We start from the raw sequence: 288,358 nt of genomic DNA, 5'->3' as shown, positions 1-288,358 counted from the left end.
GGCTTGTCTAGTTTTTGCACCATGTGATTAAGATCAAGTCTTAAAATCCTTTTGGGATACTTGGGAAGAGTCTTGTTTCCCTTCATTGGTTGTGGTTCATCAAACAAGGGATTAATGTTGATGTGTTCAAATGTACTTTGGAGGATTTCAATGGTTGATTCTTGATGGGACCTTATAGGTGCCATTATTGTATTTGAAAACTCCAAAGGTTGTTTTCTCTTATTTAAGTCCAAATTGATCATGAGTTGTATGTTTTCAATTATTGTGTTGGTTTGATGTTTAGCCTTAGGTCCCTCCAAGTTTGGGTTGAATTGGATAATTTCTTGGGCTGGCAAAAGTTTGAAGTTCTTGCAATTTTTTTTGTATTGACATGCCCTAGCCATTTCTTCATTAGTGATGCCATAGTCAGTATCAAAGTCATCACTTAGGTGTATGGTACCTTGTTGTGTGTTTGACATATTATAGTTGAAGGTACTTGCGTTGGGTTTGCTGAATTCAAAGGAGTGTGTTTGTTCATCCTCAGGTGTGGTTGGTACACTTCCACCTCTGAGTGGTATCAACATGAATATAGGTTCAAAGTTAGAACTCCATTGAACCATCCTATGTGCAGGGGAAGTGTTTGAAGGAAACCTCATGTTAGGTGCATTGTTTAGGGTTTGTTGCTTCATCTCTTGGTTATGTTGATCTTGCAGATACATGTTTAAGGGGTCTACAAGTAAAGGTTGTGATGCCTCAATTTGGTCTTTGTCAAAGGTTTTTTGGGTTTTCTTACTCTTCTTCTATCTTGGACAAGGTTTTGGTTGTGTTGGTGTCTCAGAAAATAGGGGTTGGTAAAGTTCTGTGGGTCTTTGAGCTGATGTGTCCTAGTGAGTGCTGGCATGATACCTAAGGATGTACATTGAGTGGAGGAAAACCTAAATGGACTCCCTACCTCCCAAGTGTGCACCTAAACAACCAACTACACTCAGATAGTATCAAGTGCACCCTTGGTGCACTTGGGGCCCTTAAGGTAAGTAGTTTATAAGTAAGAGGTATGCAATGGGTAAACAGAGGTGTTAGGGTGCCTAAAATGCAAAATGTAAATGATTTGAGTGTTTTAAAGTGTTTTGCAAGGTTTTGGGATGTAATGAAGCCTATGGAAGTGTAAATTAGGGTTTTGGATCCTAGAATGAAACCCCTAATTGCCAAGTGCACTCTAGAACTACCAAGTGCACTCTAAAACTACCAACTACACACTTGAAGTGTACAATTGGTAAAATAGGGGTGTAGTTGGTAAAACAGGTCAAAACTTGATAATTAGGATGTGGGTATGCAAGATGTGAGTTTTTTATGGATTTTAGGTGTTTAAGGATGTTATGCAACCTAGGAAAATGACAAATGAAGTATGGTTTTGATATACAAGGTGCAAATGTCCTAGGGAAACTATACAAATGTAAATGCAAAGTGAAATATTGGAGTTTGACTAGAGGATATGAAAATGACCATATAGTATGAAAAATGAAGGTTAGGGTTGGATTTTGGACTTGGTAATGGTGGTAGAGGTTGGTGTGTGTAAGGTGGAATATGCAAGATATGGTGTTCTAGGGTTGATAATGATGTTTGGGATATGCAAAATGAGGATAAGTGATCAAGAAGGCAATTTGGTTGATAGACAAGTTGATATGGTTTGATAGTGGAAATGATGCTAAGGTTTTGAACAATTCAAGATGAGGGGGATATACCACTAGGGTAACTAAAAATGAAATTTAGGGATACTAGTAATATAATTATGCTAATGAAAAAGGCATATGCAAGGTTTTGAACTTAGGTGCAATCTTTAGAAAGTATTTTGTCTAGGAGTTTAACCTTGTGATAATGGACTTTGGATCTTGACCAAAAAGTGATAAAAGACAAAAAGATCAAATGATAAAAATGACAAGGTAAAAACTATCAAGACATAGATATAATTTGACCAAATAAAATGATGATAAAAGATAAAAAGACTAGTCAAGATCCATCATCCATTAACACTAGTAGATACTCTAGGACTCATACTTTATTCAGATTTTTAACTAAATTCAAAGGTTTTGGGTTCAAAATGATGTTTAGGTGACTCAAAATGGTGTTTATACTGATTGGATATGCAATATGAATAGATCCTAATATGAAAAATGAGATTTTGGGTGCAAGATGCAGTTTTGGGTCATGTGCAGAATGGGGACCTTTAGAAGCTCATAAATGCAATTTTGGTGTCCTAAAATGTAGTTTGGAGGCTCGAAATTGTCATACAGGTGCCCAACCATGCTCTAGTAGCACCATGTATGATCCAAAAATACCAACTATGCCTATTGTGTATTTGGGGCTAGTTTGGGCGTAGTTGGTAGTTTCATGGTGTAGTTGGGAGGCTGGTTTGAAGGGTTGCTGATTTTGAGGGAGGTGGTTGTCAAATTGCTATGCCAGAAAGCCAGGATGCTGAGGTTGATGTTGTGATGGATTAGGAGATGCAAAATGAAGGTTAAAATTTAGGGAATGATTTCCTAAGTGAAGAGAAAGAAGATTATGGGGTGTAGAATGCAGATCAGGGCCTACTAATGCAAAGGGACCTATCCAGGTACCTATGGACACCTCTTAAGCCTCAAAATGTTGTTTGGAAGCCAAAACTAGGTTCTTAGATTACCACATGTACTCAAATAGTACCAAATACACTTATGGTGGAGTTGGGGCTAGTTTTGGTGTAGTTGGTAGTCTTAGAGCGTAGTTGGGAAGCTGGTCTGGAACTAAGGCAATTTTCGGTGCTATGGTTTCCAGATTGATGTCACAGTGAGCTAGATAGTAGAGGATAATGCTAAGACTAGAATAAAGGTTCAAAATGATGTGTATGACACTTGGAATGATGATTAAAGTGTTCAAGATGAGGGTTGGCTATGCAAAGGTGCAAGGTGGACAATGTAAGGTGCAAAATTTGGGGTTGAAATGCAAAGAATGTAGGCTAAACCCTAATGAATGCAATATGAAAGATGATGAATACTAAGTGATGACTAAAAGATGCAAAATGAAGCCTATATAATGAAAGTATGAGGTTTAAACTATGGTGAATGCAATTGATTCTATGCAAGGATTAAAGCTATGCTATGCCAAGCACATTTAGGATCACAAATGGCCATGTTTTCCAAGTCTTGAATGCATTGGACCAAAGTTTGCAATGTTTTGACAAAGGTTGTAAAATTTTGAAAATGTGTAATGTTATGAAAAGGTTCAAGTTGTAAATTTGAGAGTTGGTTCTTTATCTTGATTAATGTTTTACAGACATGCAAGACACATTAAGACAAGAATAGCTATTGTTAAAAGTGAACAAACACATCACAACCTAGGCTTTAGGACTGTACCCACTAAATTCCTACTTGAACTAAAGTTCAACCATGCTTATCCAGAGTAGAAAACTTAGGATCTTGGGACCCCAAGCTCCCCCTTATAGCACACTCACTTCTCAAGGATACCAAGATTTTCTTCCCAAGGGACTGTTGTCTCTACTAAGGACAGGGAGAATGTAGGATGTCTTCACGAGCATGGGTGACCCCTTGAGCCAGTGGATACAAAGGATTTTGGCCACTAATTTTTTTTTTTTAATAAGGGCATTTCGTTTGGCAAGTGAATGATAAACTTTTGTAGAAGGTCTCCCAGCCTTGATAACTGGGGTTTGACGCACCACAAGGTTACTGGAAGAGAGCTATCATGCAACAATACCACGAAAATAGATTTCACCATAATTGAGTTTTATATAGAGGTTGGAACATTGATGTGGCTTTGGCCTGTTACTGCTCTAAAGTCATCCCCTAGCATACCCAATATTAGGTATCTTGGTCCAAGGTAGGCTTTACTATATAAATTACATAGATTTCTCTTACACCCAAGATTCACAAATGGCGAGGGGAGAGGATATGTCCATGTAAATCCTAGGGATTTAAACACTATATAAAAACCAAGTAGAAAAGAAAAAGTTCACTTTACACACCAAATGAAGCGTTATTTAACCTAAGAAATCCACACACATGGTTTTGACAAACACATAGGGTCTTCAATAACATCCTATAAGTAAGCATTTGTAGTTTGTTAGGATCATATCTTCATCCAACAATCACTGCATGCTACAGATAGACCATCAATAACACAAAAATGTCCAATCTAGGTCCTAGAAAGGAATAGAAGTCCTAGATGTAGATTCTGATTGTAACATGTGCTTTTTGTGAACCAAGCGTGTTCTGATAGAGCAGATTGCTCCCTAGAAGGAAAAAATGGCTTAGAATACCCCCAAGTGCACTTAGATAGTGCTAACTACACCCATGGTGCACTTCAGGCTTAGAAGGGTGCAGTTGGTATTTTCTAGGGGTAGTTGGTAGGTTAGTGGCAAGTTGTGGGGAAATGGTGCCTAAGCAAGACCCACAAACTACAAAATTTGAAACCTATACACCCAAGTGCACCTAGATAGTGCAGACTACACCCCTGGTGTAGTTGGGGCTTAGAAGGGTGTAGTTGGTATTTTTTGGGTGTAGCTGCTAAGTTAGGAACAACAAACAGGGGTTATGGTGTCTCCTAGGCCCCTAAAACTGTCTTCTGGGGATCCCAAGTGCGCCCTAACAGAGCATAGTGCACCCTAGGAAAAAAAGCTAAAAAAATGCATAGAATGAAAGAATATAACCATATTAATGGACCACCTAATTAATCTAGGTGTGATAAGGAAGTGCAAATAGTTGTTATACCCTTCCAAGTGAGCTCCTTCCTTGCACCTACAAGCAAAAAATAAGAAAACCCAAGTTAGATAAGCATGTTCATGTCGGGTTAAATTGTAGGACCAAAAAACAAGCTAATGCCCAAAATACTATGAGAAAATCACAAACTCAATAACAATACCTTGACACCCTCTACTCTACCATGAAAGCCAAATGAATCAAAATAAGAAAATAAAATTAAAACTCCCTCTTTCACTTGTATGACCCATGTCCTTCTCTCTTCTCCATGTGATGTAGCTCCAAATTGTCTATAATGAACACAATTATGAAGCAAATGCCTATAGTAATGATAATGCTATGAGAATACTTGAAATTTTGATTTTAGTGTGAGAGATGGAGTGAAAATACTAAAGAGCCAAGGACCAAACATGAGAGAAAGAATGCTCATTTTATAATCAACACACAAGGTGAGAGCATTGGATTTTTCACCCTTAGATATGCGAATTGGCATGAGATTCCTTTGAGAATCCATGACACATATGACACAAGATGCCAAGTGTAGGATTCTATGATGCTTGGAAGTCAAACAAGGCTAAATATGGTTGAGAATCTATGACATGTCGTATGACACTTCAAGCCCACTTAAAGGCAAGAATCTATGATAAAGGAAGCCGAATATGGATGTGTGTAAAAGAATAAGAATATTTGATTATGAAATATCTTAGCCAAATGTCAATGGAGAATCAGTGAGGTGTCACACCCATGTGTCATGATGATGTCAATATTTTGTGGAATATTTGAATTAAAAATCCATTATTCAACACAAATAGAAATTAGTGAAAATGGAATTAATGGTAGAAATATGACTTAGGAAATTGAGAATTTCCATGGTTTGCAGATGATGAAGCAATTAATTAATAAAATATCAATTAAGAAGGTTAGTTAAGAAGAATAATTAGTAATGACATAGGATTAAATTATGGGTTATTTAATCCTATAGAGAAAATTAGTAGGTGACTGGCCAATTTGATTAAATAAGTGAGATAGTATCCTTTGATGAAGTGTGATGATAATATGGATTGAATAAGATGATGATAGGTAGACCAAAGACATGGTCAAATTAATTGATTGATTGAAATTGATAACATGCGAAGGACACATGAAATGAATTAAATATATGTAACATTTAACTAATATCATAAATGCTACAGGATCAAAATTGATTGATATGGTTGATCATAATAACATTGATGGATGCTATCAATATTATTAAGATGGTTGATAATGCCATGATCTAACATTGAAAGAGTCAATAATGTCAAATATTGAATGACATGAATGATAGTTTGACCTAGCACTTAGAGCCATGATAGTACTAAGGTCAGATTATAAGATTTGATAGATTGACAGGTTTCCAAGGCAACAAAAGCAACAACAATGCCTAGGATTGGACAAATGATGATATATTTTGGATTTTTGACACATTCTAGGTTGATTAGGAATGATTTTGGGTGATTTCAAGTTGATTTGAAATGATTTTGAGTTGATATGAAATGATTTTGAGTTGATATGAAATTATTTGAAAATGATATGAAATTGATGCAAAAGAGTATATGAATGATGACAGACACTGTTGAGATATGATCAAGTTGGCCAAAATATCAGAATTAGTCAAATGAGAAAATAGGATAAATTAGTATGAAGAAGTGATAAAATTGTAGATGCGAACCATTTTTGAGCATCTACAGTACCCTTGATCTTAGGGATAGTTTTTGGAACTCTTTAGTATAGAATGCCACATCAAGATATTTCTATATGAGATTCTTCCTCTACTTATGGGTTTGGACCTCATAATACTCTAGTGAATAGGTCTCTTTTGTTTTGGCTACCATAACCTTCTAGTTGGCTATTGGTTTCTTCCCTTCACTCTCTCTTTCCTCTTGCACAAACTTCCACCAAGTTAGTGCATGTCCTTTCAATCTTGACTTTTCCACCGTTACCTTTTGAGCCTCTATTATCCCTTTACATTCAAAATGGTTTTCAATACTCTCAATCCATTCTAGGACCACCTTTGCATCCATATTCTTATAGAATAGTGAAATATTCACAAGACTCTTTCCCCCAAATTCTTTGAGGGTCTTGAGGAATGTTTTTTACTCACCAAGTGGAGGATTAGGTTTTGGTATCTCATCTTCCAAATCCACCTTCTTCTTTCATTTACTGGTCTTAGTGTTTTCATCTTCCTTTGTCAAGGCTACCTCTTCCATTTCCTGCAATTTGTCCTTCATCTCTTCTATAGCCTCATCAAGAAGCCTAGTTTTCTCCCCCATGATCTTCTTCTACTCATCTACCTCCATAGCCAATTCTAAATTGGTTACTATCTTTGTAGATACACTTGATTCAATGGGAAACAACATACCACCACAAACTTTAATCTTATGGATATAATACCACTTTGATGGGGAGCTTCTTCTCCTAGAGCCTTTTTTTCTACCAAGGATACTTTTTAGATTCTTAGGGTCTCTTCTCTAAGCTTAACGTACAGGACTCTCTCCTAATTTGTTCCTTCCAAGAAACTCGCCAATAAATTGAATTTTCACTCCCTAACCCTAAAAACTCCACACTATGCACTTCTTTGCCTACTAAGCCAAAAGTCCACCAAATGCCATGAGTGAAGAAAAATCAAATTTGAACCTCCCTTATGAGGTTCCTAGCTCATCCCAAGCCATTCTATATCCTTTTTATAAGTATCTCACACCCATAATCCAATTTTTCTTTATTTTCCTTTATAGACCTAAGAGCTTCTATTAGCCTTCTTAGAAACAAGAAACCTTCAATATCTTGCAAAATATCTTAACAAGGCCCATTGATTCCTTCTAGACTTAAGGATTTTCTACATCTTAGATCTCCATGGTGTCTGTACTATACATTTTCAAACAACCCTACTTTTAAGGGTTTCAAAGGAAATGACAACACTTATGCTCCTAAAAAAAGACAATATTCACTCCAAAATCCCTCCTCATGTTCTTAACTAGACACCCCATCCTACCATTTCCCAACCAAGTTTAGCAAATGTCAATCCACTGTTCCATGTAGAACTTCCTTACAATAATTGCAATACCTTGCCAAGCTTCCACTTTTTTTCCTAGGGCTTGCTTGTAAAAATAGTTAATTTACTTCCACAACATCCAAAATTGGTATTTACATAGTGTAAAAAGGCCATTAATTGATTCCCATAGGCCATAGATTTTCAACCCTGGGAAGTCAAGCTTTAGCCATATTTGTGCTGACTTCTCAAAATTGGACATCAAGAAGAAAGAAACTAAATAATTTTGAAAACCTACTAAAATGGAGACTAATAATCAAAAGCAACTAATCCATCCAAAATAGTAAACACACCAATCAAACTATCCAAGAAACCCTTCAAAAACCCATTTTCTATCAATAATGTCTTGTTATTTCAATAACTATCCATACATCCACATAGCCAACTCCTTCAAATGAGTTGGATCATGATTATATAGACTTCACCTAACAACTCATACCCTTGGGTAAAGTTAAAAACAACCACCTTTCCATTTGCAAGAAAAGTGCAAAAATTGTCATTGCAACTTTGCAAAAAATGCAAAGTTGTCAATGAGCAATTTTGACAACTTTTGTCAATTTTGCATTCTAGGCCTCCAAACTTATCTAGTTTGGTTTCAACCATCATGAAATGACCCTAAAACATATAAGGAACCTTTTAGCCCTATTTTATCTATTTTTTCATATTTATCCCTTTAGAGAATTTTTAGGTTTAACATGACCTAATAGCTAGAAACATGGTTTAACACTCACTTTTACTTAATCACACTTCCTAAACCTACCTTGGGACTTTATACTTAGTCCTTATTCACTAAATGGTTGGATATACCATTTAAAATCCAAAATTGTACTAGGGATTTGACTTTCCCCAAGGTGCTCCTGCACCATGAATTCATTTTCAAAGAATCTTTTACTATAAGACAATCCAACATTCCTCCTATTGTGTCCAAATAAAGAAACCAAAATAATTTGTGCACTATTGAATCAAGAGTCCCCCTTGTGACAATTCTAAAGTACACCAATCAATAATAAAATTAGCATTAAGGAGTTCTACACCTAAAATTATCAATTGCTCCTTAATTAGAGCTCTCTTTACACATTTACATGCCTCATCATGCTCCCCTTTTCCATTTTTTTTTTCTAAAAATAGACTCCAAATGTGAGGCACATCTCTCTCTAGATGAGTTCGACAAAACCAATAAAATTTTTGAGTATTCTTGAGACCTGTGCAATTATCAAATCAAATGAGATATCTATCCATATCAATATCATTTTCTTTCACCCACTCAAAATAATTCTCAAATCAATGTTGGACATACTCGTGAGAGTGAGATCTATCATCTCTCTTATAAAATGGTATTCTCTAATTGTGTAATGATTCTCTGCGAGATTTCTTAAAAGGTGGAACAAAGTTATTATAATTCAATTGTGAAAGTCATCTCTCTATCCATAATTTATATACAACTCTTTTGTTTACCACAAAGATAGTATTGGATATAATTCAAATATAGAAATATGTGTCAACCTAAAGCGAGCTTAAAGAAGTGCAATGAAATATATTAATCTACAATATATACTAATGGTTGCTTCTATGTTTCTAACCCTTGATAATTTGATATATGTGATGATCCACTTCTAATCTCCATGTGGATTAAGAATGTTACTTATAATATTCAAATCTTTGACCTTATATGATGGATGTAGTATAATAATGACGTAGTAGGATAAGGAATGGTAAAGCACAACTACTATTCTAGAAACCTCTACAAGATTATTGTAATCCCTATTCCTTAATCTGCTAAGGTTTTGATTATGAGGTATTCCTATAGGTGTTTTTGTCTATGCAAGTTGTTAATGTATATCTCCCTAAATCTATTTGCTGATATATATCAATTTTATAGTGATATTGTGATTGTTAATGATTCTTCAGACTGGAAATTTGATGATTATTTTATTATGGGCATGGTATGATAATTTGTGTTCCTTGGATTATTCACTTGGCTTAAATTTGTAAGAGAAGGATTGAGTTCTGTTTCACTTATATGATTACTAATATGCTATAGAATTGATTGTATATCTACTATACACTGACCATATTTAAATATTTATTTCTATGGTCTATTCTTTTTATCTCTTGATGACTTTTAGTGGTTGACTACTATTGTCTTAGTTTCAATTATAATTCACTATGCTTAGAATAAATGGTCTTACATTTGTATGTAGGTTGGTTGTCCTCCCCTTATTGTTCCTCCATTTTCTCCCACCCCTATCATCGTGTTCTCTATTTTCTAGCTATGGCTAATCATGAATTTATCTATCATCGAAGCCCATATCTTCCACATTGAATCTTTCACTTCCATAAATATTCCATAATATATCCTATTTGATATGAATGCTCATATCAAGTAATCATCCTGACGTGTTTGTAGATGAATTGTGGCTTAAATGTATGATAGTTATTGTACTGATTCAAATCTAGTTTAGATTTGATAATGCTCATTTGCTTTGTGATTTCTTAGAAGGTACTAAAAGGGTGATTGCATCCCCACTTTGTCATGTGATGCACTAAATATATCCTCTTCCTTTGATGTCATAGGTAGTCTCTTACACTATTTATAATGACTATGTATTCCAGATGATTCTATTCTTTAATATGGACTTCCATATCCTCCTATGTATGCATAATGAAGTGATTCCTATCTTTCCTCTTTTTTGTTGTTGTCCTTAGATGAAATAAATAAAGGTAAAGTATTCAATAATATATTCTAATATGTATTTTGTGGCTAAGGTGCCAAGAAGGGTTATCAACGAAGATTTATTTTCCTATGTTCTCTTCAATGCTAAGTAAGCTACTCTTTGTTCACTGTGCCTGCACTTCTTTTCATGGTGGCTATGTTGAATTTAAATATATTATTTTTTCCTTTTTTTTTCCTTTTGATTCCATGTGTCATTTTTAGATGTCCCCTCCCTTCTACCTTACGTGTGGTGTATGTACCTTATATATCTCTAGTTCTTCAATGCCATCTAGCTCTAATGAGCTTTGACTGATGGTTCCTTTCCCTATTTATTCCCCTTAAAATAATTTATAAAGGTAAGGTAGTAATATAACATATATACATGATGATCCTTCCAAAGAGTCTGAACCCCATAATATATCTTGTAAATCTTGAATGTTGAAGAGACACACCTTTCAAGCATAGGTTGAGTCATGATTAATAATAATTGCTATCTAGTAATGATATCAATTATTGTTATTATGATTATTATAATATTTTGAATTTATATTGATTAATGAGACTAATATCTCATATTATTTATTCAATTTAGATTATAATCATTGGTAAACTTTCATTTTTTATATTTGATAAGTATATTTAGTTATTTAATGTAGACGATATTATAATATAATTATGTATTATAGTTTATGTAATTATATCATTTTTATATTGCCACTATATAAAAAATAATTTGATATCTTATTAAAATACTATTTTAAATAATAATTATAATAATTATTTATTTATTATTGTTTAATATTACTTCTTCAATTAAGCCTTGGAAATGGGGACATTACAAATTGTCTTTCGATCATCTTCTATACTATCAAGAGAATATCTATATGTTTATGCACACAAAGATAAAAGTATAAACAGAATTATAATATTGAGCCGACAACTCATTCTGGGGCTGCAATGTATAGTTATCTGCAAAGTCAATGACCAATATAATAGCGTCAATCAAGAACATGTCCTTACACATCCTAAAATTAATCATTGAACAACTAAGATGTATGACTATGCCTTGCATACATGTAAAAATATTCTTATTGAAATTTGAAATAAAATTAGCTACATTGCATTTTCTTTTATAACCAACTCACATCTAGAGATTTCACATCCAAGTTTCAATGTATATTTAAGCATTTCATTTACCTTTTTTTGGACAATTGACTTTCCAAATTATTTTTTTGCTAGCCCTCATGAAAACATGAAGCAAAATTCACTAGCCCACCATGCTTAGAGTACTCTTGTCATTTAAGAAATCATTTCTATAAAAGAAACAACCATCATCTCTAAGACATAAAACATGATCTATGAATTCTCTTGATGATTTTGGAAGATAACTTCCACCACAATCATCCAATATTTAATTACTATGAGAAGTGGAATGAATAGAGCATACAAAAAACCATGACGTATTGAAAAATGAACATGATATTTGCAACAAGTATTTTGAATGTTAAGTGGTACAAAAAAAATGTCTTGAATGATTCAAAAGCCTTTATGATGTTTTCAATGTTGGATATGTATCACAAAATAATTTGAACAACATTGTTTGACTCACCTCCAAATAATATTTAAGATGTGTCTTGCAATCTTGAATGCCAATTCTCAACTTTAAGACATCCTTCACATTTGGTGACACTCTTGAGTTGGATTGCCAAAATAATTGAGTTTGATCCTTCACACCATTGGAAAGATTCTTAAAAAAATGTGTAAGTCTACCACCATAAGGAAATGTATCATTTGAAGAGGATCATCAAGTCTTTCTCTTCTTAAAAGTTTTCTGTCCAAAGTTTTATAATTTAGGTTCAAGTCAACATGAGTTTGTCTCATCAAATGAGCCTTTCTCAAATGATGACTTACTAAGGTGGTTGCAATTACCCTTCAAGTGACTCTCTTGTCTTTTTATTTGGTAGTATTTCCAATGGAATTAAGAGCACTAAAAATATTTCTCACAAAAATAACATTAATCTCCATTTACTTGTTTAAACAAATTGTCAATTTGACTAGTATAGGTCTCATCTTATACATCTTTGATAACTATAAAAAATTTGACATTTCTCAACCAATGTATTGTGTCTAAGAAATTGATCAAAAATTTTTGAAGCCAGTAAGTGAATTGTTCTTTTTGATCTCTTTCCATAAAAATTTCTCACTGTGTTATCATTAATAATATTTAACCATTTTGCCTTTTTTAAGGTCTCAAGTGTGAAGTTTGTCTTTCTTCCTCACAAGGGACTTCATTTCTCATTTAATTTAATGATTTTTAACGTTCATTTAGCTCTTATGCATCAATATCATTTTCAATTAATGGATTGTCATTTCCAATGTCTACATTTCCATTGTCCATATCTACATGTTTATTTTTGAACCCTACATTCTCATTTTCAATCCATACATTCTCATTTTAAGTTTATAATCATATTCCATTTCAAATTCATGTTCTTCTTCACTTGAAACCACATTTATGAGTGGGCTAATTTCCCCACCTTCGATAATATTGAACATACCTTGTTGCTTATTCCAATGGCCCACATTATCTCTTTCTCTATACACTTCAATCTCTTCATTTGTTAGCTTCCTCTTCCATTTATGATTTTGGTGGATGTTCTTCCCCATTATGAGACCAAAAAGGTGTTAGAAAAGCTTCAATATTCAATACCAACTCAAAAAATGGTGGAAAAGGGTTTTTTTTTTTAATCTCCCACTTCCACAATCTTGTGAAATATCTGAAAAATGTGGTTCTTAGATTAAGGGACTTAGAGAAATTTTTTTTAAAGTTGTTTCCATTAAAATTATCCGATATTTGATATTATATCCAATATCTAATATCTCCCACCAAGTATTTAATTTGAATTCCAAGTTTTTTTCTAAACAAAAGGAAACAATGACTATATTGTAATAAAAAGTTCATACAATATTGTGGAAATATAAGTATTTGTAGAAGAAACTAACCGAGCATAGAGTTTGAAAATTCTTGAGAAAACTAGAGAATGATCGTCCATAGAAAACTATACTCCTAAAAAATACTAAATTATGAGAATAAAAAAACCCCATTAACATATATTGGGGATTTAGTCAAGACAAAAAATCATCTGATGATTTAGTAGCACCAATATTATCATGTATTGGACCCAAAATTCATTAGCATTAGCACCAATAAAAATATAAACCTTATTTATTCATCCATGTGATCACATTGTATAGGCTAATTTAAATGACCATGTCCTTGGGAAGAACAAGCATGACAATAACATGATGAGAATGAAAAGCACAAGTAGATGCTGAACCACCATTGGAAACATCCTTGATATCATGATTATGTTCCATGAGAGAAAATAATGTATTGATAATAGCCCTAACAATTTTTATCAGAGACCTATGAAATTCATCTCAATAAGCTTAGAACACCCTAATAAGAAACTTGAAATGTAACATCTCCAAGGTACATTTTATCATATTAAAGAGGGATTCAAGAGGTGAGTCTTTGCTAAGTTTGTCAAGAGATAAAATCCCCCCAATGTGAGAAGAGCTTGATCAAAGACAATAAGTTTTCATAGACATAGTAAAAGTAGCTCAGAAAGCACACCCTCCCTAAGGAATTTTTGTGCTAGGCCAAAAAGATCATCATTAGATTGTAGAGAATATATGGAAACTGAAAGAAATATATACACCATCTAATAAGGGTAAATAAGCCTATGAGTTGTAGGGGAGAAAAAATGATTAGCCTGAAAGATCCCAACACTTCATGCACATTACTCATGCAATATTTATAGGGAAAAAAATTGAGGGCCTCATACACAATCTTACTAGTGAAGGAATGGTAAGAATGTTGAAGGTGCACTATAATCCTAAAGTTTGATTTTGCATACTCCATTCTCTTTAAAATATACTTAGAACACATATGAAATTCTTTAGTATTTTCAAACACATACTCCATCGAGCTCATTTTGGTTAAAAATGGAGTTGCACATAGAAACTGTGCATGGTAGGGAGGAGGTGATAATGAAAAGAAATGGCAAGAAAAATGAGGAATTTAGAGAAAATAGGGAGCTTTAAATCACTCAATATTGGAAATAATTCCAACTCAACACAAAGTTTCAACACATCAAATATGAAAGAGTGCATGCATTAAAACATGTATGATAAAGGGATCCTAGAAAATTTTAGAGGTAATGACGTAACGTGTACACACTAATGGAAGGTGAATGAAGTATGAAAGTATGACAAGGATTTTGAAGATCTAAGATAAAAATTTGTGCATAATTTAAAACGAATATGAGAACTCATCATTTTAAACTGATACTAAACCTCATGATTGCTATCAATAATTTTTCATCTTCATTCATAATTAAAGTATCCATTCCTTTGATATAATGCCACTAATTTAGGAAAATTGTGCAAAGAGATAGACTTATTTCTTAGACTAATCTTTATCTCATAAGTTGCTATGTTTCTAGAAATGCATCCTCTAACATATTTCCCTTGTGATAGACATGACCAATAATTATATTCTTCACCATTTGAATACTGTTCCATATCTATTGTATTATATAATTATTTTTCCAATTATATAAGTTTCCTAATTTTCTACATGAACAATTAGAGTTGAGTCACCTTCAATGTGGACATTGGTAACTCCCTATGCTAGGATTGTTTGAAGGTCAAAAAGTAGAGCAAGGGGTTTACCTTGGTTATTTGTAGAAAAAGGTATAAGAGTGTCCAATCCATGAATCAATGATCTCTTCTTAATATGAATGACAAATCCCACACCCTCTTTACAAGGATTACCCCACAATGATATATCAAAATTCAGCTTGACATATGGAGATAGGGGAGGAAACCATATTATTTTACTCATGTTTTTGATATGGGGAGTAAAGGATGAAATACCTAGGATGTAATAAAAAGGCTCGACCATGATTTCCTCATTAGATCATCCCAATTTGTATACATAGTAGAGGTTTGATTCATCTTTATCACATTAACATTAACAATTTACATGATGAAACTTTCTAGACAAGGAAAAAAGTTATGAAAGGATGATTCTTGATGTTTGAAAATTCTCCTATTCCTTTCCCACCATAGAGCCCAAATGATGCATGCAGGGATAACTTTCCATAATGATGTAAAGAGTGGGGATCTATTCAATAAAGGTCATGACTCAAAGATGTTCCACAGGCTAATGGGTAGAGGAAAAGAAGTGTTCATTTTTTGTAGAACCTAAGTCCAACAATCATATGCAAATATAAATTATAGGTCTACATTCTCATCATGTGTCTTCACAATGGATAAGGGAAGAAAATAACTATATTTAACCTTATAAGCCCATTACTAGTGAATAATATTTTCTTTAGAGTCAACCATGTAAAACAAACTACCTTAGGAGAGATAGGGGAGTTCCAAAAATATCTAAATCACCTTTTCATAATAGAATTAGAATGAATTGCAAGTGAACTTTCGTATCCTTCTTTCACTAGGTATTTTCCATTTGCAGACGGTGTCCATTTAATCACATATTTGGAACCTAATACAAATACAAAATTCTATCAAAGAGTAGTAGCCAATATTATTTGATGATGTATATGAATTGAAAGAGTGGAAAAATTCATCCAAATAACTCTCCTTGTTATTTGATCCACATCAAAAATGTAGTTACATAATTTATCACCACATATCATGGAAATAATATTTACAGTAATCCCAAGACCAAGTATTGAAATCAAATGGTGGGTATCTAGACCAAGGGTTTGTTCATAAGTTTTCTTCTTCTCCATTATTGACTTCCCATGTGATATAATTGACAATAAAATCTCTTGATTATGAGATAAATTTCTATATATAAATCTAGATGGTGGGTTTACAATAGAGAAAATATGTAGACACTATCATTATTGTCTAATTATTTGGCCCTCATTATATGAAACCAAAGATAATGAACATTAGTATACATTTTCCAAGCTAATTTAGCTCTAAATTCTATGTTCCCTAGATAAAGGTCATAAAGGCCAACACCACCCAATGCTTTATCCCGATTCATAAATTTTAAGGATATTAATGGATCCTTGTTTTTATCTACCATGTTGTCCTTCCAAATGAAGTTGGATATTATTTTATTCATTTATTTTATGATATAATTTGAAGCCTTAAGAAGTAAAGTGAAATAATTTGAAATTTTTTTCCAAACATGTTTTGACTAAAACTAGCCTTCCCAAAAGGGATAGCCATCTTTCCTTTCATGAAGAAATATTATGTTTAAGTCTTTCTAGTATGGACAATGAGTAGCTTGTCTTTTTATCCCCCATTAAAAAGGAATTCCTAGTTACAAACTAGGAATATTTCATTCTTGGAATTTGTGGATTGAGAACAACACATTTTTTAATGATTTCTTAATGTTGAAAAAAATATTGTAGATTTCTGATGATTAATACTTTTTCTAGAAGTTTCTTCATATTTATGTAGAATAGATTGAACATGGAGGATTTATTTGAAAATTAATTGAGAAAATAGGACGTATCATCAAAAAAAGGGAATGAGTGAGAGATATTGTTGAGTATGAGATGAGGACACCTTTCTAGTCCTCGTTTTCATGAGCACTATTGAGCTATGGTTTTGCATGATGTTGAATGATAGGAATCCTTTCGAATTCCTCTCTTGAAAAGATAATCAAGGATTAACTCCAAGGTATCAGGTGATCGTGTGACCTACTAAAATCTTCTCAATTAAAGTTAAATGTGTATATTCACAAGGAGGCCTTTGCTAGTTTTGAACAAATTCAGATAAGTTGTTTGATCTGTTGCTGTTTGAAAAAGTAACCACAAAAGAGATATTTTTTTTGGTATTTTCTATTTTATGATGAATGAAATTTATCAATGAAACTATATGAATCCCTGCTTTAACCAAGTGTTAGAAAAAAGAAGAAGAGATAAGGTAATGAAAGATTAAAGAAAATAACTTGAAGGGAAATTCCTAATGGACATAAACCACAACAACAACATGTCTATGAGTTAAATCATCAAAAAGATCAGGTAGAAAAAAAATGAAAATAGTAGTGCTTCCTCAATTCCACTGATGTAATCATTGATGAAAACACATTAATAACTAAAACATGTTGCACATTTTGTCAAATCAAAAGACCACAAAAATTGTGCTTAAATGAGACAAGACTCTATGCAAGAACAATGGGTGATCCTTTCTCCAATTCATCACATTAGAAATATTCACTAACACATGGAAAATACCAAAATTAAAAGGTCACATAATCATAACAATACAATAAAACCATTGGCTCCATTATTATTCATGAACATTCATTCACAAAAATTAACACACTTTAGTAAGAATAACTACACTCAAAATGAGAGCATCAATAACATATATTATTGCACTAAAATAATGGTTTGGACTACATATTACATCCATTTATTTATAATAAATCATCTCCTCCATTTGTGTTAGGAGAGAGAATTCTTAAAATGTAACTCATACTAAAAACTAATAAAATAAATATAATTATATACAAACTAACTCTCTAAATGGTGCTAAGTAGGTCTCCACCCTTGGTTATATCAATTAATAGGTGCATGAGCCTTTACATGACACAAAAGAATAAAATAATGAGAAGATAAGAAGAATGCAGCTGCAAGATGATCTAGGAGTCTTTGGAAGCTCTAAAAATGGAAGCTCAACCTTCTATAGGCATTTTTAGGAGTTGAACTACCATCAAAATGTGTTTTCACTGAATGGAATGCTCTAAATTAGGAACTAACAATTAACTATCAGTGCACTACTTCCTTTAAATTTTTCCAGTGCACCTTTGAAAAAAGAGCACCTGCACACCTTTATGACAGGTTCCAAAAATCTAAAATTTTCTCAAGTGTCAAAACTGCATTTCTAGCATTTGGGTTTTCTTTCCCTTTAGACCAAAGTGATGTCTAGATGTTTTCTCTTGAATTTATCTATAATCTCTGCTACTTGGGTGGCTTCTAGAAAATCCAAATCTCCATATTTGTGATTTACTAATTACTCGTAAATACTTACTTTGTTCTAAGTATCCACAAAATCTTCAATCTTTGTATCTAGCTCCAACAATACCTCTTCAGTCTTGAATGCTTGTCTTATGTCTTCATCTGATGAAGCATTCTTGAGTGTTCCTCAGAATTTTTGGACTACTGATTACATTTCTATGCACTTGGTTTTAAACCTGTCTTCTTAAATCTCAAGGCAAGCAGTGTTGTAGTACCTTTCGACTTAAAAAAATTTCTCTTGATTTTGGTCTCTTATCTTCTAAATATCTGCATGTAATCCCTCAATGACTTTATTGCCAACTAATATCTTCTCTATCTAGACATCAAACTCCATAGTTTATACTTCCATCAATATATGATACCTTTGACCTTTTATTGGTGTCAAAACCTATAGATCGTTAACCCAGGTATGTACCTCATCCATTAACCCAAAATCCTAGTTCACTATGGATACCAATTTATCCACACTCGACTGAATATGGTGCAATAGGTTCAAGTTGCCCTATATTATTTGCACACCTTTCACTTCAAAATTATCACGCCATTATGGACATGCCTCCAAAAAAGGATCCAATGGTGTTTCTCCCATACCTTTCCTCTCTAATGCCACAACAAGAGTAATCTCTACATTATCCAGGTCTATAAGGCCCATAATTTCATGAAGATAACCTCTTAATATCTCATTTTTCTTATTAAGTGCTATCAAATTAGACTCATCTAGACCCATATGTCTCAAAACTTCCTTCATGCCCATAGTAATCATTACCTTTTATTTTTCTATCGTGGGCCTTCCAAACATGTCTCCTTGATTTGTTAATCCCTAGGAGTTAGTTACTTAGTGTCAACATGTAGAGGAATGACTATATGTGCAAGTAAGTCCCAATCTTGGTTCTTCATTATGAAAGCCAATATTTTTGCATCACCTAGAGGTGGCTCAGGCTTCTTGAGTACTTTCACTAATTCCTTCATTCCCTTGTCAACTATTAGGTCCAATTTTCTTTTCTAGTGGAACATTACTTCTCTCTTCAACCATGTTGATGTTGTGCCCATGGGAAACATGTATTTTGGTAAAGATATGTTTTCTACTGCAAGTCCCTTCTCCTTATTAGTCCTCTTTGGATTCTTTTCTTGTTCAGAAAGATCTACAATTAGAGTCACTGTATTTGGTTGGGCTAAGGTCCTAGCCTTTGTACCATGAGAATTTTGTTGAAACTCTTTAGGTATTTCCCCTTCCTCTAATACTTCATCGACATGCAGTTGTTAGGGCTCTATTTCCTCCATCACCTATTCTTCTATTTCTATAACATGAGGAAGTGGAGTTATTGAGCCTTTACCCAAAAATTTTAATCCTTTTGATGGTGGTGGTAGAATGCCAAGAGGTCCTTGAGAAAAATAAAAAAATTGATTCTAGTCCTCTCCTAATGGTTCACTTGTGGGAGTATCTCTTATATGTTCTCCCACCATCTTGGTGCCCACTAACATGAAATCAAAATTGGAGAGGTCAAAGAAATTAGTTTATTGACCCTCCATGTTTTATATCCACTATTGTTACTCATCTTCTGATGTAGATACATGAATATGTTATTTAGGAGTAGATGGAGGTGTCACTATTGAACTTCTTCTTCTCTCCTCCATTGTTTCCCTTGCTAAGAGGGTCCTTTGGCATAGGGGGACATATTCAATCTATTCCCCTTATTCCTTTTCCTTTTCTTTTGGGATTGTCTTGGGCACCTATGGGGGTGGAGTGTTCTTTTTCTTTAATCTTCTCCTTCATGTACCTACCAAACTTGACTCAATCCTAGCCCTTTTGGGAGCCAAGGAGGAGGCTTCTTCCTCTTTTGTAGCTAGTGGTGGTAACCTTTTCTCTTCTAGCTGCTTCTCCTCTACTACTTCTTCTTGTACTCATTCTAGCCGAGGAGGCACTTATGGATCTTGTTTAGGCTCTTCAGCTAGCTCTTGATCCATAGACTCAGCTTGTGGGTTAGCTTGTTCAGGTTGAGGTGCTTGTGCCTGAGCATTCTGCTCATTTTAATTTTTAGGTACTCTTTTCCTTTTGTTTGTGCCCTTATTAGCCCTAAAGTACTCAACCTCCCTCTAATATTGGTATACTATTTTTGGCCTTACTGGGAATTGAGAAGGGAAGGTTGGCACTATTACTAATGCACCTTTTCCTTTGACTGGTCTTGCAATGGCATGTAGGAGAATATCTTGCAGAACTAGATCCATTATAAAATGATTTTTGATGCATTCATTTGTTAATTTGACTATATGCCTAGTCTGATGATTGATATCTTGATGCAGGATCATCTGAGGTCTTTTCTATTTACCCTAGTAGTCTGATGTAGGAAAATCCTAGCCATAGCATTATCCTGCTGATTTTTTTGGTTGTTGCTAAGTTACATCAATTGCTAAGTGCCAATAAAATATTAGTCATTGTCAAGTTGAAGTTTTCCAACATCGTGTTAACATATTTGTTAGGGTGTTATCTCATTTATTTTTCTAGTATCAGCCAAACAATCCTTCAAGTGTCGAGTTGGTTGGTTGCAGTGTTAGCCGAGTTGTGGTATTTGCTAAGTTACAGTGTTGGACAAGTTATCCAATATTGATTGAGTGCTCCTTTATGTGCCAAGTATCCCTATTGATGTTGAGTGTTTCTTTGTGTGCTAAGTTAATCTATTGATGCTGAGCATCAACATTTTTGTTCCTTCTTTTATTGAGTTTTCTGTGTTTGGTTCTAGTTTGGGTTGACCTGGCACATATTTAATTTCACAATAGGTATTTAATATTAGTTGAGAGACAATGTGTGGCTTGGTTATGCATTTTATGTAAGGGTTTATTTAGTTGGTAATTTTTAATGGGCCAACTTGTGGCCATGCAAGTATTTAAAGGGGTCTTGGGTTTAATCTTAGGCATTATGATTCAATGATGGATTTTATTCAAGCATAGAGATGTAGAGAATTTGGAGTGTGGAGTTTTACCCTAGAGTATCTTAGAGATAGAAGATCGTATTGTTGAGAGATTTTTGGAAGCATGAACATTGATGATATTACTATGAGGGAGTATTGTAGATATGTTACTATGATGATATGTTAGATTCACAATTGAGTTTTTCATTGATGTCAACATAGTAGTTTTTTATGGTATCAAACAGAAGAACAATAGAAAGATCAAGATGGTACAGATGGCTAGTTGAGTATTATCACTATCCAAGGTTATGGGAGATACATCTAAGTATCTAGTATATGTAATTAACATCATATGAATAAATGATAAGTTTGGAAGAAGTTATGTAAGTTTTGGTGATGTCTATTTTGAGATGGAGTTTATAGAGGTATGTTTTGGTAAACTTGTTATATCTCTTAGGAGAATTTTTATTCTGAGAATCAAGGTTGAGGAGAAGACATGTTGGTGATGACATGGCTAATTTTTCTCATCATAATATTGCATGTACAAAAAGTTATTCAAGTTGCAAGGCAGAAGATTAATGTTATCACTAAGTGCAGCGTGTTCTTAATGTGGTCCTATAATGATTAATTGAGAAGGTCTAGCAGCTAACTCAGGGAATTTTATTGTGAACTAGATATAAAGAAAGGAAATTTTCCTTTAACATGATGATAGATGAGAATTGGTTGTAAGAAGCAAAGAGAGTAGAATGCAAAGTTGAGCAGAGCAGAGTGGAAGTGAAGGAAACTTTATTGCCAAGGTTTTGCTAAGTGATCCAAGGTTTGATATTTGGATCCAAGGTTCATGACCTAGTCTATAAGGTTTGACTATGTTTGGTTTGGTTAAAATATGAAAGGAAAGAAGAACATAATAGTAAATTTCATGTTTGAGAAATGAGCTCTTCTTGTAGTTGAAACTACATGTTTGGGCAATTGGCTTTTCTTGCATACATTGTACTACAACTCCTAACAGGGTTGGAATCTCCTAATAGGGATTCAAATTCTCCTAATAGGGACTCTATGTACTAAATGTTGTAATAGACTCCTAACAAGGTCCATCCTCTAACAAGGAATATTTATATTAGTACATCATCTTGTGGGCATCATTCCCACTGGGGTTTTTCCTTTGATCAAGGGTTTCCCTAGTCAACATATCTAGTGTAATTGTCTATGTGCATTTTATTATGGTTACTGTTTACTTTGGTTGAATGGTTAAGTTTGTTTAAAGAAGATAGTTTTTTAAATTTTTGGATAACTAATTCACCCCCCCTCTTAGTTATCTTGGTGGAATATTTCTTGTAACAATTAGTATCAGAGCATCAGTTCCATGAAGATAAAGTTTAACAACTTTGGGAGATCCATGGCAAGCATGTTTAGGAAAGATAGTCTAAATTTCAATGGAATAAATTATGATAGTTGTAAGGAAAAGATGAAGAAACATCTACTATGTATGGGTATGAGATATTGGATCTTGACAAAATTAGTGAAGACAATCATTATTGAAAAGGACTTGGAAAATTGAATCGAGGATGAAAGAGATATTTTTATGTGTGACACAAGAGCTAGAGAAGCACTATTAACTACACTTGCTAATTCACATTTGATTTGGAAAGCTTTGGAAACTAGTTTTGAAGCTGATGCACATTCTAAGAAGTTGAGGTTACAAAGTTAGATTTGTGCATTTCAAGATACTAAAATGATGGAAGATGAATCTATAAGAATATATGTAGGAAAAATATCAAGGATTACTACAGGTATTATATCTCAAGGAGGAACCAAAGAAAATGATGAGGTTATGTGGAAGATATTGAAGACTTTAACACCACCATTTAAGTCAGTAGTTCAAATGATATAGTTGTTGATATCTTGTACCAAAGATTTCAAAAAGGAGACATTTCTTGGAAGACTTGAAGCAATTGAGAATGAAATTAGATAGTTTAGAGAATTGACTAGAATAGAGACAACTTTTAGTGCCTTGAATATTCGACCTATTTTATCAAGGAACACAAGTGCTAGAGGAGATTTTGCTAGTAGTAGTAGAGTTGATGAGAATAGAAAGATTGAAGGAGTAGCCCTTCTAGTAAGAAGAGAAAAAGATGGTAAGGAAATCTTTAAATATTAGGCTTGTGATGAATATGGTCATTATACATATAAATTTCCTAAAAAAGAAAAAAATTATAAAAGAAATTACAAACCTAGAAGAAATAGAGAGTATTTGTATGCAAATGAAGAAAATGATTTTGATGAACAAGTAGTAAGTGCTAGTGATGATGAAATTGGATTTGTAGCAATTAAAGAAGAAATTCTAGAGAAAGTAGCTTTGGTGTCACAGGTTGAAAATAAATCTAATTGGATAATTGATAGTGGTTTTTTTCACATCATATTACTAGTGATATAAAAAAAATTGTTGACTTCAAAAGTCACAATGGAGGCATTGTTAGAGTTGGAAACAATGCAGCATGCTAAGTTAAAGGTATTGGATTTTTAACTCTTGATGGTAAAACTAAAACTAAGGATGTACATTTTTTTGATGGTTTAAAGCACAACATTTTGAGTGTTGGGCAACTAGTGGACAAAGGTTATTAGTTATAATTCATAGAAAAGACATGCATGATCGGAGACAAAGATGGAAAGATCATTGGAATAGGAACCAGACCTAGAGGTAATGTATTTCAGTTGAATCCTATTGAAATGCCATATTTGGTTGCTAAGGTAGATGATAGTTGGTTATGACATAAAAGATTTTGTCAAATAAACTCTAACAGTACTGTGAGGAATAGTAGTATGTTTGTAGTTAAAGATTTGCCTAAGATTGTAAAGCCTACTAACACAATTTGCAAGGAGTGTGTTTGGCAAAGCATAACATAACTTTTTTTCCTTGCAAGAAGTTTACCACTAAAAAAATTTGGAGATTGTACACACAGATCTCAACACACCTAAAAAGAATAAAGAATTCTATGGTGAAAGGTTTTTTATGATTCTAGTTGATGACTTTTCTACAATGATGTGGGTTGCATTTCTTAAAGAGAAATATGAGGCTTTTGATAAGTTTAAGATGTTCAAGAATAGAGTTGAGAATGAATCTGGTATGAAGATTAAATGTTTAAGATTAGATAGAGGAGGATAATTTACTTCAAATGAGCTTAACATGTTTTGTAAATAAAATGGAATTAAAAGGCAATTATCAGCTTTGAGAACCCCTAAACATAATGGCATTATAAAGAGAAGTAAAAAGTTAGTTATAGAAGCAACAAGAGCTATGTTAGTTGAGAATGATGTATCCAAGATATTTTGGAGAGAAGTTGTGAATACAATAGTCTACACTCTGAACAAAGTACAAGTTAGGAAAACAAAAACAAGACCCCTTATGAACTGTGGTTTTGTCAATCACCTACAGTTAAGTATTTCAAAAATTTTGGGAGTAAGTGTGTAGTGTCTCTCCCATTTGACTTCTGTAAGTCTTTCTGATGGATGCAACCTTGTTGATCTTTTGTTGTGATGGATCATGATTGTGATCATGAGTGGTCTACACCATTGAGGTGTTTGGATTTATGTTTCTGTATCAGTTGCTTTGATTATGCTTATGGCTAATTTATGAGATTATTATGTGAATTATGGTTCTTTAAGATTTGTGATAGTGGTTATTTGGATCAATGTGGTATCATGATGTTGTTCCATGATTACCCTAAGATGTGTGTAGAGATTGCATTGTGTACTATTACCATGCTGCACTAGACTAGGTTCTTGTAGCAGTGGTTAGTCATGTTTATGACTATGTTTGCTTATGTGTTTTATGTGACCTTTGTTGTTGTTGTTTAAACAACCATTATCAAATGTTTAAATAATTAGAAATGGATTGTTCATGTTGGATTATTTGGTTATGTGTTGCAGATATTTACCTTGTTATATTTTGTTCTGAGAGCTATTTGTTCCTTATGTGATGTTTTATATTTGAGAGGACTTGAGGGTCAAATGTTATCCTTTGATTTTAGTATCATATATTTTAAACTACTATGTTATTTAGTTGATCATATTGCATGACGATACCATTTTGAGGTGATAGTGTGTTTTATAATGATATCTAGTTATCTGGTATTTGGACATACCTCTGATTATGTTACGTGATGGATTTAATGTTATGGTTATTTACTTCATTCCTGCATTGTTATGCTTTATGCAAATGTGAGTGATGTAAATAGATTATTTTAATATAATTAAATAAATGGTTAAATTAGGTGACTTAATGCATTTATTGCTTCAACTATGTTATTATATGCAATTGCACTTGATTGTGTTGTTCAGTGTGTAGGATTTATATCCTTGGCAGTGACACATGGAGTTAGTGATTCAGCCATTCATATTTTACCAATGTCATCCTTGTATGGTCGACGTATCCTTATTTTAATTATTTTATTAAACCTTTAGGTGATTATTAAATCTAAACTCATTTGCATTATGTGATTAGACTAGTAAGCGTGTCTGTGCATTTAGAGGTTCACATTATCGCAAAAGTTATTAAGGAAATTTATGTGTTTTTGGGTTTTTGAGATTTTTAATTGATTTATTTTAATTTTAGGAAACTTTTCCATAGATGAATTCCTATTTATAGGAATATCTTGTTTTCATTTGGGTCGATTTGAGGTTTAACTAGGTTGGCTAGTTAATTGCCCTTGTCAATTATTCACTTGAAAAGTGAATAAATATCAAAAAATGAATTTAATTCTTAACTTCTCACTTTTGAATTATAAATTTTGAAAATAAAACCCAAAATCCTCTTCATGAGGATTTATTGTTTTGTTCATTGTGGAAGCTACGGGCATGAGATTATTGCGAGGTTGGGCTCGTTGGATCCAGCTTGGGGAAACCTTGGATTGCCGTGATTTTCAACTACTTTTGTGAGCTATTTATTTTATGGTTCAGATTGCCATTTTTTCCTTTTGGTTGTGAGGTAGGGCTTTCCTTTTTTTATTTCTCCTCTATTTCTGCTTCTATTTTTTATAGCTGTATGTTTGGAGGCTAAGAACTAGTGTTCCCCTCCATTTCTGTATACTAGTTCTACCCAGTTGGGCGGGTATGAACATTTCCCTAGTTTTCAAGATGGGAGTTTGGGGTTTTATGCTGTTATGTTGGATATTTTTGCATATGCTGTCTGAACTTGATTATTTTTTTATTTTTGGGGATTTTGTGCCCAAAGGCCAAATGGGTTTTAATTATGAAGTTTTCCAAAATTTTGGGGTTTTTATCTCGTTTTGCATGCCATCCTATTTTCTCAAGTTTTCTTGGCACAATGTGAGTCGTGGACCTTGATGATCCATTTGGATATTAGTCAGACCACTATTGCATTTTTATGTTGCATTGGGGTGTGTGTTGCACCCATACTCTCGACTTTGTGTTCGGTTGAGTAATTTTATACTTGCTGTTATGGTTTCTCTTGGACCTTTATTGTTGTTTTGAGGATACTAAGATTCATGTAGAATCTATGCTCCCAGATTGAGGCTAGTTCATTGAGTTCATGATATTTGGTCTTGTTGCATCATTGGGATTCATGTAGAATCCATACTCCTGGATTGAGGCTGGTTGAGTGATTTCATGATGTATGGTTTTATTGGCTTTGGGATTCATGTAGAATCCATCCTTCTCGTGTTGCTTTCAATTGGGTGTTATCTTTTGCATTGTGTTCTCATCCTATCCTTGTGTTTTGATCTTCATGATGGTGGTGTGCCACACACGAGTATGTACATGTACATTTGTCAGGTGACTTGCAAGGCCCGATCTTTTGTGGTACTTTTAAAAGTTATGATCATTAGGGTTTGGATGGGAGTATGCATGCCCACAAGCACTTGTCATAGAATGAGCATGGGTAGGGTAGGGTAGCATATGGAGGGAACTTCTATCTCACAGCCCGATGATCATGGCACCATGGGTTAGCAGAGGGAGCTTTATATAAGTGATACCTAAATAAAATATGTGAATGGTAATAAAACTTAAGGTAATAAAATGTGTGAGAACTCGATTAAGTTTGAGGACACAATGTGTCAGCACCCATTTAAGTTTGAGGACACATGATCCAATCTTGGGCTTGTCAATGCCAAACAACTATCCATGATGTCAGCCCCTACTTAGTAGCCTATTAAGTGTCTGATCAAGACCTATACTCCTTGCATTGTCTTAGGTTCTTAGTTATAGCCATCATACTATTTGGTGTAAGTGTTAGCCATGGATGTTATTTTGTGCATTTGTGGTTGGATCATTATCTCCATTAGTATGATGGGTGTGGACCTACAGGTGCCATGTGGTTGGGAGATGTAGCTACCTCTACCTTTGCTAGGGATCAGTGTATAGAGATAGTCTTATATCCTAGTGCGACCATGGATGGAGGTGCTCACTTGGTACTTCAATTTATAGAGTATGCTTCTTGTGATTTATGCTTTCATTGGGATATTTATTTATCATGTTAAGATGATCTTAGTTTTGACACATTCCTTATTATGATGATTAGCATGTGATAGGTGATGTTATCTACTTACAGGTTTATCTTCTGTTGTACTACTAGCATGTTAGATTTCCTTATGCTTTTTGTTATTAGCATGTTTAGTAGTGACGTCCCTATTATGATAGTATTGACGATTTGATCAGTGGCTTGGGGTTTTGCGTGTGGGGGATGGCTAGGGTGCATGATGGCCTTATGATGCCATTAATGGTTGGGAGGCACTGCGTACTTAGTTTGGTTGTTCAGTTATTGTGATATTATTTTTGTACATTGTGATGTTGTTTATGTTCACTGTGATTTTATTTTTAGTATGTTTTGGTATTTCTATGATTTAGATGGATAGATGTTCCCCTTTCTTGTTCCTTGGCATATTGTTGATTATGCTTTCGAGTGTTCATTCCTCAATCTATGTGAATCCAATACTCTCCGGTGTGGAGGTTCTGAACTCAATTTTTCTCTATTTTTCCCCTGTTATATTTTCCTTAAGTGTTTTTGTGTTTCTATGGGTGACATTTTATTAGCATAACAGGGGAAAATATCATGTGATACTAGAAAGTATCACACCTCCTTGTGAGAAGTGTCATATGACTCCCTTAAAGTGTCACATGCCTTTGGGAGAAGTATCGTCCAGTCTCTCAAAGTGTCACCCTCCTTCTTTAGAAATGTCGCTCGATACTTTTCTATGTTGTATTAAAGTATCACTTAGTTTTTGTAAAAACTTGTGCAGGTAGGTAGTGGGCACATTTTGGTCATGTTCAAACTTTTTGAGAGTTGATTTGGATACCCTATTCGGTGTTCTTCAACCCTATGGTGTTTCTTTTTTATTTCTGTTGTGTGTGTTTCTATAGTCTGTCTCTTAGGGTTAAAATATATCGTTTAAGTATACGTTGACGTATATTTACATCAACTTATACTTAAGATATATTTTAATATATGTGATGAATCTTTTAAGATAGGTTTCAGACCTCTCAGAGATAAGATAAAGATTTTAGGAAATTTTAGAGCTTCAAAAATCCAGACTTAGCCAATTTTTGGGCTTCAAGATTTTAGACTTAGCCAAATTTTAGGATTCTGCATTCTACCCTAGCTTAGTGTTTTGTTGATGTGTGGTTATTTCTTTGAGCCCTCATCTTGTGCATGGTTGTTGTTGGCTTTTATTTGTGTGTGTCAATTTGGTAGTGGTATTTGGAGATCAATTGGTTGCTGAGATTGTGGTGAAGTCTTTCGTTGCAATCTTTATGATCCCTATATGATGTTGTCATGTGCATTCATACTTATAAAAAAAAAAAATCTTGGCTTATATTGAATTCTTGATACAAGGATCTCCAGGTGGGGCATTACATCTAGTATTAGAGCCCATGTTCAAACATTGGGATCTTTGTGTATATGTTGTCCATATAGTTGTTGTTGTGTTGGTTGAGTGCGAGTCTTGGTGAGAACTCGTGATCTTTGTTGGTTTGATATCTACTTGTGATGAACTTTATTGTCTAGTAGATGTAACTAGATCAGCATGTGGAGAAGGGAGCAAGTCTTCCTAATTTTGTTAGTGAAATCGGTGTGCCTTCTTGGTTGGTTGTGCGTGTGTGACCCTTTTTGCATGGAACCACTAATTGGTGTCCATGTGTTGGATTTGAGTACCTTCTTTTGTTCTCCTTATGGAGTTAGGTGTATTGTTCCTTATTTTCTCCTTATTGTAAGTAAATATATGAATCTTATTTGTGATTCTTTATCTTGTCGTTATACTAATGAAATGGTTTGTTTCATTGAGAAATGACTGTTTATTGTGAATCATTGCGAAGAAATAGGTTTGCATTATATCCTTGGGTTAATGACTTAAGTCCCCAATTTGTTTGCTTCATAAGCTTGTGAAAAATTGTATTAATTTGATGGATATCTAAATGTTGCATTGCATGGAAATTATTGTTGTCTACATATGCATGAGGTTACTAATGGTATACTGCTTGATGTGTGTGAGTTTTTTCTCTAACATTGCTAGGATGATGTATTCCTTAGCATTGTGTGGTGATTTATCCATCTTGAGTGACTGTACTCAGTCATCACCTATAATGTGATTTGTTTGATATCTTATTTTATTTGGCTGGAGGTACTTTCCTCATGTTATTGGGCTAGCATTTGTTTTTAGTATTTTCCTCTCTTGGAATAGTCATCAAAATTTATCTATCACTCTCTTTGTGATAGTTGTCACATTTTACTTATTGTTGGAATGAGCTCTTTTTGATATTTATAATTGGAATTGACAATTCCCCTATTTGGGCTTTTTGTTTTGTTTCATGATGACTACTCTGAATGTGTTTCTAACTGCTACCTAGTTGTGTGTTGTGACTCTATCATGTTCATCTCAAACCTCTGGTAGTATGTACAAGGGATAATATCATAGAGAACATGCTAGTGTGCATGCAGTAAATGTAAAGTTAAGGTAATTGAATGGTTTAAATGGTGATTAAACTTAATGTTATTTTTGAAAGAAATTGAAAGATATGCAATTTTACAGTGACTCTTGAACCTTTGCTTTGAAAACCTTTCAGTTTCATTATGCATTTAGTAATCATGTTATGTTTGATTAATAAAATTATGAAGAGAAGTAATGATGGTTTTAGTGTGTGAATTACCTTTCATTCCATGTCTTATGTTGTTATGGGCATGTGTGTTCTTGAGTGATTATGGACATTTTGTCTATCGCTTGTCTTGGTATATGAGACTATTGTTTTTGCCTATGTGGTTTTGCCTTGAGTGGCGAATCAACTCTTAGTTCTCTAGAATCTCTTAACTTCATCATGCCATAGTCCTCATCGATACCTTTGCAAAACTTTTTGAATGTATTCAATCTGAGTCTAAACGTGATAGTTATGGCCTCTGGAGTGAAGGCAATTTATGTGTTGATTTGAAGTTTCATGTGAGAAATTGGTGATCTTGCACTTTCTCACCTAGTTCATTGCACTTTCTTGCTTGGTTACTGAGAAACTTCATGTGAGATTGTGCTAATGCAAAATTTTTCCTAGGGAACAACAAGCAACTCTTTTGCACTTCTAGAGTTGCTGATCGATGTTTCGAGTACCTTTTTTGAGTAGAGGCTAATTCAATCATGACATATCATATTTATGGCCATTGGAAATTTTAAATCTTCATGTTATTCATAATGGAAGAGTTATCTTGTCTTCATAATCTACTAGGTACTTGTTGGAGTTTTTGCTTGGGTTTGTGTAGTTCCTATTGCAGTGACCCACCCTAGTGAGGTGAAGTGTGGTTTGTGAGCGTCCCCTGCTCAAGGTTGATGTTGCCTTGTCATTTGGGAGTGACTCAGCTCTTGATGATTCTAGATCCTCCTTTCTAGATGATGACTTTGGCACATCTCCATATCCTTTTTCTCTCTTGTGAGAGTAGGCTAGTGTGGTTATGCCACTAGCTTAGTTAGTGTTTTCTATTTTGTATGTTGATGGTTGGTGGAATTGTGAGTTCCCTAATGTGTCTTGGGCTGATTTTGTGCAGAGGTTGAGAGTTACTCCCTCTCATTCCTAATACTCTGTAGTATCCTTCTCCCTAAGCTTATATCTTCATGTGGATTGTCTCAATCAAGTTTTCTCTTTAACCATTGACTTGAGGCTAGAGATTGAGTTTAGCGGTAAGTTGGGTGTAGTTTTCCTAGCATGGTGTTGGAGGGACATGGTATTGTTGGACACATGTTACCATCTTATGAGTTGGTATGTAGACATTACATGATTGTGTCCACTAATGAAAGTCTTCAAACTTTGTGGAAAGGTGATATCTTGTCTGGTTGGGCTATGTTACCCTAGTTTCCAGTACTAGTTGAGCTTTTGTACCTTGGAGAGGCATTGTGCTCCTACACTTGGTGATGAGTAGTATTTTGGAGTGTGTAATGTTGTTGGTAAACTATCATCCACTTTATTCTAAGGGTGAGTTTACGTAGATTCTAGAATGATCATGTGTGACATGATAGTATTCTTGGGAATTTGGGATGGTTATTCCCCATGATTCCAACTCTTGTTGGAAGTGTGATGTGTTTTGACCTTGATTTGTGGTCATGTAGTAGGTTCATGTCATAGTTGGGCACCTGTTGATGAGGTCAAGAGGGTTTTTCCTTACCTTATATTGTTGACTTTATGTCTAGATGGATTTTTCCTATCACATAGAAGGTTCTTTGTTGGAGGACCTTGTGTTAGTGTTATACCTTCCTCTTGTTGTTGACCTATTTGGCGTTGACATGATGATTTGAGAATGTTGGAGTGATTTGGTTTGACTTGTGGAGAGTTTCTTGAGTCATTCCTATTGCTCGGTTTTGATTTTTCTCTTGGTCTATTCTTGGATTGCTAGCTTCCAAGAGTAAGCCTTGTCTTTGGGGGGATGATGTAGTGCCTCTCCCATTTTAATTCTATAAGTATTTTTGATGGATGTAACCTTGTTGATCTTTTGTTGTGATGGATCATGATTGTGACCATGAGTGGTCTACACTATTGAGGTGTTTGGATTTATGTTTTTGTATCAGTTGTTTTGATTATGCTTATGGATGATTTATGAGATTATTATGTGGTCTATGGTTCTCTAAGATTTGTGGTAGTGGTTATCTAGATCAATGTGGTATCATGATGTTGTTCCATGATTACCCTAAGATGTGTGCAGAGATTGCACTATGTACTATTACCATGCTACACTAGACTAGGTTCTTGTAGTAGTGGTTAGTCATGTTTATGACTATGTTTTCTTATGTGTTTTATGTGACCTTTTTTTTTGTTGTTTAAACAACCATTATTAAATGCTTAAATAATTATAAATGGATTGTTCATGTTGGATTATTTGGTTATGTGCTGCAGACATTTACCTTGTTATATTTTGATCTGAGAGATATCTATTACTTATGTGATGTTTTATATTTGAGAGGACCTCAGTGTCAGATGTTATATTTTGATTTCAGTATCATAGATTTTAGAATACTATATATTTTAGTTGATCATATTGCATGATGATTCCATTTTTTGATGACAGTGTATTTTATGATGATATCTGGTTATCTGGTATTTGGACATACCTCTAATTATGTTATGTGATGGATTTAATGCTATGGTTATTTACTTCATTCTTGCATTGTTATGCTTTATGTGAACATGAGTGCTGTAAATAGATTATTTTAATATAATTAAATAAATGATTAAATTAGGTAATTTAAAGCATTTATTGCTTCAACTATGTTATTATATGCAATTGCACTTGATTGTGTTGTTTAGTGTGCAGGATCTATATCCTTGGCAGTGGCACATGGAGTTAGTGATTCAGCCATTCATATTTTACCAATGTTGTCCTTGTATGGTCAACGTATCCTTATTTAAATTATTTTATTAAACTTTTTGGTGATTATTAAATCTGAACTCATTTGCATTATGTGATTAGACCAGTAATCATGTTTGTGCATTTAGAGGTTCGCATTGTTGTAAAATTTATTAAGGAAATTTATGTGGTTTTGGGTTTTCGAACTTTTTAATTGATTTATTTTAATTTCTGGTAAACTTTCCATAGATGAATTCCTATTATAGGAATAGCTTATTTTCATTTTGTTTGATTTTTGGTTTAACTAGGTTAGCTAGTTAATTGCCCTAATCGATTATTCACTTAAAAAGTGAATAAATATCCAAAAAGGAATTTAATTCCTGACTTCTCACTTTTGAACTAGAAAGTTTGAGAGTAAAACCCAAAATCCTCTTCATGAGGATTTACTATTTTGTTCGTTGTGGGAGCTGTGGGCATGAGATCGTCACGAGGTTGGGCTCATTGGATCCAGCTTAGGGAAACCTTGGATTGCCATGATTTTTAACTACTTTTGTGGGCTATTTATTTTATAGTTCAGATTCTCATTTTTCCCTTTTGGCTATGAGGTAGGGCTTTCCTATTTTTGGGTTTTTTCTCTATTTCTACTTCTATTTTTGGTAGCTGTTTGTTTGGAGGCTGAGAACTAGTGTTCCCCTTCATTTTTGTATGCTAGTTCTACCTGGTTGAGCGGGTATGAACATTTCCCTAGTTTTTGGGATGCGGGTTTGGGGTTTTATGCCATTATGCTCGCTATTTTTGCAGACGGTGTTCAAACTTGTTTATTTTTAGATTTTTGAGGTTTTTTTGCCCAAAGGCCAAATGGGTTTTAATTTTGAAGTTTTCTAAAATTTTGGGGTTTTTACCTCATTTTGCATGTCGCCTTATTTTCTCGAGTATTCTTGTCACAATGTGGGTCATGGACCTTGATGATCCATTTGGATACCAGTCAGACCATTATTGCACTTTTATGTTACGTTGGAGTGCATGTCACACTCGTACTCTCGACTTTTTGTTCAGTTGAGTAATTTTATACTTGCTATTATGGTTTCTCTTGGACCTTTGTTATTGTTTCATGGACACTAAGATTCATGTAGAATCTATGCTCCCAGATTGAGGTTGATTGAGTGAGTTCATGATGTTTGGTCTTGTTGCATCATTGGGATTTGTATAGAATCCATACTGCTAGATTGAGGTTGATTGAGTGATTTCATGATGTATGGTTTTATTGGATTTGGGATTCATGTAGAATCCATCCTTCCTATGTTACTTTTAGTTGGGTGTTATCTTTTGCATTGTGTTCTCATCCTATCCTTGTGTTTTGATCTTCATCATGGTGGTGCGCCACACATGAGTATGTGCACATACATCTGTCAGGTGACTTGAGAGGCCTGATCTTCCATGGTACTTCTAAAAGTTATGATCATTGGGGTTGGGATGGGAGTATGCATGCCCATGGGCACTTGTCATAGGATGAGCATGGGTAGGGTAGGGTAGCATATGGAGGGGACTTCTATCTTGCAGCTTGGTGATCATGGTGCCATGGGTTAGCAAAGGAAGCTTTATATAAGAGATAACTAAATAAAATGTGTGAATGGTAATAAAATTTAAGATAATAAAATGTGTGAGCACTCGATTAAGTTTGAGGACACAATGCACGAGCACCCATTTAAGTTTGAGGACACATGATCTAAGATTGGGCTTGTCGATGCCAAGCAACTCTCCATGATGTCAGCCCCTACTTAGTAGCCTATTGAGTGTTTGACTAGGAGCTGTACTCCTTACATTATTTTTGGTTCTTGGTTACATCCATCATACTGTCTGGCATGAGTGTTAGCCATGGATGTTATTTTGTGTGTTTGTGGTTGGATCATTATCTCCATTAGCATGGCAGGTGTGGACCTACGGGTGTGACATGGTTGGGAGATGTAGCTATCTCTACCTCTGCTAGGGACCAATGTATAGAGACAATCTTATATCCTAGTGTGACCATGGCTAGAGGTGCTCACTTGGTACTTCAGTTTATAGAGTATGCTTCTTGTGATTTATGCTTTCATTGGGATGTTGTTTATCATGTTTAGATGATCTTAGTTTTGATACATTCCTTATTATGATGATTAGCATGTGATAGGTGATGTTATCTACTCACAGGTTTATCTTTTGTTGTACTACTAGCATGTTAGATTTCCTTATGCTTTTGGTTATTAGCATGTTTAGTAGTGACATCCCTATTATGATAGTACTAATGATTTGATTGGTGGCTTAGGATGTTATGCACGGGGGATGGCTAGGGCCCACGATGGCCTTATGATGCCATTGATGGTTGGGAGGAACCATGTACTTAGTTTGGTTGTTCAATTATTGTGATGTTATTTTTGTACATTGCAATGTTTATGTTCATTGTGATGTTGTTTTTGAGTATGTTCTAGTATTTCTATGATTTAGATGGATAGATGTTTCTCTTTCTTGTTCCTTGGTATATTGTTGATTATGCTCTTGAGTGTTCGCTCCTCAATCTATGTGGATTTGGTACGCCCTTGTGTGGAGGTTCTAAACTCATTTTTTCTCTATTTTTCCCCTATTGCATTTTCCTTAAGTATTTTTGTGTTTTTATGGTGACATTTTATCAACATGATGCGACACAATAATGTATTGCATTCCCATTGAAACTCTATCATGCATCCCCTGCTTCTATCACATGCCTCTTGGAGAAATATCGCACAATACTAGAAAGTATCACACTTCCTTGCGAGAAGTGTCATGTGACACCCTTAAAGTGGTACATGCCTTTGGGAGAAGTATAGTCCAGTCTCTAAAAGTGTTGCCCTCCTTCTTTAGAAATATTGTGCAATACTTTTCTATGTTGTATTAAAGTATCGCCTAGTTTTTGTAAAAACTTGTTTGGGCAGGCAGCAGGCATTTTTTGGTCTGGTTCAAACTTTTTGAGAGTTGATTTGGATATTATGTTCGATGTTCTTCAACCCTATGGTGTTGCTTTTTGATAAAGTTGTGTGTGTTTCTATAGTCTGTCTCTTGGGTTTAAAATATATCATTTAAGTATAAGTTGATGTATATTTACGTCAACTTATACTTAAGATATATTTTAATATATGTGACAAATCTTTTGAGATAGGTTTCAGACCTCTCAGAGATAAGATAAAGATTCTAGGAAATTTCAGAGCTTCAAAAATCTAGACTTAGCCAATTTTTAGGGCTTCAGTATTTTAGACTTGCCAAATTTTAGAATTCTACATTCTACCCTAGCTTGGTGTTTTTTTTGATGTGTGGTTGTTTCTTCGAGCCCTCATCTTGTGCATTTTTGTTGTTGGCTTTTGTTTGCATGTTTTAGTTTTGTAGTGGCATTTGGAGATGTGTTGGTTGCCAGGATTGTGGTGAAGTCTTCCATGTCGATATTTGTGATCCTTGTATGATGTTGTGATGTGCATTCATACTTATAAAAATATAATAATCTTGGCTTATATTGAATCCTCGTTCCAAAGATCTCCGGGCAGGGCATTACAAAGTGCTATATTCAAAGAGATTATGATATTGGTAAGTTTGATGCTAGAAGTGATGAAGGTATGTTTCTTGGTTATTCATTAAAATCAAGGCTTATAGATACTATAATCTAAGAACTAAGACTATTATGGAAAGTGCAAATGTGAGAATTGATTAGAAATTTAGAATACAAGAGAGAATAGTTGATTACAATTTAGATGATGATGTTGTTACTAAGCCAAGGAATGATGAAGTATTTCTTGAGACTAATAATGATTTGTAGAATGAAGGAGAGACAAGACTAGAAAAAAGCTTAGCACCTTCAATAGAGCCAAGAGTTGAGATAGCAACTCCTACTTTGGGAAAGAATATGATAAATAATCACCCATCTTAGCAGATCATTGGAAGTAGAGATAAAGGTGTGATGAAAAGAGGCAGAGTCAATGAAGAACTATGTTTAATATCTCAAGTTGAACCTAAGAATGCAGATGAAGCATGTAAAGATGATTATTGGAAACAAGCTATGAAAGAGGAATTAGATTAGATAGTAAAAAATGAGACATGGGAATTGGTCCCTAGACAATTAGACAAGAATGTGATAGGAACTAAATGGGTATTCAAGAACAAGATGAATGAAAAAGGAAAAGTTGTAAGGAACAAGGAAATATTGGCATGTAAAGGTTACTCACAACAAGAAGGAGTATACCATGATGAGACCTATGCTCTAGTAGGTAGAATAGATATAGTAAGGCTATTCTTAGCCTATGCAGCACAAAAGAAATTCAAAGTATATTAGATGGATGTCAAGTTAGTATTTCTAAATGGAGATCTTGAAGAAGAGGCATACATTGAATAGGTTGAAGGTTTTCCTTAATAATATGACAAGGACATAATATGAAGACTAAAGAGAGCATTGTATGGCTTGAAGCAAGCATCAAGACTTTGGTATGCGATGTTGGACAAGCATTTGACAAAGCTTGGATATAGCAAAGGTATGGTAGACAATAATCTATACTAGAAAGAAATTGATGATGGTTTGATGATTTTGATAATATTTGTTGATGATATCATATTGGGAGGAAATGACAAGGAAAGTGAGAAGTTTGCAAAAGAGATGAAGAAAGAATTTGAGATGAGTATGATAGGAGAAATGAAATATTTTCTAGGATTGCAAATTGTACAGAATAAAGAAGGAATCTTTGTTTCTTAGACTAAGTACTTGAAGGATTTATTGAAAAGGTTTGGTTTGGAAATATGTAAACCCATTGGAACACATATGGTAACTAGACACAAGTTATCTACAAAGGATGAGACACCTACTATTGAGTAGAAGTACAGATCTATGATTGGAGATTTGCATTATCTGAATCACACAAGGATGAATATAGAAAATGCAATTGGATTTGTTGCAATATTTCAAGATGATCCCAGAGAAGCACATTATGCAATAGTCAAAAGGATATTTAGATATCTAAAAGGGAGATTTAGTTTAGATTATGGTATGATAGATCTAATGATTTTACTCTAAGTGCTTATACTGATGTTGATTGGGAAGGCATTATGGATGACAAAAAAAACACTAGTGGTGGAGCCTTCTTTCTTGGAGAAAGATTGGTTTCTTGGTTGAGCAAGAAGCATGATTGTACATCACAAATTATAGTGGAAGCAGAATATGTTGCAGCAACAAACAATTGCAACCAAGTTGTTTGGATGAAGTAGATGCTAAAGGATATAAGGATAGAAATCAGTGAACATGTTGTGATACATAGTGACAACACAAGCATAGTAAATATGTCTAAGAATCCAATGTTACATTTGAAGACTAAGCACATTTCTATTAAGTATCACATATAAGAGAAAATTTTTTATATAAGTAAATTAGATTAGAGTTTGTGAGCACTAAAGAGGTGATTGTAGATATATTCACTAATCCTCTTCCCAAAGAGACTTTTGAGTATTTGTGATGTATGCTAGGGGTTATGCCCCTTCCTACATCAGAGTAGAAGATGCAAGAGTGCATCAGTCTAGTGTAACAAAGCACTATTGTTTTTTTAGATTGAATGCTGATGTTTCCTATATGGGGGAGTATTTGTGATGGATATATTCATCTAGGACTCTTGTTGGATATTTTTTTTGAATAATGTCTTTGGACACTTGAGCTAGTAAGAATTAGTTTTTGCAGTAAAGTTGGTTGCTAAAACCTTTGATATTGATGTGAATGGGGGAGAATTTTAGCATGAAAAACATGTTGGGGAGAAGTACTACATCATAAGAAGATCATGAGGAAAAGTACAATTTGTTCAAGAGAAGAAAATAGTTGGGGAGAATGATTGATTAAGAGGATTTGAAAAGAAAGATTAACAATCTTTTGTTGGTATTCTTGGAAATAGATGTTTTTCATCTATGTTGCCATCATTGCCAAAGGGGAAGATTGTTGGAAGCATGAATTCCAATGATATTCTTATGGGGGAGTATTGTAGATATGTTACTATGATGATATGTTTCATTCATGAATGAGTTTGTCACTGATGTCAATATAACAATTTTCTATGGTATTTGACAAAAGAACAATGGAAAAATCAAGTTGGTATAGATGACTAGTTGAGTATTATAACTGTCTGAGGTTATGGGAGATATTTTTGAGTATCTAATATATGCAGTTAATGTTGGATGAAGAAATGATAAATCTAGAAGAAGTTATGTAAGTTTTGGTGGTGTCTATTATGAGATAGAGTTTATAGAGACATGTTCTGGTAAACTTGTTATATCTCTTAGTAGAATTTTTATTTTGACAATCAAGGTTGAAGATTTATAGAAGACATGTTGGTCATGATGTATCTAAGTTTTCTCATCATAATATTGCATGTACAAAAAGTTATTCAAGTTGCAAGGTAGAATATTAATGTTATCACTAAGTGTAACATGTTCTTAATGTGGTCCTATAATGATTAATTGAGAAGGTCTAACAAATGACTGAAGCAATCATTTTATGGAATTGGTATAAAGGAAGGACATTTTCCTTTATCATGATGATAGATGAGAAGGGATTGCAAGCAGCAAAGAGAGAAAAATGCAATGTTGAGCAGAAGTGAAGGAAACTTCTTGTAGAGGTTTTGCTAAGTGATCTGAGGTTTGATATTTGGATCCAAGGTTCATTACCCACTCTACAAGGTCTAATTGTGTTTGGTTTGGTTGAAATACAAAAGGAAAGAAAAACATAAGAGTAAATTTCATGTTTGAGCAATGAGCTCTTCTTGTAGTTGAAATTGCATGTTTGGGCAGTGGGCTCTTCTTGCATACATTGTACTACAACTCCTAACAAGATTGACACACCTCCTAACAGGGTTGGAATCTCCTAACAGGGATTCAAAGTCTCCTAATAGGGACTCTATGTGCTAAATTTTGTAATAGACACCTAACAGGGTCCATCCTCTAACAAGGAATATTTATATTAGTACATCATCTTGTGGACATCATTCCTACCGAGGTTTTCCTTCTAATCAAGGGTTCCCCTAGTTAACATATATATAATTTTCTATGTGTATCTTGTTATGGTTTTCATTTACTTTGGTTGAATGGTTAATTTTTTTTAATGAATATAAATGTTTTAATTGATGGATAATTAATTCACCCCCCCAGTTATCTTGGTGGACTATTGTTTCTAACACATATTTGAGTCTGGAGGTTTGTTCCTCTTTGAAAGATGTATTCTTCTTTCTAATGGCTGTAACCTAGAAGGACATACAATTGAGCATGTTGGATGTCAACTTCTTGATTCAAATATATGAAATATTGTCTCTCTAGATCTAAATCGTGTTCCTCTTGTTCATTTCTTTGCTATGTGTTTGTTTGTTGATTTCTAGATCACCTCATTTTGGGGTACATCCAAAATCATACTACATGAGTTGTTATTAGAGCTCAGTTGTTCTTGAGTGTGCAAGCACATCACTTAAGTGTGAGTAGGTTGTACTAAGACCATGGTTGGGTGAAGTTTATTAGAGAAGGGTATTGATTTTAGAAGTCCTAGCTAGTTGGTGATTTGGTGTACAGTTGAAGATCTATGGATTTGGCCTACACTTGCATGCTAGGAATAAGGTGTTTGAACCTTGGCTAATTCCTATTCTTTCTTCTTTTTTTTTTGTAAATTTATTTTTTGCAAATAATTTAATTAAGTGTTAGTGTACATGTCTAGTTAGCATGTTGATGTGTCACTTCACTTGCATGTATATTTATCTTGAATTGTGTGCAAGGAGATCATGACTAAAATGGTTATGATGAATTCCTATGATGTGTAAGAGCTATCTTTGGAAGATATGATGATAGGTAAAGATGTGAAGACATGTTTCAATTTATCATTGAGTACTATATACTCGAGTCTCCATCTAGTGTGTGGAGTTTAGGACATCACCCCAATTTTTTTTTGGGTTCCTACTTTTTTGGAGAATGGTAAAACCCTAGTACAATTGTTCTTTGGAAGTTGCCCTAAAAAATGGAAAGTGCATAATATAACCATTTTTAGGGTTGTAGATAGGTGAGTGTGATAAGTGTATTGTTGGTTGCTACTAGACAAGTCTTTTATATCCTCTAAGAACTTGCATTGCAACTGTGTTCTAACCTTTGTGTTAAAGATAATACATTGTGCAGATTTTGGAGGAGTGGGGTTGTTTTACTGAAAGGTTTTTCCCCACTAGCATATCTTTGTGTTTATGTATTTTCTTTCTTTGTTTGTTTTTTGTATTCATGGTTGACTGCAATATTATTGTTTACATAATATCAAATCTGAAATTGTAAGGATTTAATAAGAATTTACACAATACTTTCCTTAAGGGATTAGTGTAGGAAGTTGTTTCCATACCTAAGTTTCCTTACATTTTAGAGGACTTTCCATTCAGATGTTGTTTGTAGGTGCAAATATGGTTTGTGAAAGGAGAGCTATGGATCCATAATTATTTGAGATGTTGAGGAAACTTGCAGCTAGAGTAGAAGCTGTTGAGCTAGCACAAGACCATGGAACATATCTTGATGATGTTGAGAGAAATGAGTATGATTCTTTTTGGGATGATTTACATGAAAGTATTGATTATGTTAAAGAGTCTGATTTGAGTTGGCATTTGAGGATTAGAAAGAAGGTTCGTTAGCTAGTTAAAAAGATTATGAAGATAAGAAGACAAATTGTGGAAATGAATGATGATTTTGTGGAAGTTGATGAAGTATCTTTTGGTTTTCATGAGCAGGTTGATAGACCTAACATAGAAATTGTAGTGCATCTTGTTGTGCTCAATGAGATTTCTAAAGAGGAGAGTTTCACTTATGTTGGTAAGGAATTGAATGTTGTTATTATTCAGGATGAGGTTAATGTTGAAATGGATGTGATTGAGGACTTATCAATTGCTGTCATTGTTGATCTAGAGTTATATATTCATTCTATTGTGGATCTAGATGTTGCTTGTGGTAAGAAGATGGATTTATTTTTTGGTAATATGGTTGAGGGTTTCAAAGGTATTATTGATGTGGATTTACATGATATTGTTGTTGCTGATATAGATCTGAACTTATATGTTGCTACTGTGATGCTAAAAGATATGGATGTTACTACTAATGTGGATTTTGATGATGTTGCTAGAAGAATGAGTATATATATTGTTATGAGCATGGATGACATAGGGCTATTTTTGCATGTTCCTGATATGGATTTATTTACTATTGATTTGGTGGACAATTTCTATATTATGGATTTATATGATTTTTCTATGATGGATCTGAGTTCATATGTTGTTGCTGATGATGTTATGGATGATTATGATGATATGTTGTAGATGTAGTACTATAATTTTTAGTTGTGTACACATGTTGATGGTTGGATGAGATTCTAATTTTTGAATGGATGAAGCATAGATGGTTGATTTTTAGATTTGATCTCTTTTCTTTGATGGAGTGGAAACCTTTTTTGAAGAAGAAGCTAAGTGCAAAATTTTCTTTTGATGTGGGACACATTTCTCTATTTACCTGGGGAGTCTAATGTTGGAGCATCAAAGGTCTTTTCTATTTACCCTGCTAGTCTAATGTAGGAGCATCCTAGCTGTCATGTTATCCTACTGATTCTATTGGTTATTGTCGAGTTACAATAATTGCCAAGTGCCAGTAAAATTTTAGTCATTGCCAAGTTGAAGTTTTTTGATGTCGTGTTAACCTACTGGTTAGAGTGTTATCCTATTTATTTTACTAGTATCAGTTGAGTGATCCTTCAAGTGTTGAGTTGGTCAGTTGTAGTGTTAGCCAAGTTGTAGTATTTGCCAAGTTGCAATGTTGGCCAAGTTATCTAGTATTGGCTAAGTGTTTCTTCATTTGTCGAGTATCCCTATTGGTGATGAGCATTTCTTCATGTGTTGAGTAAACCTGTTGGTGCTGAGCATCACCATTTTTGTTCTTTCTTTTACTGAGTTTTCTATGCCTGGTTCCAGTTTGGGCTAGCCTAGCACATATTTAATTTTGTGATGGGTATTTAATATTTTTTGAGAGCCAACTTGTGGCTTGGTTATACATTTAATATAAGGGTTTATTTAGTTGGTAATTTGTAACTGGCCAACTTGTGGCTATGCAAGTATTTAAAAGGGTCTTGGATTGAGTCTTGGGCATTATGATTTGATGATGTATTTTTATTCAAGCATGGAGATGTAGAGAATTTTGAGTGTGGACTCTTAGCATGGAGTAGCTTGGAGATAGAAGATCATATTTGATTCTGGAGATCTATTCTTCTTTGAAAGATGTATTCTTCTTTATAATGGCTGTAACCCAGAAGGCTGAATAGCCAGGCATGTTGGATGTAAACTTATTGATTCAAATATATGAAATATTGTCTCTCTAGATCCAAATCTCATTCCTCTTGTTCATTTTTCCACTGTGTGTTTATTTCTTGGTTTCTGGATCACCTCATTTTGGGGTTCATATAGTATTGCACTGCATCATATCTACATTCTTATCTCTCTCAATTTTCACATGCATTATCAACCTATCATAAATATTGTCCCTATTGTATAAAGGATCCAAGATATCTTCAGTATCTTTTCCACCACCTTTAGAGGGACCTTTAATTTCAACACCTTTTTTGCCACTTATAAATTCATCCTACAATAATCCCTTATCCAGATATCATAGTTATCTACTGCATTCATTTAATGGTCTTCTAATGAATCGTCATGTAAAAACTGTTTCCCTATTGAATGTTGTACCATTTCAATATTGTCAAAGTAAGGGAAATGGGAGTTGTACTCTTCCAAGGGATATTGATCCCATTCAAAATCAAAAGTGAAAATGTCTTTCTTTTTCTTCACCTCAAAAGTACCAATTTAATGGGTCATACCCATGTCTTCTTACGTTGTCACCTCACTCTATGGTATGTAGATGTGAGCTAGCATACAATCTCTAAAATAATGAGCCTATTTGACAGATATCTTGGGAGCTTCTTTGGGTTCTCAAGAGTACTGGCTACCTAAGATAGGTGAATATCTTAAATTGAATGTAGTGAGTGCCAATCTCTATAATATTGGCCACTACTTCTACTGACATCCTTTTTGCATAATCACCTTCTATAAATCTAATGATTGCAAAGATGAAGCCATCATTCACCACCCTATATTCCACACTTTTCTCTAAGAGTTTCTTTTTTACCAATTGTGGATACACCACATAGGGCCAAGAATTAGCATCCTGCATGCTCCCTTTCATATAGAGGCCTAGGTAGTTTGTGGTTCTTTCTGCCAATAAGTAGACCATATATAATGTCATGTAGAATCATGTATCAAATTTTATGACTATAATTTGCTCATGAAAATTATCACTAAGGATAGCAGCCCAATCAATCAAAAAAATTTCCATCCTAATGGTATCAATAAAATGGACCATTGAGGTGTGAAGGTGTCTTGCTATAGGAAGTCCCATGACTCTGCTGAAAAGTACAATTGCATATCCAATATCATCCTTTATATAACCCTTGGTGATGTCCACTTTGTTGAATCTATGACCTACTGGTGTTTTGTCTATCAAGAAGGAAAATTGAATTATTTTTTAGCCTCTTTTTCATTATCTCAATACCATATTTCTTCTCTATCATAAGTTATGTTCAAATATTGGTCAGCTCTAGGAAGATGGAATGCCTTCTCAATGTTCCTAGGTTGGAGGTCTAGTACTATCTCTCTTGTGATACTCTTGATGACCTTCTCTTCAGTCACATAGTTTTCTGCAAGAGTCATTATGAGTTTTGAAGACTAGATGAATGTTGGATGTGATGTGACATTAACTAGGCCAAACTGGATAAGTACTGGCACTATTATAGATCATTCCTTCAAGTTATAGATTGTGAGGAAGGCATTCTAGTCAATACACCCAAGTTCTATGTCTTTGATCTCAACATGCCCGTCTTGAAACCATGATTTCCTTGATACACCTTGGTACTTTAATACAATGGATTTTAGAGCTATCTTTCAGCCATTAAAGAGGATGATGATGTTATTTTATCTGCACAAGAAGAGAAAAATTAGTTTTGAAAGCTAGAATTTAACTTAAAACAAGCCCTAATTTACTCTAAAATTGGTTAGAATTAAGCAAAATTTAATCAAAACCATTAAGTCCCCTCCAAATTTCCTAAAATGCACTTTAGTGTACCTAGCACACCCTTGAAGGTGTTTTGGCATGCTAATTGGGCCCCTATTTGGTCTTTTGTGTATACTTGTGCACCTATGCACGTGTAAACCTAGGTAAGATGTGCACATGCACATATGCAATTAGGGAGGAAGACTTGGTTTTATGTTCTGTAACTTAGATTTTTTGAAATTAAAAAGGTGTGCATGTACGCACCTTTGATGCCTTAGGGTTTGCATTGTTTGTTTTTAGTTAAGCTTTGTTAAGAAGGTGTGCACATGCACACCTTGTGAAGTTTCATATGTGCACACCTTCATAGTGACTTGAGTTAGAGTTTTTCATTTTATGTTTTATGTTTTAGTTTTGAGAAGGTGTGCACATGCGCACCTTCATGGTGTTTCTAACATTAGTTTGTTGTTTGTAGGTTGGGAGTGGAGGAGTGCATGTTGAGGGGTGTAGTTGATCAAGGGAGTGGAGAGAAAAGTGAAATGAAGAAGGGAGGTTTTAGGTCTTATATAGACCCTGGGCTCCTGATGCGCACCACCACAGGTGAGAACATTCGTAGGTGTGCACCCTTTGAAGATGCACACATGCACATGTGTACATCTCTGCAAGGAGATGCAATGTGCACATGCAAATTGTGCATAGGTGTGCATATGTACTAGTGTACACTTAAGCACATGAAACTTCAAAAAAAATATTATTTTCAATATTCTAGCTCTTCAAACTTCCCCAATCAGAGAATGGGGATTGACCTAGACTCCTAGGGTAGTCCAAAAGTGATCCATGCTCTTGACTTGGAGTCCAATAGATAAAAAATTACTAGGGGGTCCCCATTTCTAGAAGAAATGAGGTGTGCATCATGAGACCACAAAAAATAGCCCTAAGAAAAGGGAAGAAATGATAAAGGCATTTCTTCATCAGCAAGCATTCTTTTGACATGTGTTAAACAATAATAGAATTTTGAACACTTCAAGTAGCTTTCAAGATCCTTGATAGTTAAGACTTAGAATATTGAATCTTAAACCTCAATGTGTGCTCAATGTATTCTTTTCCTTTTGCATTTCAAGGTGTAGTCTATCATGACCTTTTAGTAGTTTAGAGACAACCTTTTACTCCACTGGTCCATTCATTAAGAATCCTTGTAAAACTTGTTTATCTATCACTATTCAACCTGATGAGAGAATCCATTCTGAGGGCTCTTGGTGAGTTATCAATTTTGAATTTTTTTCCTTAGTAATCTCTTTTGATTTGCTTCATGGAGCTTGTTGGGACTCAAAATTGAAGCCCAAATTTTGAGTACCACTGAAAAATCAAGCCCCATGAACACTTTTAAATGCGTATAGGTGTTTAATGTTTCTAACACCATGAATTAAGTATGTCCACTTGTTCCATGATGATAAATTGTCATTCTGAGCCATTCTATGAAGTCTCGTTTTGAGCAATTATCAATTCTACATTTTTGCCAAAGTATCAAATAATGACAGGAAGCCTAGTTTACCTTTGAATATCTTTAACCCAGTAATGTTTCATGACAAACCACTTTGGGAATGTCCAATTTCCATATCAAAGAGCCTATATTTCATATTTGAGTTGTTTTCAATTATTTTGACTAGGTTTTGAATCCCTCAAAGTTGGTCATTTATTGTTTGATGTGAATTGTTCAGAATTCTAGGAAGCCCTATTTGACTTGTTATAATTTTGACCTAGTTGACCAAAATGATGAAATTCATTTTTCATTTCATTTTAGAGGTTAAAGACTTGCTACATTTCAATTTTGAGCTTATGAAAAATCCATTTGATTAGTTTTCAAATGTGATTCTAGATGTAATTTATAAAGTTCTACTAGTGTCAACACATGCAAATTTGTCGAAACCCCTATTTGTGATGTCATAACTTAAAATTCATGATAGGTGAGATCAAATGGATTGTACCACTATGTTTTACTCTAAAAATACTTTAAGTGTGCCAATTTTCAAGTCTTGACAAATCTATTTGCACACTTTTCCAAGTCAATTCCATTTGCAAAATCACCTTTTTGACAGTGTTTCCAGTCTACAAATTTTGAGTAGCCCATTTTGAATGCTTTCCAAATGTGTCATGTTATTTTTCATGAGCCATAATCATAGATTTATGTTTTCCTCATGATAGTGAACCAATTCCTGAGATTTTGTCTCCCCAAGTGTCAATTTACCCAGTTTTTAAAGCCAAATCCAAACGCAATTTGTTGTTTTCTAACATGTTTTCTTGCAGGTAGTTCTGAGATGACAACTTTGATAGTCAATATATTTTGACTGATAAAACATCATAAGGAAAGATTTGATAGGGTACAAGTATATAGGATAGAGAATTAGTGTGTCAGATTTCAGAGCCCAGTTATCTGTTTGGATATACAATGGTAATGCATAGGTAATGCCAGAATTGAGTAAGGCTGCAATGGAAAAAATCATTAAGGGATATACTAGAAGATTTATTCCAAATTATAGGGTATTCAGTATATTGTAGAATAACATTGAAGATGTTGTGCAAAATTCCAAACAAATATGGAAGCTAAAATATGAACTATCAACATCTGAGGAAGCTATGAAAACACCTTTTGAAGTAAGTGAGGAAAAAGAAGAAGAAAAAGAAGAAGACACTGAACAAGATATAGTTGAGGGAGGCATAAACATGAACATAGACACCCAGGCATTAGCTATAGATGAGCAATAAATAGAATAGAGTGTAATAGATGCACAAGTGTCGAGTGCTAGTCCTCAATAGGAGACAAGTGAAATTATTGATATTGTTAATATTAAGGATGTTTCTAAGACTATCACTCACAACATCAATCCCCTCATAGAGTATGACTTGAAGAAGATATTGGTTAAATCCACTACCTAGGCCAAACTTTGTAAAAATACTGTACTTGTGAGTATTGTTGAAATTGAGAAGGTAGACAAGGCATTTGTAGGGAAGGAAGTACAAACACAATTAACATCTACAATCCCTCCTTGACTCACATTTGTACAACCTTCATTACCTATTGTGGTATACCAAAGGAAGGAGACATCAACTTCAACTATTAGTGCACTAATGCAGGGTACTCCAGTCTCAGTTAATAGATAGGAAAATGACAATGATAAGGGTGAGACAGTTGGAAAACACAAAAATGGGACAAAAAAGAATGAAGGAACCCAAGGTCTAATAGGGCAGGTAGATACTCCTGCATCTACAACACAGAATCAAGGTGTTACTAGTAATACAAAGGAAGAGAAGGTCAAGAATGAAGAGTCAAGTTTGACAATAAAGCTAGAGGAGCAATTAGCAATATAAGCATTGGTAATATTACCAGAATCTACTACTCCTCCTAGTCAAGCTATTTAGAGGCCAAGAATAGAAGCTACATCATTAAAATCCTCAAGACCAAGTCCAAACACATCTAAAGTAGATGAGGTAACATCATATGGTGATGTGAGCTTAGATGAAGAGATTTTATTGCCTAAATTTGATCTTGAAACCATCACAATTGAGAAGATGGGAATTCTCCAAGAGGCTCTAGAAAAGAAGAAAAATCAAGAACTACTTAGAAGGGAGCACATGTAGAGACAATATTTGATTGATATCAAAGAGATTTTTCTTGATGTGTTCAGTCTGCCAGCTCTAGAGGAAAACAAGCCAATATTTGAACAATTAACCAACATAGTGGAGAAGGTTAATGACATAGACCTAGATACAAATGTCAAATTACTTGAATGGTCTAAGAGAAAGTTTCAAAATAAAGTTTGATGAGACTGAAATTTGCCTTTATTTTGTGGTGTTTAAGATACTTTGTTTCTCTTTGTTAAAAAACTTATGGACCTATGTTTACTGAACCTTTGATGAACCTATGAGGTAGAAACTATGTCATCTTTTGCTCATATTATATATAGTATGTAGTATTTCATATAGTTATCAAAATGTGTGTTCTTATGTTTGAATTTAATTTGATAAATGTTTATTTGAAAACATGATTTGTGTCATAACTAACTTATTAATTAAGACTTAAAGATGATTGGAGCGATTCAAAAGTTAGGCATCAACAACATTAAAGGAGAAGCGAGCACTAAGGAGCAACCATGGTGGAGAAAGTTGTAATGGTTTTAGAAAACACAACAACAAGTAAGGAAGAGCTATGAAGATTCATTTCCTTCTCTACATTTACTTTGTGGTGAGCAGATGTTAAGACTTTATTTGTAGTGCCTGCCCCTAGTTCGCATTTTGTTATCATTGCTGAACTCTTTTAGAGCTAGTTTCATGTTGATGGTTAGTAACATTGTTATGAGATTAACAGATATTGTGCTATGGATTCAGTTTATTATGTGATGAGATTACTGAGACTCTACATTTCATGTATGTATGATGATTATTTTTAGTGTTTGTAATTGTTGATTATGATTATTACATTGCTTTCAGTTATTAATAATGATTAGTAAGATGATTTATTATCATATGTATTTTTTTATGGTTACTTACCCCATACTTGCATGTGTATGGTGTGTGTTTTTTCTTTGTGTGTTTACTTTTGTATGGTGTGTTTGATGTGGTTAAGGAAGGGAGTCGTAGTCACCTGCTAGTCGAGATCTACACGATGCACCACTTCCTGCCATTGCCTATTTAGTTTAGTATATATTGTATTTGTACATGCATGGTTTTTATGCAGGTTGCAGGTACCAGGTATCGACTTCCCTGAATTTGCCAAGATGAGCGTACCCTATCATATTATCTCAATGGTAAGAGAGGGGAGATAAATTCTCAAGTCCAAATTCCAACCCTTTAAGCCATTTGTTCTAATTGAAAAATTAGGACAAGTATCTGAGTTGAGTACCCTCTGAATGCATCAGATGATGTAATTCATGATATTAACCCTTGGTTTGATTTTGTATGTATTTTGACCATGATGGGTTTTCATATTTTTACCTTATGAGTCTTTGATGTATTTTCTATTAATTAAGCCTAATTAAAAGATTTAATTAATGATTTAATTTAATGAAAAATTAATATGATATTTTAATATTTATTTTATTTAATTAATTGAAAAATTAATTAAATAAAATAATTAAATTTGAAAATAAAAGTTAAAAGTTTAAATTTGGAATGTGATATTATTTATTTTAATAATAATATATTTGGAGTTCATTTTTAAATAAATTACTAAATAATAATATTATTAAAGCTAATAAATATTTTAGCAATTAAGTTTTGGAAAATGAAATTTAAAAGTAAAAATATATTTTAAATTATTAAAAGATTCTAAATCTCAGATGATTAAAATATAAATATATTAAGATTGAAAAGTGGAATTATTAAAGTTAGTGCATGAGATTTAATAAAATTAATTAATAAAATTGGAAAGAGTAAAGTAAATTGGAGTTATAAGTTTGCATGGGAATTAACATGTGTCAACAACACGGGGGTTAGTGCATCAATTAAGCATAAGGTGTCTACAATTCTATGACTCATCAAAAAGGTTGGAAAAGACTCATGCTTAGTTGGTGACACCTTCTAGCTATTTCAAGAAGCATTCCAAAGGTTTCTTGAGAGCTCTTTATATTTAGGCATTCATAGAAGCTTAGGGATAGCATGGAGAGCAATTGAAGCATTGGAGGACTCAAGAACTCTAAAGAAGGGAGCTTGCTCTGCGGATTTTCTGAGAAAGAGTGAATTAGCATCAGAATCTGACACTTCTTGTCACGTGAGAATTTCGGTTGGCTTGGATCATGGAGGATTTTATGAATGTTGGAGAAGGAAGGGATTTTCTATGGACTTCTGAGGCATGGAAAATTAGCATCAGTGTCTAGGTGCACTCGTGATATTCTCATATTTCCTTTGCACTATTTCTCTTCCTGACTTCATCATATTTTTTTTATATGTGTCTAAATACTCTTTGTGATTGAATCTACAATTAAATTGGAATCTAGATATGTATGGTTGCAAAGAAAACAATAGAAAAACCTTAGATCCAATTAAGGAAGAAATTAGATCTAAATGGGTTTGGGTTCGAATTAGAATCAAATTGAAATAGATTTGAAAATGGATTCAAGATTTATGGCCAAATCTATTAGTGAAATTATTGGATAAATTTAGAGAACAATTACATTTTAAAAAGAAATTCTTAATTCATCACAAATTGTCCTGTCGCTGCCCCTTGGATAGACCCAAACTCAGTCATTCATAACTTTTTATCGTGATCGAATTTATTCGATCACTCCAGTCAAAATTGGCGCAACTTGGCCCTCTCCAACATATTTTAATTTCAGCCCAATCCAATGGTTCATTAGGGAGATAGCCGTCATACTGGGACTGTTTTATTCAAGGACATATATTTCTCCATTTTCTCATAACCAAGAGTTCTTTATGCTTAAACTTCATAAAAATAATATATCAAAGCATGGAATGAATTAAAGATATTATTGCAATCTTCCCTTATTAGAATCTTATTAATATGCATTAGTTTTATATGATTTATTATCTAATCTAATTAAATCAAATTTAATTAAGATTAGTAAATAGTAGAAGAAGTGTAATTAATTATTAGTCAATCTAAGTAAATGGATTTTTAAATAAGAGAAAATTAAAAGAAAAGAGATTTTAATATAGTTTATATAGTGAACTTTTTATAATGTATATTAATACTATTTAATATATATTAAACAATTTTAGAGTTGTTTAATGAAGATGATAATGTTAAGAATTTGGAGATTATTCATGTTAAAATCTACAATGAGTCTTATTGGTTTGTGATAAGGATCTTTTTCAAACAACGTTTATATAGACAGAATATTATTAGAACAATTAGAAAATGGAGTCTAATGGTTGATTTTAATATCAATTAAATAATTGTAAGATGATAACTTATATTATGTTGATTTAAATTTAGAAACTCTGAACGATATTGGATTAGGACTGAATTATTATGTTATTGGTTAGTACGTTTGAATACCTTAATGGAGTTAAGAGTTAGCCAAATATTAACTAATGAGTTTATGGAAGGATTTTATAGATCGAGTATTTATAGTTTGAGGAGTTTATTATTTATTAATGTTTGTAAGGACTAGCAAACTATTAAATAATGGTTTAAATAGATATCAACAAATTTGATTAGAGTTAATCTAGTGGAGATTATTTATTGATTGAAGTTTGGTAAAAGATAATAATTTTTGGATTTGGATTATAATTGATTTTAATCAATTGATATTCTTTGAGTTGTCAATATAATTATATTATGCGATAGAGTTTTAACTTGAAATAATTATCATTAATATGAAATCGTTAAGAAAGATGAATGTAGTCATTATGGATAAGATTTCCAAAATAACTTGTTAATATTATTATTATTAAAATATTAATATTTGTGTATTGGATTGAAGTTGACTTTGATGCACAAACTATTGTTAGTCAACTAATACTCATTGGGTTGATGGTTTGGTTGTGAAATTATTAATTAAATCAATTAACTAGAGCTAATTAGATTTAATTAATAATTAAGTTATGTAATAGAGATTTATTTAATATAATTCTTTTAACGAGATTGTAGAGTATCTATATTGAAGTTGATAAGTCTTATGACTTGAATTATGATTTTAGATATTTTAATGGTGAAGACTTAGTAACATATAATTAAATATTAGGTCATGGAATTGTGTACCTAAGTTAATTGGTGGATTTAATTGATCATTCTAATGAAGTTATAATCTCTTATTCGAAGAATGATAATTGATCTTCTTATAATATAATGAATAATGATCCTAGAAAAGTTGAAAGGTTAATCAATTCGTAGTATGGATCTTAGTTAAAATAAAGAGAACAATTAAAGGTCAATGATAATCAGTTTAGTGAATATTTATCTTTAAGTTATTCTTAAAGTATTATTTTTAATTAATAGAAGGATAATGCTATCGGGGAACAAATGGGATAACTTGTAGGTCAAATGATGAAACTTAAGACACTTGAAAATATACTTGCAAACAGAAAACAGGAAACCCCTACACATTATTCAACTATATGAATTTAGTAAACCAAAACATGTGTTTGCATCGTGTATTCTCTATGCTTCTTGTTTTGGGTTTTGGGTTAACTAGTGTTGACCAGTCCTAGGTTATTACCAGAGGCTCGGAGGTTATGAGATATGATATCATGTTGATTTTATTTGGTCTCGATCTTTATAAGCCCAACTATGGTAATGTGATCGTATGCTCTATGAAATATTTGTATTTACTGATTTTTATTGTTCATCAGTCTTCATGTGTGAAGCTGAGATGTATGTGTATGAGACACTTGAGCTAATCATTTTTGAGTCATCGATCAGTTATCCTTGGATTATTTTCTAGTCACCATGATGGGACTAAAATGTTGATTTATTTTTTGATGATGTCATATTGTGACATGTTTGACTCAACCATTTTTGGAGTATTCGATCAGTATGATTGAGATATATTTTGGTTATTGAGAACCAATGGATACTTATGATTATCAGTGATGCCTTCAGTTGCCAATAGAGGACTGTTGTGGTCATGATTTTTTATGGATTCTTTTCGAATGCTCATGGAGTTTCGATGATTCTTCTTATGAATATTTGATGCTTTTATCATGGATATTTGATGATTTTTTTTATATTATCTTTTGGATTTTCTTTACAGTCGCTTGTACAGGACTGTGGTGATTTTATGATTTCATGAGCTTAGGGTAGGTAATCTACTTGTAGTGTCAGGAAGTGGCTTGCAATGGGGTCGGGGCCCTAAGTGGCTGCCAGGGTAACTCGTTGTAAGTTTGGTTAATAAGTGATAACATTTACACACTAAATGGAGATTAAATGAACCTAAAAAGATAATTGTTTTGATGTTCTCGCCCATGCCTTGAGTGCTTGTACAGGCTAGGATGGGAGTAGTGAGAACACATGGTTGCGATTGTGCATTCTGTAGTATGCCTCGTTAGTATGAGAGGATACTAGTGGCTGCATGAGATAAGTATGGACCCGTGGAGTTTAGCTAACTGCTAGGGTAACTTGTATGTGATAATTGCGATGACACTTTCCCGCTTGCAGAGTAGGTTTCTTACATGTCATTGTGTGCCTTTGAGAATTAGATGTCAATTTTGTGTGTATTAGAACCCTTGAGTAGTATACTTTTAGGATTCCTAGACTATAGAGATTTGTGCTATGTGTTATGGATAGCCTATTTGGGACTTGAAATTATCTCCTCAGCACAGTGGGAGTGGACCACTTAGGTACCACATAGTCAGGTGGTAGTGTATTTTTCACTCTTATCATTTGAGATCTGTTCGAGACACCGTGGCTGGAGTATTCTTGGTTGGCATTTATCTTCATCATTATGATAGATGATATACCTTGTGATGGATGTATTTACTGGTATGTTTCTTATACTAATGATTTGTATATGTTAGATGATGATATCTTATGCTTTACTTTGCATGTTAGTAGGATGTTTTAGGAGTGACATTCTTACTATGATGATATTGATGATCTCTTCGGTGCTTTGGAATGTTACGCACGGAGGGATGGCTAGGATCCATGATGGTCTAATGATGCTATTAACGGTTGGGAGGAACTATGCACTTAATTTATTTTGTTTGAACTTTATGATGGATGTATATGTCTTCTATGATGATGTATCATGTGATTATCTCTACTTTGATATATCATGGATTGGAATAGGACGATGTACCTTATTTCACATATGTATATTCTTTTAAGCCTTCATACCCTGTGACATGTACAGTGGATGATTGAGCATTTGGAAATGTAATGTATGAACATTGGACTTATCATTATCATTCATGTGGATGTTGTACTATATGGATTCATGTATGTTAGTTAGTTTAGATGTAACTCAACGTTAAGGGATTCTTAAAGAATGAAATCGGTTATGTATGTTATGTTTACTTTTAGATGGACATTGCTATTGCTTTTGTTATTATGTACAAGTTATATGTGGTATTTACTTTCATGTTATAAAAAAAATAAAAAATTGTTTGATAAACTTAGTGAAATTCTTTGGATCCCTTGGCGGGGCATTACATTATTATTCCCACCTTAAGCCATTTTTTCTTCTTCCCGGCTTCAGTTGTTCTTCCTATTTTCTCTCTTACAGATTTAAAGCTAAGAAATTTACTTTTTTGTTATGGAATAAAGTGTTTATCTCCTATATATGTAGGAATTGACCCTAGTGTGTTAATTTTTTTTAGCGAGTAAGCAAAAAAGTTATGAGAGTAGACTGTTAACTTTTACAATTCTATGTTATGTAATAAATATCTAAATGGAATGAAATAGTTTTCTTGGGCTTCTCTCCTATGTTAATAGTTTAGAGAAGCCAACCAAGGGAGCCCACTTGGGAGGTGGATTAGATTAGGATAGAATAGATTTATTTTCAAGAATTATTAGTATCTTAAGTAGAAGTAGTAAGTTCCTTCCTATAGCATTGCACTTTGTGAATGTTCTTGCAACATATGTGAGAGCAATTTTAGTGGATGAGAAAAGTTGGAATATCTATTATCTTTTCCATTGTATTTCCAATATTCATAGAGTTAAGTGTTTTACCTTCCTACAAAAATAGTGTAAGTTCTTTTCCTTGCATTTTTACTTCCCTATAGCATAAGCTTAGTGACTCATTAAGAGACCTAGTGCACATACTATGCCAACCATTTCAAGTATATGTCCTTGGGTTGATAAGATTAAATGCACCTAATGGTGGGGAAAATATTCCTTAGTTTGAATATATTATTCTTAAGAAAGGCATAGTGCATGACTATGATACACCTATTACGAGGCGGTTCATTTTTGGTGCCATTGTTGGGGATGGTGTCAAGCTAGGAGCATTTTTTAGTCATAGTTTTTAGTTTGAGTTATTTTTACCAGTGTGAAAAGCTTAATTGCATGCATCAAAGAGGAAGACAAAAAGATGAACATGGAAGATTTATTTCGTGAGGATCTATTAATTTGAATGAAGAAGTTGAAGAAGAAGAAGTTGAGTTACCTTTTGAAGATGCAAGTCCTACTTTTCCCATAGCATCATCATCAAAAACTAAACCCATAGATATATCTAGTCTCCAACCTTTCACTAAAGTATTGGCTAGTTTCCTTAATAACACTACACTAAAACCACCAGTTGTTAATCATCTAGTGCCCAATGTTCCTTTTTAGAAGCAACCTCAAAATCCATTACCACCAGTCATGGCACAACCTACTTTTCCATTTCCACTTCGAAGTCTTGTAACCAATGCCAATCTCAAGAACATACCTCCCACTACTCTTCCAAAGTTCTATGGCCTTGAAACCAAAGACCTTGATACTTTCTTGTTTGAGTTTGACATGCTTTGTCATAGTTTTGACTACAACACTGATGCCCATAAGCTTAAATTATTTCTAGCAACATTGAAAGAATCAGCTCTATGATGGTTCATGAGCTTAGGAGCCAATGTAGCCACAACTTGGGATGAAATGCAAGCTCTGCTCTTTGAGAAGTATACAAAGTATTACAAAGCATCTAGTATAAGAAGGGATGATACCTTTAGGATATCATAGAAGGAGGAGGAGCCATTGGAAGACTATGTTTCACATTTTCTATATACATTGCAAAAGAATCCTCAACACATGTTGTCTAAAGACTCATAAAAGCTAGTCTTTTTAAGAGGTGTGAATGATGACTATTTGGAAGTATTGGACCTGATGGTTGGTAGTGATGTATATCAAGCTTCTTGGGATTACCTCAAAAAGATATGTTAGAACTATTCAAGGTCAACTATGAAAAAAGGTTGAGGACCGTGTTCTACAGTCACTAAAGAGATCAATCAAGGCATTTCAAAGCTTGAGATATCCAATCTATTGTCAGATTTCAAACAAGACATTATTAATGATGTCAGCACACATCTAGACATGATGACTACAAAGAATAAGCAAGTAGAACCTAAATTACAACTAGCTGAGTATTGTCCTTATTGCCTAAAGAAAAAGAAGGATTGCCAATGTAAACTGGTTGCAAGCATGGAGAAATAGTATCTTCCAACTAAATACATCAAGATAGATGGAGATGATGAGCAAGTATTCTTTGTTGCTCAATGCCAACCATGGGCCCAGCATCAAGGTATGCCTCAGGACCCCTTGCAAAGTTCAAATTCATATGTTAGTCAATGGCAAAATTGTAATACCCAAAGTCCTCCACAAAATCAATCCAATTGGAATAATGCTGGGAAAAATAACCCACAACAATCCCAATGGCCTCAAAATTCCCAACAACCTTGGCCTAATCAATAGAATAACCAATGGTCACAAAACCAATAGAACTACTGGAAAAACCAATAGAACCAATGGCAACCACCCTAAAGGAATTGGAAATCTACAAACCAATAGAAGGGATCTCAACAATGGCCTAACTAAAATATTGGTGCTCCACAATTACCCCCTCCAGTTCAACAACCTACTTTATTGCCACCACCTACAAATACTAGACCTCAAAAGAAAACACAGTTACCTACACAACCTCAACCAAATTCGAATAGCCAACAACCATAGTAGCCCATGTATAGTGTTGATACCCAGTAGTATCTTGCTTATGCTTTAGGTGTTATAGATATACATATGAGATCTAGAATAACTTTACCAGTGACTAAACCACCACTTATAATTGAAATACTGGACTCTCCTATAGCATCAAAACCTTTGGTTGCTAAACCTATTGACTCAACTAATGTTATCTTGAAAATGCCAGTTCAACTAGCATTAGAACCTCCTTTTCCAGAACAACTGATACAAAAGAAACTTGAACAAACCAAGGAACAACCTTCTGACATTGTTGATCAGTTGAAAAATATACATGTCCAAATACCATTATTTCAAGCTATTAAGGACATTCCAGTCTATGAAAAAGCTATCAGGAAAGCCTACTTGAAGAAACTTGGAAGGAAGAAAAAGAACCCCACCATAGTCCACATTGTGGGAAAATTGGTTGATACCATGCTAGGGAAAGTGATTACACCAAAATATTCTAATCCAGGAAGTCCAGTAGTGAATGTCAGTATAAATGGTCAGTTTGTTAGAAATGCTTTAATAGATCTTGGAGCTACTATAAATGTGATGACTAAGGATACTATGAAGAAGTTAAAAATAGAAGGATTAAGGCCTACAACAACCATTCAATAGCTTACAGATAGTTCCACTGTCACTCCTGATGGGATGATAGAGAATATTGTTGTGACCTTAGATTCTCTAGAGTATCCTACAACCTTTATGATTTTTTCCCCTAAAGTCAATCTATCTAGTTATCCTTTCATCTCAGGTAGACCATGGTTAGCCACAACTAATAAAAATAGAAGTTGTAGATCAAGGAATCTGACCATATCAAATGGCCAAGCAACAAAGCAATTTGATTTATATCCTCCAACCCAACCATTACCAGATTTGAGTACATATGTTTGGCTGGATTTAGGAGATGAAGAAGAAGAGTTAAATTCTATAGTACAACTCATGATCTTGCATAGATAGTCTTTTCTAAAATTGCAAGAAGAAGATTCAGTACTCCAAAGTATCCTCACTAACACTTATGTGGTAGAAAAAGATGTATCTGAAAGCTCTGTGTTAGAATTAATCACATATGAGGAATGTCATAAGAATTATACTTTTCTCAAAGAACCTAAAATTCATTGTTCACTCCTCCCTTGTGAATTAGAAGCAAGTCCAATCTTTGAAGTTGCTATGATAGAATCCACTACTATTTTTGAATTGAGTAAAGGCCATAAGTTGCATTTTAATCCCAAATTAATATCCACACAAATGGAATAGCTAAAAGGATTTCTTTAGAGGCATGAGAAGGCTTTTGCATGGGACTATGGTGATATGAAAGGATTGAGCCCTACATTGTGTACTCATAGAATATACATTAATGAAAGTTTTCTACCACTCCGTCAACCCTAGAGAAGAATAAATCCAAGCCTTAGAGAAATAGTCAAAACTAAATTGTAGAAATTGCTTGATGTTGGTTTCATTTATCCTATATCTGATAGTAAATGGGTATCACCTCTAGTTATAGTGCCTAAGAAAGGAGAGAAATGGAGAATTTGTGTAGATTATAGAGAATTGAATAAGGCTACTAAAAAGGATCATTTTCCTTTACCCTTCATAGACCAAGTTCTGGATACACTAGCTGGAAAGAAGTATTTCTCCTTTCTAGATGGGTATAGTGGTTATAATCAAATCAGTATTGCTCCTAAAGATCAAGATAAAACCACATTTACATGTCCATGGGATACTTTTGCATATTTTATTTTACCATTTGGTCTATGTAATGTTCCTGCAACATTTCAATGAGCAGTTATCAGTATCTTTGTTGATATATCACATGATTGTATGGAAATCTACATGGATGACTTCACAACATTTGGGGTTACTTTTGAAGAAGAAATGATGAATCTTGAAAAGGTTTTGGTGAGATGTCAAGAACATAATTTGGCACTAAATAGTGAAAAGTGTTTCATGCTCATGCAAGAGGGCATGGTACTTGGTCATTTCATATCCATTGCAGGAATACAAGTGGACCCAGCTAAGATAGAGGTAATTCAAACATTGCCCATACCTACAAAATCAAAAGATGTAATATCCTTTCTAGGAAATGCTTAATATTAGAGGCATTTTATAAAAGATTTTAGTAAAATAGCTAGTCCTTTATATAAGTTACTTACAAAAGAAGCTAAATATAGTTGGACATTTGAATGTGATGAAGCCTTCCTGCAGCTTAAGAAACTTTTGACCACAATCCCAATTTTACAAGGCCCTAATTGGAATTTACCTTTTCACATATATACATATGCCTCTAATTATTCCATAGGTGCAGTCCTAGCATAGAAATCCCAAAATCTTGAAAATCCCAGAGCTGAACTACACCATGACTGAAAAATAATTGCTAGCAGTAGTTTATGCCCTAAAATTTTTTTGGCATTACATAACTAGTTATTCCATCTATGTTCATACTGATCATGCAGTAATCAAATATCTCATGAACAAACCTACTATAACAGGTAGGTTAGCAAGATGGTTACTATTGTTAGAAGAATTTGACATAACCATAGTTGATAAGCCTGGGAAAGCCAATGTTGTAGCTAATTATTTATCAAGAATCCATCATGATGATATTGACACTACTCTGGTAGATGATGCATTTTTGGATTAGCATTTGTTTCATATTGCTATTCAAATTCCATGATATGCAAATATTCCTAACTATATTTTAGCCAATAAGATACCAGCACATTTTTCTTATAATGAAAGAAAGCTACTTGTAGAGAAAAGTTTTTTTTTCTCTTGGATAGATAATCTTTTGTTCTATACTGGACTTGATCATGTTATGAGAAGATGTGTGAGAGAAGATGAGACGTATGGCATTCTACATGCATGTCATAATGAACCATGCAGAGGACATTTTGCAGCCAAAAGGATAGCTTTCAAAATCTTGACAACTGGTTATTATTGGCCTACACTTCAAAATGATGCAATCAACTATACAAGGAAGTGTGACCAATGTCAAAGGATGGGTTGACCAACAAGAGTAGATGAAATGCATCTTAATCCTCAAATGTTGTTCACACCATTTGACAAATGGGGAATGGACTTCATTGGTCCAATTGATCCTCCATCCAATGGGAAGTCCTATATTTTGGTATGCATTGACTACCTAACAAAATGGGTTGAAGTTAAGGCTATGAAGCATGACCATGATGAAAAAGTTGTTGAATTCTTGTATGAAGACATTTTTACTCACTATGGAGTTCCCAAAGAGCTATTTACTGACCAAGGTGCACAATTTACTTCCAACCTGATCTTAGAATTGATGAAACAGTATAATATCAGGCACTGAAAATCTAGTCCATATCATCCACAAGCTAATGGACAAGTAGAGGTTAAAAATTGTGAGCTGGAAAATATTCTTAAAAAAATCGTCCATTTGCATTGTCAAGATTGGAACCAATAGATTACAAGAAGCTATTTTTGCTTATAGAACAACCTGGAAGACTACTATAGGATTCACACCATTTGAGCTCCTATATGGAAAGGTGGCAATGCTTCCAATTAAATTTGAACATAAAACTATAAGGACAACCTTGGCATTGGATATTGACCTTCATATAGCACAAAGAGAATGCCTTTTGCATCTCAACTCTTTGGATGAGATGCATAAAGCTACTTTGGAACATACTAAACTAGTACAAAAATAAAGGAAACAATGGTATGATTCTCATATTATCAGTAAACAATTTCAAGTTGGTGATTAGGAATTATTATATGACTCCCACTTCAAGGATATGTTAGGGAAGCTATAGACACGATGGTTAGGACCATATGAAATCAGTCATGTCTTTGAGAATGAAGCTATGCAACTAACCACAATTGATCAAGTGCCTTCCAAATTGTTAGTCAATGGTCACTAACTCAAGTTATACAAAAGGCCACAAACAAAATATAATTTCCTATACCAGTTCCAATAGTTGGATTCAAAGATGACTCAAACAACTCTTTCTGTAGCCGAATGTGTTAACCTTTCAACTGTTGCTCTTCAACATTAGTTTTTAGTTTGCATGATCATAATAATAACTTTATGTTCACATAAAGTTTACTTTCTATTCATTTTTTTCTTTCCATCTCATATCTTTATCTTCCACCCATCCACCTCATCTCATTTCTTAATCTTCCATCCACACACTTTCCACATCATCAAATTTTCCATGTTTTCAATAAAATCTGCAAATGCTGATGGATGTTGTCGCTGACATTATTTCTACCACCTTTTTGGTACGTGCAACAATCAACTCAACAGGTTTAACATTTTCAAATTATCTTTCATTTATAAGTCCATAGATTTTGTCAATTATATTTAATACTGCATGAAATATATAATGGTGGCGTATGCCAGTCCCTCACTTGTACTGATCTGACAAGTGAGGACACTTGTCTAAAATTAGTAGGGGGTAGGGGAAGGTCATACTATCCAATGACATGTTTGATTATCCATGATGATTTTCTAAATCTTTGTATTACCCCATATTAATGAAAATTTGTTGCCATAAGTATGCAAAGTAAGGCATTGTACTCCCTATTTTTGAATGATATTTTGTGTCAAGCTATGATGTGACCTATTTTTAAAATTTTCATCATTTGAACCTATTTTCAGATGATTCCCACACAAACTTATGATTTACCTTCATTCAAAGCTTAATTATTGTACATAACAATTTGTTATGGCAATTAATTTCTTCCTAAAGTAAAGCAGTGTGATGAGTTTGAGGAATAACATAGAGTTCGAAGCTTGAATTTAGAAAAAGGGGAGAAAATAGAGTAGTAGAGGAAGTGCTAAGAAATGGGTGGGAATTTGCAAAGGAGAGAGCTAGTAGAGCACATTATGTTGCTCTCTAACATAGAAGCTATGAGAAGATTCAATGCTTGTGGATGGCTAGGTTATTGTTTAATTTTAATGCATATGATGAAGAGGCAGCTATAGAATTTTCTAGGACATTTGAAGAGGGTGAAGCTTCTATTTGGGGCTTGATAGTAGTTGCAATAGAGGAGTGCATCGTAGAAGTAATAGGGTTACTTGCGATTGGAGAGCACTACTTGAGCATGCATGATGCTAGGTCAGTGAGGGCCCAATTTACTGGACCACATGACCCTCAATTGGATGTTACGAAACAAGGATGTAAGAGGTTTCCATTGCTGCCACCATACTTTGAATTAGTGATGCACATTATCAGGTAGTTTACTTGTGAAGGTATATTTTCTCACTTGCATGCACATTATTTCAAGCTACTTAGTTGTGTAAGGCATAATATTACTATGAATATTCCAAATTTCTTGTTTAATATGCTTTGCATTAGTGTGGAGGAGACTTAGAACAGGAAAGAGAATTCTATTACTCACCATGCTTTAATTAAGTTGTTAATAGAGAGGTCTCTTAGGGATGTATCCCCTTTAACAAGGGATGAGTTTGTGCAACTTAAAACCCTGCAACCCCAAGCTGGCCCTAGTAAACAACATAGTGAGTAAAAAATAGCTCCCAGTAGTGAGTCTATAGAACAAAACATTCAAGGAGCTGAAACTAAAAAGACTCAAGGAAATGAACAAGAAACTACCCCTATTCAAGAAAATGTGCCTCCACTTGTACAAGAAATCCCTAGACCTGCTACTAGCAAAGTTAAGAGGAAATGAAAATTACCAAAAGAAAATTATGTTCAGCAAGAACTAAGTCCTACAAAAGAGAACAAAGAAGGGTCCTACAACAATTGATCCTACAATAGTGACACTGAAGCAAAAAAGTAGGCAAAAGGTTGTAACATAAGAAGAGACCCCTGTATAGAGAAGCCCTAGAATGATAGGGCATGTTTCTAAGGATCCTATATTATCTAAATCATCCACCAGGGAATCTCCTATGCAAATTGTTTCCTGTCATTCTCCCCTTCATCCTAAGATAACAAATACTCATGATAATTTTACTGCAGAGTGTGGAAAAGAAATTAAAAGAAGTATAGATGATACCCCAGCAGATTTACTAGATACTTCCAGTCATAGGGATGAAATAGTTCCTAAGTATGTTGATCCAAATACTACATTAGTTATACATAGATCAACATGGATCAATAGTTTGGTAGAGCATCTATGGCAAGAACAAAGAAGGAGGAAAAGGGATCATGAAGGAGAAGACAACTATGTTGTCACCTTGTAGAAGCTCCTTTTTCAACTTTATGGACAATATTTGTTTGCTGAAGCATTGTGCAAAGAAGAAAAGAAGAATATGAATAAGATTATAGTATCACAAAATGAAGAAATCATAGAATTGAAAGAACAACTAGAAAGCCAAAAATAGTGCATGGACCATTCCCTTAAGCTAGTTGAACAAACCCTTGCTTGTAGGCCACCACTTAGAGTCTATGCTCTCTACTTGAAAGAGCAATTTTTTTTGTTTTAGTTAATGTTAACTCTCAAGAATGTGAATGCAGAGTATAAGTCAACACAAGAATTTTATGGGCTGTATCAAACTTTACCACCATGGCAGAAGAACTTATTGTGTGAATTATATGTTCATAACTTTGTTATTCTTGTAGAGACTGAGTAGAATCCTTTGCTTTACATAGGAGATGTACATTTAAAAGCTCTCATGTCATGGATGTCCAATGAAGAAAATTATGATAGGCATTTGAATGACTATAGAGATGAGGAGAGAGTAGAACCTTTACCTTTAAGAGTAGAAAGTAGTAAGCTAGAGGAGATGCTCTTGGATTGGTTTACATTAACCTATGGAAACAAGAATCCAATAGTAAGGGAGAAGATATTTTCCGCTAGAACTAACGTTTATGTTGAATATGAAAATTTTCCCTACTTTACATTTTAGAGAGTGATGACCAATATAAGGAGTAGGTGGGTGAGACTACCTGAATCTCTTAAGAAATTAGAACCACACAGCCCTATTAACTTGGAAGCCATGCTACATAGAGTTTCAAAAATTTTAGAACTAAGAAAGTAGCCAAGATTGGAGTTGTGGTGTCATTTAACAATGAAACCTCCAATGTTCCTATGGCCCTTGTATGATATCAATGTTGATAGACTTGATAAGTTGCAGGAAGATCACCGAAGAGAAGTGTGGGAGAGAATTAGAGGATTTTACTACACTTTTAAGAGCAACAGAAAGGGGAGGATAGAAATTGGAGAGTTCAAGTTTGTAACAAGGAAGTGCAATGCTTGAGGAAAAGCATTAGTTTGGTAGGGGGCAGATGATGAGACTAAAATTTGCCTTCATTTTGTGGTGTTTAAGATACTTTGTTGATATTCTATTTATCTTTGTTAAAACACTTATGGACCTATGTTTACTGAATCTTTGATGAACCTATGGGGTAGAAACTATGTCATCTTTTACTTATATTATATCTAGCATGCAATATTTCATATAGTTATCAAAATGTGTGTTCTTATGTTTGAATTTAATTTGATAAATGTTTATTTTCAAACATGATTTGTGTCATAACTAACCTATTAATGAAGACTGAAAGATGACTGGAGGGATTCAAAAGTTAGGCATCAACAACATTCAAGGAGAAGCAAGTGCTAAGGAGCAACCACAGTGGAGAAAGTTGTAATGGTTCCAAAAAACATGATAGTGAGAAAGGAGGAGCTTTGAGGATTTATTGCCTTCTCTGCATTTACTATATGCTGAGGGATGTTGAGACTTTATTATTCCTGCCTTAAGCTGTTATTTCTTCTTCCCACCTTCAGTTGTTCTTCCTATTTTCTCTCCTATAGATTTAAAGTTAGGACATTTACTTTTTTGTTATGGAATAAAGTGTTTATCTCTTATATATGTAGGAATTGACCCTAGTATGTTAATTTTTTTTAGCGAGTATGAAGAAAAGTTCTAAGAGTAGGCTGTTAACTTTTGCAGTTGTGTTTTATAGTTCTGTGTTATGTAATGAATATCTAAATGGAATGAAATAGTTTTCTTTGGCTTCTATCCTATGTTAATAGTTTAGAGAAGCCAACCAAGGGGGCCCACTTGGGAGGTGGATTAGATTAGGATAGAATAGATTTATTTTCAAGCATTAGTAGTATCTTAAGTAGAAGTAGTAAGTTCCTTCATTTAGCATCACACTCTGTGAATGTTCTTGCAGCATATGTGAGAACAATTTTAGTGGATGAGCCAAGTTGGAATATCTATTATCTTTTCCATTGTATTTCTAGTATTCATAGAGTTAAGTGTTTTACCTTCCTATAGTTGTAATGTAAGTTCTTTTCCTTGCATTTTTACTTTCCTATAGCATAAGCTTAGTGACTCATTAAGAGACCTAGTGCACATACTATGCCAACCATTTCAAATATACATCCCTGGGTTGATTATATTAAATGAACCTCATGGTGGGGAAAATAGTCCTTAGTTTGAATATATTATTCCTAAGCAAGGCCTAGTGCATGACTATGATACACCTATTTTGAGGCGGTTCAAAGTTAAAGAAAAAAATCAAGTGATATTGCACTATCATAGGTTGAATTAGCAACCAAAATAGAGAGTGTGAAGAAGGTACTAGATAATATTTTCTCTCTATATACCAAATTGAGTAATACTACACTCTTCACAAGGGAAGTTAGGAGTCATATCCTAAACTTGGAGAGCATTATGCAAACATCTAGCATAACTCTACGAAAGTCTCCAACCCAAAGTGAGAAACACTTCAACACCCTCCTATAATCCAAAAGTTAGTTAGCAACATTACATGTAGATGAAGCCAACATCAAGGCTAAACTAACATGCATCCAGTCTACATTGACTCCACACATAGAGATACTGCACAATGAACTAGCCTATGCTGAAACTCTCATAAAGAAAGATCCTCATCTTTCTACACTTGAAGGCTTAGTGCACCTTGTTGTCAAGCTAGCCATCCAAATCGAGTCATTAGAGGTAGCTTGTGATAATTGGGATACAACTCTAAAGATTATACTAGAGGTCCACAAATCATTTTTAGAAAAACACACTATTAGTGTATAACCCTTTGACATAAGTGTCAAAAAGGGGGAGTAAGAGAATGAGAAAAAGGAAAAGGGGGATTAAGAGAACAAGAAAAAGAATAAAGGGGGAGTAAGAGAACAAGGAATGAGAAAGAGCATGACAGAGATAGAGACAAAGAAAATAGATAGAACTAGAGTATCAACTCAACTTATACAAATCTACTCACCAGGAGAAAGATTTTGGTTCAAATATAGAGTATAGAATAGAAAAATCAATGTAGGGGGAGGTATGAAATTTTGAGATATGACTGATAAGTCATGTATTGCAAAATTTTGATATTTTGAAATTTTTTATAGAAGATGAATATATTAGATATCTATGTTATGCTCATAAGGATAAGAACATTAATGCATGACCAAGTGTTTTTGACAATCATGTCAAAGGGGGAGATTATTGATCTCAATTTGGTTTTGAAAAGTGTGTGTTTATACACTTAAGTCATTATAAGTCATTTACTTAGTTCATGCCAAACAAGTAATATATGCCAAGCAAAAATAATAAGATAGAGCATGCCAAGTAAATAGTGAGTGCTAAGTCACTTAGATGCTAAGAAGATAGTATGTGTTGAGTGATTCAAATGTCGAGCAAGAAGTGCATGCTGAGTAATTTAGATGTCGAGTGACACCATTGAAGTTATAGTTAGAGCCAAGCACTAGGGACCTTAGATGCCAAGTAATACAATTTTGACATAGTTGTTTGTATTAGCACAAACTACTATGCAAACCATTTTTGAGAAGACTTAAAGATTGTTTTACAATCTTTGTTGATAAGGATGAATCTTAAATGTGAATCCCTATGCATCCAATTAGAAAAAGGGAAGGTTTAAGCAGCAATATGGTTGAATCACAATCATTGATTCATACCTAACCCTAAGTCACCTAGATCTTCTTAAGGAAGAAAAACTCTAAAGTTTTGAATGAATTCTTAAGGAGAATTGAAGAGTTTTTTGCATGCAAAAGCATAAAATTCATGGTGATTAAGGTGTTATGAATTTATTTACATTGAATAAAAAATTAGAGAAGAATAGAGGAAGAAGTGAAAGGAAAGAACAAAGAAATCTGATTGGAGGAGGATCAAGGATATATGCAAAGAGGTGATATGTTATTTAGTAGAAGAGTGTTGACCACAAGATCATTACTGAGACATTCTAACAAGTGAATCAGTTAAATCTCTTAATAGAGTAGTCCTAACAGGTTGTGTTGAAATCCTCTAACAAGGTGCTTACTTAATTATGAGTTGAAGTCCTCTAATCAGGGAAACTTATAATCGGGTGTTAAAATCCTTTAATAGGGTGAGACCTAATAGTCTTTGTAATTCTTTAATAGGGTAGAACTTTCATAAGGTAGATGATATTTAATGGTCAAACAATTGTAACCTTGATTGGATACACTTTACAATTGCAGTAGTGAAGATTTGTGGGTGTCATTCCCACCCCGTTTTTACCTTTTCATTGGTGGGTTTTTTGGTAATCATATTTTGTGTCATATATGTGTGAATGTTTACTTATTTACATACTTTAGATGTATATTCATAATATGGTATTTTAGTTTACTTGTTGAATTGTGAGATGGATGTGAGGTGAATGATTTTTATGGGCAAAAGTTTGAAACACTAATCCACCTCCACCCCCCCTCTCAGAGTTTATTTTCCTATCATAGTTTCAACACATTCCCCATGTGCTTATTTGTAGGCCTACTAGTTATATCAAATTTTTTTTTTTTACACCCACTTAAGAGCAATATTTTCACCTGAAGGATTGTGTTCTTTCATACCCAAGGCATATGGATTGAAGAGAGTTCCTTTTTTTGGAGAAATGTACAAATTTGGAGGATCCCCCTTTCTTTTAAGAGAAAATATAATTTGTGCATGGTTTTCCCTTTCTTTAAATTTGGAGGTACCAATGGTTGGTGGAGTACATATTTTTCCCTCCCAACAAGTAGGGGAATAACCTTAGCCCAAGATTTAGGTGTTTACTTCAAGTATGCATGTTTGATGATGGGTTCCTTTCAAAATATTGATTTGATGGGCTTGACAGAAAAACCCTTTCTAAACATGTCTCCTCTCCATAAATATCAACAATTCTAAGTTGTGTAGCAAGCCATCTGCCTAATGCATGTTGCATAGGTTTTTAAACTCTCCTCTTCTTTTCAAGTTGAACAATTGTCTTAAACTAAAAAATGTGGGTGAAATCCCAAATCTAATCTATAGATAGATCTTGATACACACTTCTATTGTTATAATTTTAATCATAATTATTAGAGGTTGGCTCAAAAAAATTTCCTACCTTGTGAGATTTGAAGCCCACCCTATGAGATCTACAATTTATGGTCTTCATTTTGTGCAAGTGGATTACCTAAACTTTGTTGTTATATTTGAATACTAGGTTTATATAAAGTTTGTATTAAATAATAAGTTTATATTAGGTTTAATAAATATAATATTATGATGTGACTAATGCAACTTTGGAGGGGATTTTTAAATTTTTTTCTTTTAATTTGTTGGTCCTATAGTAATTATGAAAGGAAATATCAAATATCGATGTAGTACCTTTTCATAATTTCTATCTTAATTTGGCATGTATTCTAGGTCTTGCTAAGGGATTTTTGTGGGTTGAAAAAATTACTTCTTTTCCTAAATGACACTACCTCTTATTTTTTCATTTCTCTATTCAAGGTCAATTTGAACTAGCTTTCTATGATGGGGGGTGAGCCAAGGTAACAAGAGTTGCCAAGCTGCAACATTTGGAAGAAGATGAAATTGGTATGAGAACAACTTTCTAAATGTAAGGTTATTTGTTACCTTGAGAAAATCCATGGATTCATGCCACATATTACAAAGGATTTCTTAGGAGTTGGCATGGGGATAAAAAATTTCTTTATGGGGTTATTGTAACAATAAATGAGGAATTTTTGGATGGTATAATGAGGCTTCCTAATACTCATAACATTTAACAAGGAAAGAAATATTATAAATGCTACATTAAATAAATTCCCTAAGAATCTAGAGGAGGAGAATAAATTAGCTAAAGTAAGGGATTTTCTTGACCTAGAGAAGATTAAGGATTTCTAATAGTAATGTTTATCCTATGTTAGGGGTACTTTATTTTAGATGATCAACCTAAAATAGTGCATAATTATCATTTTTTTTCCTTAACCATTTTCAATATAAGGACAAGATATTTTTTCCCTACTATCTCAAGAATTCCCTTTTACAAGGTCTTCAAGATCATCGCCAAAATAAAGTTAGCATGTTCTTCATTAAGGTTTAATTTTGTTAATTGCAAAGTATTGTAGTGATAGGGCTCCAGGGGCATCAATGTCTTTTATAAAGAATAAATGCAATTCCCTTAAGGATTCATCAGAGATTAATTTCATGAAGAAGGGAAAGCCAAGCTCTAAAGATGGAAAAAAATAAATGGATGCTTGGGGTATGGAGATAGAGTTTGATAATGAGTAGATGAAGGCCTTTAGGTAAAAGGGGAAGTTGTTAACTAGAATGGGAAAGAAGAAGGTCAAGAAGTAGGAAATGGAAAATGAATCAAAGAATGACTCAAATTTTGGGGAAGATAAGAAGATCTATCATAACAATGGCTAGGGTCAAGAAAATATTACTGTTAGTGGAGGGTGTAGCTCCAACAATGAGGGTTTTTCTGGTAGCCAAGGTGATACCTTTTCTAGATCCATGAAAAAAATTGGTGATGGTTCAAAGATGATATCTGACAAAAAGGATGATATTTCTAAAACTTCTATAATCGAGAAAAAGAAAAAGAAAGAGAATGAGGAAAAAAACCTCAAGAAGACTAACAACTAGGGTGAAAAAGATAAGCCTCCAATTGAAAATATTAGTAAAATAGAGGAGGATGGGACCACAGGTAATAAAGGGGACCATGTGAAGAAGATTGTTATAGGGTAGAAATCAAGAAAGTACGAGGCACTACATGTTGACAAGGACAAAGATCTCTAGGAGATCCCAGTTGGCCAATTTGACAACCAAAAGGATAACTTTCCAAATGAGAACTAGTCTATTGGTGATCCAAATGAAGGCATGGAAGTGGTGGAGGAAAAAAATTTGTTTAATGTTCCAAATGAAACTAGGATGAAAGAAATTAATACAGAGAAAGGCCCAGAGAAGGGTAACTATGTAATTGATGAACTTGATGAAGTAGTTGGGGAGGCTCACAAGGGTAACCTCAAATTCCTTCATAAAGCTAAAATGAGAGCTGATATTTCTCTCATGGTTGATACCTAGATGTATAACAAGGTGAAACCTTTCAAGCAAATGGTCATGGACTTGCAAGAGAGCCCAGAGATAGAGAAAAACAAAAGGATGGAGCTAGAGGTTGAGATTGGAGACATGCCAGGTAAACTTCTATATTATGAGGCCAAATTTTGCCAACTTGTTAAAAATAGTGAGAAAAATAGGAACATAGTAACCCTCAATCTTTGTGCTTCTATTGCTTGTAGTCTAGGGAAGAGAAGTGTGGGTGAAATTATGTCCCCTATTGCAGTCTATTTAAGTAGAGGTCCAAGAAATCATACCAGGTTGAGTACAAAGAGGGAAATTGAGGCAGCTCCTAGGTTGACTATGAATGAATCAATTGAAGAAGTGGCCAACCTTGGGAAGAATTTGGCTAAGATAGTAAAAGAGCTAGTATAGCTGTTTTCTCTTTTTTTGGCCTTTTGGTTTTCAATTCCTAGTCATCTAGTTTCTAGTTTTTGGTTTTGGTCTCTAGTCTTGGTTGTGTCTACTAGTCCATGTTATTTCGAGAAAGTTTTTTGTATCTCTTTTTGTTTGATTTTGATATGTGCTATAATGTTTTATTTACTAAGGCTCTAGGTCCTTGTAAAACCCAGTTTCATCTACTACTTTGATACTCTAGATCAAATACTTATTTCATGATGTTTTTGTATGGGGTTTCGAGTCCCCTCAAAACCTATTTTAACGTGAATCCAAAAAGAAATATAATATTATTAATTTTGTATTTAATATTATATTAATATTTTACTAATATATATTATTATATTTTTATACAAATATATTTTATCATATTAGTATAAAATAGTATTAAAATTTTATTAATATTATATATATATATATGATATTATTATTATTTATATAATATTCTATCAATCTCTCTCTCCACCTCTCCTATACTCTCTCTCCCCCTTCCCTTCTCTCTCCCCCTCTCTTATACTCACTCTCCCCCCTTCCCTTCTATCTCACTCTCTCCACTTCTCTCATACTCTCTCCACCCCACCCCACCCCACCCCTCCCCTCCCCCCTCTTTCTCTCCCTCCTCCCTCCCTCCCCTAGATATGATCTCTCTCTCTCTCTCTCTCTCTCTCTCTCTCTCTCTCTCTCTCTCTCTCTCTCTCTCTCTCTCTCTCTCTCATCCACCCTTCCCCTCACCTCATCCCCTTCTCTCTATCACTCTCTCTCTTACTATCTCTCACCCTCAACCCTCTTCCCCCTTCCCTTATCTCTCTTTCGCTCTCTCTCTCTCTCTCTATCACTCTCTCTCCTACTATCTCTCACCCTCATCCCTCTTCCCCCTTCCTCCCCTCTTTCTCTCCCCCACACTCTCTCTCTTTCATGAATTCTATTAACTAATAAAATAAAACACTAATATATACTATAATATAAATAATAATATTACAAAATATTGCCTAGGGATGGTATAGATTGTAGTGTGGTAATAGGGACTAGTCTCACCTCAAGCTTTCCCCATAAAGGGAACTTGTTGGGCTTGGGTCACGAGATACCATAATGATAACAAAATATCATACTAATATTATATTTTTATGTAATAATGATATTGATAATAATATAATAATACATTTTAAAAATATAGATGATACAAAAATAATCAATGATAAAAACATAAATTAATAGCAAACTTTCAAAACTTTAAAAAGTTCAATTATATTGAATATCCAATTAACATAGTAGGCATGGTATTTTCCTTAGGATTTGGCTTTGAAATGCCAAACATGAAAACTCAACCAGAAAAACATGCTTGACATAGTTCCACTAATCTCTAGATTTTGATCGTGTAGCTGATGATATTTTTTTACGTAGAATTGATTTAAAAAAAAGTGTTTCTTAAATGGATTACCAATTTTCCATCGATATTGTTGGCGTTTGAAAATGTTACCCATTTCCAATTACCCTGATGAGAATATGACACATCTAGGGGCAGCTAACTCCCATTATCAACACATCCATTCAGACACCAGGCCAACTATAAGGCATGACCCTTCTTCTACTTTAGGATCTGCAAAACCTAGGCAGGTAGACCTGTAGATTCTTTATATGGTACCAGTTGTCAAAGCATACATTGAATCTAATATGAAGTAGATAAAACCCTTATTTCTCCTGATAACTTATGAAATAACATATATCCGCAGTAGCTAGATGCAAAACAATGAAATTCATAAGTTGAGTGAGGGCATTCTGTTTATAGCTCTTCAACATGAAAGGGAAATTCATTTGATTAAAGATGTTGATTCAACAAAACCTCAAAAATGCAACAGTATAACTAGTGATCCTATAAATGATCAGTGCCTAATCTATTGGGCAATTCCATGAATTCAAAACATACATCTGTGACATCAAGACGTATCTCATATACCCAGACATCAGATCTATCCAACCACCTTGTGATTTAGACATCAATGTTCATTCAGGTCTCATTCTTTTTAAACATATCGAGCATTTACTTGGCCCTTTGGTCCAACAGCAAGATACATTAAACATACAACTTGAAAGGGATGCAAATGGGTCTCAAATCTTTGTTCCAAAACCACATAAGACTTACAGATTGTTGAGATAGGAGACAAGAACCAGAACAAAACTAGTGAGATTGTTGCTCATATGTATTCATTTCCTTGAAACTATACATTCAGATGCATAAGATTAAAACATGAAACAACGTAATATCTCAGAACTATCTATATTATCTCTACAATGCTGTTCACATGAGAGTTCTGCTGAAGAAAATGGTGTCACAGTCATGGAAACATGTCAAAATACTGGAACCAATGGTCTCACAGTGCAAAAATTGGGATCCCAAATGGTATCACCGTAATGAACTTTTTTCTTCCCAGAAACTGGAGCCAACTGGTTTCTTAGTGACAAAAACTGGAACCTTTACAAATGAAGAAAGAAAGAAAGATATAGCAAGAAATGAATTCCCGGATCTGATCTAAAAATGACAAGTGTCCACTTGAAATCCAATCCTCTGTAACTGAAAAACCTCTTTCTTCTTTCATCCCTTCTGACCTGATTTTGTTTCATCATTAATCTGTAACAAACTTGGAAAATATCCTTGCCTAATGATGAAAACCCTTTACTTGCCAAAATATCTGATTGCCCAATGAAAAAGCCAGTGAAAATGAGTTTTTACTGAGTAAATCAGAACAAATTCGACCCTAACTGCATTTCCATTGATTGACAAAAAACAAATCTGAACTTCCTGGTATGAATATGGTTGCACCTTAGGTACCTGATAGAAAACCTCGTGTAGCTCAAATTGACTGATACCTGTGCAAAAGTTGACTCCAGAATCAAAAAGTTCGTTTCTTCCCGATTCCGGCGATATATAACATCGCCTATCTGGCCTCTCGACAACCCCCAGAATCTTATTTCAAAAATTAGTTCCCCACTAGAAGGTTCAGGCTTGCAAATTTGATCTTTTATAAAAGTTTAAAAAAAAACTAAAGTATAAACTTTAAAAAAATGTCCCATTTGATTTTAAAACTTGACGTGGGCATTTCCAACAAAATAATAATAAAATATTATTATTTTTAACTTTTCTATATTTCCCTCACCCTTTTAATTCATGGTCAACTGTTGTTGACCAAGTGCCATGTGTCACTTGCTGATTGGCCGATGGCATTACATGCGAGACCCATATAACACTTTGAATCTCGCCAAATTTTGAGGTTTTCCGGTGACCTCACTATCTCGCTAGCCAGAGTTGCCAAGATTTTCCGACTAGCGAGTTGGGGAACTAGCTGGATTTTTGGTTTTTTGATGCCTCAAACGGTGCTGACGTCACCAACTTAGACTGCACATTTGTTTAAAATTATACTTATCTTCCAACTGGCCGGATGAATGGGACCCACCCTCTGACTTGCGACTTCTCACAAGCCTCTGCCTTCAATTCATGTTTCATATTGAGCGCTTTGCCATTTAAAAATGTGCAAAGTCTCTCCCACGGGAAATGTGGGATATCACAGGCTCCCTTTTATACCTTGCTCCCTTAAATGGCGCTGGGTTTTCACGCTTTGCTGTGGCTAAGGATCTTTTTTGGCTTCCTTGACTGCCCAGAAACTTCTTCTCTGCATGATCAACAACCCTCTAATGCTGTTCCTCCTCCTTTTGCTTTAAAACGTGGCTCTTCCTTAATGCTCCTTCTAATTTGCGTGAGGCTTGGTTTTTGATGTATTTGCATCTATTTTAACATGAGTCTTTTCTGTGTGGGTGTCTTCTTCAATTTGCATTGGCGTGTGTTCCTTTGATGGAGCCTTAGAAGCAGTTGATTTAGTTTGGAAGATACAAACCACTTTGCAAGTCAAGTTCAGTCTGAAATTCGAAATTGGAATCATATTTTATGCTTTATCCAGCAAACACCCCCAATTACATTTCCCATTCTCAGATCTTCTTTATGAGCTACAGCCTCATTTGATTTTTCTATTCCTTTAGAAACTCAACGACTGCATTTATGTTGTGGAAATCCCTCCTTGATTTTGCGTATTTGTTGCAGCTTAGTGACCCCTTTCCTTAATTTGAAATGACCTTCTAAAATGAATGTTCAATAGAGATTTAAAACCTTAGAGTGATGACAATTTGATTTCAGCAAAAGACTATGAAGATATTATATCTTGGTAACATTACATGTCTGCTTGTAGAGTCTTTCTATAAAAATAATGCTCCTCTTCAATCCAAAAGTTCTTTTCTTCTTTATTATTGTCTTTTACTCACTTCACGTGCTCTCATATTTTGGTTTTAAGAAACCATTTCCACCATTCTATTTGTGACAAGATTGAATCATATGCATGATAAAATAATATAATATTATCTCATGAGGAAACCAGAGGAATTAGTCGGGACCCCAAAGTGGGTCCGACTAATTTTTTTATTTCAAACAAATGATCCATCAAATTGACTCATTTGGACATCTCAGACTTATAGGATTCAAATTCAATCATCAATCCAACATTTAAAACTCACTTTTGATCAATTCAGAAAATTATGAATTTGTGTCTCGAGGCCTGCCAGTTGTAATTAAAACTTGATCCAATCAAGTAATCGGGCCATGAAAACTGGCATGAGTGTTCAATCATACACGCTCTACCATACTGCAAATTTTCAGCCCATGACAATTTTCTAATAAAAAGATTTTAATTGCCGAACATCCATACTTCAAAAATCCTGCAGGCAAACAATGTTAAAAAACATAAACTGGGCTCGGATTTGGCATCATAAACTAGATTATTGATCACTTGGGGTTCTGAAAACCAGGGTATAATTTCTTTGCCATGAAGAGAATATAATTCTATAGTTTGGGCTCATGACGAATCACAGGACGCATTTGGCAAATTTTCGAAAACAGGCACTTGGAAATTTTAACTGGGAAATGTTGCAAAATGTAATTTTTGTTAAATGTATGGACATGTGAAAGTATGCAGATGGATTCGTCATGACTTAAGAACTGGCATACTTCAAAAATTTTCAGGACACAACACAATGGTACAATTCATTTAGGCTTACCAATCACAGGATCAAAGTTATAACGTGCCGAACAGGGGTACAGATCAATTAGGATACCTTAGCCGTAACAAAATAATATAAACTGGGTTTTTAATCATGTTACCAAATTGATCAAATAGATTCGTCATGATCTCAAAATTGAAACATATGAAGTGTCTGACCCATGGAACACAATGCAAAAAGAATTTTTTCATTTGGGTCAACTGGGTCAAAGATTTGATTGGTCGAACAGGGCTTCCCAGAATTGTGAACAATTGGTTAAATGCACAAAACAGTAAATGACCAACTTTGTCGGGTGCAAAACCTAGTAAAACAGATTTGAAATGACTTGAAAATTGAAACATAGGTTATTTGATATGCACACTAAACATCTCCAAAGTGGTGAGCCATGAAACATTCCTTGGTAAAAGATATTCAATTTCAAACTGGGCCTCTGATCACTATTTGACACTTGGGCAGAATTGCAAATTTTGACACTAGCTCAAAATGGGACTTCGCAGAATGGTTTGAAATGTCATTTTAACTTCATAGAACACATAGATGCACTAAATGAAAGGTGTTAGAAACATTAAACACCTATTAGGCCTTAGACTAACAACCAGGTACAATCTCATTTAAAAGCATTTAAGGGCTTGATTTTTTCAATGGTTCTCAAAATTGACCATGCAATTTTTAGTCCCAACAGATATAATGTCTATCAAATTTTGAGTATAGTAAGTAATTATTACTTATTTATTAAACTAGTTACCTCTAAAGTACTGATTGAAAAATTGATTGAAAAGAAACTATAACTTTTGAATGGTTTAACCATTTTGAAATTTGAAACATGCATCATATTCTATGCTTCACTTTTTATAAGAAACCAAAGTTTTCAATTTTGTAAAGTTTAGAATTAGTTAGTAAGGTGAGACACATGAGTTTTTTATTTTGAAAAAATTGTAGAATTATTTATTTATTTAATTATTTAGTAGGAAAAAATACACAAAAATATGCATCACATTTGGGCATTAGTCCACCACTTATTTCTAGAATCTTGTGAAAAATATCATCATCTGATTGTCATTAAGGTGGTCATACATACACATACTTTTTACCTTTCTCCTAAAATTTATGTACTATTGCATTGAAATCTAAAATTTTCAACTATTAGATTAATTATTTTTTTCAAAAAGAGCTAGTATTTTAAAAAATACATTAAATTTCCTACATATTCTCTTCTTACTATTTTTTGATATAAGGTTGATAAGATGTTCAATTTTTTACATCAATTTGATTAACCTTGATTTTTTGATTTTCATTGCCACTTAAGGCCATAGCTTGTTATACCAAGATCTTGCACATACCCTATTTTATAATCATATTTAATTTTCTATTTAAAAAATAAAAAAATGATATTTCATTTTTAAAATAATATGGTCAAAGATTATTTACTACCTTTTTTAAGGAAAAAATGGTAAATTCTTTTGAATTAAGAAAGATAGAGTACAAACAAGTTGGGAGAAACTAAACAACCAACGCAATGACCATGTGTCAATTAGTGATTACCTAAAATTCCCAAATAGTTACACATGTCCTCCATAGCAAGATCCTACACAAAACCATAATTTTCCCTAGAGAAATAACTCCAATCATGGACATACAGAACTCCCATGTTCTCAACAACCCATTTAGCCAATCTTTTTGCTACCTTGTCCCACTCGCAAGGGATATGATAGAAGCTAACACAATCTAAAGATCTACTTAACTTGATAGTCTATTTGACCACCCCTTCTTGTTAAATGTATATAATTAGTCAGATATTTTGACTAGTTAGTGCTAAAAAAAACTGTGTGTGTGTGTGTGTGTGTGTGTGTGTGTGTGTGTGTGTGTTTGTGTGTGTGTGCGCGTGCATATTAGTATTAGATGATTATTTAGATAGTTCAATTTGATCTTGTTAGTGTTTGAACCAAGATGCAAGGCGATCAAATTGTGTAACTTTCACATTCAATTTGTACATAATCATGACTAAAGATCATGTACGATGTATGAATATATTGCTATTATGGGAAACTGAAATCAGGATCATTTTGTATGCCATCATTGATCATGATTATCATAACAACCTTTTAAATTATTTTTTGGAAAGGGACACCTCATGTAAAGACATGGCTCTACTATTGGAAATATTCAAGACTAGCTAGGTTACTGAGAGGGGAGGGGTGAATCAGTAACCTCAAAACTTTTAAAGAATTCATAACTTAATAGCATAATCCAATTTCCATTAATAGATCTAATCTATTTCATACATGAGAAAATAAAAGCCTAAAACACTTTGAACATAATATTTGGTGACACAAAAACCTTCCAAATAGAAAGTAAAACTAGGGTGGGGATGATACCCACAAAACTTCAATACTACAACATAAAGTTGGCCTATTAAGGCTTACAATGATCACTTCTAATGATCTACCCTATTAGGAGAAATTAGGATTGCTAGGTCCACCTTGTTAGAGGTTTTACAAACATACAATGAAGTATGCACTCGGTAAAGAGATTTGAAGAAAAGACTATTAAGTCTACCTTGTTAAAGGATTTGAAGCTAATTCACCTATTAGGATGAAATAGTAGATCTATGACTTAAAACTAAATTTCTGATTGAGATCATTGAAGTATTGATCACCTCTATATGATAGATGTAACTCTGCTACTCCTAATATGGCCTTCCAATACACTTTACTCTGTTGCTAATTCACATTTGCATGCTTGCATTTCATTCACAATATTTCATATCAATTACATTACTACTATGGATATGATACAATACATTACATATATACCAATCCATTTCACATTATTACAAGGTTGGCCAATACACAAGTTAACACCAATATTACAAAGTTAGCCCAAATGTAGATACTCAAGTTCTAAAAACTGACTTGGTGAATTTTTGATACATGACATCCATTGTCATTACTCGGCATCATAATGCACTCAGTAGAAGTAGAGGCTTGGTCCATACTAATCACTTCAATGTAGTTTTAAACTTGATATACATTGGTGACTCGATAGATATAGTGTCACTTGATAGAAATTGAATTTCATGTTTACCATGCCTACACTTGGTAAACACTAATTATCTCATCACTCGATTAACACTAACTATTCTTCTCAAGAACTAATGACTTGGTAGAAACTATGAAGCTTGGTAACCACTTAATTTCTCAGCAAGAATTGCTGGTCTACACACTACCTGAATTCACTTGGTAACCACTGGAATGCTCAGTAGGAACTATGAAGCTTGGTAACCACTGAATGCTTGATAGGAACTGTGAAGCTTGGTAACCATTGAATTACATGGAAAACAATGGAGAATATTCAAAGAGCTTGGTAACCATATAGAATCTAAATAAGTGTTGTCACTAATAACAAACTTGACTTAATACCAACAATCTCCCCCTTTGGCATTAGTGACAAAAAGACTTATCAACCAAAACTTATATACAGTGTGATATTGGCTCGGTATGGAATACTATTTTTTTTTTTGAGATTTTTCAAAATTTGTCTTTGTAACTCTATTATATATACTTTTTCATATATCTCCCCCATACAATATACATATCATGCCATACTAAGTGTATCTTCTAGTATGGCATCTTTCTCTTATGATATATACAAATATCTCTCCTTAATATATACATGTCTCTCCCCCTTTTTGACAATAATGTGAAAGATTTATACATAAACTACTTATATGGAGACACCAAAATGTGAGAGAAATTTAGAATGTACCTTCAGAATAAGAGTTAAGGTCTTGTCCCAATTATCTTGCAAAAATTTACAAGTTTGAAGAGCAACTTGTACTTTTGCAGAGAGCTTGATCATGTGATCTGCAATTGAGAAATTATTGTCATGGATCAATGTTTTGGAATAGACAATGTGCTTTTGCATTGTATCCATGATGGGAAGGATCATATTCTAAATGTCTATGAGTGTAGATCGGATCCTTTCTTCCTCTCTCAATAATTCTACCTGCATATCTGATAAGAATCTGATCTTCATATGATGTGCATAGCTTGAACTAGGGTCAAGTTGCAACTGTTGTGCACTAGCCTTCAGATCTTCATCAATCTTATTCAATTTTCTCTTTATTTCCTTAGTATACTCAGTAGTATCACATAACTTTGCAGAAAGAGATGTTATATTTGTGTAAGAAGTTTCAAGATTTGTTAAAATTGAAGAAAGCTCTACCTGATGGATAGCTATTTGCTGAGCAATGTGCTCAAGCACTTTGTTATCAAACTTCTTTTCTACTTTCTCAATTAACTTGTCTTGGCCACTGGAATCTTCATTGAATTTTCTAACTACCTCTTCTAATTGCAACAAAATGTGTTGAGAAGAATCAACTTTAGCACTTATAGCTTTTGTCAAAATATTTGTAGCACTTTCAATAATCCTAAATTCTTTGTCTCTCTCTTCTCTAACTTTCTTTTGTATTGCTTTCTTATGGATAAGTTGACTAGCTAATTGTATTTGATCTCCAGTGGCATTATCAAAGTCCCACTTGGGAATTTCAATTTCCTTATCCAAATCTATATCTATTTCCTTTCCACTAATCAAAAGTCTTGGTTGAGTCTTTGGCTCAACTATCTTTGAAGATAATGCTTTAAGATTTAGAATAGAAATAATAGTGGAAATAGTAGGACTAGCAACAAAAACTTGTACAGTGCCTACTAGTGGAATACTTACAAAATTCAAAATTGATGTATTTACCAAACTTCACAAAATTGAGATATTCACAAGTGAAGTACTCACCTAAGTATTTATGATTGAAGCACTTATTGGAGCATGCATAATTGAAGTAGTTAAGATTGAAAAATGTAGAATTTCACTCACTACTAAGGAGCTTAGAATTATAGAACACTCTGTATCCATTTTTGAGGATTGCTCAGTAACTGAAGGATTCTACAACTCAGTGAATGAAGTGGTAGACACTTCTATCTATGATGTGCTAAGCTGAGAGGTAGCAGGGAGTGATTGGACATTTGATGTATCAATGGTTGTCACAATCAATTCTGCTTAAGCTATCTCTGAGCTTGAGGATGATGTAAGTTTTGCTGGAGAGTGAGGAAGTGAAGCTATGATAGCTACAACTATCTTGGTTGGGCCAATCTCTTCTTCTTCTTTCCTGGCTTCCTCTTCATCTTCTTCCTCTTTTTCTTCTTAATCATCCTTCATTAATTCTTGATATTCTTCAGCATCAATTGTAACACATGGAGTGGAGTCTTCTTCATTTTCTTCATCCTTGTCACTGTCATCATCCTTGACTTCTACTAGAAAGTCACTTTGTTTATGCAAGTGATAAATATTCTTCCACATACGTGTTGCATCCTTGAGTACATGCTCTATGTCTTTTAATAGAATTAAACAAGTATGAAATCTAATAGTCATCTTGTCTTCATTTTTCTTCATAGATTCTTTTACCTTAGCATTGGTAATGTTCAATAATAACTACCTCAAATTTTTCTCATAGATTTATTTTTCTATCTACATGGTTGACTCCCATCTTGGCTTCAATCTCTCTAATAGATCATTAGGAATCTGCGATGCTATTTGATTAGGGGAATACTTCCATTTGCCCATCTTAGTTAGCACCAATTCCTCAATCTACTTCTTCTTAGCCTCAATCCTAGTTTCATACTTTAATAATTTGAAGTTGGTTATACCTGCACCTTCTTCCATTTGTTTTTTTCTTTCCTAGAAGGTGAGAGGGGGCTTACTAAACAAAACTCCACTACCATCTTTTCCTACTTTCTTCTTAGTTCTTGTAAATACTACCATGGATGGCTTGGGTGGCTTGGTGATAATCACCTTGCCTTTCTTCCTTGTTGGATCTACTTCCTTTTCAAATTTTTCTTCATTTTCAGATTCTTCCACATCTTCTCCTTTTCCTTTGGTAATCATAAGAGGGGTGCTTGTTTTTTTCAATTTTTCTATCCTCCTCTTTCTTTTTTCATTGCTAATGGAAGCTTGATCTCAAGTTCAATTGTTGCTTTAGCCTCATCATAGGTTCCAAAGAGAGGTGCCTTTAGATCTATAGGCTCATTTATCAAGGCTTCAATGTTTTCCTTTGCCTCATCAATGTTAGCCTCATAAGGAAGAGGTTTTCCCCACACAACTCTAATCCTTACTACCTAGATGTATACTCTTTCACTACCTACCATAAAGCAAACATCATCCTTATAATCTTCAACCAAGTTCTTTGGTATCCTAAATCTATTATTCATCTTTTCTTTGAAAGTTTCAAAATAATTTTCCATGATACTATCAAAATTTTTACCCATTTTAGCAATATAATCATTGATCTAATATAAAATTGGTGTGTCTTTTCTCCATACAATTATGCCTTTAGAGGGGAAAAACTTTTGAACATAGAAGAACAAACATGTCAATAATCAACCAAATTTACATAGGTTATTCTTTGAATTTCTAATGATTTCCATATTTTTGTTTAGCTACTTCAACAACAAATCTGCTAGGTCATATGACAAATTATTCTTTATGACCTTATAAGCTAAGTCAACTGCTTCACACAACACACTATTGAGTCGGCTTGAATTGTAAATGTTATGTGCTATCACATAAATGCCAAATCTTAGTTCTATATAAGATACACTACTAATTTTCATTCCTCTACCATCCCACTTGGCTAGGGTTTTCTTTTGCAACTCATCCTGACCTAGGGTATTAGTGATTTTAGCTTTGGTAAGCATGGGGAGACCAGTAATGTGATGCATCATTTTCTTGGTAATTAAAACTAGTTTCTCTAACCACAGTTGACCATTATGAACTCGACTTAGGATATACCTAATCCATTTGATTTAAAAGTTTTGAGGAAGGTGAGGAATATGAGCTAAACCTCTCTTCCAAATGTTTATGCTCATGTTTGAGGATTTCATTCACACAGAGTTCACTTAGGGAATTATCCATTTCAAGGGTTCCTATCTCCTAAACTACACATTTAAATTGAGTTCAAATGTCATTTATGAGAAGTACCTTATGTGGTATCTATGATTCAGCTCCATTCAAGTCAAGGGTTTCTGTGATCACTGGCACTAGTTTGAAGTTATGGGCTTTCCATTCAACACCTCACACCAACATTTTAGATCCTTTCTTCACCTTGCTACTACTGCTAGATGCCATGATAACTTGGTAAGCTAAGAAAATTCTTCAATTTTTTTTTTTTGTAAATTCTGCTCAAGGTCGCTAGGATGCTCTACAAATCACTCTATTCTTGATATACTAAATTCATGGTGAAAATGAAGTCAGTTTCCTTTGGTATAATGAGAGCCATAATGAAATTGTGCATGACAACCTGTCATCCACTATCTATAAGTATTGCTTGGTGAAAGCTTGTAACTTGCTAACCAAACATAACCATGTTACTCTCAACTTTTCTCGGTAGAGTCAATGACCCAACCTTGCTCAGTAGAGAAGTCAATTTGGTTATAAATATTACCGATCTTATAGATGATTCTTCTATATCTTGGATACCAATATGAATCTTTACTTGCTTTCAATTGGAATTGTTTAAAATGTGACCTTGAAAACATAGTTCTAGTTCTTCCTTAAGAACTTAATTAGAAATGGTGGAGTCACCCACTTCTTGAGTGACATGACTGTCATTGCTTGAACTAGCTTGCTTGGTAGATTTGGGAATCCACTGTTGTCTCATCTACTTCCTAATGCTATCTGCTTTTTCTTTCTTTTCATCTTCAACTCTACCTATATTCATGCAATTCTTAGCTATATGACCAGGTTTAGTACATGTGTAACATCTTATGGTGGTGTCCTTTCTTCTCATGTGATGTCTAACACAATTTATGCCATTGTGTCCATATTCTCTACATCAATGACATCTACACCAAGTGTTGTAGTCCCAACCAAATATTGCCTTCACAAATTGTTCAACTAGATTGAATAACTTAGATATGTATTTAGATGCCTTGTGACCTTGTTTCTTGCATTTGTGACACTTGCCCTCAAACTTTTGTTTTTCTTTGCATTCATTAGCCTTATGACCATGCTGACTACAATTGTAGAATTTTCCATTGAATTTTTCCTTGCAATTACTCCAACATTTATTTGATGTATGACCTATCTTACCATAGTAATTGCAAGTAGGTTTTGGATTCCTTTAAGTACCTTGTTTGGAGGATTCACCTTCTTCTTTGTATCCAAGTCCTACCTTACCTTTTGACTATAAACATTCTACTCATTTTTCTAGTTCAATTGATCCATATCTACTTGGGATTTCATTATTGTTTCATTGAGTTGTTTTTCATAATTTAGATCAACTTTGATCCTTTCATTGATTTTCCTTTCAAAGTTTAAGTCATTCCTTAACCTTTCATTTTCAAATCTTAGGCTCATGATTTCTTCATTTGCATTGGAGAGTTGATTAATAAGATTTTCTTGTTGAAGATATTGATTTTTAGTTTCATTGTTCCTTACCTCCAAGTCTTCTTTTTCCTTATTTGTTTGTTCTAAGATTTCACACAATCTTATTGACTAAATTTCTTGTTCTCTTTTCAATATTCTTACTTCTTATTGTAGGGATCCATTCTTTTCTAGGAGTTCTTTGATTGCATCATTTGATTCATTTGAACTACTTGAGGGGAGAAGATATTCAATCTTTTCTTCAACATACTGGTGCTCATTCATCTGATTTGCAAGTTCCTTCCTTCTTTTTAGGGATCGAGAAAGATGCTCTTTTTCTTTCTTGAGTTTAGCTATGGCCATCTCTAAATCTAAATTTTCATTATTGATAGCTTTGTCAAGTCTAAATATCTCCATTGTCCTTGATCTTTGCTCAAGTTGTCAAACTTTATCCTAAGAACCACCCAATGGTTGGAAATATTCAAGACTAGTCAGGTTACTAAGAGGGGAAGGGTGAATCAGTAACCTCAAAACATTTAAAGAATTTAGAACTTAATAGCATAATCCAATTACCATTAATAGATATAATCGATTGTATATATGAGAAACTAAAAGCATAAAACACTTTGAACACAATATTTGGTGACCTAGAAACCTTCCAAATAGAAAGTAAAACTGCGGTGGGGATGATACCCACAAAACTTCAGTATGGTAGCACAAATTTGGCTTGTTAAGGCTTACAATGATCACTTTTAATGATCTACCTTGTTAGGAGAAATTAAGACTTCTAGGTCCACCTTGTTAGAGGTTTTACAAACATACAATGAAGTATGCACTCGATAAAGAGATTTGAAGAAAAGACTTTTAAGTCTACCCTATTAAAGGATTGGAAGTTGATTCACCTATTAGGATGAAATAGTATATCTTTGACTTACAATTGAATTGCTGATTAATATCCTTGAAGTATTGATCACCTCTACATGATAGATGTAACTCTACTACTCTCGATATGGCCTTCCAATACACTTTACTCTGTTGCTGATTCACATTCACATGCTTGCATTTCATTCAAAATATTTCATATCAATTACATTATTGGTATGGATATGATACAATTACATAATTACAAGGTCAGCCAATACGCAAGTTAACACCAATATTACAAAGTTGGCCCAGATGTAGATACTCAGGTTTTGAAAACTGACTTGGTGAATTTTTGATACATAGCATCCGTTGTCATTACTCGGCATCATCATGCACTCAATAGAAGTAGAGGCTTGGTTCATACTAATCACTTCAATGTAGTTTCAAACTTGATATACATTGGTGACTCAGTAGATATAGTGTCACTCGGTCGAAACTGAATTCCATATTTACCATGCCTGCACACAGTAAACACTAATTATCTCATCACCTAGTTAACACTCACTTCACTTCTTAATAATTGATGACTCAGTAGACACTACAAAGCTTGGTAATCATTGAATTTCTTGGTAAGAACTGCTGGTCTACACACTGCCTAAATTCACTTAGTAACCATTGGAATACTCTGTAGGAACTATGAAGCTTGGTAACCACTAAATGCTCATTAGGAATTGTGAAGCTTGGTAACCATTAAATTACATGGCAAACACTAGATACTGTTCAAAGATCTCAATAACCATACAAAATTTGAATAAGTGTTGTCACTAATAATAAACTTGACTTAATGCCAACATCTATGTGTCTAAGGGACATGTGGAGTCATGTCTCTACATGAGAATGATCATTCAACATGTGTATGTTGGAAAATAGAATTCAAACAATTGTTGTGTTGTCATTGATATCAAATCTACTAATGAGACATGTTTCTATCTAATCTAATGTCATATTTATTTGATTGATGAAAAGGATTTGAGAAATTGCTCATAAAAAAAGAACCTAGAGAAAAGTTGGAGTTATGAAAAGGAATCTACAATGGAAATTTGATTAGTTAGACTTTGATAAGATAATTTGATTTTTTATATGATGAAAACATGATATGAGACTAGAAAAATGGATAAGGTTGACTGAGCAACAAAGTAAAAAATATCAACGAACTTTGAAGTTCATGTTGGGTGATGCTAGTGTCAACCACACTACTGTAACTCTTAAGAAAATTTAGTGTTGACCAAGAATAAGTATCGATCAAGTAATACTAAGATAGAAGCTCTATAACGATTGATAAATTTAGTCATAATCAAGTGTCATAACTTAGTAATGGCCGAATGACAACATTTTGAATGCATATGAAAAATCACAATTTCCAACCAACTCAGTTGATTTCTTGGGATATGGAAAGAATTTTGAAGATAAGGATTGATGAGTTGGATCATTTAATTCAAGGAGATAATTAGGTAAGATACCTAATTAATATATTAAATGAGAAGTTTCTAGAAAAGAAATGGAAGATGAACAAATACAATGAACTTGATGAATTTTTTAGATTAGATCATAAACCCTAAAATATATGGTGATCATGGAGATGGAAAAGGACTAGAATTATCTATTTAAGGAGGCACAAAGATAAAATTCAATGGAAGCACAAGAAGGGAGAGAAGTGTGAAAATGTGAAGAAGAGAGAAGAACAAAGAAGTTGTGTGTGTTCAAAGTTTTCCTGTAAGATGGAACAAAGCTCCTGAGCTTGATAAGTGAATCTAGGAAGAAGGTCTAAGTTTTTTGTGAAGAGAAGGGTGGATTCTTGAATGATTTCCAAGAAATTCAAGGACATAGATGACAAGGAAGGATTATTAGGAAATCAACATATGAAATGAACATAGATCTGAAACTACAAAGTGAGTTGTAATCACATAGATCAAACCCTACTATTTTATTTTTAATCATTATAAATAGTTTGTATTGAAATCCTTTTAATCAAAGGTTGACCTAACAGCCATTAAGGATTTAACAAGTCTATGTAAATCCTTTAAGTGGGTGACATTCTAATGAATTTTTTAAAAGTCCTTTGACAAGGCCACTCCTAGTAGGGTGATTAAATCCTCTACCTAGATCACATTTAATAGTGTGTATTATAACATTTAACAATGTTGGTTCCTAACAAGGCTCACTTTAGAAGAGTGAAAAAGTGGTGACATGTTTCTAGTGGTTTTTATTGTTTATATGATGAAGACATGTGATGAGACTAAAAAAGCATAAGCTTGACTGAGCAATAGAGTAAAAAGATCAAAGAACTTTGAAGTTCATGTCAAGTGATGCTAGTGTCAACTGTGCTACTGCAATCGCTAAGAAAATTTAGTGTTGACCGAGCATAAGTATCAATTGAGTAATACTAAGATAGAAGCTCTATAGCAATAGAGAAATTCAATAATGATCAAGTATCAAATACTAGTAATGGTTGAGTGACAGTGTTTTAAATGCATATGAGAAATCATGATTTCTAACCAACTCAGTTGATTTCTTGGGATATGGAAAACATGTTGAAGATAAGGATTGATGAGTTGGATCATTTAATTCAAGGAGAGAATTAGGTAAGATAAATAATGAATGGATTTGATGAGAAGCTTCTAGAAAAGAAATGGAAGATGAATAGATACAATGAACCTGATGAATTTGTTAGATTAGATCATAAACCCTAAGATCTATGCTGATCATGGAAATGACAAAGGACTTGAATTATCTATTTAAGGAGGTACAAAGATGAATTTTAATGGAAGCACAAGAAGGGAGAGAAGTATGAAAAGTATCTAAATGTGAAGAAGAGAGAGGAAAAAATAAGTTGTGCATGTTTAAAGGTTTCTAGTAATATGGAGTAAAGATTTTGAGGTTGATAAGTGAATCTAAGAAGAAGGCTTAAGTTTGTTGTGAAAAGAAGGGTGGATGCTTGAAGGATTGCCAAGAAATTCAAGGACAAAGATGACAAGGAAGGATTATTAGGAAATCAACACATGAACTAAACAGAGATCTAAAATTATAAAGTGAGTTATAATCACACAAATCAAACCCTACTATTTTCTTTCTAATCATTGTAAACAATTTATATTGAAATCCTTTTAATCAAAGGTTGACCTAACAATCATTAAGGACTTAACAAGTCTGTGTAAATCCTTTAACTAGGTGTCATTCTAATAGAATGTTCTAAAGTCCTCTAACAAGGCCACTCCTAGAAGGGTGATTAAATTCACTAACCAAGATACATTTAACATTTTGTATTGAACCTTTAATAGGGTTAGCTCCTAATAGGGCTCACTTAAAAAGAGTGAAAAAGTGGTGACATGTTGCTGGTGGTTTTTTCCAAATTGGGTTTCCACATTAAATCCTAGTGTCAAACTTGTGTTGAATGTTTTATGGTGTTTTACATTTCATATTTTTACATTCAAGAAGTTTGTTAGATTGGGATAGTAAACTACTAGTTAATATTGTTATTCAATTTGTAGTACAAATTAAGAAACAAGATAATGTTGAACACAAAATGTTTAAGTGTTTGATTGTTCAATTGGTACTAAAAGACCTTGAGTAACTGATTCACTACTCCTCTTAGTTATTCTAAATATTCTAATGAATGGTATTAGAGCACTAGTTCTTATCAAGAGAAGTTTGAAGGTACTCAAAGCTAAAGATCATGACTCGCAAAACATAGGTACCAAAGCTAAACAAGGAGAACTTTGGTACATGGAAAATACTAATGAGGCTACACATATCTAGTATTAGTGATGCTGCAATAAACTTTGTGGACAATGAATATGTAAAGATAACAATTGTTTCTTTGACTAATCAAAAAATGAAAGAAACACAAGAACACAATTAGGCAATGTTGGAGATTTCTTCAGGTATAAGCTATGCCAAATTTGATGACATAAAAAAGTTTAATAGTGAAAAATAGATCTGGGACAAACTAAAGACCATATATGGAGGAGATAACACTATCTTAAGACCCAAATCAAAGATCTTGAGAGGAAGATTTTATGAGATGAGAATGATAGAAGGTGAGAATATAGTACAATATTGTACAAGAATCAATGAAATTGTCAATGTTATTTGAGGTGCAAATGGAAAGATTGAAGATGTAACAATAATAAGAAAGGTATTTAGGACTCTACTTCATATATATATCATTAGGGTTTTTGCAATACAAGAGCTAAGATACACTCCATGTAACAAATTGACTTTGGAAGGTGTAATTGTTAGACTTACTACTTTTGAGATGTCTAACCTTGATAATTACACAACAAGTGCCATTGATTATTCTTTTAAGTCACAACTAGTTCTTAGAAAAAGAAAATGCAAACATGTGAAGAGTGATAGTGACACTTCTAAAGATGAACTTGATGAACTTGAAGCACTTATTTAAAAATTATTTGTAAGAGGTAGAGGTAAATACAAAGGTAAACTACCTATAAAATATTTTTCATGCAATAAGGTTTATCATATTGTTGTAAGATGTCTTGACAAGGAAGACAAGGATGAGAGAAAGAAAAGCAAGTAAAAAGGAAAGAGAGATGATTGAGACTACAAGAAGAACAAGGATGACAAAGGTAAGAAATCCTTTTACATTGCTAAAGAAGAAATTGACACTAAATCTGCAAGTAATGGTGATGAAGTTGTCTATGTTGCTATGAAAGAAGATTCTAATGAAGATTAGAAAATTGCTTTAATTTCATATGTAAACAAAAGTGACAGATGGATAATTGATAGTGTTTTCTCTAATCACATGACTGGTGATAGAATTTTTTTTTTATAACATTGGACCATACAAAGGTGGTTGTGTTAAATTTGGTAATGATATTCCATGTATTGTGAAAAGTAAAGGGACTACTCAATTAACTGAAAAAATCAAGTGTGACAATGTTTACTAGGTGGAAGGAATTAACTATAATCTATTGAGTGTTTTACAGTTAAAAAAATCAAGATACAAATTTGAATTCCATCACAAAAAGGCCAAGATTTATGATGTTGATGGAAATTTGATTGGAAGTAATGACTAGACAAATGGTAACTTGATCTATCTAGATTTATCTAATGAGACATGCTTGCTTGCACAATAAGAAGATGTTTGGTTATGACACAAAAGGTTATGTCCTGTAAAATTGACAATTTGGTGAACAATAGTAAAATGAAGAAAGTAAGATGGTTGCCAAAACTAAAAAAGCCTAACAATGCTATGGTTAAACAATGTTAATTGGGAAAAATGACAAAGTCTAGTTTCAAGAAAAAAACATTGACATCTAGTGATATTTTGGAATTGGTTCATACTAACCTTTGTGGACCTATTAATGTTCAAAGATATTGTGGAGACACTTATTTTATTCTATTTTTTTATGATTACTCTAGGATGATGACTGTGATATTTGTCAAAGATAAATTTGATGTTTTTTAATTATTTAAGTGTATTTGGCTAGAGTTTAAAAAGAAATAGGGAAGAGTTTGAAGTGTTTGATATCTAACAAAGGTGGTGAATTCATTTCCAATGAGTACAATATATTTTTCAATGATAGAGGAATTAAAAGGTAGATGTTAGCACCCAAGATTCCTCCTTATAATGGGATAGCTGAAAGGAGAAATGGATCAATCATGGACTATGCTAAAACATTGATGATAGAGAAGAATGTATCACAAAAATATTGGAGAGAAGTTATTAGTATTATTTTCTATACCTCGAACATAGTACAAGTCAAGAAAGGTACAAATGCTATACCTTTTGAACTATGGTATGGATATGCTCCTAATGTGAAATATTTCATTATTTTTTGAAGAAAATGCTACATATTTAGAGATAATAGGAATGGAAAAATTGATACTAAGAGTGATCAAGGTATATCCTTAGGATACTCTACCAAGAGTAAAGCTTACAAGTGTTTAAAATCTAACATTGACAAAGTTGTGGGAAGTGAAAATGTGAAAGTTGATGAATTTATAGAAAGAAATGATGATGAATGTAAGAAAGAAACTGAAGACTATAGTACATTCAAATATGTGGATGAAAATGCTCCCAACACTACTACTAAGAAAGAAAATAAAGTTGCAATTTCCTAGTAGATAGGAAATTCTAAAGTGCAACAATAGGTTGTCGAGGAAAAATAATGGGTGATCGAAGATATCAAGTCACATACAAAAAATGTAGACCACCAAGCAGACAATGTTGAGCTTGCAAAACTTGAACTAGAACCTAAACAAGAAAGAGATAATGAGCCTGAGATTACTTTTCAAGATGAACCTTGGTGAGGCATATAAATATCTCAAATTTGAAATAGTTTTTATATAGTCTGAACTAACTCTTTGAGCCATGAGAAAAAAACATTTCCAAAATACTTGTTTTAAAATTCTTGTGAACTTATGTTGAATGCAGCTAGAACCTATTAAACCTATGGATAGTGGAAATGACATACCTTGCTTAATTATATATATAGAGTGCAGTATTTCATATAAATTTTTTAAGCTATGTTTTAATATTTGAATGAGAGTAGAAATTTTTTTGTATGTGCTCAAATGTTTCCAATTTGCAAGAAATGTGGAAGTGGCATGAAGAGTGGAGGGTACCGCATTAAAGAAGGAGTAATAAAGACCGGTCATAGCATGAGAAGAATAGGTTAGTTCTGGGTGATAAGTCATGTCTATGAAAGGAATTATTTCAGAAAGCTAACTTGTTACATTATCTACAGACTATTATTCTATTACTCAATCAATGTTCTAAAAGTCATGGTTGACATCCCGCCGTTTTTCTACTTATGATGTTTGCTCACAAGTTTTTATGTTATGTTTTGTCATAAGTTCCAAATGTCTATATATATGGAAAGTTAGAGTTAATGAAGGGATTCAAAGATTCTAAAGTTGTTTTCTCTATTCTTCACAAATTGTTTAGTCATGTAATAAAAGAAGATTTCTAATGAGAAAGTGATTTTGGATTACCGGTTGTGTTCTTAGTTGAAGCCAACTAAGGGGGCCCAATTGGGAGGTGGAATAGATTTAGGTAGAGTAGATTCATTTCATGCAATTTCTTGTTTAATATAGATCTACTATATTAGTCCTCCAGCACTTGTGGAAAACTGTCATAGTGGATGTTTGAACTATTAACTAGTTTAGAATTGCCTTCTCTATAGTTTCTACAGTTCTCTATTGATAATATAAGTATGTTTACTATTTTGTATCAATAGTATAGATTCCTTTCATGCATTTTACTTTCCTGTAGCATAGGTGTTAAGACTCTTTGAGGAACTTTGTGCACATACTATGCTGACCCATTTCAAGTCTTATGTTCCCAGGTTGACAATTCAAATGTATTTCCATAGTAGAATAGATAGTTTTCAAAATGGATAGAGTACCCTTGTAAGAGGAATAGTAGTGTGATTATCTTGATCTATTATGGAAACCTATATTTTTGTGTCATTGCCAAGGATGGTGTCAAACTAGGAACCTTCACGAGTCCTCTGTTTTTAGATTAGTTTTTTAGTTAGAAACTACAAGATTGAGTGCTTGATTCACAAGTCACCAAATCAATTGCATGCATCAAAGAGGAAGACCACAAGATGAATATGGAAGATTTCTTCCACAAGAGCCTATTAATCTGAATAATGAAATTGAATAAGAAGCTGAGTTACCTTTCTCAGACACAAGCCCTATTTTTCCTATAGAATCAACCTCAAGGGAAAAACCTTTGGATACAAGTGGCATTCAACCTTTTGCTAAAATTTTGGCCAACTTTCTTGATAGTATTACTCCAAATCCACCAATTGTTAACAATCTAGTGCCCAATATCCCTTTTTAGTAGCAACCTCATAATCAAATGCCTCCAGTAATGGCACAACCTACTTTTCCATTTCCTCTCCCAAGCCTTGTAACCAATTCTAACCTAAAAAATATACCTCCAAATGCTCTTCCAAATTTTTTTGGCCTTACAACTAAAGATACTGATACTTTTTGTTTGAGTTTGACATACTCTATCATAGCTTTGACTACAACACTGATGCCCATAAGCTCAAATTATTTCCAGCAACACTAAAAGACTCACCTTTATAATGGTTCATGGGTTTAGGAGCCAATGTAGTAGGTACTTCAGATGAAATGCAAATTCTATTTCTGGAAAAATATAGAGTATTTCAAAGAAAATGATTCAAGAGGAGATGATATTTTTAGAATAACACAAAAGGAGGAGGAAACATTGGAAGACTATGTTTCATGTTTCTTGTATACACTATAGAAGAACCCTCAGCATGTGTTGTTTGTTGATTCACAAAAGCTAGTCTTTTTGAGAGGTGTGAATGATAGTTGTCTAGAAGCATTAGACTTGATCGCTAGAAGAGATGTGTATCAGTCTTCCTAAGATGATGTCAAGAAAATTTGTCTTAATTACTCAAGATCAACCATGAAGAAAGGAAAAGGAAATCAGATTACATCTATTAAAGGAACCAGTCAGGGTATTTCAAAGCTTGAGATATCTAATCTACTCTCAGATTTCAAGCAAGAGATTATAAATGATGTCACTACACATCTTGACACAATGACTGCAAAGAAGAAACACACAAAATCTAAAGTACAACTAGTTGAGTACTACCCCCATTGTCGAAAGCAGAAGAAAGATTGCCAATGCAAACTAGTTGCTAGCATGGAAAAATAGCATCTTCCAACTGAGTACATCATGATAGATGGAGATGATCAGCATGTATTCTTTGTTTCCTAACATCGGCCATTGGCCCAACATCAAGGTATGCCTTAGGACCCTTTGTAAAATTCAAATCTATATGGTAATCAATGGCAAAACTATAATACCCAAGGTCCTCCATAATATAGTCAACCTAATTGGAATAATGCTTGGAAAACTAATCCACAATAGCCTCAATGGCCTCAAAATTCCCAACCTTCCTAGCCAAACCAATAGAATAATCGATGGCAGAACCAACAAACCAATGGCAGCCACCCAAGGGGGATTGGTAGTTTACAAATCAATGGAGAGGACCTTAACAATGGCCTAACCAAAATATGGATACTCTACAATTATCACCCCCAGTCCAAAAACCTGCACTAATGCCACCACTTGTGAGTCCTAGACCTCAAAAGTAGACCTAGTTACCTACACAACCTCAGCCAAATCCAAATAAATGGTAGTCAGAACAACCCATGTACTCTACTAATGCTCAACAATATCCTACTTATGCTTTGAATGTTGCAAATGTACATTTGAGATCTAGTACAACCATACCAGTGTCTAAACCACCTCTTATAACTAAAATACTAGATACTCTTGTAGCATTAGAACCCCCAGTTTCTAAAGAGGTTGACCCAACTAATGTCACTATTTTAGCTCAAGCCCAACCAACAGTTGAACCTCCTTTTCTAGAGAATCTCATAGAAAGTAAACTTGTACAAATAGAGGAATAGTCTTTTGATATTGTTGATTAGTTAAAAAAATGCATGTCCAAATACCCCTATTCCATTTTTAAAGATGTTCCCATCTTTGGCAAAGCCATTAGAAAAGCCTTCTTGAAAAAAGCCTGGGAGGAAGAAAAGGGACTCAACTACAATCTATATTGTAGGACAATTAGCTGACATTATGTTAGGAAAATTGATTATAAATGGTCAATCTGTTAAAAATGCTTTAATTGATTTTGGTGCCGCTATAAATGTCATGACCAAGGATACTATAAAGAAGTTGAAAATAGAAGGATTAAGGGCTACTCCAACAATTCTGCAACTTGTAGATTGTTCTACTGTCACTCTTGATGGAATGATAGAAAACATAGTTGTAACCTTAGACTCTCTAGAGTACCCTACAAATTTCATGATTCTGTCTCCCAAAGTCAATTTATCTAGTTACCCTATCATTCTAGGATGACTATGGTTAGCTTTAATTGATGTAAATATAAGTTGTAGGTCAAGGAATATGACCATATCTAATGGTCAAGTGATAAAGGAATTTGATTTATATCCTCTAGCACAACCACAATCAAATTTAAGCACATCTATCTAGCCAGATTTAGGGGATGAACAGGAAGAGTGAACTCTATAGCATAGTTTATGATGTTACCTAAAGCTGCAAGAAGAGGATCTAGTAATTTAGAGTATTCTTACTAACACTTGTGTGGTAGAAAAAGATGTATCTAATAGTTCTATGTTAGAGTTAACCACATATGAGGAATGTGATGAGAATTGTATTCTACCAAAGGACAAGACATTATTCATCAACTCTTACCATGTGAATGCTGGAAATAATCACGACTAGCTAGGTTACTAAGAGGGGAGAGGTGAATTAGTAACCTCAAATTTTTTGAAAAATTTAGCACTTAACAACATAATCCATTCACCATTAATTGATCTAATCTACTACATGAATAAGAAATTGAAAGATAAACATTCATAGTACATGAACACAATATTTGGTGACCTAGAAACCTTACAAATAGAAAGTAAAACTGGGGTGGAGATGATACCCATAAAACTTCAATACTGCAATATAAAGTTGGCTTGTTAAGGCTTACAATGATAAATTTTGATCATCTACCTTGTTAGGAGCAATTAGGACTACTATGTCCACCTTGTAAGAGGTTTTGCAAATATACAATAAAGTATGCACTTTGTTAAGAGATTTAAATGAAAGATTGTTAAGCCTACCCTGTTAAATGATTTGAATCTAATTCACCTATTAGGATGAAAAAATAGATCTAACTTACAACTAAATTGCTCATTAGATCCTTGAAATGCTGATCACCTTTTTGTGATAGATAAAACTTCATTGCACCAGATTTGACCTTGCTGAATACTCTACTCTATTGTTGATTCACATTCATATACTGATCATTACTTTCACTTTCACTCTTCTCAAAACATTATCATTTCATCATTCTTGGGTATGATATAATACATTACATATATACCATCCCAATTCTCATAATTACAAGGTCAACCAAAATACAAGTTAACACAAATATTACCGAGTTAGCCCAAATGTAGAAACTCAGGTTTTGAAAGCTAACTTGGTGACCTTTTGATACTTAGCATCCATTGCATTACTCGGAATCATTATTAATTTGGTAGAAGTAGAGGCTTAGTCCATACTAATCACTCAATGTAGCTTCAAACTCAGTGAACATTAGAGACTCAGTGGATATAGTGTAACTCGAAAGAAATTGAATACTATGTTTACCTTGCCTGCACTCAGTAAACACTGCTCATCCCATCACTTGGTTGACATTGGCTTCACTTCACAACAACTAATGACTCAGTAGACATTGTGAAGCCTGGTAACCACTAACTACTTAGTAATAACTACTGGACTTCACACAACCTATTTTTACTCGATAAACTTTGCAATGCTCGATGTGAACTACTGAACTCACTTGGAAACCACTAAATGCTTGGTAAACACTGGAGACTAAATGATGAACTCAGTAACCATAAAAAATTATGAATAAGTGTTGTCACTAATGGAAAACATAACTTAATTCCAACAATATCCCCCTTTGGCATTAGTAATAAAAACACTTATTAGCCAAAATTTATGTACAGTGACATGCTAATTTTTGATTTTTCAAAATTTGTCTTTGTAATACATTTGCACATATTATATAAGGCATAATACCATAATACATATACAAATATCTCTTTTTAATTTCTCCTTCTTTATTCTATACTATACATATGTCTCTCCACAAATATCTCTTTCTCCCCCCTTTTGACAGTAATGCCAAACATTTATACAAAACATACTTATATAGAGACACTAAAATGTAAGAGAAACTTAGAGTGTACCTTGAGAATAAGAGCTAATGTCTTATCCTAGCTCTCTTGCAAAATTTTGCAGGTTTGAAGTGCCACTTGAACTTCTACTGAGAGTTGAATCATATGATCTGTAATTGAAAAATTATTATCATGGATCAATGTTTTTGAATACGCAATGTGCTTCTGCATTGAGTCCATGATTGGAAGCATCATTTTTTGGATGTCTATAAGTGTAGGCCTAATCTTTTCTTCCTCTCTCAATAATTTAGCCTGCAATTTAGATAGGAATCTAACCTTCATGTGATGTGCTAAGCTTGAGCTGGGGTCAAGTTGCAACTTTTGAGCGTTGGCCTTCAAATCCTCATCTATCTTATTCCATTTTTAAAAAAATTCCTTAGTGTACTCGATAACATCACATAGCTTGGCAAAAAGAGATGTTATGTTTGTAAAAGAATTTTCAAGATTAGCCAAAATTGAGGAAAGCTCTACCTGATGAATAGCAATGTGCTCAAGCACTTTATTGTTAAACTTTTTCTCAGCTTTTTCTATCAACTTTTCTTGACCAGTAGAGTCCTCATTGAATCTATTTACTACTTCCTCTAACTATAAAAAAATGTGTTAAGATGAATCAACATCTACACCTATGGCCTCTATCAAAATATTCTTTGCACTTTCAATGATTCAAAATTCTCTATCCCTTTCTTCTCTTAACTGCTTCTATCTGGCCTTCTGTTCCAGAAGTTGGCTTACCAATCTCATTTGTTTCGTCATAGCATTATCAAAGTCTAACTTAGGAAGTTCAATCTCTTTGTCCAAATCTATATCTTCATCAATTTCTTTTCCAGTAATTAGAAGTTTAAGTGGTGTCCTTGGTTCTAGTTCTAATATTATTGCTTTGGACTTTGAAACAGAAACAATGGTAGAAACAATAGGGCTTGCTATAAAAACTTGTATAGGGGCAACTAAAGGAATACTGACTAGAGTACAACGAGAATCCAAAATTGATGTGCTACCCAAAATTGAAGTAATCACAAGAGTACATACAATAGGAGCACTGATAGAAGTATTTACAAATTAAGTACTTATAGGAGCATGCAAAATTGAAGTAGGAAAAATTGTAAAACTAGATGTTGTACTTAATGCTAATGTCCTTGACCAAGGAGCTCAAAAAGAGGAGGGTTTCAGCTTGATGGATGAAGTGGTAGACACTTCCATTAGAGACACTTGGAGCTAAGACGGTGCAAAGAGTGATTGAGCAGATGATGTATCTATTGAGGTTGCAATCACACTTGCTAAAGCTATCTCCATGCCAGATGATGTAGCAATTTTGAGTGGAGATTGAGGAAGGGAGGCTATGACTTCTACGACTATCCTTACTAGATCATTTTCTTCATCCCTATCTTCCTCTTCAACTTTTTCCTCTTTCTCTTCTTCACCATCCTTCATCAACACCTGATAATCCTCAACATCAATAGTGACACAAGGTGTATCATCTTCTTCATTGTCTTCATCCTTGTCACTATCATCATCATTTATTTCCACTAGATCCTCACTTGGCTTATGCATATGATAAACATTTTTCCACATGGCTATAACATCTTTAACTACATGCTCAATGTCTTTCACCAAAATCAAACAAGTATGAAATCTAATCATCATCTTACCTTCATTAACCTTCATTGCTTCCTTAACCTCTGCATTTATAAGATTCAGTAGCAACTGTCTCACAGATTTCTCATATATATCCTTTATTTTCTACATAGATAATTCCCATCTAGGTTTCAACCTCACTAATAACTCATTGGAAATTTCAGGGGCTATTTGATCTAGGAAATATTTCCATTTTCACATCTTTGTTAGCACTAGCTCCTCAATCTGCATCTTTTTTGCATTAGTTCTTGTTTCATACTTTAAAGCTTTAAAATTTGTGATACCTACACTTTCTTCTAGTTGCTTCAATCTTTATTGGAAGGTGAGTGGGGGCTTACTAAACACAATCTCACATCCTCCTTTCTTTTTGGATCTTCTTGTAAATACAACTGTGGAGGCCTTGGGTGGCTTGGTGATAATCACCTTGCCCTTCTTTCTCATAGGCTCTTCCACCTTTTCTAATTCATATTTCTCATCCTTAGATTCTTCTTCATCTTCTCCTTTACCCTTGGTAAGAAAAAGAGGGGCACTTGTAGTTTTTAGTTTAGATATCCTCCTCTTTCCTTTGTTTACAGCTTGTGGGAGCTTGATCTTAAGCTCTATTCTAGCATTTACTTCATCATAAGTTCAAAATATTACCTTTGGATATATTGGCTCATTCACTAGGGCTTTAATTATCTCCTTTTTTTCATCTATATTAACCTCATAAGGAAGAGGTTTCACCCATACAATTCTAGGCCTTACCACCTGAATGTATGCTCTATCACAGTCAACCATGAAACAAATATCATCCCTATAGTCTTCAACTAGTTTTGTTGGAATTCAAAACCTATTATTCATCTTGTCCTTAAAGACTTCAAAATAATTGTCCATTATACTGTCAAAATTTTCACCCATTTTTGTAATGAACTCATTGATTTGATACAAAACTGGAGTATCTTTTCTCCATACCATTGATCCTTTGGAGGGGAAAAATTTTGAACATAAAAGAAAAAAAAAGTTAAAAAAGAACCAAATTTACATGGATTATTCTTTGAGGTCTTGATACTTTCCATGTTCTTGTTCAACTATTTCAACATTAAATCATATTCCAAATTCTTCTTTACTAACTTGTAAGCTAGGTCCACAGCCTCACATGACACACTATTCAATCGATTGGAGCTATATATCTTATCCTCAATGATATGAATATCAAACCTAAGTTCCACATTAGATACATTGCTGATTTTTAGTTCTTTGTCATCCCACTCAGCTAGGTTTTTCTTCTATAGCTCATCCTAACCTAGGGTTTTGGTAACTTTGGCCTTATTGAGCATGGGGAGACTAGTGATTCTGTGAATCATCTTTTGCATTATCAAGATGGGCTTCTCTAACCACAATTGATCATTATGCACACAACTCAAAATATACCTAATCCATTTGATTTGGAAGTTTCCTGGTAGGTGCAAATTGTGGTCAAGCCTTTCTCCTCTAGATGTTTATGCTCATGTTTTTGGGTTCCATCCAAACATAGTTCTCCTAGGGCACTATCCATTTCTAGGGTTCCAATTTCTTACACAAAACATTTGAAATGAGTATGAATATTGTTTATAATGATTACCTTTTGTGGAATTTGTGACTGAGCTCCATTAAGGTCGAGTGATTCCACAATTGCTGGCACTAGTTTGAAGTTTGAAGCCTTCCATTTGACGCCTTGCACCAACATCTCAGATCCTTTCTTCACCTTGCTACTATTGCTGGTGGATGCCATGATCACTTAGTAGATTGATAAATTTTTCTTTGGAGACTTCACTAAAAATTTCACTCAAGATTGCTTGGATGCTCTGTAAATTGCTCTGCTCTAGATATACTGAATTTGTGATGAAAATGAAGTAAAAATTTTGCCTTTGATGAAAAATTATTCCACTAATGCTTGGTATGATGAGAGCCATAATGACATAGTGCTTGATAGGCTATCATCCACTATCTATCTAGATAACTCGATGACCAAACAAAACTTTGTTACTCCTAACCTCACTTGGTGAATACTGATGCTAAACTTCTATGATCCTTCTATATCTGAAATACTGATTTGGATCTTGCCTTCCATTCATTGGAACTACTTGAGATATGACCCTAAAAATTTAGTTCTAGTTCTTCCTTAAGAACTTAATTGGAAATGGCGGAGTCACCCACTTTTTGAGTGACATGACCATCATTTTAACTAGCTTGCTTGGTAGATTTTGGAATCCACTACTATCTTATCTGCTTCCTAATATTATCAACTTTTTCTTTCTTTTCATCTTCAACTCTACCTATATTCATGCAATTATTAGCTATATCACCAAGTTTAGTGCATGTGTAACATCTTATTGTAGTATCCTTACTTCTCAAGTGATGCCTTGTACAGTTTATGCCAATCCATATTCTCCATAGTAATGACATCTACACCAAGTATTGTAGTCCCAACTAAATATTTCCTTTACAAATTGTTTAGCTAGATTGAATGGTTTGGATCTACATTCAAATGCCTTGTGACCTTGTTTCTTGCATTTGTGACATTTACCTTCAAACTTTGATTTCTCCTTGCATTCATTAGCTTTATGACAATACTGACTACAATTGTAGCATTTTCCATTGAATTTTGTCTTTCCATTGTTCCAACATTTGTTTGATGTATGACCTATCTTACCATAGTGATTGCAAGTAGATCTTTGATTGCTTTGAGCACATTGTTTGGAGGATTCACCTTCTTCTTTGTATCCAAGTCCTACTTTGCCCTTTTGATTTTGCTCATTTTGTTGATTCAATTGATCGATGTCTGCTTGGGATTTCATTATTCTTTCATTGAGTTGCTTCTCAAAATTTAGATCAACTTTCAATCTTTCATTAATTTTCTGTTCAGTGTTTAAATCATTTGTTAACCTTTCATTTTCAAATCTTAGACTCATGATTTCCTTATTTTCTTTGGAGAGCTGATTGATAAGACTTTCTTGCTTAAGGGATTGATTTTGAATTTCATTGTTCCTTGTCTCCAAGTCTTCATTTTCCTTATTTATCTATTCCAAAATTTAACACAATCTTATTGACTGAATTTCTTGCTCTCTTTTCAATTTTCTTACCTCTTCTTGTAGGGAGCCATTCTTTTCTGGGAGTTCTTTGATTGCCTCATTTGCTTCATTTGAACTGCTTGAAGGGAAAAAGTCTTCAATCTTTTCTTCAACATACTGGTGGTCATTCATCTATTTTACAAGTTCCTTCCTTCTTTTTAGGGGATGGGAAAGATGCTCTTTTTCTTCCTTGAGTTGAGTTATGGCCATCACCAGATCTAGCTTCTTATTGTCACTAGCTTTGTCAAGTCTAAATATCTCCATTGTCCTTGATTTTTTCTCAAGTTGTCAAACCTTTATCTCGAGAGCCATAAAGCTCTGATACCAATTGTTGGAAATAATCAAGACTAGCTAGGTTACTAAGAGGTGAGGGGTGAATCAGTAACCTCAAAACTTTTAACAAGTTCAACACTTAATAACATAATCCATTTACCATTAATTGATCTAGTCTACTACATGCATAAGAAACTAAAAGATAAACATTCATGGCACATGAACACAATATTTGGTGACCTAGAAACCTTCCAAATAGAAAGTAAAATTTGGGTGGGGATGATACCCATAAAACTTCAATACTACACTATAAAGTTGACCTATTAAGGATTAAAATGATCACTTCTATTGATCTTCCCTATTAGGAGCAATTAGGACTGATATGTCCACCTTGTAAGAGGTTTTACAAACATACAATGAAGTATGCACTCTGCTAAGAGATTTAAATGAAAGACTGTTAAGTCTACCCCGTTAAAGGAATTGAATCTGATTCACCTAATAGGATGAAATAGTAGATCTAACTTACAATTTAATTGTTGATTGGATCCTTGAAATGCTGATCACCTTTCTATGATAGATAAAACTTGACTACACCAGATTTGACCTTGTTGAATACTCTACTTTGTTACTGATTCACATTTGTATACTAATCATTACTTTCACTTTCACTCTTCTCAAAAAATTATCATTTCATCATGCTTCGATATGATACAATACATTACATATATACCATCCCAATTCTCATTATTAAAAGTTTAGCCAAAACACAAGTTAGCACAAATATTATTGAGTTGGCTCAAATGTAGAAACTCAAGTTCTTAAAGCTAACTTGGTGACCTTCAAATACTTAGCATCCACTGCATTACTCAGCATCATCATGCATTTGGTAGAAGTAGAGGCTTGGTTGATACTAATCACTCAATGTAGCTTCAAACTCGATGAACATTGGAGACTCAATGGATATAGTGTAACTCGGTAGAAACTAAATACTATGTTTATCTTGCTTGCACTCAGTAAAAACTGCTCATCCCATCACTTGGTTGACATTGGCTTCACATCACAATAACTGATGACTCGGTAAAAATTGAAAAGATCAGTAACCACTAACTACTTAGTAATAATTGTTGGACTTCACACTACCTATTTTCACTTGGTAGCCTCTAGAATACTCAATGTGAATTGCTGAATTGCTAAACTCACTTGGCAACCACTAAATGCTTGATAAACACTAGAGATTGAATGATGAACTTAGTAACCATACATAATTATGAATAAGTGTTGTTACTAATGGAAAAAATAAATTAATGCCAACAGTGAATTAGATAAAATCCCAATCTCTGAAGTTTTTATAATTGAGTCTACCACTACTGTTGAGTTATCAAAAGTTCATAATCTTTATGTCAATCCCAAATTATCTTCTACACAGATGAAATAGTTAAGAGAGATGCTTCAAAAACATGAAAAGGCTTTTGCATGGGACTATGGGGATATGAAAGGGTTGGGTCCTACATTATGTACTCATAGAATATACATCAATGAAGGGTTCCTGTCGCTCCATTAACCCCAGAGAAGGATTAATCCAACTCTTAGAGAAATAGTTACAACTAAATTACAAAAATTGCTTGATGTTGGTTTTATTTATCCTATATTTGATAGTAGATGGGTGCCACCCCTAGTCATAGTACCTAAAAAGGGGGAAAAAAATGGTGGATTTGTGTAGATTATAGAGAATTGAATAAGGAAACCAAAAAGTATCACTTTCCTTTACCATTCATAGATCAATTTTTGGAAACTTTGGTTGGAAAGAAGTATTTCTCTTTTCTAGATGGGTACAATGGTTATAATTAAATAAGCTTTTCTCCTGAAGTCCAAGACAAAACCACTTTTACATGCCCATGGGGTATTTTTGCATATTTTGTTTTGCCATTTGGCATGTGTAATGCTCTTGCAACATTCCAACAAGTTGTCATCAACATTTTTGCTAATATGACACATGATTGTATGGAGATATATATGGATGATTTCACAACATTCAAAGTCACCTTTGAAGAAGCAATCAAGAATCTTGAAAAGGTTCTTATCTGATGTAAAGAGCATAATCTAGCACTTAATATTGAAAAATGTTTCACGCTCATGTAGGAAGGAGTGGTACTTGGTCATTTCATATAAGCTATAGGAATACAAGTGGATCTAGCTAAGATAGAGGTAATTCTAACACTACCCATACCTAAAAAACCAAAAGATGTAAGATCTTTTTTAGGTCATTCTAGATATTATAGGCATTTCATAAAAGATTTTAGCAAAATGGCTAGTCCTTTATATACATTATTGCCTAAGGAAGCTGAATTTATTTGGACACCTAAATGCAATGAAGCCTTTTTGCAGCTTAAGAAACTTCTCACCACAACACCATTTTTACAAGGACTAGATTGGTCAGTTCCATTTCATATTCATACTGATGCATTAGACTATGTCATAGGATCTATATTAGGACAAAAGCTTGCTAATCTTGAGAATGTCATCTACTATATTAGTAAAAGCCTTCATGGACCTAAGCTAAATTAAATAGTACAAAAAAAAAAAATTTTAGCTGTAGTCTATGCATTGAACAAATTTAGACACTATGTGACTGGATATCCTATTTTTGTTCATATTGATCACTCGTCTATAAGGTATTTAATGAACAAACCAACTATCATTGGTAGATTGGCAAGATGGCTCTTTTTGTTACAAGAATTTGATATTGCCATTATTGATAAGCTAGGAAAATCCAACATAGTTGAAGATTATTTGTCTAGATTGATCATTGGTGATGAAGATCCAACTCTAATTGAAGACACCTTTCTAGATGAGCACCTGTTCCATATAGCAACCCATACACCATGGTATGTATACATTGTAAATTATCTTGCTACAAATAGATTACCCCCACACTCTTATAAAGAAAAGAGAAAGTTAGTAGAGAAAAGTTTTCAATGTTCTTGGATAGATAACAATCTCTTGTATGTAGGACTAGATCAAGTCATGAGGAGGTGTGTCAAGGAAGATGAGACATATGATATATTGCATGCTTGTCATGATGAACCATGTAGAGACCATTTTGTAGTGAAAAGAATAGCATTGTAGATACTTACAATAGGATACTATTGGCCAACCCTACATAAGGATGTAATGACACATACAACTAATTGTGACAAATGTGAAAGGATGGGCCAATCAACCAAAATTGATGAAATGCCACTCACTCCATAGGTTGTGGTCACACCTTTTGATAAGTGGGGAATGGATTTTATAGGTCCAATTGACCCACCATCAAGTGGCAAATCCTACATCTTAGTATGTTCAGATTATGTAACTAAATGGGTGGAGGTTAGAGCAATGAAAAATGCTAGAGATGAGAAAGTAGCTAAGTTCTAGTATGAAGAAATATTCACCTATTATGGAATGCCCAGAGAAATTATCACAAATCAAGGAGCTTAGTTTACATCAAATTTGATCACTAAGGTTATGAAGGATTACAACATAAGGCACTATAAATCTAGTCCTTATCACCCTCAAGAAAATAGGCAAGAAAAGGTTACCAATAGAGAACTTGGATCCATTCTGACAAAAATAGTACACATACACAAGAAGGATTGGACAAGTAGATTAACTGAAGCTATTTGGGCATACTGGACCATATGGAAGAAAACAACTAGATTCACTCCATTTGAGCTTGTCTATGGTAAAGTAGTAATGTTGCTTATTGAATTTTAGCACAAGACACTGTGCACTAGTTTAGAGTTGGACATCAATCTTCCTATAGCACAACAAGAGAGAGTCCTTCACTTGAATTCGTTGGATGAAATATGAAAGAGAGCTTTAGAAAGAATAGAAATTATTCAACATCAATGAAAGCAATGGCACAATGCACATATCAAGAATAAAATATTTCAAGCAGGAGATTGGGCCCTCCTCTATGATTCTCATTTCAAAGAGAATCCAGGGAAATTTTAGACTTGGTGGTCAGAGCCTTATAAATTTTAGCATGTATTTGACAATGGTGTTGTGCAACTCACAACCATTGATCCTATTCAATTTAAGTTACTTGTAAATGGCCATAGGCTATGTCTTTACCATAAACCATAGACTAAAGCACAGTTCCTATAACAATTTCAACCAACTAATGCACCAGCTCTTCTGAACATAGTTCCAATAGCAAAAGATGAAAATCTTCTTCCTCCAGCCATGCAATGATAGAGTTTGAGGAACCTTCATAATAAAACGTCATTTAAATATGAGGCACCATTCTTCCATTCACTTTTCTCTTTCTTCATAATTAACCCATCTCATTTCTTTATCTACCATCCACCTACATTCCACATTCCACATCACCCATGCTCTATTTTTCTTGCTTTCAATAAACAAAACCATCAACACTTTCTATGATCATCAGCCTTTGCCACCTCATCAACTTGCATGTGGATGTACAATCACAAATTTATAGGTACAACAATTTATTTTTGTCATTATTAATTTTTAAAATATAGGGTTCAATATTTATATCTAATACTGCATTATATATATCATATAAGACTTAAGTTAGTTTCTCCTTCCCATGCCAAATTTTTTAAAGTGAGGACACTTGTCAAATTTTAGTGGAGCTAGGAAAGTGTAGTAATTTACAAATGTCACCTCCACATTATCCTAGTCATGTCTACATTAAAGAATGTACTTTGGTAGTAGTCTAATAGTTTTCATTTCATTAATTTTTAAAATCTTTCTGTATCTATTGTACCTTTTATTACAATTTTTGGGAAAAGATCTCTTGTAATTGGCATGATTGAAAGGTCTAAGAGCTATTATGGGAACATTTGTAGTTAAAGCCTCAATGTACTCCATCTTTAATGCATCATTATTCTACATGCTAGAAATAAATGGGTCTTGATTATGAGAAGTGGTAACAACATACAACATTTTTAAAAATTAGTTTTGAAGCTCAGAGCAAAAGAAAATTTGTAGAGGTAAGAGGGACAAAAAAAGTTCATGATATTAAGAGTGGAAGCTAGACATTTTGAAGATGGGAGGATAGCTAAAGAGGCATAAGACAATCATTCATAATATTTTACTCGCAGATATTGAAGTAGTTTGGTGATTCCATGCTTGTGGATGGCTCAGTTATTTCTTACAGTTAACAGAATTCAATGAAGAAGTGACAATGGAGTTCATGACAATATTTGATGAAGGAGAAGCCTCAGTTTGGGGATTAAGAGTGGTTGCTAATGAGGAAAGGATAGCAGAGGTCATCGGGTTACCAAAAATTGGGGAACATTATCCAAATGAGCATGATGCTAGATCTTCAATGACACAGTTCAATTAGCAAGGTGACTCTCAACTAGACATTAAAAAACAAGGATGTAAGAGACTTTATCCTCCACCTACATATCTAGAGCTAGCAACCTACATTATCAAATATTTAACCTATGAAGGTAGGTTTTCAAACTTACATGCTCATCATTTTAAATTTCTTAGTTGCATAAGGCATAACATGCAAGTTAATATTCCCAACTTTCTTCACAATATGTTATGTATCAGTGCTGAGGAAACCCAAAAAAGGAAAGCCAAATTCTTTTTCCATTGTGCCCTCAATAAACTTCTAGTTGAAGGATCTCTTAGGGATTCTTCCCCTATTTCATGGGTAGAATTTGTTGAATCCAAAACCTTATAGCTGCAATTTAACCCTGTTCCTCAAAACTTAGAAAATGAGGAAGAAACCATAGAGCCAATTCAAAATCTAGTTGAGAAGGAAAAATAACCCTCTCTTGATAAGATTTCTAAGCCTAATTTAGAGGATGATATGCTGAGCTCTTCTAGGGGTAAAGGGAAGAGTAAGGGTAGCCCTAACCTTGCAAAGGAAGTGCAAAATCCCTTTGTTAAGGTAACAAAAAGAAAGAGGTATGTTCCTATAGTAACTAATCCTACAACATCTACTCCAATCATTCCTAAACCAAAATGGACCCACAAAGTGGTCGAAGATGAAGAAGTTCTTGTACATAGAAGCCCTAGCTATGAGGTCAAGTATGTCCAGCTTCTATTGAAAAACCAAATGCCCTAGTTTCAAAATCTCAAATAGAGTTAGTAATTGAAAATGTCCCAGATGATTCTCCTTTGTAAGTAGAGCCCCAAAACATAGAAACATATGAAGTTGAGTTTGGAAAGAAGACATTACAAGAGAATTCAAAAATGTGCAAATCAAATCCTACTATTGTTCCAAAAAAAGCACCCAACCATGAGCAACCTATCATGCCATCAATCTTTGAATATTCCAATGTCTCCCTTATATGTTATAAATCTTCTTGGTACACCCAGTATTTCCAACAAGTTGCCAGAGAAGAAAAGATGAAATTTGAAACTTGAGAATGTTCATCATCAACAATTCAGTCAATATTGTTTGGTCTATACAATCATTTTATTTTTTAGAAACCCTTGTGGAAGCAAGAGAGAGACTAGATGCAAAAGGTAATATTTGACAGAGACAAAGAAATCAAATCATTAAAGGAGCAACTAGAAAAGCAGAAGCAACAAATGAATAAGACTTTGAAGCTAGCTAATCAAGTTATAGCCTATAGACCACCCCCAAGGGTGTATGCTATTTGTTTGAAAGAATAGTTTCTGTTGTTCTAGTTGATGATGACAATAAGAAATATTGATTGTGAATTTAAGAATGCTTGAAATTTTAATAATGTGTATCAAAATTTTCCCTCATGGCAAAAGAACTTGTTGTGTGAGTTCTATTTACATAATTTCATAATTCCACAAGAAATATTGTGGAATCCCTTGCTTTACATAGGGGATGTTCACCTAAGAGCTCTAATGTCATGGATACACAATGAAACCAATTATGATAGATAGTTGGATACTTATAGAGAGCTCAAAAAATTTGAGCCACTACCACATTGGGCTGAATCCCATAAGCCTTATGACCTCTTGAGGGATTGGTTCAAATTAACTTATGAACCAAAAATAAAAAAGAAAGTGTTTGAAGAAAGGGAAAAAGTTTATAGAGAGTATTAGACACTTCCTAATTTTAAACAACAAAGAGAAATTATAGGGCTTAGAAATTGGTGGAGTTGACTGTCAGAATCTTTTAGGAAGGCTGAACCACACAACCCTATTAATCTTGAGGCAACAGTGAATAAATTTCCTAAATACATGCAATTGGGAAGGCAAATAAGGAAGAATTATGGATGCCACTAACCTTCCAACTTCCTAGCCTTCTTTGGCCCCTATATGAAAGAAATGCTACCAAGTTAGATCCATTAGTTGAAGAAAACTTGGGTGAGCATTGGAGATGATTTAGAGGGTACTTCTACACCTTCATAAGTGAGAAACATGGGAAGACAATAGTGGGAGATTTCAGAGCAATGGAAAAGAAGTACAATGCTTGAGGACAAGCATTTGCATAGTGCAGGGCAGATGATAGGGCATATTAATGTCTCAAATTTGATATAGTTTTTATATAGTCTGAGCTTACTCTTTGAGCCATGAGGAAAACATTTCCAAAATACTTGTTTTAAAAGTCTTGTGAACTTACGCTGAATGTAGCTAGAGCCTATTAAACCTATGGATAGTGGATATGATGCACCTTGCTTAATATTATATATAAAGTATAGTATTTCATATAAATTTTTAAGCTATGTTTTAATTTTTGAATGAGAGTAAAAATGTTGTTATATGTTCTTAAATGTTTATAATCTGCAAGAAATGTGGAAGTGGTGTAAAGAGTGGGGAGCACTGCATTAAAGGAGTAATGAATATTGGTCATAGCATGAGAAGCTCAAGTCAGTTCTAGGTGATAAGCCACATTTGTGAAAGGAGTTATTTCATAAACCCAACTTGTTACATTATCTGTGGACCATTACTCTGTTACTCAATCAATGTTCTAAAAGTCATGGTTGACATTTTCCCCTTTTTCTACTGATGATGTTTGCTCATGATTTTTTATGTTATGTTTTGTAATAAGTTCCAATCCTCTATATATATGAAAAGTTAGAGTTAGTGAGGGGATTCAAAGATTTTGAAGTTGTTTTCTCTATTCTTCACAAATAATTCAGTCATGTAACAAAAGAAGAATTCTAATGAGAAAGTGATTTTGGATTACCTATTGTTTTCTTAGTTAGTTGAAGCCAACCAAGGAGGCCCACTTGGGAGGTGGAATAGATTTAGGTAGAGTATATTCATTTCTTGCAATTTCTTGTTTAAGACAGATTTACTGTATTAGTCTCGCAATATAGTTACAATGAAAGTTCTTGCAAAACTTGTGAAAAACTATCATAGTGGATGTTTGAACTACTAACTAGTTTAGAATTTCCTTCTCTATAGTTTGTACAATTGTCTATTGATAATCTAAGTATATTTACTATCCTATATCAATAGTATAGATTCCTTTCATGCATTTTACTTTCCTATAGCATAGGTGTTAAGACTCTTAAAGGAACTTGGTGCACATACTCTGTTGACCCATTTCAAGCCCTACGTCCATGGGTTGACAATTCAAATATATTTCCATAGTAAAATAGAATGTTCTCAAAATGGATATAGTACCCTTGTTAGAGGAATAGTAGTATGATTATCTTGATCTATTATAGAAACCTACTTTTTTGGCACCCTTGTCGGGGATGGTATCTGTTGGTCTAAATTTTCAAATGATAGAAATCCTTTGCCTGGATATAAAATCTTTAGACTGTCTCCATAAATTGATAAGTAGGGTTTCTAGATAAGTTGTCTATTTGCAAGCCTTTGAAAGTTTTATGAAAACCCTATGTCTTTTTCCCTTCATAAATGGTCGGGTGCAAAATGTTTAAAATTTTAAATCAGGTGAATATTTTGTTCCCTTTATATCTTCTATGCCCTGAGCTACTTTTCCTCCCAAAATTTCCCAACCATCTAATCTAAGTAAATCCAGCATTGTCATTTCCTTGCTATGAAAGCATGGGCACTCTTTATGTATAGTGAGGTAGAAAATGTCAGGAAATTTTGAGATGAGATCACAAAATGAAGACACGACAGTCAAAAAATTATCTTTTAATTGATCATTCAGTCACGAACACTTGGAAAATGTTGTCAGAGCTGAAGGAAGGACCTAATTAGAAAAGGTCAGAGGAATGATTATCTTTCTGATGCTTCGCTACCTCACTATCGAAGATCTTGAGAATCTCGCCGTTATTTCAATTTACATGCAAATTGTGAGATGGATGTGTGGTGAATGAATTTATGGTTAAATTTTTGAAGGATTGATTCACCCCCTTCCCCTTCCCCCACCCCTTAAGTTTTACTTTCCTTATTGTATTTCCAGTAGTTGTTATATGATCCTAGTTCTCTAAAATGGAAATCCTTGCAGCTTTGAGGAACGATCTTGGAGAGGGAAGTCTACAAGTTGGGAAAGACTATTAAGAACCAAAATATTGAAATCCAGCTTGTCCTACATCAACTAAATGAAGCAAGAGATGATGCAGGAGCATCCTGGGTTGCCTTGTAATCATGCACTTTTGTTCATTGTGCCAATAATTATTGAGTTCCAGTTTCCAGTCATTAGTGTTTTAGTTGCTACTAAGTTTCAATTACTACCAAGTTCCAATTGCTAATAAGTTATCCAGTATGTGCCAAGTTATCCTTCTTTTGCCAAGTTATCCAGTGTGTACCGAGCTATCTAGTATTGGTTGAATGTTCCTTCATTAATTGAGTTGTATGTGTTCTGGGTTCTTAGTTGGAGTCAAAATTTGTATTTAATTTGGATTATTCTAGAATCTTCTATAAGCTTCTTTAGAAAGTATAAAAAGAGTACCTAGGCTTAGGTTAAAGGAGGGGGGATATAGAACTTAGAGGATTTTGATCTGGGTGTATATGTGTTTAGAAGTGCAAATTCAAAGTAGGATTGTGAATTTGGAAGTTGTATTTTGTATCTAGAAATAATCTAGAAGGCCATATAGTTGGGCATGTATGTTATTTATTTGATGAAACAATAAACTATTTTATTTTTCTCTTCTTCCTCCTTTGGTTGTTGTTCTTTGTGTTGTGTTTCTACTATGTTAACTCTTGCATGGTGGTTTGGATAGTTGGGTGTGCCTTTGGCCCTAGTTATTTTCTTACCCTCCTTGTGTTAGGTGGTATCAGAGCTAAGGTTCATCCTTGTGGTGATTTGATCATGTAGAACCTTGAGTGCATTGGGTTGTAGGGTTGTAGATATGTGGATTTAACCTATAGCTTGTAGAGGGCTACTATCTTGCAGGAACCTGATTTATAAAGATGGTTTGAGGTAGAGGAAATGTTGATAATGCAATATTAGATACACTAAGAAAAATTTCAACTAGATTAGATGTTGTAGGGGTATCCTAGAGGAGAGGAGCACATCTTGATGATGTAAGTGATGATGAATCAGTATTAGCAAACCCTAACCTAGAACCTAAAGAAGATCAAGATGAAGTAAGGTTGTTGAGAGTATTGTCTAGAGAAAATTCAAAGCCTGTTGTATAAGTTGTTCCTTATGATGGGAAATTGGACACTAATGTTGTGTTGGATTGGATCTTTGAAATGGAGAAGTTCTTTTAGTATGAAAACACTCTTGATAATAGGACCGTGAAGATTGTAGTTACAAGATTGAAAGGGCATGCCTCATTGTGGTGGGAGCATTTGCAAAGTGATAGACAAAGGTGAGGAAAGGAAAAGTTCAGAGCATGGGTGAAGATGGTGAACCAAGTGAAGAAAAAATTCCTTCTTGTTGATTACCAAGTTAGCTTGTTTATAAAGATGCAGAATTTGAGACAAAGAGACATGAAGGAGTATACTGAGGATTTCTATAGATTTGACATCAGATATAGACATGTAGATGATGATATTGAGAAAATTGCAAGATACATAAATGGATTGAGATCTAGAATTCAAGATGAAATAAGTTTTGTCAAATTGGAAAGTGTGGAAGAAGCATACCAATATGCCTTGAAAGTTGAGGACATCTTAACAAAGAATAATGACCAAAGACAAAGAGGTAGAGTTAGTATATTCTAGAGAGGTAGAGGTAGATCCTATGGAGAAGGTGGTAGATCTGACAATTCTGTGCAATATAAGGGAAAATTTGAATGGAAGAATGATGACAAAGGAAAGACTGAGTGGAAAGGAGGTTATTCTTACCAAGGAGGTACTAGTTCTTACCAAGAAAGAGGTAATTCTTATTCTAGAGGTGGATTTTGTGGTAATTGTTTCAAATGTGGTAAAGAAGGGCATAGATTCTTTGAATGTAGATCTTTTGAAGTCGGAAAGGTAATAGAAATGCTATGATTCAAAGAGACATTAAGGGTTCACCAAGTGGACCTAAGTCTAGTGAATATCTAATGGTAAAAGGAACCTTATGTAATAAGGGAAGTGATGAGGAACCTATCCTAAGGAGAAGTCTTTTCAATTCAGATGTAAGATGGTTAGAAAATGTTGCAAGGTAATCATTAATAGTGGAAGTTCTACAAATTTCACATTAGAAGAGCTAGTTACAAAGTTGTAGCTATAGAGGTTGAAGCATCCTAAACCCTATAAGGAAACTCAGGTGTGGAAATAGCTTCCTACATTAATACCTTAAGAGAAGTATGGTGAAAATCCTATTAAAATCTTTTACACATATAGATCCAATATCATGTAAACAATAATATTTCAACCAAGCAAGCATAAGGAAAATAGATAGAGAAAGAAACACATAACACAAAGATTTTCCGATGGGGAAAAACCTTTCGGTAAAACAACCCCACCCCTCCAGAACCTACACATTGTATTATCTTCAACACAAGGTTACAGTACACTTGCAATGCAAGTTCAATAGTAACAACAGAAGACTCCAGTAGCAACTCACAGTACCAACAATACACATCCTCGCATACTACCTATTCGCAACCCTAAAAATTCTTATAACATGCGCTTCACTTTAGGGTTACTCCCAAAGGTAACCATATTAGAGTTTACCACTATTGGGGTAGAGTGTACAATACTCAAATTTATCAGTTGCCACATGTCTTCACCTATCATTGAATCTTCCTAACATAGCTCTTACATGTCATAGGAATCCGTCATAACCATTTTAGTGATGATCTCCTTATACACAATTCAAGATGCCGACATATTAACATTATTTGCAAGAAATACATTTTACAAAACAAATAATAAGAATAAGAATTATCAAAGGTTGAGACACCTTATTCCTAACATTCTCCCACTTGTCGAACACCTTGTAAGAGCAACAGGAACATAACATGAACTAACTGCTATAGGCCAAAAGGTCCATAGACTTTGAACACCATTTGAACTTCTCAGTGCCCACTGGTTTCATTAATGCATCTACAAAATTCTTCATAGTATCTACCTTCTCCAAATTTACCTTTCCATCTTCCACCATATCTCTCACAAAGTGAAACTGCACATCAATGTGCTTCATTCTAGCATGGAAAGTTGGATTCTTTGCAAGGCAAATAGTGCTCTAACTGTCACACCAAATAGTAATCTATTCAGCATCAACACCAACATTAGAACACAATCTCTTATGCCAAATGGCTTCCTTACAAGCATGAGTAGAAGCCATGTACTCAGCTACTATAGTGGACAAAGCAATCACAAGTTGTCACTTGCTCATCCAACTGATGGCACCACCAAACATAGTGAACACATAAGCACTAGTGGATCTCCTGCGGTCAATATCACCTATCCAATCTGAATCCACAAACCCATGAATACAAAATGAATGCAAAGATCCAAAAGAGTTACCATGATAACATATGGAGTAATCTAATGTACCCCTCAAATATCTAAATACTTTCTTAACTGCATCCCAATGTACCCATCTAGGATTAGCCATAAACTGACTCAAGACTCCCACTGCTTGGGCAATGTCTAGTCTAGTACAGACCATAGCATACATAAGAATGCCAACTGCACTAGCATAAGGTACTCTACTCATGTCCTCCACCTCACTAGGAGATTTTGGACAATCATCTATAGATAGCTTTGTTCCCATAGAAATAGGAAGACATAGTGGTCTACAATCTTCCATGCTGAACTTGTCTAACACAGACTTCACATACTTACTCTGACTCAACCAAAGTTTTCTGTTAGACCTGCCTCTACTAATTTCCATACCCAAGATGTACCTAGCTACCCCAAGATCTTTCATCTAAAACTGTGCTGACAACTGAGATTTAAAATTAGAAATCATACCCTTACCCTTCCCAAACAACAACATATCATCAACATATAATACAACAATAAGAAGGTGATCATTTTCAACTCTGAAATAAACACAATGATCTGATTTCAATCTTACAAATCCAATTGACAACACAAAGGCATCAAACTTAAGGTACTGCATCCTAGGAGATTGCTTCAAACCATATAGAGATTTCTTTAATCTGCAAACTAAGGATTCTTTACCTTTAACAATGTAGTGCTCAGGCTATGACATATAAATCTCTTCCTCCAAATCACCATGAAGGAAATTTGTCTTCACGTCCATTTGTTCTATCTCTAAATCATATGATGCAGCAAGAGATAAAAAAAATCTAATGGATGTCAACTTTGCAACAGGAGATAATATTTCACCATAATCTATTCCCTCTACCTGTGAATACCCCTTTGCAACCAATCTAGCTTTGTACCTTTCAACACTACCATCTGTACAAAATTTCTTCTTGAACACCCATTTACAGCCAACAGATTTTCTCCCTTTAGGCAAAGGTACAAGGTCCAAAGTTTTTTTTTTCTCTAATGAAGCCATCTCATCATCCATAGCCTTAATCCAGGAACCTGTATCTTCCATGCCCAAAGCCTCTTTCATAGATCTAGGCTCATCAATGTTAGTAATCAAAGCAAAAGCACAACTAGAATCTAACATAGAATAACCAAACCTTTCTGGTTGCTTTCTTTCTCTCGTGGATCTCCTCAAGGGCTATGGTTGAGGTTTTTCTTCCTCTTCTTCTGAACTATCAGAGCTACTAGAGTTCTCCTCATCATTAGACCCAACATGGTCTCTCTATTCAATCTTCTCAGGGGTAGGAGGCAACTAAACAACACCTTTTTTCTTTTATTTTTCATCTGGTTGTAGCACAATAGGAGAAGATGTTAGCTCTCTAAAAATAACATTTCTACTATACACCACCTTACTAATCACAGGATCCCAAAGCTTGTATCCTTTCACACTAGCACTGTACCTGATGAAAATACATTTAGCATCTTTGTTTTCCAACTTAGATCTTTTCTCCTTTGGAACATGTGCATAAGCTTCACAACCAAAAAAAAAAAGATGTCTAATTAAAGGCTTCTTACCAGACCACACCTCCATGGGTGTCTTACCAATAAGGGCTGATGTAGGAGATCTGTTAACCAAATAGCAAGTAGTAGCCATAGCTTCGGCCCAAAACCTTTGTTCTAAACTAGCTCCACTAAGCATACTCCTAGACTTCTCCATCAATGTCCTATTCATTCTCTCTGCAACTCCATTTTGCTCTGGGGTATAAGGAGTTGTCTTAGACCTCTCGATACCTTGTTCTTTATAGAATTGTTCAAACTCTACTGAGCAAAACTCACCACCATTGTTAGTTCTCACACACTTAATCTTCTTACTAGTTTGATTCTCTACAAGGGCTTTAAATTCCTTGAATCGACTAAAGACTTGTGTCTTTCTTTTAAGGAAATAAATTCATGTCCTTCTACTGTAATCATCTATGAAAGATACTAAAATTATAGACTTGGAGATTGAAGGAACTTTTATAGGACCAAATACATCAAAATGAATAAGATCCAAAACATCAAAAGATTGGTGAGAACTAGAGTAAAATTGAACAGGATTTTGTTTACCATAAACACAGTGTTCACAGAAGTCAAACTCGAGATTGCAATCATTTAACCCCTCAACAAGATTTTAATTTTTTAGGGTTCTGAGACCCTTTTCATCAATGTGACCAAATCTTAAATGCCATAACATTGTCTTTTCTGCAGGAAGCTTACCTTCCAAAGTGTTTGCATTGCCATCGAAACCAATAACCATAGTATTCTTCACTACCCATTCAAATGGTGAGGATGAAGAACTATTACATAGAGGAATACATGCATCTAGCTGAAATAAGGTACCTCTCCTAGTACCCCTTGCAAGCACTATCGATCCTCTCATCATCTTGCATCCTTCTTTCGAAAAATAACTTGCACACCTACATCATTCAACATACTTATAGATAATAGGTTTTGTGCCAAACTTGGAATGTTCATAACTCCATTGATTCCCTTTACTCATCCATCAGGAAATTTGATAGTGACCCTTCCACATCCAACTATCTTTAGGTGAGAATCATCACCTAAGTACACCTTTCCACCATCGAACTCTTCATATTTTGAGAACTAGTTTCGATGAGAGGTCATGTGAAAAGATGCACCCAAGTCAACCAACCACACATCATTAGATGCATGGGCTACCAAAGCTACAATGAATGCATCGCCATCTTCTTGAGATCTTTCTAAAGCTGAATCTAAACCTTTATTCTTCTTCTTTAGCTCTTTGCAATCTTTACGGAAGTGCCCAGGTTTATGACAGTTCCAATATTTTTCCTTGGACTTATTGGAAGTCTTTGACTTCCCATGAGATTTGGATATACCCTTATTGTTAGACTTATTTCCCTCTTTCTGTGGATCTCCCACAAATAGCAAGGGCTTCTTTTTCTGAAATGGAATCCTTTCTCCACATCTCCTCTGATAGCAGCAAAGACACCACATCCTCTATTTTGAAAGTGACTAATGTGCTTCCAAGAGCCATCACAAGATGGTCCCATGAATCCGGTAAAGAACACAAAAGTGTGTAGTAATGATCCTCCTCCTCTAACTTGACACCAGCTGATGTCAACTATGTAGCCAGTAGATTAAATGCATTTAAATGATCCATTAAGGATCCACCTTCCTCCATTTGTAGAGAGTACAACTTCTTCCTTAGGAATAACTTGTTCACCAAAGATTTGGCCTGATACATGGCCCCAAGTCTTTCCCATAAACTCTATGCGGTTTTCTCATCTAGAACATTCAGAAGGACTGCATCGGTTAAACAAAGTCTTATGAGACCCTTAGCTTTACGACCTTTGATATCCCAATCTACTTGAGCTATAGTTGCTGGGCTTGTAGCATTTGAAGTCGCTTCTCATAGGTCACGATCTTCCAACATGTCTTCCATCTTGAGTTTCCACAACTCGAAATTAGTACCATTAAATTTCTCCACCTCCATTCTTCCATATGATGAACTTGCCATCTCAATCTGCAAATAAGATTTAGGATTCTCTACACAAGACTCCCACTCAAGTTGAGATTAGCTCAAAAAACCCTACCCAACAACTAGGATCAAAATTTGATCAAGCTCTGATACCACTTGTAAGGAAACTTAGGTGTAGAAATAGCTTCCTACACTAATCTCTTAAGAGAAGTATGGTGCAAATCCTATTAAAATCTTTTACACTTACAGATCCACTATCATGTAAACAACAATATTTCAGCCAAGCAAGCATAAATAAAATAGACAGAGAAAGGAACACATAACACAAAGATTTTCCAACAGGGAAAAACCTTTCGGTAAAACAACCCCACCCCTCCAAAACCTACAACAACATTATTTGACTCCTAAGGAGTTTGTGTTGTATACTGATCATAAGGCTTTATAGTACTTGGGAAGCCAACACAAATTGAATCAGAGACATATGAAGTGGGTTGAGTACTTGCAAAGTTTCACATTTTTTATCAAGAATAAGAGTGGAGTTACTAATAGAGTTATTGATGCATTAAGCAAAAGACATTTTTTATTGACTAACATGAAGGTTGAATTGCATAGTTTTGATTAAATGAAAGAGTTGTATGATACTGACCCAAATTTTTTTGAGGCTAGGAGAGAGTGAAAAGCATAAAATCTAATAGATCACATAAGTAAGTATGATGAGTATTTTATTCAAGAAGGTATGTTGTTTAAAGGAATTTAGTTGTGTATCCCTAGAAGTGATACAAGGTTGAATTTGATCAAGGAAAAGCATAGTGGTGGATTGGGTGGAAATTTTTGAATTGATAAGACATTGAGTTTGTTGGAGGAGAAGTATTATTGGCCATAGATGTATAAGGATGTTCAAAAACTTTTAAAGATTTGTGGAGTTTGTCAAGTTGCAAAAAGAGTAAGTCAGAATACTAGTTTGTATACACCTATCGTTGTTCCTGAGAAACCTTGGAGTGACATTAGTATGGATTTTATTCTTGGATTACCTAAAATAGTGAAGGGGTATGATTCTATATTTGTTGCTGTGGATAGATTTTCTAAAAAGGATCATTTCATACCATGTAAGAAGACATCAAATGCTGAGCATGTTGCTAAACTTTTCTTCAAAATAATTGTGAGATTGCATGGATTACCAAGAAGTATTATTTTTGATAGAGATAGTAAGTTTGTTGGTTATTTTTGGAAGACTTTGTGGAAGAAGATGGGTACTGAACTAAGGTTTTATTCTACACTCCATCCATATACAGAGGTTGTGAATAGAACCTTCAATAATTTGATAAGATGTTTAGTTGGAGATAAGACAACTAATTGGGAAATGGTATTGGCACAAGCTGAGTTTGCATATAATAATTTTGTGAATAGGAGTACAAGGAAAACACCTTTTGAGATTATTACAAGAATGCAGCCTAGAGGAGTATCAAATTTGAGGGAAGTTTTTGGTGAAGAAAAGAGAAGTGTTGTAGGGGAAGAATTTTCTAATTTTATGGAGTCTTTGCATAAGGAATTAAAGTTGAGGTTGGAAAACATAATTAGAAGTAAAAGAAGAATGCTGATAAGTCTAGAAGACATCATGTTTTTGAAGTTGGTGATGAGTTGATGGTTCATTTGAAGAAGGGAAGATTTCTTGTTGGAACATATAGTAAGCTAAAGATGAAGAAGTTTCAATCTTGTAAGATCTTGAAGAATTTTGGAAATGGTAATGCTTATGAAGATGAGTTACTTGATGGCATGGATATATCTCCTATATTCAATGTTATTGATTTATATAAGTATCATGAGTTGGATGATGAGGTTGTTGTATCAAATGATTATCCTAAGAAGAAAATTGAACAAGTTGAAAAGGTATTGGATCAAAGAGTTGGTAAGAGCACAAGAGGAAAAGATTACTATGAGTATTTGGTAAAGTGGAAGAATAGACTAGTTGAAGATGCTACATGTATTTCTCAATCTGAGTTGGATTCAACTCAAGTTGTGACACTTGCATGATTCAGGAGAATCATTTCTTTTTCAACCCTAGTTGTCTAATATAGGAGCATCTCAGGTTTCCTTATAATCTTCCAATTTTTTTCATTTTACTAGCAATTGTTGAGTTCTGGTTTCCAGTCATTACCAAGTTTCAATTCCTACCGAGTACTAGTTGCTACTGAGTTCCAATTTCAAATTGCTACTAAGTTTTAGTTGCTACCAAGTTCCATTTTCTACTAAGTTCCAGTTGCTACCGAGTTATCCCATGTGTGTCGAGCTATCTAGTACTGGTTGAATGTTCCTTCATTGATCGAGTTGTCTTTGTTTTGGGTTCTTAGTTGGAACTAACTTTCGTATTTAATTTGGATTATTCTAGAATATTTTGTAAGCCATTTTGACAAGTATAAATAGAGTACTTAGGCTTATGTTAAAGGAGGGGGGATGTAGAACTTAAATGATTTTGATCTAGATGTATATGTGTCTAGAAGTGTGAATTCAAAGTGGGATTGTGAATTTGGAAGTTGTTTTTTGTATCTGACCATAACCTAGAAGACCTTGCAACTGGGCATGTATATTGTTTATTTGATGAATTGATAAATTATTTCTTTTTTCTCTTCTTCCTCCTTTGGTTTTTGTTCTTTGTGTTGTGATTCTATTGTGTTAACTCTTGCATGGTGGTTTGGATAGATGGGTGTGCCTTTAGCCCTAGTTATTTTCTTACCCTCCTTGTATCAAGAGATGAGTTCAAGCAAACATTGAAGAGAAGGAAAGAGATAGTTATTGAAGAAAATAACACACATTACCAAGATTTTAACACTACTAAATTATTTGCAGATGGAAACACAAGTGAATTTGATGTAGCAATTGTAGATCTGATGGAAAAGAATAGATCCCTAACTGAAAAGGTCAAAAATCTTAAGATAGAATAAGAAGTCCAATCAGTATTTCTATGTCAGGTGATTGATTAGAAAAAGAAATCTTAAGAAGAATTTACTCATTATTGAAGATGACAAAAGGATACTAACCAATAGACTGGAAGAGAAGACATCAAAGGTGAATAGGATTTCTCGCATGCAACTGGAAACATTGAATCAAATGATGATTGCAAATCATGAATTGAATGGAAAAGATATTGAGATCACAAAAATGAAGTTGTATAATGAACAACTGAGAAATGGTCTAAAAAGAGAAAAATAATTTGTTGAAGTTTTCAACAGACCTATTGAATTCATCAAGTATTTTGAGAAATTGATGAGATCTCCTAGATCCAATAGTAATATTACTAGATTTGGTTACACCAGTAATGAAGAAGGAAAACCATCTAAAAGTGGTGAACAAAGGAATATCAATGGTAAGAACCCCAAACCTACTTTTCATAATTGTGAAAAATTTGGAAATATTACTAATGTTTGTAGAAGAAAATCTACAAATCAGAACCCTAAGAAGAAGTTCATGGGTTTCATGCCCAAAATTATAGGAGAAAAACACAACTACAAATTTATTTATTTTTGAAATATTACTTAAAAATTCTCATAAGGAACTATACATTGTCAATTTGATTATCAATGGTTAGAAGTTTGGGATATGTAACAGTTATGTTTATAGGATTGCACAAGTTTTTAAATTCCCTATTCAAAGTTATCCTTAATAGGTTGATTGAAGGTTTATCTTCTAATTAGCACCGGATGTCAAGGTAGTAATTTTTTTTATACAAAATCATATTCAGATGAAAGGAAAATCAACTCCTTTAAGCTCTTGATGTTAGTATATATATTAGGTTTTACTAGTTGTTGTGTCATGACATTCAACTGGGTACGAACTTGAATTCTACATCTAGGTTATGGTTACATTAAATGGTATACTTATTGTCAATGTAAATGTATATATGTTAGATACTATGATCATGGGTCATGGTTGGAACATGGAGCATATCAAACATTAGTTAACTAACTCACATAAAATATACTCTTAAAATTTAGTTACAAGATAGTCACCACTAAAAAGTCTACAAGTTAGATAATCCCACTTAACCTTAATAGACTACATCATTAGATATCTTGTTTTTTTTTCACAATAAAGGTTTGAACCTATACACTTGTTTAAGTGTAACATATAATATGAATTCAAAGTTCATTAAACAACCTATAGTGATATTGGTATGTTCTAAGTATTAAGTGCTATAACTAAATCATGTGGAATAATATGGTTAAATAGAGACATCATATAAATATATATATCACTTATAAAATCTATAACATTTAACTCTAAATAGTATTTCAAGCATCGTCACTAATCACTTGATCTCCTTAATTGCCATTCAGTCTAACTATAATTAGATATTAAGCAACCTCTAATTTTGAAAAAAAATATTATTATTTAATACCAACTAATAACAATTATACAAGCTATCTTGTTTTTTTTTACTTAATAACTATTTTTTATAACTAATTATAATTTATTTAATCCTTATACACTTATCGACATCTACCCTATGAAATTATACAACATGACTATTTAAATATTATATTATCCAATAACTATATCATTCTATATCACTCACTACCACTAACCACACATTACTAACTATGATACTAAATAACTAATAAAATACAACTAATGCATTCCCTAGCATTCACCATAATCTAATTCCAACTACTATTAACTTCTCATTCACTATACATTAACCATTTTATATTAGCTAATAACTAAAACCAATTAACTAATAACATAAAATTATTTACTAAATTTAACTCTTAACTATTTGCTAAATACTAACCCCAAATGTGCTTCCTCCTTAACAACATTTTTTTTATGTGAGTAGTGAGGAGTAAGTGGCAGGTATGTGAGCGGAATGAGGATGGATTCCACCGCCAACCATATGACCCGCCTGCAAGTACAATGGGGTATGAGGAGTAGTCATCAATCAAGGACCACTTCCCCATATTATAAATATTTCTTTTTAACTTATAAAAATCTTTCCCCCTATCGATAATGTGGTCGATCCTCTACTAAGAAGTAACTTTTGACAATAAGAGTACCTTTCACACATAATATATTAATTGGGTCTTTTCATGTGGTTAGGAGCACCCAAGGCTTATATTATAATAATAGTAATATTCTTTATGATGGTGACTTAAGTATAGTCATGGGTTTCTTATGAATGTAAGTTATTATTATTTAATATAGTCTCTCACTAATACATTGGTCTTTTTTTTTTCCATTCTCAAGAATCTATGGAATATTCTCTAAATTAAAATATTCAACTGTAATTTGGAGGGGGAAATATTTTCCTTCCCCATATAATTTCTAGAGATAAAGAAGATACATCTATATCAAGTTTTGTTTTTCAAAGAGTTTTAATGCATCTACTTCTATTTTGTTTAATAGGTCATGGATATGTGTTTATGGGTGTCTTAATACAACTAACCTATTACATTCCATTGTTAATTTAAGGTCCTTCTTGCAAAGCTATAAACTTCATTGGACAACTATATTTTAGAAGTGTAATTAGGTAAGCATATATAATGTATTTGCACAAGAAAAATTATTTTATTCTAGATTATGAATAATCTCATAGATTGCTTCTTACTTGAACATAGTGAAACTTTCCATGCATACATATGATTATTACAACATAAGAACCTTAACTTCCATTGCATCAAATACATAACAAATAATTTCAAAATAACCCTACTCATTCTACCTTGGATAAATATTACATTGACTCTCTTACATGAAAATTCCACAAGGTTTAACTATAGATTGAATACTAGAAGTCTACATATGTGCAAGAGTTTAATCACCTATCTACAACATGAATTCCAAAATGATGGATATTCCTTTACATGAACTATTTCTTTCCTTCTTATTCAAAAATGAATATATTACATTCTTTCTCCCACAATGCCAACTATATGCACAACATCATTCTCATTTTGCACATGCATAATGGTATACAATAGGAGGTAAATCCCTCTCACATTAAAGAGAACATAAAAGTGGAGATTTTTCCATCATAACCCATAATAGAATGACATGAAAAAGATGATTTCTTCACAACACTTGATTCCTCAACAATGTCAAGGGAAAACCCTAACTTCTTCATGTGGTCCATTTTTACAAACAACACAAAACCAAGAACCATGGAGGCTCACCTCCCATCCTAGGCCTCTAAAGAGGCCACCCACTGAGCTGGGAAAACAAGACCCAAACAAGATACACCCAAGCAACTTCTAATGCATGCAACATCACAACATAACACATCACAATCCCTCCCATTTCTTGCAATAATTCACCATTATAATCATGAAAATAGTGGGTGAAGGTGTGCTTTTCAAATAGGAGACTTGCCATATCAAACAATATCTGTAAAATAAATTTCATGCCTTTTCAGGGCTTTCACAACTATCCTCCAAACATACGACCATCAAATAAAGCTCCCTTGCATCCTATACTCCATAAACTTCCTCATCTCCACCATACTTCCCTTATCACCACTAAGAAAGATATGAATGATTGTGGCATACAATGGAGCCCATAATCCAAGGTCCTCAACTACATTTTTGAGCCCAAATAACCCCTTAACCTTGGACTTATCTTCCCTTCCCAAAGGTTGAGTGAAGTTATCACACCCATTAACACTCAACACTCAAAAACAAGAACAAATGCAGAAATCCAAATAAGTAATTGCAACACAATTTACTAGTACTCCAACAAAACACAAAAATGAATTCACAATAACAATACATGCTTGTAGCACCATTATGAAAATGCAAAAGATGGTCATGGCTTGAGCTCCAACCTTGGTCCAAGCTAAAGGAAAACATAGTTGATGAAGAGCTCCCTTCTCCTTAGCCTCTTTTTCAAAGCCCTAATTGTCTCTAAACTCAGAGAGTGGGTGAACACCTTACTAGTTTGTCAAAGTCTCCCTAAAAAGGCTCTCCCTATATCTATTTTGACAAAAACATCTAGTCACTATCACTTACAACCTTGTCCCTTCCAAGTTTTATATTTTTGACTTAGTGGAAACATGGGGAAGAACTCATGGGACAACTCAATTTTCGAATTGATGGGAGAATGCATTGGTTAAGGGGGCCCGTAGGCTAGCTAAGCACTCAAATGGTCAAATCTAGGCCCCTAACATGTTATACTAACATATGGGTGGCTTATTTCCACAAAAAAGATACTTTGGGACCACATAATGATCCTTTAAAATTCCTGTCAAGTTTGAATTCGAATTTCCCCTTGATGGTGACTCATCCTATCCCTTATCAAGTGGGTTTACTTAATCTACAAAAAGGTAATTAGTTTAAAGGTTAAATGCTACCATGACTAAAACCCAAGGTGACATGTCATTAACACACAACAACTACAAGTGTCAAGTGACACATTAAAACATATTAGACATCACCATGACATGTCCCTAATGCATTGTTGAGATTAAATTTAGCACACACATGCAATCTTACATTTACAAATTAAAACACATCACAACTAGGCTTTTGAATGTTCCAAAGATTCCCCTTGGCTACATCACGTTCACATTAGATTAGACTTGTTTCCTTGATAAATTTCCATGGTTCCACTTCCTACACACTAAACTTGAGCATTAGTAGTCCAAAGAGAAGTCATATAAAATACATATTATAAATGCATATAAATTCCAATGTTGCGTAATCCACATTAGCATAATCCAATTAAATTTCCTTTCTTAATCATTTCAAATAAAGCATTAAAAACATTAAAACATCAAAATTTGCATATCAACATTAAACTTTACTTAACATGATCAAATTAATATTCTAAATAACATCATAATCTATTTTTTTATCATAGTAATGAAATATTGAATCCACAACTATTGAGTCCTAAGGTATGTGAATTAGGCCATAGTGCATATCACCATTTATCCTTTAACTCTAATTTCCACTTAAACATTACAATTTCACATTACAAGTATTTCTGCAGTTCATTTTCTATCAAAGTAATTGCAAAAGATTAGAATATGAAGGAAATCATTAAATATATCATTTAGGTCTTAATATGCAGACATAAGTGCAAATAATCAAAATGTAGATATTAAAATAACATAACCATATAGTCTCAAAAGTATATCAAAATATCAAATTAGAAGTATCATAATTTTCAAATATGTCATCTATACTATGACAGATTAGGTGAGACCTCACAATGGCATACTGCCACAAGTTCAACAAGGACATTAGGCACATGAGTGCAGAACCAAGGCCATAAGCACAAAAAGATTTGAAGGATACCACTATAATTTTCAAAAGTATGGACATGGAGCATATGAGTGTAGACCCAAGCCCAAGTGGTCATCAAACAAGAAGACACAGCTCAAGTACAATGACAACTCTTATAATTGGGATTATAATACTAGGTATAGCTATCACTGTTGTCAAGAATATGGAAATGTTCTTGAGAACACATTTCTAAAGTGATTACAATAGATGGTTAAGTCAGACTACATGTTTTAGTTGCTTAAAGAATGGTCACATAAGCAAACATTTTCCAACAAATTCAAAGGCACCAAGAATTGAGTTAACCAAAGGTAAAGTGTAGATGAAGAAAACATGGAAGAAAAAGGAAGTTTGAGCACATCAAGCTCATATGGGAACACTTCATCCAATGGATCAGGTGATCACACCATCCCAAACTAGAAAATTAAGTGTTATGTGTGGGAATAATATTTAAATGATATATCATGCATAAGTTCCAAGGATTTAGTTTTGAAAAGATTATATGCATGAAGAAAGATGCAAGTATTGTTTAGAACCTAGTAGAAATCTTTAAGTTTTGTCAGTTTTCATGTTGCTACCATACATGAAAAGTTTCACCTAAGCTTACCAAGTGAAATCTAGTTAATGTCAAGCTATCATAAGTGATAGTGTTGGCCAAACTTGTAGTATTTTTCAAGTGTGAATAAAATTACATGGTAGCTGAGTAAGTTAGAATTGCTATTATAGCCAACTTACAGGTGTGTAAGCGCTAAGCATTAATTGTGAAGTTTTGAGGACTATATGGCCAATTTTTTTATTCATTTGGCATCATTCAAGATTTACAAGAGCATGAAGAGCTTAAGGTGAATTGGAGAGATCATTCCACGTATTTGTAGACTGAATTCAACCACTATTTGACACCATTGATCAAATTTGTGAAGGTATTTATCGTGTGTCAAGCTACACTATTTGAATTTGTGTCAAATATGGTGTCTAGTTCTTTTGCTTCTAAGGTTGACGAGGGAAAGAAAGTTTTGGATGTTCATTTAATTAGCAATGAGATCAAACAACCAAATTTTAAAGCAATTCCTGACATTGCATACAAAGAAGACCTATCTGGTGTGTTATCCATGATACCACCACAAGTTTTAATGATTGAATATGTAAGATGTTGTTACACATGTAAGGTGGGTAGCATAGGTGACATGGAGATAAGGGACATTTGTGGAAAATTGTGTGAGAATGATGTATTGAAACAAGAATTCAAGGAACTTGTAGAGAGAAATATTGGAATGTGTTCAAAACAAAATGGATTAATATTGTTCTTATTAGAATTCATGAAAATTATGTATGGTTGGAGGTCAGTCCTATAAAAATTACCAAGAGGATTGTACAAAGGGTAATAAGATCTCCAAACCTAGATGGACCTAAGACCATGAGAAGTGACACAAAAGAGGTTATTAAGAAAAACACAGGGGCAATGTAGAATAAGAGAGGAATGATAATTGCACCATCACAGATCCCCTAATTGGTTTTGCAGTAAGGATAATTTCATGTGAATTCTTTCAATCTAGCACATTGAATAGTGCACCTTGCATTATTGTTGATGTAGGCTACAATATAGTCAAGAAGGATCATTCTTATGACCTTTCTGAGTTATAGTTACAATAGTTATCCAAAAGCTTGGGAGTCATAAGGAAAACCAAGAGTGCACAGTGCAAGTTTGGTTCAATACTTGTATGTATATTTTTCTATGTGCAGAACACATTCCCTTCTTTTGGAAAAGTTTCATGGAAGAAAAATAGATCTATTGTTGTATAGATAGGAGAATACATTGAGAAACTTGGAGAAAAATTTGAGTCTATATTGAGTAGCTACTTTGAAGACTTTAAGAAGTCAATGAAACAAAGACATAGGATTCCAATGTCACTAGTTGAGAAGCACTTCAATGATGTTTTCTTTCTAGTTGATACTAATTTAACGTATCTACATGCTATAGTTCCAAGGGTGAGATGGTTAAAGCCTCTAGGTTATGAAATAAATGTGGATGAGGTATCTACAACAATTACCACTTTACTAGTTGAAGAATTATAAAGAGAAGCTACAACTTTTGGTAATTATTATGTAGCCAAGTTAAAGATAACCATGGATTTGAAGACAACCTCTATAATAAGGAAAAAGAACAAATTTTTTAAAAAGCTTAAAAAAAAATTGGTGAAGGGACAGGAGAAAAAGAAGAAAATGATGATGATGAAGCAGGTGAAGATGTACCTACCCAAGCACCACTAGTCATTACCCAAGGTCAAGGAGAAGGCCAAGGAGAAGAGGAAGTCGAGCTTGATGAAGCTATTAAGGGAGAAGAAGTCAATGAAGTAGTTGTAGCCAAAGAAAAGAAGAAAAGAAAATATAAAGCTCCATTAGTTAGAAAACCAAAGAAGGTTGTAAAATCTACACAACTTAATCTTGCAATTCCTACAACCAGGGCCAGTACAAGGGCTACTACTAAGAAGGTTCAAGAAGTGCAAAAGACAAAAGGGAAGAGAACTAGGATAGCTACACATGAAGATGAGTCTAAGAAGAGAGTATTTTTCTCTAGCCAAGTTAGATGAAGAGAAGACAAAATTTGATGGCAATAGCCAATTTAATTTGGTAAGTCACAATCCTTCTGATTTGGACAATTTGTGTGAAAATATAAAGAATAATATTGACTTATCTGGATTCACACATGTTGAGTTTTAAAAACTTGGAAATCAATATTGAGATGAATAAACCCTAAACTTTTTATGAGTGTGGAAGGAGAAAAGAGAGAAGTTTTCATGCACAAATAGAGAATTCATGGTGACTAAGGTATTGTGAATTGAGATACATTGTAGAACCTGTTAGAAGAGAATGAGATAAAGGAATTAGAGGGAAAAAGGGATACATCTTATCAAAGAGGATCAAGTACACATCAGGAAAGAGGTAATCTATTATCTAGTAGTAGAGTGCTAACTACAAGCTCATTGTTGAGACATTCTAATAGGTGAATCTATTAAATCTCTTAATAGAGTAGTCTTAATAGGGTGTTTACTTCATTTTAACTTAAATTCCTTTTACTAGGAACACTTCTAATGGGGTGTTGAAATCATTTAATAGGGTAAGATCTAACAATCTTGTAAGCATTTAACAAGGCAGACCTTTCATAGGGTAGATCATGTTTCATGACCAAACATTGTAACCTTCATTAGATACACTTTATTATTGGAGTAGTGGAGATTTGTGGGTGTCATCCCCACCCCAATTTTACCTTCTCATTGGAGGGTTTATGGGTAACCAAATATCTTGTGTCATATGTGTGTTGAATGTTATTTTCTTTTATACTATGGATGAATATGATTAGCTAATTATTTATATTCTGTTCAGTTGGTGGAGTAAATAGTAGGGGTCATCTTTTTTCTCTCATCAAGCATTAAAAATGATTTTGTGCAATGCATACCTAGGTATGCCTAAGATGACTGAGTCAAACCAGACAAAATTTTTTTATGGGTGATATCTTGGACCTTGTAATAGTTACTAAAGTTCTACAAAGTGTGCAAGTAAGGGTTCCTAAGGTCTAGTTTCATGTAGCTCTATATTATGATGGTCCTCATAGTTTGATTTTGGGAACACATTTTGGTTGACACAAAATCTTTCTTTTTTTGTAAAATGGAAAGTTGTTAAATGGAGCATCTTTCAGTCTATTCATTGTGGGACCATTACATCAGCTCTATTAGGTCTATTTGGTTGGGAAAATAGTAGGGGACATATGGTTTTTCTCACTAAGCATTGGCAATTATTTTGTGCATGGCATACCTAGGTGTCCCCAAGATCCAATAAGTCAAACCAAATAATGATTTTTGATGGGTGATATCTTTGACCTCATAATGGTTACTAAAGTTTCATTAAGTGGGAAAGTATGGTATTCCTAAGGTCTAAGTGTGTGTAGCTCCACTTTTTTATGGTCCTCATGTTTTTGTGTTTGCAAAAATATTTCTGTTACAAAAAATTTTCTTTTTGTGCAATGGAAAGTTGCTAAATGGAGCATATTGTGATCCATTCATTGTGGGACCATTTCATCATCTTCTTTACATCTTTCTGTCTAGGTAAATAATAAGAGACATCTCATTTTTTCTCACCAAGCTTCGAGAATGATTTTGGGAATGTCATGTCTAGTTTTCCCAAAGATACACTAGGTCAAAAGTCAACACTTTTAAGCTAAAACATCCATTTTAAGATATTTAAAGCTAAATCAACACTTTCTTAGTCAAATGATATAATTTATTAGTATAGGCTTAGATAAATTACATTATTTCTCAAGACTTATCAACCTACTTCTAGATATTTGAATTCATAATGTGCCATAAAAATATAGTTGAGGCATGTCCTACTTATATATGTTAAGTTTTCTTTTCAATTATGGCTACCCTACTTCTCTATGTGAGGCTTCTACTTTTATAGGTGGCATGTCTTCCCTAATACTAAATTAAGTAGAGTTCCATGGTGCTAGAAGCTTCACATAGCTTCTCTTCAACTGTTGATCTTGTGAGAATTACACCAGGACTATTGGTCATGCGGTAATATACAAAGCATGTGAACTATTTGACAAAATGCCTTCAAAGAACATGAATTGTATGGAAGAAGAGATGACATGTTTTGAAGTGTTTGAAAAATTTATCCAAGGCAAGTAAGGATCCATGGGTGATGTATCCAAATTATTTGGTCAAATGTGAGGAGGAATGAATCAGCCTTGATGATAGAGTTAAATGTTGAAGAGTGTTTATTTAATCACATTGTTTGAAGAAAGTTTAATGACCTTTAAATAAAATTTAAATAAATGGAATTGATCTCCCTTACTCATGTGGCTACACAAAATTAGAATTTTAAAAAAGAAAAGGACATCCACAATAGAATCATGGAATCATGCACTTCTTGATGTGACTATCATAATTTCATTGATAGATGGATATGCCAAATGTGGAAGCATTCAGAGGAAAACACTTTGACTAATTGAGTATAAAACCAAGCATGCTAGAGTATTTAAAAAAATATCATGGGGTTATTAACATAATCAAATTTATAGAGTCAAACTCTACAAACATGGACATTCAAATTATGAACTGTAAAAGAACATCAATATTGATGTGTTAGCATGTGGGGCAAGATAGGGTCTCACTAGAGCTACAAAGAAGCATCATTCTATATAGTGTTTTTTTGGCATAAAGTTAAAGAGGCATAAAACCATTCATGTGCAAAAAATCCAGAACATGTGAGAAAACAATATATTCAAACCATTAATGTACCACTAGTCACAAACTTTAACAAATAATTCAACCAACGTAAAGGTACTGAAATTTGTAAACTATTGATAACTATTGATCTCTAAATGCACAAAAATTCTCATAGGTCTAACACAATATGTATTATGAACTTTCTTGATTTCCTAAAATATTGCATCTTAAAATTTACAATCATCAAATCTTAGCATCTAATCAACTAATCCAATAATAGAAGCATCAAATCCAATGTAATAAAAACAAATCAAAGTTTTTACCATAAGGTCTAATAATTTCAATATCGAAAAATCTCATATAATATCATATAATGTCATACATCGATAATTTGAAACATCATACACATATTTCTAAAAATGTCATGCATAAAATATATATCGAAAATGACATACATCAAAAATAATATACAAAATATATGTCCAATAATTACATATAGGCATAAAATGTACATCCCTAGATATCTAGTCTTTCCTACTAGGGGAAGAAAACAAATTCATGGCTATCTTTGATCACCAAGAAGAGGGAGATGTTGCAGATGATGGGGTCTTCCTAATACACTTGCTAGTCTATTGTTCTAGACTCTTCTATAACTCAACCTATTACAACCAAAATTATATGTGGATCAATATCTATTATACATCAAAATGAAATATACGTACACATAAAATAAAATATTTTCTTACCGCTGGCTAATAATCCCTCTATACATCCACCTTAGAGGCACATGGACAATTAGAAGTAATTAGACCCTACAAAAATCATCAAAGTTATCACTCGATTATACATATAAATATCATATCTAATTTCACTACTAACTAAATTTTAATGTAAACTCTTTCATACCTTAGTCAATGGCTCATAACTAGCAACTACAAAAATGATTGCCTGATCAATATATTTACAAAGATGTGGTGGAGTCTCTGATGTCAATAGCTAAAATTTATTACAATACAAGAATCAAATATAATTATGAAAAGTATAGATCTTCTTATGCCACATTATAAATTAAAAACCTTTGTGAATGTAGTACCACACCTCCATTTTGTAGTGTCGACCCCAAAGGTGCAACATTTAATTATTGCATATGTATTTAAATCTATTTGGCATCACATTCATGTGCAAAGTAATGTATTATAGAAATTAAAATTAAAATGCATTATAAAATTTGTATACCTCTAGGGAAAATGACCTCATCCAAAAGCTAGGTGACCCCAAATCAACATTATGATGACCACTCTAACTCTACATATGATCATGTAATAAGAAAAATATATTAATTATTCATTCATTTACTAAAGAAATATATTCAATTGAATCCAATTAACATGAAAATGAATATACCTCTACATGAGTGGTATCATTCCCATGCTCAGAATCTAATGAGAAAGTTGATGGTCCAACAAAAAACTAATGCACATGGATAAAAAAATTGAGTTAACCTTTGATGTGATTGTATTATAAATAGATGTATTTATTTATATGAATACATTGATACATAATCATGGAGTTGTCGATGTGGTGTAAAATGAGGTCAAGGGAACAATACTAGTGCTAGCAACCCTCTAGCCCTAAATTTTGAACAATGTCAAGATATAGTAATTTATTGTTCATTCTTGTACATATGAGATGTGATCAAAATAATTTAAAATATAATTATTTAAATTTACATGTGTATCAATTCCAAATGTGGTATTAAGTGTTAGAATTCTTTAGAATAACTGAAAGGGGGGGTGAATCAATTATTCAAGGTCCAAAATTCCCTATTAATACCTTTTTACTACTTTTAATGAATCCATATACTTTTCATCCATCCAATACTTAAATCAATCATATAAGCAAGTTACAGTAAATCAATATGCAATGACAAAACATCCAAAATCAACACATGACACAATGATTTACATGGAAACCCAATTTGGGAAAAACCACCAGTAACATGCTACTTGATTTTCACTCTTCTGAAGTGATGTCCTGTTAAAAGCCTGCCCTGTTAAAGGCTTACAACATACTATTAAATGTGACCTTGTTAGAGGATTTCACCAAACTGTTAGGAATGGGCTTGGTAAAAGGTCTTTAGAACATTCACTTGGAATGTCACCCTATTAAAGGATTTATCTTATGGCTATTAAACCAACCTAAGTCTATAGGATTTAAACTTATTGTTACAATTGCTAGAAAGTAACGATAATGGTCTTTTGATCTGATATAACTTACAACATACTTTGCAGATTTTAGATCACACTTTCAATTCAATCCTTATGCTTGGCTTCAATCACTTCAGCTCTGACTGCTTGTTTCTATCTTAAGCTTTGTCTCCTTGATTCTTCTTACTCATTCTGCCAATGCAATCATCCTTGTGGTCATCTATCCAAAAAAAGTTCCTGTGCTTTCTTCTCCTTAGCACATTCTACATCACTTCATGCTTTTATGCTTGACCACCTCTCTCTCTCTCTCTCTTTTATTAACTTATGTCTTCTTAAATAGGATTTTGATTTTCCTCTGCTGCTCAATTCTCCCTCTCCAATTTTAGTGCTTCAAAATGGATTAGGTAGGATACAATGTATCTACCCCATATCTTGTTTCCTTCTAGAAACTTTGCCAGTTATATCCTGAAAAGAAAAAAGTTCTACATGGTGTTTTGTGCCACTAGCTCATCATTCTTATCTTCCTTTTAATTCACAAATTTCTAGATGACAACCTTGTCTGCTTAGATCTGGCGAATCTTCAATTTCCAAAAAAATAATGCAGCAACTCAGCATTATTGAGTTACTTTGCTCAACACATCTGTGTTAATCGGCACCTATACTTGCTTGGCACTTGGTTCTACTTGGCACTTAGTTTTGTTTAGCACTTGGTTCTGCTTGGCACTTGATTCTGCTCAGCACTTGGTTTTGCTCGACACTTTATTCTGTTCTGCACTTGGTTCTACTCAGCACTTGATTCTGCTCAACATCTGAAGTTTACCTGACATTTAACTAGGAATTTGCTCAGCTCTTACTAGCTTGCTCAGCTCCTTCTCTCTAATGATCTTAGTTTGAGCTTTATAAAAGACTTAGCTAAAACCTTAAATCTTTGATATGTTTTAGTGTGCCCATTCTTTGTTTCTTATAGTATTCCATCAAATACACTTTTTCATCAATGGCTTAGCTGATCCTTGTACTTCATTACAACATCATAACTTCAACCTTTGTCTAGGTGATCTAGTTACATCTTATTGATTGCCTCCACCTTGACAACCAACTAATTGATAGTATTTGGATCACTAAAGCAATTGTCATTCCTGCAAGTAGCAAGTTTGACATCAATGACAAAACAATGATTGAGGACATTCTTTACCAGTTCCAACTTTTCTTATGATCATTTCAATCATTTCCAACAATCTCCCTCTTTGGCATTGATGCCAAACCAAATTGATTAATTAATCAACTTAGTTACCACCAAGATTGTGTATGTTGTCATGCTATATGTTTACTACTGATTTCATATATCCCCCTCTTTCATATATATATCTCCTTCTTTTCTTTGTATGGATCAGTTTTCTGCATATTTCTCTCTCTTTGACATAAATGCCAATGATGTAGCATCTTTATCATGCAAAATATAAGCTTTGGCTTCTTGTTGATTTTCTCCCTCTGTCACCATGCTTGTGACTAATTTAGAGTTTCTGCTTTTGCTGTCATCCTTTGCATCAACCTGTTAATATTTCAATGATTTATTCCTGTTGATATAAGGCAGCTTTCATGTTGCCTTAAATAGCTTGAGTTAGGGGTATGACCCCCAACTTGCATCTAAGATATTCATAGGCATCCTTGGGCAAAGGTTTCATGAAGATATCTGCAGTTTGTTCCTTTGAGTGAATGTATTCCAACTTCACTTGTTTATCTTCTACCAATTCTTTGACATAATGATACTTGATTGCAATATGCTTGGTTTTTGCATGCATCACTGGATTTTTGGATATGCTTATAACACTTGTATTATCACAATACAATATCACAGGTTTTGTTACTTCTTCTTTCATTCCATTCAATAGATGTGTGAGCCATACAATGTTTGTGCAATTGACTGCAGCTACCACATATTCTAACTCTGTAGTGGACTGTGATGTACATGTTTGTTTCTTGCTAGTCCAGGTAACCGGCCTTTTTCCTAGAAATAATGCACCTCTACTTGTGCTTTTTCTATAATCAATGTTTCCTCCCCAGTTTGCATCTATATAAGCATTGAGCTCAAATTTCCCATTCTTTTTGTAGTATAGACCAAAGTCATCAATTGCTTTGAGATATCTCATTATTCTTTTTACTGCTATGAGATGATTTTCTTTAGGATTAACAGAGAACCTAGCCACTATTCAAACTGCTAATGCTATGTCTGGTCTACTATGTACAACATATTGTAGTTTTCCAATCATGGATCTATACATTGTTTGATTGACTTCAGCTGACTCATCATTTTTGGATAGCTTATTTCCTGTTTCCATTGGTGTGCTGACTGGTTTGGATTCCTCCAATCCAAATGTTTTAAGAATTTCTTTGATGCATTTTGATTGTGTAACAGATATTCCATGTTTGAGTTGATGTACTTGCAATCCAGCAAAAAATTTGATTTCTCCAAACATAGACATCTCAAATTCATGTTTCATTTTGTTAGCAAAGCCTTTGCAAAGTAATTCCTTACCTCCAAACACTATGTCATCCACAAAGATTTTAGATACAATAATGTCTTTACCTTCTTATGCTTTGATGTACATGTTGTTGTTATCATCAATTCTTTCAAATTCAATTTGCACTAGATAGTTGTGAAGTCTCTCATACCATGCTCTAGGTGCTTGTTTCAAACCATAGAGTGCTTTATGTAACTTACACACCATATCCCTATTGTTTTCATCAACAAATCCTTCTGGTTGTTCAATGTAGACTTCTTCTTCTATTATACCATTTAAGAAAGTAGATTTTACATCCATCTGATAGACTTTAAAATCTTTGTAAGCAGCATATGCAAGTAAAGTTCTTACTCCTTCCATTCTAGCAACAGGAGTGAATGTTTCTCCATAGTCTATTCCTTCTTCTTGAGCATAACCCTTACATACTAGTCTAGCTTTGTTTCTGGTAATCTCACCATTCTCATCTAGTTTGTTTCTAAATACCCATTTGGTGCCAATCACATTCTTGTCAGTTGGTTTGGGAACCAAACTCTAGGTTTTGTTTTTCCTTATTTGATCAATTTCTTCTTCCATAGCTTTATACCAGTCATCATCTTGTAATGCACCATATACTGTCTTGGGTTCAGATTTGCTGATCAGACATGATTCATGTCTTAGTCTATTCCTTTTCATTGGTCTTGCATCTTTGTCACCAATTATTTGTTCAGTAGGGTGATTTCTTTTTACATATTTGGATAATCTTGGCTCTGTCCTTGTTTCCATGTTTTATCTTTCGGATTCAGGATCACTATGCACTTCATTGTCAGGTTGTTCTTCATCATGTATGTTGTCTTCAGAATCAGATTGTGCATTTTCTTCATTCTACAACTCGGCTTCTAAATGCAACTTGGCATTCACTGGTTGTGACTCAGCTGAAACTGACATTTGTTGTTGATTTCCAATTTGATTGACATCATCCTCATCAACAATCATTCCTTCATAAGAATACACAAAGGTTCTGTACTCTTCCATTTTCTTTGGTTTTTCAGCTTGAACTTCTATGTGCTCATCAAAATTTACATTTGCACTTTCCACAATTTTGTTAGTGTTAATATTCAAACACTTATATGCCTTACTTCTAGTGGAGTAATCAAGAAATATGCCTTCATCACTTTTTGCATCAAATTTTCCATTTCTAACATCTTTAAGGATAAAGCATTTGCAACCAAACACTTTGAAATGTTTTACATTGGGTGAGTGACCATACCATAATTCAAAAGGTGTTGTATTTGTACCTTTCTTGACTTGTACTTGGTTCAGTGTATGAATAGCTACACTTATAGCTTCTCTCCAATATTTTAGAGCAACATTCTTTTCCATCATTAATGTTCTGGCACAATCAATCACAGATATATTTCTTCTTTTAGTAATTCCATTCTGTGGGGGAGTTCTAGGAGTTGATGTTTTTCTTTTGATTCCTTTGTCATTACATAATATCTCGAATTCCTTTGATGTAAATTCACCACCTCTATCTGATCTTAGGCATTTCAAGCTTTTTCCATTTTCTTTTTCAACTCTAGCCACATACCACTTAAACATTTGAAAGGCATCAGATTTTTGTTTTAAGAACATAACAGTCATCATCCTAGAATAGTCATCAACAAATAGCATTATGTATTTATCTCCTCTATAGCTTTGTATTTCCATTGGACCACATAAGTTAGTGTGAACTAACTCAAGTATCTCTTTAGATGTATAGTTTTTGCTTTTAAAACTTGATTTTGTCATCTTTCCTAGCTGACATTGTTTGCACATGATATTATCAGACTTCTTCAATTTTGGTAAACCTTTGACTTTCTTCATTTTACTGATGTTGACTAGATTATCAAAGTTGACATGACATAATCTTCTATGCCATAACCATTCATCATCAAATTTTGCAAATAAACAAGAAACATCATCCATATCAAGGTAAAACAAATTACTCTTTGTTTGATCTCCTTTTCCTATTAGTTTACCATCAGTATCATAGATTTTTGCAGTTTTGTTCCAAATTCCACTTTGTAGCCTATATTGCCTAACTATGAGACACTCAGTAAATTGTAGTTTAATCCTTCAACATAGTATGCATTGTCACATAAAATTTGTTCTGTGAGCTTAATGGAACCTTTTTCTTTGATTTGACATGGAGCATCATTAACAAATCTAACACTATTTCCATCATACTAAGTAAAGTTAATAAACTTACTTTTGTCTCTTGTCATGTGATGTGAGCATCCACTGTCTATGATCCATCTGTCATTCTTGTTTATACATGTTACCAGTGTTGTGGTCTCTTCTTCATCAGATTGGTCCTTCATAGCTACATAAACAACTTAATCATCATTATCATTAGAATTTTCTTCAACAATATAACACTTCTTACCTTTTTCTTTGTAATCTCTCCTGTCATCATCTCTTCTGTTCTTGTATTTGTTGCCTTCCTTGGAATCCTTTTTCTGTGGACATCTTGCAGCAATATGACCTACTTCATTGCAATTGAAACAAATGATAGGCATCTTATCTTTGAATTTTCCTTTCCCCCTATGAAATCTTCTAGCAAATAATGCTTCCAATTGTTCCACATCTTCCTCATTAGTGCTACTATCACTGGATACATACTTCATTTTTCTTCCTTTCTTTGATTTCACCTATTCAACATCTTTCAGTGATAACTTGGCCTTAAAAGTAGTTTCAACATTTTCAGGTTTGTAGATGTCAAAGTTGGATAACTCAAATGCAGTGAGTCTACCTATTATACCTTCAAAACTTAGATTATTTCCTGGTATACATCTTACCTTTTGTATTTCTGATACTCTAATAGCATAGATAGGGAGAAAGGTTCTTAAGAACTTACTATTAATAGTATCTTCATCTAGTTGACCACTCAAGCATCTTATTGCACTTACCACTTTCTTTATTCTTGCACCATATTGAGTAGCATTCTCATTTTCTTCCATTTTCATGTCATCAAACTTTCCTCTGAGACTTTCTCTTTTTGCTCTTTTTACATTTTGATCTCCTCCATAGATGTCTGATAGGGCTTTCCACATTTTGTATGCAGTGTCACATCCTTTGATATCATCAAATTCAGCATAGCTAAGTGCAGAGGCAATTTCTAGCATCATCTGATTGTGTTCTTGCTTGTTTTTCATGTCTTCTGCAGTAGGAGCACCTGTTGGATCTACATGTTCAGTGACAATTGAATTTTGGGCATAATCTCCTATGGATCCAAGATGTAGCTTCATCAAACTTTTCCATGCAACAAAGTTGTCTTTGTTGAGCTTGGGAAATTCTCTCTTTGCCATTTTGATCTTTTCTGCTTGTAGTCCCTTTAAATTGAATCAGTGGCTCACTCTGATACCAATTGTTAGAATTCTTTAGAATAACTAAGAGGGGGGTGAATCAGTTATTCAAGGTCCAAAATTTCCTATTAATACCATTTTACTACTTTTAATGAATCCATATACTTTTCATCCATCCAATACATAAATCAATCATATAAGCAAGTTACAATAAATCAATATGCAATGACAAAACATCCAAAATCAACACATGACACAATGATTTACGTGGAAACCCAATTTGGGAAAAACCACCAGTAACATGCTACTTGATTTTCACTCTTCTAAACTGATGCCCTATTAAAAGCCTACCCTATTAAAGGCTTACAACACATTGTTAAATGTGACCTTGTTAGAGGATTTCACCAAATTGTTAGGAATGGGCCTAGTAAAAGGTCTTTAGAACATTCACTTGGAATGTCACCCTGTTAAAGGATTTATCTTATGGCTATTAAATCAACCTAAGTCCATAGGATTTAAACTTACTGTTACAATTGCTAGAAAGTAACGATAATGGTCTTTTAATCTGATATAACTTAAAACATACTTTGCAAATTTCAGATCACACTTTCAATTCAATCCTTATGCTTGGCTTCAATCACTTCAGCTCTGACTGCTTGTCTCCCTCTCAAGCTTCATCTCCTTGAGTCTTCTTACTCATTCTGGCAATGAAATCATCCTTGTGGTTGTCTATCCAAATAGAGTTCTTGTGCTTTCTTCTCCTTAGCACATTCTACAACACTTCATGCTTTTATGCTTGACCACCTATCTCTCTCTTTTTTATTAACTTATGTCTTCTTAAATAGGAGTCTGATTTGCCTTTTCCGCTCAATTCTCCCTCTCCAATTTTAGTGCTTCAAAATGGATTAGGTAGGATACAATGTATCTACCCCATATCTTGTTTTCTTCTAGAAACTTTGCCAGTTATATCCTTAAAAGAAAAATGTTCTACATGGTATTCTGTGCCACCATCTCATCATTCTTATCTTCCTTTTAATTCACATATTTCTAGATAACAACCTTGTCGGCTTAGATCTGGTGAATCTTCAATTTCCAAAAAAAAATGTAGCAACTCGACATTATTGAGCTACTGGTGCTCGGCACCTCTGTGTTAATCGACACCTATACCTGCTTGGCACTTGGTTCTGCTTGGCACTTGATTCTGCTCGGCACTTGATTCTGCTCGGCACTTGATTCTGCTTGGCACTTGATTCTGCTCGGCATCTGAAGTTTACTCGGCATTTAACTAGGAATTTTCTCAGCTCTTACTAGCTTTCTCGGCTCCTTCTCTCTAATGATCTTAGTTTGAGCTTTACAAAAGACTTAGCTAAAACCTTAAATCTTTGATATGTTTCAGTGTGCCCATTCTTTGTTTCTTATAGTATTCCATCAAATACACTTTTTCATCAATGGCTTAGCTGATCCTTGTACTTCATTACAACATCATAACTTCAACCTTTCTCTAGGTGATCTAGTTACATCTTATTGATTGCCTCCACCTTGGCAACCAACTAATTGATAGTATTTGGATTACTAAAGCAATTGTCATTCTTGCAAGTAGCAAGTTTGACATCAATGACAAAACAATGATTGAGGACATTCTTTACCAGTTCCAACTTTTCTTATGATCATTTCAATCATTTCCAACATTAAGGAAGTCATGTGTCATCATTCTATTATCATCATCATCTCTATTGGAATTGTGAAATGTGCATAGAGATCTAGATGTGACCAATACTCAGATTAGGCTCATCCATAACCAAAGGAGTGGCACATTGAATGGGTCTCTGAGTCAAATCTTTAGTATTTCCTACTATGTCGACCTCTACATGTTCCTTCACAATAGAAGGAACACTAACATGCTCCACCTATGACTTTCCAATATGTGCCCTATTAATATTAGGGTCATGAAATGCCCTTGACCTATCAAATGATGACCCCCCACCTCTACCTTGAGAAGGAAGAATATTAAAATAATTGGGGATCTCCCCAAGGACAAACTCATAATACAATTTCCTTACTAAATACTTTAGAAACTCAAGATTGTTAAAATGAGGAGCATTGAAAAACATTCACCACCTATTCCAAAAGTTATTTTTAATACCTTCAGGAATGCAACAATGGATTGGGAACCTTTTAGTCGTAGTTCTCAATGTAGCAAAATTCAAAAAAAACTATTAAAAAACACAAAATTTAACAAAAAAAAGGACCTAAAATCCATACCTATTTGTTTGGTTTGTGATTTTTGATGGCCTGGAGCCATTTATCATGCAAATTTGGGTTAAAAATTATTTTCCATAGTGATTTCATGCTCTTTGGAAGATAAGAGAAGAGACAACCTGCAGAGAGAAAATTGAGACAAATGAGAAATAAGTCTTAGGGTTTTTTCTTTATAAAACTTTTTCAATAGCAAGATCGCACTATAGCACAATCACACTATCATTTTCATTAATTTTTCAAATAGTGTTATTTCTCTACTATTTCCATTTCATGAGCCACAAGCTCATCCTACCCAAACCATAGGATGATCGTACTATGGCTTAGATAAGAAAAAGACAAATTGTGGCATCTTTTTGGTCCATAACTTTCTACACTTACCCAATAGTTAGAGAGAAAATGTGAAAGATCTTGTAGGAAACCTTGATGATTCATTTGTTAAAGCTAAGGAACCAAAAAGCTCATATGTTGTGTTGGAAAGTCAATCAAGTGAAGTATCTAAGAACTAATTGAAAGATATCCAAAGGTCATTTTAGAATCTAAAAAGGATGAGTATCCTAGATGGGGAACCTATGAGGAGAAAGTTAAAGAAGTAGACATTCACTTGCATAGAAAGGATATCAAGAAGAGAGTTGAAAAAAATATAGACACCATATTGAAGGAATTAGGAATGAATAGAGAGGGGTTTAGAGAAGTTAGAAGAATCATAATGGAAATGAGAACAAGTGGGTAGTTAGACCTTCTCATTTCTAAGATGTTAGTCATTGATAGTTCAATAGAAGGAGTGATAGTTGTAGTACCATTCATACAAACTTCTATTACATCATATGTATTTTTTGCACCTGTGCAACCACCATTTATTCCACCAATTCAATCTAGAGATAAAGAAGATGCCATAATAACCAAATTTTAGTCAATCACTCCACCTAGCACCAGAAGGTCTACAAGACTAGTTGAAGCTAAAAAAGAACCAATTGAACCTCCTAAGTAGAAAAGGGTAAAAGAACTTGCAAGTGAACTAGGCAAGAGGAGAAAGACACTTGTTACATGTTAAGTAAAGGTGAAAAGTTAAGAAAAAATCATTGAGTCAGAATATGAAGAATCGTAAAAGGAGGAAACAAAGGCAATAGAAACAGAGACTCTAAAGGAAAAAGAAAACGAAAAAGAAAAAGGAGAATCACAAACCCCTACTAAAGACAAAAAGAAATGGAAGCCAAGAATGAGAAAATCAATTTCACGATAATTAATGGTGGATATTTTTTGCAATTAAATAATTATTACCATTTGTACATTGGTATTGATAAAATTCAGCTAGAAAATGTAGTCATTAGCAATATGATATTGTCTAATAAAATATTTGAAGGAATACAAAAATAGATTCCCAAAGATATTTATGAGAGATTAGTAAATAGAAAGAAGAGAGGTGTTGAAGAGGATAAGAAAATAAGAGAAAACTTGATAAGGAAATTATGTGAAGTGGAAGATGATTAAAATCTTGCAACAATTATAAAGGGCATTGAGCCCATACTAAGAAATAAGAAAAGATAAATATTAATTTATGGGAGGAAACTACAAAGTAGTCAACAAGGAAACTAAAGAAGCTATTGTGAAAGTTATGACTTCAATGGAACCCATCAAAGAAATAGAAAGAAAGAAATCCCTAAAATAAAGAAATAAGATAAACCAATGCCTACACTAGTGGTTCAACAACATAAATTGTAAAGGATTCATAAATGAAAAGAGGCAACAGAATCATCAGAGATGGTACAAGTAACACTTAGCACTAATACTATGGACATAGATAGCACAAGCATCACATTGGACACTACAAAAGATCCCTTTAAGGATTTTGGCCCCTTTATTGTTGACAATTTGGTGGGTTACACAAGCTTTAAAGATGAAGAGAAGGAAGAAGTAGAGGAGAAAGATAGAAGAAGAAAAGAAGAAGAAAGAAGTAGAAAAGAAGAAGATAGAAGACGAAAGGAAGAAAAGAGAGGAAGAAAGGAATATGAGAGAAGAAAGAAGAAGAAAAGAAAAAAGAAAAGTAATATGAAGAAGTAGAAGAAAGGAAGAGGAGAAAATGAATGATGATTTGGCCACTTTAGCTGACAAAATCAAGAAAATTGATCAAAATTTGCAAGGAAAATGGAAGGTGATTGCCCATGAAAATTTTATTATTATACCCTAGTTGAAACACACTTTAACTGAGGTAAAAAATAATTATTATTTTTCAGCATGAGGAAGACACCCTACTAGCCACTCCAGTCAAGAGAATTACAAAGACACCTGGTTCCTCTAGGTTTCCATTACAATCAATTTTGGCTACATTGTTTGGAAATAATGATGATGATGATCAAGTTGAATTAATATCATCACTATGAAAATTTATTGAGAAAAAAATGGGAAAGAGTCTTCAAATATCATTGATGGAGGTGACAGAGAAACTGTAAAGCATCATATCAAAGAAAGTGACTAAATCAAAACCACATGATAGAGAAAAAGTAGTGATCAAGGCTTTTGATATTGAATTCGCTCAAACATGAGAAGTGACATATATGGAGGAGCATATTAAGCATGACACAAATTTATTTGAAATAGTGTGCAAAGATACCAAGAATGATTCAGTAGTACGTGAATCTTGTATTAAAGAGTTAAGGAGGTGTTTAAAGGAAGGAAGAACATTCTATGGACAATGCACCTTGTCATACAATTTTATCAAGGATGTGAATAAGGAGTTGAAAGAGAAGAAAATAAAGATACAAAACTTGGTCAATGAATTACAACTACCTAACACCAAGATTGAGGATGTAGATAGTAGAATTAAAAAGATTTTTGATGATATAAGTCTTATAAAGCTAGAGAGAGAGAGAGAGAGAGAGAGAGAATCATCAGAAGATTTTCACTGTTGAGAGAAGATTTAACTTTGAAGATCAGTAATGTACAGAAGTATCTTGATGAATCTCTTAAGGATAAGACATCATATGAAAAAATTGTATATTTAGATTTAAATGCAATTAAAGTAGCATCTTATGGACTATATGATTTAATCACTAAATCAGAACTAGTCCAAGATACTTGGGAAAATGAATTCAAGAATCTGAAAGCAAGTTTTGTTGATTACATTACAAGAATATAAAACTTAGTATGAAGATTGAAGGTAATAAAATTTTTATTTGTATAGAATTTTTGACACCACATTTTTTATTGATGTCAAAGGGGGAGTGAATGGGGAAAATTATACGTAGAAAATGTAATATGTAAGGCGGAGTAAAGTGAAGAAAATTGTATGAAAAGAATATAATTGTATAAGGGAGTTATAAGTAAGAGTATAGTCAAAGAGGGAGTAACCTTTTGTAAAGATCATATAAATAAAAACAATGATCGACAAGTTTCAAAATTTTTGTAATGGCCATGTAATAGATGTAACAAGTTTTGAAGTTTAAGAATTTTGATTTCTGAGACTTAGCCAATTTTTCCATATGTTTCCATCTATGCTAAAGGGGGAGATTGTTGGTAATTTGGCTAGGTTACATGGAATTTAGTTGTTATTTATGGCAACATATTATCATGATCGAGTGAGAATATCTTAAGGATAGAGTTTTGGGTTGAGGACATGGAAAATTATCTAAGTATCATAGAGTTTAAAAATTAGCAAAGGCACTATTTTGATTGGTGCATTTCATAGAGGAATTTATGGCATGTGTGCACTAAGGTATAAATGGAATAGAGTATGTCAAGTCTATAACTATGAGCAAGAGGTTGTATAGTCAGTACATACAAATATAATATTATTTTATAGTGACATTGTTGAGTCAACAAAACAAGGCAAAGACATGGAATAAAAAAATTTACATTAAGGAATCCTTTTTTATCAAAATAATTACTTGATTAATTAGGGATGACATCCTAGATGCTAACCCTAATTTGGAAAGAGTTAATTTTGTATTTTGAGAAGCGTGCAAAGGTATGAATGTTGATAGTAAAAGTTAATTTGAAATAATTTAGTATCAAGTACATAAAATCCATAGTTTGTAGACGTTAATGATGATAATAAGTGATTGTTTGAGATGTGAATTCTGATGTTTTAATCATAACACTACAATATATGACCAAGTTTTGTGAAGAGCATAAAAGCCAAATTAGATATTGAAGATATCAGTGGTAAGAGGTTTTCTATTTATCTCTTTTATTGAAGATCATTATTATATCATTGTATGTTTAGGTAGTGGGCTCATCTTGCATACTTTCTATAATTGTAATAATAACTCCTAAAAGGGTTGAGGCTTCTAACAAGGCTTAGTCCTCTAACAAGGACTAAGACACTTTACTAATTTAATGGATTCCTAATAAGGTCAATGTATTTCACAAGATACTTTTGATCATTGGATCATTTTGTGGGTATCATACCCACCAAGGATTTTTGTTGGCTAGGTTTCCCTAGTTAACAAAATATGGTGTTATGTGTTGCATTACTCTATGGTTGTGTTTTTTGTTTCACATAATCAGTTTACATTCATATGCAAGTTATAAAATTTTTAATGATGTCCATATTTGGGAAAATATTTTGTGAAATACTTATTCACTTCCTCCCCCCTCTCAGTATTTCATATTCCTAACATTATGTTCATTGAAATTGATTTATATGCTTGACCAAGCTATTTAAATTGCATATGTGTTGTTTATGCATACCTATTAGTTCTCCCCACTACATCCATGTATATGTTTCTATTTCGCATGTGTGCACATAGATTGGTTACATGGTTGCACCAAATCCATTTGATCCAATTGTCCTGAGTTGCTAGGTTGCTCAGGCAAAGTCAGAGAATTATTCATGTTAGGAAGAACTCTAAGGGAGCTAAAAAATCTATTTTTAGGTAGTAAAAGTACTTGGGTCACACTCTAGTCTCAATATATTAGATGGATGACGTATAATGGCTAAGGAGACAACGATGCATGTAGATGGATAGAGGGGTGATGAAATTATTATATTTTCTTGTATATGCTTTCTCTTTTCATGATATTGTACCGGTATGATGTACTTATTGTTTCATGTTCAACATGCAGGTTGACATTTTCTATATTCACTAATGTATTGACAATTTGGATTTATGTGTGATGTATTCCTATGATGGAATGAAGTTCAATGTGTAGGTCAACTTCCTAACTATATTTCATGTATGAAATAGTCATGTGATGGCATGTTGTGTTCCATATGTTTGTCAAATTTGGCTTATGAAATGTAGTTATTACTATATCTTTTCATTCAACTTGCAGGTAAAAATCATGTGTAAATTTATATAATTATTGGAAATAATTTATTTACTTGTTGATTCAACTATGTGTAGTTGACTATTGTCTTGACTTGACTAGTCTTTGAATTCAATTAATGTTATTTGGCTTATGTGACAAGTGTATGAAAAGACATGAAATTTTATATAAAAAATAGTAAGAACATCATCTAAATATATTACAAGATTCTTTGAATATTATAACTTTGAATTACAAAACCCTAACTAGACTAGGGTCGGGTTGCACAAGAATTAATTAGTTAATCAAATAAAAAATTCATAATTGAACTCTTTATTGGTATGAAGATGTTAGAGTGAATTCATCCCTATAAATGATGAAGGATCGACCTATCCAAAAAATAGCTTCTCAGCGAAATGAATTCTAATTGCTCCTCTGTTAGAGAAAAGTCACCTACAATTCATTAATATAGATGAATGACTAAAGGATTTTAATGACATCATTGAGATCGACAACCTATAGATATGGATATTATACTAAGATCACATATGATGAGATTAGAAGAATTTATGAAAATGTCATAAGTGGTTGGAGAAAATTTTATTTTGATTAGGACCATTGATAGATGAGCATTCAATGCCAATCTGTAGACAACAAAAATCCTCTAACTGTTCATCTTTAAAACTATCCTTGAACCTAATCTATTGATGAAGAATTTTTCCTCATGAAAAAAATAGTTAAAGATCTTTCAAAAAAAAAACCTTGCAAGAAACACCAAGTCCATCAAGTCTCTCTGATGAGTGATCAATGTGTCACAACCTATCGAGCCCACTAGTTTCTCGATTGACCAAGTCTCTTCAATGAAGATGATTTACTTCCTCAATAATCACCATCCATCATAAATAAAAGAGACCCAAAATATTTATCTTTGACATTTTATTAAGTTATATAAGAGCAAAGACAAGAAAAATGTGGAGATTCAAGCATAAGATTGGTAAAATGAATAATGAATAGGGACTCGAACTGGTAACTCTTAGATAATTGAAATGTTAGTTTGGTCAATGAGCATTTGAAACTTGGGCCTTAGAGAGGAGTAGAGAGCATTGAGTTAGCCCATTTTTCATATCTTATAGTAGCTATTTGAGAAGGAATAAGGGGGTATTAAATGTCAACAATGCCTATCTAAATTGAGTGCATTTGTAGATTTAGAGATCAACTCATAAAGGGTCACAATTTTTTTTTTAAATTAGTATTTTCTCTTGTTAAGATTTTTTAGTTGTGAAAAATTCCATTGAAACTATACACAATAGCTTGTACTTACCCAAAAAGTGGCATATAAGGTGTAAGAGTAGTGTTCTCACATATGTATAAGTACTATACATGTAAGAGATAGGATAACTATTTTATGACATGTCAAGAGAAGAGGTGATTACATGTATGAACAAAATGATTAAAAATGTGACAATTGGAGGCATGGGGAGGTAGTGACAATGAGAGTGGCATTTGTTGGGTGATGACAAATTTAGATTCTAATTTAGTAGAGAAATTTCATAGTTGAAATTTATTGAATAAGGATAATTGATGATTTGGGTTTAAACACTAGAGGAATTAATAACAAGAAGTAATAAGCGTATATCAATTAATTAAGTGGGCATTAATTGATTTAATTGAAATACTTAGTAATGGGATTAAAATTAATTAAATAAATATCAAGTAATTTAATTAAGAGTGAGAGATAAAGGTAAATGATTAGTTAATATTTATTTTTGAGTTATGATATAGCAAATCCAAATCTGGTTCGAAATAATAATAAAAAGTGTGTGTTTACATTTTGTATAGAATAGTGATAATACAACTGAATATCATGAATTAAAAGTACCTTGGGAGGAATCTAGGATTTTGCTCCAATTAGGTCAAGTTCTTCAACAATTGTTAGACTAATTTTAAATGTATGATCTCTACAATCAACACCTTGGACCAACACCTCTGAACCTTTCTTTACTTTGTTGTGGGAAGATGCCATACTTCTTGGTGATACAAAGATAAAAACTCCAATGACTTTGATGAAATCGTTCTAAATTACTTGGGGGCTCTAGAATGCTCTTCACTCTTTTTCTCTAAAAAATATGGTTTAGAATCCATCTCCTACTTATCAATTGATGAGCGTAAGGGGATTTCTAATGAATGGTTCATAAGGCACAACTCTTGGTGAAGGTTTTGCAAATGGGGTTTCAAGCTTTGGGTTTAACCATGAAGAAAACTTTGTAGTTAAGCACGCTCAAGCTAGAGTAGTACTGGGATGGGTGACCTCCCGGGAAGTCCCAGTGCTTCACCCCTGTGAGCATCACCTAGATCCAATGAGTGCTAAGTGTTCCATTTATTCTCATGAGATATGGATTCATGTTGAATCACTACTCATGAAATGTGGGTCAATGATTTTGACTCAAAATCACACAGTTAAAATCCTGATAGCAATATCACAATTTGACTTACTATGGAAATTAACTCCTACTTATCAATTGATGAGCTTAAGGGTCTTTCTAATGAATGGTTCATAATGCACAACACTTGGTGAAGGATTTGCAAATGGGGTTGTCAGCTTTGGGTTTAACCATTGAGGAAACTCTATAGTTAAGTGCGCTCAGGCTAGAGTAGTACTGGGATGGGTGACCTCCCGAGAAGTCTCAGTGCTTCACCCCTGTGAGCATCACCTAGATCCAATGAGTGCTAAGTGTTCCATTTATTCTCATGAGAGATGGATTCATGTTGAATCAATACTCATGAAACATGGGTCAATGAGTTTGACTCAAAATCACAGTTAAATTCTGATAGCAATATCATAATTTGACTTATTGTGGAAATTATCTCCTACTTATCAATTGATGAGCTTAAGGGGCTTTCTAATGAATGGTTCATAAGGCACAACACTTGGTGAAGGATTTTCAAATGGGGTTTCAAGTGTTGGGTTTAACCATGGAGGAAACTCTATAGTTAAGAGCGCTCAGGCTAGAGTAGTACTGGGATAGGTGACCTTTGAGGAAGTTTCAGTGCTTCACCCCTATGAGCATCACCTAGATCCAATGAGTACTAAGTGTTCCATTTATTCTCATGAGAGATGGATTCATTTTTAATCACTAATCATTAAACATGGGTCAATGAGTTTGACTCAAAATCACACAGTTAAATCCTGATAGCAATATAACAATTTGACTTACTGTGGAAATTATCTCCTACTTATCAATTGATGAGCTTAAGGGCTTTCTAATGAATGGTTCATAAGGCACAACACTTGGTGAAGGTTTTAAAAATGGGGTTGCAAGCTTTGGGTTTAACCATCGAGGAAACTCTGTAGTTAAGTGCGCTCAGGTTGGAGCAGTACTAGGATGGGTGACCTCCTGGGAAGTCCCGGTGCTTCACCCTATGAGCATCACCTAGACCAAATGAGTGCTAAGTGTTCCATTTATTCTCATGAGATTTGGATTCATGTTGAATCATTACTCATGAAACATGTGTTAATGAGTTTGACTCAAAATCACACAGTTAAATCCTGATAGCAATATCACAAGTAGGTCTTTTGTTCATTTGAGCTCCTTGTTGAGATAATTCACCTTCTTCTGTATATCCTAATCCTTATTTACCTTTGTGTCTAAATTGATTTTTCTTATCTAGTTGATTCATGATTTCTTGAGATTTCACTATCCTCTCATTGGTTTTATTCTCTATGATAAGATAATTCTACAAACTTTCATTCTCTTTCCTTAAGTTGATAAGCTCTTGATTTGCATCATTGATTCGATCAACTAGATCTTCTTGCTGAAGAGATAGTTGATGAATTTCATCATCCTCTTCTTCTATCCTTTTAGTCGAAAATATTTTCTCTTCTTTGGCTTTTTCCTTTTTTTCATGTCTTCACACATTCTAACTAATTGAATTTCTTGTTCTCTTTTTAGCTTTCTGACTTCTCCATGAAGAGTAAGATTCTTTTCAAGTAGATCTTTGATTGTTGCATTAGCTTCATCTAAACTTTTTCCTTGACAAAAGTCTTCAATTTAGAGATTGTCATTCATCTATGTTGCAAGGTCTTTTCTTCTTTCCAAGGATTGAGAGAGTTGCTCCTTCATTTTCTTGAATTGTTCCATGGCTAATTGTAGATCTAATTTTTCATTTTTAATGGCTTTCTCTAGTCTATATGCTTCCATTGCCTTTGATATTTTCTCAAGCTGCCAAAATTCTGGTGTGAGAACCAATAGCTCTAATACCAATTATTAGAAATATAAAATAGACTAGGTGACTGAGAGGAGTGGTGAATTAGGAACCAATAAAACTTTTACTTTAATTCACCATTAAAAAAAAAACTAGATAATCTGATCTAATTGCATGCATGAAAGATTAAAAGAAGTAAAACATTCATAACACTTTGACACAATATTTGGTAACCCTAAAACCTTCCAAATAGAAAGTAAAACTAGTGTGGGGATGATACCCAAAAGCTTTATTACTTTAGTATAAAGTTAGCCTGTTAAAGCTTACAATTGATCACTTCTAGTGATCTGCCTTATTAGGAGAAATAAGGACTATTAGGTTCACCTTGTGAAAGGTTTTACAACATACAATGAAGTATGCACTCTATTAGGAAAATTTGGAAAATATTGGTAAGTCAAGCTTGTTAGTGGATTTGATTGATGCACCTATTAGGATGAATCAATGGCTGATTTTGGATCTACAACTTGGTTTTTTGAATGAGATTCCTTTGAAATACATTGATCACCTTTTTGTGATATATAAGACTTTTCTCTTCCTTATATTTCTTATAGCCTTCTTAATTCACACTCATCTACTTCTTACTTGTTAATCTTCAATACATTAGATGTGATAACATGTATTACATATATACCAATCCAATTAATTACCTTTTCGAGTTGGTTACAATACCAAATTCAAACAATCTTCATTAATTTAGCTCACTACAATAAATTTTGTTTTGAAGACCACTTGGGTGATATTTTGACACTTGAAAATACTTGTCAATATTCGGCAAGCTCTAGCACTTGGTTGACATTAATGTTGGTTCACATTGATCACTCAGAGTATCAAGAACTTAGTTAGCACTTAGTAACTCAGTGAACACTAAAGAACTTAATGGACACTCAAATACTTGGTTGATACTACATTTCTCAGTCAACACTACCTTCATTCACTTTGTTTGCACTTTCAGATCGATAAGCACTGATAAGATCATGTATCACTATAGAGCTCAGTTAAAAATTCTTTCATCACTTACACTGAAGACCTCAGTAGACTCTATAAAGATCAGCTTACACAACACTTTTCTTGTGATGCTTGATAGCAACTGTGAAGCATGACTTACACTACATTCTATCTCAGATGTTCAGTGGACACTGTGAAGCTCGAGAAACTCTTCTTTTTGCATATGGATCTAGGTAGCAATGTAACCAACTAACTAAGTGTTAAGTCACTAATAGACAAATTATTTGACCATAAGGTCAACACCTAGTTCCTGTAGATCTCCATTAGAATCAATTTTGGCTACATTTTCTAGAGATGATGATGATGATGATGATCAAGTTGAATTAATATCATCACTAAGAAAATTTATTGAGAAAAAAAGGGGAAAGAGTCTTCAAATATCATTGATAAGAGACTAAATTAGAACCACATGATAGAGAAAAAATAGTGATCAAGGATTTTGATACTGAATTAACTAAAATATCAAAAGTGGCATCTATGCAGGAACATATTAAGCATGATGCACAATTATTTGAAACAATGTGCAAAAATACCAAGAATGATTTAGAAATACTTGAATCTTGTATCAAAGAGTTAAGGAGGTTCTTAAACGAAGGAAGATGTTGTATGCACAATGCACCTTGTCATACAATTTTATCAAGGATGTAATAAGGAGCTAAAAGAGAAGCAAATAAAGATACACAACTTGGTCAATGAGATACAACTAACTAACACCAAGATTGAGGACATAGATATCAAAATTGAAAATATTTATGATGATATAAGTCTTATAGAGCTAAATACAAAGAGAATCATCAAAATATTTTCACTGTTGAGAGAACATTTAACTTTGAAGATCAGTAATGTACAAAAGTATCTTGATGAATGTCTTAAGGCTAAGACATCATATGAAAAATTTGTATATTTAGATTTAAATGAAGTTGAAGTAGAATCTTATGAATTATGTGCTTTAATCACTATATTAGAAGTAGTCCAAGATACTTGGAAAAAGGAATTCAAGAATCTAAAAGCAAGTTTTGTTGATTACATTGCAAGAATATCAAACTTAGCATGAAGATTGAAGGTAATAAAATTTAGAATTTTTGACACCACCTTTTTTATTGATGTAAAATGAAGAGTGAATGGGGAAAATTGTTTGTAGAGAGTGTAATATGTAAGGGGGTATATACTGAAGAAAATTGTATAGAAAGAATATAATTGTATAAGGGAGTTATAAGTAAGATTATAGTCAAAGGGGGAGTAACCTTTTGTAAAGATCATATAAATAAAAACAATGATCCACAAGTTTTGAAGTTTTAGAATTTTGAGTTTTGAGAATTAACAAAATGTTCCATATATTGCCATCAATGCTAAATGGGGCAATTTTAGGAAATTTGGCTAGCTTACATGGTATTTAGTTTTCATTTATGGCAACATATATCATGATTGAGTGAGACGATCTTAAGGATAGAGTTTTGGGTTGAAGAATTGGAAAATTGTCTAAGTAGCATAAAGTTTTAAAATTACCACAAGAACAATTTTGATTGGTGCAATTCATAGAGGCATTTTTGGCATGTGCACACTAGGGTATAGATAGAATAGAGTATGATGAGTCTATAATTATAAGCATGAGGTTGTATGGTCAGTACATACAAATATATTATTGTTTTACAGTGATAGTGTCGAGTCGACAAAATAGGGAAAAGACATGGAATAAAAAAAATTACATTAAGGAATTTGTTTTATCAAAATAATTATTTGATTAATTAGAGATGACATCCTAGATGCTAACCCTAAGTCGATAAAAGTTAATTTTGTATTTTGAGAAGTGTGCAAAGGTATGATTGTCAATAGTACATGTTAATTTGTATAAACGACATAACATGTAAATTTGGTAGATGTTGGTGATTATAATAAGTGATTGTTTTAGATGTGAATCCTAATGTTTTAATCATAGCACTACAATATATGAATGGGTTTTTTTAAGAACATAAAAGCCAAAATCAAATATTGAAGATATCACTAGTAAGAGGTTTGGTATTTATCTCTTCTATTGAAGATCATTATTGTATCATTGTATGTTTGGGTAGTGGGCTCATCTTGCATGCTTTCTATAATTGTAATAACAACTCCTAACAAGGTTTAGGCTTCTAAAAAGAACTGAAACACTACTGATGTAATAGATTCCTAACAAGGTCAATATATTTCATAAGATACTTTTGATCAATGAATCATTTTGTGGGTATTATCCCTGCCAAAGATTTTTGTTGTTAGGGTTTCCCTAGTTAACAAAATATGGTGTTATGTGTTGTATTACTTTATGATTTTTTTTTATAAACATAATCAGTTTACTTTCATATGAAAGTTAAAAGATTGTTAATGATATCCATATTTGGGGAGAAAATTGTGAAATACTTATTCACCCCCCTCCCCCCCTCTTAGTATTTCATATTTCTAACATTATCTTCTTTGGAATTGATTTACAAGCTGGACCAAGATATTTAAATTGCCTATGTCTTGCTTATGCATGGTTGTTAGTTCTCCCTGCCACATCCATGTGTATGTTTCTATTTGGTATGTTTGCAAATAGATTAGTCATGTGGTGTCACCAAATCCATTTGATCTTGTTGTCCTGAGTTGCTAGGTTCCTTAAGAAAAGTCTAGGAGTTCTTCATGTTAGCAAGACCCCTGAGGGAGCTAACTACTTCATGATTGGAATAGGTAGACTCTAGTCTTGAGATATTAGATGGATGATGTATGATGGCCAAGGAGACATTGATCCATGTAGATGGATAGAGGTGTGATGAAATTCATATATGCTCTTGTATATGTTTTCTCTTTTCATGATATTGTACTGGTATGATGTACTTATTGTTTCATATTCAACATGCAGGTTGACATTTTCTATATTCATTAATGTATGACAATTTGAATTTATGTATGATGTATTCTAATGATGTAATTGTTATCTCTAAATATTGTGCCTAGACTAAATTCTAACTCATTTAGCTTTGAGTAACATGGAAACACTCATGGGTAGTAAGTGTACCAAGGTTAGGAGTGAATCTCTAGATTATAGGTCGATTCCTTATGATGTTCACCTATACTTCTTCAAAATGAAATTAAACTTTGGAGGTAAATAGATAGAAAGGATACTTGAAAGTAAATGTTGAAAGGTAAACTGAGGTGATACACCAAATATTCAAATGAAAATATTGTTGGCCTTACATGATGAAATGCTTCTAAATAACTAAGATGAGTACAATCCTGACTTCAAGAAACCCATACATGAATATTTCACAAGAAGGATAAAATTTAGACAAGATGCTAGTGAGAATTATAACATTCACAATTTCACAAAACTTGAAAGAAAGTATAACATCATGACTTAAAACCTATATGGATACTCCAAACCTCACTTGTAGCTAAAACTAAGACAAAAACTCATGGATTCAAGATAAATCACAAAATCTATATTAAATCAGTTAATTAAGTAGCAAAACACACAAGAAGTGATCTTAAATTGTTCCTTTATTTAGATTTTAGAGGTCATTTCACAAACATTCATCTAGACTAACTATAAAGAAAACATATAAAAAAATCTATCAAGGACTCAGAAGAGATCACGACAACATCAAATTTTTCCATAGAAACTTTTTTAATACAACTAGCCAGCCCCTTTTCCACATCTTGGAAATCCTTATAAAGAGAAGGATTGCAACAAGCTTCATATGGGAGGGGCACATGTCAAAAGACTATTCGAAGAATGCAAATATTTTTAGAAAATTATTGTTTTTACCTCTTCCATATTCCAAAAATAACTAGGGAAATTGTTAAGAAAAATGTTAGGTGGTACTTGATGCAGGACTTCTTTAACTAATTCTATTTTCCTTTGCCTTCCATCATGAAATTCCTCAACTGCATCAACTAATAGAGTCATGATATCTTGAATAGCTCTTACCACATCCATTTCTTTCTTGGGGTCATTCAAAATATTTGATCCTTCCTTTCAATCTCTTGGCTCTATTTTATCCAGGATCGTATATTCATTTTCTTTCTCCATCATCCACATCTATTTCTTCCCTGGGGTCATTCAAAGCATTCATCTTTCATCCTTCTGATCTCTCAAAAACTATGTGACATAGTAGCCCCTTCATTCAATCTTCCTGATCATACAAACAAGGTGCTTGTCATATCATCTTACTTTCATAACATCAAAGGTCTAGTTTTTGATCATAACATCTCCATCTATATCTTTTTATCTCACAACCTTGAAATAGTGAAGCTTTCTTCTATCTTTGTCAATCCCCTTAACCAATTGGAATGTGTGTGTATGCCAACTCACTCTAACATCCTTTCATTTGCAGTCCACAAACTAAAATAGCTCCCACCTTGTCCACATGTCAGCTTGGTGTATCCCTACTTTCATTAAATTGTGTGCATCTTCAAAATGTATGGCTATGCCAGTCATTGATCTTCATCATTTAACAACTATGAAAATGCATCCATCCTTTAAACATTGAAAAGAATAAAGAAAAGTTGATAAATAGGTTTCACTCTTCCATAGCTTCGTAGTCAAAACAAGGGTTTAGGCATTTAACCTTGTGACCATGCAACCAAAGAGGAATCACATTATTACTTCTCAAACTATAGGTCAATGTTAACTTAGTGTGATTAGGTGATAATTGCATACCTAAACTTTGATCACTACTTTGCAACTTATTTTGACTGACTGCCACTTGACATCTCGATTGTGCAATCACATACCTTCATTCATGTTGAGTGTTTCTCTAGGTCACTAACTTTTTTCTCATATTTTTCTTAAATGCTTGACTGAGTGAACAAAGGATTTCATGACTACTTGTGGTTTATTCGCCAAGTCACGACTTGAGGTTTGACTACATCTTAGATACCTATGACCATGAAAAAGAAAGCCTTTGACTATGATTTCCCAGTCACAATTGTTATCAACTATCTTTATTTAACCCTGTGAAACTATGGCCAAAGAGTTTTCTACTTCACAGCCTATGTTCACTTTATCCTCTTGACTACTACAACCCTATGATATCAGTTTCTTATCCCCATTTAACCTTAACATTTCATGATAGTGTAAACATGGCATGAGATAAACTAGTGTGGTTACTTTGATGTAAGCTAGTCACATGGTCACCACTTAAAATTTAACTAGATCTTTAACCTTGTGAATAGGCAATCAACTAAACACATCTTTGGAACCTTAAACCATGATTAAGTTTAGCCACTTGTGACTATGTGAACAAAGCTTTTGCAATGTTGCCATCTTTACTGCCTAGTTAGCTTGACTCCTTACAACCATATAAACATGGATTTAACTACATGATTAACTATGTCACACTATCACCATATAATATGTAACTACATTCTTCACCCTTGCAAAGCCACATGAACCACCATATATTAATCACCTAGTTGCAACTTAAGACATGTTAGAGGTAAAAGCATAACAAGGTAGTATGACCAAAAACTTAGGGGTAAAAATATTTGTATAGCTTTTTAAATACCCTTTTAATTTGCATGGCATTTAATGAATCAAATAAAGACTATTTAGCATCTTTACCCATTTTTGCATAGTGATAAAAAATGGTAACACTTTTGGTGACTTCTATTGAATGGTTGCCTATTAGACATCAAACCAGTGGCCTTGGGTGATCTATTGGTTATAGAGTCAAAACAGATATGCAGTTGGGTCATCTCTAGAATTGAAAAGGATAAGAATGAGGATGATTCTATACTAGCATGAAGTTACACTTTTCTTTCCCAACCTCTTGGAACCTAGGAACTTTATTGAAAGCAAGAAAAATTGGAACGAAACACACCTGTATTGGAACAACATTTAGAGAAAATAAAAGTAGGAAAAGCTATATGGATGAAGGAACCTGAAGATCATACCTCAAAACAAAGCTTGAGGTGAATCTCATTCCAAGGGATTAGGAAAACCTCTCCTCTCCTTCTATAGTTCATATCTGGTAGGCATTGTGCTTCTTGCATTGACAAATCAAGAATGGCTTGGCCCACATGTGATAAAACTTGTTATGTTGACTCCTATACTTTTTAGAACATCCCAGAATAGAACCATATTTCCTTCTTTGAAAAATTTGAACTTGGATTTATTATCAGACACCTTCTTAGTATGAATCTATTGGTATTCCATCATTTGCAATGATTTATTCCTTTCTTCTTCAAGCTCTAGTAAATTATCTTACCTCGGCTTCAATTGATCATCTTCTTCAAAAATTATTAGATTATTAGCTAGCTCTAATGAAGGAAACTCTAGAGAAATAAGAAACTTGGCTTGTCTTCCATACACCATAACATAATGTGAATTGCAAAGAATCTGTTTGGGATTGATTCTATTAAGCCATAAGGTTGATCTCAACTTGGAATGCCAATCACATTTGTTGTCTACTATAGTCCTTTTTGAAATCCTTAGGAAGTTTTTATTTGTACTTTTAGCTAGGTCATTACCTTGAGGATAATAGTTTGATGAAGCATTGACATATACTCCATTCTTCAAAGCTCATTCAGTTATTCATGTCCCCACAAATTCTGAGGCATTATCAAATATGATAGAGTTAGGAACTCAAACCTTCAAATCAAATCATCATAGAAATTCAAAATAGTAGTTCCATTGGCCTCCTTAAGAGATATTTCATCTATCTAGCATGTAAAATAATTTGTGGTAGTTAGGATCCATTTGTGTCTAGTACTAGAATTCAGATTTATAGGACCCACAAAATCAATAACCCACTTGCTGAATGGTTGGTTAATTAGAATAGGATGTAAGGGTAAGGAAACAAACCTTTCTTTTTCAAAAAAAAATGCACATATCTTGAATTTTCTTGTCTAGGTATGAGCATCCTTAAATAGGTTGGGCCAATGTTATCTAGCCCTCATGATCTTATAAGTTATTTTCTTCGGAGAGAAGTGACCTCCTTCATCATGGAATCGCTCCAAAAAACTATTGGTCTAGTCATTTCTGATACACCTAAGGAGTACTCCATTCATATCTTTTCTAAACAAAAGACCATCCATTAATATGTAAGCTATAGACTACAATCTGAAATAACTTCACTTGGCTCTATCAAGTAATGGAGGACATTCTCTAGTTTGCTAGGAAATGGACCATCTCTTGCAGCCAATGTTGGAAGCATGAAAATGTTTATGATATTCCTATTGGGGAGTATTGTAGAAACATGATTAGATTATTATTATAATGATATGTTACATTCATGACTGTGTTTGTCATTGATGTCAACATAGTATTTTTTTGTGGTATCTGATAGAAGAACAACGGAAAGATCAAGTTGGTACTAATAGATAGTTGAGAATTTACACTAAGAAAGGTTAAAGGGGGATACTACTAAGTGTCTAGTATATGAAGCTAACCTTGGATGAAAAAGATATTAAGTCTGGAAGAAGTTATGCAAGTTTTGATGAAGACTATTTTGAGATAGAGTTTGTAGAGGCATATTCTGGTAACCTTGTTATATCTCTTAGCAGAGTTGTTATTCTAAGAAGCCAAAGTTAAAGATGTGAAGAATACATTATGAACATGATGTAGCTAAGCTCGCTCATCATAATTTTATGTGTATGGAAATTTATTCAAGTTATAAGGTGGTAGATTAATATTATCACTAAGTGTAACGTGTTCTTAATGTGGTCATATAATAATTAATTGAGAAGGTGTAATAACCAACTCAAGGAATTGTTGTATGGATTTGGTATAAAGGAAGGATATTTTCCTTTATCTTAAATGAATCAAAGAGAATTATTTTAAGCAACACAAAAAGAATAATGTGAAGATAAGAAGAGAAAATTGAAGGTGAATAAAACTTCATTGCCAAGGTTTTATTGTGTGATCCAAAGTTTGATACTTGGATCCAAGGTTCGTGACCTAGTCTACAAGGTCTGATAGTGAATAGTCTAGTTGAAAGGATAGGGGAAAGAAGATAAAGTAAATTACATACACTTATTCTATGAGGAATAGTTGAGAGATTAGTAGGATAGTGAGTTCAGTGATCTTGCCCCAGAAGCTGTTTGGACAATGGGTCCTTCAACTCTTAACAAGTTTGGCACAACTGCTAACAGGGTTGGAATATCCTAACAAGGATTCAAAGTCTCCTAACAGGGACTCATATGTACTAAATTTTGTAATAGACTCCAAATAAGGTCCATCCTCTAATAAAGAATATTTATATTAGTACATCATCTTGTGGGTATCATTCCCATCAAGGGTTTCCCTCTGATCAAGGGTTTCCCTAGTTAACATATCTAGTTTAATTGTGTGTGTGCATCTTTGTAACTCTGCCCCGCCCCACCCCCCCCCCCCCCCCTCTCAATTATCTTGGTGGACTATTGTTTCTAATAATTGGTATCATAGCATTAGGTCCTTGAAGATAAAATTTAGCAACTTTGGGAGATCCATGGAAAACATATTTAGGAAAGATAGTCCCAAGTCTAGGAGAGGAAATTTTGACACCTAGATGGTGGAAATTCATGGTGAGTTATCACATTTTTGTAAAGAACAGAGCATTAGTTTTTAGATCAAAAATCCTTCTGTTGTATATAAAAGAATAGAAGCACAAGGAAAGATAAGTCCAGATCCAAAGAAGACATAAAGATAAAGGAAGGTATTGATCTACTTAAGAAAAGAGAACTAGAATGTATGAAAATTTTTGTTTGTTGGACACGTCAAGAATTTGATCATTTTTCGACTAGATGTCTTAAGAGAATAATAAAAACTAGAAAGAGTTTTCTTTTTGATAAAGTTGAAGAATTTAAAGAAAGTATGGAAAGATTCTTGAATTTCTATGATAATGAGCCTAGATTGATTAATGAAGAAGTAGTTGAAGAAATGGCTTTGGCAACTATTATGAAAAGTGCAAATGTAAGAGTTGATGAGAATTTCAAGATACAAGAAAGAATAATTGACTATAATTCAAATGATGAGATTGTTGTTACTAAACCAGGGAATGATGAAGTATTCTTTGAGACTAACAATGATTTGCAAAATGAAGGAGAACTAAGGTAGGAAAAAATCTTGGAACCTTCAATAGAGCTAAGAGTTGAGATAACAACTCCTACTTTGGGTAAGAATATGACAAAAAATCATCCACTCAAGCAGATCATCAGAAGTAGAGATAAAGGTGTGATGAAAAGAAGAAGAATCAATGAAGAACTATGTTTGATATCTCAAGTTGAACCAAAGAATGTAGATGAAGCATGTAAAGATGACTATTGGTAGAAAGCTATGAAAGAAGAATTGGATCAAATAGTATAGAATGAGACATGGGAATTTTTCCCCAGACTAGCAAACAAGAATGTGATAGGAACTAAATGGGTATTCAAGAACAAGATGAATGAATAAGGTGAAATTATAAGGAACAAGGCAAGATTGGTATGTAAAGGTTACTCACAGTAAGAAGGAATAAAATATGAAAAAACTTATGCTCCTGTGGAAAGAATAGAAGAAGTAAGGTTATTCTTGGCATATGTAGCATATAAGAAATTCAAAGTATAACATATGGATGTCAAGTCAGCATTTTTGAATGGAGAACTTGAAGAAGAGGTATACATAGAATAGAATAAATTTGGTCCTTTAATAGATGACAAGGACATACTATGCAGATTGAAGAAAGCATTGTATGGCTTGAAGCAAGCACCCAGAACCTGTTATGCAAGATTGGACAAGCATTTGACAAAGCTTGGATATAGCAAAGGTATGGTAGATAGTAATCTATGTTGGAAAGAAATTGATGATGGATTGATGATTTTGGTAATATTTTTTGATGATATCATATTTGGAGGAAATAATGATGAAAGTGACAAGTTTGCAAAAGAAATGAAGAAGGAATTTGAAATGAGCATGATAGGAGAAATTAAATATTTTCTAGGATTGCAGATTGTGAAGGATAAAGAAGGAATCTTTATTTCTCAGACTAAGTATTTGAAAAATCTACTAAAATTTTTTGGTTTGAAAACATGTGTAAACTTGTTGGAACACTATGGTAACTAGAAATAAGTTAACTACAAAGGATGAGACACCTAATGTTGAGCAAAAGAAGTATAGATCTATGATCAAAGGATTGCACTATCTGACTCACACAAGGCTGAATAATAGATATAGTAAATGTAGTTGGAATTGTTGCAAGATTTCAAGCTGATCCCAAAGAAGCACATTATATAGAAGTCAAAAGGATATTTAGATACTTGAAAGGACTACCAGAGTTTGGATTGTGGTATGATAGATCTAATGATTTCACTCTATACTCTTATACTAGTGTTGATTGGGCAGGTAGTATGGATGATAGAAAGAGCACCAATGGTGGAGCCTTCTTTCTTGTAGGAAGATTGGTTTCTTGGCTAAGAAAAAAGAAGGATTGTACCTCACAAAGAACAGCAGAAGCAAAATATCTTGTAGCAGCAAACAATTGTAATCAAGTTGTTTGGATGAAGAAGATGTTGAAGGATATAAGCATAGAATTTAGTAAACCTATTGTCATACATTGTGGCAACACAAGCACAATAAATATGTCTAAGAATCTAGTGTTGCATTCTAAGACTAAGTACATTTCTATCAAGTATCATGTGTTGAGAGAAAAAGTTGTAGAAAAAGAAATTAGATTGGAGTATGTAAGCACTAAAGAGAAAATTGTAGATATTTTCCCTAAGCCTCTTCCCATAGAGACTTTTGAGTATTTGAAAGGTATGCTAGGGGTTATGCCCCTTCCTACATCAAATTAAATTATGCAAGAGTGCATCAGTCTAGCGTAACAAAGCAATATTGTTTTTCTAGACTAAATGTTGATGCTTCATATATGGGGGAGCATCTGTGATGGAGATAGTCATCTAGGACTATTGTTGGATGTTGTTTTTAATAGTTTCTTGGGACACTTGAGAAATTCAAAGATAGTTGTTACAGAGACTGATGGTTGTTGAATTCTTTGACATTTATGTCAATGGGGGAAAAGTACAATATGAGAAATAGTTTGGTAGAAGAATATTAGTTGAGGAGAAGTACAGTAGGAGAAGTATAGATAATAGTTTGGTAGAAGTAATAGTTTGGAAGAAGTCCATCATGGAAGAATCACTGATGAAGAGGATTTGAAAAGAAATATTAACAATCTTTTGTAGTTGTTAGTTTTGGAACTAGATGTTTTTCATCTATGTTGCCATTAATGCCAAAGGGGGAGATTTTTGGAAGCATGAATGTTGATGATATTCCTATGGGGGAGTATTGTAGAAACATCATGATTACATCATTATCATAATGATATGTTACATGCATGACTATGTTTGTCATTGATGTCAACATAGTAGTTTTTTGTGGTATCTGACATAAGAACAATGGAAAGATCAAGTTGGTATGAATAAACAATTGAGAAATTGCACTAAGTAAGGTTAAAGGGAGATAGTACTAAGTGTCTAATATATGTAGCTAACCTTAGAAGAAAAAGATATTAAGTCTGGAAGAAGTTATGCAAGTTTCAGTGAAGATTGTTTTGAGATAGAGTTTACATAGGCATATTCTAGTAAACTTGTTACATCTCTTAGCAGAGTTGTTATTTTGAGAAGAAAAAGTTAAAGATGTGAAGAATACATTCTGGAGATGACATAGCTAAGCTCGCTTATCATAATGTTACATGTGCAGAAAGGTATTCAAGTTAGAAGGTGGTAGATTAATGTTATCGCTAACTATAACATGTTCTTAATGTGGTCTTATGATAATTAATTGAGAAGGTGTAATAGATGACTTGGGGAATTGTTGTATGGATTTGATATAAAGGAATGGCATTTTCCTTTATCATAAATGGAGGAAAAAGAATGATTTTAAGAAACACAAAGAGTGAAATGTGAAAATAAGAAAAACAAAGCAAAGGTGAAGGAAACTTCGTTGCCAAGGTTTTATTGTGTGATCTAAAGTTTGATACTTGGATCCGAGGCTCATGACTTGGTTTACAAGGTCTAATAGTGATTGGTCTAGTTGACAAGATAGAGGAGAGAAGTTAAATTATAGTACATACAATTATTCTACAAGGAATAGTTGAGAGATCAGTTGGATAGTGAGTTTAGTGATCTTGCCCTAGAAGCTATTTGGATAGTGGGTCTTTCTACCTTCTACAACTCCTAATAGGGTTGGAATCTCCTAACAGGGATTCAAAGTCTCCTAATAGGGACTCATATGTACTAAATGTTGTAATGGACTCCTAACAGGGTCCATCCTCTAACAAGGAATATTTATATTAGTATATCATTTTGTGGGCACCATTCCCACCAAGGTTTTCCCTCTTATCAAGGGTTTCCCTAGTTAACATATGTGGTGTAATTGTGTATGTGCATCTTTGTATGCTTGTTGTTTACTTTGGTTGAATGGTTAAGATTATTTAAGGTGGATAAATTTTTTAATTATTGGATAACTAATTCACTCCCCCCCTCTCTTAGTTATCTTTGGTGGACTATTGTTTCTAACAACCAACTCTCTGATTGGCCCTATTGTGGAATAGATTCATTAGCAAGGTCAATTTATATTATATCTATAATACCCCAAAATTAGCACATTGCCATATTAACCATTTCTAGTCTATTCAATTATTCCTAAGTCCCATTTTACTAGGCAATTCTAATTCTGATAATCTCTACTCAACCTAAGTGTCAAATGCATCAAATAATTAATCTATATTAATCAATTACTTTAATAATTCTTGAATATTCATTAAATTGGCTAAATTAGCTTTTTCATTGAATTAATTTAATTATAAGTGTTCATACTTTAATTAAATTAAATTCATCCCTTTAGCAAATGTATAAAGGAATTAAATATATTTGATTAAATAAGATATTTCCTCTTGTTAATTAATGAATTTAACTATTTAATTAATTAAAGTTTATCCATTTATGAGGTCATATTCTATTTTATTAAATTAAATATTCTCTCCAAATATTCTCTTTAGTTCAGGAAATGGAAACTTTGGGTGAACTAAAATCAGAAAAGGGATTAAATCAGTTAACTCCTTATTTCACTCCAAACTAAATCAGTTTACTCCTTTTTACACTCAAAAGTAGTCAGTTAACTTCTTGTTCATAAGGAATATTCCATTATGATTGAGCCTCATCTTCAATCTTGATCATCCATTCTGATGAATCTTGACCGTCAATTGATTCTAGCATTCTATTTAAGATGCCTTTGATTCCTCATTAAAAAGGTTGATTTGAATTTGCATCGAACTTATGCTGGAATATCTACTCATTTTCTCTTGCATTTCTTAGCTTAGTATTTTCTTACATCAATCTCATATAGGTTAACAATGCATCCATTTAAATTAATTGTTCTTTCTTATTCGTAGAATAATCTACATTCTCATTTAGTTATAAAATACTTCATTCTAGAGGTCTGGTTGCCTGGTTTTTGTTCTAAGAGTAAAGGCAAAATATTTCTAGTTAGAAAGCAATAGGTCAAACTATTGGATTACTCAGTTGAATAATCACATATTCATTCTAGGATGATCTTTTAGATAATGACTGTGTTCAAGTGTATGTGAGGAATTGAGGCCCACATTTCACATATACATTTCTGGTGCCCATTGTGGGGCCAAGAAATCAATTTTTTTGGCCTCATTTACTCTATTTTCTATATTTTTAATTATTTTTTCATGGTCATCCATACCATTTTTTATATTTTCAAATGAGAAATCTTATTTTCACACGAAAAAATTGAGATTTTTCTCCCTATTTTGCACTTCATCGCACAAAAGTGTATAATTGTGTGGTTTCTCATGCAATACACACTATTTTCTTGCACGGGCCTATGCAGGCTTTCACATAAGACTCGACATCAGTAATTGCATTATACAGCTTTCAGATTATGTTTATCATGATGATCTAACTAACAATGGTTTCTGAAGCATTTTCACTTTTACTATAAAATGAATACTGTATATGAGTAATGTTAGTATGCTAATAGAAACCAAATTTAAATAAAGCTTCTACAAACTAAAAAAAAATCATAAACTTCAAGATAGACTAAGATGAGCTCTCATATTGAAAATATGAGCCATTAATGGGCTCTCTCAATAAGAAGCTCTCTTGTTGAGTGGCTTTATCTAAATGGATAGGATGTATGCTCAATATGCTTCCAAAGGCTTCAATGGATGATTGTGGATTTTTGGTGTGGATAGATGGCTTTAGTATGGATTTGGCTCTCAAAATAGCATTATAGCTTTACTTCATGGATTGTGTTATTTTGCAAAGGGGAAGGATCCAATTTATAGGCAAGAGGCTTGAGGGATTGAGGGCTAAGATGCAAGGATGGGAAAAAGCTTATGGAGGGCTCAAATTGCATGAGAGGAGAGCACATGGATTGTGCTTCCTTATAGCCAATAAAGGAGTGACACATGTCACATGGTGAGAGGATGGAGGAAAGGGGAAGGATGAGTCAACAAAGGAGGCTCAAGGGATAAAATCTTCATAAAGACCCTCATAATGACTTGTAAGAGCAATAAAAGGGCTTGGAAGAGTCATTTATGGCCTAGTGGACTTCATAAAGTTTTATGGTTGAGATATTTTGAGGGTGATGAGAGAAATTTCGACTTGGACTTGATTAGGAAAATTTTAAGCTTGCTTAGGCTTGTGCAAATGATTAGAGGATGGATTAGGATGGTTTAGGATTAGCTTAGGGATAGGCAAGTGGATGGCATTTAATGAGGGTGGGTGAAGGAGGAGATATTTGTTAACTTTGGCTTGGGTTAGTAAGTCTTAACCCATGTTCAGGGAATGTGACAAGGTTAGGAGGGGATTAGGATTAGGTCTAAAGACATCTTCTAGAAGAGTCTAGACTTTGGATGAGGATAAAGACTTTCTAGAATAGTCTAGAATTTCCTAGGATGAGGATAAAGACTTTCTAGAATAGTCTAGAATTTCCTAGGATGAGGATGACGACTTTCTAGAAGAGTCTAGAACTTCTTAGGATGAGGATAAATTAGATTTTTAGGAAATAAATAAAGTTTTATTTATTTCAAGGGTTTGGGTTGAGGAGATATTTATTAAAACTTTTTAATAAACATTAGGATTAATATTTAATCTTAATTAAATATTTTGAGTTGGGATTAGGGGTAGGAAATGATGGGATTAGCCTTTAATTAAAATTAAAGAAGGATTAGACGATTTTGGAAGAGGTTAGTGGTCTTAAGAAAATTGGCCAAGTTTTGGGCAAAAAATAAAAATTTTATTTATTTTGGGTTTTTGGTCAATTTATTAATTAAATAATTAATAAATAAGGAAATAATGTTTAAATAAGATTTAAACATTTTTGGGAGGGATTCCTTAATTAAATATTTTTAATTAAGATAAAGGGATTTAATGGCATAAAAATAAATTAATTAATTAAATAATTAATTAATTAATAAATGATGATGTCATTAGGAATTTTTCAGAAAATAAAAATACTTTATTTTCTAAAGGTTTTTAGGTGTCTACAAATATAAAATGAATTTTGAAAAAACAAAAAGAGTATAAAATGAATTTTGACTTCTGATTTTTTCGTAGGCTTTGACATTTTCTAAGCTATTTTATGGGTATAAAAAAGAACAAAAAAAGTTAAATTTTATTTTCCCATAGTTAATCTTTTGTTTGACTAACAATGTTTTCTAAAGCATTTTATTTCTAATTTCTAGTTTTCAAATAGCTTGACAGTGATTTGCAGGATGCATGTCGAAGACACCTTATCAAAACACTTGAAACAAGTACTAGTTGTGTGATTGAGAGATGCTTTGTTAAAGATACACATGTCAAAGACTCATTTCAAACCCACTTGAAATTTTATGTTTTCTTTATTTCTTTCCACACATAGTATAAATAGGGCTTGTGAATTTCGTAGGGTGCAAGACACAAGAATAGGGGAGTATGCTCTTTACCACTTGGAAGTGATGCCCAAGGGTAAATAAAAAACCTAGATGCCTTTGAAAGATGATACCTAAGGGAGGCAAGCAAGTTAGTGGTTCTCCCTTTAATGAAGAGATGATGATTTCCTTTTAGGGAATCAAAGTCTTGGAATAGGACAAGGTGCGATTGATAATCTAACTTGGTGATTAACATGTCTTGTGTGTTTGGGTATGGTGATAAGGTAGAAGAGTATGCTCTTTCCCTTGAGGGAAATCAAAAACTTGGACCCTCAGATCTAAATCACCAATCTGAGTCAACCTTTAGAGGGTCTACCAGAGCAATCCAACCTTTAGGAATGACCCAAGTGAGCACACTCCTTTCACCAGAGATTCCACCTCACTATAATAAAAAAGCTTTCTAGAGAAAAGGACTCTAAAGCCATATTAATTTCCTCTTCTTCATTCTGATATCACATATCAAGAAGAGGCTCTATAAACTACACTAGTCGGCACTGGCCCTAGTCTTGCTAGTCAAGTGTGTGCACTTACAAATGCTGGTGTGGCTTCAACTTCTCTTGTGAAGCCACTAGGGGTTAATATGAATGGAATCCAAGTAAAAACCTCTTAGATAGTTGCTACCTGGTTCACCTCTGAAAGGGGGCATAATCTTTGTGCAAGGAGGGGGAAGAATCTCAACTATAAAACCACCATAAGCATGTACCAGGGTGTAGGAAGGTGGTATATGCACTTGAACCCTACTAAAATGGTGTTCATTTAGCATATATGTTATTGAGTGCTTGGAATACACCAAAAACATGAGCACCCTCTAGTGGGGTGACATGACTATGTAAGGTGAACGCATGCACATAAGTTGTGGGACAAAGGTTTTTCTTCCTCTACCATTTTTGGTTATAGAGATAAAAATATGTCTATTATTGAGTCTTAAACTTGTCCAAACCTATCAAACAAACAAAAAGGTCAAGACTTCCACGTCCCTCTAAGTTTCTTTGCCCCTCAGTTGGATTATTTGCGACTACTACTTGCTTCTTGTGCTACCTAAAAACAAACTATCTTTTGGAAACCAAAATGTTCAAAATTTTGAAAACCATCTTTCTATTTGCCTAAAATATGTCAAATGACCAACAATCTATCTAGAACTATAAAAAACATCAAAAATCTCTTCAAAACTTTGTCTCAGTTGTCAGTCTAGTCCTTGTTTTTGCACATAGTTTTGTGAAATTTTCTGTGAGAACCTATTGAGCTCACACTTCTTTGTGCATCCCTATCCAGGTCCTTGTGTGGTCCTATGAAAATCTCTAAATGAGATCTCGTAATCTGTCCAATTATGTTAGAACCTTATTTTCTTGTCAGTCTAGCACATCCTTGCATGGCTCTATACAAGTCCTCACACGAGAAACCTGGTCAAAATCTTATGTTCTAAATCTTCACCTAGTTCTCTGTGCCTTTTCATGTGGTTCCTTGGGAATCTTTGCATGTGATCTTGCATTAAAATTGCCAAACTGCTCTGTCATAGCTGTCTATGCTCTAAGTTTGGTCTATTACATGCAATAGTTCACCTCTTTTTTGTCTGTAAATAGTGTCAAATAGTGGCATCTCGCTTAGCTAAATACGTGTGACCTACACACAAGCTACTCTCATCTCTTAGTTAACTTGTCTTTGTTCCCTCGTTCTTGTCATACTTGGTGTCATGATAGTCATAATCTTTGCTTATTCTAACCTTTACTTAGAAAACTCATACCCTAGTATACACTACTCTTCTCTTTCTTTTTGAGACTATGTTCTAGTGTGGTCCTTGTCTAGACATTCATTTTTTATCCTTGTCTATGACTATGGAAACAAGAAGCAAAAATTTGTTTTATCCTTTTAGATTTAGATGAGGTAAAGCTAGAGGTCATAATCATGGTAGAGGTCACTCTTTAGTTTATACATAGTCTATGTCCAATTCATCTAGTGAGGAGTTTTCATGATCTCCTTCACCTGTCAGATCTTCTCATGTTCAGAGAACATTCTCTATAAACTTACAACAAACTAGGATCCCCTTGTATCAAGAGTATCCCAAAACTAGTGAAGGTCATACATCTCCAAAATACATAGCTGAATTCTTATTTAGACAACCTTTTCAACCAACATATACTGAAACTTATCACATCCCTAAAATGGTTAAACCAAAACTAGAACATGGAGAACATAGTAGACACCAAGATCGACACATGACTGAAAGAAATTAGGAACCTTTTACTAATGAGAATGAAGAAGAGGTAGAAATACTCCCCAAGCATATCAAAAAATGTCATAAAGACAAAAACTTCCATAAAGTCACGGAGATCTTTCTTAACAAAGAGAAAGAGAAATACTTTCTCAAACTTTCTCAAAAGGGAGCTAAGCTACCTCATCACTTTAACATTGAAACTATCATTACACCTAAAGAGGAAACTAAAACATCTAGATTGCAAAAATAACTGAAGATCATGCAAGACTAACTAGCTCAAATGATGTGTGATAAAGAAAAACCTACCAAAACATACACTCTAGATGCTCTTTGTCCATTTCCTTTTGACAATAGTATAGACATGTCTTCTTTTCCAAGAGGAGTTGAGTTACCTAAGTACGATAAATACTTTGGAACTACGGATCACCAAATATCATTTATGAGAATTTGGTGCCTTATCTATGGAATTTATGCATAGTCAAACATATCTCATATGCCTATTTCCAAGAAGTCTAGGTGGTCAGGCTATGGAGTCATTTTCATGCTTGCCTATGGGTATCAAAACATTTAATGAGATTGCGAACTTGTTTTTCCAATGGTACTCTCACAACATACAAAACCCAGTTAACATTTGAGACTTGTGTAACCTTAAACAGAGAGCTGGGGAACCTTTCCTCATGTTCCATCAAAGATGGAGACAACTTTACACCAAATACTCAGGGGAAATCCCTAAAATATAAAAACTTGATATCTTTATGGATAATCTTTTACCTAATTTTGGGTATAAGGTTCAACTTCAAGGTCCACATAACTTCAAAGATTTGGTCACACAAACTATCAAGGTAGAGGAATTCATGGTCAAAAAGGGTTAGTTAACCTTTCAAAAGGACACTAAACAAGAATCCACCTCTAATTGGGACAAATCCAAGTATTTGAACAAAAACTAAGAGCTTGTGCATGATGGAGTTGTTGATAATGTTACTCCTAAGCTTGCTAAGGTACCTTTCAATCTCACAAACAATCTCAAAGCATCCAAGAATGTTGAGAAACCTCCTTCTAACAATAAGATGGTTGGAAACAAACCAAAGAGCTCATCTTGGGTTTACATGCCCAAAATGAGAATTTACACCTCTTGGTGAACCTTTGGATGTGGTCTACAAGACCTTGTTGCAAAACAAGCTCATTGCTCCATTGGATAACTCTCATCCTTATGATCCAAAACCATGACCACCATGGTGGAAAGAAACCACATTTTGTGAATATCACCAAAACAAAGGTCACAAAACCAGCAATTTCATCAACTTGCATCAAAAAATCCAAAACCTAATTGATGATAGTGACATTGTTGTGGATAGACATAACAAGAATATAGATCACAAGGCTTTCAAGGAGTCATTCTTATCTTATGAAAAAGGAGAAAATTTGAGACAAACATCTCAAAACAAGATAAACTATACGTACTCAATTGATGATGATGAGATAGTCCACATGGTTGAACCTATGGATGTTGAGTACTGTGACATTATCACCATCAAGGGAAAACAAGATGAAACTGAACCTAAGATAACATTTGTCTTAAGGGGTCCTTCTTCCAACACATTTGACAATGAACTATAACAATCTTGTGACAATGTTGTTACACATTCTCACACTAAGTTAGTTCTCAAAGGCCCTATGTTTTCTACACCTGAGATAGAACAACACAACGATAATCCTCTTGTAGGTCCATCTGGAAAAGGAACAAAACTTGCAACAAATTATGCAACTACTATCCACAATATTCTTGATCAATTACAAGGAATGAATTCTCAAATTACAATCTTTAAACTACTCAAAATATCACTTGCTCATAGGTAGATTCTAGACAAAGCTATCACTAAGGAAAATGTACCTCAAGATCTAGATCTTGAGAGATTTCAATCTATGGTAGGTCATCTAACCTCATCTTACTATATTTCTTTCTCTAAGGAGGAGGACAACTCACTGATTCATTGACATAATCAAACTCTACAAATTAAGTTCATGATAGACCAGAAATGTGCCTGTTGTGTCCTAGAGCTGGTCTAAACATTATCTCTACTGCTCTGCTTAGGCAATTGGACCATTTTGAAGAATCCATTGATCCCCATCATAAGATAACTATCAAAGAATATGATGAATTTGAGAAAAAATCTTTAGGTCTTTTGGTATTGCCTCTCCGCATTGGTCTTGTAGAAAGCGATGTCACTTGTCAGGTCCTTGACATTCCCTTAGCTTACAATATTATGCTAAGAAGACCATGGATAGATGAGATGTGAGTTGTGCCATTTACTTATCATCAATGCATAAAATTCCCATTTCATGCCTCTGAAGTCACCATACCTGCAATTACTAGCTATACCTGTAACATGCTAAAATCTACTAAAAAATTTTTACCTACTAATAGGGAATCAATAGACCAACATGATAACAAGCTGAAGAAAATTGAATCATCACTCAAGCTAAAAGAAATTGGAATGGGTGAATATCACACAGAACTAGTTATTATTTTGACATCTCTTCCTAAGTCTCCTCATCATTATGGGAGACCCTCTAAAGTGAAGAGACCATTTGTGTTGACACCTCAAACTAAGTATGATGGTACCTTTGTCAAAGCTACTATACCTTTTGAGGAGGAATCTAAAAATAGAGCTATTTCTACATGGATCTACAAAGAAGAAACTCTAGTTTACCTCACAGGATAGGTTCATGAAATTACTCTTGAAAAGTATGATCCTAGTCTTAGACTCATGAATTTTTTTGGCTACAAGGGGATTGGTACTATTGGATGCAACAAAAATTTTTTGGTTGACCCCGTCAAGGTGATAGATAGAAGTAATCGAGACACATCCAGTTTAGGCTTCAAGAAGATTCCCTTCCATTTAGGGATTAACAAATTTATACCTAAACTTGAGGATTCATTTGAAAATGAGTCACAAGTTGAGTTCGATGACCATGAAGATAACATTGATGACAAGGATCCTTATCTAATTCTTGATGATCTTGCTAAATTCTTTTCAAAACCAGATCATTTTGTACCATGTGTTAGTACCATGGATGGTGACAGTGATTCTTCTAACAACACTATTGATTCTCCCTATATTCAACAAGAACAAGAAGATTCTATTCATGCTCTACATATTGAGTAACTTTTCAAAAATATAGAGGATGAAGGAGAGTGTGTCTCTATCACTGTTGGGGAATTCTACAGTCTATCTCCATGTAGCACAAATTCCCAAGAGTATGAATTCGACTCTCTTAGAAGCAACTACAGAGAAAGACATAGATCAAGTTCATGTCTATGTAAACCTCCTCAAAGTAGGTGAATCATCTAGGGTTAAGTTCGATGAGTCTTATCCAACTAGTGTCCTCAAGTCTTTGATTAATGATGCTAATGCTTAAAGGAATTTGAACACAGTTATGGATGAAGCTTCTCTAGGTATTGAATTGCTTGTTCAAGCATTTAATGATTATATTGTGAATGCAATCGAACCCATCACATCTCTTTCACTCACCTATTTGGAGCTCAAAGACTAGAATTCTAATGCATCTAGTGATTTCCCTACATTCTAGAATGACTATGCTCTTTCTTACTTGTTAGTGAATAGATTGTCCTTCAAGAAAGTATGTGCAAATCTGACCCTAAATGCCCAAGTGAAAGGACAAACTAACACCAACAGTTGGAGAGGTTATCATGGCTTGATAACCTTCCTCTAAATTTTATTGGGTACAGCTCCTCTTACAAGATATTCAATGAATTAAATGTGGGTGCTTTTACTAGAAAGCATGAAATGATATCAAACATCTACCTGTAAATACAATGTAGATGCGGGAACCTAAAAGACTACAAGAAAGTATTAACAAATGACACAAAGTTCATTTGCATGCAACATTACAAATAGAATGAAATATGAGAAAGTAAAGAAACAGAGCTTTTAGAACACTTTGAAATCAAATATATTCAGGAATTCATGACATAAATGCATTTAGAGAAAATTGAATGTCATACAAAGATGATGATCAGTGGAGAGAAAATTGCCCAAATTCAAAGCTCCAATACGCAACTATCTCCCGAGTCTCCCTCCTCTAAAAATGTAGAAACAACAAATTTTTCATTACATTATGCATCTAAATCATCAATTAAAAAGGAACTTGAATTCCCTTCCCCCAGGCACATTCAAAAATCAGAATATTCCTTATTTTCCAACACAAAGTTCAAAAATTAAAACCAAGAACTGCTCTTTCTCTCTCAGCAAATACAGAAAATAAAACTTCCCATCAACCCTTTTATTCTGCAGCTTAAAGTCTTTAGTTCAGAAAAGAAGTGGAACCCCCTGCACCTCTGTTGCTGGCTTATTTAATTTTTCTTTGCCATGACTTTTCCATTCCAGTAACTGATTCTTGAAAGAAGACTCTTCTCTTTTTATCTTCCCCCCCCCCCCACCCGAGTCATAAGATCATTCGCATTCCTTATATCTTGATGTTTTCTTTCAAAAAATTTCCCTTATAAAATAAGCTATATTGCTAACCTTATTTTATTAGTGACCTCTCATTTTTTTAATACCTTTGGTACAACTCAGGATATATGCATATATCTGCCTTAGGAATCAGCCAAGCTGCTTTTGCATGTTATGTATCTGAATGACATCATAATCACATTTTTTTTGTACCTAGTTTTTCTTGCATTCCAAGTTATGCTTTTGAGTTCTCTGACTTCATATCTTCTTCTCATTTATCTTGGGGACATGCCATCTTGCTACATATGAGTGCAGGTGTTGAACCAAAGAACCTTTAATATAACTGCCGCTGACCCCATATCTATAATGTTCAGGTGTTTCTAGTTATCAAATCTTTTATTTGTTTCCATCCTCTCAAATTGCTCCAATGGTCTTATTGAGTCTAATAAAAAGCTCGTCCTATTTTCATTGGCATATCTAATAGCCTAAAATGTACACCATTTGCATTGCACACAAGTGCCACATCTATGCAATCACTTATCAAAAGAGATACTCCATATGACCATGGAACTTTTAGACACTCCTCAGCTGTATTAATAGTTTTTTTGGTAATCAGCTTCTTTCTCTTTCAGTTGCACCATTTTTGCTCCCTCTTTAATAGCACCTCTAACAATCTAAGAGACAAAATGACTCCATCAAGAATCCATGTTATTTCTTTGTCTGTTGACTATGAGAGATGCTGATCTAGAGAGTGCTTGAGAAATCTCCACAACAGATGTATCAAATCATATACTAATGAATTGTTGGAAGGTGTGTTACTTTCCCCTAGTTCCATAAAATGATGATCCTATAGGGTTTATCATATCATAGTTAGGTGTTGAGGTGTAGCCATCAGAGTCTCTTCTCTTAAATACTTTACTAACATAAATTGATGTTTTCACAAGAGTACTAGGATGACCATTTCCATATAGCAACAGCTGCAGAGTAATATTATCACCATGATCAGATGTTGGGTTGCAATCATCCCTACAAAGCCCATGATTATTCTAAAATAAACCAGCACTATGAGGAACCTTTTCCTTATCACCAACACTGCTATTCATTTCCCGATCTTCGATCACTATACAGTTTGTGTGATCACTTCCACATTCGAGAATACAGTTGATAGTTTCAAAAATATCCTTTATAACTTCTACGGTGCATGCCATTCAGAAAAGAATGTAATATAAGCTGAGTTTAATAGTGATAGTATGTGTGTTATCTCAGAACTGCCATTGATGACAAGGCTTTGGCCATTTTTCTTTACTGTCTATTCTTTGAGTTTCGATTTCTCACTTCTAATTGTCGCTCTCCTTGTAATTGAGCCCTTCCTTTATGGCTATATTGACATGCCTGCCATATTTCATGAAGGTTTCTTCTTTTATATCTTGATACATGGGTACAATTAGGTATTGATTTGTGAACTTTATGACAAGAGTTGTATTTGAATACTTATATTAACACCATAAAAATCACTGGTACTCTTTATAGATTGCTTCAGTCTATCACAGTGTTTCATGATTGAGCAATTTTATTCCCTTTGATTAGAACTAATTGACATTAATCATGTTCACACTTGACTGGAGCACATTCCTACTGTCGGTAGCTAATATACCTGATGATGCAGCATTGTGGCTATATTCTTGTTAAAACACAGAGCTATTATGCTCGGGTGAATGTTGGTTTTCTTGCAACATAATTTCTATTATTATTTTCCTATCACACCGTGTGGAGGTCTTGGTTGACCATGGCATACAACATGTAAAAGCACTTGATTTTCCATTGACCCTGTGGTAGGCTTATATGTGATTCAATAATTAACATTGCCATCTTCAATCTTCATTCTCTTGATGCAAATTTTCAATGTACGAGCCCTTTGATTCATTTTTACTAATCTAGGAGCCCCACGTTCCTCATTTTTTGATGGAAGTGTGATCACTAACAAGTTTCAAGTTATATGCTCATGGGATAACTGCATCTTCTATAGCTTATTGGATTATCAATTTGCACCTTGAAACTACAATTGCCCCCCCTCAAGATCTGCATTTGGAGCTATTAACTTGACTTTGAGAATTTGAGACTGTACTTCAATAACTAATTTAGATTTGTATCTAAATCTTGAACCATTGAAGCATATCAATGAATCCATATGAAGAGCAAAATGGACTGTTTCAAACCTCTGAACCACTTATGACTGATATCCCGAGACTTATGTATCTCCATCTTTGAACACTAAAATTTGAAGTGACATCAAGGAGGATTAGATAGATTTGATGGTGTTTCTAGTGAAGTCTAAATTTTGAACTCAATGATCTCGATACCCTTTCTAGTGGATCATCAAACTTGAAGAAATTGAACTTGAATTTTTTTCTGGATCTGCATATCAAAGTTTTGAACCACTTCAAGTTTCTGAGCCACTTTGAGTTTCTGAACCTAATATTCATCTTAATATGCACCTCACATCATCTGAAACTATTGGGTTGACTGAAACTAAATCACAAACAGAGATTGAGTTCTGAACCCTTTTCGAACTAACCAATCTGTATTTTCAAAATCATTTGGACTGTCAAACCACTTTGAACTACTTCAAACTTCAGTTCGAAGTGGTTCAAAAATTTTAAACTTGAAATTTTAAAAACTATGATCATATTGGCTGCTAACACTACTACATTCCAAATGTTGTCAAACTAGTAACGTCTTCTACCAATGAAAAAAGTGTCAACATCACTGAAGTTGACATCAAATATCTCAGTCATACAATAAAAAAGAAAAGAAAAATAAGGTCTGATGGTGAAAATCACATTGTGGTAGTATTAAAACCTAAAATAGTAAAAATAAAAGACATATCCAAGGGTGAAAACCTCTCTGAGGTGCCTACAAATGAGATATTTGATGCACTTCCTAGTCATTTTCAAGAAAGATCATCAGTGCTGATAGAACCAACATAGATGATCAACTTGGGAATAGAAGAACAACCTCATATGATACATCTTGCATAATCACTATCTCTAAAGGAAAAAGAGGAATTCATTGCCTTCTTCTAAGAGAAAAAGATAAACTTTACATGGACATATGCAGACATGCCAGGATTAGATCCTGATCTCATAATGCATCACTTGCTATTGCACTAGGAATTAAACCAGTCAAACAAAAACATAGGAAAATGCATCCTCATGTTACATTACTAGTCAAATCTGAACTAGAAAAGCTTCTAAAAGTTGGTTTCATATGTGCTATTGATTACACTAAATGGATATCAAACATTGTTCCAATCTCCAAGCATGATAAATCTATCAGAGCCTATATAGATTTTTGAGATCTAAACTTAGAATGTTTGAAGGATGATTTTCCACTACCTAACTTTGATATGATAGTGGACATGACAGCAAGATATGAAATGTACACACTAATGGACAGATTTTTTGGTTATAATCAGATCAAAATTGCACCAAAAGATCAGGAAAAGACTACCTTCACTTGTGCATGGGAAAATTTCTATTGGATTGTGATTGCATTTGGCTTGAAAAATGTTGGCGCTACATATCAAAGAGTAGTTACTATAATTTTTCATGACATGATGTGTAAAACAATGGAAGACTGTGTAGATGATACTTTGGTTAAGAGCACAAAATGCAACACTCACCTTCAAGATTTGAGACCTATCCTAGATCCAAGGAGAAATTTAGTCTAAGAATTAACCCCAAGAAATGTACATTTGGGGTAACATATGGGAAATTGCTTGGTTACATTGTGTCTGCAAAAGGGATTGAAGTTGATCCAGAGAAAGTTCAAGCAATCATGGATATGCCTCCACCTCATAATATCAATTAGATGAGGGGCTTACAAGGAAGGCTTCAATCCATTTGTAGATTTATCTCATAGCTAGCAAATAGGTCACAACCTTTTACCAAAACTCTACATAAAGGTGTGAAATATAACTAGAGCCAAGATTACTAACAGAGTTTAACATAGATAAACAAGTACCTTGCTCATCCACCAATCTTTATGCCTCCTATTAATGGAAAGCCTCTTATTCTATACATTTCTACAACAACATCTATGGGTATCTTGTGAGCTCAAGAAGACAATGATAATAATGAAAGAGCTATCTACTATCTGATTCACATGCTAATCTCCTATGAAATGAACAAAAATATTATAGAAATAGCTTGCCTGATGGTCATCTTTGCTTCCCAAAAGATGAGACACTACATGCTTGTTCATACTATGTGACTAATTGCCAAAATTGATTCACTAAAATATAAATCAGCAAGGCAGCTCTAACAGCGAGGCTGGCTAAGTGGGTCATGGTCTTAAGTGGGTTTGATATTTAGTATGTTGAACGAAAGGCTATCAAAGGAGATCATTTAGTAGAGACACCAATGCGGAGTCTTCTTTTTCTACACATTGACTTTCCTGATGAATCAATTCTAATGTTTACACACCAAAGTTGGGTGATGTTTTTTGACAATTCTTTCACACAATAGGGATCCAATGTTGGGCTACTGTTCATAACATCTCAGAAGTATTCACTACCTAAAGCATACAAGATTTTTTTTCCTTGTAAGAACAACATCAAAAAATATCAAGCTCTCATTAATGGCATGAAGATGGCAATTGAATGGAGAATAGATAAATTCAACATCTTTGGTGATTCACAACTCATAATCAATCATATCAATGACATATATCAGACAAAGGATGAGAATTTGATCCTGTATAAATGCATGGTAGATGACATGAAGAAATACTTTTCTCATAACACTTTTCAAAAAATTCCTTAGGTAGACAACAAAGTGGTTGATGCCATGGCTACTCTTGCTTCCTTGTTACAAATTCAACAGAATGATCTTTAACACAAGTTCCTACTAGAAACATTACTCTACCCTACCTATGATATCCCTAAATCATGGATGATCTATTCTATTATAGGACATGATTCATCGTACTACCACCATATATGCTCCTATCTATGTAACCAAACCATTCTAGATGGTCTAACTTGGAATGAAAAATGTCACCTTATCCACAATACTTTACGTATGTTATTATTGTTGATGACTTATTTAGGAGAGGTCTTGATGGAACACTCCTTAGGTGTCTAGAACCCAGTGATTCCAAATGTGCATTAATTGATGTCCATGAGGGCACTTGTGGATCTCACTCTAATGACTTAACACTAGCTCATAAACTTATTAGAGTCGGTTACTATTGGTCGAATATGGAGCAAGAGGCAATCAAATATGCCAAGTCCTACAAACAATGCTAGCTCCATGGAAATTTGATTCATGCTCCAACTAGGGAGCTACTTCCATCTATCATGTTGTGGCCATTCCAACAATGGGCCTTTGATCTTGTGGGTTGGATTCACCCGTCTTCTTCAAATGGACACAAGTTCATTATTGCAACTACTGACTACTTCACTAAGTGAGTAGAGGTAGTACCTCTCTCTATAGAAAATGGCAAAATTGTAGCTCTGTTCATCATGAATTATATCATATGTAGATATGGTATACCTTCCTCCACTATTACTGATAATGGAGGATAGTTTAAAAACAAGGATCTTAAGGAGTTATGGAAAAAGTTCAGAATTATGCAACATTGGTCTTCTATCTATTATCCTCAGGGTAATGGTTAAGAGGAGGCATCCAACAAGGTGATCCTTAAGATCTTGCATCAGATAGTTAGAAAATCTAGAAGGGACTGGCATCTTTAGATTAATCCAACTTTATGGGCTTACATAATGAGTAACAAAACTCTAATGGGTACAACACCCTTTTCTTTAGTATATGGAGTGGATGTTGTGCTTCTCATTGAGGTTGAGATTCCTACTTTGAGAATCTCCATGAAGGGCCTCATTATTGATAATGATTATAGAATATATCAGCTTCAAGAGCTAGTATTGTTAGATGAATGTCGGCAAGTGGCATGTGATCACCCTTGAGCTTATCAGAAACATATGTCCAAAATTCACAATAAGAAAGTTAAGCCACACAACTTCCAACTAGGTGATCTCGTTCTTAGCAAAAACCCTAAGAATTAGCAACAAAGGGTACAAAAGGGGAAGTTCAAACTCAATTGGCTTGGTCCCTACATAGTCATCACAATGTTCAAATCTTGTACTTACCAACTTTCTACCACTGACAGAGAGGTGCTCAAGGAGCCCATCAACACTCTTCACCTGAAGCGGTTCTACAACTAATCTGGTTTTAAAAGCTCTCTATATATATCTAAATGTCTTGAAAAAATATAAAAATTGTAAAAAGTCCTAAAAAAATTCATTACCTTGGTGAAAACCTAGTAATAGGTGCCTTGGTAATACCAAAAACATTTGAAAAACTCCAAAAAAAAATTAAAAAGAGAAAAATACAAAAGAAAAAATTAAAAATTGAAAAACAAAAAAAGTGCCATTGATGGAAACTTGGAAACATGCATCATGGTAGAAAAAAGAATTCATTCCAAGAAGGTGAAAACCTGGTAAACAGGAACCTCTTGTTCCCAATGCTATATCTTGCAACAGATCCTCTGTCTCATGTAAAGCTACTTTCCTACTTTAGTTTGTTGCTTTCACTCATGTATCCAATGATTGAATCTTTTCATAACTCGAGGGAAACACCCTACAGTGTCATAGGAATCTCATGCAATAGTCACCAGTTGTTCTAATTGTGTCTACCTATTATCACTGATGTCACTTTAGAGATTCCTCTCATGAAACGTCTAATGTGGAAATTAGCAGTTGTTCTAAGTGCATCTGTCTATTGTCACTTGTGTCACTTTAGAGATTTCTCCCATAACATATCTCATGCAATAGTCACCAGTTGTTCTAACTATATCTACCTACTATTGCTCATGTCACATTAGAGATTCCTCTCATAGAACATCTCTTGTGACACTCACCAATTGTTCTAACTACATCTGCCTATTGTCACTCATGTCACTTTAAAGATTCCTCTCATGGAACATCTCTTGGAACAATCACCAGTTGTTCTAACAGTGTCTACCTATTGTAGCTCATGTCACTTTAGAGATTTCTCTCATGAAACATCTCTCACATCAATCATCAATTTTTCTAACTTCATTTTCCTACTATCTCTTGTGTCACTTTTGAGATTCTTCTCATGGAAGATCTCTCTCACATCACTCACCAATTTTTCCTAATTATGTTTGTCTATTGTTGCTTAGTTTCCCACTATGGTTCTTCTTACTAAAGATTCCTCTTTGACTTCAGTCACAAATTTTTCTAACTATGTTTTTCTACTGTTGTCACTCTACTAAAGTGATTTCTTTCATACATGTTTTCAACATTGACACTTGACATCAATCTTAAAACATAGAAAATGAACTCAAAAATAATGAATCTATTTGGGATATGCTGAGTTTTTCTTTGTTTTTTTTTCTTTTTCTTTATCATGTCTCTTCAAGCAAATCAATGATGTCTCTTTCAACTAGGGAAGTGAGGATGGGGGGCATGGTATTTCCTTTTTTATCTATTTTTGGTTAGTTCCAATGATTTGAAGCATCCATATAAAGAGGGGAGTCCACTACAAGAGCCTCCATCCTATATTGGATGGTCATGTGTACCTCAACTCCTTTTATATGGACTCTTCATTAAGGTTGGTTCTTTTACTTGCTTGTTTGAGTGAATTCTCTATGCTATAGTTGTAGACACCTAAAAACCTTTAGAAAATAAAGTATTTTTATTTTTTGAAAATTTTTTGATGACATCATCATTTATTTATTAATTAATTATTTAATTTATTTATTTATTTTTATGCCATTAAATCGCTTTATCTTAATTAAAAATATTTAATTAAAGAATCCCCCCCAAAAATGTTTAAATCTTATTTAAACATTATTTTCTTATTTATTAATTATTTAATTAATAAATTGACCAAAAAACCCAAAATAAATAAATAAATTATTTTTTGCCCAAAACTTGGCTAATTTCTTTAAGACCACTAACCTCTTCCAAAATCTTCTAATCCTTCTTTAATTTTGATTAAAGGCTAATCCCATCATTTCCTACCCCTAATCCCAACTCAAAATATTTAATTAGGATTAAATATTAATCCTCATGTTTATTAAAAAAGTTTTAATAAATATCTCCTCAACCCAAACCCTTGAAATAAATAAAACTTTATTTATTTCCTAAAAATCTAATTTATCCTCATCCTAAGAAGTTCTAGACTCTTCTAGAAAGTCTTCATCCTCATCCTAGAAAGTTCTAGACTATTCTAGAAAGTCTTTATCCTCATCCAAAGTCTAGACTCTTCTAGAAAATGTCTTTAAACCTAATCCTAATCCCCTCCTAACCTTGTCACATTCTCTAAACATGGGTTAAGACTTACTAACCCAAGCCAAAGTTAACAAATATCTCCTCCTTCACCCACCCTCATTAAATGTCATCCACTTGCCTATCCCTAAGCCAATCCTAAACCATCCTAATCCATCCTCTAATCATTTGCACAATCCCAAAAAAGCTTAAAACCCTCCTAATCAAGCCCAAGTTGAAATTTCTCTCATCTCCCTCAAAATATCTCAACCATAAAATTTTATGAAGCCCACTAGGCCATAAATGACTCTTTCAAGCTCTTTTATTGCTCTTACAAGCCATTATGAGGGTCTTTATGAATATTTTATCCCATTGAGCCTGCTTTGTTGGCTCATCCTTCCCCTTTCCTCCATCCTCTCAACTTGTGAGATGTGTCACTCCTTGATTGGCTGTAAGGAAGCACAATCCATGTGCTCTCTTCTCATGCAATCTGAGCCCTCCATGAGCTTTTTCCCATCCTTGCATCTTAGCCCTCAATCCCTCAAGCCTCTTGCCTATAAATTGGATCCTTCCCCTTTGCAAAATAACACAATCCATGAAGTAAAGTCATAATTCAATTTTAAGAAGCCATTTTACATCAAAACCACACACTCACACCCAAATTCCAACTCCATTTGAAGCCATTTTTGAATCATAAGCTTGAGCATACATCCTATCTATCTAGACAAAGCCACTCAACAAGAGAGCTTTTTATTGAGAGAGTCCATTAATGGCTCATATTCTCAATTGAGAGCTCATCTTAGTCTATCTTGAAGTTTATGAATTTTTTTTATTTTGTAGAAGCTTTATTTAAATTTTGTTTCTATTAGCATACTAACATTTCTCATATACATTTTGGTATGCCCGGTGGGACCCCCCATGGGTCATCTTCATTAGCTTTTTTAGTCAAGTTTTGTATGTCATTGGCTAATTTTGGCTAATTTTGCTTGTTTTTGTGATTGGTAGGATTGTATAAATTGGTTTTGTAGGTCCACATGAGCATGAAGAAGACAAAGGAACTCGTAGTCAATCTCATAGTGTTTGCATATTTTTTAAGCTTATAGGTGGACAAAGTACTTGGAATTCTTCTTCCTCTTCTTGTCTATATTCTTCTTATTCCATCTACTTCTTCTTCTTCTTCTTCTTGTGGGAGATCTTGGCCATTTTTTTAGGAAGCAAAATCATACACACTTCTTTTTAGTGCTTAAAATGAACCCCTAAATCATACTTAAATCCATTAAAAACTAAAAATTTGCAAAAAAAAAAAAAAGCATTTTAACAAGTGAAACTAAAACAATCCAATCATTTGCATCCTTGCAACATTAAGGTTTTAGATGCATTCATGCAAAGTTAGGAACACTTCATTTTTCGGAATTTAAAAAGAACTTCAGGTTTCCATTTCAAAAGGTTCAAAATCAACACTAAGTGCACACTAAAATCTAAGTCAAACTCAAAGCATCAATCAAGGATAAAATGAACCTTATTTGCAAATATTTTTAAGTTGTTTTAAAAATCTCATGAAAACTAAGAATCCTAAATGGTTGCCAAAAATTGTCCTAAAAGCTTTTTTATTTGTTCCAAACAAATGTCTTGTTGCAAAATCTTGAATGTTTCTTAGGTTTTTCATGCATCAAAACAATCTAGGAATATCATTTTTGGGCTTAAAATATGCAGACTAGAACACAAAATCTTGAATGAAAACCAAAGTCCAAAGAGTCATTTTCACTTTTGAGTCCAAAACAATCTTGAATGATCTAAGGTTAAAACAAAGCACTTCAAAGTTCTTAGAACAACACACAAAATCTCAATCTTGAATGCTCAAAGGTAAAAAACTTGAATGTTTAATCACTTGTCTGTGAATGCATGTTGCTAAACACACTCTTGAATGCCATGGATTAAAATCAAATTTTCCTTGAATGCATGATTAAAACAACAAATCCAATCTTGAATGCCAAGGATCAATTAACCATTGCAATATCAAACACTTCATTTGGAGCTTCTAAAATTGAACAAAACAAATCTCTTTTCCACATGCAATTTAGGTAAAGTTTGATTTTTGGACATTTAAGAAAATTTGTTAAGTTAAATAAAAATTTACAAAAATCAATTTGAGTAGTTCCTTGGACTCACCTCTTTTCTAATCACCCATCAATTCAACCATTGGTTGCAATCTCAGCACCATTTATGGGGATGGGTCTACTTGAAAAAGGTGTTAAATGTTCCACAATCTAACTCACTCACTTGGTCTTTGAACGTTTGCTTTAACTTTATCAAAAAATTTAAATGACCAAAACTCTAGATTAAATCGATCACACTTCAAGTTTGGGCACTAAAATTGAACAACTATTGACGTGGAGGGCCTCTGGGCGAGCACTTGACAAATCAAGTCTCACACATCTTTGCTTTGGGCTTAAAACAAAATCACACCAACTCTTGAATTTTTAAAAAAAAATTAATCGATACTTGACATGGAGGGCCTCTGGGCGCGCGAGTTTTCTTTTGTTGACCCTAACTCTTCTTCTTGTTTGCATTCTTCGATCGATTTACTTTTTTTGGCGCTTCAAGTTGGAATTTAACATTGTCTCTTAAACATGAGTGCTTGCAAAGTCTAGATTAACACACATAAGAGTCAGTTGGTAAAAGAACAAGCATGTTTTTTTTTTTTAGCCCAAGGTCATCCAAGTCTTCTCTCCCCTTGTCATCTTTCGAGGCCATCTTGGGTGCATAAGATTAGGATCCAAAACCTTGTTTCTTTTTAGGAGGCCTTCTTGGAGATTTCATCACCCCTTGGACGACCTCAACTCCAGTGTTCCAGTGGAGTATAAAAATCAGAAGGTGAATCCAAAGACACCTCTCTTGGAATCAAGATTTTTGTCACTCGGGCTAAGACTCAAGGAACTTTATACCCTTGAGAAGTGAAAGAGGAGAAGTGGGTTACTACTCCTCTTGGCTGTGTGACATCTTGTTGGTTTCATCTACGGATTTGGGCCTCACGTACCTTTCGATATATCGAGGACTCCCTAGCTAAACCAACTGTCAGCCTTGTAGACAACCATCTAGAGTGTTAATGTGTTTGAAGTGACTGATCAAAACATTTTTAAAACATACACACTCCTCAGCGCAAGTATCACATTCTGAGAATCAAAAAATTCTATCTAGTTGTTCCTATCTATTGCTTGCTTTTTTATTTGTTGAATGAATGTTTGCCAAACTTGGTCAATCCTAGCTTAGGGTATACTTAGTGTAGTCATTGCCTATTCCAGAAGTTGAACAACTTGAAGCAAAATAACTGAGGTCTCTCAAAGCCAAGCAGATTCAAGAATTGATGTCAGAGCAATCCAAACCCAAATAGAAATTCCACAAAGTTAAACTCAAACCATCTCAGGCATACCAAGAACTTTCAGCCAAGAGAAAAGAACTAACAACAAGTCCTCGAATTGCCAAACTCCACAAAGTAGAAGATAAAGCTGTCGACAAAGCACTTCAAGAGGCCTAGTTAGAGCGCACCATCAAATTTAGCCGACATCCAGGAGTTAATCCTGCTTATGCCTTACCAACTAGGCATGATTTGTATGATTAGACACCCTTGTTTCTCCACACCTTCTTGGATAAGCTTAACCTTAGAGTCATATTTGTAGAAAAGGTAGCCATCTTAGGTTATCCCCTTAAGCATTATTAGCTCATCCATCTCATTTAGGACCAAACCATCTAGCCAGCAATCTAAAATCTTCACATCCAAGCCTTCAAAAATTGTTGTCACCTTGCTAAAATTTGTCATTCCTAAAATCTTTCAAAACCCCCAATCTTACCAAGGTTATCCCTTTGACAAAGCTTTGTCTAGGGTAATCTAGCTTTGCCACTTGTTATCCCTCATCACCTTGAGCTAAAGGTTGGGATCCACAAGTGGTCAATCTCATGTTCTTCCTAAAGGATCATCAGTCTATCCTTAAGTTGACACAATCACCACCAACCTTGCACATAGGAAAGCAGAACTTTTGTGCTTTGGCAACATATATTTTAAGTTAGAATCCCCAACCCAATCCTCCTTAGGTTTTGTCATATAGCTTTGCCTCAACCTAGGAACTCATTTACATAGAAAAGCCTTCCTCCCTTTTGCATCCACCAGCATTTGTTGCATCTCATCCCTAGGAGCATTTTTCATGCCACCCATCACTCACTTAGCCAAGAAGAAAGAAACAATGAAGCCCTATCATTTGGATCGAACAGCCTCATCCCCCTTGAGCACTCAACCATCCTTCAACCCAGAGAAAGCTATGCCATCATCTACTGACATTGAAGCTTTCATGAACAAACCAGGAAATGTAGTATTGGTAAACACCATTATAGATAAGAACAAAGAGACAATCATGGCTAATTTTTGAAGGGACAATGTAGGAACCTTTGACTTTGGAAGACCCCCTCCATTATTAGATCCATCTCACCCATTGTTTGGGCAGATGCCACCACCCATAGGCTCTTATGATCCAAATTATCCTCAATATATGCCAAAAGAAGATCCTCCAGCCAATCCATATGATCCAACAGACCCAAACATACCATCATCCACCCAAGTTGAAATCTCCATGCCGCAAGCCAATCCAGCCACCACCACTCCATCCTTGGTTCATACCTCTCTACTCCAAACCCCCTTTACCCAAAACACCTCACCATTCATGCCCTTCACTATTGCTGCTGCTGCTCCCCAACCCAACCTTCCAAATCCACCCATCTCCCAAATCAGTGCTAGCATCTTTGGCCAACCTCAGCAATATACAATAGGGATGCCACCCATGGGGCCAAGTAATCAACCTTTCATCACCCCCATCTTTTTCACCATAGCCCAAAGCACAATCCCATCATTTCCATTAGGTTTTGGGAGCTCAGTACCATCAGCTACAAATCCACAAGCTACTACCAATGTTCTATCTAGCTCTCAAGTGACCCAAGCTCCCGCCACCACTCTACCAAGCTTCCAAATCTAGCCACCAAGCTATCAAACCCCATCAATTCCATTTCCTAGCTTTCAATTCCCACCACCTGCACCACCAACTAATCCATTACCTCCTATTACCAACTACTTTTTAGTGCCACTTCTAGGAGGTAACCCACCAATCCAGCCAACCACCAATCATTTGCAGGTACCATCCCAAATGGGGGCGCAGCCCACATACCTTGGTCAAACCCCACAAGCCCCCTGATCCTTTCCCCAAGCTTCACAACCATCTTATACCTTACCTCCACAAAGCAATTCATTTATCCCACAGCCAGCTTATGTTCCTCAATCCCAACTTCAAATCCCATATCAACAGCAAGCCTCGCAGCACATGCAGCACTATGTGCCACCTCCCCCTCAACAAATTGTCATCCACCATGCAGCTGCCAAAACAATGTACAATCCCTATCAGAAAATCCCTTACAACCATCCATATTCAGTGGCCCCATCTAGTGCATACCTACCTCAAGGCACTCCTACATTGGGGGTACCCCAGCCATCACCCATTAATTTAGAATGGGAAGCCATGAAAACAGCTTTGAAGAACATCCAAGAGGGAAATGATCCAAAAACTTTCAAGTTTGAGAATGTGTGCCCTTACCCATTTGACAAAGCCATTACCATGACACCATTCCCCAAGCATTTTGAGACACCCAAATTTGACAAATTTAGAGGAAAAGGAGACCCTATCAAACATATCAAAGAATTTTACGTGCACTGCCAAGAAGTGGCATACGATGATGTCTTCCTCTTGCGTCTCTTTCCCAAAAGCTTGGTCGGACTAGCTCTTGAATGGTTTTACAGAATCCCCTATGGCACAATTAAAAATTTTGCTAAATTATCTAAGGCATTTGTAGCCCAATATGCCCATCTTGTTGAAACAGAGCTATCAATAGTTTATCTTGTCCACACCAAGCAAAAAGGTGGAGAAAGCCTTCCTGAATATCTGCAAAGATGGAAAACCCTTACCAGCCACATATCTTGCACCTTGCCAGAGTGCCATTTGGTGAAAATGTTTATTGATAATGCCCATCCTAGCTTGGCTCACCACATGACCATGAATTTTTTGTAGACCTACAAAGATATCAAAGAGAAAGGAATGATCCTTGAGCAAGGACTCATTAAAGATGGTGTGGTCAAGATTTACAAGGAAGCCAACCAAAATCAATCACATTCCAATGACAAGTCTAGGTATTGGAACAAAAACAAGCATGTTGCAACAGATGGCATCACTGACACCAGACATGTGAATATTGTTGGTCCTTCTCACAACCAGTCCAAACCACCCTATCAACAAAAAAATCAACAAGCTATGAACTACCAACAGCAAAATAACCACAGCTATCAAAACCATAATCCAAGACCAAACTTTCAAGGGTCTAGCAATCAAGCTAATGCCATCAATGTAGCTACAGGACAAAAGCCCAGATTCCAACCTACACCTAGAAACTATACACCCCTTGGTGAGCCATTGGATGTCATTTTTGAGAAATTAGTCAAGAAAAATCTCATCAAATTTCCTCCTACCCAGCAAATTGACCCAAGCCAATCCAAAGCTGCATGGTACAAAGACAATGAGTACTACAAATTTCATAGGGTAAAAGGTCACACTACCCTCAGATGCATGAAACTGAAAGACTATGTGCAGGACCTCATTGATTAGAAGGAAATCACTGTTGGTGCCCAAACCTCTCCCAATGCAGGCTTACAGATCTATCAAAATGCTTTTCCTCCTCACAACAATCAAAATCTTGGAAAAGCACCTATCCAAACCAAAAACAACAACACCAACAACCGTCAGCCAAACCAACAGTATGGGAAGAACAATGACCACACTTCATCCTATATAGACTATGGTAGCCTTATAGGTTGTATATCCGAGAAAGAGCCTTCTGTCAATGTTATCAATATCCAAGGACCAAACAATGAGTGTACAGTCACCACTCAAAGAGCCTGATTTAACATCGCAGGCCCACCCATTTCACCAGCACCATTAGCTCCATCAAAAAGCCAGTACAATATCTTGGAACACCTTGGGAACATGCCAGCCCAAATCTCCATTTTAGACCTTCTTCGCACTAGTCCTATGTACAAGAACATCCTTGATAGAGCTCTCATAGAATCACGTGTCTCTTCTGATATCAATGTTACTAATTTTTGCAATCTTTTTGGACACCTTTCATCCTCAAGTTCCCTATTGTTCAAACCCACCGACATACCCGTGGTCGAGCCAGATCACACCCTTCCTCTTTGCATAGCCATCATGGTATCCAAATTTTCCATGAAAAGAGTAATGATAGATAATGGATCAGCCTTGAATATTTGCACCCTAAAATTCATAAAACAAGCTGGGTATACTGAGGCAGATATTATCAGTGAGGTTATCACCATCAAAGCTTATGACAACTTGGAAAGAACCACAAAAGGAACTATTTTGCTGCCAATCAAGGTTGGGCCACTCATCCAAGAAACACTCTGCCATGTTATTGATCTAAACCTACCATTCAACATCCTCCTCAATCGCCCATGGATTCATGCCATGAAAGCCGTTCCATCCACTTACCATCAGTGCGTCAAATTTCTGCATCAAGGCACTGAGGTAACCATCCATGCCGATCCAGAACCCTTTGCTTATTGCAATGCAGTTAAAGCTTCATATACAAACCATTACCCTGGAATTGATATCAGCACATCCATCTCCAGCTCATCCCACACTTGTAATGACCCAGAAACCATCCTCGCCTCTACCTTGTCTACCATGAAGATCAATAACAAGGGCTGTGGAGAGTATAGTCTATCGGATGCATTTTCTGTCGGGGCACTCCCACTTGATCCACATGCCCATGGATGACTGACATATCACAAAGCTAAGGAGATTCCACCTCCTCAATACAAATAGTTTGTCCCAACAACCTTTGTATCCTAAAAAATCCCTCTTCATGAGGAGCTCACTCCAGATATCAACAATTGGTTACATAAGGATGCACCTCAAAGGAATCAGCCACGCCTTGATCACTTCAGCCAAAAGTATCCCCAAGAACGTAAGCTCATCACTGACAAATGGAACTATCAATGTAGTAGTCTAGGACTACAAGAAAGAGGCATGCAGTGCCCCATTGACGCATACAAGTGGGAATCAAAGTCAGGTCTTGGCTTTGGCATACCCACAACTGAGGGCACCAATATAGACAGTCACGCTTTTTTGAACATTAACTGCGACCTTGTCGAAATCGAAGAGATTCCTAAGGAAGTTGAAAAGAGAGCCTACGACGATATCCTAGATCAAATCTCCCTTGAAGACTCTGTTCTCCAAGAATTATCCATCCACCTCATTGACCTACCACTTGCCCATTCACAACTCATAGATTGGGACCAACCAAGTGTCATACACATTGATGAGTTCACATCAGAGGAAGCGCTTCTGAGATTCATGGGAGCTGAAACACCTCACAAGAATAAAAAGCCAAATTCTGCCTATATCTACAAGCTAGATCCCAAGGGGTATTTTGGAGAAAATCCCCAACCTAGTTTCGATACACCCAAAATTGGAACTAAGGTGAATCTGAGACTAGCTAAGGCAGTGAAGAGAACCCCTCAGCAAGAACATCCAGAGCCACAAGCAGAACATCAGGATTTAGCATTACCTCCTCGAGATAATTGACTAGAGATATCTTCTATTCTAATTGAGGATAGTAGGGAAGTCAACATCGGTTCTTTAGAGATCCCTAGGCTTGTTCACATTATTGCATCCCTATCACAAGATCAAGTTGATCTCCTCTTTGAGGTCTTAAGAGAGAACATTGGTCAATTTGCATGGTCATATCAGGACATGCCAGGGCTTGATCCAAAGCTTGTAGTTCATCATCTTGCAGTCAATCCACAGATCAAGCCCATCAGACAAAAGCTTAGAAAAATTCACCCCAAGGTGGCATTACTGGTCAAAGCTAAGTTAGAAAGAATGTTAGCTGCTAAGGTTATCCGACCTCTCGACTATTCAGAGTGGATCTCCAACATGGTCCCCATCACTAAGCCTTCTAGTGACATCAGAATCTGCACTGATTTTAGAGATCTTAACAAAGCTTGTCCAAAAGATGATTTTCCCTTGCCCAACATAGATATGATTGTAGATCTTACAGCTAGACATGAAATTTTGTCCCTCGTGGATGGATTTTCTGGGTATAATCAAATCAAGATTGCAGAAGAGGATCAGCATAAGACAAAATTCACTACCCCTTAGGGAACCTTTTGCTACAACATGATGCCTTTTGGCCTAAAGAATGCTGGGGCTACCTATCAAAGAGCTATGAAAGCCATTTTTCATGATCTCATCCATAGCATTTTGGAGGATTATGTGGATGATATCTTGGTCAAGTCTCATACCTTCATGGATCATCTTCCTGGCCTGGATAAAGTCTTTGATAGGTTAGCCAAATATCATCTCATGTTGAATCGCAAAAAATGTGTCTTTGGGGTCACATCTGGCAAGCTTCTAGGCTTTATAGTTTCTAAACGAGGTATAGAGATCGACCCCAAGAAGGTCAAGGCTATCTTAGACATGCCTCCTCCCCAGACACTGCAACAACTTCGTTCTCTTCAGGGAAAGCTTCAATCTATTTGATGCTTCATCTCCCAGCTTGCAGATAAGTGTACACCATTTTAACATTTACTAAAGAAGGATGAGAACTTCAAGTGGGATCCTTTATGTCAACATAGCTTTGACCATCTCAAGCAGTATCTCATCAATCCCCCTATCTTGGTTCCACCAGTTCCTGGTCATCCCCTAATTTTGTACATATCAGCAACACCTACTGCTCTAGGGTCACTTCTAGCACACCTCGATGACTACAGCAGAGAAAGAGCCATCTACTACATCAGTAGAACCCTAGTTGGTTATGAACTCAATTACACTCCTATTGAAAAATCTTGTTTGGAAATTTTTTTCTCAACTTAAAAGCTTCACCATTACACGCTAGGTCATACCATCCAACTAGTCTCCAAGATTGACCCTCTCAAGTATATGCTCTCCAAAACAACACTTACAGGCCGTTTGGCCAAATGGATTATGCTCCTTAGCGAATTTGACATTCAGTATGTGGACAGAAAGGAAATCAAAGGGCAAGCTATAGCATATCACCTAGCTGATGCACCTCTAATAGATGCTTATCCATTGATCAAAGAATTTCCAGATGAGCATATCTGTCTAATTGAAGAACACCCCCCATGGAAACTTTATTTTGATGGCTCATACACATCTCATGGATCAGGGGTAGGAATATTGTTGGTCACACCTCAAGGAGATTACATTCCAAAAGCCTTCAAGCTAAAATTCCCTAGCACCAACAATATAGCTGAATATGAGGCCCTCATAGCAGGATTAAAGATAGTTACAGAATGGAACATTGCTGAGCTAAAAATCTTTGGCGATTCTCAACTCATCACCAAGCAAGCCCTAAATGAATATCAAACCAAAGATGAAAAGCTATTACCCTACAAAGAGCTAGTTGATCAGCTAACCCAACATTTCACAAGGCTTCAGTTTACACAAGTACCTCGAATATAGAACAAAGCAGTAGATGCTATGGCTACTATAGGCTCGCTCTTGGAAATTCTCCAAGTAGCTACACAGTATGATTTTTTAGTGGAGCAACTCCTCACACCTATCTATGCAAATGAGGATTCAAACCATGTTTGTATCTTCGTTGGTCCCTAATCCCCTTGGTACCATGAGATTCATGCTTACCTTAACGATGGTATCATATCCCCTCACCTCACATGTACCCAATGCCAAAACCTCATCCGAAAATATCCCAATATGTTATCATAGCCAATACCCTATATCGTCAGGGTTATCACGATATTCTCTTTGGATGTTTAGACCAAAATGAGGTCGCGATGGTGTTATAGGAAGTACACTCTGGAATTTGTGGTGCCCACATGAGTGGTATTGTCCTAGTACGAAAAATCCTTAGAGTAGGCTACTATTGGCCTACCATTGAAGAAAACTCTTGTGACTTTGTCAAAAAGTGTCTCCCATGTCAGCAGCATGCAAATCTTGTGCACACTCCAGCATAGGATCTACAGCCTATTGCACCACCTTGGCCTTTCGCTTGTTGGGGCCTTGATCTAGTTGGAACTATCACACCCCTCTCATCTGATGGACATAAATGGATAATAATAGCTATAGACTATTTCACTAAATGGGTGGAAGCAGTCCCCCTAGTCTCACCTACAGGAGTTTAGGTCTCCAAGTTCATCTTGTACCACATTGTTTGTCGCTTCGGCATCCCATCCACCATCTTCACCGACCACGGAGGTAACTTTGAAAATCTCAACATGGAAGAAATATGCACTTCCCTCCACATCCATCACCACTTTTCTAGCCCATATTTCCCACAAGGTAATGGCTAGGCAGAGGCAACTAACAAAACCCTCCTCAAAATCCTAAAGAAAGTTGTCAATAATTTCGGCCGTGATTGGCACCTACAAATAAATCTAGCCCTATGGGCCTATCAAACTTCCTTCCATACATCCACAAGCACTACTCCATACTCCCTAGTCTATGGTGCCAAAGTGGTACTACCTATAGAGGTTGAACTTCCCTCCTTGCACATATCTTTGCAAGGGCAAATATCAGATGAAGAATACAGAGTAGCTTAGTTCACCCAGCTAGATCTCTTAGACGAGAAGCGACAACAAGCCTATGATCATCTCACAGTCTATCAAACTCATCTCAAAAGGAATTTCAACAAAAAGGTGCTTCCACGACACTTTTAGCTAGGTGACATGGTCCTCAAAGAAAACATGAAAGTCCAAGCAGATCGAGAAAAGAAAGGAAAGTTTGAACCTACATGGCTTGGTCCTTATGTTGTCACTGCTTCCTTTGGCTCTGGAGCCTATCAGCTATCTAAACCGAAAGGAGAATTCTTGAATGATCCTACTAACATCATTCATCTCAAGAAGTTCTATGCTTGAAGATCTTTGGTATACCCAGCTTTTGAAAAATAAAAATAAAAAATAGTAAAGAGAAATAAGCGTCCAATGGTGAAAACTTGACAATTCAAGCGCCTTGGATAAGGTACCTTGGTGAAAACCTGGTAATTCAGGCACCTTTTGTACTATGACTAATCCATTATCTATCACTATCCTATCCCTCATCCATTCACCCACCATCCCATAAAATACCTGCTTTTTCCCTTGGTGTTCCAACCAAATATCCAAAATCTAATGGAGCTTGTAAATACCTCCTGTACAGCTTGTAAATCTTGTACCTTAGCTTGTAAATCTTGTATCAGAGCTTGTATTATACCTTGTAAATCTTGTATCATCTCTTTTATATTCAAATCTTGTCCAAAGTTTGTACCATAGTCCAGCCTATAAATAATCTTGTATCCTAGCTTGTATACTATCACATGCACACAAAGAATCCCATTTTCCTTAAGCTTTTTGCAAACCATCTACCTATCTGCCTATCAACTATTATAGACATCCCACCCTTCACAAACATTTTCATCTCACAAAACCCAAACATGAACAACCTTGTACAGTTGTAACATATCTTGGTCCATCAGCTTGTACATCCTCTTTAGCTTAGTACCATTGTATCTATCGAGCATTTGTGTTAGTTCATCCTTGATCAGCATCTTGCACCCATCGCACATCTTGGTTAGTTATTCCAATGCATCCTTTAGCTAGATTTCCTGTCACCAAAGTGTTATCTTTCTTAGTTCAACTTGCCAGATACATCACTCATCCAAATCCAACAGCTTAGGTGCTCTCCGATAGGTCCTTGTGGGATATAGCTTTCCTCATGTATGATCTTGGTCCATTAGTACCTCATCCTACCCATCTCGTTGGCAAACGGTTGTCTTTTGGATTTTCACTTTCTTTTGATTTGGACTCTTCCCTGTTGGGTCTTGAAATATCTTTTCCAAGAAATCTCCTTGTTCCCTCCTCAAGGTTGCCATGATCTTCCATATCATGGTATACTGTGAATGGGGCAATCAGAGCGTAAGGTCTTGATCATGTCTTTTGCTTGTTTTCTTTTCTGCTTGTGGGTTGCCTAGTGTCATTTCCACACTGCTTCCTCTGGGATTCATGTGTGATACTGGAGAAATCCTTGCGTGTTTGTTTTGAGTTAGTTTGTCAGTCCTCTAGACAGTTGGTGAAAAGGCCTTGATGTTCTTGGTAACCTTGGCAATTAACCAACAGTCCTATAGAAAATCTAGTGCTCAACTACATGGTGGTACTTCTCTTTGAAGTATCCCCCCACTCAAAAAGCTTCAATGGTTTTCCTTCATCTCCATTATCCCCCATCCATATCCAACATTCATCTCGCCTACCCCAACTTATGCATCAGTATCTCTTTGAATCACTCCTCACCTTTAGCTTTAGGGATCCACAATCCTAGTCTTAGGGATCCACCAATCCAAATCAATCCACCAAGCCTCATCTTTCGAGATCCACAATCCTAGTCCTAGGGATCTCCAAAACCCATCTTCTGCCAATCTAACTCTTTGAAATCCTATTGCATCAGCTTTATAATCCCCTCATCCATCTCCCTATCCTAGATTCCTTTTTATAGTACTCTGCTCCTTCATCCTCCACCTTCCCTAAAGTCTTAAGCTTGCTTCCTCTTGTGCATCTGATTCTCCTTTATCATTCTCCCATAGTGAGAGTTTGAGCTAATTCAACCCCTTCTCTTTGCCAATCTGAGTTTCCTTGCTCATCCAAGATTCTTGTACTTTTAAAGAAGCCATCGAGCCTCGCTTTCTCTCTCCACCACCTTCTTGAGGGGGCATGTCACAGTCCATTCTCTCCTCTTTTGCTCTAGCCTTAGGCATCTTATTTTCTTATCTTTAATGCCATGCAACTTGCGGCATCACATCAAAGAGCGGCAAAATGTAGACATCTAAAAACCTTTAGAAAATAAAGTATTTTTATTTTCTGAAAAAATTTTGATGACATCATCATTAATTAATTAATTAATTATTTAATTTATTTATTTATTTTTATGCCATTAAATCCCTTTATCTTAATTAAAAATATTTAATTAAGGAATCCCTCCCAAAAATGTTTAAATCTTATTTAAACATTATTTCCTTATTTATTAATTATTTAATTAATAAATTGACCAAAAAACCCAAAATAAATAAATAAATTATTTTTTTCCCAAAACTTGGCCAATTTCCTTAAGACCACTAACCTCTTCCAAAATCTTCTAATCCTTCTTTAATTTTGATTAAAGGCTAATCCCATCATTTCCTACCCCTAATCCCAACTCAAAATATTTAATTAAGATTAAATATTAATCCTCATGTTTATTAAAAAAGTTTTAATAAATATCTCCTCAACCCAAACCCTTGAAATAAATAAAACTTTATTTATTTCCTAAAAATCTAATTTATCCTCATCCTAAGAAGTTCTAGACTCTTCTAGAAAGTCTTTATCCTCATCCTAGGAAGTTCTAGACTATTCTAGAAAGTCTTTATCGTCATCCAAAGTCTAGACTCTTCTAGAAAATGTCTTTAAACCTAATCCTAATCCCCTCCTAACCTTGTCACATTCTCTAAACATGGGTTAAGACTTACTAACCCAAGCCAAAGTTAACAAATATCTCCTCCTTCACCCACCCTCATTAAATGCCATCCACTTGCCTATCCCTAAGCTAATCCTAAACCATCCTTATCCATCCTCTAATCATTTGCACAATCCCAAGAAAGCTTAAAACCCTCCTAATCAAGCCCAAGTCAATATTGCTCTCATCTCCCTCAAAATATCTCAACCATAAAACTTTATGAAGCCCACTAGGCCATAAATGACTCTTCCAAGCTCTTTTATTGCTCTTACAAGCTATTATGAGGGTCTTTATGAAGATTTTATCCCATTGAGCCTCCTTTGTTGACTCATCCTTCCCCTTTCCTCCATCCTCTCACCCTATGACATGTGTCACTTCATGATTGGCTGTAAGGAAGCACAATCCATGTGCTCTCTTCTCATGCAATCTGAGCCCTCCACGAGCTTTTTTCCATCGTTGCATCTTAGCCCTCAATCCCTCAAGCCTCTTGCCTATAAATTGGATCCTTCCCCTTTGCAAAATAACACAATCCATGAAGTAAAGTCATAATGCCATTTTAAGAAGCCATTTTACATCAAAACCATACACTCACACCCAAATTCCAACTCCATTTGAAGCCATTTTTGAAGCATAAGCTTGAGTATACATCATATCTATTTAGACAAAGCCACTCAACAAGAGAGCTTCTTATTGAGAGAGTCCATTAATGGCTCATATTCTCAATTGAGAGCTCATCTTAGTCTATCTTGATGTTTATGAATTTTGTTTAGTTTGTAGAAGCTTTATTTAAATTTGGTTTCTATTAGCATACTAACATTGCTCATATATAATAGTAACTACTGATACTCATCCTGCTAAGTAAACATATGGGTCACTACAAGTATATCTAGTACATTTTTGTATCAGCTTATGAACACAAGGGTCATTGTGGATAGAAAACTTATTGTTTAGTTAGCATAACAAGGATCTCTTATGTGTCTAGTGTGTCTGCATGCAAGAAATATTCTAGTCATCCTAGCATTTATGCTTTGATGCTTATGTTAACTTGCTACATTAAAAGGGATAAATATTTTGGTCATTTTGGCTTGTTGTGCCTTGAATGCTTACATTTAATCTTGAAAAAACTAGAACAAATGTCCTATTCATATTCCTATGATTGCAATGTCAGTGGGGATTGTATGACATCTAGGATTAGCTACACACTTAGTGATGATAATTATCAAAGCTTGGTAACCAAACCTAGGGTTGCATCTAGTTTAACGTTGCTTCTAGCATAAGATTGCATTTCATAAGCACATGTTTTAATTCTAGATTTACTTACATCCTTTTGTGATGAAAAATTGTTGGTTTCTTCAAAGTGTTTCATCATGACTACACAAATGATCAATTAATCACCCTCTTGGCTAGTTTAGCTACTCGGAACTCATTTACAAAATCAAATTTGAAATCTAACATACTTAAACAACTCAAATTCACACTTTAAATTTTAGGATTGACACGGTCGAACGCTTCTGCAATCTAATTTTTTTGATACTTTGTGCATCTTTGAACCTTTTCAAATCACATTTTCTTCAAAATTTTCCAAATTTTTGGAAATAATCAACTCAATTCAAATTTGGTCAACCTTTGGTCAAACTTGATATTTTGGACCTTGAAATCCCTTTGGATTGACTCCAAATTTTCTTCACTATTCTTTAGAATCTCATATTTCTTCTATCTCTCTTGATATATTGCTCTACATCATAAATTTGGTGTGTCATATTTTGATTTTTCTCCTAAGAGGGTAGGACAATTACATCATTGAATCTAAATTTCAACTCAATCTGAATCTTATGTCGTCATCACTTGGGGCATCTCATTATTTGGGGCATCTTGTCCATTCTATCTAGCATCATTTTCCATCTATCTTATCTTTTCATCACCTAATCAATCTTATAATAGTTCTTGTCAAAGTTCGATGGAAAAGTATCAAGATAGTCTAAACCCTAACTCCTAAGGATCAAGCCTTGTTTTGGAGATGATTCTATGACTCATGATAGGTCTTTTTATCTCTTTTAACCAATCTAGGTATCTAGGTGCTCTATCTAGATTTCTTAAGATTAAGCTCCATTATGGAGATAATCATTAAAATCTTATTAATCTAGGTATCTAGGTGTTCTATCTAGATTCCTTAAGGTTAAGCTACATTCTGGAGATAATCTTTAAAAGCTTATCAACTTCAGTATCTAGGTGTTCTATCTAGATCCCCTAAGGTTAAGCTTCGTTCTGGAGATAACCTTTAAAAGCTTATCAATTGGTTTTCATGTCATCAATTTTGGAACCAATCTTGTTTCTTGATCTATGCTTCATACTTTTGATCTCTTTAAATTGAATGTCCTACTTGCACATTCATTCAAAGAGGGGCAAAATGTAATACCCCAAAATTGGCACATTGCCATATTAACCAATTCTGGTATATTCAATTATTGCTAAGTCCTATTTTACTAGGCAATTCTAATTCTGATAATCTCTACTCCACCTAAGTGTCAAATGAAGAAAATCATTAATATGTATTAATCACTACTTTAATTATTTCTTGAATATTCATTAAATTGGCTAAATTAACCTTTTAAATGAATTAATTTAATTATAAGTGTTTATATTTTAATTAAACTAAATTCACCCCTTTAGCTAATGTATAAATGAATTAAATATATTTGATTTAATAATATATTTCCTCTTTTTAATTAATGAATTTAATTATTTAATTAATTAAATTTTATCCATTTATGAGGTCATATTCTATTTTATTAAATTAAATATTCTCTTCAAATCTTCTCTTTAGTTCAGAAATGGAAACTCTAGGTGAACTAAAATCAAAAAAGGGATTAAATCAATTAACTCCTTATTCCACTCCAAATTAAATCAGTTAACTCCTTATTCCACTCCAAATTAAATCAATTGACTCCTTTTTACACTCAAAAGAAATCAGTTAACTTCCTATTCATAAGGAATCTTCCATTATGACTGAGCCTCATCTTTAATCTTGATCGTCCATTTTGATGAATCTTGACCATCGATTGATTCTAGGGTTCTATTTAAGAAGCCTTTGATTCTTTATTATGAAGATTGATTTGAATTTGCATCGAACTTATGCTGGAATATCTACTCATTTTCTCTTGCATTCTTAGCTTAATATTTTCTTATATTAATCTCATATAGTTTAACAATTCATCCATTTAGATTAATTATTCTTTCTTATTCTTAGAATAATCTTGCGTACATTTAGATTAATCTACATTCCCATTTAGCTATAAAATCCTTTTTTCTAGAGGTCAAGTTGCCTGCATCTCATTTTGAGAATAAAGGCAAAATCCTTCTAGTTAGAAGGCAATAGGTCAAACTGTTGGATTATTTAATTGAATAATCTCATATTGATTCCAGGATGATCTTTCAGATAATGACTATGTTGAAGTGTGTGTAAGGAATTGAGGCCTACATTTCACATATACAATATCATTAGTGGCTTGAATCTTCTCATTTGCTAGTTGTTCACATAAACCTTTTCCTCTGACAAGCTTGGTCACTTGGATATCTATGTCATATTCCATGACTCGATTTATCCAACCAGCTCTCTTCTCATTTAGATCATTTCTCAACAAGAATTCTTTCACACTAGGGTGAACTACCAAAAGATGAATCTTATAATTAGAAGCCATATGTCTAAACTTTTTAAGGCCTTTTACAATAGCAAGCACATGTTCTTCAATGAAACTGTATCTTTATTCATATTCTTCTAAACCCTTATTGAAGAAAGAAACAAGTTGTTCTAAACCTTGATAATTTTTTTGAACAAGCATTGCAGAAATGGTATCCATACTACGCTACGCATACAATGTAAAAACTTTTGAGAAATTGGGGTTCACTAAATTAGGGAGAACTGATAATGCTTCTTTTATTGCTTCAAAACTACTTTTGGCTTCCGTTGACCAACTTTAAAAAAATGTTTTTCTTAAGCATTGAGGTCAATGGCTTAAGTAAGTTAGAAATATTAGTAATAAAGTGTCTAACAAAGTTCATCCTCCCAATAAAACTCTCTATTCCTTTATTATGATGTGGTAAAGGAAACTCTAGAATGGTTGCAACCCTTTAAGCATCAATGGTGATGCCTTGCTTGGATACAACATATCCCAATAATTTTCCCTTATGGACAAAAAACACACACTTATTTGGATTAAGAGATATGCAAAACTCTCTGCATCTTTCTAATATTTCCCTTAGATGTCCAATGTGATTTGCAGCATGCTGGGAGAAAACTATAATATCATCTAGATAGATCAGCACAAATTTGTATATCAAATTATTGAAAGCCATTTCCATGGCATTTTGAAAAGTTTCCCCTATATTGGATAAGAAAAAAGGCATCCTTATATATGCCATGGTTCCCCATTTTGTGGTGAATGCAGTTTTGAATTGGTCTTCCTAAACTATAATTTGATTATAGCCAAAATATCCATGCAGAAGTGAGACCCTCTAAGAACTTAAAACATATTTAAGAATTTGTTTCTTGGATGACAAATGGTGGCAGTCCTTCAATAACACTCTATTGAGGTCTCTAAAATCCACACATAATCTCAGCTCCCAATTCTATTTCCTAATAGGAACTAGATTTGACACCTAGTTGGTGTGTTTGATAGGAAATATTATTCTACTCTCAATGAGTTTAGAAACCTCTTTTTGTATTAAGGGTTCTAACTTTGGATTGACTAACCTTTGCTTCTGCCTTATCGGTTTGGAATTGGATTCTAACTCAATAGTATGTTGGGAAAGGCATGGATCAAAACTCCTCAAGTCTACATATTCAAAAGTAAAAATATCATTGAACACTTGAAAAATATGGATGTAAGATTGCCTTTTTTTAGCGATAATTACTTTTCTATATTTTACCTTATTTCCTGCTATAATCTCAAGGTCTTCATAGTCATTTTTTTGAACCACCAAGCTAGTTTTATTCCTTTTGACTTGGTCATCAGTGTTTAAGATAGACTCTAGAGTAACCAGCCCCTTAGTCAGTTTATTGGAACTTGGCTATATAACCTAATCACCATATTGTTCCTCCACTTTATGTTGGTTGAAGGTTAAATGTATGTCTTCTTCAAGTAGAAAATTCAAAAAAAATTCATCACTATCAAAAAATTTCCAATTAACATCATTTTCAAGTATGGAAGGTCTAACCACAACTTTGATATGCCTTTGTACATCTTCTTTTCTAGTGTTGTAAACTATATCAAATTGTGCACCTATAAAAGAAAATATATATGTCTATTGATTCAATATTCTAGGGATGGAAACTATGTTAAAAGCATCAAAATCTTCAATTATGTCCCACACCCTTCTCTTATAGCCTTTTAATTTACCATTCTTAGTTATGTGCAACCCTCTCACCTGGTTGACAACTAACTCACTATCTCCAATACTTTTCTACAATTGATCCCTCTCATTCTAGCCCATTCCAATCCTTGAATCAGCCCCTCATATTTAGCTATATTGTTTTTGCAGGTAAAACTGAAATGAAAGATTGTATAATATTTATGTCCCTAAAGAGAGACCAACATTGCTCCCCCACCTGAACCATTCTTGCTCCTAGAGCCATCAAAATATAACTCTTAAATCTAATCTTGTTGCTCAAGATGGTTAGTTGTATCTTTGACAAGGTTTGGCTTTACTAGTCCAACCTCTTGGAAGACATAATTTTATAGACCAATTTCTTCAATATCTTTAGTGCTAATATCATTAGTCAAGCATCCTTTGGGGTGATTTATGTTGCCCACTCATCTAGAAAGACATCAGGGATACTATCAACTTGAGTATTTGTATCTTGGGTAGCAATGTCTTCTTCTTGATCAAGTGCAATACAATTGGCATTGATCACACTAGGTGTGTAAGGTTCAATATGGTCTTTGGAAATAAACTTGGATCTAATTGTTACTTTCATTCTATATATGTTCCTAAACAACATGTGAGATCAATCTGCTGATAAAGAGCCTCCTATCTTGGTTGTGAACTCTCTTGACAAGCAAAGGGAAAGATATGGAGGTAAATATATCACAAGTATATTTTCGGGAATAGAAAAAGTAGGAGATGCATGGAGTGTTAGAGTTGTATTCTTTATGAGATCTAATGTGTTGATGCATGAACCATCTAGCTAGACTACAACTTTCTCTAAGGGTTCATATTTTAAACCTAGTTGGTCTGCTATCTTCTTGGGCATAACAAAGCTTGTGGCCCCACTAGCTACAATGCACTTATGAACCAAATTATTTCCAATAATCAACTAAAAATAAAATGGTGGAGGATTTATATCCTTACCTTCTTATTTCCATCTAGAATGATATCTCATTATTTTTTGAGAACTTCTCTGTGAGGCACATCAATAACTTGATTTACAATATCTACTGCCAAGGCCTCCTTGAACTAGTTGGCTTGTCCTAGAATAGCGATAGAATCCCACATGGACATAGTGATTCTCATCCTTTTAATGTTCTCAACAATATTAAATGTCATAGTAGCATGCCCCTTTCCTTGGATTTTAGGGATAGCAGGATGCATTTGCTATTGTGGTTGTTCTTGAGTGGAAACAGGAAGACTTTTTTGTTGCTCCTTTTGTCCTTGGAGTGAGGATAGCTTCTTTGCTGACGTACCCTTACTTGTCTCTACATCACCATCTATAGATCTTTTCTTTGATCTACTATCGACACCACTTGTGGTACTATCTCTATTCACACCGTAATGTTCCTCTTCTTTCCAATTTATGAATGTAGCATCGATGGGAGGAACCTTTGTTTGCCTCTCAACATCAACATCATATATAGGTTGTGCACTAGAGAAACCTTGAACCATTAAGGCTTCATTCATTATCATATTCAATCATGTAGCCTTATTCTATTGTTGATAACAAGGATATCACCAATCATAGTCTATTGCTAGGTTATTTTGAATAGGGACCATATCTCTAACAATGTTTTTAGGAGGAGAGTATTCAAAGGATTAGGATTATAACTCCTAAAAGGCCTCTGATTATATTTTTTCATTTTTTGTGGGTATTGGCTTTGAAAATATTGCTGAGAAGTCCAATTGTGAGGTTGGGATGGCTACCTAGCCTAATAACCTCCCTTCTTAATATTTATCAGCTCATTGGTCAAGTTTTTCACAAGGCTTTCCATCCTTTTTTGTTCATGTCTTATCTCTTGTAGCTCTTTTGAAGGTCCTACAGCTATGATTTCTTCACTTAGAATAATCAGTGGTGGGTTAAAAGGTTGTATGGCTAGGGGTGTATTAGGTTGGATATCTAGATATATGGGCATTGGAGGCCTAGGGTAAATCTTACCCACTTGAATAAGACTATTCTCAGCTCTTATAGCAATGTCATAACCTTGTAGTAATGAGTAACCCCCATAGATTGTATCATGATAGAGATATCACCACTTAGGCTCTTCAAATAATATAGAAAAGCATGATCTTTTGAAGGTCTTACCTGAATTGGTATTCTGCTCCATGTTCTTTGAAATCTATAGTTGAAATCCATCATCTGCTCTTGAGGATAATGCCTGATTGTTGTGAGTTATTTAACAAGAGATAGAAAATATGACTTGTCTTCAAAATGTTTTTTCAAGACATCTCCCAATGCATCCCAAGAATTATTTGAACCCACTACAAGGATTTGAAACAATTACAGAGATTTTCCTTTAAATGAGGTTGCAAGGAGCTTCACCTTAACATCTTCCTCAATGACATGATGCATGTTGCATAATGTTACAAGATCTCTGATATGCTCAAATGTTGTTTTCTAGCCTTCTCCAATGAAATTTGGTAAAATTTGCATGTAGTTAAAGGAATATCATTGTGTTGAGAAAAAATTAGTGGGCTCCCTTGATTGAAAGGAATGGAAGTAAACTACCTAGTCATTAGCGGTTGAAAATTTATTCTCCTTCGAACTAAAATAACAACAAGGATTGCTAGTGGAGGAGTAGATCTGGCACTTCTCATATGAAAGAGGATATCCTAGATTCTTTCAATTGTTTTACCTCTCCTTCTAGGTGGGGACAGCTCTCTATATTCAAAACTTGCAAAAAGGGTGAGTTAACCTTTCAAAAGGACACTAAACAAGGATCCACCTCTAATTAGGACAAATCCAAGTATGTGAACAAAAACTGAGAGGTTGTGCATGATGGAGTTGTTGATAACATTACTCCTAAGGCTAATAAAGTAGCTTTCAATCTCATAGACAATCTCAAAGCATCCAAGAATGTTGAGAAACCTCCTTCTGACAACAAGATAGTTGGAAACAAACCAAAGAGCTCATCTTGGGTTACATGCCCAAAATGGGAATTTAAACCTCTTGGTGAACCTTTGGATGTGTTCTACAAGACCTTGCTAAAAAACAAGCTCATTTCTTTGTTGGATAACTTTCATCCTTATGATCCACAACCATGACCACCATGGTGGAATGAAATCACATTTTGTGAATATCACCAAAAAAAAGTTCACAAAACTAGCAATTTCATCAACTTGCATCACAAAATCCAAGACCTAATTGACAATGGTGATATTATTGTGGACAAACATAAAAAGAATATAGATCACAAGGCTTTCAACAAGCCATTCCCATCTTATGAAAAAGGAGAAAACTCAAGATAAAAATCTCAAAATAAGATCAGCTATACATACTCTAATGATGATGATGAGATAGTCCACATGGTTGAGCCCATGGATGCTGAGTACTATGACATTATTGAACCATCAAGGGAAAACAAGATGAAACTAAACCTAAGACAACATTTTTCTTAAGGGGTCCTTCTTCCAACACATTTGACAATGAACTATCACAATCTTGTGCCAACGTTGTTACACATTCTCCTGCTAAGTTAGTTCTCAAAGGCTCTGCACCTCTTGCACCTGAGATAGAACAACACAAAGATAAGCCTCTTCTAGGTCCATCTAGAAAAGGAACAAAACTTGCAACAAATTCTAGGCTACTAGCTACAATATCCTTGATCAATTACAATGAATGAATTCTTAAATTACAATCTAAGGTAATGTTCTTTGATAGTTCTTTCACTTTCCTGATGAATCAATTCTAATGCCTACACACCAAACTTGGGTGATGTTCTTTGATGGTTCTTTCACACAATAGGGATCTGGTGTTGGGTTACTATTCATAACATCTTAGAAGTATTCATTTCCTAAAGCGTACAAGATTGCGTTTCCTTATAAGAAAAACATTATAGAATATGAAGCTCTCATTAATGGCATGAAGATAGCAATTGAATGGAGAGTAGATCAATTGAATATATTTGGTGATTCACAGCTCATAATCAATCAGGCCAATGACATATATTAGACAAAGGATGAGAAGTTGATCCTGTATAAATGCATGGTAGATGATAAGAAGAAATACTTTTCTCATATCACTTTTCAAAAAATTCCTCGGGTAGACAACAAAGTAGTTGATGCCATGGCTATTCTTTCTTCCTTGTTAGAAATGCCAAAGAATGATTTTTGACACAAGTTCCTAGTGGAAAAATTACTCTACCCTGCATATGATACCCCTGAATCTTGGATGATTTATTCTATTATAGGGCATGATTCATCTTGCTACCACCATATATACTCCTATCTACATGACTAAACCATTTTGAATGATCTAACTTGGAATGAAAAATGTCACCTTATTTGCAATGCTTCATGGTATATAATTATTGCCGACAACTTCTTTAGGAGAGGTCTTGATGGAACACTCCTTAGGTGTCTAGAACCTAATGAGTCCAAACATGTGTTAATTGATGTCCATGAGGGCACTTGCAGATCTCATTCTAACTGCTTGACACTAACTCATAAACTTATTAGAGCTGGTTACTATTGGTTGAATATGGAGTAAGAGGTAATCAAATATGGCAAGTCCTACAAACAATGCTAGCTCCATTAGAATTTGATTTATTCTCTAGCTAGGGAGCTACTTCTATCTATCACGCTCTAGCCATTCCAATAATGGGCCTTTGATCTTATGGGTTAGATTCACCCATTTTCTTCAAATGGACACAAGTTTATTATTAAAGCTACTGACTACTTCACTAAGTGAGTAGAGGCAACACCTCTCTCTATAGAAAATGGCAAAAATATAGCTTTTTTCATCATGAATTACATCATATGTAGGTATGGTGTACCTTTAGCCATTATTACTGATAATGGAGGACAGTTTAAAAACAAGGATCTTAAGGAGTTATGCAAAATGTTTAGAATTACGGAACACTAGTCTTCTATCTATTATCCTTAGGGTAATGGTCAAGTGGAGCCATCCAACAAGGTGATCCTTAAGATCTTACATTGCATAGTTAGCAAATCTAGAAAGGACTAGCATCTTCAAATTAATTCAACTTTATGAGCTTATAGAACGAGTATCAAAACTCCTATGGGTACAACACCCTTTTCTTTAGTATATGGAGTGGATTTTGTGCTTCCCATTGGGGTTGAGATTACTACTTTGAGAATCTCCATGAAGGGCCTCATTACTAATGATAACTATAGAATATCTCAATTTCAAGAGCTAGTATTGTTAGATGAACATTGGCAAGTGGCGTGTGATCATCTTCGAGCTTATTAGCAACATATGTCCAAAATTTACAATAAGAAATTTAAGCCACACAACTTTGAACAAGGTGATCTCATTCTTAGAGAAAACCCTAAGAATTAGCAACAAAGGGTACAAAAGGGGAAGTTCAAACCCAACTAGCTTGGTCCCTGCATAGTCATTCTAGTGTTTGAATCTAGTTCTTACCAACTTTCTATAACCTAGGAAGAGGTGCTCACAGAGCCCATCAACACTCTTCACTTGAAGTGGTTCTACAACCAATTTGGTTTTAAAAGCTCTTTGTATATATCTAAATGTCCTAAAAAAATCTAAAATTTGCAAAAGGTCCTAAAAAAAATCATTACCTTGGTGAAAACCTAGCAATAGGCACATTGGTAATACCAAAAACATTTGAAAAACTCAAAAAAAAAAATCAAAAAATGAAAAATACAAAAAAAAAAATTGAAAAACAAAAAAAGTACCATTGATGGAAACTTGGAAATAGGCATCATGGTAGCATAAAGAATTCCTGCCAGGAAGGTGAAAACCTGGCAAATAGGCACCTCTTGTTCCTAATGCTATATCTTGCAACACATCTTCTATCTCATGTAAAGTTGCTTTTCTACTTTAGTTTGTTTCTTTCACTCATGTATCCATGGATTGAATCAAGTCATAACTTGAGGGAAACACCCTATAGTGTCATAGGAATCTCATGTGATAGTCACCAGTTGTTCTAACTACATCTACCTACTGTTGCTCATGTCACTTTAGAGATTCCTCTCACTAAACATCTCATGTGATAGTCACCAATTGTTCTAATTGTGTCTGTCTATTGTTTCTCATGTCACTTTAGAGATTCCTCTCATGAAACATCACATGCAATAATCACTAGTTGTTCTAACTACATCTACCTACTATTGCTCATGTCACTCTAGAGATTCCTCTCATAGAACCTCTCTTTTGACAGTCACCAATTGTTCTAACTCCATCTACCTATTGTTGCTCATGTCACTTTAGAGATTCCTCTCATGGAATGTCTCTTGTGATAGTCACCGATTGTTCTAACTATGTCTACCTACTATCGTTCATGTCACTTTAGAGATTTCTCTCACAAAAGATCTCTTGCATCAATCACCAATTGTTCTAACTATGTTTTCCTACTATCGCTTGTGTCACTTTTGAGATTCCTCTCATGGAATACCTCTCTCATGTCACTCACCAATTTTTCTTAATTATGTTTTTCTATTGTTGCTTAGTTTCCCACTAAGGTTCTTCTTACTAAAGATTCCTCTTTGACTTCAGTCACCAATTGTTCTCACTGTGTCTATCTACTATTGTCACCCTACTGAAGCAATTTATTTCATACATGTTTTGAACATTGACAGTTGACATTAATCTTAAAATATAGAAAATAAACTCAAAAATAATGAATCTATTTGGGATATGCTAAGTTTTTCTTTGTTTGTTTTTCTTTTTCTTTATCATGTCTCTTCAAGTGACTCAATGATGTCTCTTTCAACTAGGGAAGCAAGGATTGGGGGCATGATATTTTCTTTGTTATCTATTTGTGGTTAGTTCCAATGATTTAAAGCATCCATATAAAGAGGGGTGTCCACTATAAGAGCCTCCATCTTGTATTGGATGACCATGTGTACCTTGACTCCTTTTATATGGAATCCTCATTGAGGTTGGTTCTTTTCCTTGCTTGTTTGAGTGAATTCTCTATCCTATAGTAACTACTGATACTCGTCCTACTAAGTGAATGTATGGGTCACTACAAGTATATCTAACACATTTCTATCTCAGGTTATGAATGCAAGGGCCATTGCAAATAGAAAAATTACTGTTTACTTGGCATAAGAAGGATCTCTCATGTTTCTGGTGTGTCTACATGCAAGAAAAATTCTAGTCATCATAGCATTTATGGTTTGATGCTTATTTTAACTTGCTACATTAAAAGGGACAAATGTTCTGGTCATTCTAGCTTGTTGTGCCTTGAATGCTTACATTTAATCTCGACAAAACTAGAACAGATGTCCTATTCATATTCGTACGATTGCAATATCAGTGGGGATTATATGACATCTAGGATTAGCTACATGCTCAATGATGATAATTATCAAAGCTTGGTAACTAGACCTAGGGTTGCATCTAGTTTAAGATTGCATCTAGCATAGGATTACATTGCATAAGCACATGGTTTGATTGCAGATTTACTTACATCCTTTTGTGATGTCAAACTATTGGTTTCTTCAAAGTGTTTCTTCATGAATACAAAAATGATCAATTAATCACACTCTTGGCTAGTTTGGCTGCTTGGAACTCATTTTTAAAATTGAATTCAAAATCTAACACACTTAAATAGCTCAAATTCACACTTTAAATTTTTGGACCGATGCGATTGAACACTTGTGTAGTCCAATTTTTCTGATACTTTTTGCATCTTTGAACCTTTTCAAATCACATTTTCTTCAAAATTTTCCAAATTTCTAGAAAAAATCAACTCAATTCAACTTTGGTCAACCTTTGGTTGAACTTGATCTTTTGGACCTCGAAATCTCTTCAAATTGACTCCATATTTTATTTAGATCATTCTAATCTCTTCTCTATTCTTCAAAATCTCATATTTCTTTTGTATCTCTTGATATATTGTTCTACATCATAAATTTAGTGTGTCATATTTTGATTTCACTCCAGAGGGGGCAGGATGATTACATCATTGAATGTCAATTTCAACTCAATCTAAATCTTATGTCCTCATCACTCAAGGAAACTCATTATTCAGGGCATCTTGTCCATTCTATCTGGCATCATTTTCCATCTATCTTATCTTTTCATCACCTAGACAATCTTATAATAGTACCTGATAGATTTTGATGGACAAGTATTGAGATAGTCTAAACCTAACTCCTAAGGATCAAGCCTCATTCTAGAGATGATTCTACAACTCATGATAGGTCTTGTTATCTCTTTTTATCAATCTAGGTATCTAGGTGTTCTATTTGGGTTTCCCAAGATTAAGCTCCAATCTAGAGATAATCCTTAAAATCTTATTAATCTAGGTAGCTAGGTGTTCTATCTAGATTCCTTAAGGTTAAGCTCCATTCTAAAGATAATCTTTAAAAGCTTAACAACCTTGGTATCTAGGTGTCCTATCTGGATCCGCTTAGGTTAAGCTTCATTCTTGAGATAACCTTTAAAAACTTATCAATTGGTTTTCATGTCATCAATTTTGGAACAAATATCATTTCTTGATCTATGCTTCATACTTTTGATTTCTTTGAATTGAATGTGTTGCTCACACATTCATTCAAAGAGGGGCAAAATGTAATACCCCAAAATTGGCACATTGCCATATGAACCAATTATGGTCTATTAAATTATTCCTAAGTCTTACTTTAGTAGGAAATTCTACTTTAATTAATTCCTATATATTCATTAATTGGAAAAACTCACCTTTTAAATGAATTAATTAAATTATAAGTCTTTATATTTTAATGAAATTAAATTAACCCCTTTAGCTAATGTATAAAGGAATTAAATATATTTGATTTAATAATATATTTCCTCTTTTTAATTAATGAATTTAATTATTTAGTTAATTAATTTTTATCCATTTATGAGGTCATATTCTATTTTATTTTATTAGTTAACTCCTTATTCCACTCCAAATTAAATCAATTAACTCCTTTTTACACTCAAAAGAAATTAGTTAACTTCCTATTCATAAGGAATCTTCCATTATGACTGAGTCTCATCTTCAATCTTGATCATCCATTTTGATGAATCTTGACCATTGGTTGATTCTAGGGTTCTATTTAAGAAGCCTTTGATTCCTCATTATGAAGATTGATTTGAATTTGCATCAAACTTATGCTAGAATATCTACTCATTTTCTTTTGCATTCTTAGCTTAATATTTTCTTATATCAATCTCATATAGTTTAACAATGCATCCATTTAAATTAACTATTCTTTCTTATTCTTAGAATGATCTTGAATACATTTAGATTAATCTACACTCTCATTTAGCTATAAAATCCTTCATTCTAGAGGTCTGGTTGCCTACTTCTCATTCTAAGAGCAAAAGAAAAATATTTCTAGTAAGAACACAATAGGTTGAACTATTGGATTATTTAGTTGAATAATCTCATATTCATTCTAGGATGATATTTCAAATAATGACTGTGTTGAAGTGTGTGTAAGGAATTGAGGCCTGCATTTCACATATACAATATCATCAGTGGCTTGAATCTTCTCATTTTCTAGTTGTTCACATAAACCTTTTCCTCTAACAAGCTTGTTAACTTGGATATATACATCATATTCCATGACTTGATTTATCCAACTAGCTCTCTTCTCATTTAAATTGTTTCTCAACAAGAATTCTTGCGCACTAGGGTGAGCTACCAAAAGATGAATCTTATTATTAGAAACCTGATGTCTAAACTATTTAAGGCCTTTTACAATAGAAAGAACATGTTTTTCAATGAAACTATTTCTTTATTCATATTATTCCAAATCCTTACATATTTTCCAATGAAACTATTTCTTTATTCATATTATTCTAAATCCTTACTGAAGAAAGATTCTAAACCTTGATAATTTTGTTGAAGAAGCACTACAAAAATTGTATCCATACTACCATATGCATACAATGTAAAGTCTTTTGACAAATTTGGATTCACTAAAGTAGGGACAGCTGATAATGCTTCTTTTATTTCTTCAAAACTACTTTTGGCTTCCTTTCACAAACTAAAAAAATGCTTTTCTTAAGCATTAAGGTCAATGGCTTAAGTAAGTTAGCAATATTAGGAATAAAGTGTTTGTCAAATTTTATCCTCAAAATAAAATTCTCTATTCCTTTATTATGATGTGGCAAAGGCAACTCTAGAATGGTTGCAACCCTTTCATGATCAATGGTGATGCCTTTCTTGGATAAAACATATCCCAATAATTTTCCCTCATAGACAAAAAACACACAGTTATTTGGATTAAGAGATATGCAAAACTCTCTGCATCTTTCTAATATTTCCCGTAGATGTCCAAGGCGATGTAGAGGATGCTTGGAGTAAACTATTATATCATCTAGATAGATCAGCACAAATTTGTATATCAGATTACTAAAAGCCATTTCCATGGCCTTTTTAAAAGGTTCCCCTACATTGGATAAGACAAAGGCATCCTTTTATGTGCCATGGTTCCCCATTTTGTGGTGAATGTAGTTTTGAATTAGTCTTCCCCCTTAACTATAATTTAATTATAGCTAGAATATCCATCCAGAAGTGAGAACCTCTAAGAACCTAAAACATATTGAATCATTTGTTCCATGGATAGAAAATGGTGGCAGTCCTTCAATAACACTCTATTGAGGTCTCTAAAATGCACACATAATCTTAGATCCCAATTCTATTTCCTAACAAGAACTAGATTTGACACCTAGCTGGTGTGTTTGACAGGAAATAATATTCTACTCTCAATGAGTTTGGAATCCTCTTTTTGTATTAAAGGTTCTAACTTTGGATTGGCTGACCTTTACTTCTACCTTATGGGTTTGGAATTGGATTCTAAGTCAATAGTATGTAGGGAAAGGCATGGATCAAAACTCCTAAGGTCTAGATATTCCCAAGTAAAAACATCATTGAACTCTTGAAAAATATGGATGTAAGATTGCCTTTCTTTAGTAGGAATTGCTTTTCTAAACTTTAAATTATTTCCCTCTACAATCTCAAGGTCTTCATACTAATTTTGTTGAACCACCAAGCTGGTTTTATTCCTTTTGACTTGGTCATCAGTGTTAAAGATAGACTCTAGAGTAACAAACCCCTTGGTTAGCTTATTGGAGCTCAGCTTTATAACTTGATCACCATCTTGTTCCTCCACTTTATGTTGGTTGAAGGTTGAATGTATGTATTCTTAAAGCAAAAAATTCAAAATTTTCTCATCACTATCAAAAATATTCTAGTTAACATCATTGGCAAGTATGGAAGGTCTGACCACAACTTTGATATGCCTTTGTACATCTTCTCTTCTAATGTTGTCAACTATATCAAATTGTGCTCCTATAGTAGCCAATCTATCTGTGTGTTGATTCAATATTCTAGGGATGGCAACTATGTTAAAAGCATCAAAATCTTCAATTATGTCCCACACCCTTTTCTTATAGCCTTTTAATTTATCATTCTTAGTTATGTGCAACCCTCTCACTTGGTTGACAACTAACTCACTATCTCTAGATACTTTTATGCAATTTATCTCTCTCATTCTGGCCCATTCCAATCCTTGAATTAGCCACTCATATTTAGTTATATTGTTTGTGCATGCAAAACTGAAAAGAAAGGTTGTATAATATTTATCTCCATGAGGAGAGATCAACATTGCTACCCCACCTGAACAATTCTTGCTCCTAGAGCCATCAAAGTATAACTCCCAAGTCTGATCTTGTTGCTCAAGATGGTCAATTGTATCTTTTACAAGGTTTGGCTTTACTAGTCCAGGCTCTTGGAAGACATAATTTCATAGGCCAATATCTATAATATCTTTAGTGCTAATTTCATTAGTCTCATCCTTTGGGGTGATTTTTGTTGCCCACTCATCTAGCAAGGCATCAGGGATACTATTAACTTGAGTATTTGTATCTTGGGTAGCAAGGTCTTCTTCTTGATCAAGTGTAATAAAATTGGAATTGATCACACTAGGTGTATAAGGTTCAATATGGTCTTTGGCAAGAAACTTGGATCTGATTGTTACTTTCATTCCGTATATGTTCGTAAACAACATGTGAGACCAATCTGCTAATAAATAGCCTCATATCTTGGTTGTGAACTCTCTTGACAAGAAAAGGGAAAGATATGGGGGTAAATATATCAAAAATATATCTTAGGGAATAGAAAAAGTAGGACATGCATGGAGTTTTAGAGTTTCATTCTTTATGAGACCTAATGAGTTGACACATGAACCATCTACCTAGACTACAACTTTCTTTATGGGTTCATATTTTAAACCTAGTTGGTCTGTTATCTTCTTGGGCATAATAGACCTTGTGGCCCCATTTCCTACCATGCACTTATGAACCAAATTATTTCCAATAATCAGTGAAAAATAAAATAGTCAAGGATTTTTATCCTTTACTTCTTGTTGCCATCTAGAATAATAGCTCCTTGGTTTGTGGAAATAGCCCTACGAGGCACATCAATATCTTGATTTAGAATATCTATTTCCAAGGCCTCCTTCAATAAGTTGGCTTGTCCTTGAATAGCTAGAGAATCCCATATGGACATAGTGATGCTCATCCATTCCATTTTCTCAACAATATTAAATGGCATAGTAGCATGCATCTTTTCTTATATTCTAGGGATAGCAGGATGCATTTTCTATTGTGGTTGTTTTTGAGTGGCAATAGGAAGACTTTTATGTTGCTCCTTTTTTCCTTGGAGTGATGAAAACTTCTCAATTGACATTTCCTTACTTGTCCCTACATCACCATCTACAGCTCATTTCTTTGATCAAATATAGACACCACTTGTGGTACTATCTCTATTCACACCACAATGTTCCTCTTCTTTCTAGTTCATGAATGTAGCATCTATGGGAGGAAACTCTAGTTGCCTCTAAGCATCAACATCATATATAGGTTGTGCACTAGAGGCACCTTGAACCATTAAGGCTTCATTCATCATCCTATTTAAGCATGTAGCCTTATTGTGTTAATAATTACAATTTTATCACCAATCATATTCTATTTCTAGGTTATTTTGAACAAGGACCATATCTCTAATAGTGTTTGGAGGAGGAGAGTATCCAAAGGATTAGGATTATAACTTCTAAAAGGTCTCTAATTATAATTCTTCCTTTTGGGTGGGTACTGGATTTGAAACTACTAATTTGATTGTGAGGTTGGGATGGCTACCTAGCCTAATAACCTCCCTTCTTAATATTTACCAACCCATTGTTCAGGTTTGGTAGGAGGCTTTCCATCCTTTTTTGGTCATCTCTTAGCTCTTGTAGCTCTTGTGAAGGGCCTACAACTATGATTTCCTAGCTTGGAATAATTGGTGATGGGTTAAAAGGTGGTATGGCTAGGGGTGTATTAGGTTGGATATCTCGATATTAAGGCATTGGAGGCCTATGGTAAATCTTAACCACTTGAATAAGACTATTCTCATCTTGTATAGCAATGTCATAACCTTGTAGCAATGAGTAACCCCCATAGATTGTATCATGATAGAGATATCACTATTTAGGCTCCTCAAATAATATGGAAAAGTATAATCTTCTGAAGGTCTTACCTAAATTAGTACTCTACTCCATGTTTTTAAAAATCTATACTTGAAATCCATCATCTGCTCTTGAGGAGAATGCTTGATTGTTGTGAGTTATTCAACAAGAGTAAGAAAATTTGACTTGTCTTCAAAAAAATTTGTCAAGACATCTCCCAATGCATCCTTGGAATATATTGAACCCACGGCAAGGATTTGAAACCATTACAAAGCTTTTCCTTTGAATGTGGTTGAAAGGAGCTTCGCCTCAACATCTTCCTTAGTGACATGATGCACATTGCATAATTTGGAAAGATCTCTTATATGCTAATGAAATTTGGTAAAATTTTCAAAGGAGCTAAACGAATATAATTATGTTAAGAAAAAATTAGTGGACTTCCTTGATTGAAAGGAATGGAAGTAAACTGCCTAGCCATTGGTGGTTGAAAATTTCTTTTGCTTGGAACTACAATAATGATAGGGATTGCTGGTGCAGGAGTAGATCTAGCACCTTTCATATGAATGAGGTTATCCTAGATTCTTTTAATTTTTTTTCTACCTCTCCTTCTAGGTGGGGACAACTCTCTATATTCAAAACTTGCAAAGCTATTTCTCATTTACACTCTTCTCATGAATCATATGCACTTGTTTTTCTTTACATAGCTAAAATCACCAAATGTGTATCCCCTTTTACCTCTAAATGGGTTGATTCACTATTTTACACATCAATAACAACAAGAAAATATTAAGAAAAGACTAGAAGTCATGCCTAGATTGGATTCTAACTTAGAGAGCTTAGAGTAACATGGAAACACTCCTGGGGAGTGGGTGTACCAAGGTTAGGAGTGAATCTTTTGATTATAGGTCAGTTCCTTGTGATTTCCACCTATACTTCTTCAAAGTAAAATTAAACTTTGGAGGAAAAATGATCAAAGGGTTTCTTGAAAGTAAATGTTGAAAGGTAAACTGAGGTGATACACAAAATATTCAGATGAAAATAATGCTGGTCTGACATGATGAAATACTTTTGAGAAGCTAAGATGAGCACAATCCTTACCTCAAGAAACCCATACATGAATAATTCACAAGAAAGTTAAAATTCAAACAAGATGCTAAAGGGAATGATAATGTTCACAATTTTACAAAACTTGAAAGAAAGTAGAACATTAGAACTTGCAACATATATGGATACTTCAAACCTCACTTGTAACTAAAACTGAGACAAAAACTTAGGGATTCAAGATAAATCACAAAAACTATATCAAATTAGTTAATTAGGCATCAAAAGACACAATAATGGCTCTTGAACTATTTCTTTATTTAGATTTAAAAATTTATTCCACAATATTTCATCCAGACTGACTATAAAGAAAACATACAAAAAAAGCTATTAAGGACTCAAAACGGATAATGACACCATCAATTTTTTTGCATAGAAACTTTTTTAATTCAACCAACTAGCACCTTTTCCACATCTTGAAAATCCTTATAAAGAGAAGGATTGCAACAAGCTTCAGATGGGAGGTGCACATGTCAAAAACCTATTGGAAGAATATAGATATTTTTAGAAAATTACATTTTTACATCTTTTGTACTCTAGTAAAAACAAGGAAGATTGTTAAAAAAAATGCCAGGTGGTACTTACTGCAGGAGGTCTTTAACTAATTCTATTTTCCTTTCCCTTCCATCATGAAATTCATCAACTTCATTAGCTAATACATTCATCATATCTTCAAGTACTCTTACCACATCCATTTCTTCCCTAGGGTCATTCAAAATATTTGATCCTTCCTTTCAATCTCTCGGCTATGCTTTATCCAGGATTAGATCTTCATTTTCTCGCTCCAACTCTGTAACTTGAACCTATTAATTTTCTCCACCTTTGGTCAACATCTTAACTGACTATCTGGTGAGAGCCACATGTCTTTATTTCATAAGTAGGGTTTTCCACCTTTCACATCCTCGTAACTATGTTTCTATTATAACTAAGTTAACTTGCTATGATCACATGAGAAACCATAGAAAGAAGTCCCTTGTAACATCTTACCTTGAAGGAAATGGCTTTACGATCTTACAATTGTTTCTTTCTTTCCACTAATGTAGCTTCTTAACTCTTTTTAACTCACCCTACTATCTTACGATCACTATTGGAAAACCATTCTGTAGCGTCACTAGTCAATACTTTAACCCTCATGATGTCATGAAACCCTTCCTATCTTAAGATTGAAACATTGCCTTTGAACATCATACCCATGATCATATGACACCACCATTCACCATATGCTCATGAGCTCTCAAATCCTCCTATTCTATAAGATGACAAACTGTATGTTGTAGCATCAACACTTCAACTTTTAACAGGCCATTATATAGTTACGATCCTACAATTGGGTGATCAAATGAATATACAACCCTATGATGAAGCATAGCATCATAGCATGAGATCTTCCCACCAACAATCTCATGATACAAAGTGTATCATCTTGTCTTCATGAATCCATCTTCTGATGTCACGATATGATGATCCTACAACTTAGCATAAGATCATAGCATTCATCTTTCATCCTTTCAATCTCTTTACAATAGTCTGACATCATAGCCCCTTCATTAGAGCTTCCTAATCATACAAACAAGGCACTTGTCATATCATCTTACCTTCATAGCATTGGAGGTCTAGGTTTTGATCATAACATCTCTAGCCATATCTTTTTATCTTACGACCTTGAAATAGCAAAGCTTTCTTCTATCTTTGTTAGTCCCCTTGAGCAATTGGAATGCATCCATATGCCAACTCACTTTAACATCCTTTCATTTGTGGCCAACAAGCTAAAACAAGTCCCACCTTGTCCACGTGTTAGTTTTGCATATCCTTTCTTTCATTAAACTATGCGCATCTTCAAAATGTGAAGATACACTAGTCATTGATCTTCATCATCTGATGACTTGGAAAATGCTTCCATCCTTTAAAATTTGAAAAGAATAAAGCAACGCTTATAGATAGGTGTCACTCTTTTGTAGATTCACAATGAAAACTAGTGGTTAGGCATTTAACCTTATGACCATGCGACCAAAGAGGAATTGCATTATTGACACTCAAACTTCAGTTTAATGTTAACTTTGTGCAATCAAGAAAAAATTCCATACTTTAACTTTGATCACTACTTTGCAACTTATTTAGATTGACTGTCACTTGACATTGTGACTATGTAATCATATACCTTCATTCATGTTGAGTGTTTCACTAGGTTGCTAACTTCTTTTCTCTCATATTTCTTAAACACTTGACCAAGAAAACAAAGGATCCCATGACTACTTGTGGTTTATTCACCAAGTTACGGCTTGAGGTCTGACAAAATCTTGGATACCTAGGGCTATGTCAAAGAGAGCCTTTGACCATGATTGCCCAATTGCAACTATCATCAGCTATCTTTATTTAATTCTACGAAGCTATGACCAAAAAGTTTTCTACTTCACAACCAGTGTTTTCTTTATGCTCTTCACTGTTGTGACCCAACAATAATAGTTTCTTTACCCCAACTAACCTTAACCTTTTTTGATAGTGTGAACAAGGCATGAGATAAACTATTGTGGTTACTTCAATGCATAGTCACATGGTCACCACTTAAAATTTAACTAGATCTTTAACCTTGCAACCAGGTGATAAGGAAAATGTGTCTTCAAAACCTTAAACCATGATTAAGTTTAGCAACCTTCAATTGCATGAACAAAGCTTTGTAGCATCTCCATCTTTTCTTCTTTGTTATCTTTACTCCTTGCAACCATGAGAACATGAATTTAACCATATGATTAATTGTGTTGCACTATCACCACATAACATGTAACTACATTCTTCACCCTTGCAAAGTTGTGTCAATCACCATATATTGATCACATAGTCACAACATAAGACATGTTAGACATAAAAGTTGTTGGAAATATTATGAAAAACTAAGTTAGTGAGAGGGGAGGGGTGAATCAGTATCTTCTAAAACTTTTATCCCAATTAGTAATTAATCCTTTATATGAATTATGATCTAACTTTATGCATGAGAAATAGAGAAAACATGAAGGGATACATAACATTTTGACACAAGATTTGGTGACCCAAAAACCTTCCAAATAGAAAGTAAAATTGGGGTGGGGATGATACCCACAAGCTTTAGTACTGTAGTATAAAGTTGGCCTATTAAGGCTTACAATGATCACTTCTGATGATCTTCCCTATTAGGAGCAATAAGGATTACTACGTCCACCTTATGAAAGGATTTACAAACATACAATGAAGTATGCACTTGGTAAAGAGGTTTACATAAGACTATTAGGTCTACCTTGTTAAAGGATTTGACTAATCCACCTATTAGGATGAAATAGTAGTTGATCTCTGATCTGCATCTTAGTTTGTTGAATGACATTCCCCTAAGTGTAGAAATCACCTTGCTTTGATAGATGAATCTTTGCTTTTCCTTATACTAATGTAGCCTTTGTAATTCACACTTCTACTCTTTTATGATGATTACATTACTTCATTTTCAATTTCATACATAGATTGAATGTGATACAATACATTTTATATATATATATATATATATATAATTACAAAGTTAGCTACAATACAAGTTTACACAAAATATTACAAAGTCAGACAAAGTGTACTAATTCAGGCTCTAAAGACTAACTCAATGAGGTTTTAATACTCAGCATCCACTATCACTACTTGGCATTATCATGCACTCAATAGACAAAGAAGCTTGGTCCATACTGATCACTTCCAAGTAGTCTTTAACTTGGTCTGCACTGGTGACTCGATGAATACTATGAAACTCAGCATATAAACTAAGTCTCTTAGTTTACATTGCATGACTCAATAAACACTAAGAAGCTTGGTTAACACTAGACTTATATCACCTGAACTATGAACTTGGTAAACACTACACAACTCAATTTACACTAGTAAGCTTGACATACACTAAAATGCTTAGTTTACACTGCTAAACTTCAACTCTATAGTAACTGCTCGGTTCAAACTAAAATATGTCCATAGGACTCAGTAGCAACTAAAATGCTTGGTCAACACTATTACTATACAATATTCTTGGTATGAACTCACAATCTAAATAAGTGTATGTCACTAATAACAAACATGACTGGAATATCAACAATCTCCCCCTTTAGCATTAGTGACAAAAACACTTATTAGTCAAAACTAAATTATTCATCACCTTATATATCTCCAACTCGGTAGAGCATACTATTTTTGATATTTTTCAAAATTTTTTTTGTAAAGGATATATTTCTATGGTAATGCTTCCTTCAAAGACAATATATAGTATACTATACATACAATATACATTTTCTTTACACTTTTCTTACAAACTTCTCCCCCTATCTTTTTACATCTTTCTCATCTTTATATCATCTTATACAATATCTTCTCCAATATATTCTCCCCCTTTTTTTACATTAATGCAAAATATTTATACTATTGTATTTACATAATAATTCCAAAATGAGACAAGAAATCTAAAAGTACCTTTAGTATGATTGCCAAAATATTGTCTCAGTTCTCTTGCAAGACCCTGCTTGTGTGCAAAGCTACCTGCACTTCTATTGAAAGATAAATCATATGGTCTGTGGTAGAGAAACTATTATCATGGATGAGAGTTTTTGAATAAGAAATATGCTTCTACAGTGCATCCATGTTAGGGAGTATCATATTTTGAATATCTACAAATGTAGATTTGATTCTAGCCTCTTCTTTGAGCAATTCTGCCTACATGTCTATCAAAAGTCTAATCCTTTTTAAAAACTTGGGTCAAGCTATAATTTTTGAGCACTCACCTTAAGGTATTCATCAATATTAGATAATTTGTCTTTTATTTCCTTTGCAAAGCTTGGAATATCACATAATTTACCAAAATGTAAAGTTACATTTGTACAAGAAGTTTCAAGAGAACTCAAAATAGTAGATAACTCTACTTGGTAAATGATAATCTTTTGAGCAATAAGTTCTAAGACCTTATTCTCAAACTTATTTTCTACTTTATTTAATAATTTATCTTGTCCATCTTGATCTTCATTATACTTTTGGACTGCTTCTGCCAACTGAAACAAAATTGGCTGAGAAGAATCAATCTCTATACGTATAGCCTCTACCAAAATATTCTTGGAATCTTCAATGATTTTGAATTCTTTATCTCTTTCTTCTCTTAGTCCTTGCTACTACCTTTCTTTTGGAGTAATTATCCAAAGGTTTGCATTTGATTAGAAGTAAGTTTTGAAATATCCCAATTAGGAATCACAATTTCCTCATCAAGATCAATATCCTCCTCTTTTTCTTAACCTTTGCCCAAAAATTTTGTGCTTAGTTGAGGCTTGGTCTCAACTTTACTTGCACTTATTGCTTGTGAACTTGGAATGGAAACAATAGTAGAAATAGTGGGGCTTGCTACAAAAATTGATACTACACTTATTATAGAAATGCTAGTAGAAGTACCTATTAAAGCCAAAATTGATGTATCCAAAATTGTTGTATTTGTAGAGGGAAGAGTTTGTAGCTCAGTAGATGAAGTAGTTGATACTTTAATCAATGATGTGCTGATTTGTACTAGTGCAAATATTGATTGGATGTTTTTGTTTGCATTCTAGTCACAACAAATCATGTTGAGGTTGTCTCTGTCACTAATACATTTGGTACCAAATTGCAATGGCAGTGCCGTTGCAATTTTTTCATCACAACCTTGTCATCGTCGCAATTGCAACGGCCTACCATTGCAATTGTGATTACAACAAGGTTGTGACAAAAAAATTGCAACGGCACTGCCGTTGCAATTTGGTACCAAATGTATTAGTGTGTGCTTGATGTTGTCACTATTTTTTTGGAGAGTGAGGAAGTGAGGTAATAATTATTGCATCAATCTTGACTGGATCAGTTTCCTCAACATCTTTTGTTCCTTCCTTGGTAGCCTCTTACTCTTGTTCCTCTTCATCATCAATGTAATCAAAATGTGTTATCTTTCCAATATATTCATTTGTCTGATAGAGTACTGGCACATCTTTCCTCCAAACAATAGTGTCTTTTAATGGAAAGAATTTCTAAACATAAAAGAATAAACATGTCAATAGAGAGCTAAACTTTCATCGATTGTTCTTTGATGTCCTAATGCTCTCCATCTTCTTGTTGAATTTATTCAAAAAAAACTTGGAAAGGTCAAGAGATAGGTTATTCTTGACAACTTTATACGCTAAGCCTACTGCCTTGCATGATACACTATTCGTCCTACTAGAACTGTAGATCTTGTGGGTAATGATATGGATGCCAAACTTCAATTCCATATCAATGACAATACTAATTTTTATTCCCCTACCATCGCACTCAACTAGGGTTTTTATTCCAGTTTGACCTTACCTAGGGTTTTTGTCATTTTAGCTTTAGCCAGGATAGGGAGACTAGTGATCCTATGAATCATCTTCTTTGTAATCAAAATAGGTTGTTCCAACCACAACTGTCCATTGTGCACATGGCTAAGAATATACCTAATCCATTTGACTTGGAAATCACGAGGCATGTGAGGAATATGGGTTAAACCTTTGGCTTCGAGATTTTGTTGCTCAGGTTTCAAAATGTCATCATCACATAACTCCTTTAAACATTCATCCATTTCTAGGGTGCCAATATCTTGAACTGTACATTTAAAATGAGAATGGATTTCATTGATTAATAGTACCTTGCAAGGGTTTTGAGACTGCATTGCACTTAGGTCTAGGGTTTTAGTGATTGTAGTAGTGAGCTTAAAGTCTAGTGCTTCCATTATACACCACAAACTAGCAAGTTTAATCCTTATTTCACTTTGCTACTAGTAGCTGGCATCTCCACTTAGTAGGGTTTGAGAGAATTTGAAAGTTTTTAAAAAAATTCACTCAAATTTCTTGAATTCCCTTGAAGATTTCTTTGCCAAATTTTCTCTCAAAAATTCATAGTGAAACTAACTTTGATTTCATTCCTTTTATCAAATTTCACCATAAATGTCTGGTATGAAAGTTAGATGGATTTGACAGACTATCATCCACTTTTCTTGCATTGATTACTCTATGAAGTCCTTCATCATTCAGTATCCACATAATATTTAGTTACTCCTAACCTTGCTTAGTAGAGTCTATGACCCAACCTCACTTAGTAAGGAATGTAAGTCGGTAGTAATTGATACCTTTTACTTGATGATCCCTTTCACATCTTGAATGCTAATATGGATCTTTTTTCCTATTAACTAAAACTTATTTAGATGTCTCTTTTGGTAGCCTAGTTCTAGTTCTCCTTTGAGAGATCAAGTTGAAATGGTGGAGTCACCCAATTCTTGAGTGACTTAATCATCATTGCCAGGACTTGCATTCTTGGTAGATTTTGGAACCCATTGTTGTCTCATTTGTTTTCTAATGTTGTCAGCTTTTTCCTACTTTTCATCTTCTATTCTTCCAGTGTTCATATAGTTCTTGGAAAGATGACCAAGTTCTATACAAATGAAACATCTTTTGGTAGTATCTCTTTTCCTCATGTGATGTTTTACACAATTCATACAAATGTGTCTGAATTCTCTATAGTAATGACATCTGCACCAAATGTTATTGTCCCAACCAAATATAGCTTTCACAATTTTTTCTATTGGATTCAATATCTTGGTTTTGTATTTTGATGATTTGTGCCCACACTTCTTACATTTGTGACATTTGCCTTCAAATCTTGGTTTCTCTTTGCATTCATTTTCTCTATGACCATGTTGATTACAATCGTAACATTTTCCATTGAATTTTTCTTTTCCATTGCTCCAACATTGGTTTGAAGTATGACCTATCTTACCACAGTTACTACAAGTGGGTTTTTAGTTCCTTTGAGCTCCTTGCTTGGATGATTCTCCTTCTTCTATATATCCAATTCTTATTTTTTCTTTTTGTCTAAAGTGACTTTTTTCATTCAATTGATTCATGTCTACTTGGGATTTCAACATTCTTTCATTGGTTTGCCTTTCAATAGTTAGAACATTTTGCAATATTTCATTCTTTGATCTTAGGTTTATGATTTCTTTATTTTCTTTGGTGATTTGATCAATGAAGTATGCTTGTTGAAGGCATAGGTGCTGAATTTCATTGTTCTTTCCTTCTATTTCTTCTCTTATCTTGTTTTTCTTTGACATGACTTCACACAATATTATTGACTGAATTTATTTCTCTCTTCTTAGTTTTCTTACATCTTCTTCAAGAATATTATTCTTTTTTAGTAGTACTTTGATTGCTTCATCGGCTTCATCTGAATTGCTTGGAATGATGTCTTCAATTCTTTCCTCAATGTAAGTGAATCATTCATCTAGATTGCAAGATCTTTTCTTCTTTTAAGGGATTGGGAGAGTTGCTATTTTTCTTTCTTGAGTTGTCCAATGGCCAATTCTAAATCTATCATTTCATTGTCAATAGCTTTGTCAAGTCTGAATACCTCCATTTCCTTAGATCTTTTCTCAAGCTTGTTAAACTTTTCATTGATAACAACAAATCTATGATACCAATTGTTGGAAATATTATGACAAGCTAAGTTACTGAGAGGTGAGGGATGAATCAGTAACTTCTAAAACTTTTATCCCAATTATAATTTAATCCTTTATATGAATTCTAATCTAACTTTATGCATGAGAAATAGAGAAAACATGAAGGCATACATAACACTTTGACACAAGATTTGGTGACCCAAAAACCTTCCAAATAGAAAGTAAAACTGGGGTGTGGATGATATTGAAAAGCTTTAGTACTGTAGTAAAAAGTTGGCCTATTAAGGCTTACAATGATAACTTCTAATGATCTACCTTGTTAGGAGCAATAAGGACTACTAGGGCCACCTTATGAAAGGATTTTCAAACATAAAATGAAGTATGCACTCAGTAAAGAGGTTTACATAAGATTGTTAGCTCTACCTTGTTAAAGTATTTGACTGATCCACCTATTAGGATAAAATAGTAGCTGATCTTTGTCTGCAACTTGGTTTGTTGAATGAGATTCCCTTGGGTGTACAAATCACCTTGATGTGATAGATGAATCTTTGTTGCTCCTTACACTATTTTAGCCTTTTTAATTCACACTTCTACTCTTCAATGATGATTACATTACTTCCTTTTTTATTCCACACATACATTGGATATGATACAATACATTATATATATATATATATATATATATATATATATATATATATATATATATAATTACAAAGTTGACCACAATACAAGTTTACACAAAATATTACAAATTCGGCCAAGGTGTAGTAACTCAGGCTCTAAAGACTGACTTGGTGAGGTTCTAATACTCGGCATACATTTTCATTGCTTGACATTGTCATGCACTTAGTAGACATAGAAGCTTGATCCATACTAATCACTTCCAAGTAGGATTGAACTTGGTCTAAACTAGTGACTTGACGAATACGGTGAAACTCGGCATATAAATTGAGTCTCTTGGTTTACATTGCATGACTTAGTAAACATTATCACCTTGAGCTCAATATAAACTAAGTCTCTTGGTTAAACTGAGAAGCTTAGTTAATAATATACTTATATCACCTTGACTATGAACTCGATAAACACTGCACAACTCAGTTTACACAGGTAAGCTTGGCATGCATTGAAATGCTTGGTTTACACTATTGAGCTTCAACTCTATAGTAATTGCTCGATTCAAACTGAAATCTGTCCATAGGACTTGGTAGCAATTGATATGCTTGGTTAACACTGTTAAGTAAATAATATGCTCAGTATGAACTCACAATCTGAATAAGTGTATGTCACTAATAACAAACATGACTGGAATGTCAATAAAAGCATAACAAGGCAATATGACCATAAATTTAGGGGTAAAAATATATGCATGGCTTTTTATGTACCCTTTGAATTTTCATAGCATTTAATGAATCAAATAAAAGTATATGAACTATGGCTACCACCTTAGATGGAAAATACTAGTCAACATCTCTATCCATTTTTTCATAGTGATAAAAAAATGGTAACACTTTTAGCTACTTCTATTGAATGGTTCCCTACTAGACATTAAACTAGTGGCCTTGGGCGATCTATTGGGTATAGAATCAAAATAGATATGCATTTCAGTCAACTCTAGAATTGAAAAGGCTAAGAATGAAAATGCTTCTATATTGGCATGAAAGTGACACATTGCTTGCCCAACCTCTTGGAACCCAATAACTTTATTGGAAGAAGGAAAAATTGAAACTAAACACACCCGTTCTAGAACAAGAATTAGGCAAAACAAAAGTAGGAAAATCTAAATAGATGAAGGAACTTGAAGATCATACTTCAAAATGAAGCTTGAGGTGAATCCCATTTATAGGGATTGGCAAAACCTATCCTTCTACAATTGATATCTAGTAGGCATTGTGCTCCTTGCATTCAAAAATAAAGAACGGCTCATTCTACATGTCATCAAACTTGTTATGATGGCCTGGTCTCCCTTTTAGAACATCCAAGCATAGAACCAAATTTCCTTCTTTGAAAACTCTGAGCTTGGATATCTTATCAAACACCTTCTTAGTCTGAATCTATCGATATTCTATCATTTGCAATAATTTATTGCTTTCTTCTTTGAGCTCCAATAAATTAGCATACCTCAACTTCAATGGATCATCTTCTTCAAAAAGCATCAGATTATCAGCCACCTCTAATGAAGGAAACTCTATAGAAATAGGTAGCTTGGCTTGTTTTCCATGTACCAAAACATAAGGTGAATTGCCAAGAATCTATTTGGGAGTGATTCTATCAAGCCATAAGGTTGATCTCAACTTAGAATGCCAATCATGTTTGTTTTTTGCTAAAGTCCTTTTCAAAATCCTTAGCATGTTCTTATTTTTACTTTTAGCTAGGCCATTCCCTTGAGGATAATAGTTTGATGAAGCATTGAGATATACTCAATTCTTGAATGCCCATTTAGTTATTCTCATCCCTACAAATTCCATGGCATTATCAAATATGATGGAGTCAAGAACTCCAAATTTGCAAATCAAATCATCAAAGAAATTCATAACAATGGTTTCATTGGTCTTCTTTAGAGCTATTGCCTCTAGCCACCATTCAAAATAATTAGTTACAGTAAGGATCCATTTGTTGTCAGCACTAGAATTCAAATTTATAGGACCCCACAAAATCAATACCCCACTTCACGAATGGTTGGTTAATTAGAATAGGATGCAAGGGTAATGAAACCAACCTTTCTTTTCAAAAAAACAATGCACACTACTTGCATTTTCTTTCCTAGGCATGATCACCCTTAAATAGGTCAGGCCAATAATATCCAACCCTCATGATCTTATAAGTTGTTGTCTTTGAAAAGAAGTGACCTTCTTCATCATGGAACTAGTCCAAAAACTTATTGGTATGGTCATTATCGATACACCTGAGGAGTACTCCATTCATATCTTTCCTAAACAAAAGACCATCCACTAATATGTAAGGTACAGACTGGAATCTAAAATAACTTCTCTTGGCTCTGTCAAGTAATGGAGAATATTCTCCAGTTTGCAGGAAATGAACCATCTCTTGTAGCCAACTCTTTGATTGGCCCTATTGTGGAATAGATTGATTAGCAAGGACAATTTTTGTTATATCATCAGTGGCTTGAATCTTCTCATTTTCTAGTTTTTTACATAAGCCTTTTCCTCTAAATGGCTCGATCACCTAGATATCTACATCATATTCCATGACTAGAGTTATCAAACCACCTCTCTTTTCATTTAGATCCTTGCCCAAAAAGAATTCTTTCACACTAGGGTGAGCTACCATAAGATGAATCTTATTATTAGAAACTAGATGTTTGAACTTTTTAAGGCCTTTTACCATAGCAAGCACATGTTTTTCAGTGAAACTATATCTTTGTTCATATTCTTCTAAACCCTTACTAAAGAAAGCAATAGGTTGTTCAAAACCTTGATCATTTTTCTAAACAATCATTGTAGAAATTGTATCCATACTACCATATAAATACAATGTGAAGTCTTTTGAGAAATTGGGGATCACCAAACTAAGCACAATTGATAATGCTTCTTTTATTGCTTCAAAACTACTTTTGGTTTCCTTTGACTAGCTGAAAATAATATTTTTCTTAAGAATTGAGGTCAATGGTTTCAGCAAGTTAGAAATATTTGGAATAATGCATCTGAGAAAGTCGATCCTCCCAATGAAACTTTGCAATCTTTTTTAATGATGTGGAAAAGGCAACTCTAGAATGTTTGCAACCCTTTCAAGATCAATGGTGATTCCTTGCTTGGATACAAAATATCCCAATAATTTTCCCCCATGGTTAACAAAAACACACAATTTTGGATTGAGAGATATGAAAAAAAATTGCATCTTTCTATGATTTTCCTAAGATGTCCAAGGTGATCTACAGAAACCTTGGAGAAAATTGTGATATCATCTAGATAGATCAGCACAAATTTTTATATTAGATTACTAAAAGCCATCTCCATGGCCTTTTAAAAAGTTTCCCCTACATTAGACAAGCCAAAAGGCATCCTTCTATATGCCATGGTTCCTCATTTTGTGGTGAATTCAATTTTGAATTGGTCTTCCTCCTTAACTATAACTTGATTATTGCAAGAATATCCATCAAGAAGTGAGAACCTCTTAGAACCTAAAACATATTGAAGCATTTGTTCCATGGACAGAAAAGGGTGGTAGTCCTTCAATGATGCTCTATTTAGGTCACTAAAATTGACACATAATCTTAGCTCCCCATTCTTTTTCCTAACAAGAACCAGATTTGACACCTAGCTGGTGTGTTTGATAGGAAATATTATTTTACTCTCAATGATTTTGAAAACCTCTTTTTGCATTAAGTATTCTAACTTTGGATTGATTGGCCTTTGCTTCTGCATTATGGGTCTAGAATTGGATTCTAACTCAATATTATGTTGGACAAGGCATGGATCAAAACCCCTAAGGTTTGCATATTCCCAAGAAAAAACATCATTGAACTCTTGAAAAAGCTAGGTGTAAGATTACCTTTCTTCAGTAGGAATTATTTTTCCAAACTTTAAATTCTTTCCCTCTACAATCTCAAGGTCTTCATAGTGATGTTGTTGAACCACCAAGCTGGTTTTATTCCTTTTGACTTGGTCATCAATGTTAAAGATAGACTCTAGGGTAACCAACCCCTTGGGAAGTTTATTGGAACTCAGTTGTATAACTTGATCACCATATTGTTCCTTCACTTTATGTTGGTTGAAGGTTGAATGTATGTCTTCATCAAGCAAAAAATTCAAAATTTTCTCATTACTATCAAAAACTTTCCAATTAACATCATTATCTAGTATGGAAGGTCTAACCACAACATTGATATGCCTTTGTACATCTTCTTTGCTAATGATGTCAACAATATCAAATTGTGCTCCTATAGCAACCAATCTATCAGTGTGTTGATTCAATATTCTAAGGATGGCAACTATTTTAAAAGTATCAAAATCTTAAATTATGTCCCACACCCTTTGCTTATAGCCTTTTAATTTTTCATTCTTAGTCATGTGCAACCCTTTCACCTAGTTGACAACTAACTCATTATCTCCAAATACTTTTATGCAATTGATCCCTCTCATTTTGGTCCTTTCAAATCCTTGAATAAACCCCTCATATTCAATTCTATTATTTTTGCATGCAAACCTAAAACAAAAGGTTGTATAATATTTATCTCCCTAAGGAGAGATGAACATTGCTCCCACACATGAACCATTCTTTCTCCTAGAGCCATAAAAGTATAACTCCCAAATCTAATCTTGTTGCTCAAGATGGTTAGTTGTATCTTTGACAAGGTTTGGCATTACTAGTCCAACCTCTTGAAAGACATAATTTCCTAGACCAATATCTGTAATATCTTCAATGCTAATATCATTGGTTTCATCCTTTGGGGTATCATCTATTGTCCTCTCATCTAGAAAGACATTAGGATACTATCAACTTGAGTATTTGTATCTTAGGTAGCAAGGTCTTCTTCTTGATCAAGTGTAACACAATTACCATTGATCACACTAGGTGTGTAAGGCTCAATATGGTATTTGGGAAGAAACTCAAACTTGATTGTTATTTTGGTTTAGTATCTAGTCCTAAACAACATGTCAGACCAATCTATTGATAAATAGCCTCCTATCTTGGTTGTGAACTCTCTTGATAATAAAAGGAAAAAATAGTAAGGTAAATCTATCACAAATATATCTTAGGGAATAGAAAAAGTATGACATGCATGGAGTGATAGAATTGCATTCTTTATGAGACCTAATGTGTTGACACATGAACCATCTAGTTGGACTACACCTTTCTCTAAAGGTTCATATTTTAAACCTAGTCAGTCTACTATCTTCTTGGGAATAAGAAAGCTTGTGGCCCCACTATCTATCATGCAATTATGAAACAAATTATTTCCAATAATCAATGAAACATAAAATGGTGGAGGCTTTATATCCTTACCTTGGATCTGATTTCCCTTCCTACTACCATCTGGGATAACAACTCCTTTTTTTTTAAGAACAACCCTATGAGGCTCATCATCAACTTGATTTAGAATATTTTTTGCCAAGGCCTTCTTCAACAAGCTAGCTTGTCCTAGAATAGCTAGAGAAACCCACATAGACATAGTGATGCTCATCCTTTCCATGTTCTTAATTATATTAAATGGCATAATAGTATGCACATTTTATATTATTTTGGGGACAATAGGATGCATTTTTTTTTGGTTGTTCTTTAGTGGCAACAAGAAGATTTTTTTGTTGCTCCTTTTGTCCTTGGAGTGATGAAAACTTCTCAACAGAAATATCCTTACTTGTCCCTACATCACTATCTAGGGCTCTTTTCTTTGATCTAGTGTAGACACCATTTGTGGTACTATCTCTATTCACACTACAATGTTCCTCTTCTTGCCAGTTCATGAATGTAGCATCTATGGGAGGAACTTTTGATTTCCTCTCAACATCAACATCAAATATAGGTTGTGCACTAGATGTACCTTGAACCATTAAGGCTTGATTCATAATCCCATTGGAGCATGTAGCCTGATTGTGTTGTTGATTACAAGGATAGCACCAATTGAGTAGGGACCATATCTCTAACAATGTTTGGAAGAGGAGTAATATTCAAAGGATTAGGATTATAAGGCCCAAAAGGTCTCTGATTATAATTATACCTATTAGGTGGGTACTAGCTTTGAAATAGCTACTAGGAAGGCTAATTTGGAAACTAATTCTGAGGTTTGGATTGCTACCTAGCCTGATAACCTCCCTTCTTAATATTTACTAGCTCATTGGTCAAGTTTTGCATGAGTCTTTCCATTCTTTTTTGGCCATCTCTTAGCTCTTGTAGCTCTTCTGAAGGGCCTACAACTATGATTTCTTGGCTTGGAATAGTTGGTAATGGGTTAAAAGGTGGTATGGCTAGGGGCATATTAGGCCAAATATCTGGATATATGGGCATTGCAGGGCTAGGGGAAATCTTGCCCACTTGAATAAGACTTTTCTTAGCTCTTGTAGAAATTTCATAACCTTGTGGTAATGAGTAATCCCCCATAGATTGTATCATGATAGAGATATCACTATTTAGGCTCCTCTAATAATATAGAAAAGCATGTTCTTCTAAAGGTCTTACCTAAATTGGTATTCGGCTCCATGTTCTTTGAAATCTATAGTTGAAATCCATCATCTTCTCATGAGGAGCACACTTGATGGTTGTGAGTTGTTCAACAAGAGACAAAAAAATTAACTTGTCTTCAAAATGTTTTGTCAAGACATCTCCTAATCCATCCCAAGAATTCATTAAATCCATAGCAAGTCTTCAAAACCATTGAAGAGCTTTGCTTTGAATGAGGTTGCAAGGAGCTTCAATAAAAATGTCTTCCAAAGTGACATGATGCACTTTTAATAATCTTGCAGCACCTCTAATATGCTCAAATGTTGTTTTCTAGCCTTCTCCAATGAAATCTAGTAAGCTTTTCAAAGAAGCTATAGGAATATCATGGTGTTGAGCAAAAAGTAGTGGACTTCCTTGATTGAAAGCAATGGAAGTAAACTGCCTGGTCATTGGTGCTTGAAAATTTCTTCTCCTTGTAACTACAACAATGATAGGGATTGTAGGTCAAGGAGTAGGTCTGGCACTTCTCATATGAATGAGAGTATCATAGATTCATTTAGTTATGCTACCTCTCCTTCTAGGTCGGCTCAACTCTCTATATTCAAAAATTACAGAGTTATTTCTCATCTACACTCTTGTCATACATCATATGCACTTGTCTTTCTTTCCACAATTAGAATCACCAGATATGTATGCTCTTTTACCTCTAAATAGGTCGATTCATTATTGTACACATCAACAACAACAACAAGATATGAAGAAAAGTCTGGAAACTCTTTTCTCTATCCCACAAAGCATGCTAGAATTATTATCTCTAGAAGTTGCATGTACACTGGATTCTAACTTAGTCAACTTCGAGTAACATGGAAACACTCCTTGGTAGTGGGTGTACCAAGGTTAGGAGTGAATCTCTAGATTATAGGTTGGTTCCTAATGATGTTCACCTATACTTCTTCAAACTAAAATTAAACTTTGGAGGAAAAGGGATAGAAGGGTTGCTTGAAAGTAAATGTTGAAAGGTAAACTAAGGTGATACATCAAATATTCAAATGAAAAGATTGCTGGCCTAAAATGATGAAATACTTCTAAGTAGCTAACATGAGCAAAATCCTAACCTTAAGAAACCCATACATGAATATTTTACAAGAAGGATAAACTTCAAACAAGATGCTAAAGGGAATGATAACATTCAAAATGTCATAAAACTTGAAAGAAAGTAGAACATCACAAATTGCAACCTATATGGTTACTCCAAACCTCACTTGTAGCTAAAATTGAGACAAAAATTTAGGGATTCAAGATCAATCATAGAAGCTATATAAAATATGTTAATTAAGTAGCAAAAGACACAAGAAATTCTCTTTAATTTTTCCTTTATTTAGATCTCAAAGGTCATTCCACAAACATTCATCCAGACTGACTGTAAAGAAAACATACAGAAAAAGCTATGAAGGACTCAAAAGAGATCATGAAAACATCAATTTTTTGCATAGAAACATTTTTAATGCAACAAAATAGCCCCTTTTTCACATCTTTGAAATCCTTATAAAGAGAAGGATTGCAACAAGCTTGAGATGCGAGGTGCACATGTTAAAAATCTATTGGTAGAATACATATATTTTTAGAAAATTACATTTTTACCTCTTCAGTATTCAAGTAAAAACCAAGGAGATTGTTAATAAAAATGCCAATTGGTACTTGTTGTAGGAGTTCTTTAACTCATTCTATTTTCCTTTGCCTTCCATCATGAAATTCCTCAACTACATCAGTTGATAGAGTCATTATATCTTGAACTACTCTTACCACATTTGTTTCTTCCTAGGGGCCATTCGAAATATCTAATCCTTCCTTTCAAAATCTTGACTTTGCTTTATCTAGGATCATATCTTCATTTTCTTGCTCTAGCTCTACAACTTGAACGGAGGGGGGGGGGGGGGAGAGGGGGGTGAATCAATTATTCAAGGTCTAGATGTAGCAGTAAAACTTTTCACTTAGCTTAGTGAACCCATTAAACATTCATGTATCCAAGCTTGTTACTAAAACTTGCAAGTTACTGTTAAATCAACATGCAGCAATAAAAACATAAAATATGAAAATTCATCCACACACTTGACACAGTGATTTAACATGGAAACCCAATTTGGGAAGAACCACCAGTAACATGCTACTCCTTTTTCACTCTTCTGAAGTGATGCCTTGTGAAAGGCCAACCCTATTAAAGGTTACAATGCACACTGTTAAATCTGACCTAGTTAAGGGATTTCAATCACCCTATTAGAAGTAAGCCTAATTAAAGGACTTTAGGCCATTCACTTGGAATACCACCCTATTAAAGGATTTTCTAATGAGTAATAATAGAGCTTCAAATCACAATTCAGTCCTCAATTTTCTTGGCTTTCATTCTTTATATCTCTAACAACTTATTCACCCTTCAAGCATATATCTTCTTAAGCCTTCTTTCTTGGTATGCTAATGCTGTCACTTCTTGTGGGCACTGGATGAAGTAGATTTATTGACTCTCTATCACTATTCTTTCTTGGTCTTCTTTGACCTTCTCTAATATCTCCCTTCTAACATTTTGCTTCATGACTCGACATTCCTTAAATAGGAAATTAGAATGCTTTATCATTTTCCTCTCCATCATCCATTTTAGGGTTTTGGATGGATTAGGTAGGATACAATGTATCTACCCCATATCTTATCTTTTTCTAGAAACTTTTACTAGAATCCATTTAAATTTGCCTAAAAATGGTTTACCTCAAATGCTGTACCACTAGCTCATCAGTCTTATCTTCCACCTAGTTCATAGACTTCAAGAAAACAAATGTGTTAGCTCAGATTTGGTGAATCTTCAACTCTTCTAATAATTCAATAGCTTTGCATTATCAATCTTCTAATGCTTGGCACATACTAAATCACTCAGCATCAACTACATTTTATTGATGCTCGGCACCTATTGTATTTTTCTCGGCACTAACTATGTTACTCATCACTCACTAGAATTTTTTTTTACTTGGCACTAACTAATTTTCTACTCAGTTTGAACTAACTTTTCTCAGCACCTACTATCAACTTGGTTAGACTTTGTAGATAGTCTTAGTATTACTTGCTCTTCTAAAGTTCCTAAGTGTAGCCCACCCTTGTAACTTCAAGTGGATTATCAATACATAATTTCACCATTGTCTTAACTGATCCTTGTACTTCATTACATAACCATAACTCAACCTTTCCTCTAGGTGCTATTGTTACATCTTATTGATTAAATCCTCTTCAACAATCAATTAAGTGATAGTACTTGGATCTTATAAGCAATTTTCTTACTAGTAAATAGTAGGTTTGACATCAATGAAAAAATAATGATTGAAACATATGATCTACTTCAACAATCTTCCTCTTTCAACAATGATCTTTTCAATCAGTTTTCAACACTTTGGTCAACATCTTAACTAACTACCTGGTGAGAGCCATGTGTCTTTATTTCATAGGCAAGGTTTGCCACCTTTCGCATACTCACAACTATATTTTTCCTATGACCAAGTTGACTCACAATGATGTGATGCTATGATCACATGACAAACCATAGAAAGAAGTCCCTCATAACATCTTACCTTAAAGGAAATGGCTTTATGATCTTATGGTTGTTGGTTTCTTTCCATTGGTCTAGCTTCTTAACTCTTTTTAACTCACCATATGATCTTTTGACGCCACCATTCATCATGTGGTTGTAGCCTCTCAAATCTTCCTCTTCAATCTGACAAAAAATTGTATGTCATAGCATTGACACCTCAACTTTTCACAGGCCATTATACACTTACGATCCTATGATTAGGCAATCACACAAATATATAACCTTATGACAAGGTGTAGCATCATAGCATGAGATCTTCCCACCAATGATCTCATGATATGAAGTGTATCATCATGTCTTCATGAATCCATCTCCTAATATCATGATCTGACAATCTTACGACTCAGAGTAAGATCATAGCATTCATATTTCATCCTTATGTTCTCTCAACAACCACTTAACATTGTAGGCCCTTCATTAAAGCTTCCCAATCATATGAACAAGGCACTTTTCATATCATCTTACCTTCATAACATTAGAGGTCTAGGTTTTGATCATAACATCTCCAACTAGATCATTTTATCTTACGACCTTGAAATAGTAAAGCTTTCTTCTATCTTTGTTAATCCTGTTGATAATTTGGAATGTGTTTGTATGTCAAGGCCCTCTGACATACTTTCATTTGAGGTCCATAAACTAAAATAGGCCCCACCTTGTCCACATGTTAGCTTGGTGTATCCTTGCTTTCATTAAACTATACACATCTTCAAAATGCAAGGATATGCCAGTCATTGATCTTCATCTTCTGAAGGTTGGGAAAATTCATCCATCCTTTTAAACTTTGAAAAGAATAAAGTGAAGCTCGTACATAGGTGTCACTCTTCCACAGCTTTGCAATCAAAAATAGGGGTTAAGCATTTAACCTTGGGACCATGTGACCAAAGAGGAATCACATTATCATTGCTCAAACTTTAGGTTAATGTTAACTCAGTGCGGCCAAGTGACAATTGCATACTTTAACTCTGATTGCTACTTCACAACTTATTCTAACTGACTACCACTTGACATCGCAATTGTTTGATCACATACCTTCATTCTACTAGTACAAAAACAACAATATATTACTAAATAAACTACTAAAAATTGTAGATATGTGACTAATTTTGATCACATGACCAATGGTAGTTTATTGTCGAACATTTATCTCCCAACCAAATTTATGACTACATTATTTTAATCATTGATTAGGTCATTGATTTAGTCATTTATTCTTGTTACTTGGTAGTTTATTTGGTAATTTTTGTAGTTTATTGTGTAGTATATTTGGTAGCTTTTTGGGTAGTATATTTGGTAGTTTATTTGGTAATATATTTGGTGGTATATGGTAGTATATTTGATAATATTTGGTAGATTATTTAATCATTAATTTAGTCATATTAGGGCACGGTGGAATTGAACCACCATCCTCCTACTTATAAAGTAGGTGCTATTCCATTGAGCTAGTACCCTTTAAAGAATAATGCAAAAAATTGACAAATTTGTCTTCCTAACATTAGATCTACCATGATCGTGGTCACTATAACATGCTATACTCTTCTCAAAGAACACAAATTTTAGTTATTATGAAAAACAATAATATAAATCTTTATCAATAACAATTCAATAATTTAAAATTCTTTCGTTCAAGTATTTTAAAATTATATTTCATGTCAATTACACTTCTCTAAATTATTGTAGTGATAGACTCTTATAAAATATAATTTGGAGCACTTTGGCCACACACAAGTATTGTTTCTTGTGCTAACTTCTTAGAAAAAGATACAAATGATTATGCAATTTATGTCAAGAAAATAGAACTTTGCATTAAATAAAAACATCAAACCCCATTAAAAAATCACATCAAACTAGTTATTTTTTCTTTTCATAGTCTCTACAATAATTGAGACTAGCTTGCGTGCATTGCAAACATAGAGTCACTTGTTGTAATGACAAAATGTATTCACCATAATGATACCAATGTTAAGATCATGAAAAAGTCACTTACGATAGATGTACAGAGGACATGTTGAACTATGCCCTACCATGACCTAAAAGACTATTTTTTGGGAGGAAATTTTTGTGAGGAAAAAACAAAAGACTAACAAAAAAATTGATCCAACATGCTTCAACTCCAAGAATGACAATGCAACCAAATTTTTTGTCCCTATAATTCCATTGTTAGACAAGTCCAAACCCATTACAACAATCGAGATGTGAATGTGTTGAATAAAATCTATTGAGCCTTTGGCTCAATTAATTTTGTCAAAGATATTGGAACTATATGTGGCATAATAGCAAACATAATCAAGAAAAGAAAATATTAACATCATGTTTACACTTTGTATGAACAAAATCTTGAATTCTATTCAACACAGTTAGCAAGTTAAATAGGGTTCATTAAAAAAAAATGAAAAAAGGTTCAAGAAATGTAAGCTTTGCCAAGCCAAGATTCAGAACCTTGGTTAAATCATTATTAGCCTAATAAGAATATTAGGGAGCATTAAAAAAGTCTCAGCCTAAACATCTTGTATTACCAACAACTCCTTATCCCTCCATGCGACCACAACTAAACAATCCCGAGAAAGATCAACAATAGGACTGATTTGTTAGAAAACCCATGAATCTTGAGGCATGAAAATTGAGAAGAAATACAGATTTTAGAATGAAAGATGATATTTTACCTTTGCAAGTTATGACTTTACCAATAGTTTTTGCAAGAGATAGAGGAATTATGCCATCTCTACTCTGACAATTCATGCTAAAAGAATCAATTTTTATTCCACTTTGTATCTCCATTCTTGAAACAACAAAAAGGAAGAAAGATGGTTGCTTCTCTTCTAATTGCTTAATCTTAAAATATTTTTTTCACCAATATTAGAAGCCCTTGGACATAAAATCTCTAGTCAATATGTTGGATGGAGATAAAGCATATTAAGAAGAAAAAGAAGGATAATAATCTACTAATATTACTCTTCAACAATCAAATATCCAGATCAAACCAATTAGCATAAGTGCTCATTAAAAGAGCATAAATCAACATTCAAGAGGAAAATGACATCAAATTAGATCTATTTAACTTACAAGAGTAGATTGAAAACATTGTCATAGCACTGCCTCAATAATAAACTCTTGATCTCTCTATTTGGATTTACACTTGTACATTCACACTTTTGCTGTGTATTATCAATGTAATTGGGGTTTGGGTGGTTTTTTTTTGTGATATATGAGAATATATATGCCTTTGTTTTAAGGAACACACTATACTAGCAATTTTCTCTTTGCCATTTTGTAATTTTGTTCCTTGGCTTATCTCTGGCTAGGAATATTGGGTAGTTTTAGGAATGGATCAAATAAATTTTATTCTTTTTGTAATGAGTTATGAATAGAGTTTTATTTCCTAGTTCTTTCTTTGGGTGCCCTTATAACTAGAAGATTATTAATATAAATATAAAGTTTTGGCAAAAAAAAAACTCTTATCATAAATGAAAAGGATTGCAAGTCATGTTGCAGTGAATAAGAATAAATAAGTTTAAGGAAGCAATCTTAAGTTAGCAATCAAGTGAAAATAAGCAGTGAATAGACTAATAATAAACAACAAGAACAAATAGAAAATAGTTACAAATAAATAATGTTGATTAAATTTCCCAAATTATGATGAGGAGAAAAATATGATTTACAATGAAACCATCAATATCCAAAATATTCTCTCTTTATGTCACAATGCTTGTTTACAATGAATAAAACACATAGAAAATAGCTTATGTTGACAAACCAATTACGTGTATAATGATATTCAAACCACATAGATGCGCCAATCTAAACTCCTCAGCATCAACATAGGAAAAATATACCTCCTTCCATGTCTTTGAAGTTTTTTCCTTTCAAGCAGCATCAACTACTCCTTGGAATTGACCAAGCTTGACAAGAGTGTTGTCAAGTTTTTTCTAGTTGGAAATGAAAGTGAAAATTATCTTAGCAACCTTATATATAGCTTCATCAAATAGACAATCTCCCACACTTTGAATATTAGCAACATTTGGTGTCAAGATAAATTCTTCAATTTCACCAAGTCTGTCAATCTTAGCATATGCATAGATAATATCACCATCAACTTTTGGTTCTTTAATATTTTTCCTTACCATCAAAAAATATTTAACCAGGTCATGATACACACTAGCTAGCTCAAATTCCCTTATCACATCAAGAAAATATGTAGCATCATCAGTGTGAATGAATAATTCAATAGCATCACTAACCATTCCCTTCATGAGTTGTGCCTTCATAACTTGACTCCAAATTGCATCCTCCTCAACACATGATACAAACTCTACAACCCACTCAATGATTTGAATGTTGTCTAAGAGAACACTAACAGCTTGTACATTTAGAGTAAAGTTATTAAAGATGGAAAAGGGCTCCTCATAGAACTCTATCTCAACAAAAATTTCCCTGACTACAAGGCCATCAAATTTGTCTAGCCTATTAATGTAATCCATTACACAAGACTTATCAGCCTTAATGGCTATCAAAATGAGAAGATTTTGTAGATTAGGATTTCCATTGAAAATGGAATTTTTTAGAACAATCTTCTCTAAAAACTCAATCAACTCATGTGGGAGATCAGAAGTCATAAATGTTTTCACTATCATAGACACCTGATCTAGATTTTTTCTTTCAAGTAAAGAAGTTGATAAAAATTGATCAATAAGTTCCCTCTAGAGTGGATTATCTAGGTTAAGAACTTTTCCCAAAGTTTAGGTTCCATCCACTCAACAACATTCCTAAACAAAAATGTAACATATTGGTTGCTTAGGAAGCATGTTAATTAGTTTTAAATATGCTACCTATATATAACAAAATCTCAAAGTCCTTCAACATATACCTTTCTTGGATCTTAAATAGAGAATTTTTATTGGTAACATTAATAAGCTCTTCATCACATAGTTTTTGTCTATATGCAACAATAGCTAGAGTTGGATCCCTTTTCCCATAGTATTTATCCACCACCCAAGAATCATAGTAGGGATTTGTTGTGAGGAAGTTCTTTGGGTTATTATTTGTATCAATGATTATTTTCCTCAATGCATTATGTACATGTACATCCTAACTTCCTTTCCTATGATATTGAATGTGATCTAGAATGTTGGTTAATGGTGGTAACTTCAATATGCCTACTATTCAGATACCTCCTCTAGGAAATCTCTATGGAAAAGATAAGAAAAAAACTATAAAGGCCATAAATATTGTTAAGTCATCATTGATGATTGTCTTGTGCAAAGTCTTCCTTTGTATCAGACCTGTTTTATTGTTTGGGGCTACAAATAGGAGGTATTTAACTGATGTAATAATTGGAATATAATTAATTTAAATGTTGGTATTGAATTTTTAGTTTTTTTTGATGAATATTATTGTTTCTAAGACATGATCCATGCTATGAATGAATAAAATAAATCACATTAGTTATTTTTCAAGCATTTACATTGGTATTGGCAAAAGAATTGTGCCATAATTATGCAAGAGTTACTAATTTGATGAAGGATCTAGACAATAAATTAAGTTTTTAAATATTCTTAAAAAACCACAAACATAAGTAACCAAATAGGAGAAAAGATGAGCAAAAAGACTTTACATCAAAAAACTCAAGTATAAAAAATAGTGTCCATAGTAGAGCATTTGGATGGAGAGGTTGCCTTACCCCATGAGGAGCATATGGTAGATAGTTAGGATGTGCAAATGCTTTTTTCTTAGTTTTTATATGAAAGAAAAGATAAAACAACCCTAGGTTCAAATTGAGATATTTCAATTTCTGTTGGTCCTAACAAATTTTGGTTGCATGTCCAAACATAGCCTTTGGAGATGAGTGAAAAACATAGTTTTAGTCTACTTTACTTTAGAGAGATCTCATTCTATTTAGTGAGAGAATGGAATCAACATTTTTAAAAAATAAAAATAGAAATATTCTTGTGACGGAAAGAAATTCACAACTCTTCTTTATGGTGGCATACCTCATGACTGGAAATCAACTATTTTGGTATGGTCAAAATATGATCCATTAGATGCAACACATGGATATTCTGAAAAGTATTTGAATCTAATTGCCTATTCCATTCCTAGTCTAATAGGAGGAAGTGCAGACCTTAGAAACTCAAACAATGTCTTCTTACATAAATTTGAAGATTTTAAGAAAAAAAACCCATGGGGTAGGAACATCCATTTTTTGTTAGAGAATATTTCATGGAAGGAATTTTGAATGGGATTGCTTTACAAGGTAGTGGATTAATCCAATTTAAAGAAACATTCTTCATAATTTTAGATTATATGAAAAATTCAATGTGTCTTACAACCTTGAGCCATGCTAGAGTGGTGTACATTCTAACACACGATTCATTTGGCCTAGGAGAAGATGAAACAAGACAACAACCAGTTTAGCAACTTGTAGGTTCTATATTTGTGCCCAATTTACTAGTTTTGAGGCCTATAGATGGAAATGAAATACCAAGGGCTTATAAGGTAGCAATCAACTACAAAGATGGAACATTTGTCATTGCATTATCAAGACAAAAACTAGATGGAAACTTGGCAGGGATAACAACTAAAGGTATTGAAAAGGGAGGATATGTTATAAGTGATAGTCACAAGAATGATGAAACAAAGCTTATCTTGATTGGAACCAGATCAGCTATGCATTTGTGAGGTTGCTACAAAGAAGCTTAGAGAGGAAGGAAGAAAAGTAAGAGTGGAATGTTTGGTCTACTAGGAATTATTTGATAAATAACCTAAAGCATACCAAGATACCGTATGTCCTCTAAATTTTGAGAAGAGACTTAGTGCTAAGGCTAGGTCTCCATTAGGGTGGAGAGAATATGTGGGCTCCAAGGGGCTTATACTAGCTGTGGAAAACTTTGGAGCAAGTGGAGCTTACCTAGATGTAATTGATAAAAATGGTTTTACATTAGAAAAGTTGGCAAAATTAACTATATACTTGCTTAAGTAGCTTTAACCTGAGCTTTCCAATAGCTCACATGTCAGACCATCCAATCTTCCTTGTACAACTCTTCTAAGTTTGAAAAGAAAGACCAAAATACACTACTGTCCTATATAGTTCTAACCCATATCTATTCTACATGTTATGCAACTCCCTTTTCAAATAATGACATTTTTGTGACAATAAGATGGTTACAACTTACAATTATTGCAAAAAAATAAAAAATAAAAATTAAAGAAATGATATCTACACCCATTCCCCACAAATAAAGATGTACTATATATCAAAAGAAATTCTAGATATGCCACATAGATTATGATATTTGATTGTTGTTTCAATATTTCATTTGCATACCAGATTGTTGTTTATCAATTTTAATTCAATATGTAATTAGTTTGGAACTTTGATACAATTGATTAATAGTAAACTACTACACTTTTTCCTGACTTTCACTGATCAAGTTAGAACTCAAAGTTTATCATTTGCAATATGTCATTATAAATTTATGGCTACTTGTTCATCCTATTATAATTACTTTATGATATACTAAATTATTATAATATTTGACCCAAGTCCCTAGACATTAAAAATTAAGTTTATAGCTTAATTAGAGGCTAAGTTTGTAATGAATAATGACCCCCTCATGAGGTTTGAATCCCTAGAACCTAGGGATTTATTAAAAGAATGAATAAAAAGCCATGATTTTGAAATTGCATTTGGAGGGGAAAAACATGAATAAAAAGTTGGCAAGCCATTTTCTAGTTCTAGAAATCATCTTTTACACCAATAGTTTTGTGAAGAGATCTTTGAAGGGATTTTTCTACTGAATTGTTTCTAATAATGAAAAAATCTTAGATATTTAAAAACTTCAAAGTGTGGGAGATCACCCAAGGGTTTCTACAAGAAGAGTTCTATAGACAAAATTAAAAAATTTATACTTTGGGCCAATTTTGAAAGTATTACTCAGAGAATTTTTTTGGAGGGGCAACAATCAACCCAAAACTTGTGGATCAAGCTATATCAAGAGATTCTTTTATCATTTTCAGGCCACTAACCAAGCTATATAGCCTCAAGCCATCATCTACAACCTCCCATCTTGGACATCCACTCTTACTTGGCCTGATTTATATGTTTTTTTTTCTTTTATGTTACAAAATTAGTGATTTCCTAAGGTTTGTAGTTGAAAGTTAGAGGGTCTAGAGTATTCTTAGGCAGATATTGATAGTCGTACACCTTCAATAGGGATGTAGGGAGATGAGTTAATGAAAATTAGACTCAAACCAAGGAATTTGAGAAGCATTTAGGTCAGATCTATCGTAGGCAACAACAAATGCCTCACCAGTCAGAATGTTACAAGTCAAATTATTCAAGAATGATTTCTAATAAAATTACCTAGTATGACACTATAATCTTGGAAAATTTTAATAAAAATCTATCTTAGATCAATATTGGTGTTTATTTCAATTTTTTTTTTGTTAGCATTAGTCTTTATTTTGTATTAGAAATTATCATTATCAAAATTCCAAAAAATCATAAAACTTCAAAAACCAAAAAATAATATCATTAAAAAAATCAGACTTGACATAAATCCATATATGGAGATGGTCATTACATAGACTCTCCTACAAAACCTACACATAACTCCTTGAACCAACTCTAAAACTGATCATAGGTTTTCAATATTACAAATCTAATGTTTTTAATATTTATTTGTTATTTCTTTTGAACAACCATCTTTGGTTCACACTATTTGGATAGCCACGTGTTTTATTTTCTTAGGCAATCATACCTTTAAGATTGCATCTTAAGGTTTCACCCTTTCATATGTTGATCAAAACATTGACTTTGAACAAGTCGTGTGTTATATTCAAATATATAATTCTAGTTCATCTATTTAACACCATATATATCGGTGATGTCATTCAAGACAATTAAAACTCCACTATATATATATATATATATATATATATATATATATATATATATATATATATATATATATATTCGTTAATTCAAATGCTATCCTATTTTATACTCTCCCTTTTATTAATATATTTTTTATTCTTCATTCAAAGATATTACACACTCTCTGTATAAAATTGCTCCTAACACAGTATATTAGATAGACCCTAACACAAAGGTTTGTAACTTTCAAACTAGATCAAAACTTTTCAATCGCTCTAGTGAAAATGTTCCAAATTAGGTTTTATCAAACATACTTCAAAATCCTAAAGATCCAATAGTGACATTTACAGTTATGTTCTATGTAACAAGACTCAAATTTACTATTTTTTCATTGTCTCAAATAACTGATTCTTGAAAAGACTCTTTGGATTCCACAACAAGTCAAGGATGAAAAAAAATCAAATTCCAACTATAATCAATTCATGGAATCAATTTGGTATTTCATTTCCCAACAAGAAAAACATGACTTGATACCATATTCTACAAAGAAGAAACATTTAATAATAAAAATAATAATATGAAGTCTAAGTCAGCTTTATGCAAATCCTTTCCAAGAAAACCTGATACCTCTGATTTATTATGATTGATTTTTGCAATCAATTCAAAATCACAGTATTATGAAAACACACTATAAAAAAATTCCCAAATAAGTAAACTCTACAACCCAAAAATATAGAAAGGGAGATAACCAACATGCATTGAGAAATAAAGTCTCTAATTATATTTTAGAAAATTCTAAGAAAAATAATTAATCTTGGATGCCAATAGCCAGAGGACCTTTTTAATTTCACTTCTATTCCATCCTCTGACTATATCTTTCTTTAATGAGTTACAACCCCTTTATAATTATTGGGGAGGGTACTAACTTCCAACTTCATATTAGTTATGACTGTTCAATTTCCTCGTAAAAATATTGGCATGTCTTGTAAAATAAAATATTAAATATATTGGCACATTTTGGATGCAAATAAAATATATTCAAATGAATACATAAGGATGACATAAATTTTCAATACTAAGATGCTCTTGCGCTAGGTTACAATTAAGGTAAGCATGGAAAACCTCTTCTAAGTAGTTACCAAGAATTCCTCTAATCATGTAGCTATGGAAAAAAAATCTAATGGAGAAGCATTGACAAGGTTTCCAATCTCCTTATGCATTTCATTTCATAGGCTCATTGCCTTTTTTGTTGTTAACCATGCACTTTCAACATGTTAAACTGATTAAATGTGACTAATTAGTGAATCTAACCTTTCATTCATGGAGGTGTTGTATATGGCCAGAAAGATTTTGAATGTCAGTACTACCTAAATTTAATTTCCAATTCAACTTTATCATAATGGTATTAAAGTCACAGAGATAAATTTCTTAAAATGGGATTAAACACTACATGAAATTTTCTAATGGAGTGTCTTGATAGAAAGTCCCATAAGATTGTGGACACAACATGCCTCTATAAAACCTACACACCATAGGTTTTTTTAGAAAGCTTTCTTTCTAATTTATGGATATTTTTAAATTTGTAACTTGCTAGATCTACTATGTTCTTAAAGAAACATAACTATTTCCCATCCCTTTTAATATATACAAGAAAATACATGAAGAAAATTTGAGATGGAAGACAAATGACTGTGATACCCCAAAGTTAAATCTTTCATTACTTTGTTCTAATTTATTATGACACATTTTTGAGAAGCCTATTTTAGTAAAGGCTGAATTATAATTTCAGATTCAATGCAAGAGGTTTGTTAGAGAAGTTGCAAGGATGAAATTAATGTTTTTTGGTGATTTCATAAGACAAAACTAGTTTCTATCCTAATTTGCATTGTCTCTAATTTGTTTCCAACTACATTTTTCTGGAAATAAATTGAATATAAATTCATTTCTACTACAAACAAGCAAATTTGTGCTTCATTTATTCCCAAATCTAAGAATTGTTTCATCGGGTTCTCTTCTCTTGTGGATCTCTTGTTTGTTTGATTCCCAAATTTTAATGTAATTAGACTAGAGGTGTTATTGATCTATTCTAGTGGCATTGGGAGGGTTTCTTTTTTTTGAAAAAATGTTAGTGTAAACTAGTCAAAGTGTACCCTACAATGTAGGGAATCTAATTTAAAATATCAAATTTAAATATTGTTGTTGGTCATGCATTTAATCTGATGGTCTTTGATCCAAGATCCATTCATAGTCCTCTAAATCTAATTTTAGGTCTTATGAATTGACTCTCATTATCAGTGGGATGAGAAAACTTAAGGACTACATTTGATTGGTACCATAGTTCCTCTCACATATCATGTTTGACAACCTTTGTTAAGATAATGACTCTACTCTACTCTTACTAACAATGCATCAAAACAACCAACACACAAGAACATCATAGCATCTGAATTAAACTCTTGAAGTGCTCATTGCAAAGTTATCATATCACTATGAGTATAGAAGAAAAATATAGTATAAAGAAAGATAGTAGCAACAAGAATATCCTTCCATTCTCTTGTTCCAACACAACAACAATATATAGTGGTTTTAATGGCTAGAAAAACCCAATAAATAAAAGATTCCATAGTAAACTAAAACTAGGGATCTAAATAAGGGAAAAGTCTTTTAAAAAATCACATCAACCACAACTAACTGGCACTTACAACCCAACATTCAAAGACAATAAAAATGATTAAATTATGGATAGCATGAATTTGTCACAGAGTGTGGTTAAATCAATCTTCCCACCTCCTAAAAGTTCTCTCGAAAGCATGCTTCAAAATAATTGATCTAGTGGAATTCACTTATTTTGTCACCACCAGCTCAGTTGTAGTGAACATTCAATTAATTTTTCTTCAAAATGTTCTCTCAAAATTCCTTGTCCTTATCTAATCTATCAATTATTCTAGAAATCCTTGTGTTTCTAGGGCTAGGATGAATCATGTAATGACTTAACCATGTGTTTGGGCTGTCAAAATCATGTGTAGTCACTAATGAAAATCAAACAAAATAGTCTTGTTTCCAATACCCTTAGATCTAAAATTCCTTTCCTTAACTCGAATTCTAATCAATTAATTCTACTGCATTGAAATGGAGTAAGGTTGTCACATTTGGTCAAACTTGGATAACATTCTCGAGAAAATTATAGGGTCTTACTCATACTCACACTATAGCATAACTCTTTCAATCTAGTGATAAGTAGGATCCTCGAATATTTTCTAAGAATGAAGGCCAAAGGCAACTAAAACTTTAGGATTGATCTCTTGGAAGTAAACCTTCAACATTGTCAGTGGTGTTTTATTGTAACTCCATTTATATTTCATCAGTTCTCTGTTATAAAACTCTTCATGTTATTCTCACTTTTGGTTCCCAAATAGGCATCTGACTTAATTCCTTCTTCTTCTCCCCTTTGCTTCATAGTTGAGTGTTCTATTTAACTATTATAATGCTCCTACAGCAAAAGATATATCAGCCCAATTGTATTACAAGTATAAGAATTGCTATCTTTTGTTGCTATAAAAAGTTTGTGTGAGTCATTGATAATTATAATTACCAAAGAATTGTTCAAATGAGTTCCCTGCATGCATTCAAACAATGCACATTTCTTCAATTTGAGCATTGAAATTACATTTTCTGCATATGAAATATTTTTTACATCAAATCTTGCTTCAATAGAAGTTTCATAGAGCATTCTTTGAAGGGTTCACATACATTGCAATCATAGCATTCAATGAGAGGAAAATTTATTTGAGGCATATATTCTATTCTTGAAGAAAGAAATATTTATGTTAAAAATTTCCAAGATTAGTATTTTTAGGTTGTATTTTGGCAGAGTACTAAGCAACATGCTCTAAAATTATGCTATTGGGGGCAACAAAATTTGAATGCATAGTGAACCCATCCCCTATAATAGATATTGAAGTGCCATGATTTAACATTTGTTGATCAAATAATAGTCCAAAAAAATAAAAATTATACTAATACCATCATGAAATTGATGCCTAATGCCACAATCAATTTTTTTAAGCTTATAATATCACATCACTCACTTTTTTGTAGCCTCTTGTAGAGCATCTTTAACAAGCCTTCTTCCACTTCCCCTTTGTGGATGATTGTCCATAATATCAATAAATTCTTGGTAAATATATGGTTTCTTAAAATTTCATGTTCAATGGGTTTGATCATCGATGTGAATTTATTATTGACTTGTATTTTCTTTAATTGGTAATTCTATAAGTTAAATAGATTAGCATATTCAATGATTGTATCGACGTCTTCTCATGTCTTAACTGGTATTAAATTTTATTGATGTGGCCCTGTATCATTTTTTTCTATTTTCCAACATTCTATTCATTTGATATAATGTGATGCCTATTGCTATTTAATTTTATATATATATATATATATATATATTCTTATTTTCCCTCAATCTTCCAATATAATCCTCTACTATATTTAACATTGTTCTTTTTCTATTCAAGCAAATGTCAGGTGAGAGGACTATATGGCATGTCCTCATAGACCAGAAGTATTTCATTACCCTCAATGAAGTAGCTTAGAAATGTAAACAAGTACTTATGATAGACCTTGGCTAGAACAACAATCTCTTCCTAAAATTCATTCAAACCTTTTTTCTCATAACCCCAACTTCCATTCTCTTCATTGTGACCTTGGTCCCATCATGTAGCTCCCCCTTGGAGACAATCCCAAACCCACCATGTCCAAGATCATTATATTTTCTAAAATTATTGGTAATGCTATGAAGACCCTCAATAGAATTAAATTGTATTACCTACCTCCATCATGTGTACATTGCTTGGTCCACTACTAAATGAATCACCACTATGGGTCATTGTCAAGTTTAAGCTTGTTGTATCTTAGGATCTAATCCAGAACCTTGAGGTTGGAGATGAACATGATAAGATCATGCTCTTGTATTTGGGCTTATCACCTGCCCAAATATAGATTTCATATTTTATGTAAAAATACCTTAAACTACCCATAATTATGCCACCTACAACTGAACCTCAAGCAATACCCATAGAGGAAGAGATCTTTTTGTTTTGCCCACCACTTGAACCTCCTCCATTATCCCTAGTCTTGTTCAACATAGTTCTAGACATACTAGGTATACTACTACTAGGCACATTAGTGGAAGGAGACTCAATATAGAAACACTTCCTTTTAGATCATTGTCCCTAAAATAGAATATCTACAAAGTGGACAAAGAAGCAAGGTTGTTAGGGATTGTTCCAATTAACTAATTATTCCCCAATATCAAAATATTCAAAGATGCAAGCTATGGTAGTGCAGGAAAAATGGTACCACTCAACCCCAACCTACCATTGTAAGAAAAATGTAGCCAAAACTTTGAGAGTAGAAGTTTTTCTGAAATGGTATGATAATCAAGGTGTTGAATATTATTTTCTTCACTCCATCTCTTCTAAAATTTGTAACAATGTTTCCTTATGTATGATGTCGTAGATCATAAAGTGAAAATTGTACAACATGGTTTCATATTTCCCTCACAACCCCAATCACATCTACATCAACTAGAAATGTTTCCTAGAGATAGATTGAGTGACTAAATCTCACTACTAAAATTATACATTTTAGATGCAACTGACATAATTTACCATTAATTTGTAATTGAATTGGGCATCTTCACATATTTTCTAATCAAAATCAAAGAATTCTTGTAAAACCATAACAAAAACATTTTGAGCTTAGAAAAATAAATTCATCTAAACAACCAATTGACTTGTAAAAATAATAATAATAATTGCATACCAAATATTGTTTTCTACTTCGTGTCTCAAATCTGGTCAGAGTGGAGGTAAGAGATCAAAGTGAAGAGCTTCTCCGAAATAGGAGAAAGAGATAGATTTAAAAATTATTTTGGATTTTTTATTTTGATAGTGGTTAAATATTGGAGACTATAGTTATTACATGTGAATGGGGGACTATCTCATTTTTGGGCTAGGTTTGAAGTTGAGATCACAGAAGTGACTTTGTGTAGTTAGATGAGGTACAAAATTTGTGGTGTCTAAAATAAGGTAATAAAATTATTGCTTTTTAATTATTAGATATGTAATGAATTGATTACTTATTATGTTCATTTTAATTCTTCAAAATAAAAAATAAAAGCTATGGATATGTAATAACCCCCAACAGTTATAAATCGAAACAACACCAATTTCCTTACTCACTCAATTGTTTGTCACATTGTCAAACATTTTGCAAGACAAGGTGTCCTCCATCCAAATATGATAGTTTATTAACTTTGTAAATAAGATCTTCAAATAGAATTAAGTTGAATATTGAATATATTTTGATTCACAAACTTTTGATATGAAGCTTGAGTTTGAGCAATATTAATCACATTAAATCTTAGAATTCTCATGCAATTTATTTATTAACCAACCTGTTGCTATTAAAAATTTACAAACTTAATTATGAATAGAACCTAAATATATTGACTTGACTCTACCAATGATAGTCAGCCTATAGGTGTAATCTGCAACATGCCAGAGTTCCACATAGAACACAACCTTGATTGGCACCCTTAGTCAATGTAGATGTAGTTCTACTATGCATTCGTAGGCCTTCAACATTCAACCACAGATCTTAAATTTTTTTATTGCAGGCTATTAGAATTTATCACAGGCTTCCCAATTCTATTCACAACCTATCTAGGCCACAAGGAAAAGATTGCAATCTCTTTATTTCTCCATGCACCCTCTCTGTATTCAATCACAGGTATGCAAGAATACTCTTTGCCCAATACAGTCAATCATAGTAAGGGAAAGACTTCTCAATCTATTATAATTTAGCAATAGTTTGAGAGACAATACCAGATCTTTCAAAAATTACCACTTCTAATCTTTAGCTAGTTATGTCTCCCAATACAAAACGTACAGTAGGAAGACTCCCATTATTCTTCAAGCTAACAAATCTCAAAATTTAGATCACTACAAGCTTTTCGCACAAAGCTTCTTCCAAAGCAACAAATTATATAGAAATGAAAGATGCAATAAATTCTCTTCTCAGCCATAGTAGATATAGTAGAGAAGTAATCGAAATTTTACTATACTTCAGCCAAAAATTTGCAAAGACACCACTTAGAAATCAAACCCTTATACTTCAGCAAGGGCACACAAAATTAGAATTCAAAAAAGCCACAAGGGCAACAAAAGCATATAAATATTAAAGCATTCTTTCCCCAATGAAATGAGATTGTATTTACAACCTCCAGATTCCCTTTTGTTGCCAAAATGTAACTTCACTCAAGAAGCTTCACCACACAACATTAATTAGAAGCTTCCATTAGATTCTCTCACTTGACTTGGATTAACTAATTAATAAATTGCACTTTCCAAAGATAACTCAACTCTTAACTTAAGTGAAATTATAACTTTATAATAAGCCATTTAATGATTATTAATGATTTGGCCACTAAAAATATAATAACTCCCAAAATACTCATCATTTAAATATGTCATCTAAAATAAGAATCATAGCTATTATTTCTCCATGTGAAGAAATGCACTTTCCAAAAATAGAAAGGGTCCATCTCAATCAACACAAACTTATTGCAAACAGTAAGTACACAAAACTAAGCCCAAATGAAGTTTGATTTGAGCTAAACAAAGACCAACCTGTACCTTACTAAGATGTGGAGAAGATAAGACCCTCCCAAGCCAAGCCACTTCCATAGAAGACCCTATATCCACAATAATTAGCTTATGAGGATCACAATAATAAGATAACCCCTAAAACTTTGATGTCAACAAAATTGGGGACATTACAGTCCTCCCTCCTTGAGATTGCTTGTCCTCAAGCAATCTGGCAACACAATGAACTCCAACCTCCACTTGGATCCCAAATGAAGAAGTACATGGCATCCCTATCAACACTTAACCAACTATATCCCAATATCATTAGGACCATCAACGTGTCCTACAGCATAGCACCCAAAACCTGTTTTGATGATGTAGAAGTTAGAATGTCACTAGAAGGAAACTTCGTAGAAAATCTATGCAACCTCTTCTTCCCTATATCCACCCACATAATATATATTGGATAGGAATCTTGATCATCACCAATAATTTCTAAAAAATATGTAGCTTTAGGTGAACCATATGCACTCATGCTAAGTGTATCAATAATAGGTGTAGCCACATCAAAATACACGGACTCAAGAACAATACTAATTGTTGCTATAGAAAATTGAATCAAATATGTTGTTGATAAAGACTCATAAACATCAACATGTGTGACATCATCAAAACACACATCAACAATTGCATACATATTGCTAAATTGCTCTATAGATGGCTCAATTGGTGCAGAAGTAGCCACCAATGCCGATATGACTATTGTATATGAGAAATATGTTAGCAAGTAATACTAATCTATCCAAAAACAAAAGCATTAACTAGCATAAAAACCATAACATATATGAGAGACAAAGTGAAACCCTCAAATGAGAATATGAGCCATAGAATGGCTCTCCCAATGAGTATGGTCACTTGATTTAGGGATGAGTCTATTTGATAGGATTTGGAATGTATACTCAAGCTTCAAACTAACTTCAATGGAGATTTTTGGGATTTTTGGTGTGGATGTATGCAAAAGTATGGATTTTTACTTCAAAATGGCATTATAACTTTAGCTCCAAGATTGTGATGAAATGGCTTGGGAGGGGATTCAATTTATAGGCTAAGGGCTTGAGGGTTTGAGGGCTAAGATGCAAGGAAAGATGAAAGCTTAAAGAGGGCTAGGATGCACTCAAAGGGGAGCACATGGATTGTGCTTTCTTTTGTAAGAGCATTCATTGTTGGGTGGTTGGGATATTTTGGAGGGAGTTGAGATTGTTGACTTTCCTTGGCTTAGGAAAGTCTTAAGCTTGCTTAGGGAATGTGACAACATTAGGGGGTGGATTAGGCTTGGGTTTATGATTAGATTAGGGATGTTAGAGATTTGCAAGTGGATGGCATTCATGAGGGTGGGTGAGCTAGTGGCTAAGCTTGGTTAGTATGGGTGGATGGGGTGGATTAGGCTAAAAGGGGGATTTAGGATAGGTTAGGGATTATTAGATTTGAGGGTTTTATTTATCAAATAGTTTATTTAATAAATGGGGATTTTGGATTTAGATAGAAGAATAGGATTTAATTGATAAATAATAGGTTATTTGATTTATCAATTAGGACTATAGATGATTAATTAAATTAATCAGCTAGGAGATGGTAAAGGATTAATTAAATAGGAATTTAATTAATGATGCATTTTAGAGATAACTAAATAGGATTACCAAAGCAATGTAATCAAATTTAGGTGTCTACAACTATTTCATCCGACTATTTTACAATACCTTCTATCTCCAATTCTCTATCCCTAGGTAGAGAAGTACATCCTCTATGAGTATAATATCTACTTGGAATGAATCTCTTGTTACCATCCATGTGTTGGAAATATTCAAGATAAGACAAGTTATTGAGAGGGGAGGGGTGAATCAGTAACCTATAAAACTTCCAAACAATTCAGCATTTTAACCATTCACCATTCATTCATCTAATCTACTGCATAACTGAAAGAATAAACATTGATTACACATGTACATAGAGATTTGGTGACCCAAAAACCTTCCAAATAGAAAGTAAAACTGGGGTTGGGATGATGTCCACAAAACTTCAATACTATAGTATAAAGTTTTCCTGTTAAGGATTACAATGATCACTTCTAGTGATCTACCCTGTTAGGAGCACGTAGGACTGCTAGATCCACCTTGTTAGAGGATTTATAAACATATAGTAAAGTATGCACTCTGTTAGGAGATTTACAAAAAGATTGTTAAGTCTACCCTGTTAAAGGATTTATAAATTGATTCACCTATTAGGATGAAGCAGTGGATCTGCTTACAACTATTTGCTGATAAGATCCTTTTTGCATTGATCACCTAATGTGATATATATAACTTTTCTACTCCTATGTTGACCTTGTTGAATCCCTTTTTTTTTTGCTGATTTGCAATTCCTTCTTTTTATGTGAACATCAATCTCTTCCTTTTTATATCTTTTTCACACCCCTCATATATGTCATACTACAAACGATATCATACATTACATATATACCATTTCATTATTTACAACTGCAAGGTCGGCCAAAACCTAAGTGAACAAAACATTACTAAGTCGGCCAAATAGTAGAAAACTTGGGTTCCTCAAGCTAACTCAGTGACCTTCTGATACTTGGCAGGCATCCACTACAATACTTGGCATCGACATGCACTCAGTAGAAGTAGAGGCTTGGTTCATACTAGCCATACAACACCACTTGGAACTCGATAACCATTGATGACTCGGTAGATATAGTGCCACTCGGTAGAAACTAACTTCTTCATTTACCTCGCTTTGCTCAGTGAACACTAAGTTCTTCATTTACCTTGCTTTTCTCAGTGAACATTGAGTTCTTCATTTACCTTGCTTTTCTTAGTGAACACTAAGTTCTTCATTTACCTTGCTTTGCTCAGTTCACATTGAGTTCTTCATTTATCTTTCTTTTCTCAGTGAACACTAAGTTCTTCATTTACCTTTCTTTTCTCAGTGAACACTAAGTTCTTCATTTACCTTGCTTTTCTCAGTGAATACTGAGTTCTTCATTTACCTTGCTTTGCTCGGCGAACACTACTAAACTTCTCATTCACTCGGTATCCTCTGAAATGCTTGGTGAGAACTGTTTACCTGCTAAACTTATAAGGTAACTACTAAATGCTCGGTATATACTGTAGAATAAGTGATGAGCTAGATAAGCATTCAGAATTGAATAATTATTTGCACTAATGACAAATATACCATAATTCCAACAATCTCCCCCTTTGGCATTAGTGACAAAAACACTTATGAGCCAAAACTTATGTGCAAAGTTTGTCGTATTGATTTACATATATCTCCCCCATACAATATGCACATAATATTTACAAATATTTCTATCTTTACATAAGGCTTCCTTATTTACATATATCTCCATCTCTTTTCTCTATCTCTTATCTCTTTTCTCTATCTCTTTGGTACTCTATCTCCCCCTTTTTGACAATAATGCCAAAATAAACGATATGTATTTACAGAGAAACACCAAAATGAGAGATAAACTTACAATTTACCTTGAGAATAAGAGCCAAAGTTTTATCCCAATTTTCTTGTAAAATTTTGCAGGTGGAGAGTGCTATCTGAACTTTAGCTAAAAGTTCAATCACATGATCTGCAACTGAAAAATTATTTTCATGGATCAATATTTTGTAGTATACAATGTGTTTTTGCATTGTGTCCATGACAGGAAGGATCATATTCTGAATGTCAATCAAGGTAGATCTGATCCTTGCTTCCTCTCTTAATAATTATGCCTACTTTTTTGACAAAAATTCTAATTCTGAGATGATGGGATGAACTTGAATTGGGATCAAGTTGCAGCATTTGGGCACTGACCTTCATATTCTCATCAATTTTACTTAATTTTTCTTTGATCCCCTTGGTATACTCGGTAACATCACAAAGTTTGGAAAAAAGTGAAGTTACATTATTAAAAGAATTTTTAAGATTGACCAAAATTGTGGACAATTCTACCTGTTTTATTGCAATGTGCTCAAGCACCTTATTATCAAATTTTCTTTCAGCCTTTTCAATCAATTTTTCTTGACCAGAGGTGTCCTCATTGAATTTATTTACAGCCTCTTCTAACTCAATCAAAATGTGTTGAGAAGAATCTACTTCAACACCTATGGCTTTGATAATTATATTCCTGGCATTCTCAATTATTCTGCACTCCTTATCCCTTTCAGACTTTAACTACTTCTACATAGCCTTCATCTCTATTAGTTGACTAGCATACCTCATCTCTTCAATGGTAGAATTTTCATAGTCAATTTTTGGAATCACTATCTCTGTGTCTAAGTCAATATCTTCAAAAATTTCCTTTCAGTGATCAAAAGTCTTAATGGTTGATTTTGTTTGACTTATGTGATGATTGGTTTGACCTTAGGAATAGACACAATAGTGGAGATGGAAGGACTAGTAGTGAAAACTAGGATAGGACTTGAGGATTGAGTGCCAATAGGAGTATTTACCGGATCAAAAATTGGAATACTTCCCAAAAATGATGATACACTCGGTAATGCAATATCTAAACTAACTGGATTTGAAGTAGATGCAGATAATGCTGAAAAAATTGTAGAACAAGCTAGAATCAAAATTATAGAACTTACTGTTACACTGATTGGTGATGATGGAGCTAAGGAGACTGGCTCAGTGGCTGAAGAAGAGGGTTTTAGCTCAGTAGATGAAGTGGTAGATACTTCTATCTTAGATACCTGGAGCTACGATGTGGTAGGTATAGATGATAAATCTGATGTAGATGCTATCAAACTTGTTGAAGCTGACTCCAACCTTGATGATGTGACAATTTTAGGTGGAGAATGAGGAAGGGATGCAATAATTGCTGCTACAATTTTTACTGAATCATCTTCCTCCTTATCTTCCTCTTTAGCTTCTTCCTCCATTCCTTCTTCCTCCTTATCTTCTTCCATCAATGCATGCAGCTCTCCTAGTGAGACTATGATGGATGGAGTGCCATCAATATCCTCACTGTCACTGCTGTCAACATCCTTGATTTCCACTAGGTCTTCACTAGGCTTACGCAGATGATAGATGTTTTTCCACATGTTTGTAGCATCACTTACAACATGCTCAATTTCTTTGATCAAAATTAAACATGTGTGAAATCTTATCATCATCTTACCATCATGGTTTTTCATTGCAGTTTTTACTTCTACTCTAGTGAGACTTGGTTGAAGATTTTTTAGGGATTGCTCATAGATGTCTTTTACCATTTGGGTGGCTGATTCCCATCTCGATTGCAATCTCTCCAATAGTACTTTTGAGATTTCAGAGGCAAGTTGGTCCGGGGAGTATTTCCATTTTCCCATCTTGCTGAGTACTAGTTCCTCTATCTGCATTTTCTCAGCATCTGTTCTAGTTTCAAATTTCAATGCCTTGAAATTTGTGATTCCCACTCCTTCTTCCAATTGTTTAAGCCTTTGTTTGAATGTGGGTGTAGGCTTGACTAGTATAGGTTCCTGCTTACCTTTTCTGGTTCTTCTGGTGAATATTGCAGTAAGTTTCTTCTTAGGTTTGGTAATTATTACCTTACCTCTCTTCTTCGGAGGTTCTTCTTCAGTTTCTTGTTCTTCTTTTTCTCCTTCTTCTCCTTCTTCTTCATCATCTCCTTCATCCTCAACTTTACCTTCTGTTAGCATAAGAGGGCCCGATGCAATTTTCAATTTTGCTATCTTCCTCTTGCCTTTGCTTATGGCCTGTGGTAGCTTGATTTCAATCTCAATTCTGGCCTTTGCTTCATCATAGGTTCCAAAAATTGGTTGCCTTGGGTCTACTAGCTCATTTACTAGTGCTTCTATGATGTCTCTAGAATCATCAATATTTACCTCATAGGGAAGAGGTTTTACCCATGCAACTCGGGGTGTGACTGCCTAGATGTACACCTTTTCATAGTCAACCATGAAGCATACATCATCTTTGTAATCCTCAACAAGCTTAGGAGGAATCTTTAACTTGTTATTCATCCTCTCCTTGAAGTCTTCAAAATAATTGTCCATAATGCTATCAAAATTTTCACTCATCTCTGCTACAAACTCATTTATCTAATACAAAATTGGAATGTCTTTTCTCCATACAGCAGTTCCTTTAAATGGAAAGAATTTTTGAATGTAGAAAAATAAACAGATCAATAGAGAACCAAATTTACAAGAGTTATTCTTGGAAGTCCTTATACTTTCCATATTTTTATTCAATTATTTCAGCAATATCTCGAATAGATCAAATTCAAGGTTTTTCTTTACAATCTTGAGGGCCAAATCCATAGCTTCACAAGGTACACTATTCAATCTACTGGAACTGTATAATTTATATTCAATTACATGAATGCCAAATCTTAGTTCGACATTAGATATAGTTTTTACCTTCAAACCTCTACCATCCCACTCAGCTAGGGTTTGCTTCTGTAGCTCCTCCTAACCTAGGGTTTTGGTGGCTTTTGCTTTATTGAGCATAGGGAGACCCATGACTTTATGAATCATCTTGTTTGTGATTAGCACTGGCTGCTCTAACCATAATTGTCCATTATGTACTTGACTCAAGATATACCTAATCCATTTGGTTTGGAAGTTTCTAGGCATATGCGAGATATGAGTCAAGCCTTTGGTTTCAAGATGCTTGAACTCAAGTTTTAGAGAGCCATCTACACTCATTTCACCTAGGGCACTGTCCATCTCTAGGTTTTTGATTTCTTGAATAGAACATTTGAAATGAGTACGAATATCATTGATAAGAATTACCTTAGGAGGTATTTTTGATTGAGCTCCAGTTGGGTCGAGTGATTCTACAACGATCAGAACAATCTTGAATTTGGGCACTTTCCATTCTGTACCCTTTATCAACATTTCTAAACCTCTTTTTGCCTTGGTGCTACTAGTGCTTAGGATCTTGAACAAATTCTCTACTTGAAAATCACTTGAAATTGCTTGGAATTTTCTTTGGATTCACTGGAGATCTTTTAGCTCTGAGTATTCTTAAGTCATAGTGAAAAATGAAATTGAATTCTACCCTTTTGATGGAAATAGTGTCATTAATGCTCGATACAAAGGTAGATGAGATGACATAGTGCTTGCCCATTTGTCATTGATTTACTTGGTAACACCTTGCAACTCGGTGTCTAAACAAAATCTTTGATACTCCTGACCTAGCTCAATAAGGTCTTTAACCAACCTTGCTCAGTAGATGCAACACGGTGAATGATAACTTTTCTTTAGTCCTTGTATCTGAAATACTAATTTTAACCATTTGTTTTATTTTACACTGAAACTGCTGAAGATATGGCTAGAGAATGCAGTTCTTGATTCTTATTAAATTTAATTGGAAATGGTGGAGTCACCCATTTCTTGAGTGATATGACCATCATTTGAACTATCTTGCTCAGTAGATTTAGGAATCCATTGTTGTCTCATCTACTTTCGAATGTTATCAGCTTTAGCTTTCTTTTCATCTTTGATTCTTCCAATATTCATGCAATTCTTGGCTATATGAAAAATTTCAGTACATGTGTAACATCTTATAGTTGTATCCTTCTTTCTTAGGTGATGTCTTGCATAGTTTATCCCAATGTGTCCATATTCTTCACAATAGTGACACCTACACCAAGTATTGTAGTCCCAACCAAATATTGCTTTGATAATTTGTTCTGCTAGATTGAATGTTTTTAATTTACATTCAGATGTCTTGTGACATTGTTTCTTGCATTTGTGACATTTGCCTTCAAATTTTGGTTTCTCTTTGCATTCATTAGCTTTGTGACCATGCTGATTGTAGTTGAAGCATTTGCCATTGAATTTTCCTTTTCTATTACTCCAACATTTATTTGATGTATGACCTATCTTGCCACAGTGATTGCAAGTTGGTCTTTGATTCCTTTGGGCATCTTGTTTGGAGGTTTCACCTTCTTCCTTGTATCCAAGACCAATTTTACCTTTTTATCTATGAAGATTCTACTCTATTTTTTTATTCAATTGGTTCATGTTTATTTGAGATTTCATCATTCTTTCATTGACTTGTCTTTCAGTGATCAAGTTATTTTTCCAAACTTTCATTGATTTGTCTTTTAGATCTTAGATCACTTTGTAAGCTTGCATTGATTTGTCTTTCAGTGATTACATCATTTCTCAAACTTTCATTCTTAGATCTTAGATTCAAAATTTCTTCATTTGCATTGGATAGTTGACCTACAAGATTTTCATGCTGAAGGAATTGATTATTTATTACCTCTAAGTCTTCATTTTCTTTTTTTATTTGTTCTAAAGCTTCACATAGCCTAATTGATTGGATTTCTTGTTCTCTTTTAAGCTTCCTTACTTCTTCCTATAGATAACCATTCTTTGATAGGAGTTCCTTGATTGCTTCATTAGCTTCATTTGAACTGCTTGATGGTAAAAGGTCTTCAATCTTTTCTTCAACATACTAATGATCATTCATTTGTCTTGCAAGTTCCTTCCTTCTTTTTAGAGATTGAGAAAGATGCTCCCTTGCTTCCTTGAGTTGAGCCATGGCCATTTCCAGATCTAGCTTTTCATTTTCAATAGATTTGTCAAGTCTGAATATCTCCATTGTTCTTGATCTTTGCTGAAGCTGTCAAACTTTATCTTGAGAACCACAGAGCTCTGATACCAATTGTTGGAAATATCCAGGATAAGACAAGTTACTGAGAGGGGAGGGGTGAATCAGTAACCTATAAAACTTTCAAAAAATTTAGCATTTTAACCATTCACCATTCATTCATCTAATCTACTGCATAAATTAAAGAACAAACATACATTGCACATGTACATAGAGATTTTGTGACCCATAAACCTTCCAAATAGTGAGTAAAACTAGGGTGGGAATGATGCCCACAAAACTTCAATATTGTAGTATAAAGTTGGCCTGTTAAGGCTTACAATGATCACTTCTGGTGATCTACCTTGTTAGGAGCATGTAGGACTGCTAGATCCACCTCGTTAGAGGATTTACAAACATACAGTAAAGTATGCACTCTATTAGGAGATTTACAGAAAGACTATTAAGTCTACCTTGTTAAAGGATTTATAAACTAATTAGGATGAAGTAGTGGATCTACTTACAACTATTTGCTGATAAGATCCTTTTTGCATTGATCACCTGATGTGATAGATATAACTTTTCTGCTCCTATGTTGACCTTCTTGTATCTCTTTTATTTTTCTGCTGATTTTCAATTCCTTCTTTTGATGCAAACATCAATCTCTTCCTTTTTATATCTTTTTCACACCCCTCATATATGTCATACTACAAATGATATCATACATTACATATATACCATTTCATTATTTACAACTACAAGGTCAGCAAAAACATAAGTGAACAAAACATTATTGAGTTGGCCAGATAGTAGAAAACTCGTGTTCCTCAAGCTGACTCAGTGACCTTCTGATACTCAGCATCCACTACATTACTCAGCATCATCATGCACTTGGTAGAAGTAGAGGCTCGGTTCATACTAGCCACACAACACTTCTTGGAACTCGGTAACCATTGGTGACTTGGTAGATATAGTGCCACTCGATAGAAACTAACTTCTTCATTTACCTCGCTTTGCTTGGTGAACATTGATTTCTTCATTTACCTTGCTTTTCTTAGTGAACACTAAGTTCTTCATTTACCTTTCTTTTCTTGATGAACATTGAGTTCTTCATTTACCTTTCTTTGCTCGATTAACACTGAGCTCTTCATTTACCTTGCTTTGCTCGGTGAACACTGAATTCTTCATTTACCTTGCTTTTCTCGGTGAACACTGAGTTCTTCATTTAGCTTTCTTTTCTTGGTGAACACTAAGTTCTTCATTTACCTTGCTTTGCTTAGTGAACACTTCTGAACTTCTCATTCACTCGGTATCCTCTGAAATTCTTGGTGAGAACTATTTACCTGCTCAACTTATAAGGTAACTACTGAATGCTCGATATATACTGTAGACTAAGTGATGAGCTAGATAAGCATTCAAAATTGAATAAGTATTTGCACTAATGAAAAATATACCATAATTCCAACACATGTCACTAAACCAATCAAAAAATGAATTTGACAATCATGGAAGTAAGCACTGACCAAAATAATAATTGTGCCCAATTTCTGTAGGTTGGCAGGAAACTGCTCTGATACCACTGTAATAACACCCAATAGTTATAAATCAAAATAACACCAATTTCCTCAGTCAATTATTTGTCACATTGTCAAACATTTTGCAATCCAAGGTGACATCCATCCAAATATGACAGTTTATTAACTTTGCAAATAAGATCTTCAAATAAAGTTAAGTTGAATATTTAATATATTTTGATTCAAAAACTTTTGATATGAAGCTTGAGTTTGAGCAATATTAATCACATTAATTCTCAGAATTCTCATGCAATTTATTTATTAACCAACCTATTTATATTAAAAATTTATAAACTAGATTATGAATAGAACCATAATATATCAACTTTACTCTTCCAATGATAGTTGGTGTGTAGGTGTAATTTTTAGCATGCCAGAGTCTCACATAGAACACAACCTTGACTGGCACCCTTAGTTAATGTAGATGCAATTCTTCTATGTATTCATAAGCCTTCAAAATTCAACTATAGACCTCTAATTTTATTATTTTTAGCTATTGGAATTTATCACAGGCTTCCCAATTCTGTCCATAGCCTATCTAGGCTTAATTGCAGCCACAAGGAAAATATTGCAGTCTCTTTATTTCTCCATGCAACCTCTCTATATTCAATCATAGGTATGCAAGAATACTCATTACCCAATATATTCAATCAAAATAAGGGAAAGACTTCTCAATCTATTATAATTCAGCAACAATTTGAGAGACAATACCAGATCTTTTAGAATTCACCACTTCTAATTTTTAGCTAGTTATGTCTCCCAGTACAAAATGTACGATAGGAAGACTCCCACAATTCTTCAAGCTAACAAATCTTAGAATTTAGATCACTACAAACTTGTAGCATAGAGCTTCTTCCAAAGCAACAAATCATATATACATGAAAGATGCAATAAATTCTCTTCTCAACCATAGTAGATATAATAGAGAAGTAATGGTAATTTTTCTATACTTCAGCAAAAAAGTTGCAAAGACACCACTAAAAAATCAAACCATTATACTTGAGTAAGGACATGCAAAATTAGAATTTAGAAAAGCCACAAAGGAAAAAAAAACATATAAATATTAAAGCATGCTTTCCCCAATGAAATGAGCTTGTATTTATAACCATTCATTTTTGTTACCAAAATGTAACTTTACTCAAGAAGCTTCACCACACAACATTAATTAGAAGCTTTCATTAGACTCTCTCACTTGACTTGGCTTAACTAATTAATAAGTGGCACTTTTCAATGATAACTCAACTCTCAACTTAAGTGAAATTATAAATTTGTAATAATCCATTTAATAATTAATAATAATTTGGCCACTAAAAATATAATAACTCCCAAAATATTCATCATTTAAATATGTTGTCTGAAATAGGAGTCATACCTATTATTTCTCCATGTGACCAAATGCACTTTCCAAAAATAGAAAGGGTCCATCTCAATCAACACCAACTTACCACAAATAGTAAGTACACAAAACTAAGCCCGAATGAAGTTCTATCTAAGCCAAATGAAGACCAACCTATACATTACTGAGATGTGGAGAAGATAAGACCCTCCCAAGCCAAGCCACTACCACAAAAGACCCTCTATCCATAATAATTAGCCTATGAGGATCACAATGATAGGCTAATCCCTAAAATTTTGATTTTGACAAAATTGGGGACATTACAAGATATTTAAGTTTATGTGAAGAATTTTTTTTTAATTCATTTTTAACCTTTCAACAATTATAAACAAAACTAGTTATAAAAATTTCATTTACCATTCTCTTATGTTATGCATTAGGTTTCTAGAGGAATTATGTTTCCTCCTTTAAATATTATTTTGATGATTAGTTTTAAATTTAAAATCAAGATAAATTATTTTAAATTGATGGGATAGTATTACAAAGGTGTATATTTACTTAGTTTTCATATGTAATATAATAATTTTGTATTCTGATATTTCCATGAGGATTTAATTGTGTAGTTGTTGAGTCCAATTCATTGAGACATGTTTCATGAGTTGTGATTCACAAGAATCCATCTCTCATGAGAATAAATGCAACACTTAACACTCATTGGATCTAGGTGACGCTCACATAAGTGAAGGATCGGGACTTCCAAGGAGGTCACCCATCCTAGTACTCGCATCACTACTCATGAAACATGGGACAATGCATTGGACTCAAAAACTACATAATTAGATCTTGATAGCAATATGACAATTTGACTACTTGTGAAAAATATATCCTACTAATCAATTTTGTATTGAATAAAAGTAGACAAAACAATTGATATTGTAATTTTTTGAACATTGGTTATATTCATTAAAATTGGATGAAATAGTGGAAGTAAATATTTTATTAAATATTATTCAATAGATGCGCCTTTTTCTTTATAAATATTTATCTTATTAGAATTACTAGAAATTTATTTTTAACACACAACTTGATGCAGGAGCATCCAGAGGTATAAGGGCAATCCTGTGTCACCCAAAAAATGTACTTAGACTTAGTTTCTATTTTATGTCTTTGCATTTTTGGATACCCATTTGGCTCAAATAAAGGTTCCAACTCTCATAGTTCAACTATCAGTGCATTTAAAAATCCCGAAAAAATAGGAGCATGCAATTTGACCATCATTTTGGTGACCTAGAAGGTGTGACTTGGCCAGATGAATGTAATCGAGATTTAGAGCATTCCAGAAAAAGAATCAGGTCAAAAGGCCCCACGGTTTGAAAGTTATTGCAGTTTTTCAGGTTTTGGAGACCCCCTAAGAATGCTTCAGAGTCAGGTTTGGGGCATTAAATGACCTCGAAAAGGGTTGAAAAATGGGGGACGAGCAAAGCTGGTCCATAGGGCTATAGAGCGCTTTGAGAGCTTTCCAAAAATGTAAACGGTTCGTCGATCGGAGTTACGGTTCAAAAGTTATGCCTCCCGGAAGTTCGGCTACCGTTTCTGGATTCTTCTAGAATTGCACCGACTTCTAACGCAGCTTCCGGAACCTTCTATTTTGTCGGTGGATGCCTACTAGCACTTTCTAGAATGTACTCCTAGTCCTTAACCCTCCAGGGTCTATTTAAGGAGATTTCTGGCATTGTAAAAGGCAGTTCGGATTGGAGCTTGAGAGGAGGTGCTAAAAGGAGAAATATTCTCCAGATTTATGCTATTGTAAGCCCGCAGGGCATGTTTTGAGTTTATTTTCTCTGCACTGTTTGTACCAGCTTATTTTCTCAGTTAATATATTTTCCCTTTCTATTGTGTCTATTCTAGTTGTTGGGTTGTGTCCCCATCACAACTATAGGTACCAAATGTAACATTTTTAAAATCTCTATAAAAATAGAGTGCAATGTATAAAGAAATATGCCACACAACTCCTACATAATAATTTGAAAGAATAAAGAGAAATGTTGACAATATAAATATCAATTGTATACATTTTTTAATAGAATTTGTATTTGTGAATAATAGTAATTTTCTATAAATACTTTATTTCTCACATATTAAGAAATGATTCTAGTTAATCACTATTTTAAGATATGGAGATGAAATATATGATTATTATTTATGTATGTTGACAATTGTTTTATCTATAAGCATTTCTTTGCATTAATTTCTTATAGTTTGTAATTTTTAAATTTTTAGTTTACCTCTTTTTAATCAATGTTTTCTTAGTGGGGTTGTGGTATTTTCCTTTCTATAAGAGAACATAACTCTAATTTGTGTGTACGAGAAGGGCTATGGAAAGCTCATGATAAATGCTTCATTATTTATATAATCAATTTTTTTATTATGTAAAATAAGTGCAAAGTTTATTTATTTATAAATTGTTTTAATTAATGCCTTCTAAACTAGCACATGATTATTATCTTCATTTGTATCTATCTATAGATATAATTTTCTCCTCTAGTTATCTCTATTAGAGATGACTTATCAAAGAATGTGTATTTTTCAGCATAAATTTCTGGTATCAAATCAATTTGTGATGGCTCATATGGGTTTTTTCATTAACTAGGGAAGACGGGGTAAGATGAATACAAATCCTTCAAAAAACATTGGGAAAGTATTTAGAAGGCTAGAGATCCTTAAGGCTGGAATACAATTAGTAAATATATAAATTAAGATTTATATTTATTAATTAGTTTTTATATATTAATTAATAAACATAAAATATGATAAAACTGTATTTTCTCATTACCTTATTTATCAATTGTTGTGTTCTAATTAATTGGTAAATATTAACTTGTATAATACAAAATAAAAAGTGTATTTTTTTGCTTTAAAGGGGAATAGTCATGTCATTTTAGTTTTTTGAGACACCATGGAGGAGCTTTATGGAAAAGGGAAGTTGAATATTATTATTTATTGTACTTAATTTGAGGGAGAGAATTTTTTATTATTTTGCAATAGTTAAGGGGACTTACAGATCATTTTTGAGATAGTTTCCTATTAATTGGTGTCTTTTTGAGTTTATCAACAATTTGTGTTTTTTAAGTTTATCATTAGTTGGTGTCTTTTTTAGTTCATTATTGAGTGCAATGGTTACTTTTTGTACACTAAGCAACCTAGGTGGCCAAATGGCCTACTTAGGAAAGGTTCCCATGAAAGGGCTTAATCTTTATGCATTATTATCAAATTTGACAGAAAAAAGAACATATAAGTAATAATCATTTATACTTGTAAATTACAAAAAAAAAAAAGTAGCATTCATTAGAATGTATTAATATGATAAAAAATCCATTGATCATTCATTTAGTCATTTTTTTGGATGGCTAATTATTAATGACCAATTGTTTAGTCATTTATTTGATAATTTCTTTAGTCACTTATCTTTGTCTAACCTTCTGATTTTACCTGTGACCAAATTAGTCATTTATTTAGTCACTTAAACTTATAAAATATAAATGATTTCTAGAAATTGATCACTTTTAGTCAAATGACTAAAATATTTAGTCTTATGACTAAAATTTTTAGTCACGTAGTCATTTATTTTCCAAAATTCTACTAGTATGATTTGATCATTATAATAATGATATGTTACATTCATGAGTGTGTTTGTCATTGATGTCAACATAGCAGTTTTTTGTGGTATATGATAGAAGAACAATGGAAAGATCAAGTTGGTACGAATAGACAATTGAGCATTTTCACTAAGAGAGGTTAAAGGGAGATAGTACTAAATGTCTAATATATGCAGCTAACCTCAGAACAAAAAGATATTAAGTTTGGACAAAGTTATGCAAGTTTCAGTGAAGACTATTATGAGATAGAGTTTACAAAGGCATATTCTAGTAAACTTGTTGTATCTCTTAGTAGATTTGTTATTCTAAGAAGAAAAAGTTAAAGATGTGAAGAAGACATTTTGGGGATGACATAGCTTAGCTCACTCGTCATAATGTTATGGGTATGAAAAGATATTCAAGTTATAAGGTGGTAGATTAATATTATCGCTAAGTGTAACATGTTCTTAATGTGGTCCTATAATAATTAATTGAGAAGGTATAATAGCTGACTCAGGGAATTGTTGTATGGCTTCGATATAAAGGAAGGGCATTTTCCTTTATCATAAATGAAGGAAAGAGAATGATTTTAAGCAACACAAAGAGTGAAATGCCAAAATAAGCAAAGTAAAGTGAAGGTGAAGGAAACTTCATTGCCAAGGTTTTATTATGTGATCTAAAGTTTGATACTTGGATCCAAGGTTTGTGGCCTAGTCTACAAGGTCTGATAGTGATTGGTCCAATTGATAGGACAGAGTAGAGAAGTTAAAGTATAGTACATACAATTATTCTACAAGGAATAGTTGAGAGATCAATTGGATAGTGAGTTTGGTGATCTTGCCCCAAAAGTTGTTTGGACAGTGGGTCCTTCTTCTTTCTACAACTCCTAACAGGGTTGGCACAACTCCTAACAGTGTTGGAATCTCCTAACAGGGATTCAAAGTCTCCTAATAGGTACTCATATGTGCTAAATATTGTAATAGACTCCTAACAAGATCCATCCTCTAACAGGGAATATTTATATTAGTACATCATTTTATGGGCATCATTTCTACTAGGCTTTTCCCTCTGATCAAGGGTTTCCCTAGTTAACATATGTGGTGTAATTGTGCATGTGCATCTTTGTATGGTTGTTGTTTACTTTGATTGAATGGTTAAGATTATTTAAGGTGGATAAATGTTTTAATTATTGGATAACTAATTCACCCCTGCCCCTCTCTCAATTATCTTTGGTGGACTATTGTTTCCAATATCCAACTCTCTAATTGGCCCTGTTATAGAATAGATTCATTAGCAAGGACAATTTTTGTTATATCTATAATACCCCAAAATTGGCACATTTCCATATTAACCAATTCTGATCTATTCAATTATTCCTAAGTCCTATTTTACTATGTAATTCTAATTCTGACAATCTCTACTCAACCTAAGTGTCAAATCCATAAAATCAATAATCTATATTAATCACTTACTTTAATAATTCCTGAATATTCATTAAATTGGCTAAATTAAACTTTTTATTGAATTAATTTAATTATAAGTGTTCATACTTCAATTTAATTAAATTCACCCCTTTAGCTAATGTATAAAGGAATTAAATATACTTGATTTAATAAGATTTTTCCTCTTTTTAAATAATGAATTTAATGATTTAATTAACTAAAGTTTATCCATTTATGAGGTCATATTCTATTTTATTAAATTAAATATTCTCTTCAAATCTTCTCTTTAGTTTAGGAAATGGAAACTCTGGGTGAACTAAAATCAAAAAAGGGATTAAATTAGCTAACTCCTTATTCCACTCCAAATTAAATTAGTTAACTCCTTATTCCACTCCAAATTAAATCAGTTAACTCCTTTTTACACTCAAAAGCAATCAGTTAACTTCCTGTTCATAAGGAATCTTCCATTATGACTCAGCCTCATCTTCAATCTTGATCATCCATTCTAATGAATCTTGATTGTCAGTTGATTCTGGGGTTCTATTTAAGAAGCCTTTGATTCCTCATTATGAAGGTTGATTTGAATTTGCATCAAACTTATGCTAGAATATCTACTCATTTTCTCTTGCATTCTTAGCTTAATATTTTCTTATATCAATCTCATATAGGTTAACAATGCATCCATTTAGATTAATTGTTCTTTCTTATTCTTAGAATAATCTTGCATACATTTAGATTAATTTGCATTCTCATTTAGTTATAAAATCCTTCATTCTAGAGGTTTGGTTGCCTACTTCTCATTCTAAGAGCAAAAGAAAAATCCTTCTAGTTAGAAGGCAATAGGTTAAACTATTGGATTATTCAATTGAATAATCTCATATTCATTCTAGGATGATCTTTCAAATAATGACCGTGTTGAAGTGTGTGTGAGGAATTGAGGCCCCCATTTCACATATACATTTTTGGTGCCCACAGTGGGGCCAAGAAATCAATTTTTCTAGCCTCACTTACTATATTTTCTGCAATTTTAATTATTCTATAACAGTCATCCATACCATTTTCCATATTTTCATGCGAGATATCCCATTTTCATGCAAATAAACTTATATTTTGCTCCCTATTATGTACCTCTTCACATGAAAAAGTGTATAATTGCACCATTTCTCATGTGGTACACATTATTTTCTCGTACAGGCCTGTGTAGGATTTTGTGCAAGACTTTACATTAGCAATTGCATTATGCAACTTTCAGATTATGTTTATCATGGTGATCTAACTAACAATGGTTTTTGAAGCATTTTCACTTTCAGTTTCTAATTTTCAATAGCTCAATAGTGGTTTGCAGGACATTTAAAAAAAAGAGTATAAAACAAATTTTGTCTTTTGATTTTTTCATAGGCTTTGACATTTTCTAAGCTATTTTATGGGTATAAAAAATAACAAAAAAAAGTTAAATTTTATTTTCCCATAGTTAAGCTTCCATTTGACTAACAATGTTTTTTGAAGCATTTTATTTCTAATTTCTAGTTTTCAAATAGCTTGATAGTGGTTTGCAAGATGCATGTTGAAGACACCTTATCAAAACACTTGAAACAATTACTAATTGTGTGATTGCAAGATGCTTTGTCAAAGATACGCATGTCAAAGACTCATTTAAAACCATCTTAAAATTTTGTGATTTCTTTATTACTTTCCACACATAGTATAAATAGGGCTTGTGAATTTTGTAGGGTGCAAAACACTAGAACAGGGGAGTATGCTCTTTACCACTTGGAAGTGATGCCCAAGGGTAAATCAAAAACCTAGAAGCCTCTGAAAGATGGTACCCAAGGGAGGCAAGAAAGTTAATGGTTCTCCCAAATGAAGCCTTTAATGAAGAGATGATGATTTCCTTTTAAGGAATCAAAGTCTTGGAATAGAACAGGGTGGGATCGATAATCTAACTTGGTAATTAACATGTCTTGCATGTTTGGGTAAGGTGATGAGGTAGAGGAGTATGCTCTTTCCCTTGAGGGAAATCAGAAACTTGGACCTTTAGATTAAAACCACTAGTCCAAGTCAACCTTTAGAGGGTCTATCGGAGCAATCCAACCTCTAGGAATGACCCAAGTGAGCACACTCCTTTTGCTGAAAATTCCACCTCACTATAATAAAGAAGCTTTGTAGAGCGAAACACTCTAAAGCCATATTAATTTTCTCTTCTTAATTCTAATATCGCATATCAAGAAGAGGCTTTATAAACTACACTGGTTGACATCGGCCCCAATCTTGCTAGTCAAGTGTGAGCACTTACAGATGTTAGTGTGGGTTGTTGGCCTCAACTTTTCATGTGAAGCCACCGAGGGTTAATATAAATGGAATCCAACTAAAAACCTATTAGATAGTTGCTACCTAGTTCACCTCCAAAAGGAGGCATAATCTTTGTGCAAGGAGGGGGAAGAATCTCTCCTATAGAACTCACCATAGGCATGTACTTGGGTGTTGGAAGGTGGTATATGTGCCTGACCCCTACTACAAGGGTGTTCATTCAGCATATGTATTATTGAGCCTGTGAAATACACAAAAAATATGGGCACCTTCTAGTGGAGTGACATGGTTGTGTGAGGTGAACACATGCACATAAGTTGTGGGACAAAGGTTATGCTTCCTCTATCATTTTGGTTACAGGGATAAAAATGTGTTTGTTATTGAGTCTTAAACTTGTCCAAACCTATCAAACAAAAAAAAAGGTCAAGACTTCCCCATCCCTCTAAGTTGCTTTGCCCTTGGTTGGACTGTTTGCAACTACTGCTTGCTTCCTATGCTATTTGAAAAAAAAAAAAGTCTTTTTGAAACCAAAATATTGTTCAAAGTTTTGAAAACCATCTTTTTATCTTCCTAAAATCTATCTAACAACCAAAAATCTATCTAGAACTATCAAAAACATTGAAAATCTCTTCAAAACTTTGTCCCAATCGTTAATCTAGTCCCTGTTTTCACACACAATTTTGTGAAATTTTGCATGAGAACCTGTTGAACTTGCACTTCTTTGTGCAACCCTATCCAAGTCCTCATGTAGTCCTGTGCAAATCTCTACGTGAGATCTTGCAATCTATCTTGTTGTGTTAAAACCCTATTTTCTTGTAAGTCTAGCAAATCCTTGCATGGCTCTACACAAGTCCTCACATGAAAAACTTGGTCAAAATCTTTTGTTCGAAATCTTTGCTTGGTTCTCTATGTCTTTTTAGGTATTTCCCTAGGAATCTTAGCACGAGATCTTGCATTAAAATTGTCAAACTGCTCTGTAAGAGCTATCTATGCTCTAAGTTTAGTCTGTTACTTGCAATAGTTCACCTCTTTTCTGTCTATAAGTTGTGTCAAATAGTAGAATCTTTCTTAACTAAATACTTGTGACCTACACACAAACTAGTCTCATCTCTTAGTTAACTTTTCTTTGTTCCCTCATGCTTGTCATACTTGGTGTCATGATAGTCATAATATTGAGTTATTCTAACCATTACTTAGAAAACTCATACCCTATTATACAAAACTCTTATCTTTATTTTTGAGACTATGTTCTAGTATGGTCCTTGTCTAGGCCTTCACTTTTTGTCCTTGTCTATGACTATGGCAACAAGAAGTGAAAACATGTTTTATCCTTCTAGATTTAGATGAGGTAAAACCAAAGGTCATAATTATGGAAGAGGTTGCTCTTTAGTTTATACATGGTTTATGTCCAATTCATCTAGTGAGGAGTTTTCATGATCTCCTTCATCTATCAGATCTTCTCATGTTTAGAGAACATTTTCTATAAACTTACAACAAACTAGGAACCCCTTGTATCAAGAGTATCCCAAAACTAGCAAAGGTCATACATCTCCAAACATCACAGCTGAATTCTTATTTAGACAACCTTTTCAACCAACATAAACTAAAACTTATTACATCCCTAAAATGGTTGAACTAGAACTAGAACATGGAGAACATAGTAGAGACCAAGATTGACATAGGACTGAAAGAAAATGGGAACCTTTTACTAATGAGAATGAAGAAGAGGTAGAAATACTCCCTAAGCATATCAAAAAATTCTGTAAAAATAAAAACTTCCATAAAGTCATGGAGATCCTACTTAACAAAGAGAAAGAGAAATACTTTCTCGAACTTGCTCAAAAGGGAGCCAAGCTACCTCATCACTTTAATGTTGAAACTATCATTAGACCTAAAGAGGAAATTGAAACATCTAGATTGCAAAAACAACTAAAGATCATGCAAGACCAACTAGCTCAAATGATGCATGATAAAGATAAACCTACCAAAACATACACTCTAGATGCTCTTTTTCCATTTCCTTTTGACAAGAGTATAGACATGCCACCTTTTCCAAGAGGAGTTGAGTTACCTAAGTATGATAAATACTTTGGAACTATGGATCCCCAAAGATCATTTACAAGAATTTTGTGCCTTATCTATGGAATTTATGCATAATTAGATATATCTCATCCACCTATTTCCAAGAAGTCTAGGTGGTCAGGCTATGGAGTGGTTTTCACACTTGCCTATGGGTATCAAAATATTCGATAAGATTGTGAACTTTTTTGTCCAACAATACTCTCAGAACATACAACACCTAGTTAACATTCGAGACTTGTGTAACCTTAAACAGAGAGTTGGGGAACCTTTCCTCAAATTCTTTTAGAGATGGAGACAAATTTACACTAAATACTCATGTAAAATCCCTAAAATAGAAAAACTTTATATCTTTATGGATAATCTTTTAACTAATTTTTCTTATATGGTTCAACTTCAAGGTCCACGTAGCTTCAAAGATATGGTCACACAAGCTATTAAGATAGAGGAATTGATGGCCAAAAAGGGTGAGTTAATATTTCAAAATGAAACTAAACAAGGATCTACCTCTAATAAGGACAAATCCAAGTATGTGAACAAAAACTAAGAGGTTTTGCATGATGGAGTTGTTGATAACATTACTCCTAAGCCTACTAAGATACCTTTCAATCTCACCAACAATCTCAAAGCATCCAAGAAAGTTGAGAAACCTCCTTCTAACAATAAGATGGTTGGAAACAAACCAAAGAGCTCATCTTGGGTTACATGCCAAAAATGAGAATTTACACCTCTTGGTGAACCTTTGGATGTGGTCTACAAGACCTTGTTGCAAAATAAGCTCATTTCTCCATTTTATAACTCTCATCCTTACGATCCACAACCATGACCACCATGGTAGAATGAAATCACATTTTATGAATATCACCAAAAAAAGGTCACAAAACCAGCAATTTAATCAACTTGCATCACAAAATCTAGGACCTAATTGATGATGGTGACATTGTTGTGGATAGACATAACAAGAATACAGATCACAAGGCTTTCAAGGAGTCATTCTCATCTTATGAAAAAGGAGAAAACTTGAGACAAAAATCTCAAAACAATATCAACTATACATACTCTAATGATGATGATGAGATAGTCCACATCATTGAACCTATGGATGCTGAGTACTGTGACATTATCACCATCAAGGGAAAACAAGACCAAACTAAACCTAAGATAACATTTGTCTTAAGGGATCCTTCTTCCACCACATTTGATAATGAATTATCACAATAGTGTACTGATGTTGTTACACACTCTCACATTAAGTTAGTTCTCAAAGGCCCTATGTCTTTTGCACCTAAGATAGAACAACACAAAGATAAGCCTCTTGCAGGTCCATCTGGAAAGGAAACAAAACTTGCAACAAATTTTGTGGCTACTAGCCACAATATTCTTGATCAGTTACAATGAACGAATGCTCAAATTACAATCTTTGAACTACTCAAAATATCCCTTTCTCATAGGTAGATTCTAGACAAAGCTCTCACTAAGGAAAATGTACCACAAGATCTCAATCTTGAGAGATTTCAATCTCTGGTAGGTCATCTAACCTCATCTTACTATATATCTTTCTCTAAGGAGGAGAACAACTCACTAAGTCATCCACATAATCAACCTCTACACATTGAGGTCATGATACACCAAAAATGTGCTTGTCGTGTGTTGGAGCTAGTTTAAACATTGTCTCTATTGCTCTGCTTAGGCAATTGGACTATTCTAAAAAATCCCTTGATCCCCATCATAAGATAACTATCCAAGCATATGATGAATTTGAACAAAAATCTTTAGGTCTTCTAGTATTGCCTCTCTACATTGGTCCTATAGAAAGGGATGTCACTTGTAAAGTCCTTGGCATTCCCTTAGCTTACAATATTCTGCTAGGAAGACCATGGATACATGAGATGTGAGTTGTGCCATCTACTTATTATCAACGCATAAAATTCTCATTTCATGGCTCTGAAGTCAACATACCTACAACTACTAGCTATACGTATAACATGCTAAAATCTACTAAAAACTTTTTACCTACTAATAGGGAATCGACAGACCATCATGATAACAAGCTGAAGAAAATTGAATAGTCACTCAAGCTAAAAGAAACTAAAATGGTTGAATATCACATAGAACCAGTTATGTCTTTGACATCTCTTCCTGAGTCTCCTCGTCATTATGGGAGACCCTCTGAAGCAAAGAGACCATTTGTTTTGACACCTCAAACTAAGTACGATGGTGTCTTTGTCAAAGCTACTATACCTATCAAGGAGGAATCTAAAAATAGAGCTATTGCTACATAGATCTACAAAGAAGAAACTCTAGTTCACCTCACAGGATAGGCTTGTGAAATTACTCTTGAAAAGTATGATCCTAGTCTTAGACTCATGAAATTTTTTGGATACAAGGGGATTGGTCCTATTGGATGCAACAAAAATGGTTAGGTTGACCCCATCAAGATGATAGCTAGAAGGAATCAAGACACATCTAGTTTAGGCTTTAAGAAGATTCCCTTCCATTTAGGCATTAACAAATTTATACCAAAACCTGAGAATTCATTTGAAAATGAGTCACAAGCTGAGTCCAATGACCATGAAGATAACATTGATGACAAGGATCCTTATCTAATTCTTTATGATCTTGCTAAATTATTTGCAGAACCAGATGATTTTGTACCATGTGTTAGTATCATGGATGGTGATAGTGATTCTTCTAACAACACTATTGATTCTCCCTGTATTCAACAAGAACAAGAAGAGTCTAGTCATCCTCTATATATTGAGTAACTTTGCAAAAGTATAGAGGATGAAGGAGAGTGTGTCCCTATCACTATTGGGGAATTCTACAGTCTGTCTCCATGTAGCATAAATTCCTAAGAGTATGAATTCAACTCTCTCTAAGAAGAAACTATAGATAAAGACATAGATCATGTTCATGTCTATGAAAACCTCCTTAAAGTAGGTGAATCATCTAGGGTTAAGTTGGATGAGTCCTATCCAACTAGTGTCCTCAAGTCTCTGATTAATGATGTTAATGCTCAAAGGAATTTGAACACACTTATGGACAAAGCTGCTCTAGGTTTTGAATTGCTTGTTCAAGCATTTAATGATTATACAGTGAATGCAATCGAACCCATCACATCTCTTTCACTCACCTATCTGGAGCTCATAGACTAGAATTCTAATGCATCTAGTGATGTCCCTACATTCTAGAATGACTATGCTCTTGCCTACTACATTCCAAATTTTTTCAAACTAGTAACGTCTTCTACCAGAAAACAAAGTGTCGACATGACTGAAGCTAACATCAAATATCTAAGACATACAATCAAAAAGAAAAGAAATAGAAGCCTTGATGGTGAAAACCACATTATGGTAGTATCGAAACCTAAAATAGTAAAAATAAAAGATGTATCCAAGGGTGAAAAACTAAGGCACCTACAAATGAGATATTTGATGCACGTCCTGGTCATTTTCAATTTAGATCATCAGTGTTGATAGAACCAACATAGCTGATCAACTTGGGAATAGAGGAACAACCTCACATGATACATTTTACATAATCACTATCTCTAGAGGAAAAAGAGGAATTCATTTCCTTCTTCCAAGAGAAAAAGATAAAATTTGTGTGGAGATACACAGACACGCCAGGATTAGATCCTGATCTCATAATGCATCACTTATCTATTGCACTAGGAATTGAACTAGTCAAACAAAAACTTAGGAAAATGCATCCTCATGTTACATTACTGGTCAAAGCTGAACTAGAAAAGCTTCTGAAAGTTGGTTTCATATGTGCTATTGATTTGTTCCAGTCTCCAAGCATGATAAATCTATCAAAGTCTGTATAGATTTCTAAGATCTAAACGTAGAATGTCTGAAGGATGATTTTCCACTACCTAACATTGTTATGATAGTGGACATGATAGCAAGATATGAAATGTACTCACTAATGGACAGATTTTCTATTTATAATCAGATCAAAAATTGCACCAAAAGATCAAGAAAAGACCGCCTTCACTTGTGCATGGGAAACTTTCTATTGGATTGTGATGCCATTTGGCTTGAAAAATGCTAGTGCTACATATCAAAGAGTAGTCACTATAATTTTTCATGACATGATGCATAAAACAATGGAAGACTATGTAGATGATACTTTGGTTAAGAGTGCAAAATGCAACACTCACCTTCAAGATTTGGGACCTATCCTAGATCCATGGAGAAATTTATTCTAAGACTTAACCCCAAGAAATGTACATTTTGGGTTAACATTTGGGAAATTGCTTGGTTACATTAGGTCTACAAAAGGGATTGAGGTTGATCCAAAGAAAGTTCAAGCAGTCATGGATATTCCTCTACCTTGTAATATCAGTCAGATGAGGGGCTTACAAGGAAGACTTCAATCCATTTGTAGATTCATCTCACAACTAGCAGATAGGTCATAAGCTTTTAGCAAAACTCTACATAAAGGTGTGAAATATAACTAGAGCTAAGATTGTGAATAGAGTTTAAAATAGATAAAGAAGTACCTTGCTCATCCACCGATCTGTATGCCTATTATTCACAAAAAGCCTCTTATTCTATACATTTTTCCAGTACCAACATCTCTAGGTATCTTGCTAGCTCAAGAAGACAATGATAATAATGAAAGACTTATCTACTATCTGATTCACACATTGATCTCCTATGAAATGAACTAAAATATTATAGGAATAGTTTGCCTAGTAGTCATCTTTGCTTCCCAAAAGATGAGACACTACATGCTTTCTCATACTACATGACTAAATGCTAAAATTGATCCACTGAAATATATACTTAGCAAGGAAGCTCTAATAGCAAGGTTCACTAAGTGGGTCATGATCTTAAGCAAGTTTGATATTCAGTATGTTGAATGGAAGGCTATCAAAGGACAAGAAATTGTTGATTAGTTAGTAGAGGCATCAATGCAGAGTCTTCTTCCGCTACACATTAACTTTATTGATGAATCAATTCTAATGCTTACACACCAAAGTTGGGTGATGTTCTTTGATAGTTCTTTCACACAACAAGGATCTAGTGTTGGGCTACTATTCATAACATCTCAAAATTTCATTGCATAAAGCATACAATATTTTGTTTCCTTGTAAGGACATCACAAAATATGAAGCTCTCATTAATGGCATGAAGATGGAAATTGAATGGAGAGCAGATCAATTGAACATCTTTGGTGATTCACAACTCATAATCAATCACGTCAATGACATATATCAGACAAAGGATGATAAATTGATCCCATATAAATGCATGGTAGATGACATGAAGAAATACTTTTCTGATATCACTTTTCAAAAAATTCCTCGAGTAGACAACAAAGCAGTTGATGCCATGGCTACTCTTGCTTCCTTGTTACAAATGCAATAGAATGATCTTTAACACAAGTTCCTAGTGGAAACATTACTCTACCATGTCTATGATATCCTTGAATCTTGGATGATCTATTCTATTATAGGACATGATTCATCATACTACCACCACATATGCTCCTATCTACATAACCAAACCATTTCACATGCTCTAACTTGGAATGAAAAATGTCACCTTATCTACAATGCTTTACAATATGTTATTATTGCTGATGACTTCTTTAGGAGAGGTCTTGATGGAACACTCCTTAAGTTTCTAGAACCCAATGAGTCCAAATGTGCATTAATTGATGTCCATGATGGCACTTGCAGATCTCACTCTAACGGCTCAACACTAGCTCATAAATTTATTAGAGCCAGTTACTATTGGCCGAATATGGAGCAAGAGACAATCAAATATGCCAAGTCCTACAAAAAATGCTAGCTCCATGGTAATTTGATTCATGCTCCAGCTAGGGATCTACTCCCATCTATCATGTTGTGGTCATTCCAACAATGGACCTTTGATCTTGTGGGTTAGATTAAGTAAGTAGAGGTAATACCTCTCTCTATAGAAAATTGCAAAATTGTAGCTCTATTCATCATGAATTATATCATATGTAGGTATGGTGTACCTTCCTTAAGGAGTTATGCAAAAAGTTTAGAATTATGCAACACTAGGCTTCTATCTATTATCCTCAGGGTAATGGTCAAGAGGAGGCATCGAACAAGGTGATCCTTAAGATTTTGCATCGCATAGTTAGTAAATCTAGAAAGGACTAGCATCTTTAGATTAATCCAACTTTATGGGCTTATAGAATGAGTATCAGAACTCTAATGGGTACAACACCCTTTTCTTTAGTATATGGAGTGGATGTTGTGCTTCCCATTGAGGTTGAGATTCCTACTTTGAGAATCTCCATGAAGGGCCTCATTACTGATGATGATTACAGAATTTCTCAGCTTCAAGAGCTAGTATTGTTAGATGAATGTTGGCAAGTGGCGTGTGATCATCTTTGAGCTTATAAGCATCATATGTCCAAAATTTACAATAAGAAAGTTAAGCCACATAACTTCCAATTGGATGATCTCATTCTTAGAGAAAACCCTAAGAATCAGCAACAAAGGGTACAAAAGAGGGAAGTTCAAACCCAACTAGCTTGGTCCCTACATAGTCATTGTAGTGTTCAGATCTGGTGCTTACCAAATTTCTATAGCCAAGGGAGAGGTCCTCAAGGAGCCCATCAACACTCTTCACCTGAAGCAGTTCTACAGCTAATCTGGTTTTAAAAGCTCTCTATATATCTAAGAGCTCTTTGTAATAAACACCTCGGTAATACCAAAAACATTTGAAAAACTCAAAAAAAAATTAAAAAGAGAAAAATATAGAAAAAAAAATTTAAAATTGAAAAACAAAAAAAGTGCCATTGATGGAAACTTGGAAACAGGCATCATGGTAGCAAAAAGAATTCATTCTAAGAAGGTGAAAATCTAGTGAATAGGCACCTCTTGTTCCCAATGCTATATCTTGCAACGCATCTTCTATCTCATGTAAAGCTACTTTCCTACTTTAGTTTGTTGCTTTTGCTCATGTATCCATGGATTGAATCTTGTCATAACTCGGGGGAAACAACCTATAGTGTCATAGGAATCTCATGCGATAGTCACCAATTATTCTAACTATGTCTGCCTATTGTCACTCACGTCACTTTAGAGATTCCTCTCATGAAATGTCTCATGTGGCAATCACCAATTGTTCTAACTGTGTCTATCTACTAGTGCTTGTGTCACTTTAGAGATTCCTCCCATGAAATATCTCATGCAATAGTCACTAGTTATTCTAACTATATCTACCTACTATCGCTCATGTCACTTAAGAGATTCCTCTGATAGAACATCTCTTGCAACAATCACCAGTTGTTCTAACTATGTCTACCTATTGTCACTCATGTTACTTTAGAGATTCCTCTCATGGAACGTCTCTTGTGATAGTCACTAGTTGTTCTAATAGTGTCTACCTATTGTCACTCATGTCACTTTAGAGATTCCTCATGTCCCTTGTGTCACTTTTGAGATTCATATCATGGAAGATCTCTCTCACATCACTCACCAATTTTTTCTAATTATGTTTGTTTATTGCTGCTTAGTTTCCCACTAAGGTTCTTCTTACTAAAGATTCCTCTTTGACTTCAGTCACCAATTGTTTTGACTATGTTTGTCTACTGTTGTCACCCTGCTGAAGTGATTTCTTTCATACATGTTTTGAACATTGACACTTGACATCAATCTTAAAACATTGAAAATGAACTCAAAATCAATGAATCTGTTTGGGATATGCTGAGTTTTTCTTTATTTATTTTTCTTTTTCTTTATCATGTCTCTTCAAGCAACCCAATGATGTCTCTTTTGACTAGGGAAGTGAGGATGAGGGGCATGGTATTTTCTTTTTTATCTTATTGTGGTTAGTTCCAATGATCTGAAGCATCCATATAAAGAGGGGTCTCCACTATAAGAGCCTCCATCTTGTATTGGATGGTCATGTGTACCTTGACTCCTTTTGTATGGACTCTTCAGAAAGATTGGTTATTTTTCTTGTTTGTTTTAGTGAATTCTCTATGCTATAGTAACTACTGATACTCATTCTACTAAGTGAACATATGGGTCACTGCGAGTATATCTAGCACATTTTTGTCTCAGGTTACGAACACAAGGGTCATTATGGATAGAAAACTTATTGTTTACTTAGAATAAGAAGGATCTCTTGTGTTTTTAGTGTGTCTGCATGCAAGAAACATTTTGGTCATCCTAGCATTTATGCTTTGATGCTTATGTTAACTTGCTACATTAAAAGGGACAAATATTTTGGTCATTCTAGCTTGTTGTGCCTCGAATGCTTACATTTAATCTTAACAAAACTAGAACAAATGTGCTATTCATATTCTTATGATTGCAATGTTAGTGGGGATTGTATGATGTCTAGGATTAGCTACACACTTAGTGATGATAATTATCAAAGCTTGGTAACCAGACCTAGGGTTGTGTCTAGTTTAAGGTTGCATCTAGCATAAGATTGCATTTCATAAGCACATGTTTCAATTAAAGATTTATTTAGATACTTTTGTGATGAAAAATTGTTGGTTTCTTCAAAGTGTTTCTTCACGACTACACAAATGATCAATTAATCACCCTCTTGGCTAGTTTAGCTGCTCAGAACTCATTTTCAAAATCAAATTTAAAATCTAACACACTTAAATAGCTCAAATTCACACTTTAAATTTTGGGACTAACACGACCGAATGCTTGTGCAGTCTAATTTTTCTAATACTTTGTGCATCTTTGAACCTTTTCAAATCACATTTTCTTCAAAATTTTCCAAATTTTTGGAAAAAAATCAACTTTTCTCAACTTTGGTCAACCTTTTGTCAAACTTAATATTTTGGACCTCGAAATCCCTTTGGATTGACTCCAAATTTTCTTCACTATTCTTTAGAATCTCATATTTCTTCTGTCTCTCTTGATATATTGCTCTAAATCATAAATTTGGTGTGTCATATTTTGATTTCGCTCCTAAGGGGGTAGGATGATTACATCATTGAATCTAAATTTCAACTCAATCTAAACCTTATGTCATCATCACTTGGAGCATCTCATTATTTGGGGCATCTTGTCCATTCTATCTAGCATCATTTTCTATCTATCTTATCTTTTCATCACCTAATCAATCTTATAATAGTTCTTGCCAAAGTTTGATGGACAAGTATTGAGACAATCTAAATCCTGACTCTTGAGGATCAAGCCTTGTTCTGTAGATGATTCTATGACTCATGATAGATCTTGTTATCTCTTTTTATCAATCTAGGTATCTAGGTGTTCTATCTGGATTTCTTAAGATTAAGCTCCATTACAGAGATAATCATTAAAATCCTATTAATCTAGGTATCTAGGTTTTCTATCTAGATTCCTTAAGGTTAAGCTCCATTCTCGAGATAATCTTTAAAAGCTTATCAACTTCAGTATCTAGGCATTCCATCTAGATCCCCTAAGGTTAAGCTTTGTTCTAGAGATAACTTTTAAAAGCTTATCAATTGGTTTTCATGTCATCAATTTTGGAACCAATCTTGTTTCTTGATATATGCTTCATACTTTTGATTTCTTTGAATTGAATGTCCTACTTGCACATTCATTCAAAGAGGGGCAAAATGTAATACTCCAAAATTGACACATTGTCATATTAACCAATTCTGGTCTATTCAATTATTGCTAAGTCCTATTTTACTAGGTAATTCTAATTCTGATAATCTCTACTCAACCTAAGTGTCAAATGAAGAAAATCATTAATATGTATTAATCACTTAATTTAATTATTTCCTGAATGTTCATTAAATTGACTAAATTAACCTTTTAAATGAATTAATTTAATTATAAGTGTTTATATTTTAATTAAACTAAATTCACCCCTTTAGCTAATGTATAAACAAATTAAATATATTTGATTTAATAATATATTTCCTCTTTTTAATTAATGAATTTAATTATTTAAATTTTATCCATTTATGAGGTCATATTCTATTTTATTAAATTAAATATTCTGTACAAATCTTCTCTTCAGTTCAGAAATGGAACTCCAGGTGAACTAAAATCAAAAAAGGGATTAAATCAATTAACTCCTTATTCCACTCCAACTTAAATCAGTTAACTCCTTATTCCACTCCAAATTAAATTAATTGACTCTTTTTTACACTCAAAAGAAATTAGTTAACGTCCTATTCATAAGGAATCTTCCATTATGACTGAGCCTCATCTTCAATCTTGATCATCCATTCTGATGAATCTTGACCATCGGTTGATTCTGGGGTTCTATTTAAAAAGCCTTTGATTTCTTATTATGAAGATTGATTTTAATTTACATCAAACTTATGCTAGAATATCTACTCATTTTCTCTTGCATTCTTAGCTTAATATTTTCTTATATCAATCTCATATAGTTTAACAATGCATCCATTTAGATTAATTGTTCTTTCTTATTCTTAGAATAATCTTGCATACATTTAGATTAATCTGCATCCTCATTTAGCTATAAAATCCTTCATTCTAGAGGTCAAGTTGCCTACGTCTCATTCAAAGAGCAAAGGAAAAATCCTTATAGTTAGAAGGAAATAGGTCAAACTGTTGGATTATTCATTTGAATAATCTCATATTCGTTCTAGGATGGTCTTTCAAATAATGACTATGTTGAAGTGTGTGTAAGGAATTGAGGCCTACATTTCACATATACAATATCATCAGTGGCTTGAATCTTCTCATTTGCTAGTTGTTCACATAAACCTTTTCCTCTGACAAGCCTTGTCACTTGGATATCTATGTCATATTCCATGACTCAATTTTCCCAACCAGCTCTCTTCTCATTTAGATCATTTCTCAACAAGAATTCTTTTGCACTAGGTTGAGCTACCAAAAGATCAATCTTATAATGAGAAACCATATGTCTAAACTTTTTAAGGCCATTTACAATAACAAGCACATGTTTTTCAATGAAACTATATCTTTATTCATATTCTTCTAAACCCTTACTGAAGAAAGAAACAAGTTTTTCTAAACCTTAATAATTTTGTTACAGCCTTTAAATTTACCATTCTTACTTATGTGCAACTTTCTCACCTAGTTGACAACTAACTCACTATCTCCAAATACTTTTATGCAATTGATCCCTCTTGTTCTAGCCCATTCCAATCCTTGAATTAGCCCCTCATATTCAGTTATATTGTTTGTGCATGTAAAACTAAAATGAAAGGTTGTATAATATTTATCTCCTTGAGGAGAGATCAACATTGCTCCCCGACTTGAGTCATTCTTCCTCCTAGAGCCATCAAAGTATAACTCTAAAATCTGATCTTGTTGCTCAAGATGGTCAGTTGTATCTTTGACAAGGTTTGGCTTTACTAGTCCAGCCTTGTTGAAGACATAATTTCATAGACCTATATCTTTAATATCTTCAATGCTAATATCATTAGTCTCATCCTTTGGGGTGATTTATGTTGCCCACTCATCTTGCAAGACATCAGGGATACTATCAACTTGAGTATTTGTATCTTGGGTAGCAAGGTCTTCTTCTTGATCAAGTGCAATACAATTGGCATTGATCACACTAGGTGACTAAGGTTCAATATGGTCTTTAGAAAGAAAATTGGATCTAATTGTTACTTTCATTCTGTATATGTTCCTAAATAGCATGTGACACCAATATGCTGATAAATAGCCTCCTATATTGGTTGTGAACTCTCTTGACAAGAAAAGGGAAAGATATGGAGGTAAATATATCACAAATATATCTTAGGGAATAGAAAAAGTAGGACATGCATGGAGTGTTAGAGTTTCATTCTTTATGAGACCTAATGTGTTGACACATGAACCATCTAGCTAGACTATAGCTTTCTCTAAGGGTTCATATTTTAAACCTAGTTGGTCTGTTATCTTCTTAGGCATAACAGAGCTTGTGGCCCCACTAGCTACCATGCACTTTTGAACCAAATTATTTCCAATAATTAATGAAAAATAAAATGGTGGAGGATTTATATCCTTACCTTCTTTTTTCCATCAAGAATAATAGCTTCTTTATTTTTCAGAACTTCCCTATGAGGCACATTAGTAACTTTATTTAGAATATCTACTGCCAAGGCCTCCTTCAACAAGTTGGCTTGTCCTGGAATAGCTAGAGAACCCCAGATGGACATAGTGATGCTCATCCTTTTCATGTTCTCAAAGATTTTAAATGGCATAGTAGCATACACCTTTTCTTGGATTTTAGGTATAACATGATGCATTTTCTATTGTGGTTGTTCTTGAGTGGAAACAAGAAGACTTTTTTGTTGCTCCTTTTGTCCTTGGAGTGAGGATAGCTTCTCAACTGACATGTCCTTACTTGTCCCTACATCACCATATACATCTCTTTTCTTTGATCTACTATAGACACCACTTGTAGTACTATCTCTATTCACATTGTAATGTTCCTCTTCTTTCCAATTCATGAATGTAGCATCTATGGGAGGAACCTCTAGTTTCTTCTTAGTATCAACATCGTATATAGGTTGTGCACTAGAGGCACCTTGAACCATTAAGTTTTCATTCATTATACTATTCAATCATGTAGCCTTATTGTGTTGCTGATTACAACGATAGCACCAATCATAGTCCTTTGCTAGGTTATTTTGAATAGGGACCATATCTCTAACAATGTTTGGAGGAGGAGAGTATTCAAAGGATTAGGATAATAACTCCTAAAAGGTCTCTAATTATATTTCATCCTTTTAGGTGAGTATTGGCTTTGAAA

General features: G+C 33.9%; 1 pseudogene; it reads left to right on the top strand.

Annotated features, from left to right (window-relative positions):
• The first annotated feature begins 75,334 nt into the window (after positions 1–75,334).
• On the top strand, positions 75,335–245,150 carry LOC149529492 (transketolase, chloroplastic pseudogene; annotated as a pseudogene).
• The last annotated feature ends 43,208 nt before the right edge of the window (positions 245,151–288,358 follow it).

This window comes from Cupressus sempervirens, chromosome 11 (genome assembly GCF_028749045.1).
Source record: "Cupressus sempervirens isolate cs-2001-9-10 chromosome 11, ASM2874904v1, whole genome shotgun sequence".
NCBI lineage: Eukaryota > Viridiplantae > Streptophyta > Pinopsida > Cupressales > Cupressaceae > Cupressus > Cupressus sempervirens.
This window is presented reverse-complemented; position numbering and strand designations above follow the sequence as displayed.